Source organism: Doryrhamphus excisus, linkage group LG14, assembly GCF_037039965.1.
Source record: "Doryrhamphus excisus strain RoL-2023G ecotype Guam linkage group LG14, RoL_Dexc_Guam_v1.1, whole genome shotgun sequence".
NCBI lineage: Eukaryota > Metazoa > Chordata > Actinopteri > Syngnathiformes > Syngnathidae > Doryrhamphus > Doryrhamphus excisus.
The window spans coordinates 2262335-2475000 of NC_136370.1; the positions used below are offsets into that span (position 1 = coordinate 2262335).

The 212666-nt window shown below is 40.7% G+C and overlaps 11 protein-coding genes and 1 long non-coding RNA gene across 21 annotated transcripts in view; 4 read left to right on the forward strand and 8 right to left on the reverse strand.

Moving 5' to 3' along the window:
* Positions 1-818: 818 nt before the first annotated feature.
* exd2 (exonuclease 3'-5' domain containing 2) lies at positions 819-6887 on the reverse strand. 2 transcript variants are annotated; one of them, XM_058078482.2, is made up of 10 exons: positions 6778-6887; positions 6299-6363; positions 5616-6035; positions 5295-5551; positions 5104-5230; positions 2897-3192; positions 2725-2831; positions 2517-2652; positions 1881-2249; positions 819-1791 (listed from the first exon to the last, which is right to left on the reverse strand). In XM_058078482.2, exons 3-10 carry the CDS (start codon positions 5997-5999, stop codon positions 1575-1577), a joined length of 1893 nt encoding a protein of 630 aa, XP_057934465.2. In that variant the 5' UTR covers positions 6000-6035; positions 6299-6363; positions 6778-6887; the 3' UTR covers positions 819-1574. The 2 variants fall into 2 exon arrangements, with proteins under 2 accessions (XP_057934465.2, XP_057934466.2); XM_058078483.2 differs by having other exon boundaries at positions 6299-6390; positions 6778-6843.
* A 1-nt stretch (position 6888) lies between these two features.
* Positions 6889-52841, reverse strand: numb (NUMB endocytic adaptor protein). Of its 4 annotated transcripts, XM_058078481.2 has the most exons (11): positions 52645-52841; positions 31212-31348; positions 22897-22971; positions 17287-17319; positions 16721-16795; positions 12867-13007; positions 12518-12722; positions 9849-10145; positions 9636-9776; positions 9404-9556; positions 6889-8947 (listed from the first exon to the last, which is right to left on the reverse strand). In XM_058078481.2, exons 2-11 carry the CDS (start codon positions 31335-31337, stop codon positions 8196-8198), a joined length of 1998 nt encoding a protein of 665 aa, XP_057934464.2. In that variant the 5' UTR covers positions 31338-31348; positions 52645-52841; the 3' UTR covers positions 6889-8195. The 4 variants fall into 4 exon arrangements, with proteins under 4 accessions (XP_057934464.2, XP_057934462.2, XP_057934461.2 ...); XM_058078479.2 differs by lacking the exon at positions 9404-9556 and having other exon boundaries at positions 52645-52788; XM_058078478.2 differs by lacking the exon at positions 17287-17319 and having other exon boundaries at positions 6890-8947; positions 52645-52788.
* Positions 52842-53725: 884 nt separating this feature from the next.
* On the reverse strand, positions 53726-79656 carry galnt16 (UDP-N-acetyl-alpha-D-galactosamine:polypeptide N-acetylgalactosaminyltransferase 16). The gene is made up of 15 exons (XM_058078484.2): positions 78892-79656; positions 75604-75785; positions 74543-74641; positions 74401-74468; positions 70397-70462; positions 69457-69578; positions 64965-65052; positions 64682-64766; positions 61862-61965; positions 60255-60381; positions 60076-60168; positions 58421-58504; positions 57983-58109; positions 57730-57846; positions 53726-54279 (listed from the first exon to the last, which is right to left on the reverse strand). Exons 1-15 carry the CDS (start codon positions 79111-79113, stop codon positions 54136-54138), a joined length of 1728 nt encoding a protein of 575 aa, XP_057934467.2. The 5' UTR covers positions 79114-79656; the 3' UTR covers positions 53726-54135.
* An 8606-nt stretch (positions 79657-88262) lies between these two features.
* Positions 88263-114778, reverse strand: vps39 (VPS39 subunit of HOPS complex). Of its 2 annotated transcripts, none has more exons than XM_058077410.2 (24): positions 114199-114778; positions 113996-114061; positions 113862-113926; positions 113756-113798; positions 113566-113660; positions 113270-113368; positions 113100-113192; positions 111885-112068; positions 111549-111669; positions 110841-110961; positions 108932-109058; positions 106345-106487; positions 106125-106265; positions 103894-104035; positions 100706-100792; positions 99115-99188; positions 98827-99043; positions 97658-97786; positions 95829-95931; positions 95626-95671; positions 93029-93178; positions 91382-91516; positions 91204-91295; positions 88263-89216 (listed from the first exon to the last, which is right to left on the reverse strand). In XM_058077410.2, the coding sequence occupies exons 1-24, from the start codon at positions 114269-114271 to the stop codon at positions 89138-89140; spliced, it is 2625 nt and encodes an 874-aa protein (XP_057933393.2). In that variant the 5' UTR covers positions 114272-114778; the 3' UTR covers positions 88263-89137. The 2 variants fall into 2 exon arrangements, with proteins under 2 accessions (XP_057933393.2, XP_057933391.2); XM_058077408.2 differs by having other exon boundaries at positions 88264-89216; positions 108932-109061; positions 114199-114777.
* A 257-nt stretch (positions 114779-115035) lies between these two features.
* Positions 115036-131668, reverse strand: LOC131132112 (transmembrane protein 87A-like). Its single transcript, XM_058077412.2, has 19 exons — positions 131523-131668; positions 130876-130933; positions 126435-126532; positions 126244-126360; positions 125160-125207; positions 125026-125067; positions 124846-124951; positions 124707-124768; positions 122846-123129; positions 121812-121905; positions 118506-118579; positions 118299-118405; positions 118164-118222; positions 117984-118087; positions 117826-117905; positions 116536-116600; positions 116370-116422; positions 116073-116103; positions 115036-115991 (listed from the first exon to the last, which is right to left on the reverse strand). Exons 1-19 carry the CDS (start codon positions 131640-131642, stop codon positions 115950-115952), a joined length of 1644 nt encoding a protein of 547 aa, XP_057933395.2. The 5' UTR covers positions 131643-131668; the 3' UTR covers positions 115036-115949.
* Positions 131669-131820: 152 nt separating this feature from the next.
* Positions 131821-147779, forward strand: ganc (glucosidase, alpha; neutral C). The gene is made up of 25 exons (XM_058077524.2): positions 131821-131959; positions 132121-132183; positions 134303-134405; positions 134660-134787; positions 134868-135044; positions 135123-135141; positions 135212-135272; positions 137580-137676; positions 137759-137942; positions 138317-138440; positions 138506-138741; positions 140660-140786; positions 140889-140968; positions 141040-141183; positions 142527-142623; positions 142694-142795; positions 142864-143038; positions 143130-143198; positions 145163-145227; positions 145311-145387; positions 145465-145539; positions 145849-145962; positions 146053-146165; positions 147340-147443; positions 147507-147779. Exons 1-25 carry the CDS (start codon positions 131931-131933, stop codon positions 147614-147616), a joined length of 2673 nt encoding a protein of 890 aa, XP_057933507.2. The 5' UTR covers positions 131821-131930; the 3' UTR covers positions 147617-147779.
* Positions 147780-150224: 2445 nt separating this feature from the next.
* On the forward strand, positions 150225-166399 carry capn3a (calpain 3a, (p94)). 4 transcript variants are annotated; one of them, XM_078795891.1, is made up of 22 exons: positions 150225-150687; positions 152047-152116; positions 153001-153119; positions 153182-153315; positions 153478-153646; positions 153724-153807; positions 153872-153966; positions 154901-154978; positions 155080-155240; positions 157926-158095; positions 160081-160092; positions 160179-160387; positions 160549-160629; positions 160862-160898; positions 161077-161154; positions 161235-161307; positions 161388-161461; positions 164537-164605; positions 164680-164758; positions 164878-164994; positions 165165-165223; positions 166287-166399. In XM_078795891.1, exons 1-22 carry the CDS (start codon positions 150436-150438, stop codon positions 166311-166313), a joined length of 2247 nt encoding a protein of 748 aa, XP_078652017.1. In that variant the 5' UTR covers positions 150225-150435; the 3' UTR covers positions 166314-166399. The 4 variants fall into 4 exon arrangements, with proteins under 4 accessions (XP_078652017.1, XP_078652019.1, XP_057933543.1 ...); XM_078795893.1 differs by lacking the exon at positions 160549-160629 and having other exon boundaries at positions 161235-161292; XM_058077560.2 differs by lacking the exon at positions 160549-160629 and having other exon boundaries at positions 150226-150687; positions 161235-161292; positions 161388-161452.
* Positions 159339-161535, reverse strand: LOC131132183 (uncharacterized). The gene is made up of 3 exons (XR_013629707.1): positions 161015-161535; positions 160829-160930; positions 159339-160365 (listed from the first exon to the last, which is right to left on the reverse strand). It is a non-coding gene; the product is annotated as an uncharacterized LOC131132183 (long non-coding RNA).
* Positions 166400-168065: 1666 nt separating the features above from the next.
* Positions 168066-184592, reverse strand: znf106a (zinc finger protein 106a). Its single transcript, XM_058077510.2, has 22 exons — positions 184476-184592; positions 182923-182999; positions 181695-181756; positions 180487-180681; positions 178405-179991; positions 177874-178333; positions 177707-177776; positions 177203-177360; positions 176980-177040; positions 176688-176912; positions 176186-176619; positions 175912-176108; positions 175793-175830; positions 175588-175703; positions 175380-175514; positions 175122-175238; positions 173586-173777; positions 173452-173514; positions 173259-173378; positions 172420-172491; positions 172277-172348; positions 168066-171140 (listed from the first exon to the last, which is right to left on the reverse strand). Exons 2-22 carry the CDS (start codon positions 182995-182997, stop codon positions 170871-170873), a joined length of 4719 nt encoding a protein of 1572 aa, XP_057933493.2. The 5' UTR covers positions 182998-182999; positions 184476-184592; the 3' UTR covers positions 168066-170870.
* Positions 184593-185056: 464 nt separating this feature from the next.
* Positions 185057-198249, reverse strand: pacc1 (proton activated chloride channel 1). Of its 2 annotated transcripts, none has more exons than XM_058077556.2 (8): positions 196359-198249; positions 192571-192658; positions 192209-192418; positions 190128-190282; positions 189915-190054; positions 186760-186901; positions 186581-186688; positions 185057-185608 (listed from the first exon to the last, which is right to left on the reverse strand). In XM_058077556.2, exons 1-8 carry the CDS (start codon positions 196386-196388, stop codon positions 185429-185431), a joined length of 1053 nt encoding a protein of 350 aa, XP_057933539.2. In that variant the 5' UTR covers positions 196389-198249; the 3' UTR covers positions 185057-185428. The 2 variants fall into 2 exon arrangements, with proteins under 2 accessions (XP_057933539.2, XP_057933538.2); XM_058077555.2 differs by having other exon boundaries at positions 189915-190057; positions 196359-198247.
* Positions 197903-199843, forward strand: nenf (neudesin neurotrophic factor). The gene is made up of 4 exons (XM_078796065.1): positions 197903-198119; positions 198216-198276; positions 198569-198672; positions 199667-199843. The coding sequence occupies exons 1-4, from the start codon at positions 197976-197978 to the stop codon at positions 199841-199843; spliced, it is 486 nt and encodes a 161-aa protein (XP_078652191.1). The 5' UTR covers positions 197903-197975.
* Positions 199844-209206: 9363 nt separating this feature from the next.
* ezra (ezrin a) overlaps positions 209207-212666 on the forward strand; it is a 15745-nt gene continuing 12285 nt past the window's right edge. The window contains exons 1-4 of the mRNA XM_058077539.2: positions 209207-209389; positions 210624-210707; positions 212440-212535; positions 212610-212666. The exon at positions 212610-212666 is cut by the window's right edge and continues 218 nt beyond it. Of these exons, the coding sequence (XP_057933522.2) occupies positions 209378-209389; positions 210624-210707; positions 212440-212535; positions 212610-212666 (249 nt within the window). The 5' untranslated portion in view covers positions 209207-209377. The remainder of the gene's footprint in view (positions 209390-210623; positions 210708-212439; positions 212536-212609) is intronic.

Sequence of the window (212666 nt, forward strand, 5' to 3'; positions counted from 1 at the left end):
CCGCGACGACGTACGTCCAGACACCGCGACGTCGCCGCGACGACGTACGTCCAGACACCGCGACGTCGCCGCGACGACGTACGTCCAGACACCGCGACGTCGCCGCGACGACGTACGTCCAGACACCGCGACGTCGCCGCGACGACGTACGTCCAGACACCGCGACGTCGCCGCGACGACGTACGTCCAGACACCGCGACGTCGCCGCGACGACGTACGTCCAGACACCGCGACGTCGCCGCGACGACGTACGTCCAGACACTGTGACGACACCGCGATGTCGCCGCGACGGCGTACGTCCAGACACCGTGACGTCGCCGTGACGGCGTACGTCCAGACACCGTGACGTCGCCGTGACGGCGTACGTCCAGACACCGTGACGGCGTACGTCCAGACACCGTCGTGACGATGCCGTACGTCACATCGTCGTGACGCCACCGTCGTGACGCCACCGTCGTGACGTCCAGACACCGTCGTGACGCCGTACGTCCAGACAGTCGTGACGACACCGTGACAACGCCGTGACGTCACAAGTCTGGACACCGTGACGCTGTACGTCCAGACACAGTCATGACGTTGCCGTGACGCCGTACGTCCAGACACTTTTGGTTTGCTTGCATGTGAGCCAGGACAGCCAGATGGCGGATTGTTGTCATGCCAAAAGCTAGAGGCCTTAACCCAGCAGAACTAGATTGTACACAACTAAAAGTCAAAGACTCATTTGATCGCAATTTTCTCAATTTTATACTTTTTTTTTTTTTACAGACTATTTATCAAACTGTGATTTTGTAAGAAATAAAAAAACAGAATGTGGCGTCTTTGTTTCTCTTGTAATACAAACTTTATTTTCTTTCATTCACAATTTAGGAGGACAAAACGTACAAAGACTTCATTTCTCTGCTCCGAGGTCGTGTCATCGTGCTAACGAGCTAGCTAGCATTTCTTGGGGGTGTGGCTATTTAGGAAGGACGTCCTACGTGAAATAACCTGCAGTGGCGTTGAGGTGGCGCCGTCCGCCTTGTGGCGCCCCTCCCCTGGTCGGGGGCTATGTGGGACTAGGAGGCCCACTAGAACATGGACCTCAGAGACGTCCCGCCCTCTGGGAGGCGCGCCAGCACGGCGTGACGCGCTTTTGAGAGGAAAAAAAAAAAAAAAGGCGCTAGTTAGCATTAGCATCGCTCTCCCCTGCGAGGCGTCATCTCATGTTTCACTCGTACAAAAGACGAGATGTTAAATCTATCGACTTAAAACAGACAATAGTCGGGAACGGAAAAGCAGGCGGGAGCGACAGAAACATTTAGGACGACCACGGAAGCAAAGCGTGAGCCTCACCTGCGATGCGTCGTTAGCTTTTCCTCGCGATTAAGAGCAGGCGGAAGCTTTTTCTTTAAAAAAAAAACATCGATATTTCCATAAATAAGTCGGTTCCTGTTCTAAAAAGCGCTCATGTGGAAAACGCTCCACGGCGGTGTGCCCAGCAGGTCAAGAGTGTAGCGACCCCCACGCTGGCCACGGCGCCGCGCCCCGCCACGGTGACAACTCGACAGTGGTCACGTGACCCCCCCCCCCCGTCTTCAGGTGAGTTTGACAGGCACGTCCTCTCCGTACTTGCGGAGGAACTTGCCGTGGTTGTGGTGCACGGACCAGAGGGGGGGCAGGTGTTTCGGACGCATGGCGTTGAGGAAGTGCTGCCGCCAGCGCCGCTCCAACTCCATCAGCCCCCGCAGGCCGCGCTCGCCGTGCGCTCGCACCACCTTGAGTCCGTGCGGCACGTAGGCTTCGTTGAAGATCCTTCGTTTGGGGGGGGGGGGGGGGGGGGGGAGAGTAGCGCTCCGGTCAGACATCGTCGCCTCTCTCTGGAAAACCAAACGGGAACTCACCTCGTCTCCAAGCTGGCGGCCGCCTGAAGCTCCTCCCCCGTCGGCTCGCGCTCAGCGCTCACGCCAAAGAAGCTTTTGATCATGGCCTGCAGCTCCTCCCGTCGTAGCTCCGGCAAGCCTTCGGCGGAAGTGAGGAGGGCGCGGGCCGCCGAGCGCACCCGGCGGCGCTCCGGGTCCTCCATGAGGCGCACGCCCTCCTCGCAGCCCTGCGGGGCGGCAAACTCGTCGGCCAGCTGCTGCTTGAAGAAGCCGTCGTGGACGTTGGAGGCGGCGTGGCAGCTGGTGCACAGCAGCAGGATGTCGTGAGAGTTGTGGTCCTTCATCTCGCTGGGGAAGTGGCGCCGGTACTCGTGAGGCACGATGTTCTTCCTGTAGGGGGGGGACACCGCTTTGAGGTGACCTCACAGCAACATGCGACCTTGTTCGCTGCCAGAGACCAATTTCTACGTCTCGTCACAGGCATCGTAGGTCCCCTTTAAACGGAAACAACGACCGCCGTGTTTAGCTCACGCTTAAGCTATGCTATGCTATGCTATGCTATGCTAGTGCTGCCAACGTTTCAACCCAAGAAGCACGGCGAGGTTTCACGTGACGTCTGAGGTTTCGTGCCACTTTCGTATCTCCGGGGTAACAGACCTGATATAGGAGTCCGCTTTGCCGCAAACCACGCACAAGTTCTCCTTAGCCGTGAGGTAGTAGTCCTGCTGGGAGTCTGGACGTCCGGAAGGCTCAAAGAGAAGCCTCACCACAAAGGGATCTTCACTCTGCAGCACTGAAGCAGAAACAGGTACGCTGGATAAAAGGCCCCTAAACGCTCTTTTGCACCTCCATGCCATTTGTGTACCTCCTATTCCTTTGTCCAGGTACCACTTGGCCTTCTTCTTGTCACACGTGCACAGAGGTTGGCCGTCAGGGGCGTGCAGGAAGCAGTTATCATAGAGAGGCGACTTCCTGTCACACAAACCGCCAACGTTACGTAAGCCAAGCCTCCCAGCCGCCCCCAATCCTCCGCCCACCTGGCAGAGTAGCCCACGCCCAGCGGCTTCTTCTTGTTGTTCTTCCTGGGGTCTGGGACTTGTTGATCTCCCGACTCCGGGCTCTTGAGCGAGGACAGGTTGCGCGTGCGGCACTTCCTCTCGGCGCCGTTGTCGTCGTCTTCATCGCCGACGCCGCCCCTGAAGGGCACATCCAGCAGCCCCTGGCAGCGAGCCGCCAACTCGGCGTAGGAGATGCCGCCAGCTTCTGCTTGGAGGCCGAGCAGGCCGAGGAAGAGAGCGACAGAGACTTGGGCGTCCTTGGCGGCGTAGGTCACCTGAGGAGAGGACGGGAAAAGGCTGTTAAACCCTAACTCCCTTGCTAGTCCCAGTTAGCTGGTTCCGGACCCAACCATGGGAGGCGTTTCTGGAAAACAGGATTCCCTGTTTATATGTGGACTACTTTCAAAGTCACAGCATTGAAAACCTGCTAATGGCCTAAATAGTGTTTAAACCAGGGGTCTCAAACTCTATTTACTTGGGGGCCACTGGAACTCGGGTCTGGGCGAGACTGGGCCGCATCAGGTTTTCCAAAAAAACAAAACAAAACACGCACTTATTAAAATACATTTTTTTATAAAAACTTCAAGTTATTTCCTTTCAACTTAAGTAGCCAAAAACTTACCACTTCCACACAGATAGGGAGGATAACTATTAACAGTTATTTAACCTTTAACATGAACATTAAACTTTCATATCAAGGCGGGAGCCTCAAACTAGTGTCCTGCGGGCCACATTTGGCCCGCGGGCCGCGTGTTTGAGACCCCTGGTTTAAACATTAGAGCCTTCTAGCCATGAAATAACACCCCTATAGTCAGCTTTGCACTTGTATTAGCACCCAGGATAGCATCTTTGAATGACTCTTATGAACATCTTATACAGTCGCAGCCACAGAATGGTTGTAATTTTGCGGCTACACTCACGTTTTTTCAAAAATAGAATTCATAACTCAATGTTTTGTGGTTTAACACTGGCTAAAAATGGCTCATTCAAATAAAGTGAGATGACCTGTACCGGTGTATTATTATTGTGTGGAAATATGGGCTAATAACTATAAAAGCAATCTTCACTCGCTAAATGTACTGCAAAAAAAGGTCAGTAAGGATAATTCATAATGCCGCCTACAGAGAACATACTAACTCCTTATTTCTAAAATCACAAATACTTCAACTTGCTGATATAGTTCATCTTCAAACAGCTAAAATAATGCATAAGGCTAAAAATAACCAATTAGCTAAAACTGTCATCCAATACTTCTCTACAAGAGGAGAAATATGATCTCAGGGAAGAAGTACATTTGAAACACTTCTATGCTAGGACTACGTTAAAAAGCCATAGCATTTCAGTAAAAAATAATATAAATTATTTAAAAAATTATAAATAAATAAAAATTAATAAAATAAAGTAAAAAAACAAAAAAGTTTATAGTATAAATTATAAAAAATTATAAATAAAAATTAATAAAATGAAGTAAAAAAAACGAAAAAATAACTTCAATCATATTAGGAAAGCAGGAAGTGAACAAATGTGGAGAAATGATCTCAGGGAAGAAGTACATTTGAAACACTTCTATGCTAGGACTACGTTATGCTAGCCATAGCATTTCAGTATGTGGAATCAAACTATGGAATGGATTGAGTAAGGAAATCAAACAATGCACAACGATGAGCCAATTCAAGAAACAATACAAGCAGTTGATGTTTGCTAAATACAAGGATGAAGAGTCTTGAACCAGTCATGATGTGCTATATATATCACTATATTGACACTTACTATGGTACCCATTATGGCATTGGATGCTCATATCACCGAGTACTTCGGTACGAGGTACATTATTAAAAATAATAATAATAGTTAAAAAAACTATATTAGGAAAGCAGGAAGTGAACAAATGTAACAGTTACTGATTGTAAAAGTACCAGATGGAGGGGTAGGATTTAATAAGCTTTGCTTCTTCCTACTCCTTTTGGACATGTGGAACTGGGAACTGATTATGGGATGCACTCAATTGGAATCTGATGCATGTCCAAATGAAATTAAACCATTACCATTACCACTTATAAACAACCATTGTAAACAAACTTTTGTCTGGCTCCCCCTAGTGGATGCCAGCTGTTCCAAGGTTGCTTATGAGCTTCCAAAGTAAGGAGTGGACACTTAAAAGAAGTGGAAAAAAGGGACTACTGTACCTGTTCCAGTGTCAACTCGTCTGCCTCCCAGTTGCTGCATCGCAGCTCCGGTGACTTGTCCAGCGAGACGTTCAACACGTCGGCCGCCAGCGACTTCAGACTGAGTCCGTTACTGGTGGACGCCTGCCTGGAAAACGCGGCAACGTGCTTTTCGGTGAGCTGACAGACAAACACGTGACAACACGACGTACTTTTGTCTGAGGGCCAGGTGGCGCAGGTCTACCGTGCAGCTCAACGAGAGGCCGTAGTCGCGCGTCAGCCGCTTCCCGTCTTCGTAGCAGCCAACGCCGGCCTTCAGAACGTGCGGGTCGCGTAGGACCTCCATCAAGCCAAGCGGGAAGGACTGCTGCCGGTTGTAGAACGCCAGGAGCCGCACCAGGACGCACAGACCGGAATAGGTGGCCATCTGCAGCAGGGACACCACCGTGGGTCGGCCCTTCATGGTCACCTGCAGGAAGCAGTTGATGGAAGGACATCCGTTCCATACTGTATAGAACGACTTTGGTCGTTACCCATTCGCAGTCGAGGCCCAGCACGGGGAACACCGTCAGGTCCTTCTGCATCAGCGGCCACAGCTGCTGCCATTCCTCCTGGGAGCTCACCAACACCAGTTTCACCCCCAGTAACCGCTCAGAGACCGCGATGCGCACGGGAGAGGCCACGTGTGATGTCTGACACTCCGCGGCCTTAAACTCCTTCTGTATTGGGCGGCGGCCATCGTTGTCGTCCGCAGGCGGCAAATCAACGGGAAGCGGGCCTGCGAGGGGTTCGGCCACCCTCTGGATGGAAGGCAGCCTCTTCCTCCTGGCACGGTACGCTCGCCATAGGAGCACACCACCAAACGTGGCCCCGAGCAGCGTAGTGATGATGGCGGCTAGCGGCCGGTGGTGAGACATCTCCGGGTTGATGTCCGGCAGGCTGAAATGTTGGAACTTAAAGACAAAAAAAAAAAAAAAGGTAATTGGTCACAACTCTCAAACAGAATCATCCCTCCATCATAAGTTCATGTATATTTTAGGGAAATCATAAGAAAAAGTAAAAAGAGACAACAATTCCTTGAGAGAATATATATACCACTCACATTCTCAGGAAAATGGCCACGAAAAGACAAAGGTTACCAGGGTATGAGCACTGTTTTGGGTAAAAATCCGTATATTCACACCTATGGACTAATTAGTCTCAATGATATTCTTACCTGTCCTGTGTCAGTGGACTTCCAGCTGGCTCCGTTTAGGGATCATGGACAGACACTGCATCTCTCTGGGTACATAGAAATGATTAAAAGTGCTTCCAGGTGGAGGCCAAACGTTGTCAGGACGAGTTCAAAAGACAACAGTATATTTACCATTAAAATATACATGCATTTTATATGTTCATGCTATTTGATGAGCAGTTGATGAACCCTGGCCTAAAAAAAACGAAGCCGAACTAAGTGAATCATTGGGACCGAGATAAAGACACTAAACAGAATTAGTGGTTTTTATGTGTTTGATTTAAATTAAAAAAAAAAACATTTCAAAGATATAATACGTGTCTCCAAGCGTAGGCAATGCTAACGCTAGCAGCTATAGCTAACGTTTAAGCTAACCGCTAGCATACTTCAAGGTAATTAGTCGATGTCATGAACTAGCCTAACCTTTCAATTTAAACACTAAACTATCCGGTAAAGCTTACCTTTGTGCTTTCAGTGCAAATGACGCCGGTTACAGACACACATGTATATTTGTTTTTCAGTTTTTTTTTTTATCGTAACAATTGACATATAGCTTCCGGGTTGTATTTATATCAGCGATGGAGCATCGCCACCTGCTGGACAGGAGGAGTACCGTCACAGAAATGCTACATCAGATTCCTTCTCAGTTATTATTATACTCTGTTTTATTTAATATAAAAAATTTCTTTCATCCTTTCAATGAGAGAAACCGTTTTTTCTCTACCACCATCATTTATTCAATATTTTAACTTCAATATTTCTCCAAAGAAGTGGAATAAAGTCACGAAATAATTACAAAATGGAAAAATAGATCAGCGAAAAGATTATATTCACAGGTTTGATTAAAAAATAATATTAAGAAGACCACAGAGCACGCCCACAAAGAAGACAGTGAGAGATGAAACCGCTTTAGTCTCCCTGTAGTTTCCATCAGATGGCAGCAGGCTAAAAGAAGGTCAGGGCAGGCCGGCTTGATCAAGATCGCCCATGAGGTCAAATCATCTACTTTAGTGCTTGTGCAAAAACAAAACTTGAGGAATTGACTACTTAAAAAAAAAAACGCAGACACACGGGAGACGACACATTCTATAAAAAAAAAAAAAAAAGCATTCCCTCGACAACAAGAAAAAGACGCGACCTGTCGTAAACAATGAGAAAACGTGAGCACGGAGAAGAGAAGCCGTTGCCGCTGCTGTCCACATTGATTGTTGCTGCAATCATCTCTTATTTACAGTCAAGACGTAAATAACGTCCAATAACATCCAATCGCAGACGATGGCAAAGAGACTTCCAAAGGAAACAAAGACCGAAAGACAAATGACGCACACAAAAGTAAAGCAGCTGTCCCTTCACAAAATCTCTTTACATCACATTAAAATTAGCACTGCTGTGAGCGGTATAGAATCTGTATAGATAATATAGATATATTTATGTATATTTCTTGTGTACATTGTAGAGATCCTCTCTGCCTTTGGCAAGACCACTTACTCCACTTACAACTCCGCTGTTAAAATTCAAAGCTATGTAAAATATACTTAATGCATAAAAATAAAGATTTTGGCATTGTCTTGCTTCATTCTTCTGATTGGGAGGTCGCCGAGGAGACACTCAAGTTGCTCTGTCGGAAGGGGGAGGGGGGGCATGGGGGTGCAAGATGGGGTCCGCTTGGGGGATGAACGGTGGGGGTCCCACGGGACGATCAAACGAGCACAGGATGTTGATGTGGAGAACTGCACCCTCGCTTTCAGCAGCATGTTTCTTTTTTTTGTGGGGGGGGGGGTGCGAGTTTCGTGGTGGGAGGACACCCGACCCCGACGGTTGGACCCCCAGTGGAGGAGAGGGGCCTCTATGTTGACCAGTACGTTCTCAGGCACAGTAATCAGAGCTGGATCTCAAAGGTCTTGTGCAGGTCGGTGGAGAAAGGGTTGGTCGGCGAGGGCGTGGTGTGCTGGCGCGAGCGGCCCTCCAATGCCGCCCACTGGGCCTCGAAGGCGTCCTCCTGCTGCTGCTGAGGTGGGGGTGGCGCCGGCGTGGAGGACGAGGCCAGGTGGGAGAGGGCAGCCCAGTTGTCTGCCCCGTTAAAGCTCTCGCTGCCATTGGCTGGGTGGACAGAGGCGGGGATGGCGGCGGCGGGCTGCGGCGGCTTGAGGACGGGGCCCGCGATGCCGGCGGGCTGAGTGTCGTGCAAGGGTGCTACAGGCACGGGGGCGGGATAGGGCTGCAGCTGGGCGGCCGATCCGAAGACATTAGCCACCATCTGCGAAGGGGTGATGCCAACCACGGGGACGCTGGGCTGCGGGAAAGTCAGCCCGTTGGACATGGGGTAGGAGGGCGGAGCCTGGGGGTGGAAGGCAGTCTGGCGGGGGGGCAGAAGGGGCACCGCTGACGGCAGGGAAGATACGTACGCCACTGGGGGCAAAGACGACACGGGCATGGGCACGGGGGCGGTAAAAGGCTGGGCGGGGGGCGGCGCTGGGGCCAGGATGGGATGAGGAGGCGGAGCCCTGACAGACTTTGAAACCTCATCCAACCATTTCTCCGCTTCCGAGGGCGTACGCTTGTGGGAGGGCACCACTGGAGACGACGTCGGCGGGACGATGATGACGGGCGTGGGAGCTGACCAATCGTTTCCTGTGTGAAGAAAGAGCATGGACACGGCTTACATCCAACACCAAACCAAGATCTTTATATTCCCGCCGCAAAGTATGCTGGGTAGCGTGTGGTACATTTGCTGTATATTTGCTTTTCGTCAGACATGTAAACAAGTTAACACCGTCTTGATATCCAGTGTTTTATTGTTCATAGTTCATATTGTTGCCGCTGGACTACCCAGCATGCCTTGTGGGCGTTTAAAGTTGTGTGTTATGTTTAGCACTGAGTTGATGTTTATTGCCCATATAGTCGTAGTAGTTGATTTATGAGATGCGTTAACTTGCTGCGGATGTGTTTTGTTTTGGATTCGTTGCACCGTGAGCAAGTATGCTGTTCTGACATAGTAGACTGAAAATGTTTGCCTATTCCTGATGGCCTGCCACAAATCTGTTCCAAGTTTGTCTCAGGTCGGTGAGGGGAAATGTGTCCTCTTACCGGGTCCTGCGGGGGCAGGGGCCCCAGCGTGGGTTTTAGCCCAGGGGTTAGTTTCTCTAGCGGGCAGAGCGGGGGCCAAAGCTGAGGTCTGAGCTGGAGGATTATGAGCAGGAGTAGAGGAGAAGACGGCGGCGGCGGCGGCAGAGCCGTTGACTACGGTGGAAGAAGAGGACATGCAAGGTGTTTGATGTGGCGTCTGTGACAACAGAACCGGATGTGTTGTTATGGTTACCAGGTGCTACAGGAGACTGCGGGGAGGCTGCTTTGGGCATCGGTGCGGAGGAGAAGGGGTCCTGCGGGGGTCCGCTGAACGTCGTGGTGATCTGAGTGCACAGCGAGCTGATGCTGTCGTTCTCTCCCTCCACCTCGGGCACTGAAAGGGAGGAACGCCGCATGAGAAGCACATCCGGAGCCTTCCTAGCTTCCTAACAGATTCCGGACTGACCCGTGTTCTTGATGGGGAAGTCTGACTTGCGTTGCATGGTGGAGGGCAGCTCGTTCATGCGCAGGGACAGCTGCCGCTTGAAGGGCGAGGTCTTCTGGCTGAGGGCCGGGAAGCCCCTGAAGGAGCCCTGCCTGGCCAGAGCCTCCACGGGGGCGTGTCTGCGGGGTATCGCCTGAGGGCCCAGGGAACTCAGCGAGAGGGGCGGTGAGGATGAGGGAGATGGAGAGCCTCCACTCTGGTGGGCGGAGTTTGTCACCACGCCCGACGAGTTCCCTGCCACCTTCACGTCGCCCTCAGCTGTAAAACAAAAACTATTTCTTCAGATAGTATTCCCAGACAAGCAATAATTATTTATTACAAAGGTTGTTTCAATTTGCTACCAAATGTTTTTTTTTCCAACTTGATCATGTTATTACGTTACGATTTACGTTATTACAACTCTACAATACAAGAGAGCATGTGTGATGCGGTTTTAAGCCCCCCAAAAAATGACCAAGAAGTGGCAACTGTGCCTGCATCTCTCCCATTGGAATACATGCTGCATCGCAACCAGGAAGTGAGAATATATATATATATATATATATATATATATATATATATATATATATATATATATATATATATATATATATATATTAGGGTGCATCAAAAAACACAATTATTGAATTTTGATATGGCTGGGTACTAAAAGTGTTCCAATATATGTAGAAACAACACATACAAAATATTTTTTCCAATACATGATTATTTTAGGGGTGCTTTTGTGGAATAAAATGGTGAACAGTTCAATGGTCGCCATGGAGATTTGAGGTCAGCAAAGACTGCAGCTCAAGAACTCTGAGGTGATCTTTATGTTTTTGTTGGTATTTATACTCCTATTACATATTACTAACAAATTTGTGGTTTTGTTTTTGTAATTTGAATGATTTGTAGTCATATTTATAGGTATTTACAACATTAGCTAGCTACAGTTTGCTAATGACAGTTAGCTAATAGCTGAGCAAGCATAACATCAACAACTGTAATATAGAGTAGACAGTATTGCTGATGCCTCATATTTATTGAGAGTAGTACTGTAGTACTACATAATATGATATACACTTGTCCATGTATTATTTTAGGCACTGTGCAGCACAACCCACCAGCTGTCCTAAGATGCTGCCCTCTGGTCTTTGGTCTGGCCCCCCTATGATAACCCTATAGAAAATGATGCTGTATAGAAGTTCATTGTACTCAACATTTCCAGGTCAATTAGACTAGAAATTGCACATTTTCCGATATTTTACAAAAGTTTATGTGTGAGGTGGCACCCCTAAATCTCAATGGATTTCCTCAAAATTTTGCAAAAGACATTTTTATGTTCATTAGAAAAAAATGGAATGCCAGCCAAATTGATATTATGAATTTCAAATTTCCCATTCAAATTTGATGCACCCTAATATATATAATACATTACAATCAATGAAAATGAATCAGATGATTAAAATAAATAAGGATGTACATTTTTGCATAGAGGCCTACTATCAACAACTGTCAGTCCTCTGCATCAATCTCCTGGTATGGCTGCTAATCCAAGTTCATCATTTCATAAGGCTAATAGATTATTAGAAAACCCATCTAAAAAAATCCAAACTAAAACTAAAATCTCTTACCATGCTGTTAACTACTCCCTTCAGAGAACAGAACAAACTGGGTCTAACAAGGACAGAAAAACGCTGCACAACTGTGCAAGAAGACAAAAATCTGAGAGTGCGGAGTTCAAGACAAAGACGCCTCACAGGTCGTCACCTGGTAGCTGCACTAAATAGTAGCCGTCAAACACCAGTGTCAGTATCAACGGTGATGCGGCGACTTCAGGATGCTGGACTTCATAGCAGGACTGCCAAGAAAAAGCCATATCTCAGAGTGGCCCCCCAAAAATTCCAAGTGATCCCAAACCTTTGAGCGGTAGTGTATATTGGCTAAATATATATGGCTACATTTGTTATGCTTGAAATGCATCTTTTCCCAAAAAGCCTTTTTTCTCCCTTTTTGTTGTTGAGAAGTGATATGTTGCTGAAACGTACCTACGTTCTACTGATCACTGAAGAACGGAAAGAGGTAGAAACACACTATTTTCCCTGAAGAAAGATGAGTGTAGACCATGTCTATATAGCCCAACACCACAATAATCTGTGTGCCTTGAAAAATCAGTCAAAATCAACAAAAGTGGCAGGTATCTAAAGGCACGTCTTTTGAAAAATGGCCGGGATTGAACGAGTTAACTGCAGTTTCTCAATAACTAATAATTGATGCCATTTGGAGTGCGTGCAGCCCAGCCGTTTTCCAAGCGCATGTAGAGGTACATAAAGCTAAATGCAGACCAAGCATGATGCTTCAAATGCAGCATCTTGGGTGGCTCATACGCAAATTACATCATCAGGATGTTGCCTACAGCCACAGCTAATAATGTTTTTGGACTGGGCACAAATTAGAGACTGCATACGTTTCAGACTCGGGATGGCGTGAAGTTTTGGCAAAAACTACCACTACCTACCAACATAAAGTAGAACTACTGGAATTTCCTGCTTCCGCGACATGGAATGAAAGGACTGCAGGAAAAGTAAACGCTCCAGACAACCTCCTGCCACCGGTTCCCGGTATCAGGCGTCTGGACGCCAGCGACCAACCTTTTTTAGCGTCCTGCAGCTGCCTCATGACTTCTTCCCGCTCGGCCGCCTCTGTTGCCGTGGTGACGCGGAAGGAGCCCTCACGGGTGAATGTGGTTCTGTTGGCGTCAAAGGTCGCCGTGACCCCGCACTCCTTCTCCCGCTTCTGCTTGCGCTCCAGACAGGCGGCGAAGGCGCAGCCCACGGCGTGACTGAGACGCTCGCCCTGAGGACGCAATTAAGAGAGGGCAGCACGCGTCGCGTCGGTGTCATTGATTTCCTTCCCAGCTTCTTTAAATATTAACGACAGCGGGGAGAACGACTGATGGCCTCCCGGCGTTGAGGTGGAGCTGCACTACGCCATTCTTACAGAGTCTTTGACGGCCATGAAACAGTGGCAGATCCAACGCCGCGTCGTCCCATCCCGGCAGATGTAGGAAAACGCCCTCTCAAAGTTGCGGTCGGGAGCGCAGAAGGACACCTTCTCAATGGTCTGGTCCAGAATCAGGTCCTGCACAAAAGAACCATCACCACATTAAAAGCCGCTGTCTGTTTTTATTTGGAGAAATGTAATGTCATAATGAGGTTCAAATTATGATTATTATGATTATTGTGATTATATTATTATGATTATTATTATGATTATTATTATTGTGATGATTATTATTAATATTGTTATTATTATGATTATTATTATGATTATTATTATGATTATTATTATTATGATTATTATGATGATTATTATTATGATTATTATTATTGTTATTATGATTATTATTGTTATTATTATGATTATTATAATATTATTATTAATAATAATATTAATAATTAATAATAAATTAATAATTTAATTTAGGGGACAATTTAATAATAATGTTATTATTATTATGATTATTATTAATAGTATTATTAATATTATTATTAATATGAATATTACTGTTATTATTATGAATATTAATAATAATATTAATAATAAATATTAATAATAATATTATTATTAATATTGTTATTATGATTATTATTATGATTATTATAATATTAATAATAATAATTATTATAATTATTATCATCATTATCATTATTATCATTATCATCATTATCATCATTATTATTATTATCATCAGTACTTAACAGAGATTTCTCTCATTTTTAGGTGTGCAGTAATCCCTCGTTTATTTGGTTCTAGACCTGGCCACGATAAAACAATTTCCACCAAATAGGACTCAATATTAATATTCTAATATTTGTGTAGTTAAGGCATCACCTTCTAGGTCAGCATAAATGCTACACTCAGAGACGTGACTTGCCAGGATGCGTATGCGTTAATTCCGCCCAAAAATAAAACGTAGTTTATGAAATAGTTAGTTTAGACGTTTTTGTGTGTGAAAATATTTCATTTAAGCCAAGAATACGTACAATTTGCTGAAATATGCATTTATAAAAAACTAGTAATGGGCTGTATTCAGCCACCAAACAGCCATCATTAATGAACTCATCATTTATTTATTTTTTTTAAAACCACGATTTAGTGAGGGAGCAATATTGGAAGTACAGTAAAGTCTTGTTATATCGATATTCTCGGGAGTCGGAAAAAATACCGATATAACCGGACTATCCATATATCCGATCCGGCGCCGAACTGCATTAAAAGTGGGCAATAATGCACTTAAATCAATCTTTGCTTAAGGATTTCAATACCAAAAAAGAACACGGCCAACGGCTGCTTCCAGTCGCCGTGTTCTTTTTTGGTATTGAAATCCTTAAGCAAAGATTGATTTAAGCTGCTTTTGTATCGATATAAGCAGACCAAATTGGCTGGCGGGAGATGAAAAGGATATCGTAGTAACCGGATTATCATAATAACCGGGTATCGTACTAACGGAACTAATTATATCATAAAAGACTAGAAATTTGCCGGGAAATGAAAATAGTATCGTAATAAGTAGTAATTCGTTATAACCGATATCGATATAACGAGACTTTACTGTATATATAGCAAGGGATGCTGATATATAAGTTAGGGATGGTGGGTAGATAACTGGAGTGGAACCTCGCTCTAAAATAGGAAAACTATGTTTTTTTGTTCATAGAACGCACACCATACAATGAACAACGCCTCCTTAATAAACTCAGTGTGCTGTTCACTGACGAGGCGTTCAGGTTCACTGGCTATTTCTGAGAGTTGGGAGAATCTGTGCTGCTCTGTCTTATTTCTTTTACATAATTATTTTCATCTTATATCCTTTAGGTGCAATCAATAATTAGAATTCATTTTTATGCACAATTACGTTTTTTGGGTGCTGCACAGTGGAGGAGTGGCCTGTTGGCCACACAGTCAGGAGATGGGAAGACCTGGGTTCGATTCTCTGCTTTTGCATCTCTGTGTGGAGTTTGCATGTTCTCCGGGTACTCCGGTTTCATCCCACATTCCAAAAACATGCTAGGTTAATTGGCGACTCCAAATTGTCCATAGGTATGAATGTGAGTGTGAATGGTTGTTTGTCTATATGTGCCCTGTGATTGGCTGGCCACTAGTCCAGTGTGGACCCCACCTCTCACGGCATAGACGATGGATGGAAGGATCACGTCTTTCATCCAGGTCTTCTGTAGCTGTAGTATATTTTCCCCCAGCAGGTGTCAGTCTAAGACTACATGCAAGCAGCTCCTGCAGGTGAACTGTGTGAAGTATTTCTATAGTATATTCTATAGTACTTTTATAGTTTGGCGTTTCTCTGTCTACTAGATCTTTTAAAGCCACGTTTCCCGTATGTGCGTGATTTCTGTTTTTTTTTTTTGCTTTTTTAAAAATTTTATTTGGACAAATATATGAAACATTACAGTGTATTTCTTACATGAATGAAAATATAACTTTCCATTATTTACATTTGTATTCAACTATCTGATCACAGGCCCAAAAGGAGTAGGCTGAAGCGAAAGCTTATAAATGCCTACCCCTTTTAGATAGAAACATGTTCATGCCACAGTCTTGTTTTCCCCTCTTATTATTAGCATTGTAATATTATTATTGTTATTATCATTATTGTTATTCATTCATTCATTTTCTACCACATTTCCTCACGAGGGTCGCGGGGGGTTCTGGAGCCTATTCCAGCTGTCTTCAGGCAAGAGGCGGGGTCCACCCTGGACTGGTCGCCAGCCAATCACAAGGCACATATAGACAAACAACCATTCACACTCACATTCATACCTATGGACAATTTGGAGTGGCTAATTAACCTAGCATGTTTTTTTTTTGGAATGTGGGAGGAAACCGGAGTACCCGGAGAAAACCCACGCATGCACCGGGAGAACATGTAATTGGTGGACTTCAACTCGGGTGTCCTAGCTGCGAGGCCTGCGTGCTAACCACTCGCCCACAGTGCAGCCTCATATTAATATTATTCATTCATTCATTTTCTACTGCTTATCATCATGGGGGTGCTGGAGCCTATCCTAGTTGTCTTCGGGCGAGAGGCGGGGTCCACCCTGGACTGGTGGCCAGCCAATCACAGGGCACATATAGACAAACAACCATTCACACTCACATTCATACCTATGGACAATTTGGAGTGGCTAATTAACCTAGCATGTTTTTTTTTTGGAATGTGGGAGGAAACCGGAGTACCCGGAGAAAACCCACGCATGCACCGGGAGAACATGTAATTGGTGGACTTCAACTCGGGTGTCCTAGCTGCGAGGCCTGCGTGCTAACCACTCGCCCACAGTGCAGCCTCATATTAATATTATTCATTCATTCATTTTCTACTGCTTATCATCATGGGGGTGCTGGAGCCTATCCTAGTTGTCTTCAGGCGAGAGGCGGGGTACACATATAGACAAACAACCATTCACACTCACATTCATACCTATGGACAATTTGGAGTGGCTAATTAACCTAGCATGTTTTTTTTGGAATGTGGGAGGAAACCGGAGTACCCGGAGAAAACCCACGCATGCACGGGGAGAACATGCAAACTCCACACAGAGATGGCCGAGGGTGGGAATTGAACCCTGGTCTCCTAGCTGTGAGGTCTGCGCGCTAACCACTCATCCACCGTGCCGCCCTCATTATTGTTATAATCTTTATCATTATTATTGTTATTATTATCACCATTATTATAATCATCATTAATATTACCATTTTCATCATTATAGTTTTTTTTTTTAATTTTAATCAACTTCTGAACGCCGATAGCATGAAGCACCGGGAGTGCGTTCCCTTACCTTTGTTTTGTCGTCGACCACACGAAGACCATCCGCGGACACCCACAACACAGCACGCACCGCCTTCTTCCCGGCCTGCACACAACATGAAAACAGCACAGGGGTGCAGGGGATTAAGGAAGGTGACGACACAACACCTGTGCAACGGAGACCAAGTGACGCCGTGTGCCATTCAGGGGTACGCAAACACAACAGGAGACATAAAAGTTGGCGTTCAGGTGCACCCAGTTGGGTAGACAAACAGCAGCCTTGTGAAGTGAACATTCCCAAACCAATCATTGTTCCGTACTTTCATACACTGAAGAAGGGTTGACGGGAGAGAAGACACGCATGTTAAGACCACACACACACACACACACACACCAATAATAACAAAGTTCCCACCTTCAACCTAAACCCACCCCACCTGCTTAGACACATGCATCACCGTTTGCCCCCCGTGGTGTTTGTGTTTCATCCAGCCTGATCAAAGAGTGACGTGTTATGTGCGAGAAGGGAAAATGACAACAGTGCAAATTAATTAAAAAAAAAAGAAGAACACTCAGGAACACAAATCAGCAACTTACTTTGGAAAAGAATCCTTTGAAGAATTTCCTGTCCTGGAAGTGGTATTTTTTTTAAAAACAAAAAAAAGGGTGGTGGGCACATAGGGGGTAGGAACAAAGTATGACAATGTTACCGGAAGGGTCTACAACACAATTGGGGAGGGGGGGTTGATTAGGTAATGTTTGTCTATGAGAGTGAGTGATAGAGTGCTTCTACACAGAGACACTTTCACGTGTGAGATGTGTTGATGATTACTGTTAGTAGCCCCACGCGGGAAGTCCATAAATCACTTCCATGTCCACGCCACAGCCCACAACGCTACCGGGAAGAGTCGTACATCAACCACTCGTGGGTTTCCTCGAGAAATAAAAGCAACGCCACCCGGTGAGTGATCTGTTTGCTTATGCGTGAAATGACAGTCAAATCGCTAAAGCCCAACAGCAATGCATTGTGGGATGCTAATACTGTACACCCGCTCAGATTTGAACATATAATGATACGGACACAATCAATCTGCTCCAGGGTCAAACTATCAAAACTTTATTAACTGTACAGGAATCTTTCTGCCACACAAGCATAAAACTAAGTTAAGCACCGTTATTATTATATTAAAGACCAGGGGTCTCAAACACGCGGCCCGTGGGCCAAATGTGTCCCGCAGGACACTAGTTTGAGGCCCCCGCCTTGACATGAAAGTTTAATGTTTGATATGGATGCTGTATGGTATCATGTACCCAGAAAAAATTATTACGTTTGATTCATGTTCATGTTAAAGGTTAAATAACTGTTAATAGTTATCCTCCCTATCCGTGTGGAAGTGGTAAGTTTTTGGCTATTTAAGTTGAAAGGAAATAACTTGAAGGCTACCGTTTAGGTCACTAGCTCTCTAGTTTGCGAGTTAGCATGTGAGTCAAGACCCTGCAGTTGCACAATATGTTGTAAATAAAAAGAGTATAAATGTGACTATAGTCGTGTTTTGTCATGTCTACAGGGCTCTAATAATGCTTTGTTCATTTTAATCTGAAAAAAATAATTTCTCTACCCACCAACTATATGTGCTTTCTTAAGTTTTTATTATTATTATTATATTTATTTATTACTGATTGATTTTCTTTATTCTTGATTTATTTATTTTTCATCTTATTTTGTGTAGAAAAATAAAAATTAAGATATTTGAGAACAGTGGAATGTTTTATCAGAGCTTTTATTGTAGAAAATTGGAACCAAAGTGAAGTTTTTAATTTTTTTTGTTTTAATAAATGCGTTTTTTTTTTTGTTTTTTTTTGGAAAACCTGATGCGGCCCAGTCTCACCCAGACCCAAGTGCCGGTGGCCCCCAAGTAAATTGAGTTTGAGACCCCTGTTATAGACTAACGCACACAAGACTCAGTTATCACTCTACAATACTTAAAGGTCCCCTATCATGTTAAAGTTGGCATGAAGGCAGAGCCTCCATCTTCACGGACGTCACGCCGCCTCTGACCTGGCCCGTTACTCGCTATCCGTCCGTCACATGCAAACATGGCAGCTGTACGTTTCATGACTCGGTTTCTCTTCAGCAAACAGTCTGACCTAGCGTGATGCTGCGGTTGAAATGACATTTGTGTCGCCCCGTCCCACTCCCTACGTCAGTGTTTTTTTTTACATTGTAAAAATCTTGTGGCACACCACTAACCAAAAATGTTCCAAAATGTCACCACGACCTCACACGTGTACCAATAAGTCTATAGGAGGAACAAGCTAGGTGTTGCCACACGGACCAATATTACATTGCTATGCTAGTCTTTACACCACAGACACTCCACAGTAGCCACGTTTACATGAGGAGTTTTTCTTTTTCCGAATGACTTTTCCGGAAACAATGGTATCCATGGAAGGAATATTCCAATCTCTTGTCTACATGCGCCGTGAAAATCAAACAATAGTCAATAGGGCATGCCCAGTAAAACGTGATACCGGCTTCCCAGAGTTTTTCTTTCACTTGTTGGAATAATTCCGTATTGCCAGTTTTTCGTCTGTCCAGTCTTGGAATTTAGTTTGAATCAAAAACAAACTTTGCTTAGTCCAGTGCCGATTGCTGGCCTCCATTTTTAAAAGTGAAGAACGTCTGGATCTTCGTGTTACGTCATATCTGAGCATGCGATATAATAAATTTAACCAGGAAAGGATCAAATTCAATCTTGCTAATATTTTATAATTCAACTGGGTACATGTTTTATATAGATATATATTTTCTTTTTTAATAAAACTGGACTTGTGAATGGCGTATAGAAGGGTTTAGATTCTGTTCCACAGATGGCGCTAATGCACACGAAAGCTGCTTGCCAACCAGGAAGAAGTAGAAGTAGGAAGAACGCAGTCTGACAACTTTCCAAGATACCTCAATCGGATTGGTTAAAGGAATATTCCATCCCTGTTCAATTCTTTCCGTTTGAGCAAATATACCAAATGCAATTGGAATATTTGGGTCCATATATTCATGGCTATTGACATAATATTTGCAAATGATGATTAATAAATGTTGTAAGTGGTTGAAAATCACTGCCCTACGCTACTTCCGTTGTTGTAAGTACAAATACAAGTACAGCTCATTGACACACACCATGGTGTGTTCAACTTAAAGTACTACGTTATGACCCCTTTCAGTAACTGCATGAACCCGGGGGGGGGGGGGGGGGGGGGGGTGTTGGACTTTAGAGGTTCCACTTCAATGCAGGATCAGGACTCCTTTGCATGTGATTAATGCGGTCTGAGTGCGGGTTCACTTCAAGTCAAGCCTGTGAATGCCGGGGGGGGAGGGAGGTCAAGTTCAGACCACCGAAAAAGAAACCAGATGCAGGCTAGTCTTAATCCCCTCGCCCCTCCCGCTCGGCGGGTTCCTCTCCTCCCAGCCAGACGCGAAAAGGAGTGCCACGCCGCTCCTGTTACACGGCCTGGGTGGAGACGGCACTGGAAGCGCCACGTTTATGCATGATTGAGCGTGTTAAGCGGCATGGCAGAGTCATCCCGAATCAGCTTGTTAGTGCGGGTGGCGCACACCAGACATGCGGGCGATGGCGGCGGTTGCAGCTAGCAGTTAGCTACGGTTAGATTAGGGGATGGGATGGGAGGGCGGCAGCGAGGGAGGCGGGGCCACATCACAAATACAACCTGCTTAAAAAGACAAAAATATATAAAACAGCAAGAAAAAGCAATACAATGTGAGGTCATCAAGCTGTGGGGTGGGATGAAAGTGACAAGGGTGCTCTGGGCGGGAAGGAAAGCTGAGGTTTCAGAGGTGAAGCCGACAGGAAAACCAGGAAGACTCGGGACTCTTACTCTCCAGATAAGACACTTTCTAGTTCTTTCATCGATGAGTTCTTGCAACGCCAAACTAACCATTTCGGCAACACCATCTGCCGGTTCCTGGTCATCGTCAATGAGGCCAAGTAGTCCTCAGCACAACAGACACCATCACACAGTATTTTAAGTTGTGTAGCGAAGCCTGCTTTTTCTTTTGTCCCCCCCCCGAGCGGTGGCCGTAGACACGAGGTGGGCTGATCTAGCGAGGGATGGGTCAGAGGCGGTGCCATGCCCATGAGGAAGGAGGTTTTCCATTCATGACATCATGACCTGATCTGCAACTAGCGAGGGAGAAAATCGATTGGTGCTCAAAAAGCAGGTGACCTTTAACCTAAACACGGAGAGCTATGTTCATTCATTCATTCAGGGTCGCGGGGGTGCTGGAGCCTATCCCAGCGGGGTCCACCCTGGACTGGTGGCCAGCCAATCACAGGGCACATATAGACAAATAACCATTGGCACTCACATTGATAGCTGTGGTACTGACTTCTGGGAGATACTTGGCATCCAACTGCTAGGAACAATGAACCATTGGTACCTAACCCTACATCTTAACCAAATAAACAACACAAAGAGAAAGTGTTACTAGCCACCTTGAGACCTGATCATTGGGCTAGAAATCTAGGGGTGATAATGAACAGCCACATGAAATCATCAGCGTTTTGCCACTAAAAAAAAAAACGTCCAAAATTAAGGGAATCGTGTCTAAGCCAGATTTAGAGCGACTAATCCATGCCTTTGTCACGAACAGTCCAGACCGCTGTCACGGCCTTCTTACCGGGCTCCCTGACCGAGATGTAAAACCAAAACATCCAGAATGCTGCTGCTCGAGTCCTGACTAGAAGCAGGAAATATGACCAAATGAGTCCGGTACTCGGGTCTCTGCACTGGCTTCCTGTCGCTTTAAAACAGCTCTGCTTGCGTACAAGTCTTTAGTCTTTAGTCGAGGGGTCTCAAACACGCGTCCCGCAGGACACTAGTTTGAGGCCCCCAAAAGTTTAATGTTAGTGCGGCCCGTGCAAGTTTGATATGGATGCTGTATGGTATCATGTACCCAGAAAAAATTATTACGTTTGATTCATGTTCATGTTAAAGGTTAAATAACTGTTAATAGTTATCCTCCCTATCCGTGTGGAAGTGGTAAGTTTTTGGCTATTTAAGTTGAAAGGAAATAACTTGAAGGCTACCGTTTAGGTCGCTAGCTCTCTAGTTTGCGAGTTAGCATGTGTCTCAAGACCCTGCAGTTGCGCAATATGTTGTAAATAAAAAGAGTATAAATGTGACTATAGTCGTGTTTTGTCATGTCTACAGGGCTCTAATAATGCTTTGTTCATTTTAATCTGAAAAAAATCATTTGTCTACCCACCAACTATATGTGGTTTCTTAAGTTTTTATTATTTGCTGTTTTATTATTATTATTGTTTATTTATTTATCATCTTATTTTGTGCAGAAAAATAAAAATTAAGATATTTGAGAACAGTGGAATGTTTTATCAGAGCTTTTCTTGTAGAAAATCGGAACCAAAGCACTGAAAAAGTTTGTATATTTTTCTGTTTTTAATAAATGCGTTTTTTGTTGTTGTTTTTTTTAAACCTGATGCGGCCCAGCCTTGCCCAGACCCTAACCCAAGTAAATTGAGTTTGAGACCCCTGCTTTAGTGTGGGTGCTCAAGCTGTGTTTGAGTTCTATGCTGCATAAAAATGAACACCTCTATTCAACTGTGCATACGACAACTGATTTTTGTTTTATGGAATTTCATTTCCGTATCCAAGACTACCTTTGTGATGGTAGTTCACATTCTGTAGAACTGCACCAAAGCAGGAGTTTCACAGAAGTTGTCCGCCCTGGACCCCAATTAGGGTTTGTCTTGCACCCCGACCGTGACACGCTAATCCTCCTGCAGACGCCGCAGTCGGGATCCCAGCGAGGCCTACCCTTAAAGCTGAGCTTTGCCCTTTGCTACGCAGCGCGGATGAGTTCACGAGCAGGGTGGAGAACTTGGCAAACGGCTGACAGCATTCCCGTGCACTTCCCGCTCCGACACTGGAATTTGGTATTTTATATGCGACTGTGGAATAATTAATGTGCAAGGAGAGCAAGAGATGGGAAAAGATATAGACATAATTGAGGACCGCCGTGTGTTCTCACTGACCAACAGCAACCTTTGACCCCACCCAGGCGTGAAACACCAGGAAGAGAGTCAGTGGATTATCCACAGCAGAGAGGAGTGAAGACACAAAAGAGGAAACAGACAAGGTCTTTCCCGGAGGAACCCGAGGGGAACCTACCGTCTTCAGCCGCTTGACCGCGTCCTCGCAGATGTGCATGCCTCGAGACTCCTCCACCTCCACGTGTCCCAAGTACTGCGGGGGAAGACACACAAAAGGCACCAAGTGAATAACAATATACTATAGTCACATTTATACTCTTTTTATTTACAACATATTGCGCAACTGCAGGGTCTTGAGACACATGCTAACTCGCAAACTAGCGACCGAAACGGTACCCTTCAAGTTATTTCCTTTAAACTTAAATAGCCAAAAACTTACCACTTCCACACGGATAGGGAGGATAACTATTAACAGTTATTTAACCTTTAACATAAACATGAATCAAACGTAATAATTTTTTCTGGGTACATGATACCATACAGCATCCATATCAAACTTGCACGGGCCGCACTGACATTAAACTTTCATATCAAGGCGGGGGCCTCAAACTAGTGTCTTGAGACCCCTGGTCTTGAGACACATGCTAACTCGCAAACTAGAGAGCTAGCGACCTAAACGGTAGCCTTCAAGTTATTTCCTTCAAACTTAAATAGCCAAAAACGTACCACTTCCACACGGATAGGGAGGATAACTATTAACAGTTATTTAACCTTTAACATGAACATGAATCAAACGTAATAATTTTTTCTGGGTACATGATACCATACAGCATCCATATCAAACTTGCGCCGGCCGCACTAACATTAAACTTTCATATCAAGGCAGGGGCCTCAAACTAGCGTGTTTGAGACCCCTGCTGTAGACAAAAAGTGAGTAGTAGGGGTGCTTCAGTGGAACCTTTAAACCTTCCACGTTTGATAAGAACGGTCCTGCTGACCTTTGCACAGTAACCAAAGAACGCGTATGCATCATCCTATCACTATGCACTGCTGTCAACGAAGGTACCGCACATTACAGAGAGTGCCACCCGCAGCCCCAGTGGACCACCCCGACCTTGGTGGGCCCATGGACGGGCTGCTTTCTGTCAAACCTCTGATGGATTGGTGAAAGACAAAAGGTGGTCCACTGCAGACCTGATTTTACCGTCAATTGATTTACTAGTGGTTGGCACCAAACAAAATTCAGTCTCTGTGTTGACGGCAATTGGAACACCAACATCCCGGACCCCACCCTTTCATTTGAACCCCACATCAAACAGTTAACCCGGACTGCATTCTTCCATCTTAAGAACATAGCCGGACTCCGTCCATCACTTCCATTCTCTGCCGCTGAATCCCTGATCCATGCATTCATCCCAACCAGAATGGACTACTGCAACAGTATTCTCTACGGTACACCTTCCAAAACCCTCAACAAACTACAATATATTCAGAACCTCAGCTCCACCCGCTCCTATCAACACATTACCCCTGTCCTCCAAAACCTCCACTGGCTTCCCATCCCCCAACGCATTCACTTCAAAGTTCTTCTCATCACCTACAAAGCCCTCCACGATCTGACCCCGCCATATCTCACAGACTTCCTCCATCCACACAATCCCCCGCGTCCCCTTCGCTCCTCAGACTCAAACCTCCTGGTACTCCCCTGTAAGACCGAGCTCCGAACCTGGGGAGACAGAGCCTTCTCCATCGCTGCCCCCACCCTCTGGAACTCTTTGCCCCATTCACTCTGTGCTTGCCCTGACCTTCCCACCTTCAAAAAACAACTCAAAACCCACCTCTTTAAATCTTTACTTGTACGTTTACTTGTTTTTATTCAACTCCATTCTTCTGTAAAGTGTCTTTGAGTATTTTCAAAAGCGCTATACAAATAAAATGTATTAATATTATTATTATTATTATTATAATGTGGCTTGAATTTTGCCTTCTTTGTCTCCTCCTACCAAAATTGGCCCCAAATAGAAACCTGTAAGATATTATTAGTTTCGGTTTTGTTGTTATCTTATGTCTCCCCAAAAATATACAACAAATTACAGTTTTGTATCAAATAGTACAAAAATTGTTTCACACAAAGAAAGGCTGAAAAAAGACACCCGAATGTATTTAATAATTCCCTATTTACCGGGGGCCCTTGGAATAGATAAAGAGGCTCCTGACCATTACCCCTCATTATAAATGAATGGATGCTTTCCTAAATTGATATACATTTCATTCGATGTAATGAATTCAATTTCACAAAAGGCATGCGTAGATATATATATATATATATATATATATATATATATATATATATATATATATATTAGTTCCATTAGTATATTAGTTCCATTAGTACGATACCCGGTTATTATGATAATCCGGTTACTACGATGCCCTTTTCATCTCCCGCCAGCCAATTTGGTCTGCTTATATCGATACAAAAGCAGCTTAAATCAATCTTTGCTTAAGGATTTCAATACCAAAAAAGAACACGGCGAACGGCTGCTTCCAGTCAACTTTATTTTTCACACTTCCACCACCAGAGCACAGCACACACACCGATTCCCGCACTTCCTGGTTCACAGGTCATGCTCAACCCGCCCCACATAGCTGGCCAAACACATGCCTGCAACAGCGTTCGTGGTTTCTCTCATGAGAGAGAAAACATATGAAAAACAGTGATTATTGCAAGAGATAAAAAGATATCTGAATACAACACAATTAAATACATGTATTTGTACGCTTGTGTCTTCGTTGGAATAGGTGTGTATGCTATGTCAGTTGGTTCTTCTGTTGCAGGCAGGTGTTTGGCCAGCTATGTGGGGCTATCCTTAAGCAAAGATTGATTTAAGCTGCTCGACATTGTTCTATACTATAGAACAATGTCGAGTGCATTATTGGCCACTTTTAATGCAGTTCGGCGCAGGATCGGCTATATCGACAGTCCGGTTATATCGATATTTTTTCCGACTCCCGACAATATCGATATAACGAGACTTTACTGTATATATATATTAGTTATTGTAGCAACCAAAAGTCAAATCTAGTTCCTACTTCCACAACCAGAGTCATGTTCCTTTTTAAGGGTGAGGTGACGTTGCGGTTTTTCAAGGTATGAGAGGCACCGTCCCAGGACGGTTCCTGGAGCTGTCCTTGTTCTGTGTGCCTTCAGCACGGGACAGTGTTTTGGCGGCATCCTATCATACGTGTGTGTCCTTCACGCTGGACGACACGACAGACAGGGAGCGCCACTACAAGCCATTGTACCACACAGGAAGTCCTTACCCTTTCCTCGTAGATGCACGGCGACGGCGAGTGATGCTGACCCCACCGCGAGCCGGATGAACCCGCCCTTGGTTGGGGTAGGGGAAGGGGAGGGGGGGGGGTGCTATTTTCAGAGTGTGATGCCATCACTGCTGCCGCAAGCCAGGACGTATTCCAATACACACAATCAGCATGCTTACACAAAAAAGGCAGCCGTGTGTCACAAGGACGATGGCAGCAGAGGGCTACTTGTTGGGAAAAAGGGGGCTCAGTTAGAGGGTGGCGTGCCCTCAGCGAGATGCATGGATGCAACGGATGATTCCGTGGGGAACACTCCTAGGAGGTTCGAACATGTTCTAACCAATTTATTATTATATACTAATTTATTAAGCAATTAGCAATTACCCATTTTAGGGCCCCTAGCAGTTAGGTGACCTTGGAATTGTCCGGACTTTTCCACCTTATACGGCACCAACGGCACTTGTCATTAATAAATTCACGGGGGTGCTGGAGCCTATCCCAGCTGTCTTCTGGTGAAAGGCGGGTATGGGGGTGCACATATAGACAAACAACCATTCACACTCACATTCATACCTATGGACAATTTGGAGTGGCTAATTAACCTAGCTTGTTTTTGGAATGTGGGAGGAAACCGGAGTACCCGGAGAAAACCCACGCATACACATCCACACAGAGATGGCCGAGGGTGGAATTGAACCCCGGTCTCCCAGCTGTGAGGTCTGCGCGCGAACCACGAGACCGCCGTGCCGCCTCATGAATAAATTGTAATATTTAATCATAGCGGATCATAGGATCGGTACCAGTGGATTCCACTCATGGGTGATCGGTATCAGAATCGGCAGTTTAAACCCCAGATGGGAGCATCCCGGTTAAAAAGGCTTTTGAATCGTGTATTAAGTACACCGTGAATCATATGTCACCGTCCACATAAAAACAGAACCAGATCACCGCCCCCCCCCCTCCCTGGTTGCTAACCTCAGTGCGGCACTCAGACTGCAACTATTCCAATCCCACACACACACACACACACGACTGAGCTCTCAGGAGGCACCTATAGGAGGGGGGAGGAGCAGCATGGTAGGTTGCACCGCCACCGTGAACCACCAATGCAGAGGAACAAGGGGGTTGGAGGGGAAGAGGGGGGGTGAGATGTGTGAATGTGTGCAAGTCCACAAAAAGCAAAAGACGAGAAGCACGGCAATCTCAGTTGAGACTATTTTTTTTTTCACGTGGCCACATGGGGGGGCGGGGGTGATGTTAAATTACACAGTTTTCACAAGTCATGTGACGGTTACGCCACACCGGCCGCTTGCACTTCAAGGGTTCCCCTCTACGTGTTCTACGTTCTCTTTCGGAGAACCCCAAGATTTGTTGCTTTTATAACCAAGTGCACTGTGACAGTTTTACCGGCTTTGCTCCCGAGACAAGAGCAATCTTGCTAGCTGGAATGTGAGCACGTTTCTTTTGGCCAAGCTCCTCAGGATCAAACCAGGCCGCCGTACCTTCACCGTTCGCTTTTCACCCCCCCCCCCCCGACTAAGGTGAGCTGTGGCGCTGGGGACGAGAGGAAGCGAGCTGTTGTTGCGCTTCTGTTTGCACAAGAAGAACTTTTGTTGCCAAAACAGAGAGAACTCCCCAAACACACCGACTCCGCCATGGCATCCAGTCTCCTCCTGCCAGTTATTAAAACTAAAATGTGCAATGCTACTTTATGACACATTTTATTGTATGGTAGTCATGGAACTGAATTCCATCTAAAACTAACTATGCTCATTTTCCGATAACAAATTTCCCTCGAGTGGTTAGCACGCAGACCTCACAGCTAGGAGACCTGGGTTCAATTCCACCCTCGGCCATCTCTGTGTGGAGTTTGCATGCGTGGGTTTTCTCCGGGTACTCCGGTTTCCTCCCACATTCCAAAAACATGCTAGGTTAATTAGCCACTCCAAATTGTCCATAGGTATGAATGTGAGTGTGAATGGTTGTTTGTCTATATGTGCCCTGTGATTGGCTGGCCACCAGTCCCGGGTGTACCCCGCCGCTCGCCCGAAGACAGCTGGGATAGGCTCCAGGACCCCCCGCGACTCTCGTGAGGATAAGCAATAGAAAATGAATGAATGAATGAGTTCTCCTCCTATTTTGTGTGGAAGTGGTAACTTTTTGGCTTCTTATTTTGTCTTTTCCCACCCTCGGCCATCTGTGTGGAGTTTGCATGTTCTCCCCATGCATGCGTGGGTTTTCTCCGGGTACTCCGGTTTCCTCCAACATTCCAAAAACATGCTAGGTTAATTAGCCAATCCAAATTGTCCATAGGTATGAATGTGAGTGTGAATGGTTGTTTGTCTATATGTGCCCTGTGATTGGCTGGCCACCAGTCCCGGGTGTACCCCGCCGCTCGCCCGAAGACAGCTGGGATAGGCTCCAGGACCCCCTGCGACTCTCGTGAGGATAAGCAATAGAAAATGAATGAGTTCTCCTCCTATTTTGTGTGGAAGTGGTAACTTTTTTGGCTTCTTATTTTGTCTTTTCCCACCCTCGGCCATCTCTGTGTGGAGTTTGCATGTTCTCCCCATGCATGCGTGGGTTTTCTCCGGGTACTCCGGTTTCCTCCCACATTCCAAAAACATGCTAGGTTAATTAGCCAATCCAAATTGTCCATAGGTATGAATGTGAGTGTGAATGGTTGTTTGTCTATATGTGCCCTGTGATTGGCTGGCCACCAGTCCCGGGTGGACCCCGCCTCTCGCCCGAAGACAGCTGGGATAGGCTCCAGCACCCTTGTGAGGAAAAAGCGGTAGAAAATGAATGAATGAATGAAATTTCCCAATTAGTACATATCACCAGCAAGAAAAAAATGTTTTATATGAAAGTATTTCATAAAAATAAACATATAACAACTGGGGATAGGCCTTTTGAAAGATATCTAACAGCAATATGTGCCCTAATATTGACTTATTTGTCAATACATGTGACATGATTCATTAACTTTGTTTCAATAAGTTTGTAATTATGTTATATGTTGTTTCATTTTTGAAAGCTAGCTGTAAATTAAAAAAAAATACATTTATGGTTGATGGCGGCGGTCATGACAAACAAGATCACAGCTCATCTTCCATTTCCGGAAGTGACATCAAGAGGACGACACCGGACTAAACACACCAACGACTTGGTTTGGTATATTTTTCATCAAAAAGGTAGTCATGCCAAAACCTTGTGTTGCTGCTGGATGTTCACAGTATCTGAGTGATACTGTATGTGTGTTCTTTTTTAAAAGACAACAATAGACGAAGCAAGTGCAGAGGACCAGAGAGACCCTTGGGTTCTGCCCTCTGCATTTTCACTGATGATACAGGATGACCTTTACAAGAAAGAAGACATTTTGAAAATGGATGCTATTTATATGAAAAAAAGGATGCTATTCCACAGGTACACAGGGGAAAAAAGACAACAAAGAAGACCACTACATCAGAGTTAGCACAAGAGTAGTAAGTCATGTCTTTTATGCCCATTGCTAAAACTTTAGACAGAGCCATAACTCAAGTTATGAAAGCTAGCTAACCAGCTAACCTTGACGTGCTTCCTTCCAATAAAACAAGTGAATTGAATTTTTTTGTTCTCTCACACACTCACTCTCACTCTCTCTCTCTCTCTCTCACTCTCTCTCTCACTCTCACTCTCTCTCTCTGTTAAAACTTTAGACACAGTCATAACTGATGTTATGGTAAGCTAGCTAACCTTGGCGTGCTTTCTCCCAATAAAACAAGTGAATTGAATTTTTTTGTTCTCTCACACACTCACTCTCACTCTCTCTCTCTCACTCTCTCTCTCACTCTCACTCTCTCTCTCTGCTAAAACTTTAGACACAGTCATAACTGATGTTATGGTAAGCTAGCTAACCTTGGCGTGCTTTCTCCCAATAAAACAAGTGAATTGAATTTTTTTGTTCTCTCACACTCACACACTCTCTCCCACTCACTCACTCTCCCACTCACTCACTCTCCGACTCACTCACTCTCCCACTCACTCACTCTCCGACTCACTCACTCTCCGACTCACTCACTCTCCGACTCACTCACTCTCCCACTCACTCACTCTCCGACTCACTCTCCGACTCACTCTCCGACTCACTCTCCGACTCACTCTCCGACTCACTCTCCGACTCACTCTCCGACTCACTCTCCGACTCACTCTCCGACTCACTCTCCGACTCACTCTCCGACTCACTCTCCGACTCACTCACTCTCTGCTAAAACTTTAGACACAGTCATAACTAATGTTATGGTAAGCTAGCTAACCAGCTAACCTTGGCGTGCTTCCTTACAATAAAACAAGTGAATTGAATTTTTTTGTTTGCTCGCTCACTCACTCACTCACTCACCCACTCACTCTCTCACTCTCTCACTCTCTGCTAAAACTTTAGACACAGTCATAACTGATGTTATGGTAAGCTAGCTAACCAGCTAACCTTGGCGTGCTTCCTTACAATAAAACAAGTGAATTGAATTTTTTTGTTTGCTCGCTCACTCACTCACCCACTCACTCTCTCACTCTCTCACTCTCTGCTAAAACTTTAGACACAGTCATAACTGATGCTATGGTAAGCTAGCTAACCAGCTAACCTTGGCGTGCTTCCTTCCAATAAAACAAGTGAATTGAATTTTGTTTGCTCACTCACTCACTCACTCACTCACTCACTCACTCACTCACTCACTCACTCACTCACTCACGCACTCTCACTCTCTGCTAAAACTTTAGACACAGTCATAACTGATGTTATGGTAAGCTAGCTAACCAGCTAACCTTGGCGTGCTTCCTTCCAAATCAAACAAGTGAATTGAATTTTTTTGTTTGCTCACTCACTCACTCACTCACTCACTCACTCACTCACTCACTCACTCACTCACTCACTCACTCACTCACTCACTCACTCACTCACTCACATGATGGATCTGGCATCCCAATAGCAAAGTCTGTGTGTTAATCCAATCTAACACAACACAACACAATCTGTGTTTTTTAGGGCATGTAAATGTCAAGGCAGGCTCTCTGAAGGCTGATGATTAATTACACATCACCCCCCCCACCCCCCCTCTGAGAGGAAGTGTGCACTACAATAAGGCAGGTACTGTAGGGCTTTTGTGTGTGCGTGTGTTCCTGTACAAGTGTCACCTTGACTGCAAAGCTGCATTTCCCACTGCGGACCGCCTCCTCGTCCGTCTGCCACTGGTGCGGTCGGCTCGACTCTGGCACGTAGATGTCTTTCTTCCGCCGGAAGCTCTGCCGTAGCTTGTTCATTGCTGAGCTCCCTGCAGGAGGTACGTAACAGGGCTGTTAGGGGAGGTGCAGCAATATGTGAAGGTACAACAAGGCGATCTATTTCAGCAAGAAAAGAAATGAAGCCACTTCCTGTGCTAAACTGCTAGGACGATAACTTTTCCATTGTCAACACAATCAAGTGATTGTCTGATCCAAAAGGAGGGGCAAAGGTCTGTCTGCATGACTATGCTGGCACACAAATACAAGTACAAACCACAGGAGACGGGGGGGTTTCTTATTTCTTTTTTTGAAAGCAACATTGAGCAACTGATCAATTGATATTGAGTTGCCGGGTAGTTTTTCCTCATTCACAGAAAAAAGCAGCATTTTATTGGACTACTGTATATTTTTATATCAGCTATTCCTCACATTTAATGAAACAAAATTCAGTTACAAAGATCTACGGATGTATCGTAGATCAGTGTTTTTCAACCTTTTTTGAGCCACGGCATGTTTTTTTACATTGGAAAAATCTTGTGGCACACCACTAACCAAAAATTTTCACCATGACCTCACACGTGTACCAATAAGTCTATGGGAGGAACAAGCTAGGTGTTGCCACACGGACCGATATTACATTGCTATGCTAGTCTTTACACCACAGTAGCCACGTTTTTACATCACCACTTTTTCTCTTTCCGGAAACAATGGTATCCATGGAAAGGAATATTCCAATCTCTTGTCTACATGCGTCGCTATAATCAACCAGAATAGTCAATAGGGCATGCCCAGTAAAACGTAAACACCAACATCACGTGATACCGGCTTCCCCGAGTTATTCTTCCACTTGTCGGAATAACTCCGTATTGCCAGTTTTTTGTTTGTCCAGTCTTGGAATTTAGTTTGAATCAAAAACAAACTTTGCTTAGTCCAGTGCCGATTGCTGGCCTCCATTTTTAAAAGTGAAGAACGTCTGGATCTTCGTGTTATGTCATATCTGAGCATGCGCTGAAAGAACGCACCCAGGATCAATTTAAACAGGAAAAGATCAAATTCTTGCTAATTCTTTATAATTAAACTCAGGACATGTTTTATGTAAATATATATTTTCTTTTTTAATAAAACTGCACTTGTGAATAGAAGGGTTAGAAGCATATAGAAGGGTTTAGATTCTGTTCCACAAATGGCGCTAATGCATACGAAAGCTGCTTGGCAACCGCCAATAAACAACAGAAGAAGAAAAACACCAGGAAGAAGAAGGCACCCTGACAACTTTCCGTTAGATACCTCAATCGGATTGGTTAAAGGAATATTCCATCCCTGTTCAATTCTTTCCGTTTGAGCAAATATACCAAATGCAATTGGAATATTTGGGTCCATATATTCATGGCTATTGACATAATATTTGCAAATGATGATTAATAAATGTTAACGATAAAAAGTGATATTGGATAATTCCTCACGGCACACCTGTGGTTGAAAATCACTGTTGTAAATGGTTTCCTCCCAATATGTGTACTGCACCGAGCTCTCATCTCTCAGTTTTTTTTAAATATTGATAGGGGACAGACAGGATAGTTGTACATTTAGTAAAATATTAAGTCAGTCCACACAGGAGTCATGGAATATGTGGCTGACTTGATCAATACACGGTTCATGATCAAACAGGCCACAACAGATCCAATAACGGAGTCTAGATTACTACAATACTAACCAAAGATGTGAAAAAGTATCAGGCACTTTTACACAGCGAGCAGGTCCAATTATAAAAGGCGCTGATCCAAACTAGAAGTCGGTGGTGCGCTCATCATTGAGGGTCTGGCTGGCGTCTGCAGCTCATAACCGGGGGGGGGGGGGGGGGGGGGGAGCAGAAGTCACCGAGCCTTAGCATTCCAGTATTTGACACGTGGACACCAGCATCTTGCTAACTTTTGAGATCTGATGAGGATCGGAGTGGATTAGAGGTCTCTAATCCAGGAGGACTGACTGTTTGCACACACGCACACACACATCATCTACGAACTAACTACGTACACGGGACAAAATGAAGGGCTGTGATCGGGGGTGGAGAGTCTGGTCCAGGTCAGGCGATCTCTCTCTTATCTGTCCTGGCCAGACTTCAGCTCTGCACAATGAAGCTTTCACCGCTGACCGGGCCACATGTCAACACATCAAACATCTCTCGACAGAGGAGGAGGTCAGGACCACGGATTCCCAAGATGTCTCAGGAGCCAAAAGGCTTGAGTATTGGTACCCCCCCGGGATGGATTTGTGGAGACAGGATGGCGATAAAGGCAATGTAAATACCGCGGCGTGCTAACGAATTCAAAGAGGAGGAAGGTCACACACAAACAAAGTAAACAACAATGGAGGACATCTTTCTAGCTGACATGTGGCGGAAGTGACATTCAAGGAACTGCAGTAAAGGTGACGTCTGAGTGGTCCCGCAATTGTGTATTCGAAGCATGTTGACCAAAATCTCTCTTTGATGCTGGAATTTCAACCATCTAGATGTACTTTTATTAAGCTACTGTATGCTAATTCTAATGAGAAGTGTTTGTCTATCATGCTATCGTGCACCTTGGCCCTATAAGTTCCGTGTTTACAAAATTACAGATGGAATTACAGACGGAATCGGCCAAGATAAATGAAATGTAATGGTAATGGTTTTATTTCATTTGAACATGCATCAGATTCCAATTGAGTGCATCCCATAATCAGTTCCCAGTTCCACATGTCCAAAAGGAGTAGGAAGAAGCAAAGCTTATTAAAATCCTACCCCTCCATCTGGTACTTTTACAATAAGTAACTGTTACATTTGTTCACTTCCTGCTTTCCATAATACAGTTTAAGTTTTTTTTTAATTAATTCTTATTTTTAATTAAATGTATTTTATTTTATTTTAATGTAATTTATTTTAATTTATTTTAATGTAATTTATTTTAATTTATTTTAATTTATTTTAATTTATTTTAATTTATTTTAATTTAATTTATTTTAATTTAATTTATTTTAATTTAATTTAATTTAATTTAATTTATTTTAATTTAATTTATTTTAATTTAATTTAATTTAATTTAATTTAATTTAATTTAATTTAATTTAATTTAATTTAATTTAATTTAATTTAATGTCACGTACCAAAGTACTCGGTGATATGAGCATCCAATGCCATAATGGGTACCATAGTAAGTGTCAATATAGTGATATATATAGCACATCATGACTGGTTCAAGACTCCTCATTTTATTTATTTATTTATAATTTTTAAAATAATTTATATTATAAACTTTTTTTTTTTTTTTTTTACTGAAATGCTATGGCTTTTTAACGTAGTCCTAGCATAGAAGTGTTTCAAATGTACTTCTTCCCTGAGATCATATTTCTCCTCTCTTGTAGAGAAGTATTGGATGACAGTTTTAGCTAATTGGTTGTTTTTAGCCTTATGCATTATTTTAGCTGTTTGAAGATGAACTATATCAGCAAGTTGAAGTATCTGTGATTTTAGAAATAAGGAGTTAGTATGTTCTCTGTAGGCGTCATTATGAATTATCCTTACTGACCTTTTTTTTGCAGTACATTTAGCCAGTGAAGATTGCTTTTATAGTTATTATCCCATATTTCCACACAATAAGTAAGATATGGTAGAACCAGAGAGCAATAAAGAGTGTGGAGTGATTTCTGATTGAGAACAAATTTTGCTTTGTTCAATACTGAAATATTTCTGGCCACCTTATGTTGTATATTTGTAATAATATGAGGTTTCCAGCTCATATTTTCATCTATTGTGATCCCCAGAAATATATTTTCGTTCACGAATTCAATGAAAACACCGTCTGTTTGTATTTGCTGGTGCGTGTCCTTTCTGCTGTTAGCAAACATGTTACAAAAATGTACTGTTAAACACAGAATCGCAGGGAAATGACAAAGTGGGAATGAAATGCTCTCAGCAGGAACGTTTGCGTGGGGAAACACCAACCTGCCCCCCCTCCCGAACTAACTAACATGTCAAAACGGCAACCTGAAACATTGGCAAAAGTTGGTGCTCTCAATGAGCGTGAAGGGAGGCTAGCCGGGTTATCTTAGTTTAGCAGAGCATGCTAGTGCGTCTGCCGCTCAGACCATCATCAGCCATGACCATCATACTCATAGTCATAAAATGTGTAAAATCATAGTTATTACACAGGTTATCACAAGTTATGACTCTCAACCCATCATCATCATCTCTGCCTGCTAGAATGTGTACGTTTTGAACCCCCGTCTGGCTGTTTGGAAACAAGACCAGAAGCAGACCACTGAGTCAGTGTGTGAGTCAGGGCCGGGGGGTGACGGCCCTCCGTCAAGCCCCACATTGCTGGGTTTGGCCCCCCCATTTGAAAATGAAGCTCAGCTGTTATCCATACAGAGCGTCAGTGTTGGATTGCTGTCTGGCTGGTCAGCGTGGAGTTGGACCCTGTCTGGTCCGCAATCATCAGGATCAACAGCTAATGGTTTTTTACTGATGTAGAGCTTTTATTTCTCACTGAGCCCGTCCAGCACACTGAAGGCTTCGGCGATGATTCAGGAGCTGGGAGGCGTCCAAACTGTAGGAAGAGCTACTGTCCTGCGGCTTCCTTCCTCCGCGGACCGCCACCCATTTGTTTCGGGTCACCGCCACCCGTGAACTTGGTCACTTGGTTCTCGTGAAGTCATTTATTGCTTCAGATTGAAGACACAGATGATTTTTCCGCTAATGCTGACAGTTCCACAGCAGTCAGAACATGCTAACGCGTGTGGAAGCGCTGCAGCGTGGTGTTTACTGCTTATTTGACCCTTCTGTGCAGCACTGTACTGTATGCGTATTTTGTCAGGATGACTGACAGTGCCCTTGCCTTGAGTGACACAGCATGAGAACGATAATTAAGTCACGTCTTTGAGCAGGCTGCACAGAATGTAAAAGAAACAACGCAAACAGCACGGCTTCCATATTGACTAGACCAGGGGTCTCAAACTCAATTTACTTGGGGGCCACTGGAGCTCGGGTCTGGGTGAGACTGGGTGAGACGCATCAGGTTTTCCAAAAAACAAACAAAAAAAAAAACGCATTTATTAAAAACAAAAAAATTTAAAAAACTTCGCTTTGGTTCCAATGTTCTACAATAAATAATAAAAATTAATAAATATAATAATAATAATAATAAAACCGCAAATAATAAAAACTTAAGAAACCACATATAGTTGGTGGGTAGACAAATGATTTTTTCAGATTAAAATGAACAAAGCATTATTAGAGCCCTGTAGACATGACAAAACACGACTATAGTCACATTTATACTCTTTTTATTTACAACATATTGCGCAACTGCAGGGTCTTGAGACACATGCTAACTCGCAAACTAGAGAGCTAGCGACCAAAACGGTAGCCTTCAAGTTATTTCCTTTAAACCTAAATAGCCAAAAACTTACCACTTCCACACAGATAGGGAGGATAACTATTAACAGTTATTTAACCTTTAACATGAACATGAATCAAACGTAATCATTTTTTCTGGGTACATGATACCATACAGCATCCATATCAAACTTGCGTGGGCTGCACTAACATTTAACTTTCATATCAAGGCGGGGGCCTTAATCTAGTGGCCCGCGGGCCGCATGTTTGAGACCCCTGGACTAGACGTCAATAGTATGGATATCTTGAAATGGATTGGTGCCGTCAGTTTTAATGTTGCATGTCTGTCATTAGTGACTTGCAGTTTATTGGGTATAAAAATAACCAGGCCAGTCATCCGGCGTGTTTCCTCTTATCACCACAAACAGGAAAACAGACTCCAGGGGGACAACGCTAAACTAAAATGTGGGGTTATCTCACCTTTTGTCTTTAGTCCCCTTTTAGATTTTTATACAAAGAATGCCATTGCACAAAATGTGTGCGTGTTTAGGAGAGGTTCTCCAATAATATACCGTATGGCATAACGCATCAGTGGAGGCCCGACCATCTGACACACCAGACCGACCTGAGAAGGTGACGAGTCTAGGACAGCAGAGCACTCTCTTGCTAGTGCCGAGTCTCTCTGGCTTGTAACCCAACCGCTGCGCTCATCCCTGGGATCCTTACGCAAGGATTAATCAGCCTTCCATTCCTGGAGAGATTATTCAAATAGTGTTACATCTAGAATCGGTAGCAGAAGCACTCCTACATTCTCCTCCATGTGGGGGCACGGGCCACATCAGGCCCTCAAGCATCTCACACCAAAACTGTAGCGGCCAACATGCCTCGCAGTGCCATTGAGTCGCCGAAATAGTCCGAAGCAATCTGTAGCTCGTACAAAAAAGCCATCCAAACAACACGATAAACAAAGTAACCTACCAACTGCATCATGTGAGCATGCAAAGAAATATCTATGCTCAATACCCATGCCCAAGTCGTTATTGTCGACTTAAATATCGATAATAACGATGTTATTAACGATGTTATTAACGATGTTATTAACAATGTTATTAACGATGTTATTAACAATGGTATTAACGATGTTATTAACAATGGTATTAACGATGTTATTAACAATGTTATTAACAATGTTATTAACGATGTTATTAACGATGTTATTAACAATGTTATTAACAATGTTATTAACAATGTTATTAACGATGTTTCAAATGTACCTGAGATCATATTGCTCCACATTTGTTCACTTCCTGCTTTCCTAATATGATTTAAGTTATTTTTTTGTTTTTTTTACTGTATTGTGTATGACAATAACGATGTTATTAACAATGTTATTAACGATGTTATTAACAATGTTATTAACGATGTTATTAACAATGTTATTAACGATGTTATTAACAATGTTATTAACGATGTTATTAACGATGTTTCAAATGTACCTGAGATCATATTGCTCCACATTTGTTCACTTCCTGCTTTCCTAATATGATTTAAGTTATTTTTTTGTTTTTTTACTGTATTGTGTATGACAATAACGATGTTATTAACAATGTTATTAATGATGTTATTAACAATGTTATTAACGATGTTATTAACAATGTTTCAAATGTACTTGAGATTGTACCTGAGATCATATTGCTCCACATTTGTTCACTTCCTGCTTTCCTAATATGATTTAAGTTATTTTTTTGTTTTTTTTACTGTATTGTGTATGACAATAACGATGTTATTAACGATGTTATTAACGATGTTTCAAATGTACTTGAGATTGTACCTGAGATCATATTGCTCCACATTTGTTCACTACCTGCTTTCCTCATATGATTTAAGTTATTTTTTTGTTATTTTTACTGTATTGTGTATGACAATAACGATGTTATTAACGATGTTATTAACAATGTTATTAACGATGTTATTAACGATGTTTCAAATGTACTTGAGATTGTACCTGAGATCATATTGCTCCACATTTGTTCACTACCTGCTTTCCTCATATGATTTAAGTTATTTTTTTGTTTTTTTACTGTATTGTGTATGACAATAACGATGTTATTAACGATGCTATTAACAATATTATTAACGATGTTATTAACAATGTTATTAACGATGTTATTAACGATGTTATTAACGATGTTATTAACGATGTTTCAAATGTACTTGAGATTGTACCTGAGATCATATTGCTCCACATTTGTTCACTTCCTGCTTTCCTAATATGATTTAAGTTATTTTTTTGTTTTTTTTACTGTATTGTGTATGACAATAACGATGTTATTAACGATGTTATTAACGATGCTTCAAATGTACTTGAGATTGTACCTGAGATCATATTGCTCCACATTTGTTCACTTCCTGCTTTCCTAATATGATTTAAGTTATTTTTTGTTTTTTTTACTGTATTGTGTATGACAATAACGATGTTATTAACGATGTTATTAACGATGTTATTAACGATGAAAATTGGGGCAAGTAAATCCAATCAGTGATATTCCCGTCGGGAATGCACTTTGGCATGCCATACTGCCAAGAGTTTTTTTAAAAGCGGTTCTTGTTGGGTGTTGGTAAAACACGGACTGCGTAATTCCGTGGTAATTTGCAAACCGATCCTTGCAAATTTTGAAATGGATCAATCGGAATTGTTTATTTCGACCGCGGTCCGCGTTTTACCCACACCCGTTCTTGTTCATGATCAACCAATGAGCGATGGTTTGACTATGAAAACATCTATCATGGCGTCCCTGCCAACATGGTCTAATTCTTCAACAACTTGTGAAGGAAAAGAGCAAAAAGTGATGAAGCAGTGCCTCCTAAACAAGTATTTTATTAGCGGCAGCAAATCAAATGATGGCACAGGTGAGTGAATCACATTGCTGTGACAATTTGAAGTGGTCACAATGAAACACCACCCATTAGATCCAATACCAAGTGCTGATTTTGCACAAGCTACAAAATCTAGCGCTTCCGTTTCTCTGTGGATTTTTATCACCTTTGCTTCACAAATTATTGTTTGACCGTTGAGCGTTTTTGTCTGGATTCAAAACACTTTACTAGTACACAAATGTGTGTATTCAATAATGTTTCATTGTGGTGAACAACTTCTAAAACGCAAAGTGCCTAGAAGTCTCTTGGTAATCCAGATTTCCATGCAACGTCATGATCTTTGTAGGACAACAACAACAAGAAATGATAATCATTTCATCTTTATTTGAGATTGTCATGTGATGCCACAAAAATGAGATGATATCATTATGGCAGTCTTTTCATTTTACATGGGGCAAGTTGGGGCAAGTAGTTCCCACCTTAAGGATGAGCAAGTAATTTTTGTTTTTAATGTAGAGTCCTGCATGCCTAAAGAAATTGTTCTCGCCGCATGGTATGCTGGGTAGCTTTTGATGAAACTGCAAAAGCGGACCGCCGGAGACGTCTAACCTGTGATGACGAAACCCGAAGTGGCATGTGTATGACCTCATTGACTTTATTGGCGAGGACATTGTGATCCAGTGTGAGCAGTTCGTCATAGGCTCAATCAAATTGTGAATTCATTTGCGAGGCTAAATCTTTTATCCCGCCGCTCGCTTTTCTCTCTCTCTGAGCGCTTCTTCCTCTTTTTTTTTTCTGTGACTTACAGATCCAACGTCATCATCCCCCCCTTGCTCCGTGGCTTGTGGCCAAATCCCCTCACATGATGCATTCCAATTCCCCAGCCAAGCCCTGATATTCACCCTGGTTGCTGCTGAGAAAGGTGAGTTCTGTACGCCGTCTCAATGCACAGGAAGTGCATCGTCATCCTGTCACTAGAAGCGCTTGGTGGCGTGACGGCGTGTGCGTATTATAAATGGCTGCGACGAGGCGAGGTGTTGCTTACAAATATGGCCCCGCATGGCATGCAGCCTGTCACCGACACCCAAGTCAGCATCCGCTGTGGTGCGACTTAAATAAATGTGTTACCAAGGCAGGGAAACGATATGTTTGTGTGTTGTTGTCAAACAAGGCTGCCATGTAGAGTCATCACAGTCAACATGCAGTCTGTGCGTTGGACAGCTGGAGGTTTGGGGCTAAGCTTGCCCGATGCCGCTATTAAGATGAGACTGTAATGCAGGGGTCTCAAACTCAATTTACCTGGGGGCCACTGCACCTCGGGTCTGGGCAAGGTTGGGCCGCATCAGGTTTTCCAAAAAAAAAAAAACGCATTTATTAAAAACAGAAAAATGAATAAACTTTGCTTTGGTTCCGATTTTCTACAAGAAAAGCTCTGATAAAACATTCCAACATTTTTTTCAGATTAAAACGAACAAAGCATTATTAGAGCCCTGTAGACATGACAAAACACGACTATAGTCACATTTATGCTCTTTATATTCACAACATATTGCGCAACTGCAGGGTCTTGACACACATGCTAACTCGCAAACTAGAGGGCTAGCGACCTAAACGGTAGCCTTCAAGTTATTTCCTTTCAACTTAAATAGCCAAAAACTTACCACTTCCACACGGATAGGGAGGATAACTATTAACAGTTATTTAACCTTTAACATGAACATGAATCAAACGTAATAATTTTTTCTGGGTACATGATACCATACAGCATCCATATCAAACTTAACATTAAACTTTCATATCAAGGCGGGGGCCTCAAACTAGTGTCCTGCGGGCCACAACGTGTTTGAGACCCTTGCTGTAGTGTAAGTTAGCACTGTCCACTCCGATACTGTAGCGATGCAAGAGTTGCTGAGGTTTGTTTCCCCGGTCGTCCTGACTAAAAACACATTTAAACTGCCTTAATTTGGACCAACATACTTTCAATACTTATTTAAAAGTATATTTAAAAAGGAGATATCCAACCTTTAAATCTAAATCCTAGTGGCCACCATCTGCTAGATGAGATAGACTCTGTTTTTAAAGATGGTTGCGTTCTCCGTGAGCTAAAGAAAGGTCAAGGAGCGCCGTGAAGATGGGATTTTTAGTGTTCCTGAAGACGTCGGGGCCTAAAGATACGGGAGAGGAATCCACTTAACGCTCTAAAAAGCATACAGTGCTGCAGCTTTTCGGAGGCTCCCAGCCAAAAAGTCTCTCTCTTTTATTAAAAGTTGGTCATCTTGAGAGAAACCGTCCGGTCGGCGTAGCGTTGACCCGCGGAAGCAGAGCCGCCGTTACATATTGACCAGGTCTCAGCAAAGTGCAGTTAATATGTGATGTATTAATCCTGCGCAGTCACGAGCGCATTTATGGAGCGGCTCGGCATCAGCGCTGAGGCAACATGACAGTTAACAACCTGCGGCGCGGTTGCAGGGCTGTAAAACAGGCAAAGCAACGCAACTGATAATTGCCACATCCTGGATTATAATTCCCCCACTCGGAATGCCGACACAGGAAGAAAGATGGTCACAATCTCAGTCAGAACTTTGGTTCCCAAGGCTGACGGAATGTGGACAAGACAGGGAACATGCCCCCGTGTGTCTGTAGCTTTAACGGCGATGTCAGGCAAGACCAGATTTTAGCTTTACTGTTAAGAAAAGTACAATAAAAAAAAAAATCTGACAATATATTGCAATGTATGAATTTCATTTCCACGATTTTCCCGCTGTCTCCACTCTGTGTGTATGCAACGGGCCCCGCCTCCACCCACTGAGACAAAGAGACTGTATGACTGACGCAAGGGCTCACGTAATAAATTTACGTAATTGTGTGATTAATGATAGAATTTATTATTGTCCCAGGTCCAGTACCCATGAGACAGTTTAGAGTAGTGTACGATAATGTAGCACCCCCACAGTCACACAAATCGTCATTCTGACCTTAACTTTTAGCTTTTTATGCAACCGTTTCCTCCCACCGCACAAAAAGACAACTTGTGTGTCAATGAAAGCGCGTCAGAGTGAGTGTTCACTCAGACACAAAGCCTGTCAAACGTCATCTTTCTCCGGGTCATCATCTACATTTGACAGTGGCTGCTAGGCTTTCACAGACACATGCACACACGCACACACACACACACACACACACACAGTCTGTTTGGCCTGCTGACATTGACCCAAACATGGGACACTCTGTGCCTTTGTGTGTTAAATGTACACATTTGCGAGCACACAAACCAAGAGATGTGTCGTCAGAGGGGGGCGGGGGGGGGGGGGGGGGGCGCACTCCCTGACAAGGCGGAGAGTACGAGTACGACTGGAAATGAATGCCGAGTGACCGAGGTGTCAACTGAAACTGACCACAGTAGGGACGCTAACCAAATGATACTTTTAACCCTTAGATGCATAAGTGGGTCAAAAATGACCCGGTCAGGTTGTTTTCTTGAAATATCTTTATAATGAAATTTTTTTTATCATTTCATATTCCAGATATTCCTCAAAAAACATGTTTTTGATATCATGCCGTTCACATTTTTAACTTATCTTTTTTACATTTTAAGAATTTTTAGTTTTTGTGTTACTACCCCAACCTTCCATAAGTGGGTCAAAAATGACCCGGTCAGGTTGTTTTCTTGAAATATCTTTGTAATGAAAAATTTTTATCATTTCATATTCCAGGTATTCCTCAAAAATATTTTTGATATCATGCCATTCACATTTTTAACATACCTTTATGCAACACACAATAGATCCTCACATTTTCTATTGTTGTACGGGGTCATTTTCTTTTTCAAAGATGTAAAAAAGTGAAATGTTTCTAACATGAAATCATTCTTGTGTGGTCCTAAATATAATACTAAATATCATACAAGTGATTATTCCTAACCAAAATGGCAAAATTGGCACAAAAAGGCATTGATTCTAGTATGGGTGATTTTTGACCCACTTATGGAAGAGTGTAGGGTCCAGTCACTCGTGCGTCTGAGGGTTAAAACAGCAAAGGAAGCTTCAAGATGGCAGGTTTCTAGCTCGCCAAACTGGTTCTGAGCGTGGAGCCGACGTATGCCAGGAATGCTGTTCACGTACCTGAGCTCTGCTCTCATCCTGCTAGGGCTATTTGTCAAGAAGTGGACAGCCGCGGAATACAAATGCTAAGCGGACTGATGCTCTGGTACCGCTACCTGGATGACATACACATGAAGGCCTGGGAGGACGTTTTCATTGGATGCACTGACAGTCCGGCCTCAAACATTGTCCCATTTCACTGTGCAGCAGACTCCTTCATGCCTTGGACTTTGTGTGACCAATGGCCCATCGATTAATCCGCCCTGCTAGAGCCACCATTACTGTGGGTCTCTATCCTCTACCCATCAATATGACTTATTGACGTGCATGAAGTCTATGTTGCACTAGTAAAAAAAAATTACTTGTGAAAGTTCCTTGTTGTCTCCAATGTATTGGGGGTCGATGGGCGGCCTGTCAATAATCAATAAATCAATTAAATCATCCATTCATTTTCTACCGCTTTTCCTCACGAGGGTCGCAGGGAATGCTGGAGCCTATCCCAGCTGTCTCCGGGCGAGAGGCAGGGTCCATCCTGGACTGGTGACCAGCCAATCAATCACAGGGCACATATAGACAAACAACCATTCACACTCACATTCATACCTATGGACAATTTGGAGTGGCTAATTAACCTAGCATGTTTTTGGAATGTGGGAGGAAACTGGAGTACTTGGAGAAAACCCACACATGCACGGGGAGAACATGCAAACACCACACAGAGATGGCTGAGGGTGGAATTGAACCCTGGTCTCCAAGCTGTGAGGTCTGCGCGCTAACCACTCGACTGCCGTGCCGCTCAATTAAGGTGAATTAAAAACATGATAATTTAGCAGGTATAGTTATATTGGCCGAATGTCCCAAACTAGCTCCCCCTTGCCAAACTAAACATGTAGTTGGGGGTGCCCGAACCACCAAGGTTAGTGGAGTTGGCGTAGCATGAAAAAGATCACTTGGCTGACATACGGGACGGGAAGTCTAACGTTAATTGTCCATACGTAGACCTACACTGGGACACTACGGCCAGATTTGTTTATACCACATATACCACATGACCACATCCTCTGGAGTGACGCAAGAGACGGCCGCCACTACAAACATAGCAATCTATTGATGCAGCGAGTACTGCAATGTACCTGCAACATATATACATACCTGCAACATTATCTTATGTACTTATGCTCAATACACATTCTCAGAGTTTGGGTTTCCTTTGGGCCAAACCTGTTCTCAAAATGGTTCTATTATCATTTATATGTCCAGGAGTATACCGTATTATTGGGTATAGGCCAAACTTAGCCCAATGTAGCTCTAACAGATAATCCCATTATGCTGATCATATTTTCCCAACATTCCTAAATGTCATCTAAAAGGAGGAATTACGCTGATGAGTGGAGGACTGCTTTGGCTCGTCTTCTCCGATAAGCGTCCATCCATCCATAGTTACTACACAGAAAGCCTGTTTACATCCTTCCGGGTAAACATTAGAGCCCTCTAAACATTAAATAACACCCCTATAGTCACCTTTACACTCACATTACCCACATTTAGCAGACATAATATCTGAAAATAACCCATTTAAGAAATATCCATCCATTTTCCTCCGCTTATCCGGGTCCGGGTCGCGGGGGCAGCAGTCTCAGTAGGGAAGCCCAGACCCCGGCCACCTCCTCCAGCGTGTCCTTGGTCTGCCCCGGGGCCTTTTCCCGGCTGGGTATGCCCGGAACACCTCACCAGGGAGGCGTCCGTGACCATGTCCCAAGAACCAGATGTGGCCGCCGAAGACCAGGTCGCCCAGGCACCCGCCCTTGATCGCCACCCAACACACAATGCACCGGACCCTTATGCTTGCCCCCATAGGTAGTGGGTCTACGAGGGGGAGATCCCGTGTGGCTTCCTCGGGCTGGGCCCCACAGACGAAGGCCCGACCACCAGGCGCTCGCCTGCGAGCCTGGCTCCAGGGTGAGGCCCCGGTATCCCAAATCCGAGCGAGGTACGGTTCCTCCTCTTGCTTTTGTTCATATGGGTCTTCTGAATCACTCTTGGTCTGTCCCGTCACCTCTGATAAGCGTAAGAAAACATAAAACGTCCAAGGAAGGAGCGACCACAAGCCGTGTACGCACCGCCGAGCATGGCGGATTGGAGAACGACCGGGCACCTTTGATCAACCGGAGCAATTAACAAGGGTATTTGTCATCCCTCAGAGGCCCTGACGAGCCGCTGGCACCGTGGATTCGGGGGCTCAGAGACCGGCAGGCACCAGCCCGGTCGGCATGGCCCACAGAGCCAAACGCAGACGGCGCCCCTCTCTGAAATGCGACATGGAGGCCAACTGGACAATCAGCACAGCGAGGCCTTTGTTGCCACGCTGTCGAGTCAGCACAGGAGGGGGGGGGGCGTTCTGGTGGGCCCTCATGGTTAGTGTGAAGGTCCTGCTAGGGAACATCTTGGCCTGTCACCGCAGGACACTGAGGAAGATAAATATACACACGTTCATGCTGCTCCCACACCTGTCCATGTAAAACGTGAGCGCAGACGCGAGCGGCGCTCAGTGATGTAACACACGTTGGAGTAAGATGCAACCTCGTCGCTCTGACAACACCATCCTGTCCCCGCTGTGTGCGCGCATTAAAAACGCCCTCCAGTGCGCAAACCTAGAGGACGCGACGCGGTGCCGTGCTTTTTGACTTCCTGGTTGCTGTGGAGCCACCTTGTGGCTGTTTTTAAGGCTTTAAAAATGCACCAAACATGATCTGTTCTGTTGTGCAGTTGTGTCATCACCTCTTTTTGCGTCTCGTACCAACATAATGTAAAAGTGAGGGAGCATTCAACATTCAACACTAAATACGTAGGAAAAGAGTCCATCACATTTACTCGCAATGTCTCATATTAATATTATTGTTATTATTATCATATACACTTATATGCTATTATTATTAATATTATTATATTATTATTCATTCATTTGTTCATTCATTTACTTATATACACATATATACTATTATTATTATTATTAATATTATTATATTATTATTATTCATTCATTCGTTTTCTACCGCTTTTCCTCACAAGGGTCACGGGGGTGCTGGAGCCTATCCCAGCTGTCTTTTGGGCGAGAGGCGGGGTCCACCCTGGACTGGTGGCCAGCCAATCACAGGGCACATATAGACAAACAACCATTCACACTCACATTCATACCTATGGACAATTTGGAGTGGCTAATTAACCTAGCATGTTTTCGGAATGTGGGAGGAAACCGGAGTACCCGGAGAAAACTCCACACAGAGATGGCCGAGGGTGGAATTGAACCCTGGTCTGTGCGCTAACCACTCGACCGCCGTGCTGCCCTATTATTATTATATTATTATTATATTATACACCATATTATTGGCAGTCTGGAGTGCAAACCAAGCATTAACACCAAAAGCTGTTTGAATGTTCAAAGATGTTTGAACATCTTTTGGGGTCATAGTGGTCTTGGAAAAGTGCATCAGCCACCCCCCCACATGACCAGATGCGGTTTCAGGGGAACTAGCGTTGGCATCACGGGTCCTGAGCGACGGCTGAGGAAGCGGTGATTACACTATAAATTTAACTCATCACTCATCCATGAATAAGACTCCCTGTTGTGTCGGGGCCCCCACCACCGGCATCCTCTGCTACGGGGGTCACTAGCTGCTAATTAAAGCACAGATCAGGAGGCTGAATAAAGCATGAGCGGCGCAGGCCCGGGAGGCTCAGGTATCACTCCATGTAGACACCGGGTGGACAAAGGGAGTCCCTGAGCCTCTCTCTCCACAACCAGGAAGGAGGATTTCGACCCGAAAAGCAACTCCTTGTACGCGGCGACGCACCCCCACCTTCCCTGAAATAACAGTCAGCGACATAAGAGGAGCTCAAAGCCCCTTGGACCTAATTAGGAGCTAAAGCTAAAGTCTCACATGGACGTGCCCACAAAAGGCACCAACATCCATCCGCTTCAATTATTCATTTTTTTTTAAATGAGCGCATCCAAATAAAGCTACTAAAGAACAGTCTACAAACACGGAAAAGGATGACGCACGCTAGCGTTAACGTTAACATTCCCAACAGCGGATCAGAGACAGAATCAGGACAGAAGTAGATAGAAATAGGAAACCATGTCAGTCAGTACGTTTACATGACATCACAATAGTGTTGTCACACTTGTGGGTAAAATCACATGGTTGTAAAAACTCCACTGTTGCATAAAGCATGAAAACATACACGTGGAAAAAGGTATGAATGTGAGTGTGAATGGTTGTTTGTCTATATGTGCCTTGTGATTGGCTGGCGACCAGTCCAGGGTCAGCCAAGTTATTTTTTTCATGCTACACCAACTCCACCAACCCCGCTGGTTCGGGCAGCCCCAGTTACATGTTTAGTTCGGCAAGGGGGGGCTAGTTTGTGGTGACATTCGGCCAATATAACGATACCTGCTAAATTATCATGTTTTTAATTCACCTTCATTGATTTAATTGAGCGGCACGGTGGACGAGTGGTTAGCGCACAGACCTCACAGCTAGGAGACCGGGGTTCAATTCCACCCTCGGCCATCTCGGTGTGGAGTTTGCATGTTCTCCCCGTGCATGCGTGGGGTTTCTCCGGGTACTTTCCTCCCACATTCCAAAAACATGCTAGGTTAATTAGCCACTCCAAATTGTCCATAGGTATGAATGTGAGTGTGAATGGTTGTTTGTCTATATGTGCCCTGTGCTTGGCTGGCCACCAGTCCAGGGTGCGCCAAGACAGCTGGGATAGGCTCCAGCACCACCTCGTGAAGATAAGCGGTAGAAAATGAATGAATGAATGAACATACTGAAGAAGCCATCAGAGCCTCATACAGACTCATTAGTATTGCCGCTAGTCGTAACCGTGACGACACGTGTCCTTTGGTGTGGCATGTGCAAAAAGCCAGACTTATTCTCCAGCAAGGGAAATGTCAGTGCTGTCCATCATAACGATGCTTACCAACACACACACACACACACACACGCCCACACGCACACAGATAGGACTATTTTGGTCCACTGGCGTTCAGGGTCATCAGCACATCCAAAGATCTTGATTGGAAAAGCCGCCCTCGCTCCATTGGCTCTCCCAAATGAGCAGAGAGTAAGTTGCTTGCTGCAAATAGTTCCCCTTGTCGTCTTCCTAATGATCTTCCACGTCTTCATTTTCTAAACTCTCCCTCTTATTTCAAACTGCAGGGGCCCCACAACGTGGCGGCGCTTATCTAAAGTATGCGTGACTTTATGTGCGGCTCTGGAGCGGACGGCCGTAAAGAGCGTCTTTTACATAAATGCTAAAACCTTATCTCCTGTGACTTTGCTGCGGCGTGACAAAGTTATCCGCCGTCGCATTTCTGAGACAAGAGACGATCAAACGGGCACCGTATCAGGCTGGCGGCTAAAAATAAATCATATCAGTAAATAATTAGGTGCCGTGCCACTTTTGGGGCGGTTTACTTTAGCTTACATAATAAACAACCATTCACACTCACATTCATACCTATGGACAATTCGGAGTGGCTAATTAACCTAGCATGTTTTTGGAATGTGGGAGGAAACCGGAGTACCCGGAGAAAACCCACACATGCACGGGGAGAACATGCAAACTCCACACAGAGATGGCCGAGGGTGGAATCGAACCCTGGTCTCCTAGCTGTGAGGTCTGCGCACTAACCACTCGACCGTCGCCCTATAATCATTCATTCATTCACTACTGCTTTTCCTCACAAGGGTTGCGGGGGTGCTGGAACCTATCCCAGTTGTCTTCAAGCGAGAGGCGGGGTACACCCTGGACTGGTGGCCAGCCAATCACAGGACACATATAGACAAACAACCATTCACACTCACATTCATACCTATGGACAATTTGGAGTGGCTAATTAACCTAGCATGTTTTGGGAATGTGGGAAGAAACCGGAGTACCCGGAGAAAACCCACGCATACACGGTCTCCTAGCTGTGAGGCCTGCGCGCTAACTACTCGACCACCGTGCCGACCTATAATCATAATAATGCTAATAATAATATATCATTATAATAATAATGCAAGGCTGTTGGGGGGGGGTTAGCTGTGTGGAGATTCACACAACATAAAAAGGATTTGATTAAAAAAGGACCCACGCCAATGAAGTTGCCAGCACTAGGAATGCTGCCTTTCTCTTTCTCATGCACTCCTGATCATTTTTATATGTTCCTTGTTATCTACAGCATATGACCTTTACAAAGTCATTACGGAGAGACGCTACATGAGATTAAAGCTTGTGACTGAGCAACCACAAGTCTTGTTGACTAGCTATTTAGCTTCTTGGGTGGTAGTAGTAGTGAACAACGGCAACAGAGTCTCGTCTATATGCATCAGATATGGATATCTGAGCACTAGATGGTCATGGTAACGCCGTAGTAAGACACTAACCATTTAAGCAACGCCGCTATTCTACAGCGGATAAAATGTAGGTGTCAAGCAGGTGGATAGTAGTACAGGTATGTTGGCTATCGCTTTGCTATCAGCGGACCAAAGGGAAAAAAACAGCGAGGCCGTCTGATTGCCTCACAGTTGCACAGCAAGTTTATCAACCTGCGTTGCGTCATCACACAGCCTCTCCTTATTCTTCTTCTTATTCCACGCTTGCGTCTTTTCAAGTAGTGATGCATATTACTGTAAAATTCAACACTCGTGACGATAACAACAAGAGCGCAAACCCGCACGTGTTTCATCGCCATGGAAACAAGCAGGCAGCTCAGTCGCAGAGGCAAGGACTACAAACAAAATACAAAGTGTACCGCTGCCGGTGGCTCGCACGCGACCCGTAAATCAGACCGGCCCACGACTTCAGTTCAACACTTGGATGCTAGTAACTTTTTACAGCGGATTCCTAAACTCACCGGAGCTGTCCTACGGTACAGACCGGGGGTCCCGACCCAATCAGGACCAGCTCTTCAGAAGCACACATGAACCAAAAAATGAGGACGTTTCTGTTCCTGTCCAAGACTCCACTTTCTGCAGGAAAAGCACCAAGCTGCCTGTCACTCACACTCGTCATACCGCTATACTCAAGGCTCGCACCGATGGGGAGTCAGTATTTGAAGAGCTTGCAACCAAAAGGCGCTAAATCCAATTTTCACTAAGTTGCATGTTTTTCACGAGTTTAATAGACCTCTGTCATGTGTCTCCAAATCACATATTTTGGTCTTGAAATCATTTTTAAAAATATGAAAAAAAGTGATATGAAATTTATGCTTTCAACCAAAAGGCGCTATTTCCATTCCAGATTTCAACCAAAAGGAGCTAAATCCCTTTCTTTATTCTTTATTCTGATTGGCCCAAGTTTCTCATCTATTGATAATCTGACCAATCAGAGAGAAGAATACAATTGGCACTGCACATACAGAAAGCCAGTATCCGTGCGCATCCTGTTTTGTTTGTGTACATTAAGTACACGTATGATAGTTACAGTATGTTATGCAATTCAGGAGAACACAAATTGTGTTTTCACAGTATTCTGTAACATGGACGTTTTTTTTACGCCATTAAAGGCATGTCTCTACCTTGACACCTCCAACTTTCATGAGAAACATTATTTTACTTGTACTAAAAAACATACAATGTAAAGAGTTTGTAATGAGATGATTTTTGTCACTGTCACCTTCATGGTGCAGGCAAATATGAGCACTGCTTTTAATAACATTTTTATTAATTTAATTAATAATAATTATTTTGTATTGTATGTTGAGAATGGCTTCTGTGTTGTAATTATTTTATTAGCATAGCACATTAAAGCACCTTACATTCTTTTACAACAATGCCATTGAAGAAGTTAAAGGTGACTTCAAATTTATTTCAGCCAAAAGGCGCTAAATCCGAAAAAAAAAAATAATTAAAAAAATATATAAAATACATGGTGTGTGCAGGATTTTTATAGCATGCATTTTTATGACCTATATTGATAGCTCTTTCATTTGCAATATAGACTTGATGACTAAATAGATTGATATGTGCGTAGTTAAAAATCATTGATTTTCTCGAAATCAGTCGAAATGGATTTAGCGCCTTTTGGTTGCAAGCTCTTCATTTGTCTTATGTTTGTCTTTGTTTCCATATCAGTACATGACAATATAATATAATAACTCCTAGGTTCGCCAGCACCAGAGCGTAAACATCTTCTGTTTATTTCACTTCGTTACTTTATTCATGACCACAACAGGCGGCCCTCGTTTTGCGACGTTTCATGGTTATGACACACGCCCATGAATTATTCATCCAGTACCAAAAGAAAAAGAAGAATATGCAGTCACTTTTGTTCTTTTTCATTACTCTAATCTTCTGTTATGATGATTATGATGAAAAGTGAAGTGAAATTAGACAATGAGAAATGTTGAGCAACATTAGCCGCATGCTTGGTCTAAGCCGTTTGACTGATGAGACCATCATGGAGGATAACATTGGTTTTATTGAACATGTGAAAAGGACTGAAATAACCAAGCAGCATAGTGGTTTCATTATTGAGACTTCCTCCTCCCAATCAGACAGCAACCTCAGGGTAAAGTATGTTTTTTTTTTAAATTATTGCCGTTAAAGTTCAATGAGAAAATAAGAACAATTTAAGTAAGTAGCTATGTTATAAACCACGCAAGTGGGTGTACACGTCAACCTTGACGTTTTTGTTATTCTTGTCAGGCACGCAAACAGTCAGGTGACGATGAGGTGACAAATGAAAGAGTTATCACTTTTCGCTGACTTGCCCACCTAGCAAAGTTAACCAGGTGAGTTGAGCATCGTTACCGACACACTGCAACTATCTTGTACTTGCCGGATGCTAGGCGTCCCCGGTGCTGCAGTTCGACCCCAGCGTCATGTTGTCACGTTTCAACGGCAGCTAAACGGCGTGAAATTGTCTCCAGCGGGTAAGCTAACCACCAGCTAACGTTAGCTTGGCGGAGCTAGCAAGGCTGGCTAATTAATAAAGAGTCCCTTACCTGTGACCACCAGTGCCAGCCAAACGGTTCCACGCCGTAAACCCGTCACGTATTCCCCACGGAGTCGTGAGTCGCCCCCGCTGAGAGAAAAATAAATAAATAAATAAATAAAATAATTGAAATTCCACGGAAAGAAGCAGAGAGAGACACTCGCTGTCTGCCAGTCCTGTGGCTCGATGGCTGCGAGCGAGCAGCTCAACCAAACCTCCTCCCTGGCAACGGACCGCCCCCTCAGCTTCCCATTGGTCGGCGGCTGAGGCTCGGAGGTGATGGACAGGTGAGGGTGCAACCTGGAGTAACGCATCCCTCCTCTGCGTATCAAACTGCAGTTACACTGCTAGGCCACTCATAAATCAGCTCATTTATTTCATTCACATGACATAATGTGGCGCCTGGGTCATGGTTTAGTTGAGTTTAGTTCACATCACATAATTCGACGCAAAAGTGTTTTCTGCTCGACTCGTATGGTGTACGTCTGAACGTAATGTACCAATTCTGAACGATTCAATCTTGATTCGTAATACCCATCATCCATTGGAGGCCAAGCTGATGAAACGCTACAGGTGAGTCATTGAATAAGTAAGGTTTTTACGCCCTCTAGTGGCGTTAATGCGAAACATCAGCACCATTTACCAAAAAAAAAACCGCACACATTTTGAAAGTTAGGACCAAAATGTTATACTGTAATAAAATATAAAATATAAAATATAAAATATAAAATATAAAATATAAAATATAAAATATAAAATATAAAATATAAAATATAAAATATAAAATATAAAATATAAAATATAAAATATAAAATAAAATAAAATAATTTATAATTTATGATTTATAATTGGGATATAGAATTAAAATAAAATTGTTTAATTTGAATTAAATCAACATTATAACATGTAACAAAGATAAAAATGAGTGAAATACATTATATAAAAAACAATAATAATAATACTAACGTACCAGTATATAATTCTTCTAAATATGAAAATAAAAATGGGAAAAAGTGTTTTTTTCATATTCCTGTATTTATGGCGGGTGTTCATAATTTGGACAAAACATCACAATGAAACACCTGTGACATGTTTGTTACGACATTTTTATTTTACAATCAACATGTAGTACTTAACACACAAATAATAACGAGCAAATATATAATATGCTTGTATTTACATTGTTAAACTCCATAGCAGGATAGAAGAAGAGTGAAGACAAACAAACAGGTGGGTGCTACCATGCAAAACAATAAATAATCATAATCTCCTGGGAGAGTCAAGCTGCTCGGATGCTACTTTTTGAGTCACTTCTCGTTATTCCAATCCAAAGCAATCGGCGATGAACACAAAGTTTGGTTTACGTACAGCAGAAGAGCCACGGCGTTCTTTAAAAAGACAAAGAAGACCTGGACGCTTCTCACTTCTCTTCCAGGACGGGAAGTCTCACTCCCAGCAATCCCGGCTCACCGGAACGTTCTCCTTGTGCCGTCTCCTCGCCTCAGGTGATGACCTGTGGCTCCCAGGCCTGGCTGGCCACCTGGGGGCGACACTGGGCAACGACCGGGGGTCCCGAGGGGCTCTGACTGTCCAGGCAGAATCCGCTGACGGTGTGCTGGAGGGCGGAGCCTTTGGGTTTCCATTTCTGCAGAAAAATGGAACTTCCTCAAGATTGTGTAGTGATGTAGTCAGGGAAACCATGTGAATTTACTTTAGCCAGGGGTCTCAAACACGCGGCCCGCGGGCCAAATGTGGCCCGCAGGACACTAGTTTGAGGCCCCCGCCTTGATATGAAAGTTTATTGTAAAGTTTGATATGGATGCTGTATGGTATCATGTACCCAGAAAAAATTATTACGTTTGATTCATGTTCATGTTAAAGGTTAAATAACTGTTAATAGTTATCCTCCCTATCCGTGTGGAAGTGGTAAGTTTTTTATATGGATGCTGTATGGTATCATGTACCCAGAAAAAATTATTACGTTTGATTCATGTTCATGTTAAAGGTTAAATAACTGTTAATAGTTATCCTCCCTATCCGTGTGGAAGTGGTAAGTTTTTTATATGGATGCTGTATGGTATCATGTACCCAGAAAAAATTATTACGTTTGATTCATGTTCATGTTAAAGGTTAAATAACTGTTAATAGTTATCCTCCCTATCCATGTGGAAGTGGTAAGTTTTTTATATGGATGCTGTATGGTATCATGTACCCAGAAAAATTTTTTACGTTTGATTAATGTTCATGTTAAAGGTTAAATAACTGTTAATAGTTATCCTCCCTATCCGTGTGGAAGTGGTAAGTTTTTTATATGGATGCTGTATGGTATCATGTACCCAGAAATTTTTTTTACGTTTGATTAATGTTCATGTTAAAGGTTAAATAACTGTTAATAGTTATCCTCCCTATCCGTGTGGAAGTGGTAAGTTTTTTATATGGATGCTGTATGGTATCATGTACCCAGAACAAAATATTACGTTTGATTAATGTTCATGTTAAAGGTTAAATAACTGTTAATAGTTATCCTCCCTATCCATGTGGAAGTGGTAAGTTTTTTATATGGATGTAATATGTAATGTAATATCGGTCCGTCTGGCAACACCTAGCTTGTTCCTCCTATAGACTTAGTGATGTTTTCCAATGCAAAAAAAGGTTGAAAAAGACGTATTTAAGATTGAGCTTCCTGTGATTGCGTCTCATGATTTAGTGCAATGACGTTTTAGTTGGTTATCTCGGCCAATGAGGTCACATGGTTTATTATTCCGGTCCAATCATGAGCCGCTTTTGAGATGAGCTAAAAAAGTGACGGCGCTATAGCAGAACGTAAAAAGAAGCTAATCTAATCAAGTGAAAAGTGTGGAATATTCCACGGGTTCGTACATATGTTTCCACTTAATAACTCCCTACGGTGTCATAAATCCCCCCTCGGAGCAGATGCAGGTTCAGGAGGGGGGGGGGGGGTGAGGTCATGGGAGCGCTCTGCGGGGTCACGATTGTAACACGAAGGACTCTCCAGGCGGCGGAATGTTCCGGTCCTCACGGTGACGACGTGAGCCTTCAGGCATCTGCTGAAGCTGGAATCTTATCTCTTTCACTCGTTCCATCCCGGCCATTTTGGACTGATTTTTCAAGGCACACAGATCATTGTGTCCTTGTAGACATGATGTATACCCAAACAAAGATTAGACTCATCTTTCACCAGGGAAAAACGTTTTTCCTACTGGAATGTTGTACTCTGATAACGAGGTTTCAGATAACGAGCTTTGCGCTTTTGGAATTGATCCCTGGAAGAAGTTTGGGATGACTCTGAATGTTTTTTCCTTATATGGGCATGCCCGAGTACAAGCTGTACAAGCTGAGTGGCGTACCCGGAGGATTCAATTAAAACAGACCGTTTCGGAAACTGGAATAGGTGTCGACTATGGAAGCTCCAGAAAGCTGAGTGTGCAAGTCAATGTGTGGCGCTGCTCTACAGGAGTCCACAAGTCAATGCAAAGGGCTCACAGTGAGCATGGCAGGCGTTCGATGCCGTTTCTCTTCTTGGTTGCTACTGAAGTTAAGCACGTCATGCTATTATAAAATATAATATAAAAATAGTGCAGACCTCACCAGGGTTCAATTCCCAGCCTCGGCCATATCTGTGTGGAGTTTGCATGTTCTCCCCGTGCTTGCGTGGGTTTTCTCCGGGTACTCCGGTTTCCTCCCACATTCCAAAAACATGCTAGGTTAATTAGCCACTCCAAATTGTCCATAGGTATGAATGTGAGTGTGAATGGTTGTTTGTCTATATGTGCCCTGGGATTGAAAAGCGGTACAAAATGAATGAATATAAAAATATAAAATGCTTTTGGACTAAAACTCTCTTCTATTGTGGAGTTGCATCATCACCCCTTTGTGCCTCTTATGGAACAGTCCAAGTATGTCTTTGGTTGTGTGTGACGTCAGCACATGGATATAAAATGATTGACAGCGGACCATTTAAAGCCTTTCAACATCACATTTTAACCATTTTTTTACTGGCATTGACTGCAGTGGACTTCAAAGGGCGGAGCTAGACCATGCAGCGTGTTGATTGGTGGACAGAGAATGGTCCCTCCCAAGATGTTTTATTACTGCGTGTTGAAAAACAAAACCCAATAATAATAATAATAATAATAATAATAATAATAATAATAATAATAATAATAATAATAATAATAATAATAATAATAATAATAATAATTACAATAATAATTGTTATTATTGTAATTAATTATTATTAATCATCATTATTATTAAATAATAATTATAATAATAATAACAATAATAATAATAATAATAACATTTATTATTTATTATTATTATTATTAAATAATAATGACAATAATAATTGTTGTTAAAATTGTAATTAATTATTATTAATTATCATTATTATGAAACGATAATAATTATAATAGTAATAATAATAATAACAATATTTATTATTATTATTAAATAATAATAATAATAATAATAATAATAATTGTTGTTATTATTGTAATTATTATTAATCATAATCATTATTAAATAATAATAATGATGATTATTTTTACTATTAAATAATAATATAATAATAATAATTATTAATAATATATAATATATACATATAATAATTATTGTTATTACTATTAAATAATAATAATAATAATAATATTATTAAAATTCAGGATTGAAATGAAAGCAGGAGGATAAAGGAAGCCAAAACATAAGGTTCCTAAAATATAGGTTATTACTTACAACTATATTATTAATAATAATAATAATAATAATAATAATAATAATAATAATAATAATAATAATAATAATAATAATATTGTTGTTCTTATTATTATTGTTGTTATTCTTCTTATTATTATTATTATTTAATAATAATGATAATTAATAATAATTAATTACAATAATAACAACAATTATTATTGTAATTATTATTTAATAATAATAAATAATAAATATTGTTGATGTTATTATTATTATTGTGGATAATAATAATAATAATAATAATAATAATAATAATAATAATAATAATAATAATAATAATAATAATAATAATAAAAGCACACGCAAAACCAGAACAGACCTGTCGCGGCTCTTTGCCGTTGCAGGGTTCCATCTTGACCTTTGACCCGGATGTGAAGACCGTGATGGCCAGGCAGAGATCCTGCTGTCGGATCAGCGGCTCGATGAGTTCCCACCTCTGCGGGATCACAGAACTCCGTTGGATTTTGGCATCCGCACGGACCATGAAAACAGCACACGCTTGGCAACGCAACGCGCTTGGCAACGCAACACGCTTGGCAACGCAACACCCCCCCCAGTGGCTGATTCCTGACCTGCGACTGGGGCCTGATGCCGCCGACCCCCCTGCACTCTGCCAGGCCCAGGCCATCCGTCCCGCGGGTCTCCAGGCACAGAGCTCCTTGCTTGAGGATGCTGGACACGGCGTCCTGCTCAGGAACCCTGGGAGGAGAGGAGGGAGGCGGGTCAGCGTTGTGTTCAATGACTCCAAGGCTGGCGTGGAGACGCACGCCACACGGAGAACACAGCCCAGAAGGCGGGGCTTCCCTGGAGCTGATATCAGGCATGAATCATCATGGCCACCACCGAGTCGGGGCGTGATGACACCCCGTATGTTTGCTTACTTAACACGCCAAGAAATTTTTTTAAATTGAGGCCGTGTGTGAGGACACGATGAGGCAGGTGTGATGACGCATCCATCCCAGAATGCCGTTCACCACCACTCAACACAATCACAAGTGTTGGACTCATACCGCAGCTCGGGGTAAACGTTCTCCATGTACCAGCGGAAAGGCTTGCAGTTCAGCTTCCGTCTCAGCGTCAGGCGGTCGGCGATGCTGCACGGCGACCCCAATAAGGAGGAGAAAGGCAAAGAGGGCGGGGTTAACGAACGAGATAGACGGAGAATGAACGAATAAAATAAAACAACACAGTTGATGTTGCCATATATCACTATATTGACACTTACTATGGTACCCATTATGGCATTGGATGCTCATATCACCCAGTACTTTGGTACGGGACAAAATAATTTTAATTTTAATTTTAATTTTAATTTTAATTTTAATTTTAATTTTAATTTTAATTTTAATTTTAATTTTAATTTTAATTTTAATTTTAATTTTAATTTTAATTTTAATTTTAATTTTAATTTTAATTTTAATTTATTGTTACAATTAATTGTTTATTAATTGTTAACTGTTACATTTGTTCACTTCCTGCGTTCCTAATATAGTTTAAATTAAAATTTAAAAAATGTAATTTAATATTTATATATTTTTATTTATATATTTTATATATTAATAATAATAATAATTATTATTATTAAATAATTTTAATTTTAATTTTAATTTTAATTTTAATTTTAATTAATTGTTACAATTAATTGTTTATTAATTGTTAACTGTTACATTTGTTCACTTCCTGCTTTCCTAATATAGTTTAAATTTAAATGTAAATGTCATAAATAATTAAATAAAGAAATAAATAATTTTAATTTTAAAAGTAATTTAATATTTATATATTTTTATTTATATATTTTATATATTATTATTAATAATAATTATTGTTATTAAATAATTTTAATTTTAATTTTAATTTTAATTTTAATTTTAATTTTAATTTTAATTTTAATTTTAATTTTAATTTTAAATTTTTGCAATTAATTGTTTATTAATTGTTAACTGTTACATTTGTTCACTTCCTGCTTTCCTAATATAGTTTAACTTTAAATTTAAATGTCATAAATAATTACAATTAAAATTTAAATGTCATAAATAATTAAATGAATAATAAATAATTGTAATTGTAATTTTAATTTAAAATGTAATTTAATATTTATATATTTTAATATTATTATGAATTATTAGGAAATAATTTTAATTTAAAATGTAATTTAATATTTATATATTTTAATATTATTATTAATTATTATGAAATAATTTTAATTTTAATTTTAATTTTAATTTTATTTTAATTTTAATTTTAATTTTAATTTTAATTTTAATTTTAATTTTAATTTTAATTTTAATTTTAATTTTAATTTTAATTTTAATTTTAATTTTAATTTTAATTTTAATTTTAATTTTAATTTTAATTTTAATTTTTGACTGGAACTCACCGGTCACAAAATCAGGTAGGAAACACTTATTGCCAAAATGAGGAAATTGTCCAATCCCGTTCTTAGCAGTAAATATGACAAACAGACATTTTGTACATGATGAAAGCATGTCATTAGAATACATGTTGCCATTGTGTAACTGTGCTACAAATGGGTTTATAATGGAAGTCAATGGGACTGTTTTGTCCTCCAGGGACCCGAAAGGGTGTGAAATGTGGAAATGTACTACTTTTCTTAGAGGGGTGTGGAATTAAAGGTAAAGTACGCCAGAGGGTTAAACAGACAAACCTGCCAAAGGCTTTTCCCTGGGCTGAAGGCCTGGCTGAGTAGTAGTACTGCTTGTACTCGTCCATCCACACCTCAGCAGCACGCCGCGTGTTCCTGCACACACACACACACACACAGATGTCATACTTGTATGTTGGTACCCCCCAAACCCCCCCACGACGTGCCACACATGCACCCACTTGATGTAAGTAAGAGCGTTGCCTTCAGGGAAGTCGTACGGGTGTCTCTTCCTGAACACGTGACCCACGCGGCTGCAGGGCAGGATCTCCAGGCTGCCCCCGCACATCCACACCCGGAACGACAGTTCTGCAGGCGTGATCAACAGGCTGCATGAAATATGTCGGCTAAACGTTTTAAGGACTGGTCGGGCTGCTGGACACGTCTGCAGCGTCCAAGAGTCATGACGACATCACGTAGTCATGGCGAGGAAGAACTACTTCCTGCACCGATGGAGGGATGGAACCTCTTGTTGGCGCTACAAGACAGCCTTGCCCGTTGATTTCATATCAAAGAAAAGTATGCACAATATACAGGAAGTACAACAACAGAGAATGTACATTAGTGCCGAGTGGGCCAGTTCCACTCCAAACCCACAAGAGGGCACTATAGTGAAAAAAGTGGTGGTGATGCAATGAATGGGCATTTCACGTCTAATCATTTTTAAAGGGTTGTAAACTACTAAACTTCTATGCTCAAACTATGAAAATATTCCAATTATAAATCAGAAATTCCTCCGTGGCGGAAATGGACTTGTTGGTCATGGTTGGGTCTGGAACCAATTAACTGTGAGAAATGAGGGATTATTATATAATGTTCATGTTTTTGGATGGCGCTAATGAATATTAATTTTTCCAGTGATTCCCAAAGTGTGGGCCGTGTAATATTTTAAAATATTGAAAAATATTGCATGATTAAAAAAATATTTATAGGCCTAAATAATAACCTGTTGAGTGTTATTGACCTGTCACAATATTTTAGGAACCTTATACAGTTTATGGTTGGAACGTAGCTTTCTGGTCATCATGGCAGTCTTGAATGCAGTTATGAAAAGTATAAGAATTAATTCTGTCTTGTGTATAATAATAATAATAAGTAATTAATTTATAATGAATTAATAATAATAAAATAATTAATTAATAATCATTATTATTAAATATAGTATTTAATTAATAAATTTTATTAATTAATTTAATTATTAAATATCAGTATTTAATAATAATAGCCAATAATTATTATTATTAATATATTTAATAATAATAATAATGACTATCAATTAATAATCAATAATCATTATTACTACATATTATTATTTAATAATATAACTAACAATATTTTTATTATTATTAAATATTAATAATAATAATGATGATGATTATTAATTATAAATCAATTAATTATTGATTACATAATAATAATAATAATTATTATTATTATTAATATTATTATTATACCCAAGATAGAATTAATTCTCATACTTTTCATAACTGCATCCAAGGCTGGCATGATGACCAGAGACCTACGTTCCAATCATAAACTGCAATAATAATAATTATTATTATTATTAATTATTATTAAATAATAATAATTATTATTATTGTTGTTATTATTGTTGTTGAATAATTATTATTAATTATCATTATGGTTAAATAATAATAATTATAATAATTGTTGTTATTATTATTTGTTGTTGTTGCTGTGTGAGTTGGGTTCCTAAAACATGGCGACAGTAAAAACAGCAGCGCTGCATGGTTAGTAATTTCCCATTTCGACATATGTTGTAACTCACCAAAGTTCTCCCCTCCCCAGATGTCCATGTGGGTGTCGTACTGCCCCAAGTGGTTGAACCAGCTCTTGTCCATCACAAAAATGCCTCCGGCAATGACAGGAGTCCTAAAAGGAAGTGACTTCTTTAACAACGGAACACGGAGGTATCGTTCTAAATATCTACTATTTGAAACAGAGACAAAGAAAAATAAATATGCAAATCGGCCTGTCACCATAACAACTTTTTGCTGGTCGATTATCGATTGTGCTGCAGCATTTTTTAGACTATTTTTTCATCAATCATATGCCATAAAGTTCATGCCATATAACCGTATTGAACTGGAGTGAGCGACACCGTCTGTGTGCACGCAGGAGCGCCCTCCTGTTTTTAAGAAACTACTGCCAAAGATCCTCTATATGACAAGAGTGCCCTGCTGTTTTTTTATGACAGGACTGGCCTGCTGTATTTGAGAAACTCCTGCCAAAGATCCTCTACATGACAGGAACGCCCTGCTGTATTTAAGAAACTACTGCCAAAGATCCTCTACATGACAGGAACGCCCTGCTGTATTTAAGAAACTACTGCCAAAGATCCTCAACATGACAGGAGCGCCCTGCTGTAATTGAGAAACTACTGGCAAAGATCCTCTATATGACAGGAGTGCCCTGCTGTTTTTAAGAAACTACCGCCAAAGATCTTCTACATGACAGGAGTGCCCTGCTGTTTTTAAGAAACTACTGCCAAAGATCCTCTACATGACAGGAGCGCCCTCCTGTTTTTAAGAAACTACTGCCAAAGATCCTCTACATGACAGGAGCGCCCTGCTGTATTTGAGAAACTACTGCCAAAGATCCTCTATATTATAGGAGTGCCCTGCTGTATTTGAGAAACTATTGCCAAAGATCCTCTATATGACAGGAGTGCCCTTCTGTTTTTAAGAAACTACTGCCAAAGATCCTCTAAATGACAGGAGTGACGTGCTGTTTTTAAGGAACTACTGCCAAAGATCCTCTAAATGACAGGAACGCCCTGCTGTATTTAAGAAACTACTGCCAAAGATCCTCTACATGACAGGAGCGCCCTCCTGTTTTTAAGAAACTACTGCCAAAGATCCTCTACATGACAGGAGCGCCCTGCTGTATTTGAGAAACTACTGCCAAAGATCCTCTATATGACAGGAGTGCCCTTCTGTTTTTAAGAAACTATTGCCAAAGATCCTCTAAATGACAGGAGTGACGTGCTGTTTTTAAGGAACTACTGCCAAAGATCCTCTAAATGACAGGAACGCCCTGCTGTATTTAAGAAACTACTGCCAAAGATCCTCAACATGACAGGAGCGCCCTGCTGTAATTGAGAAACTACTGGCAAAGATCCTCTATATGACAGGAGTGCCCTGCTGTTTTTAAGAAACTACTGCCAAAGATCCTCTACATGACAGGAGCGCCCTGCTGTTTTTAAGAAACTACTGCCGAAGATCCTCTATATGACAAGAGTGCCCTGCTGTTTTTTTTATGACAGGATTGGCCTGCTGTATTTGAGAAACTACTGCCAAAGATCCTCCATATGACAGGAGCGCCCTGCTGTTTTTAAGAAAGTACTGCCAAAGATCCTCTATATGACAGGAGTTGCCCTGCTGTATTTGAGAAACTCCTACCAAAGATCCTCTATATGACAGGAGTGTCCTGCTGTATTTGAGAAACTCCTGCCAAAGATCCTCTAAATGACAGGAGTGCCCCGCCGTATTTAAGAAACTACTGCCAAAGATCCTCTATATGACAGGAGCGCCCTGCCGTATTTAAGAAAGCACTACCAAAGGTCCTCTATATGACAGGAGCACCCTACTGTTTTTAAGAAACTACTGCCAAAGATCCTCTATATGACAGGAGTGCCCTGCTGTATTTGAGAAACTCCTGCCAAAGATCCTCTATATGACAGGAGTACCCTGCCGTATTTAAGAAACTACTGCCAAAGATCCTCTATATGACAGGAGCGCCCTGCCGTATTTAAGAAAGCACTACCAAAGGTCCTCTATATGACAGGAGCACCCTACTGTTTTTAAGAAACTACTGCCAAAGATCCTCTAAATGACAGGAGTGCCCTGCTGTATTTGAGAAACGACTGTCAAAGATCCTCTACATGAGAGGAGCGCCCTGCTGTTTTTAAGAAACTACTGCCAAAGATCCTCTATATGACAGGAGTGCCCTGCTGTATTTGAGAAACTCCTGCCAAAGATCCTCTATATGACAGGAGTGCCCTGCCGTATTTAAGAAACTACTGCCAAAGATCCTCTATATGACAGGAGCGCCCTGCCGTATTTAAGAAAGCACTACCAAAGATCCTCTATATGAAAGGAGCGCCCTGCCGTATTTAAGAAAGCACTACCAAAGGTCCTCTATATGCCAGGAGTGCCCTACTGTTTTTAAGAAACTACTGCCAAAGATCCTCTATATGACAGGAGTCCCCTGCTGTTTTTAAGAAACTACTGCCAAAGATCCTCTATATGACAGGAGTGTCCTGCTGTATTTGAGAAACTCCTGCCAAAGATCCTCTATATGACAGGAGTGCCCTGCCGTATTTAAGAAACTACTGCCAAAGATCCTCTATATGACAGGAGCGCCCTGCCGTATTTAAGAAAGCACTACCAAAGATCCTCTATATGATCTTCCCTAATCTCCTCATGATGACAGGCCTATGAAACTGCATGCAGCTCCCCTGTAAGTTAAGGTCACCAAAGGAGTTGAGGAGAGAGAACAGGAAGGAGTTCATGACATTTAGGGCGGGTCTACATGCGTTTCCATTGACCCGGCCTGAGGCAAACTTGATTGGATGCTAAGAATGAACCTGATTGGCTGCGTCGGGTCACTCCTGGCCATTTTTTGCTCAATGGGGATCTGTTCCCATTTAAAATGGAGACTCCAGTCGAAGCCTGTTGAGAAAGACACAAAAGAAGAGGCGTCAGTCACGACAGAGAGAAGAGGAGCAGAGGAACGTTCTCATGTTGTGTTTCCAACATGCTCTTGGCGCCGTTCCGCGCATCATGGGGACTTCCTACCCCCCCCCCCCCCCCCGCCCCCCCCCAGCTGTTTTTCCAGCTGTTACTGTGTGGGATTGGCTGCTCTCTGACCTCCTCTCAGATCAGCCGAGGCTGCCAAGTAAGCAAAGTTGTCCAGGCTGATGACATCGATGATGGGGCTGACGACTCGCGTATGCTCCTGAAAAACATCAGAGGAAGGAGTTGCATCAGCACCGCGTTACCGCGTTACTAAATACTGTCACTAAAATATCATAATCAAATCATATATTTACATATATTTCAGATGACAGTAATATTTGTCATTCTGCATTCATGGCTCTGCAAATCTGTTTTTAAGAAACTACTGCCAAAGATCCTCTATATGACAGGAGTGCCGTCCTGTTTTAAAGAAACTCCTGCCAAAGATCCTCTATATAACAGGAGCGCCCTGCTCTATATGACAAGAGTACCATGCTGTTTTTTTATGACAGGACTGGCCTGCTGTATTTGAGAAACTACTGCCAAAGATCGTCTACGTGGCAGGAGCGCCCTGCTGTTTTTAAGAAACTACTGCCAAAGATCCTCTATATGACAGGAGTGCGTTGCTGTATTTGAGAAACTTCTGCCAAAGATCCTCAACATGACAGGAGCGCCCTGCTGTATTTAAGAAACTACTGCCAAAGATCCTCATATGACAAGAGTGCCCTGCTGTTTTTTTTATGACAGGATTGGCCTGCTGTATTTGAGAAACTACTGTCAAAGATCCTCTATATGACAGGAGTGCCCTGCTGTTTTTGAAAAACTACTGCCAAAGATCCTCTACATGACAGGAGTGCCCTGCTGTTTTTAAGAAACTCCTGCCAAAGATCCTCTATATGACAAGAGTACCATGCTGTTTTTTTATGACAGGACTGACCTGCTGTATTTGAGAAACTACTGCCAAAGATCGTCTACGTGGCAGGAGCGCCCTGCTGTTTTTAAGAAACTACTGCCAAAGATCCTCTATATGACAGGAGTGCGTTGCTGTATTTGAGAAACTTCTGCCAAAGATCCTCAACATGACAGGAGCGCCCTGCTGTATTTAAGAAACTACTGCCAAAGATCCTCTATATGACAGGAGTGCCCTGCTGTTTTTAAGAAACTACTGCCAAAGATCCTCTACATGACAGGAGTGCCCTCCTGTTTTTAAGAAACTACTGCCAAAGATCCTCTATATGAGAAGAGTGCCCTGCTGTTTTTTTATGACAGGATTGGCCTGCTGTATTTGAGAAACTACTGTCAAAGATCCTCTATATGACAGGAGTGCCCTGCTGTTTTTGAAAAACTACTGCCAAAGATCCTCAACATGACAGGAGTGCCCTGCTGTTTTTAAGAAACTCCTGCCAAAGATCCTCTATATGACAAGAGTACCATGCTGTTTTTTTATGACAGGACTGGCCTGCTGTATTTGAGAAACTACTGCCAAAGATCGTCTACGTGGCAGGAGCGCCCTGCTGTTTTTAAGAAACTACTGCCAAAGATCCTCTATATGACAGGAGTGCATTGCTGTATTTGAGAAACTTCTGCCAAAGATCCTCAACATGACAGGAGCGCCCTGCTGTATTTAAGAAACTACTGCCAAAGATCCTCTACATGACAGGAGTGCCCTGCTGTATTTAAGAAACTACTGCCAAAGATCCTCTACATGACAGGAGTGCCCTGCTGTTTTTAAGAAACTACTGCCAAAGATCCTCTACATGACAGGAGCGCCCTCCTGTTTTTAAGAAACTACTGCCAAAGATCCTCTATATGAGAAGAGTGCCCTGCTGTTTTTTTTATGACAGGATTTTTTTTCTGCAAATGTGCTGATTTTCCTCCAAATGATTCCATAGAAAACACAAAGTGGGTAATAATTTCTAAATATGTGATAATAGATATTAGCCATATAGCATGTATGTGCAAATATTTAAAAACACGCTCCAAAAATCCTGTAGTAATACATAAACCATCAATATGTACATTGCTGTAAATACTTAACAGAACTTATTGATCAGTACGGCGCTTTCTGTGCTTTTGAGTACTTATAACTGAACATTGTATACTTTCAAATGTGTGGTACTACGGTAGTAGTATTACAATGTAAAATGATGGTATGAAATAATAAAATAATGCCGGAGTTCGATACCCAGCTGTCCCCACTTAAAGGCTGCTATTGCATGGCTGTTTTAAAAACCACAATGGCGTTCATTTAGGACAAGATGATGGCCGCCAACACAGCCGAGGTCGGGATGCTCATGAATGTTACTCATCGGAAAACCTGTTTCTGATCAACAAGAAAATACTGTACGTTTGTAGTCCACTGAATCAGCCACAAAGTATTACTGACTGGGAACGTACTTCATGATGAGGTGATGTAAAACATGGCGACAGGAAGTTAAGTCACAGATGCTCCATGCTGTTTTAAGGACCTACTGCAAACACGCCTGTCAGAGATCATCTATCTTACAAGAGCACTCTGCTATGTTGAAGGACGGAAGGTTAGAAATATCATCAAGAATCTTAAGTATTACAGAAACCCTTCTTTTTTTAAGGACCTACTGTACTACTACTACAGGTAGTCAAAGATCCTTTATATGCAGTTGCTCCTTTTTTTTTAAGGACCCCACAGAAAGCTACTAAAAGATGCTCTACATTACAACAGCACTCAGCTATTGTTAAGGACCTGAAGTCAAACAATATAATCACCAAAGATCCTCTATATGACAAGAGTGCCCTGCTGTTTTTTATGACAGGAATAGCCTGCTGTATTTGAGAAACTACTGCCAAAGATCCTCTACGTGACAGGAGCGCCCTGCTGTTTTTAAGAAACTACTGCCAAAGATTGTCTATATGACAGGAGTGGCCTGCTGTTTTTAAAGAAACTACTGCCAAAGATCCTCTATATGACAGGAGTGCCCTGCTGTATTTGAGAAACTCCTGCCAAAGATCCTCTATATTACAGGAGTGCCCTGCTGTATTTGAGAAACTATTGCCAAAGCTCCTCTATATGACAGGAGTGCCCTGTTGTATTTGAGAAACTATTGCCAAAGATCCTCTACGTGACAGGAGTGCCCTTCTGTTTTTAAGAAACTACTGCCAAAGATCCTCTACATAACAGGAATGCCCTGCTGTATTTGAGAAACTACTGCCAAAGATCCTCTATATGACAGGAGTGCCCTGCTGTATTTGAAAAACCCCTGCCAAAGATCCTCTATATGACAGGAGTGCCCTGCTGTTTTTAAGAAACTACTGCCAAAGATCCTTTATATGACAAGAGTGCCCTGCTGTTTTTTATGACAGGAATGGCCTGCTGTATTTAAGAAACTACTGCCAAAGATCCTCTACGTGACAGGAGCGCCCTGCTGTTTTTAAGAAACTACTGCCAAAGATCCTCTATATGACAGGAGCACCCTGCTGTTTTTGAGAAAATACTGGCAAAGATCCTCTACATGACAGGAGCAACTTGCCGTATTTAAGAAACTACTGCCAAAGATCCTCTATATGACAGGAGCGCCATGCTGTTTTTAAGAAACTACTGCCAAAGATCCTCTATATGACAGGAATGGCCTGCTGTTTTTAAGATACTGCCAAAGATCCTCTATATGACAGGAGCGCCATGCTGTATTTGAGAAACTACTGCCAAAGATCCTCTATATGACAGGAATGGCCTGCTTTTTTTAAGATACTGCCAAAGATCCTCTATATGAAAGGAGTGCCCTGCTGTTTTTAAGAAACTACTCCCAAAGATCCTCTATATGACAGGAGTGGCCTGCTGTATTTAAGAAACTACTGCCAAAGATCCTCAATATGACAGGAGCGCCCTGCTGTATTTGAGAAACTACTGCCAAAGATCCTCTATATAACAGGAGTGCCCTGCTGTTTTTGAGAAACTACTGCCAAAGATCCTATACATAACAGGAGCGCCCTGCTGTATTTGAGAAACTACTGTCAAAGATCCTCTATTTGACAGGAGTTCCCTGCTGTTTTTAAGAAACTACTGCCAAAGATCCTTTATATGACAAGAGTGCCCTGCTGTTTTTTATGACAGGAATGGCCTGCTGTATTTAAGAAACTACTGCCAAAGATCCTCTACGTGACAGGAGCGCCCTGCTGTTTTTAAGAAACTACTGCCAAAGATCCTCTATACGACAGGAGCACCCTGCTGTTTTTGAGAAAATACTGGCAAAGATCCTCTACATGACAGGAGCAACTTGCCGTATTTAAGAAACTACTGCCAAAGATCCTCTATATGACAGGAGCGCCATGCTGTTTTTAAGAAACTACTGCCAAAGATCCTCTATATGACAGGAATGGCCTGCTGTTTTTAAGATACTGCCAAAGATCCTCTATATGAAAGGAGTGCCCTGCTGTTTTTAAGAAACTACTCCCAAAGATCCTCTATATGACAGGAGTGCCCTCCTGTTTTTGAGAAACTACTGCCAAAGATCCTATACATAACAGGAGCGCCCTGCTGTATTTGAGAAACTACTGTCAAAGATCCTCTATATGACAGGAGTCATATGCATGCGTGCAGATCATGCATGCGGATCATGCGTCCGGATCATGTGTCATGCGTGTGCATCACCTCTTTGACCCGCTGGATCATGGGCTGCAGCCAATCAGCGTTGACTTCACAGTGGCTGTCCAAGAAGGTCAAAATGGTGGCCGATGCCGAGTTGGCTCCTCGCACGCGGGATCGGATCAGACCTGAGGGGGGGCGGCGACATTTTCACAGGGTCATTGATGATGACGGAACGCCATCCTTGTTGACAAGACGATTTAGCACAACTGTGGCGAGCTGAGCTGTCTCGGCCAATCAGGCGGCCGTGTTGGAGTTCTGCATATTTGCTCCGTGACGCCGCGCCTGTCCTGCGTGATGAAGTGATGAGTGTAGTCAAGTGTCGGGCGGGGGGCCTCCCGGCTGCACTGAAGCATGCTGACACTCTGCCGCCTCTTGTTTGCGGCGCGGGAACGCGACACTTTGTGACACCTTTGAGCTAGCTAGCCACGTGACGGCGAGCGGGATTGCTGGCGTCACCGCAGCTGCTGATGTTGTGATGTTATTCCCGTGATGTTGTGATGTTATTCCCGTGATGTTGTGATGTTATTCCCGTGATGTTGTGATGTTATTCCCGTGATGTTGTGATGTTATTCCCGTGATGTTGTGATGTTATTCCCGTGATGTTTGTGATGTTATTCCCGTGATGTTGTGATGTTATTCCCGTGATGTTGTGATGTTATTCCCGTGATGTTGTGATGTTATTCCCGTGATGTTGTGATGTTATTCCCGTGATGTTGTGATGTTATTCCCGTGATGTTGTGATGTTATTCCCGTGATGTTGTGATGTTATTCCCATGATGTTGTGATGTTATTCCCATGATGTTGTGATGTTATTCCCATAATGTTGTGATGTTATTCCCATGATGTTTGTGATGTTATTCCCATGATGTTGTGATGTTATTCCCATAATGTTGTGATGTTATTCCCATGATGTTGTGATGTTATTCCCATTCCATACACTCACCCTCTCTTCTGCCGTTCCGCAGGCAAAGCACTTTGGGAATCTGAGCCAGCAGCTGGCAGTCGTCAGCTGGGAAGTCAAGCAGAGGGAGACGTGTTAGCATGGAGGATACGACAAAACATCCTTCACTTGGAAAATATGTTGCTACAGTACACTGTGTTACAAAAGTGTGTACATTAGTATCTTACTGAGGAGTAGTACTATAAAAATGTACTGTAGAATCTCTCCCTCCCTTGCAACGCCCCTTCCAGTAAAGGATAAAGAAGTTCATTCATTCATTCATTTTCTACCGCTTATCCTCACAAGGGTCGCGGGGGTGCTGGAGCCTATCCCAGCTGTCTTCGGGCGAAAGGCGGGGTACACCCTGGACTGGTGGCCAGCCAATCACAGGGCATATATAGACAAACAACCATTCACACTCACATTCATACCTATGGATTAATAATTTGGAGTGGCTAATTAACCTAGCATGTTTTTGGAATGTGGGAGGAAACTGGAGTACCCGGAGAAAACCCACGCATGCACAAGGAGAACATGCAAACTCTACACAGAGATGGCCGAGAATGGAATTGAACCCTGGTCTCCTAGCTGTGAGGTCTGCGCTATTTTTATATTATATTATTATATTTTATAATAGCATGACATGCTCAACTTCAATGGCAACCAACCAACCTGTCTACATCAGGGGTCTCAAACATGCGGCCCGCGGGCCAAATGTGGCCCGCAGGACACTAGTTTGAGGCCCCCGCCTTGATATGTTTAATGTAAAGTTTGATATGGATGCTGTATGGTATCATGTACCCAGAAAAAATTATTACGTTTGATTCATGTTCATGTTAAAGGTTAAATAACTGTTAATAGTTATCCTCCCTATCCGTGTGGAAGTGGTAAGTTTTTGGCTATTTAAGTTGAAAGGAAATAACTTGAAGGCTACCGTTTAGGTCGCTAGCTCTCTAGTTTGCGAGTTAGCGTGCATGGATCCCTCCTCCTCCTCCTCCTCCTCCGCCCTGATAGCCATCCATCCTTCTAATCCTCGCTGATTGAATTTGTTCTGCGTACAAAACTGCTTTTGTGAGGCTTTGCAGTGTGTTCATGCATGTATGTATGTATGTATGTATGTATGCATGCATGCATATGTGTCACTGTGTGAAGTGTGTGTGTGCATGAAAGAGAGAGTGCATTAGCGTGGTGGCGGTGTGACAGCTGGTGTGTACTATGTGTGTACTATGTGTGTGTGTGTGTGTGCGTGCAGACTGATAACCTATCCTCATATGGCTCGGTGAAGGGGCGGCGACACAATATAGATTATAAATCTATAGATCTATAGGTGGGCACTAGGAAATCTAATACAAAAATTGCATAAATAAAAAGAAAGAAAAAATTAAAAAAATTAAAAAATTTAAAAAAAAAAAATTTTAAGAAAAAAAAAATAAAAAAAATAAAAAAATTGCATAAATGTACATTTAGTACTGTTGGATCTTAAGAACATCTTGGAAACAAGCATTAAAGCGAATTAAGCCGTTCATCAAAGCCTAAGACTAAACCTTGGCAAAAATATGAACTGTCGGGTATTCCCACTGTCATGATGTCCTGATGACAAAGGCCAAAAAGCTTTCTCTCTTTGTAGAGCAGCAATAGCAGGGCTTCTGGTGGCCTGCCGTTGCTGCTGAGGTTGACCTCAGTAAGAAACGTCTTCAAAGAAACAAAAAAAGGTCAAGTCATAGACCCTCAAAATGTCATCCGGAAGGATCCGATTGAAACCTAATGTTCAAATCCCGACCCAATCTTGTGTATCATCTCGTCTCGTGAACAGTACAGTGTTACCCTCGCTCCATCCTGGCCCTTTATGGTAATGGTAATGGTAATGGTAATGGTAATGGTAATGGTAATGGTAATGGTAATGGTAATGGTAATGGTTTAATTTCATTTGAACATGCATCAGATTCCAATTGAGTGCATCCCATAATCAGTTCCCAGTTCCACATGTCCAAAAGGAGTAGGAAGAAGCAAAGCTTATTAAATCCTACCCCTCCATCTGGTACTTTTACAATCACTAACTGTTATATTTGTTCACTTCCTGCTTTCCATAATATGGTTTAATTAAATTAAATTAAAAAAAATATTTAAATGTATTTAATGGAATTAAATTAAATTAAATTAAATTAAATTAAATTAAATTAAATTAAATTAAATTAAATTAAATTAAATTAAATTAAATTAAATTAAATTAAATTAAATTAAATTAAATTAAATTTCAGAGTTGAGTTTTAGCTTAGCATAGTTTACAGCCGCAAACAGTAGGTCGTGTTCGGGATGATTGCGCCAAAGCAATAAAAGCGATTAAGTCTGGTGCTTGTGCGTCACATCGAACATCACAGTAGCATTACTGACACCTAGCGACCAGTGTAGAATACTTCATATCGTCTTCGGAATGCCTTATGTTTGGTACTCTATTAGCCCATTTTTATGCTTGAAGATGCTTCATTTAGGCAAAACGTGTAAAAAAAAAAATCTATGCATATTTAATGACAAATAATAAGCCGTAGTCACAATTTTTTAATTATATATATTTTTGAAAAAATGACAGTCAAAGTGTTTCCTGGCATGTGGGTCGGTGTTGTACTCCCACTTTTTTCCACATAAAACCTCCAGTAGCGCTATAATAATAATAATAAAGCTGCTAATATGACATTACTGTTTAGATGTCCGTGTGTGTGTGTGTGTGTGTGTGTGTGTGTGATCCATGTAGGTCACCGTGTTGTTCTTGCAGACACAGCATGCATGTGGAGGTGATTACAGAGCGTGTGAAGCATTAGCTCATGTTGAGCTAACAGTGGTGGAACAATTAGCATCGTGTCATTATCCTTCCCCGTGCCGAGGGGATTGGCACGTCTCACGCTCCTTATTTACCGTTACAATTTTTTCACGATTGTTTAAACACTTTTTCTGAAAGGATGCCTCATATTCTCACAACTCTACACACAAATCCAAAAAAACACTCACATATTTCTGAAAACCCTCAATTCTCCTGCAAAATGAAACTTTACATCCAAAATGGTGTTTTGTCTCCAAATGACGCACATAAAACACTATATCAGGGGTCTGAAACACGCGGCCCGCGGGCCAAATGTGGCCCGCAGGACACTAGTTTGAGGCCCCCGCCTTGATATGAAAGTTTAATGTAAAGTTTGATATGCATGCTGTATGGTATCATGTACCCAGGAAAAATTATTACGTTTGATTAATGTTCATGTTAAAGGTTAAATAACTGTTAATAGTTATCCTCCCTATCCGTGTGGAAGTGGTAAGTTTTTTATATGGATGCTGTATGGTATCATGTACCCAGAAAAAATTATTACGTTTGATTCATGTTCATGTTAAAGGTTAAATAACTGTTAATAGTTATCCTCCCTATCCGTGTGGAAGTGGTAAGTTTTTGGCTATTTAAGTTGAAAGGAAATAACTTGAAGGCTACCGTTTAGGTCGCTAGCTCTCTAGTTTGCGAGTTAGCATGTGTCTGCAGTTGCGCAATATGTTGTAAATAAAAAGAGTATAAATGTGACTATAGTCGTGTTTTGTCATGTCTACAGGGCTCTAATAATGCTTTGTTCATTTTAATATGAAAAAAATCATTTGTCTACCCACCAACTATTTGTGGTTTCTTAAGTTTTTATTATTATTATTATATTTATTTATTACTGATTGATTGATTTTCTTTATTCTTGATTTGTTTATTTATTTTTCATCTTATTTTGTATAGAAAAATAAAAAGTAAGATATTTGAGAACAGTGGAATGTTTTATCAGAACTTTTATTGTAGAAAAATCGGAACCAAAGCAAAGTTTATTCATTTTTCTGTTTTTAATAAATGCGTTTTTTGTTTTTTTTTTTAAAACCTGATGCGGCCCAGTCTCACCCAGACCCGAGCTCCAGTGGCCCCCAAGTAAATTGAGTTTGAGACCCCTGGTTTAAACAATTGAGAAAAACAGTAAAGCACATCAACTCACCGTCCGTGCTGAAGTCGTCGATGAGAATGATTTCGTGTATGAGCTGCTGAGGACTCCTCGTCAGGACGCTGGTGGAGGACACAGTAAAGGATGAGCCGGACCGCATCCAAGCCACCCGATGTTGTCATTGGTCCTTCCTTACCTCTTGATGGTGCGCAGCAGCGTGGAGCGAGCCTCGTTGTGGAAAGTGATGATGATGCTGGTGGCGGGAAGGTCGGCGTCATAGTTGAGGGACGCACACCTGCGGGGAAGAAACGTGAAATGTAAATGAGCCAAGAAGACAAAAGCTAGTTTTTAACCTTCGTCTTGTGTTCGCTTGTATCATCTCTTCTGTTAACGGGTCGGTTTTGACCCATATTATGTATTAAATCAGATATAAAATACACTAAAAACAATAATTTACCATTAAATTTGCTTCTCATGTCTTGGTTACGGGCGGCACGGTGGTCGAGTGGTTAGCAAGCAGACCTCACAGCTACTAGACCAGGGTTCAATTCCACCCTCGGCGATCTCTGTGTGGAGTTTGCATGTTCTCCCCGTACATGTTTTCTCCGGGTACTCCGGTTTCCTCCCACATTCCAAAACAAAACATGCTAGGTTAATTAGCCACTCCAAATTGTCCATACGTATGAATGTGAGTGTGAATGGTTGTTTGTCTATATGTGCCCTGTGATTGGCTGGCCACCAGTCCAGGGTGTGCCTGATACATGTTTGTATCAGGTGCACCTTTTGGGTGTTAAGTTGCTATGTGATGAATTTAGTGCTGTTGGTAGTGACGACATCATAACTGTCACTGTACACTGGTATATTTGCACATTTACACATTTGGCACCGAGACCTCACAGCTAGGGGACCCGAGTTCAATTCCACCCTCGGCTATCTCTGTGTGGAGTTTGCATGTTCTCCCCGTGGGTTTTCTCCGGGTACTCCGGTTTCCTCCCACATTCCAAAAACATGCTAGGTTAATTAGCCACTCCAAATTGTCCATAGGTATGAATGTGAGTGTGAATGGTTGTTTGTCTATATGTGCCCTGTGATTGGCCGGCCACCAGTCCAGGGTGTACCCCGCCTCTCGCCCGAAGACAGCTGGGATAGGCTCCAGCTGTGGAGCTGTTATGTTATTCTCTTTATGCATTAAAATGTAAAACAGGTCGGACGCTAACACAAGAGGAGGGTTAAATGACCCCCCCCCTGGGGGCTCACCTGTAGTGTCGGGTGTCCCTGATGGTGCGCTCGCCCCCCAGCCGGTCGCTCTCCAGCAGATTGAAGGCGTGCTCCCTGTACGGGTCGTCTCCTGGCTTCAGCTGCTTCGCCGCCAAGTAGGACCGCTCATCGAAGGCGCCCAGCAGCTGCCCCGCCAGATCCCCCCGCGGGGGCTGGCTCACCTGACGACCGCAGGGTAAAATAATAAAATATAAATAAATTGGCCACTGAGCTCATGAAAATGCATGAAAAGCTAAGCGGAGTCGAATGGCTTGAACCTCGGTGATCCGTCATCAGGACCGCACCCCCGACCCCCACCCCCAAGCTCATCCAGGACGTTTCTCTCCGAGGATACTAAGACACAGAGAAGAGCAGCCGCTTCAATGTTGGCCGACTCCTCTGAATTAAACATGAAGCGCGTCTGCCGCCTCTTTCAAGTCGAGTTAAAAGACTCGACGAGTCACACTGGAATCGAACGTGGCTGGAGATGTCTGCGTGACGTGACGGAGACAAAATCCTCCTTCATCGCGGTTAACTCTACATCCCAACCTAGTGAGTCCATTTCATTCATTAATGGAATACTTTCATAGTTACTACACAGAAAGCCTGTTTATCCTTCTGGGTAAACATTAGAGACCTCTAGACATTATATAACACCCCTATAGTCACCTTTACACATACATTTAGCAGACATAATATCTGAAAATAAGCCATTTAAAAAATATCCATACATCCATTAATTTTCCTCCGCTTATCCGGGTCCGGGTCGTGAGGGCAGCAGTCTCAGTTGGGAAGCCCAGACTTCCGGGTCCCCGGCCACCTCCTCCACTTCCACTGGGAGAACACCAAGGCGTGTCCTAGGTCTGCCTTTTTAGGGGCCTTTTTTCTGCTGGGAAACCAGACCACCCACCCTTGACCGCCACCCAACACACAATGCACCAGACCCTTATGCTTGCCCCCGTAGGTGGTGGGTCTACGAGGGGCATTTAAGAAGACTTAAGAAGACTCATACCAGTATCTGTTGCTGTAAACGTGTTAGCTAATGCTAACTGCACCCACATAGCTATTTTGAGTGACATCAGAAACTGTTACATTTGTTCACTTCCTGCTTTCCAAAACCTTACACTGTATTATGGAAAGCAGGAAGTGAACAAATGTAACCGTTTTAAAGACGTGATTAATCCAGTTCAGTCTATAGTTTACTCAAAATTAATCGCAATTAATCACATATCCACAATTGAAAAATGATGTTGAAAAAGCCTGCTTTCCAAAACCTTAAACTGTATTATGGAAAGCAGGAAGTGAACAAATGTAACCATTTTAAAGATGTGATTAATCCAGTTCTGTCTATATTTGACTCAAAATTAATCGCAATTAATCACAGATCCACAATTGAAAAATTATGTTGAAAAGTCCTGCTTTCCAAAAACTTAAACTGTATTATGGAAAGCAGGAAGTGAACAAATGTAACCGTTTTAAAGACGTGATTAATCCAGTTCAGTCTATAGTTGACTCAAAATTAATCGCAATTAATCACAGATCCACAATTGAAAAATGATGTTGAAAAATCCTGCTTTCCAAAACCTTAAACTGTATTATGGAAAGCAGGAAGTGAACAAATGTAACAGTTACTGATTGTAAAAGTACCAGATGGAGGGGTAGGATTTAATAAGCTTTGCTTCTTCCTACTCCTTTTGGACATGTGGAACTGGGAACTGATTATGAAAAAAAAACGCATTTATTAAAAACAGAAAAATATATATATATTTTTCAGTGCTTTGGTTCCGATTTTCTACAATAAAAGTTCTGATAAAATGACCAAAGCATTATTAGAGCCCTGTAGACATGACAAAACACGACTATAGTCACATTTATACTCTTTTTATTTACAACATATTGCGCAACTGCAGGGTCTTGAGACACATGCTAACTCGCAAACTAGAGAGCTAGCGACCTAAACGGTAGCCTTCAAGTTATTTCCTTTAAACTTAAAAAGCCAAAAACTTACCACTTCCACACGGATAGGGAGGATAACTATTAACAGTTATTTAACCTTTAACATGAACATGAATCAAACGTAATAATTTGTTCTGGGTACATGATACCATACAGCATCCATATCAAAAACTTACCACTTCCACAAGGATAGGGAGGATAACTATTAACAGTTATTTAACCTTTAACATGAACATGAATCAAACGTAATAATTTTTTCTGGGTACATGATACCATACAGCATCCATATCAAACTTTCATATCAAGGCGGGGGCCTCAAACTAGTGTCCTGCGGGCCACATTTGGCCCGCGGGCCGCATTTTTGAGACCCTTGGTCTAAATCATCTTTCACGTATTGTTGCTAAACACGAGGCGTCTATGGGACCTTTAGGCTTTTGGAATCACAATGATGGCAGACCACATAAAGCTTAAATGTAAACAAACCAGAAAATGTTCAACAAGCCGACTCGGTCGACTGGTGGGCCTTGTCGTGAAGCCAAAGCTGAGCGTGGAGACGACCGAGACACACGCGTGTGCTTTATAAGACACATGGCACCAACATAGACATGTCCTGGTCTCCATGTCAGTGTGGGCGAACACGTAGCGCCATATCTATCGGCGTTTGTGTGAGGCCGCCACAGATAAATGCCACACTGTCAATGACTGTCTCTTTAAAACGCCATCCGACCTCTACGGGACTCCACAGGGAGGTGTTTGGGCTTTCTGTGGTTGTTCTCAGTTTGGTGACAACAAAGGTGAAGGACCTCCGAGAGCAAAGAGCGGCGCTTTGTTACATCATCAGGTCTACACGGTGATGAAGGATCAAAGGAGAACATTGACCTGTAGGATTTGGAGGAGGCGGCTTTCGTCCTTGCATCACTGTTATGCATGTCAAGGTGCGTTCACTGACACCTGATGAAACACAACAGCCATGCATGGTGCTGCAACTTACACTAATATTAGCTAGCAAAAGCACTGCAACGCAACACCCCCCCCCCCCTCTCTACTGGAGGGGGGGGGGGGTGTGTTCAATGTTTTTTCGCACAGGACTTACGGAAAGCCTCTTACAGGTACTTGCTGGGAGGCGGGGAGGAGGCGGGGAGGAGCCGGGCTCCCATGCAGGGGAGAGCTCGTCTGGAGCCGCAAGGTGGAATGCGCTAAAAGCGCACCCCGGCATCCAGCTGTGAGCCCTCGTCATCATCATCATGACCACCACGCAAACGCATCAACATGCAGCACACACACCCCCAACCGCCCCGGCCCCGGCCCCGGCCCCGGCCGCCCCTCACTCACTATAAGCGGGAGTGTCCTGTCGTCCCGGTGGATCTCCAGCCGCCCGGGCACCGCCTTCAGCCCGCCGTGGCCCCTGCTGCTGCCGCCGCTGCTCCCGCCGCGGCTCTCCGAGGACGAGGGCGACGACGCCGGAGGCTTGCTGTCCTGCCACAGGTAATAGAAGGTGCCCAGGATCCAGGCAACAGTCAGGATCGCGATGGCGTTGGCCCGAATCCTGCGCATGGTGAGCCCATACGGAGGGGCCCCGGAGGCGAGCCCGTTTGGTGCTGCGGAAGGTGCGGCGCGTCCTGCTCCTCCTCCTGCTCCTCCTCGCTCCGAGGCGATGAGCAAAGCCGCCTTGGCGAAAGGCGAGAAAAGCCTCAATGGGTCCGCGGTGAAGAGACGCTGCCTCCCCTGCCTGGATGCATGGATGGAGCTCTGGGTGGAGGCTGCGCGGTCCTAGCGCCGACGGGTTCTCTCTGCTGGACGGAAGCCACCACAGAAGACTCCTCAATCCGCTTTAGACACGAATAAAATTGCATTATGATGCCAAAAGTATACTGCTTGTCTGCTGAGGTGCCTTTGAGCACCGCGTGCTGGTGCGACAAATACTAAGACGTGATTAATCCAATTCGGTCCATAGTTGACTCAAAATTAATCACAATTAATCACACATCCACAATTGAAAAATGATGTTGAAAATCCTGGTGACTAATTAGCTGGTTCGATTAACTGGTTGCTGGTTCGATTCCCGTCCAAATCCAACTCTGCACCAGACTAGAAAGGAAACAGAAAAACAGAAGAGATGCTGAGCGTCTCCTTGGCGGCCGGGGAGCTCCGCCTCACACCCAGCCTGCCATCAAGAGGTCAAGGGGGGCCGAAGGGGGGTCGCAGCCACATCTGTCCACGGGCTGGGCCCAGTTGGTCCTCGTTGCTGATGTCCCTGTTGTCTCACGGCAAAGACGGCGAGGCCCCGCAGCTGCGGAGCGCGTCAAGAAGACAATAAAAGATGCGGCCGGGAGATTAGTGGGTGCACGCAGAGCCGCTGGTGAGAGCCAGGCTGCGGTTAGCGTGGAGGTTAGCGTGGAGGTTAGCGTGGAGGTCAGCGCCGTCCATCATCGGGCCAGAGAGGAAGACGTCCTCATTCCCTCCTCGGGCTGGAATGCGTTCTTAAAGACAGTGTCAGAAATTACACAGCAAACTAAACTAAATGTAGACACAGAGGAGCTCTTTACCGTTATTGACTTGTTGCTAGGCAGGATATGTTCAACCAGAAAGGAATTCATGACAGAAAAAAAAATCATAATGCAGTACCGATGTTTCACTATGTTTTCACTTTCAAGAGAAGCACAATGAGCATCTTTTATTTTACTTTTACTACGATACACTCTTCTGTGTGTACGCTAGCGGCCCCGCCTCCACCCAAGAGACAAACAGACCAAATAATGGAAAAAACGCACCAAGGTGTTGAAAGCAAACGCCCAGAGTGAACCCTCTTCCTGCCCGTTTGGAGGCCAGAGACCAGGATAAGATAAAGATATTGGGACGCACCCCAATGGCTAGAAATAAAAAGTATGTAAGAATTCTTTTTGGCTCAAACCACAAAAATATTTGTGTTTTTTTTTTCATTTAAAATACAAGTTTTAAACCTACATGTGGAGACATTTTTATTCTTTTGATCTGAAACACCTTTTTTTATTTTTTACAAACCAAAACTGCATATGGAGAGCTCTAATTTGGGATTTTTTTTTCAAGAAATATCTTGTGTTTTTTTTTTAATACAAAAAAACGATTCATTAAAATGTTATTAAAATAATTACAATAAAAATAATTAACTAATAATTAAAATTAATTAAAAACATAAAAAAACATTTTACATTAAAATTCTTTTAAATCTGACAGCATCATCAGCGGATTAAAAAAAATTCTTTTTATTTGACACAAAAAATATTTCTGATTTAAAAAAATGTAAAGATTCAAACCAGTATATCCAATTTCTTTTTATCTGAACCACAATTTAAAAAAAACAGTTTTTCCTTCTTATCTGAAACAAAGAAAATATATTTTTTAACAATATATTTTTTTTTTTATCTAAAATTTTGGGTGGATTTTTAAAAAATTGTATATGAACAATTTTAATTCACATAATTATCTGTAAATAAATAAATTAAAAAACAATAAATAATATAATAATAATATATAATATAATAAATAATTATAATATAATAAATAAATAAAAAATAAAAAACCAAAACTGGATATGGAGAGCTCTAATTTGGGATTTTTTTTTCAAGAAATATCTTGTTTTTTTGTTTTTATTAATACAAAAACGATTCATCAAAATGTTATTAAAATAATTAATAATTAATTAATAATAAAAATAATTAACTAATAATAAAAATTAATTAAAAACCTAAAAAAAAAATAAAACCATTTACATCAAATTTTCGGATGTATTCTTTTAAATCTGACACACACAATATAACATTATATAAAAATAACATTAAAAATATAAATAATATAGAATCAGTATATCCACATTATTATGGTTATGATTATATTACTATGATGATTATTTCAAACAAAGAAAAACATAAATGTCTTGATACTTTTACTGTTTTTGATACTTTTGATGCTTTTACTGAAAAAGAGCATCATCTGGGGATTAAAAACATTTCTTCTTATTTGACACAAAAAATATTTCTGATTCAAACCAGTATGTCCAATTTGGGGGCGGGGGGGGGCATTTTTTTCTTTTTATCTGAACCCCAATTTTAAAAAAAACAGTTTTTCCTTCTTATCTGAAACAAAGAAAATATATTTTTTAGCAAAATTTTTTTTTTTAATCTAAAATTTTAGGTGGATTTAAAAAAATTGTATATGAACAATTTTAATTAACATAATTATTTGTTTTTTTAAATAAAAAACAAATAATAAATAAATAAATAAAACAATAAATAATATAATAATAATATATAATATAATAAATAATAATAATAATAAAATAAATAAATAGTAATAATAAAAAACAACAATTTACACGTTTTCATACCCAAATGGACAAATAAAATATTTCCGGGCGTGGCTCGCTATGCTGCATGTTGTTGTGAAAACTAATAAAACAGCATTTATTTACACTTTTCATGGCATTTTTAAAATGTGAAATAGACCCAAGTGTGTTACACTCAAATGTGTCATATACTCTATGTGTGTATTTAACATGGCAGTGCTAAATGCCTGCAGTGATTCTCAGTGGAACCAAAAGGCTGGCGACATCCGGGGTGGGAGGATCTGTGCACACACACGCACACACACACACGCACACACACACACACACACACAGATGGAATTCCTGCATGATAACAGTGGAAAGTCAACCAATTGCCTTTCAGCTTTGCATTTTACAAGTTCAGTCTTGTGTGTGTGTATGTGCATGTGTGTGTGATGCAAACAGAGTCGTCCAAGATATTATAACTTTTTATTCTTGTTAAATTATGTATTTATTGTCATTCATTCACGTGTTTTTTCACGTTCATTCAATTTTTTTATGGAAGATTTTTAACTTTTTTTTAAACTTTAAAAAAAAATGGCTGGCTGAAAATGGCCCCTGCGCCACACTTTGAACACCCCCGAGCTAAGCAATCTTATATTGAAAAGTGACATTTGCTTCAACTTTCTTTAACTTTATTCTCATAATATTATAACTTTTTATTCTTGTTAAATTATGTATTTATTCTCATTCATTTACGTGTTTTTTCACATTAATTTCTTTTTTTTTATGGAAGATTTGTAACTTTTTTCAAACTTTTTTTAAAAAAATGAGCTGAAGCTGCAAATGGCCCCGGCGCCACACTTTGAACACCCCCGAGCTAAGCAATCTTACATTGAAAAGTGACATTTTCTTGAAATTTCTTTAACTTTATTCTCATAATATTATAACTTTTTATTCTTGTTAAATTATGTATTTATTCTCATTCATTTACGTGTTTTTTCACGTTAATTTCATTTTTTTATGGAAGATTTTTAACTTTTTTTTTACTTTAAAAAAAAAAGCTGCAGGCTGAAAATGGCCCCTGCGCCACACTTTGAACACCCCCCGAGCTAAGTAATCTTACATTGAAAAGTGACATTTGCTTGAACTTTCTTCTCATATTATAACTTTTTATTCTTGTTAAATTATGTATTTAATTCTCATTCATTTATGTGTTTTTTCATGTTAATTTAATTTTTTATGGAAGATTTTTAACTTTTTTTTTTAAAAAAAGAGCTGCAGGCTGAAAATGGCCCCTGCGCCACACTTTGAACACCCCCGAGCTAAGCAATCTTACATTGAAAAGTGACATTTTCTTGAACTTTAATTTTATTCTCATAATATTATAATTTTTAATTTTTATTAAATTATGTATTTATTCTCATTAATTTACATGTTTTTTCACGTTAATTTCTTTTTTTTTATGGAAGATTGTTAACTTTTCTGGAAATTAAAAAATAAAATGAAATAACTTTTTTGAAAAAAAATGGGACTTTTTGCTGGAAAATGTGACTTTTTTTCTAAAAATATTTACTACTTTTTGGGGGGAATGTATGATTTTTATTGTGTAAAATATACAAGTTTATTCATGACTATTTCTGTATGATTTCTGAGATGATGAAATGGTTGTGATCCAGTATGGTTTTACCACGTGTGGTAATTATTGTAGCTTTGTAGACAAGTCTTTAGCCGTCAGGGCAGTAGAGTGTTAGCTCACCTGTGATGTGTCTGAGCAAGCATTGGAACACATGCCGCCCTAAAGACAGCTCTGCTTCAAACATCAGCATACTATTGTCATCATGCAGTGTGTGTGTGTGTGTGTGTGTGTGTGTGTGTGTGTGTGTGTGTGTGTACACACCTTCTTTCAAGTAGGCACCAGACTTTCCTTAATCGGTCATGTGGTTTGCTTCTTTCCTACTTACGTCGTTCTCCGGGAACAAAGCGTCATGTGCTTTTCCTCACACGCCAGACGGGTGGAGCTGCAGGAAGGTGCGGATATCTTGGTTATGGGAAAGGGGGGGGGGGCAAGTCAATCAAATGATGTTTAAGAATGAGTGACAGGCTGTGCTGACGCATCTCAAGGAGAAATGAAAACATAACATAACATAAACATACATAACTCTTAAACCCCGCCACCACTTCCTGTCAGCTCATCAGACATTTATAGCAACACAAACGAGTCTTATTTAGGTCTGCTATACCTGGTAATAGCAGTGCAAAGGTGAATATAGGGATGCTATTTCATGTCTAGAGAGCTCTAATAATCTTCAAAACTGCATTTAGGTCTACTATATCTGGTAATAGCAGTGCAAAGGTGAATATAGGGGTGTTATTTCATGTCTAGAGAGCTCTAATAATGTTCAAAACTGCATTTAGGTCTACTATATCTGGTAATAGCAGTACAAAACTGAATATAGGGGTGTTATTTCATGTCTAGAGAGCTCTAATAATGTTCTAAACTGCATTTAGGTCTACTATATCTGGTAATAGCAGTGCAAAGGTGAATATAGGGGTGTTATTTCATGTCTAGAGAGCTCTAATAATCTTCAAAACTGCATTTAGGTCTACTATATCTGGTAATAGCAGTGCAAAGGTGAACTATAGGGGTGTTATTTCATGTCTGGAGAGCTCTAATAATGTTCAAAACTGCATTTAGGTCTACTATATCTGGTGCAAAGGTGAATATAGGGGTGTTATTTCATGTCTGGAGAGCTCTAATAATGTTCAAAACTGCATTTAGGTTTACTATATCTGGTAATAGCAGTACAAAACTGAATATAGGGGTGTTATTTCATGTCTGGAGAGCTCTAATAATGTTCAAAACTGCATTTAGGTCTACTATATCTGGTAATAGCAGTACAAAACTGAATATAGGGGTGTTATTTCATGTCTGGAGAGCTCTAATAATGTTCAAAACTGCATTTAGGTCTACTATATCTGGTAATAGCAGTGCAAAGGTGAATATAGGGATGCTATTTCATGTCTAGAAAGCTCTAATAATGTTCAAAACTGCATTTAGGTCTACTATATCTGGTAATAGCAGTGCAAAGGTGAATATAGGGATGCTATTTCATGTCTAGAAAGCTCTAATAATGTTCAAAACTGCATTTAGGTCTACTATATCTGGTAATAGCAGTGCAAAGGTGAATATAGGGATGCTATTTCATGTCTAGAAAGCTCTAATAATGTTCAAAACTGCATTTAGGTCTACTATATCTGGTGCAAAGGTGAATATAGGGGTGTTATTTCATGTCTGGAGAGCTCTAATAATGTCAAAACTGCATTTAGGTCTACTATACCTGGTAATAGCAGTGCAAAGGTGAATATAGGGATGCTATTTCATGTCTAGAGAGCTCTAATAATGTTCAAAACTGCATTTAGGTCTACTATATCTGGTAATAGCAGTGCAAAGGTGACTATAGGGGTGTTATTTCATGTCTAGAGAGCTCTAATGTTCAAAACTGCATTTAGGTCTACTATATCTGGTGCAAAGGTGAATATAGGGGTGTTATTTCATGTCTGGAGAGCTCTAATAATGTTCAAAACTGCATTTAGGTCTACTATATCTGGTGCAAAGGTGAATATAGGGGTGTTATTTCATGTCTGGAGAGCTCTAATAATGTCAAAACTGCATTTAGGTCTACTATACCTGGTAATAGCAGTGCAAAGGTGAATATAGGGATGCTATTTCATGTCTAGAGAGCTCTAATAATGTTCAAAACTGCATTTAGGTGTACTATATCCGGTAATAGTAGTGCAAAGGTGAATATAGGTGTGTTATTTCATGTCTAGAGAGCTGTAATAATGTTCGAAACTGCATTTAGGTCTACTATATCTGGTAATAGCAGTGCAAAGGTGAATATAGGGGTGTTATTTCATGTCTGGAGAGCTCTAATGTTCAAAACTGCATTTAGGTCTACTATATCTGGTAATAGCAGTGCAAAGGTGAATATAGGGGTGTTATCTCATGTGTAGAGAGCTCTAATAATGTTCAAAACTGCATTTATAAGGTCATTATCGCAGCCATGAAGTACAAGGGATTACTGTACTTCGAAAAATCACTTTTGCATAATAGTGGACCTTTAAATAAAGCACCAATCCAACCCACCTAGAACATGAGCTGGTGGTGAAGTGACAAAGATGAATCATGTGGTGGTTTCTAGCATACGTGGAAAGTGTCTGCTCACACACACACACACACACACACACACACACACCATCGATCCTGGAAGTCATCCGCACAGTGGAAAGCAGGAGGAGGTTTCAGCAACATCCAAATCCTTCGTCACATCATCACTTCTGGCCACAAAGCCTGAGAAGGTCTGCCGGCGAAGCTGGTACCGTCCTGTTTTCCATGAAGGCACGGGCGCACCTTTCCAACACGGCGGCATTCCAGTCGCCTCAGGAGAATAGCATGACGACAATCTGGACAAACGGACGAGGACAGGGGGCAGACGGCAGGCGACGTCATGGGGGCCGCGTTGTTGCCTGGCAGGCGGGTGTTGTTGTGTTGGTCCCGCTGGCCCGGGTCTCCAACAGGGGAGTGTTTGACCCTTCTGACACCAGAAGCCTAAATGTGCTGACTCACTGGAACGGCAGGCTCACCACAATTAGGTGCTTCATTATTATCCATAGACATGAAAAATGCATTTGTCTACTTTATATACTTTATATCTTCATATTTGAAAGCAGAAATATTTTTTTTTGTTCATGAAAGAAAAAAAAAAAATTTTTTATAATAAAAAATTACATTTGGAAAGAGCAAACTTTTGATATCAGCAATTTTTGATTTTTTTTCTTTGTATCTCAAAGACAAATCTTTTTATTTTATTTTATTCATTATAAAACTAAAATATGAATAAATATTTGGTGCATCATGTCCATTCTTTTTTCTTTTGATTTCAACCACAAAGAGAAATGCTTTGAAAATCCAAAGAAAAAAAAGTTGAAAAAAATAAATTTGTTCTCTTATCTGAAACAAAAAGTTCTTTTTTTTTTTAATAATAAAAACATGGGGATATCTACAATTTTGATCGACTTTTTAAAAAATTTTAACAAAAAAAATGTAACAAAAAATTTCAGACGTTTAAAAAATTTTAACAAAAAAAATGTAACAAAAAATTTCAGACGGGGACAAAAATAACAAAATATATATATTTTTCCTTATCACCCCCTTTTTTTTTAAACAATAAAAATGGAGGGATTAAAAAAAAGGGGTGTCTCCCCTCAAAATACATCTATTTTTTAAAAAAACCTTGGAGGAAAAAAAACATAAATTAAAAAATAATTTTTTACCTGAAAGAGACAACAATTGGAGGATAAAATCATCTTAGCATGTTTAAGGCGATTAAATCTCATTAAAGTGACTTTAAATAAATGATGACCTTTTAATGAATAATGTATAGAAATTTAAAAAGTACACATAGGTTATGATAAATATCATAGAGAGGTTTTGCCATGTATCCAATTTTGAGACTTTTAAAAAAATTTGAACCACAAAAAAATAGTTACAAAAAATTTAGGACGGGGAAAAAAGATCCCTTCTGATCCCCTTTTTTTTTTTTAACAATAAAAATTGAGGGATTAAAAAAGGGGTGTCTCCCCTCAAAAAACAATTTTTTTTAAAAACCTTGGAGGAAGAAAACATTGATTTTTTTGTCTTTTCATCTGAAAAAGACAACAATTGGTGGATAAAATCCTCTTAGCTCGTTTAGGGGGATTAAATCTCATTTCATTAAAGTGACTTTAAACACATGATGACCTTTTAATGAATAATGTATAGAAATTTAAAAAGTACACATAGGTTATGATAAATATGATAGAGAGGTTTTGCCATGTATCCAATTTTGAGACTTTTAAAAAAATTTGAACCACAAAAAAATTTTTTTACAAAAAATTTCGTACGGGAACAAAAAAAAACAAATTTTTTTGTCCCTTCTCATCTCTTTTTTTTTAACAATAAAAATTGAGGGATTAAAAAAGGGGTGTCTCCAACCCAAAAAATATCTATTTTGAAATTTTTTCTATTTTTTCTATTTTCTGTCATGTAAACACGTTGGCAGCCGCAGGGAAAAGATGAAAAATCTGAACCACAAAAAAATTGTTACAAAAAATTTCGGACAGGAACAAAAATAACAAAAAAAATTTTTTCCTTCAAAAAAAAAAAGGGGTGTCTCCCCTCAAAAAACAATTTTTTTTAAAAACCTTGGAGGAAGAAAACATTGATTTTTTTGTCTTTTCATCTGAAAAAGACAACAATTGGGGGATAAAATCATCTTAGCTCGTTTAGGGGGATTAAATCTCATTTCATTAAAATAAATGATGACCTTTTAATGAATAATGTATAGAAATTTAAAAAGTACACATAGGTTATGATAAATATGATAGAGAGGTTTTGCCATGTATCCAATTTTGAGACTTAAAAAAAATACATCTGAACCACAAAAAAAAATGTTTACAAAAAATTTCGTACGGGAACAAAAAACAATTTTTTTTTCCCCTTCTCATCTCTTTTTTTTTTAACAATAAAAATTGAGGGATTAAAAAAGGGGTGTCTCCAACCCAAAAAATATCTATTTTGAAATTTTTTCTATTTTTTCTATTTTCTGTCATGTAAACACGTTGGCAGCCGCAGGGAAAAGATGCCGGACAGGAAATGCATGCAAACAATCCATGTGCATGAATAAAAGACTGATTTCATTTCTGTTTTTTTTAATTATTGAGTTAGCAAGATAACAGTCAAACTTTGTGGCATCACACACACACACACACACACACACACGCAGGGCGGCGTGCAGTTGAAGAAGGAGACTGCATGTAACAGCACAGACTTGGTGACTGTTTTTAAACGAGGGAGTCGTACTAAAATGCATCCAACCCGGTACCGCACCAATGAATAAATAAACGTTGTTCCGTTGGCATCGAAATTTCATGGAGCAAAACATGAAACAGAAACGTTAGCGGGAGCTACAGTGAAACACAAACATCTCTCTCGCAATCCCAAGAGTCACAAAAGGCGTCCTCTCGTCCCGCTACGGCGCCACCTGTTGGTGCAATGGCGTCCAGTTTTTCCATTCACAATGCAGTTTGGGAGGCGCCGTGCTTTCCTCTCGTTCCCAGGCTACAAAACGTCCGCTAAAAAAAGGCACGCGGCATTCTCAAAGCGCTCGTGTCCATGATCCACGGGTGTCCACTCGCCAGTCAGTGAAAGAGGGGCTTCCCAGGGGCGGACGGACGTCACTCGGTGGGACACGTGCTGCGATCTTTGCAGCAGAAGTAATGCACCACAACGCCGTTGGGATATCGGGCAAACGCACTGCGAAACAAAGCCAGCTGCTTCTCAGACTTCTGCTACGACTGCCAAGGTTTTCATTTCAACGGTTCTGGTTCCGATTCAGATTGCCCGTTTACATTACGGCTTAATTCTTTAAATTATTTGACCGGGATGCTTGAAGTTGCCGTGGTTTGGACTTTTTATTCAACCTCATTTTTTTTCCCAAAAATGACAACTTTATTTTATTTTTTTATAATAATATTGCAACTAATTATGATTTTATTCCCATTGCATTTATGAATTTATTTACCTAGTTTATTTGTTTGGTTTGTTTACAAACTTATAAAAAATGTCTCTTAAATATCTCCGTGTTTTTCTTGTAAAATAAAAAATTTTAATACTTTATTTTTTATTTTTCATATTAATAATTGCATTTTTTTTTTAACGGTTCTGGTTCCGATTCAGATTGCCCGTTTCCATTACGGCCCCTAGCGCTTAATTCTTTAAATTCTTTGACCGGGATGCTTGAAGTTGCCGTGGTTTGGACTTTTTAATTCAACCTCATTTTTTTTCCCAAAAATGACAACTTGATTTTATTTTTTTCTAATAATATTGCAACTAATTATGATTTTATTCCCATTGCATTTACGACTTTATTTACCTAGTTTATTTGTTTGGTTTGTTTACAAACTTATAAAAAATGTCTCTTAAATATCTCAGTGTTTTTCTTGTAAAATAAAAAAAATTAATACTTTTTTTATTTTTTACATTAATAATTGCATTTTTTTTTTTTTTACGGTTCTGGTTCCGATTCAGATTGCCCGTTTCCATTACGGCCCCTAGCGCTTAATTCTTTAAATTCTTTGACCGGGATGCTTGAAGTTGCCGTGGTTTGGACTTTTTATTCAACCTCATTTTTTTTCCCAAAAATGACAACTTTATTTTATTTTTTTCTAATAATATTGCAACTAATTATGATTTTATTCCCATTGCATTTACGAATTTATTTACCTAGTTTATTTGTTTGGTTTGTTTACAAACTTATAAAAAATGTCTCTTAAATATCTCAGTGTTTTTCTTGTAAAATAAAAAAATTTTAATACTTTTTTTATTTTTTATTTTTTATATTAATAAATGCATTTTTTTTTTTTAATGGTTCTGATTCCGATTCAGATTGCCGTTTACATTACGGCCCCTAGCGCTTAATTCTTTAAATTCTTTGACCGGGATGCTTGAAGTTGCCGTGGTCTGGACTTTTTATTCAACCTCATTTTTTTCCCAAAAATGACAACTTGATTTTATTTTTTTCTAATAATATTGCAACTAATTATGATTTTATTCCCATTGCATTTACGACTTTATTTACCTAGTTTATTTGTTTGGTTTGTTTACAAACTTATAAAAAATGTCTCTTAAATATCTCAGTGTTTTTCTTGTAAAATAAAAAAAATTTATACTTTTTTTATTTTTTATTTTTTACATTAATAATTGCATTTTTTTTTTTTTACGGTTCTGGTTCCGATTCAGATTGCCCGTTTCCATTACGGCCCCTAGCGCTTAATTCTTTAAATTCTTTGACCGGGATGCTTGAAGTTGCCGTGGTTTGGACTTTTTATTCAACCTCATTTTTTTTCCCAAAAATGACAACTTGATTTTATTTTTTTCTAATAATATTGCAACTAATTATGATTTTATTCCCATTGCATTTACAAATTTATTTACCTAGTTTATTTGTTTGGTTTGTTTACAAACTTATAAAAATATCTCAATGTTTTTCTTGTAAAATACATTTTTTTAATACTTTTTTTTTTTTTCTGGGAAAATGAATGCTGATATTTCCCTTTTTTCTGCAGGCAACATTTTGGACACCCCCCTTAAAATGAAACATTTCCCCATGTCATTTTTTTGGTGGCTGTTTGGACACAACGGAACAAAATGTGGCATTTTAGTGGCATTTTTCAGCTGGGAAATCTCATGTTTAGATGGTATTCCTACACACCAGCAACCTGAAAAGAGACACAAGGTTTACCTGTTCCCGATTTTCTTCTTGCACACTCTGCACGTCTTCTCCTCCGTGATGACACATTTGACCTGCTGGTGGAAGATGCGTTCCTCCTGCACCTGAGACGCCACAATGTGTCCATTATGTACTACGTATAACGGGCCGTGTTGTGTCAGGACTCGGTAGACTACGATGACCCACTCACCCTCAGGAACTCGGCCTGCAGAAGACTCTTCAGCACCTGGTTGCAGCGTTTCCTCTGAGCCTTCTCCTCCAGGACGCTCTCCAGGAAGACTCGGATCTCCTTGATCTGAGTGTTGGCTGGCAGCAGGTTGATGGCCTGCAGGGTTGGAAAACAAAAGTTACATTCGTATGTCCCAAACCCCCCCAGCTTGTTTTTATACAGCTTTAGCATATTCATTCATTCATTCAGGGTCGCGGGGGAGGGGCGGGGTCCACCCCAGGCTGGTGGCCAGCCAATCACAGGGCACATATAGACAAACAATTAACCTAGCATGTTTTTGGAATGTGGGAGGAAACCCACGCATGCACGGGGAGACCACACAGAGATGGCCGAGAGTGGAATTGAACCCTGGTCTCCTAGCTGTGAGGCCTGCGCGCTAACCACTAACCACGTGCCGCTCATTAGCATATTCATATTCATTCATTCATTCATTTTCTACCGCTAGTGGTTAGCACGCAGACCTCACAGCTAGGAGACCAGGGTTCAATTCCACCCTCGGCCATCTCTGTGTGGAGTTTGCATGTTCTCCCCGTGCATGTGTGGGTTTTCTCCGGGTACTCCGGTTTCCTCCCACATTCCAAATTATTCACTCCAAATTGTCCATAGGTATGAATGTGAGTGTGAATGGTTGTTTGTCTGTATGTGCCCTGTGATTGGCTGGCCACCAGTCCAGGGTGGACTCCGCCTCTCGCCCCAAGACAGCTGGGATAGGCTCCAGCATCCCCCGCGACCCTTGTGAGGAAAAGCGGTAGAAAATGAATGAATGAAAGAATATAACCTTTGTATACGCTTCATTCCGAAAGAATAGTGCCAATCCCAATGAATATATAATGGGATTAACAGGGGTGGAATATTCCTTTCCCCAATCCGATTGAGGTATCTTGTACGGAAAGTCGTCAGGGTGCGTTTTTCTTCTTCTGTTGTTTATTGGCGGTTGGCAAGCAGCTTCGGTGTGCATTAGCGCCATCTATGGAACAGAATCTAAACCCTTCTATACGCCATTCATAAGTCCATAAGTCAAAAGAAAATATATATCTATATAAAACATGTACCCAGTTGAATTATAAAATATTAGCAAGATTGAATTTGATCTTTTCCTGATTAAATTTATCATATTGCATGCTCAGATATGACGTAACACGCAGATCCAGACGTTCTTCACTTTTAAAAATGGAGGCCAGCAATCGGCACTGGACTAAGCAAAGTTTGTTTTTGATTCAAACTAAATTCCAAGACTGGACAAACGAAAAACTGGCAATACGGAATTATTCCAACAAGTGGAAGAACAACAAGGGAAGTCGGTATCACGTGATGTTGGTGTTTACGTTTTACTGGGCATGCCCTATTGACTATTCTGGTTGATTTTCACGGCGCATGTAGACAAGAGATTGGAATATTCCTTTCCATGGATACCATTGTTTCCGGAAAAGTCATTCGGAAAAAGAAAAACTCGTCATGTAAACATGGCTACTGTGGAGTGTCTGTGGTGTAAAGACTAGCATAGCAATGTAATATCGGTCCTGTATATTTTCCTGTCTCGTAATTAAAAAAATAATAATAATTCCACTGCATTATATATGTACCAAGCGTTCCCCTGTGCCGTGGTACCTTAGTGGTGTTGAGCTTGCTGTGGTGCAGCTCCAGGACCTGCAGGGCAGCCTGGAGGTTGGCCTGCGGCTCCGTCAGCTCCATCTTGATGGGCCCCAGGCAGTGGACGTCCGGGGGAGACAGGTACATCCGCAGCAGAGACAGATAAACCTGCATGGGTGGGGGTGGGAACAACTGGATCCTTAGTGGCGCTTTTTTGTTGGTTACGCAACATTAGGTACTCCTCAACTCCTCAATCCTGCATTTAGGTCTACTATATCCGGTAATAGTAGTGCAAAGGTGAATATAGGGGTGTTATTTCATGTCTAGAGAGCTCTAATAATGTTCAAAATTGCATTTAGGTCTACTATATCTGGTGCAAAGGTGAATATAGGGGTGTTATTTCATGTCTAAAGAGCTCTAATAATGTTCAAAACTGCATTTAGGTCTACTATATCTGGTAATAGCAGTACAAAACTGAATATAGGGGTGTTATTTCATGTCTGGAGAGCTCTAATAATGTTCTAAACTGCATTTAGGTCTACTATATCTGGTAATAGCAGTGCAAAGGTGAATATAGGGGTGTTATTTCATGTCTAGAGAGCTCTAATAATCTTCAAAACTGCATTTAGGTCTACTATATCTGGTAATAGCAGTGCAAAGGTGAATATAGGGGTGTTATTTCATGTCTAGAGAGCTCTAATAATGTTCAAAATTGCATTTAGGTCTACTATATCTGGTGCAAAGGTGAATATAGGGGTGTTATTTCATGTCTGGAGAGCTCTAATGTTCAAAACTGCATTTAGGTCTACTATATCTGGTAATAGCCGTGCAAAGGTGAATATAGGGGTGTTATTTCATGACCAAAAAAGGTCAGTAAGGATAATTCATAATGCCGCCTACAGAGAACATACTGTCTAGAAAGCTCTAATAATGTCCGAAACTGCATTTAGGTCTACTATACCTGGTAATAGCAGTGCAAAGGTGAATATAGGGGTGTTATTTCATGTCTAGAGAGCTCTAATAATGTTCAAAACTGCATTTAGGTCTACTATATCTGGTAATAGCAGTACAAAACTGAATATAGGGGTGTTATTTCATGTCTGGAGAGCTCTAATAATGTTCTAAACTGCATTTAGGTCTACTATATCTGGTAATAGCAGTGCAAAGGTGAATATAGGGGTGTTATTTCATGTCTAGAGAGCTCTAATAATCTTCAAAACTGCATTTAGGTCTACTATATCTGGTAATAGCAGTGCAAAGGTGAATATAGGGGTGTTATTTCATGATAAGACAAGAAGGTTCTTTACTGCCTTTTTTTGGGGATCACAGTAAATGAAAATATGAGCTGGAAACCTCATATTATTACAAATATACAACATAAGGTGGCCAGAAATATTTCAGTATTGAACAAAGCAAAATTTGTTCTCAATCAGAAATCACTCCACACTCCTTATTGCTCTCTGGTTCTACCATATCTTACTTATTGTGTGGAAATATGGGATAATAACTATAAAAGCAATCTTCACTGGCTAAATGTACTGCAAAAAAAGGTCAGTAAGGATAATTCATAATGCCGCCTACAGAGAACATACTGTCTAGAAAGCTCTAATAATGTCCGAAACTGCATTTAGGTCTACTATACCTGGTAATAGCAGTGCAAAGGTGAATATAGGGGTGTTATTTCATGTCTAGAGAGCTCTAATAATGTTCAAAACTGCATTTAGGTCTACTATATCTGGTAATAGCAGTACAAAACTGAATATAGGGGTGTTATTTCATGTCTGGAGAGCTCTAATAATGTTCTAAACTGCATTTAGGTCTACTATATCTGGTAATAGCAGTGCAAAGGTGAATTATAGGGGTGTTATTTCATGTCTAGAGAGCTCTAATAATCTTCAAAACTGCATTTAGGTCTACTATATCTGGTAATAGCAGTGCAAAGGTGAATATAGGGGTGTTATTTCATGTCTAGAGAGCTCTAATAATCTTCAAAACTGCATTTAGGTCTACTATATCTGGTAATAGCAGTGCAAAGGTGAATATAGGGGTGTTATTTCATGTCTAGAGAGCTCTAATAATGTTCAAAATTGCATTTAGGTCTACTATATCTGGTAATAGCAGTGCAAAGGTGAATATAGGGGTGTTATTTCATGTCTAGAGAGCTCTAATAATCTTCAAAACTGCATTTAGGTCTACTATATCTGGTAATAGCAGTGCAAAGGTGAATATAGGGGTGTTATTTCATGTCTAGAGAGCTCTAATAATGTTCAAAATTGCATTTAGGTCTACTATATCTGGTGCAAAGGTGAATATAGGGGTGTTATTTCATGTCTGGATAGCTCTAATAATGTTCAAAACTGCATTTAGGTCTACTATATCTGGTAATAGCCGTGCAAAGGTGAATATAGGGGTGTTATTTCATGTCTAGAAAGCTCTAATAATGTTCAAAACTGCATTTAGGTCTACTATATCTGGTAATAGCAGTGCAAAGGTGAATATAGGGGTGTTACTTCATGTCTAGAGAGCTCTAATAATGTTCAAAACTGCATTTAGGTCTACTATATCTGGTAATAGCAGGCAATTTAGAGTTAGGAATATAAAAATAAGATACTCACGTCTTTGTTTCCTTCCACGGCGCTGCTGTAATGGCGGTGGCAGTATCTGCAGAGAAAATAACCCCCTTTCATTTCCACAATGTGCACCAAAGACAATAAACAGGTCTGTAATGACTCTATTAACAGTGTGTGCGTGTGTGTGTGTGTGTGTGTGTGTGTGTGTGTGTGTGTGTGTGTGTGTGTGTGTGTGTGTGTGCACTCACTCCTCAGCCATGCGCGTGTCTTTGAGGATGTGCACGTAGATGAAAAGCGCCTGCTCGTGTTTTCCCATCCGACCCAGAAGCAAGGCCCGCTCCTCCAGCAGACCTGGCAGGAAGAACCTAAGGTCAAGGCGTGCAGGTTTTGGGACGCACCTTACAATCAGGTCATTCATGATAAGACAAGAAGGTTCTTTACTGCCTTTTTTTGGGGATCACAGTAGATGAAAATATGAGCTGGAAACCTCATATTATTACAAATATACAACATAAGGTGGCCAGAAATATTTCAGTATTGAACAAAGCAAAATTTGTTCTCAATCAGAAATCACTCCACACTCTTTATTGCTCTCTGGTTCTACCATATCTTACTTATTGTGTGGAAATATGGGATAATAACTATAAAAGCAATCTTCACTGGCTAAATGTACTGCAAAAAAGGTCAGTAAGGATAATTCATAATGCCGCCTACAGAGAACATACTAACTCCTTATTTCTAAAATCACAAATACTTCAACTTGCTGATATAGTTCATCTTCAAACAGCTAAAATAATGCATAAGGCTAAAAATAACCAATTAGCTAAAAATGTCATCCAATACTTCTCTACAAGAGAGGAGAAATATGATCTCAGGGAAGAAGTACATTTAAAATTAAAATTAAAATTAAAATTAAAATTAAAATTAAAATTAAAATTAAAATTAAAATTAAAATTAAAATTAAAATTAAAATTAAAATTAAAATTAAAATTAAAATTAAAATTAAAATTAAAATTAAAACATTTAAAAATTACATTTAAAAAAAAAGATGTTTGGAAAGCAGGAAGTGAACAAATGTAACAGTTACTGATTGTAAAAGTACCAGATGGAGGGGTAGGACTTAATAAGCTTTGCTTCTTCCTACTCCTTTTGGACATGTGGAACTGGGAACTGATTATGGGATGTCAATCAATTGTAATCTGATGCATGTTCAAATGAAATTAAACCATTACCATTACCAAAGTGACTTACATATGTATGTTTTTTAGACCTAATCATGCATTTTTGGCTTTGTGCGACTTATACTTCGGAGCGAGTTATAGTCGAGAAAATATGGTATATTTAGCCAAAATGTAATGGTAATGGTTTAATTTCATTTGAACATGCATCAGATTCCAATTGAGTGCATCCCATAATCAGTTCCCAGTTCCACATGTCCAAAAGGAGAAGGAAGAAGCAAAGCTTATTAAATCCTACCCCTCCATCTGGTACTTTTACAATCACTAACTGTTACATTTGTTCACTTCCTGCTTTCCATAATACAGTTTAAAGTTGTTTTTTTTATAATTTTTATTAAATATTAATTTTTTTAATAATGCACTATAATCCTAATCCTAGCTGAAGATGAACTATATCAGCAAGTTGAAGTATTTGTGATTTTAGAAATAAGGAGTTAGTATGTTCTCTGTAGGCGGCATTATGAATTATCCTTACTGACCTTTTTTGCAGTACATTGAAGCGAGTGAAGATTGCTTTTATACTTATTAGCCCATATTTCCACACAATAAGTAAGACATGGTAGAACCAGAGAGCAATAAAGAGTGTGGAGTGATTTTCTGATTGAGAATGTGTAAACAACGATGCCACAACATAAAATGTTGAAATGTAAAAAAAAAAGAAAAAAAAAGAAAAGTGACAGTGAAAATTGGACTTCTAGCAGCAACTGGACCACAAACTAAAACAAATGTGTAAATTTTGTTTCTAAGGCAAAACATACCAGCTCTGAATACGCACACACAGAAATGGAAAAACTCTGAAAGACAAAGCTTACATATCTTACAAAGCTAACGTAGATTACCGTCAAAAGGAAAGTCACTAATGAGCCGGGCCGGTTCATAACTGCTGGATATGTCCAGAAAGGACAGCAGCTTGTTCCTAAACTCTCCCAGTTCACCTTTCTCTGTCCCGGCAGCAACGGCAGCGACTCCTGAAATCAACAACAAAGGACATTAAGACACTTTAGCACAGGGGTCTCAAACACGCGACCCGCGGGCCAAATGTGGCCCACAGGACACTAGTTTGAGGCCCCCGCCTTGATATGAAAGTTTAATGTTAGTGCGGCCTGCGCAAGTTTGATATGCATGCTGTATGGTATCATGTACCCAGAAAAAATTATTACGTTTGATTCATGTTCATGTTAAAGGTTAAATAACTGTTAATAGTTATCCTCCCTATCCGTGTGGAAGTGGTAAGTTTTTGATATGGATGCTGTATGGTATCATGTACCCAGAAAAAATTATTACGTTTGATTCATGTTCATGTTAAAGGTTAAATAACTGTTAATAGTTATCCTCCCTATCCGTGTGGAAGTGGTAAGTTTTTGGCTATTTAAGTTGAAAGGAAATAACTTGAAGGCTACCGTTTAGGTCGCTAGCTCTCTAGTTTGTGAGTTAGCATGTGTCTCAAGACCCTGCAGTTGCGCAATATGTTGTAAATAAAAAGAGTATAAATGTGACTATAGTCGTGTTTTGTCATGTCTACAGGGCTCTAATAATGCTTTATTAATTTTAATCTGAAAAAAAATCATTTGTCTACCCACCTCTATTTGTGATTTCTTAAGTTTTTATTATTTGTCCTTTTATTATTATTATTATTATATTTATTTATTACTGATTGATTGATTTTCTCTATTCTTGATTTATTTATTTTTGATCTTATTTTGTGTATAAAAATAAAAATGAAGATATTTGAGAATAGTGGAATGTTTTATCAGAGCTTTTCTTGTAGAAAATCGAAACCAAAGCAAAGTTTATTCATTTTTCTGTTTTTAATAAATGCATTTCTTTGTTTATTTTTTGGAAAACCTGATGCGGCCCAGTCTCACCCAGACCCGAGCTCCAGTGGCCCCCAAGTAAATTGAGTTTGAGACCCCCACTTCTATAATCTATAATCCACTCATTGGACTTGGAAATAAATTAAAAGCACCGCAAGTTAGATTTCCTGTTTGGCTTCTTCTGAGCCACACACCTTCTGGCAGCGAGTTGAGGTACTGCTTCATCAGGCTTTGGACCCTCTCCAGGTAGAGCTGGATGAGCGTGTTGTGAAACTGCGGGCCCTTGTCGTCCCACACGTAGATGATGTGCTCCAAATACGGAATGGCCAGCTCCTTGAAACCCTCCTTCAGGAAGTTGAGCACCTTGTCCCTGGGCAATGTTTCCACCTCGGTCAGGTCCTCTGTGAAGATCTGAGGAGCATATCACGGGTGAGTCCAAGCTATAAATTTTCATTAAAGGAACAGCAGACAACATAACGTACCTTCAGCCCATCCTCAGGACAAATCTTTAGGACCCAGGGAGAAAATTCAAAGATCATTCCCAGATTCTCAACTCCTGTGTGTGGGGAAAAAAAATATATCAAGTAGCGAAAAAACACACATATGTATATGTTAGGTACTACGTGAGGTACAATGAAGTTCTGCAGCTATGTTGAGGATCAGTAGAGGACATCAGCAACCTATGGTTTCATTTCATTTGAACATGCATCAGATTCCAATTGAGTGCATCCCATAATCAGTTCCCAGTTCCACATGTCCAAAAGGAGTAGGAAGAAGCAAAGCTTATTAAATCCTACCCCTCCATCTGGTACTTTTACAATCAGTAACTGTTACATTTGTTCACTTCCTGCTTTCCTAATATAGTTTAAGTTAATTTTAATTTCATTTTTTCATTTATTTTTTATTTGTTCACTTCCTGCTTTCATAATATAGTTTAAGGTTTTGTTGTTTTTTTTTTTTTTTTTTTTAATTTTTGTCAAATCAGTTCCCAGTTCCACATGTCCAAAAGGAGTAGGAAGAAGCAAAGCTTATTAAATCCTACCCCTCCATCTGGTACTTTTTTAATCAGTAACTGTTACATTTGTTCACTTCCTGCCTTTTCTAAAAACAATTTAATTTATCTAATTTCTCTAATCTCATTTTTCAAATTTTTTAAAATTATTTTTAAATTAGTTTTTAATTAAAAAAATTAAAATTAATTTAAAAACATTTTTTTAAATACATTTTTATTTTTAAATTTTTTGTCATCATGACTGGTTCAAGACTCTTCATCCTTGTATTTAGCAAACATCAACTGCTTGTATTGTTTCTTGAATTGGCTCATCGTTGTGCATTGTTTGATTTCCTTACTCAATCCATTCCATAGTTTGATTCCACATACTGAAATGCTATGGCTAGCATAACGTAGTCCTAGCATAGAAGTGTTTCAAATGTACTTCTTCCCTGAGATCATATTTCTCCTCTCTTGTAGAGAAGTATTGGATGACATTTTTAGCTAATTGGTTATTTTTAGCCTTATGCATTATTTTAGCTGTTTGAAGATGAACTATATCAGCAAGTTGAAGTATTTGTGATTTTTAGTGTTCAAATTATGTCACATTACAGCGATTCAGTATTGACGGCTGATTTTTGGTCCAAAAAGTAGACGTAAAGGGGACTATAGGGGTGTTATTTCATGTCTACGGGGCTCTAATAGTGTTTAAAGACATTTTGCCATGTTCCCCTACCCTTGATTTTACACATACATGTGCTTGTTAGGTGTGTACCAAAGGTTGTGGTGTTTGAGATAAAGCCCTAAAGTTAAGAAGTTTCAAGTCCATCCAGGTTATGGGGTTTAAAAACAGCGGCGCCACAGCACCAGAGGCAACACAATGGGGTGCGTGTTTCTGATTGTCACCCTTTTGTGTGCTGCGGTTCAAGAGTAGAAGAATTCGTCTGTTTTCACATGGCTGTAAATATGAAGTACATTTGCTGACATGCTAAACTTCACAGTCAATCATTCATGTCCCGCCCCCCTGCCATAAAATCCCACCAACAAACAAAAGAATTTGGACACAGAGACGGGAAGCTCACCAAGCCTCTGGAGGTACTGCACGGTGCGCTCGTGGCCCTTCAGGGGAGAGTTGGCCTTGGTGGACTGATCCAGCAGAACCTGCAGAGCTGAGAGGGGCCCGACCAGGGGCCTCAGTTATAAATGAACTATAAAACACAAAGCACCACATAATTCACAATGTATAACGCCTCCTCTAATTCTGAAAATATACCACCTCTGCGCTGCCAATCGTACAGCTTCACGGTCATGATTTTTCAAAAATATATGACTGAATAAATCGTGCAGTATTTATATTATTTTTATAATTTTTTAAATTATTTTTATATTATTATATTACAGTATTTGTATTATTTTTTAACGTATTTTTTGCTCAAGTGAGGAATTTCAATCATAAAAATGTCTGGATTAACTAATGTCATATACGCCACTCAAAGATGATACTGTATATGCAGTGTGTTCAGTGACACACAAGCACCAGACCCGATCGCTGGTACAACAGGCTTTTATTGCAGGGTTGAATTACCTCCCAACAGCTATAATAATCCCGAATTAAAAACAGGCAACGGTTGTGGCTGCAACCCACAACAAGCTTCGATTCAACTTGGAAGCCCTGTCATCACTTCCTGTCTTCCTCTTACTTCGCTTCCCCTCCCATTTGCAGCACAACATACAATCACAAGTCTTATTTATGTCTTAAATCAGGGGTCTCAAACTCAATTTACTTGGGGGCTACTGGAGCTCGGGTCTGGGTGAGACTGGGCCGCATCAGGTTTTCCAAAAAAAAAAACAAAAAACGCATTTATTAAAAACAAAAAAAATTTTTAAACTTCGCTTTGGTTCCAATTTTCTACAAGAAAAGCTCACATAAAACATTCCACTGTTCTCAAATATCTTACTTTTTATTTTTCTACACAAAATAAGATGAAAAATAAACAAATCAAGAATGAAGAAAATCAATCAATCAGTAATAAATAAATATAATAATAATAATAAAACGGCAAATAATAAAAACCTAAGAAAGCACATATAGTTGGTGGGTAGACAAATTATTTTTTTCAGATTAAAATGAACAAAGCATTATTAGAGCCCTGTAGACATGACAAAACACGACTATAGTCACATTTATACTCTTTTTATTTACAACATATTGCGCAACTGCAGGGTCTTGAGACACATGCTAACTCGCAAACTAGACAGCTAGCGACCTAAACGGTAGCCTTCAAGTTATTTCCTTTCAACTTAAATAGCCAAAAACTTACCACTTCCACACGGATAGGGAGGATAACTATTAACAGTTATTTAACCTTTAACATGAACATTAATCAAACGTAATAATTTTTTCTGGGTACATGATACCATACAGCATCCATATCAAACTTGCGCGGGCCGCACTAACATTAAACTTTCATATCAAGGCGGGGGCCTCAAACTAGTGTCCTGCGGGCCACATTTGGCCCGCGGGCCGCGTGTTTGAGACCCCTGTCTTAAATGGCTCATTCACTCCTATTATGTCTATTATATTTGGTAATATGTAAAAGTGACTATAGGGGTGTTATTTAATGTCTAGAGGGCTCTAATAATGTTAAAAACTGTATTTAGAAAGTCCTAAACAGGTTTGCATTGCACTAACTACAAAAAAATCCCTTTTATAGGGATGCTACTTGGCGGAGAAGGAAAAGACCAAATCCCAAGAGAGTTATCTCACATTCCACATAAAGTATGTCTATGAACTCATTCATTAAGAGAAACCCAGTGAAACCCCAAATGGGGCAGGAACAAAACTCCCTCTAGGGAAGAAACCTTGATGAGAACCCAAACTGTGTAGTGCTGGTGTCTGTCTCAACCGGCTGGTTTAAGACAGAAAGATATAGTACAGTAGAACAGGAGACGCTTTATCTGAGTCCAAAGAGCAGAGGATCAGCGTATCAGGAGAAAGGGGCCAGCTTTAACTCCATGCTTAAGAAAAAAGGTGACTATTGAGTTGACTTGGAAATAAGAACAGGTCGAGTGGTTGGCATGCAGACCTCACAACTAGAAGACCAGGGTTCAATTCCACCCTCGGCAATCTCTGTGTGGAGTTTGCATGTTCTCCCCGTGCATGCGTGGGTTTTCTCCGGGTACTCCGGTTTCCTCCCACATTCCAAAAACATGCTAGGTTAATTAGCCACTCCAAATTGTCCATAGGTATGAATGTGAGTGTGAATGGTTGTTTGTCTATATGTGCCCTGTGATTGGCTGGCAGGGTGTGCCTGATACATGTTTTTATCAGGTGCACCTTTTGGGTGTTAAGTTGCTATGTGATGAATTTAGTGCTGTTGGTAGTGACGACATCATAACTGTCACTGTACACTGGTATATTTGCACATTTACACATTTGGCACCGAGACCTCACAGCTAGGAGACCCGAGTTCAATCCCACCCTCGGCCATCTCTGTGTGGAGTTTGCATGTTCTCCCCGTGCATGCGTGGGTTTTCTCCGGGTACTCCGGTTTCCTCCCACATTCCAAAAACATGCTAGGTTAATTAGCCACTCCAAATTGTCCATAGGTATGAATGTGAGTGTGAATGGTTGTTTGTCTATATGTGCCCTGTGATTGGCTGGCCACCAGTCCCGGGTGGACCCCGCCTCTCGCACGAAGACAGCTGGGATAGGCTCCAGCACAACCCGCAACCCTCGTGAGGAAAAGCGGTAGAAAATGAATGAATGAAATAAGAAGAGGGTCTCTGCCCCCCTGATTGAGTCTGCGCGATGGTTCAGAGGAGCTGGCATGTATGTAGACATGTTTATAACCTGGTGAGGGAAGGAGGTACAAGATGGAGAAGACATCATCTGATGTAATCCATCTAATTGGAATAGGGTAGGCTGAGAAAGCAGCTCGTAGTTGCTGACCCCCCCCCCCCCCCCCTTGCAAGATTAAACAGATCCCAATGCAGTCAGAACCGTGGCTTCCATTCAAACGCCAAAGCTGGCATCCGTTAGCATGAGTCAATGTCACAGCGACCATTACAAATAGACAAATTAGAAGCAGACAGCACTCTCCCATGCATGGAGCATGTGTGGGATGCTGGGTAAACCACAATTGACATCATAAACAACCTCGGATTTGGATACCTCCCCGACAGTGTCAATCAAAAGTGAGTATTGCTACGCTAGCAGTCATTGTAAATGTTCTTGTATTGGATGACATGAGATGTTATGGCGTTGTACCTTTCTGGTGCAGGCCCTTCTTCTCGTAGAGGATAATGAGCTCGCTGTACTTGTGCGCCTTCTTCAGGACATACTCGCTCTCTTCGATGTGGCAGTGATTGTTCTCCAGGCGCAGGAGGGGCGACACCAAGGCCACGTTGGTCTGCACAAGGGGGGGTCGAGAGCAGATCAACACAATCAGCACAAAAAAACTTACGACTTTGTTTCTGAGTTGGGGTGTGTTTCAAAGTCCCGTCCACCCCCCCCTCGCCCCCAGACGACTTCACTCATGACCTCGGGTAGTTTGTTGCATAACCTGACGCAGAGTCCTGACAGGAGGTTCTAGTGCAGGGGTTCTCAAACTCAATTTACCTGGGGGCCACCGGAGCTAGGTTCTGGGTGAAGCTGGGCCGCATCAGGTTTTCAAAAAAAACCCAAAACGCATTTATTAAAAACTGGAAAAAAAAATCTTCAATGCTTTTGCTTCTGCTATACCCTACACCAGGGGTCTCAAACACGTGGCCCACAGGACACTAGTTTGAGGCCCCCGCCTTGATATGAAAGTTTAATGTTAAGTTTGATATGGATTCTGTATGGTATCATGTACCCAGAAAAAATTATTACGTTTGATTCATGTTCATGTTAAAGGTTAAATAACTGTTAATAGTTATCCTCCCTATCCGTGTGGAAGTGGTAAGTTTTTGGCTATTTAAGTTTAAAGGAAATAACTGGAAGGCTACCGTTTAGGTCGCTAGCTCTCTAGTTTGCGAGTTAGCATGTGTCTCAAGACCCTGCAGTTGCGCAATATGTTGTAAATAAAAAGAGTATAAATGTGACTATAGTCGTGTTTTGTCATGTCTACAGGGCTCTAATAATGCTTTGTTCATTTTAATCTGAAAAAAATCATTTGTCTACCCAACAACTATATGTGCTTTCTTAACTTTTTATTATTATTATTATATTTATTTATTACTGATTGATTTTCTTTATTCTTGATTTGTTTATTTATTTTTCATCTTATTTTGTGTAGAAAAATAAAAATTAAGATATTTGAGAACAGTGGAATGTTTTATCAGAGCTTTTATTGTAGAAAATTGGAGCCAAAGCAAAGTTTTTTTTTATTTTTTTGTTTTTAATAAATGCGTTTTTTTTTTTTTTGGAAAACCTGATGCAGCCAAGTCTCACCCAGACCCGAGCTCCAGTGGCCCCCAAGTAAATTGAGTTTGAGACCCCTGCCCTACACTTTTTCAGTACTTTGGTTCCGGTTTTCCACACCAAAATATCTGATAAAACATTCCACTGTTCTCAAATATCTTAATATTTATTTTTCTATACACAAAATAATAATAAAAAATAAATAAACAAATTAAGAATAAAGACAATAAATCAATCAATCAGTAATAAATAAGTAAAATAATAATAAAACAGCAAATAAGAAAAAGGTAAGAAACCACATACAGTTGGTAGAGAAATTATTTTTTTACAGTTATTTAACCTTTAACATGAACATTAATGAAACTTAATAATTTTACCCAATTAGCACGTTAGCATCGTACTCGGTTCCATCTGGGAGCAGCTGTTTGATGAGATGCTTTATCTTGACGTGTATTTTCCCTTTTATTCCAAATCATTTCCTGCATTTATTTGTACCCAGCGTCATAAGCCTTTAGCTTCATTGCTAATCCAACACAAAACAGGACGGGGTAACAGGGTAGGGTAACAGTATGGGCGGGGCAAAATCATGTTAATTGTGTCCGGTGTGCACACAGCTTTAAGCTGTCGTTTCAACATTAAACTTTGGTAAAAAGGTGGGGGCCAAATGTGGCCCGCGGGCCGCGAGTTTGAGACCCCTGTTCTAGTGCCAGGGAAGCACCTGAACGCAGTAAAGCCACTTGGAGGAACATCCAGGTGGCCATGCTGCTCATTCGAACCCAATCATCCTCTACAAACGGTCTCCTACATGTGCTTTGGCTAATACTCGTTTACGCTGACATAAGCGACATTTGTGCCTGCAAAACGAGCACAGCTCCGCTCGATTTTTGCACATTTTGGGTCCAACCCAATTTTGAAAAAGAGGCACATGATTGTTAACTCCAGCCTTGTTTGTGGTTGTGAATTACTGCCACCATGCAGTTCATGTAGCAGCTAGTTAAGCTAAGCTAGCTGACAGCACGGTTATACAAAGTACAGATATGAAGTTACATAAAGTAATGCCATAAGAGAAGGACGTGTTGCAGTGTTGGCGTGCTTACGTGCAGGTAACATTTCAGCAGGGTGGTGTCGATGATCTGCAGGAGCTTCTTGCGGCTCTTGATGGTGGGCGTGCCCTCCATGAGCGGCGACGTGGTGGAAGGGTCGGAGTCGTTGAGCTGCTTCACCAGGTGGCTGCGTTTCTGCGAAGAACACGACAACGTGACTGGTGAAGAACCACCACACCTAAACACGCACTCGGGTATGGCCACACGGACACACCTGGGTGAGGTAATCGATGAGAGCCAGGTGAGCCTTCTCCAGTTCTGCTCCGGACAGAGACGGCAGGGGGTTGGGGTAGTGTAGCTGCTTGCGGTAATCCAACGGGAGAAGGTCCGGGTACAGGCCGATCACGTGTGTGGGATCTGTGGGATGTGAGGACATACTTGTTAGGTAGCAAAAGATTTGACCGCTAAGATATTTATGTAGGATACTTTTATCATTTCATATTCCAGGTATTCCTCAAAAAACATGTTTTTGATATCATGCCGTTCACATTTTTAACTTACCTTTTATACATTTTAAGAATTTTTTGTTTTTGTGTTACTACCCCAACCTTCCATAAGTGGGTCAAAAATGACCCGGTCAGGTTGTTTTCTTGAAATATCTTCGTAATTAAAGATTTGTTATCATTTCATATTCCAGGTATTCCTCAAAAAACATGTTTTTGATATCATGCCGTTCACATTTTTAACTTATATACATTTTAAGAAATTTTAGTTTTTGTGTTACTACCCCAACCTTCCATAAGTGGGTCAAAAATGACTCGGTCAGGTTGTTTTCTTGAAATATCTTTGTAATGAAATTTTTTTATCATTTCATATTCCAGGTATTCCTCAAAAAACACATTTTTGATATCATGCCATTGACATTCTTAACTTACCTTTTATACATTTTAAGAAATTTTTGTTTTTGTGTTACTACCCCAACCTTCCATAAGTGGGTCAAAAATGACCCGGTCAGGTTGTTTTCTTGAAATATCTTTATAATGAAAATTGTTATTTCATATTCCAGGTATTCCTCAAAAAAACATGTTTCTGATATCATGCCTTTCACATTTCTAACTTTTATACATTTTAAGAAATTTGTGTTTTTGTGTTACTACCCCAACCTTCCATAAGTGGGTCAAAAATGACCCGGTCAGGTTGTTTTCTTGAAATATCTTTATAATGAAAAATTTTCATCATTTTAGATTCCAGGTATTCCTCAAAAAACATGTTTTTGATATCATGCCATTCAAATTTTTAACTTACCTTTTATACATTTTAAGAATTTTTTGTTTTTGTGTTACTACCCCAACCTTCCATAAGTGGGTCAAAAATGACCGCATGCATTTTCTATGGAATCCAATAGGAATCTTTGATTCTTATCAACTTTGGCTGTCAGGAATAAATTAACTGTAGACCACACAGACTATATCAGGAAGATTATTTTACACATAAAGTGCTAATACAACAAGTATTATCTTCATATAATATTGTGTATGTATCAACAAATTAGCCTCCTTTATAACTAGCTGACACTAGCTGGCTAACATTACTATATGTATTGTTGGGAATTACTCTTTTGTTTCCTCGTCCATGCCTTGGCTGCTAGATACACAGCTGAAATGGTCCTACAGATGCTGGATGATGGAGAGGCAGTAACGGGGTTGGAATCCGAGTCAGAAATGTCTGATGACCCAGACTTTTGTCCAGGAAGGACAAGCCAAGTATGGCCTAAGGATCTTCTGGTTGTGTGATGCACGCAAGGATCCTCACATTTTCTATTGTTGTACGGCAGGGGTCTCAAACACGCGGCCCTAGGACACCCCCGCCTTGATATGAAAGTTTAATGTTAGTGCGGCCCACGCAAGTTTGATATGGATGCTGTATGGTATCATGTACCCAGAAAAAATGATTACGTTTGATTCATGTTCATGTTAAAGGTTAAATAACTGTTAATAGTTATCCTCCCTATCCGTGTGGAAGTGGTAAGTTTTTGTCTATTTAAGTTTAAAGGAAATAACTTGGAGGCTACCGTTTAGGTCGCTAGCTCTCTAGTTTGCGAGTTAGCATGTGTCTCAAGACCCTGCAGTTGCGCAATATGTTGTAAATAAAAAGAGTATAAATGTGACTATAGTCGTGTTTTGTCATGTCTACAGGGCTCTAATAATGCTTTGTTCATTTTAATATGAAAAAAATCATTTGTCTACCCACCAACTATATGTGCTTTCTTAACTTTTTATTATTATTATTATATTTATTTATTACTGATTGATTGATTTTCTTTATTCTTGATTTGTTTATTTATTTTTCATCTTATTTTGTGCAGAAAAATAAAAATTAAGATATTTGAGAACAGTGGAATGTTTTATCAGAGCTTTAATTGCAGAAAATCGGAACCAAAGCACTGAAAAAGTTTGTATATTTTTGTGTTTTTAATAAATGCGTTGTTTTTTTTTTTGGAAAACCTGATGCGGCCCAGCCTTGCCCAGACCCGAGCTCCAGTGGCCCCCAGGTAAATTGAGTTTGAGACCCCTGTTGTACGGGGTCATTTTCTTTTTCAAAGATGTAAAAAAGTGAAAAATGAAGATGTTTCTAACATGAAATCATTCTTGTGTGGTCCTAAATATAATACTAAATATCATACAAGTGATTATTCCTAACCAAAATGGCAAAATTGTCATAAAAAGGCATTGATTCTAGTATGGGTGATTTTTGACCCACTTATGGAAGAGTGTAGGGTCCAGTCACTCGTGCGTCTAAGGGTTAAACTTTCCGTTTAGGCCTAAAAAAAACAAGCTAACAAAGAAGACGAGGGCCCCCACCTGTGCCGAGTTTGGCGAAAACCTGCATGGAGTCATCAAATCTCTTCTGACAGAACAGGTTGAAGGCATAAAGGTTCTGGATGTGATGGATCTGCTGCTTCTTGTCGCCGTCTGAATCATCTTTCATCTTCTGGTAGAAGAAGAAGAAAGAAACAGTCCCTGCAGTATCCTCTGTCTGTTTGTTTAGCAGCTTCCAGCCACTCACAAGATGGCTGACGTTCCAAAGAAAGCTTACATTACTCCGATCAGCAGATTTTACTCAACGTCTAGAGTAGTGTTTTTCAACCTTTTTTGAGCCACGGCACATTTTTTTACATTGGAAAACATGACTAAGTCTATAGGAGGAACGAGCTAGGTGTTGCCACACGGACCGATATTACATTGCTATGCTAGTCTTTACACCACAGGCACTCCACAGTAGCCATGTTTACATCACCACTTTTTCTCTTTCCTAATGACTTTTCCGGAAACAATGGTATCCATGGAAAGGAATATTCCAATCTCTTGTCTACATGCGTCGCTATAATCAACCAGAATAGTCAATAGGGCATGCCCAGTAAAACGTAAACACCAACATCACGTGATATCAACTTCCCAGAGTTTTTCTTTCACTTGTTGGAATAATTCCGTATTGCCAGTTTTTCGTTTGTCCAGTCTTGGAATTTAGTTTGGATCAAAAACAAACTTTCCGTAGCAGTCCAGTGCCGATTGCTGGCCTCCATTTTTAAAAGTGAAGAACGTCTGGATCTGCGTGTTACGTCATATCTGAGCATGCGATATGATAAATTTAACCAGGAAAGGATCAAATTCAATCTTGCTAATATTTTATAATTCAACTGGGTACATGTTTTATATAGATATATATTTTCTTTTGACTTATGGACTTATGAATGGCGTATAGAAGGGCTTAGATCAGGGGTGGGCAAACTTTGTGACTCGCGGGCCGCATTGATATGGCAAAATTTACGGGGGGGGGGGGGCAGACTATATATTTTACACGTAACAGTCCACCTGGTATTATTGTATCTGTAAAATTGTCATGCAATCTGCTATTATTATTTATTATTTTATATTTATATTTAAATATTTAAAAAATAATAAAATATTATAATAATTACAATAACATTAAATAATAATTATATTATGTAAAATATGCAAATATAACAATATTATATATAATTAATATAATAATTATCATTAATATAATAATTATAATAATCATAATAGTTCTAATAATAATTATAATAATCTAATAATAATAATTATTATTATTATTATGTGCTTGTGTCTTTGTAAACAACAGACCATGTCAAAAAAGGAAATTGATAAAACCATCAAAAGGTTGGCTCAGGCCATGATGCCAGGTTGTATGTTGAGTTTAAATGAAATACTTTGGAAAGATTGGGCGGGCCGTATTCAAACACTTGGCCCCCGGGCCGTAGTTTGCCCACCCCTGGTTTAGATTCTGTTCCACAGATGGCGCTAATGCACACCAAAGCTGCTTGCCAACCGCCAATAAACAACAGAAGAAGAAAAACGCACCCTGACAACTTTCCGTTTGAGCGGCTACAAGATACCTCAATCGGATTGGTTAAAGGAATATTCCATCCCTGTTAATCCCATTATATATTCATTGGGATTGGCACTATTCTTTCGGAATGAGGCGTAGTTTAAATTCTTTCAGTTTGAGCAAATAAACCAAATGCAATTGGAATATTTGGGTCCACGTATACGTGGATATTGACCTAATATTTGCAAATGATGATTAATAAATGTTAATTATAAAAAGTGATATTGGATAATTTCTCAAGGCACACTAGTGTGTTGCGGCACAGTGGTTGAAAATCACTGGTCTGGAGTCTGGAAGTCTAAATAAAAAAAAAAAAAAAGAAAACATTGATCCACTCACTGCCAACTGCAGAGCAAGTTCAAACTGCTTGTCCTGAAGGAGCTGGCGGATCTGCGTGGCTATGGACACGGGAACCAGGCGCCACACAAAATGGTTGCTGGCCACGTACACGATATTTGGCCTGCCCGAAAGAAAACAAACGGGTTATATCGTCCAACATTTGTAAGCTGAGTCAACAAGTGTAGTAATCGGACTCATTTTCCTGACCTGTAAGTGTAGTTGGAATGTTGTCTTCTCGTGTTAAAGGAGATAATGTGGAAGTGGAACTTTGGGATGGCTCTGAACACTCACTTTCAGGGAATTCTGACAGTGGCTCACATTGTGAGAATATTAGTCCTAATATTTTGACTATTCTTTTCTTTCATTTTTGCTTTTTTTAAAAAAAGTTTTTCTGTTGTAATGATATTTTTAGAATGTGTCGAAGGCCATTAGAAAAACAGTATGGGAGGGGTTATATAGTAAATTTGTTTCTGATATCGGATTGAGTACATTCGGCCATTATTGAACCGATACGACAAGCTACACAGACAGTCCCATTGCGTATTTATGGGCGAGTAGATCATGTCAAATCTACCTGTGGTGGTCCAAATATATTCGCGTCAGGCCACTATAAACAAATAAAAGTATGGAAAACGCTGAGCGGTATTAATGGAGACATCCACGACGTTCAGGTAGTTTCGGTGCCGGTGTTCTGCAGGCGTGGCTCACCCTGCCGACGTGACGAAACGAGGTCTCTGCAGCTCCACGCTCTGCACCAGCAGCCTTGGCTCCAAGGTCCTGATCTCCACGTAGCGGGGCAGCACTGCGATGATGTAGGGAGGCTGGTGCTCTTGGGGGAACGAATGAGGAAGTGATGTCAGCCAGCACCGAATACTAATAAAACATCCCGTTATTACAGTATATAACATATGGTCACCATGTTAAAATGATTTATTTTATGTACATCGGCCATACTATATGGAAGTGATCTTATCAGAGGTGGTTTAGTCAAAATGACTTTGGAAATTGTTTAAACAAGGTGACGATTGGACTGTGCCTTCTTACCCATGGCTATGGGGATATCCGTCCAATTCAGGGCGCACTTCTGGGTGCACACCCCCTCTTCATTGAGGACCACCGTCAGGTCGTCCTGCCCGACGGCAACCTTCCCATCGGCCAGCGGGGCGACCAGTGGTTCCAACTGTTTCCCGGTGGGGAAGAGCTCCTTGATGGAGCCACGACCATCCATCTGGTGACACAAATCACTTTTTTTTTTAGACTTTAATGGAAAGGAAGACAGCTGGGATAGGCTCCAGCACCCCCCGCGACCCTTGAATGAATGAATGAATGAAAACATATGTTAACAAAAAGCCATATGTTAAAAAGCCATAGCATTTCAGTATGTGGAATCAAACTATGGAATGGATTGAGTAAGGAAATCAAACAATGCACAACGATGAGCCAATTCAAGAAACAATACAAGCAGTTGATGTTTGCTAAATACAAAGATGAAGAGTCTTGAACCAGTCATGATGTGCTATATATATCACTATATTGACACTTACTATGGTACCCATTATGGCATTGGATGCTCATATCACCGAGTGCTTTGGTACGTGACAAAAATAAAATAAAAAAATATAAAACTATATTATGAGAGCAGGAAGTGAACAAATGAAAAAATAAAAATAAAAATAAAAATAAAAATAAAAATAAAAATAAAAATAAAAATAAAAATAAAAATAAAAATAAAAATAAAAATAAAAATAAAAATAAAAATAAAAATTAAAATTAAAATACTGTATTATGGAAAGCAGGCATGAGGTGCATTATTAAAAAAAAAACAAAATAAATAAGTACTTCGGTACGAGGTGATAAAATTAAAATTAAAATTAATTAGGAAAGTAGGAAGTGAACAAATGTAACAGTAATTGTAAAAGTACCAGATGGAGGGGTAGGATTTAATAAGCTTTGCTTCTTCCTACTCCTTTTGGACATGTGGAACTGGGAACTGATTATGGGATGCACTCAATTGTAATCTGATGCATGTTCAAATGAAATTAAACCATTACCATTACCATTACCATTACAAGCATGTTGCACAACACAGCAGCAACAAAACCAAGGTTGTTACGGCGAAAAGGAGCAAACTGCTTATCCCGCATTAACAGCTCTGATGAGTTTGTGTAAACAACAGGAAGTCTACCTAACACACTTTTACATTTTAAAGCGCATGCAGAGCTGGACAATGATTGATAATACATGATTGAACGTGTGTACCCGAATAAGGTAATAGTCTCTTTTGAAGCCGACGCAGATGGAGTTTTCACACCACGCCATGGACTTGGGAATATCTGGAGCACCAAAGTCGCCCTGATAGACAAAACATAACAAAAGTTAGAGAGCATATCTAGAAATGTTGTGATGAGCGAGTAAGTGAGGTATTGAACCTGCAGTTCATGGAACTCCCTGTCTTTCCAGTAATAAAGCTGGAGTTTCTTTTTCACAGCAACACACATCCTCAGTGTTTCCTCTCCTGAGCTGCTTTGCTGGAAACAACGGCACCAAAGACAGAACAAGTGAAAAGTTGTTTGTGCGTTCTGAATGAAAAGGTGCAGTTAGAGTTGTTGTTGTTTTAGCAACGCTATGATGAATATCGACTAGTGGTGTGTCCTTTTCTTCTTGGCTCTGGTAGAAACTACAAATCGCTGACGTAAGACCGCATCGTATGGTGTCAGAAACCAACCTGCAGGTCACATGCAAACAGCGTGGCTCCTTTTGCTTTGGACAACACGGTGATCTGCTGAAAAGTCAGCAGGTCGTGGACATGGATGCTGTTCTCTGCAGGACAATGTTAAGCCATTTGTCGGTTAATAAACCAAACTAAGAATTTAAAGTTTAAAAAATATGTTTTTCGGGGTAGGGGGCGGGCTTACCCAGAAGACTGACAAGTATTTTGTACTGTGAGACAACGTAAAGCTGCAGAAAAAGGTTTGCAGATGAAGATAAAGATATTATTATAATACTTCCAAACATCATTACCTGCTGGATCTTCTTTGAAAAGTTTTTGTTGGATTTTTCCAGTGTCACTTCAAAAAGGTTGGTGGCTAAGTGCAAAAGGGAAAAAGATGACATGTTAACATGGGGGGAGTCTTAACACATAATAATATTCATACCTGCATCTTTTTTGATTCTATAGAGGAGGAGATGACCGGGCTTGGTTCCTACAAGCAGCCAATCCTCTGTGTGAAGAAAGATGACACTTCAAGCATTCGTTTAACAATGACAGTCCGGCTCCAAAAGCAACATCAGCACCCTTGTCCATTTAGTACCATATCTCATATCTCATATCAATAGTAATCGTGGAGGTTAAACTCACCCCAAGCCGCCAGACAGTCAATCTGTAGAGGAAGTTTTTCCAAAATAGGTACCGGCTCATAGGCGTCATGCATCTTGACTCCAACTTCTGATTTCTAAGCGAACCAAGCTTGGGTTTTTGAACCCGCCGTGAATTGACACTTGTCAGATAAGGCTGACCCGCGGATGGTGACTCAATCACGGTGGTGCCCTCATCAACCTCACACGAAGAAAGTCTTCTCAAAGAGTCTTGACAGCCAAGTATGCCCACAACAGAAACAGCTGAGTTAGCTTGCTAGCTAATAAGTTGCCATGGTATGAACACCGATTTTAAACATCGCATTCGCCCGTTTCACAACAGCTGATTCACGAACCCAGTCCCGGGAACGTATTCTGCCACAAACCACCACCGCAAGTCCAATTAAGTCGCATTTTAGACAAAAGAGACACGCTTTAAACCTTAGCTAGCCATTTTAGCTCATAGCTACTTCCTGCCTTGGGTAAACTGACAGGAACTGCGCGAGACTACACTTTGACAAGCACGTGACTCACGTCATCTCGCTCACGAGGAGCGAATTAAAGGTGCAGTGAGGACATTTAACGTGGATAATCTGATTTTTTTTTTATTACTTTTTTAAAATTATCTTTGTGATGTAGCGAGTGAACTGACACAAACTGTCAGTGACGTTATTTGTCCTTGTTGATAGCGTTTGTTCCGATGTGGGGGGAAAAATCCCTTAAATCTCGCGATGGATGACGGAAGCCGGCTAGTCCAAAAATACTAAAGGTAAACAAAGCAAAAAATGTGTAACATGGAAAATTGATTTTATTCAAATTTACATTAAACCTGTCACCTGTAGAGCTAACTAAATATTTTTGCTACATAAATGAAAAAAAACACATAATTTAAGTGTTTCCTTAAAAAAATTTATTTGCTGGACATTTTCCTGCAAAAAAAGCCAAACAATATCAGCGTCACATAACACTGCAGACTCACATCCAGATATTGGGATTTTGTGTCTACATATATACATATGTACAACAATGTGTAATGTATACTGTCTGTATATACATACAGTACATACATATGTATGTGTATACAGTATATATACATACACAAGTATAACGTCTGACATCCATACATACATCAGTAGATTGCACACAGATGTAATTCTGTCAGGGAGAAAGCTAGTTTACTTTTCAATGTGAACAGAACTTCAAACATGTTAATAATAGTGAAGTTTGAAAAAAAGTCACTTATGTGCAGCACACCTGGATTTCTGTACCAAAAGGGTCCCTTTAAATAGAGGAAAGATACAAGAGCATGTGAAATGTATTTAGTGATTGTGAAGTATTATAATTATAATATATAGCACTGTGAGTTGATGTTTTTGTTTTTATTTCGGGGAGTGAGTGAGCACAGGGGGCCGTTACCAACAGCGCTGTGATCCGTGTGACCAAGGTATGTAGTATAGTGCATCGCATAAATATATATAAAATCAACTATCAGCTGTTTTGAACAAGCTAAAAACCAACTGTGCTCATTTGGAGTCAAGCTAATTTGACCTTAGTAGAGTTTTGAGCATGCCTTTTTTTCCCTCCACGAGGAATATCACCTGACATTTTTGGGGCGTGACGACTGCAGAACAAAGTCATGTGCACATGGACACATTCCACATGGTACTGTGATCAACTGGGGGGCACTGGTTGCTGGAAGGTGCAGGGGGGGGGCAGTGACTTTTGACAATTTCTACGTTGTAGTTCTTCTCTGCTTTACTCCATTTTGGATCTTTCCATTTTTGTTTTCAGGATTTCCTGAAAGACAAATAGAGTTGTAAGTCATGGGGCTATAGCAGGGAAAGACGGGAAGGGGGGGGGGATTTGGGAGTCCATTACCTCCTCCTCATCCAGCATTGCAGGCAGAGCTCTGCAGAGAGGACATGCAGCAATAAATCAAAAGAAGCCATTATATTCACACACCACTGGCCTCATTACATTACACGTTAATTACAAATTAACTCAAACCCCATGGAAGAAGCTCTTCTAAATCTGCAAAAATCGAGAATACTGTTGTGTTCTGCGATGTCCGTTCATTGTAAAAATAAGCTCATTAACTGTTGAACTGATTAATTTTGGAATAAATATCAGGAGGAACTATTCATCAAGGAAACAAACGAGGGCAAGAGGACTTACACGTCAGCAACAGTTGTGGGAATATTCTCCTCCACCCATTTTAGATCTTCATCCTTGTTTGAATACACAAAAAGGTGCAATTATGTCGAATATGGGCCCGTTTCATGTTTTCACTTTTCTTTCTTCTTTTTACTTCAGTGTAGGTGTTGCAAAATAGACTTCTTACCTCTTTACTCAACAGCTTCTGGGAGCCGTTAGCATCTGGCTTGGATCCTCTCATCTTCATTCCCTCTATGAACAGTTTAAAAAAAAATCACATGTAATATGGATGCACAAATAGTATATGTACAGTATATATACTATTATATATATATAGTATGGTATCGATACACATCTTGTGCTCCATATGGCAGCCACGTTTGAGACTCTGATGGTAGCCTTGCTGAGATACACAACACAACATGACACAGAGGACTTGGCAGGGCCACAAAGCAGCACAAAAATGGCTGATTGTTTTCAGACGGGGCCGGGTTTGACACAAAGGAGCTTTTCAGTGGCAACCGGTGTTTCCTGGAGGACATTGTTGGCATTAGCGTAAAGGAAATCAGAGAGAGAGCCTGCTGGATTAACTTTTCAGCAATTGATGAGTCTTAGCTAGTTGAGGCCAAAAAGAATTTATGACGTCGCCAAATTTTCAGTGAAAGTGAATTTCTATTTGATTTACGTGTAGCGTTTAGCTGGAAATGACACAAGACTGCAAGAATTTTTGTTAAGAGAAGTTCTTCCATAGGGTGGAACCCGCTTATCTGATTAACTATTTGTTATGGTTGTATGATTCATAGCTGTGATTCAAAGGATGGCCTATAGGGGGCGTTTGCCTGTTGTCTGCTAGTTGGAGCTAACCCAGGGGTGGGCAAACTACGGCCCGGGGGCCACATCCGGACCGCCAAGTGTTTGAATACGGCCCGCCCAATCTTTCCAAAGTATTTCATTTAAACTCAACGTACAACCTGGCATCATGGCCTGAGCCAACCTTTTGATGGTTTTATCAATTTCCTTTTTTGACATGGTCTGTTGTTTACAAAGTGCTCCTGAAAAAAGGGACACAAGCACATAATAATAATAATTATTATTATTAGATTATTATAATTATTATTAGAACTATTATTATTATAATTATTAAATTAATGCTAATTATTATATTAATTATATATAATATTATTTTTATATTTGCATATTGTACATAATAATAATATAATAATTATTATTTTAATTTTATTGTAATTATTATATTTTTTTATTTTTAAAATATTTAAATATAAATATAAAATAATAAATAATAATAGCAGATTGCATGACAATTTTACAGATACAATAATACCAGGTGGACTGTTACGTGTAAAATATATAGTCTGCCCCCCCCCGTAAATTTTGTCATATCAATGCGGCCCGCGAGTCAAAAAGTTTGCCCACCCCTGAGCTAACCCGAGCATGAAAATGCATTCATGTAGCTTACCAAATGCTTCATTCAACATGGGCTCCTTGGCGTCCTCCTCTTCGTCGTCGTCGTCATCGATGAGAGGCGAATGGGAGAACCTGAGATGAAGCACAAAGTCAACGCTGTGGCATCAACCATCTACTGTACAAGAAGGGGGGGAGATGTCTGAGAGAGACCTCTGGCTGTTAGCAGAAGGCCGCAGCAGCACCATGATGACCAGCAAAATGGTGGAGAAGAGGAGGCGCCAGAAGGCATCGTCCACCCATAAGTCCCTCCAGCTCTGTGGACAGACGGAGGAGACAGGAAGTTGTTCACCGTTCATCAAGATAATTGTTCACCGTGAACATTTATAGCACCTTCTGGCAGTCCACCAGCTTGAAGACTTTGGTGGTCCAGATGATGAATATGATGGATGCTGTGGACGCATTTGAAGATAAATAAAGAACATAACTTTTTAAAAATAAAAAGTCAGCTTTGATAGAAGCACTCACCAACCACAGAGAAGATGAGCGTGTTGGTGAAGTGCTGGTACAGCGACAGCTTCACCACGTTCCTGCGCAGCTTCAGGAGGCGCGTGGTCTGCGACAGACTGATGAAGATGTGCGTGGCGAGTCAAGGAGAACATCAAGGAGGCGTGTGCTTTCAAAGCACCCGACACATTAAACACTAATGTCGAGTTGTGCAATTTCCTGAAGGATATCCACCACATGACGCAGGAGTCGATGAGGGACAGGCTGAGATTGGCCACCAGGGCAACCGTCCCGTAGAAACCCTGGAGAACATGAAAACGAGAGCAATCCTCCATTAAACTATGGTAATGGTAATGGTAATGGTAATGGTAATGGTAATGGTAATGGTAATGGTAATGGTTTAATTTCATTTGAACATGCGTCAGATTACAATTGAGTGCATCCCATAGGAAAAAGTAGTAGGAAGAAGCAAAGCTTATTAAATCCTACCCCTCCATCTGGTACTTTTACAATCAGTAACTGTTACATTTGTTCACTTCCTGCTTTCCTAATATAGTTTAAGGTTTTGTTTTGGGGTTTTTTTTTATTATTTTTTAATTTTTTTAATTTTTGTCAAATCAGTTCCCAGTTCCACATGTCCAAAAGGAGTAGGAAGAAGCAAACCTTATTAAATCCTACCCCTCCATCTGGTACTTTTACAATCACTAACTGTTACATTTGTTCACTTCCTGCTTTCCTAATATAGTTTAAGTTAATTTTAATTTCATTTTTTTCATTTATTTTTTATTTGTTCACTTCCTGCTTTCATAATATAGTTTAAGGTTTTGTTGTTTTTTTTATTATTTTTTAATTTTTGTCAAATCAGTTCCCAGTTCCACATGTCCAAAAGGAGTAGGAAGAAGCAAAGCTTATTAAATCCTACCCCTCCATCTGGTACTTTTACAATCACTAACTGTTACATTTGTTCACTTCCTGCTTTCCTAATATAGTTACATTTTATTTTATTTATTTTTTATTTGTTCACTTCCTGCTTTCATAATATAGTTTAAGGTTTTGTTGTTGTTTTTTATTTTTTAATTTTTGTCAAATCAGTTCCCAGTTCCACATGTCCAAAAGGAGTAGGAAGAAGCAAAGCTTATTAAATCCTACCCTTCCATCTGGTACTTTTACAATCAGTAACTGTGACATTTGTTCACTTCCTGCTTTCCTAATATAGTTAAATTTTATTTTATTTTATTTATTTTTTTATTTGTTCACTTCCTGCTTTCCTAATATAGTTTAAGTTAATTTTAATTTCATTTTTTTCATTTATTTTTTATTTGTTCACTTCCTGCTTTCATAATATAGTTTAAGGTTTTGTTGGTTTTTTTTTTTATTATTTTTTAATTTTTGTCAAATCAGTTCCCAGTTCCACATGTCCAAAAGGAGTAGGAAGAAGCAAAGCTTATTAAATCCTACCCCTCCATCTGGTACTTTTACAATCAGTAACTGTTACATTTGTTCACTTCCTGCTTTCCTAATATAGTTTAAGGTTTTGTTGTTGTTTTTTTTTTATTATTTTTTAATTTTTGTCAAATCAGTTCCCAGTTCCACATGTCCAAAAGGAGGAGGAAGAAGCAGAGCTTATTAAATCCTACCCCTCCATCTGGTACTTTTACAATCAGTAACTGTTACATTTGTTCACTTCCTGCTTTCCTAATATAGTTAAATTTTATTTTATTTATTTTTTTATTTGTTCACTTCCTGCTTTCATAATATAGTTTAAGGTTTTGTTGTTTTTTTTTATTATTTTTTAATTTTTGTCAAATCAGTTCCCAGTTCCACATGTCCAAAAGGAGTAGGAAGAAGCAAAGCTTATTAAATCCTACCCCTCCATCTGGTACTTTTACAATCACTAACTGTTACATTTGTTCACTTCCTGCTTTCCTAATATAGTTACATTTTATTTTATTTATTTTTTATTTGTTCACTTCCTGCTTTCATAATATAGTTTAAGGTTTTGTTGTTGTTTTTTATTTTTTAATTTTTGTCAAATCAGTTCCCAGTTCCACATGTCCAAAAGGAGTAGGAAGAAGCAAAGCTTATTAAATCCTACCCTTCCATCTGGTACTTTTACAATCAGTAACTGTGACATTTGTTCACTTCCTGCTTTCCTAATATAGTTAAATTTTATTTTATTTTATTTATTTTTTTATTTGTTCACTTCCTGCTTTCCTAATATAGTTTAAGTTAATTTTAATTTCATTTTTTTCATTTATTTTTTATTTGTTCACTTCCTGCTTTCATAATATAGTTTAAGGTTTTGTTGGTTTTTTTTTTATTATTTTTTAATTTTTGTCAAATCAGTTCCCAGTTCCACATGTCCAAAAGGAGTAGGAAGAAGCAAAGCTTATTAAATCCTACCCCTCCATCTGGTACTTTTACAATCAGTAACTGTTACATTTGTTCACTTCCTGCTTTCCTAATATAGTTTAAGGTTTTGTTGTTGTTTTTTTTTTATTATTTTTTAATTTTTGTCAAATCAGTTCCCAGTTCCACATGTCCAAAAGGAGGAGGAAGAAGCAGAGCTTATTAAATCCTACCCCTCCATCTGGTACTTTTACAATCAGTAACTGTTACATTTGTTCACTTCCTGCTTTCCTAATATAGTTAAATTTTATTTTATTTATTTTTTTATTTGTTCACTTCCTGCTTTCATAATATAGTTTAAGGTTTTGTTGTTTTTTTTATTATTTTTTAATTTTTGTCAAATCAGTTCCCAGTTCCACATGTCCAAAAGGAGTAGGAAGAAGCAAACCTTATTAAATCCTACCCCTCCATCTGGTACTTTTACAATCACTAACTGTTACATTTGTTCACTTCCTGCTTTCCTAATATAGTTTATTTTAATTTCATTTTTTTCATTTATTTTTTATTTGTTCACTTCCTGCTTTCATAATATAGTTTAAGGTTTTGTTGTTTTTTTTTTATTATTTTTTAATTTTTGTCAAATCAGTTCCCAGTTCCACATGTCCAAAAGGAGTAGGAAGAAGCAGAGCTTATTAAATCCTACCCCTCCATCTGGTACTTTTACAATCAGTAACTGTTACATTTGTTCACTTCCTGCTTTCCTAATATAGTTACATTTTATTTTATTTATTTTTTTTATTTGTTCACTTCCTGCTTTCATAATATAGTTTTTTTTTTTTTTTTTTTTGTCACGTACCGAAGTACAAGATGATATGAGCATCCAATGACATAATGGGTACCATAGTAACCGTCAATATAGTTTAGTATTAATACTTTTGCCCATGTGGTGTACACTGTCCAGATGGATATCCTCTACTGTTGGTTTCTTCTGACTGTCGGGCCTCTTGGATCAAAATGGCCATTCCCCATCAGCATCCTGTAGCGCCTCCCGAAATGCCCCCCTTGTGGCTGTCTCGTTTTTACTCCAGATCACATTTATTTACGGCGAGCTGCTACAGTTTGGTGTGAACAAACTTCTCCTCTGGGATGCCAACAAAGATCAGTCGTAAGAGAAATGACACTCACCCCCGTCACCCTGAGCACGCCCTCCACCGAAGAGAAGAGCAGGTAAAGAAGACCGACGGCCGCCAGCCGGTGGACTGTGGTACCCAACCTGGGCCTAAATGACAAAATGATGTACTATTAAGGGGGTTCGATGCCGGTCTTGGTGAGGTACTCCCTGGGGGGCACAAACTTTCAAATCATGTGAGGATAGTAACATTATTATTAGGTGTAAGCATGCTAAAGTTCAGATGCTAACATTTTTATGGTCAGGGAATCTAAATATGTAGATACAATAAATGTAATAAATAATAATAATAAATTGTATTTATATTGCACTTTACATTACAGAAATCTCAAAGTGCTACAAAGAAAGCATAAAACCTACAGTGAAGCAATAAAAATACACAACACAACAAAAGGTATAAATAAAATAAAATAAAATAAAATAAAATAAAATAAAATAAAATAAAATAAAAAAAATAAAATAAAATAAAATAAAATAAAATAAAATAAAATAAAATAAAATAAAATAAAATAAAATAAAATAAAATAAAATAAAATAAAATAAAATAAAATAAAATAAAATAAAATAAAATAAAATAAAATAAAATAAAATAAAATAAAATAAAATAAAATAAAATAAAATAAAATAAAATAAAATAAAATAAAATAAAATAAAGGCCAGCCAATCACAGGGCACATATAGACAAACAAACATTCACACTCACATTCATACCTATGGACAATTTGGAGTGGCTAATTAACCTAGCATGTTTCTGGAATGTGGGAGGAAACCGGAGTACCCGGAGAAAACCCACGCATGCACGGGGAGAACATGCAAACTCCACACAGAGATGGCCGAGGGTGGAATCGAACCCTGGTCAAAATAAAAAAAAATTAAAAAGCTAAGAAAAGGCCTTTTAAAAAGGTAAGTCTTTAGGCTCCGTTTAAAGGAATCCACAGTCTGTGGCGCTCTCAGATGGTCGGGACTAATACGTATGGTGTCAACCCCAATATGAGGCTAACTATGGTCACATGACTTGCGTGAAACTTACTTGACAATGCCATAACCAAGGCTGACAATGAGGACCAGGATGCGAGCCAGAGATCTTTTCAGCGCGGAGAGCAGCTCAGCAAATATGACCGCTCCCTGAACGTAGTCTCCTCGGTAGCGAATGCTCTGATACTCCGAGTAGAAGACGGCTTTCTCCAGCATGCCGAGAATGATGACGCCGCTGATCCAGAACTGGATCCGCAGCAGGTCCCTCCAGTAGCAGGCGCACCAGATGAGCCAGAGGGTCCCGAAAAAGACGTAGACGATGCACATGACCATGAAGAACTGTGAGAAGGCGAGAGGAACATGGGGACATTTGACAATCTACGTTCTGAAATGCGGTTTGAGAACGACAGAAGAGGTCATGGCGGCCGAAGGGCGAAGACTTTGTGACGACCACAAGGTAACCCACCAGACATCTTTTGCCGTCCGTGATACAAGTGAATGAATGCAACATACTGGGACAGTGCAATGGCTCTACCTAGTGGTGAGGTTGGTGAATTACAGTTTTAGATAGATATAGACTTTCTTTATTGTGATTGCACAATAACACAGCAGTGTTAGAATAATAAATAATAAATAATAAATAATAAATAATAAATAATAAATAATAAATAATAAATAATAAATAATAAATAATAAATAATAAATAATAAATAATAAATAATAAATAATAAATAATAAATAATAAATAATAAATAATAAATAATAAATAATAAATAATAAATAATAACACAAATAAAAAATCAACACAAAATAAAAAATGAATACAAAATAAAAAATAATCAACAAAAAATAAAAATAAACATAAAAACAAAAATAAACATAAAAACAAAAAATAAAAATAAATAATCAATAATTTATTTTTATCAATAAATAATAAATAATAAAATAAATAATCAATAATTTATTTTTATCAATACATAATAAATACTAAATACTAAATACTAAATACTAAATAATAAATAAAAACAAAAATAAAAAATCAACACAAAATAAAAAATCAATACAAAATAAAAAATAATCAACAAAAAATAAAAATAAACATAAAAACAAAAATAAACACAAAAACAAAAAATAAAAATAAATAATAATTATTTTTATCAATAAATAATAAATAATAAATAATAAATAATAAATAATAAATAATAAATAATAAATAATAAATAATAAATAATAAATAATAAATAATAAATAATAAATAATAAATAATAAATAAACATAAAAACAAAAATAAAAAATCAACACAAAATAAAAAATCAATACAAAATAAAAAATAATCAATAAAAAATAAAAATAAACATAAAAACAAAAAATAAAAATAAACAAAAAATAAAAATAAATAATCCATAATTTATTTTTATCAATAAATAATAAATAACAAATAATAAATAATAAATAACAAATAACAAATAACAAATAACAAATAACAAATAACAAATAACAAATAATAAATAATAAATAATAAATAATAAATAATAAATAATAATCAACACAAAATAAAAAATCAATACAAAATAAAAAATCAATACAAAATAAAAAATAATCAATAAAAAATAAAAATAAAAATAAAAATAAAAATAAAAATAAAAATAAAAATAAAAATAAAAATAAAAATAAAAATAAAAATAAAAATAAAAATAAAAATAAAAATAAAAATAAAAATAAAAATAAAAATAAATAATGTGGAGAATAGATGACATCAAATATGAACAATGTACAGCGTAAACAGTAATTTAACCCTAACCCTAATAATTTAAATAATTTAGAATAAATAATAATAATTTAAAGTTTTTTATCAATCCTATGAAGTGATGAAAAATAAAGGGAGCCAAATGCAATGTAGAGGATACGGTATCTACCATCATCTGGGGCCAGTCTGCTGGGGAGGAGTAGTCATGTGGTCCCTTCATCTCCACTTTCACTGTGAAGAGAAAAACAGCCTTTCATCAAATGTGTTATCATTTTATAACTCGGTAAGCCAAAGGTTGTTTTCCTCACTGGTAAAAGTGAAGTCTTCCTCCTCCGGGCCCCGGAAGAGTGGCTGCACCTTGACGATGAACAGATAGGGGCTGTCCTCCCAAGACTTGGCCACGGCGCCGATGTCCTGCAACCCAAACATCCTCGCCGCCATGAGCAGACATCACGGTGTCTTCTTTTTAGTGTCAAAATACTTCTTACCGGTTTGTCGGTCCAAAAAAGGCTCTGATTTGATGAGTCACTCTAAATTTAGCAATGCTAAATTAGACGGTGAGTTGACACAAACCTCATTCACACTGAGACCATATTCATTCGGAGGACTCAATAGGACTCACCTTCGGGCTGGACAGGGGTTGATATGGATTGAAGTCTGCATAATACACCTTGGAGGAGGGACAAACACAGATTCATCAATAATAATAATAATAATAATAATACAGAAAAGTTGATTCTTGTAAGTATACCGTTTAAGGCAGGGGTCTCAAACACGCGGCCCGCGGGCCAAGTGTGGCCCGCAGGACACTAGTTTGAGGCCCCCGCCTTGATATGAAAGTTTAATGTTCCCCAGAAAAAATTATTACGTTTGATTCATGTTCATGTTAAAGGTTAAATAACTGTTAATAGTTATCCTCCCTATCCGTGTGGAAGTGGTAAGTTTTTGGCTATTTAAGTTTAAAGGAAATAACTTGGAGGCTACCGTTTAGGTCGCTAGCTCTCTCGTTTGCGAGTTAGCATGTGTCTCAAGACCCTGCAGTTGCGCAATATGTTGTAAATAAAAAGAGTATAAATGTGACTATAGTCGTGTTTTGTCATGTCTACAGGGCTCTAATAATGCTTTGTTCATTTTAATCTGAAATTCCGGATCCGGAAAATGTATGGATGGTTATGAGCATATTTATGGCTTAAATGGCTGATTTTCCCAGATTATATCAACTATATTGGGTAATAAGACCGAAAAGATGACTATAGGGGTGTTATTTCATGTCTAGAGGTCTCTAAGAACAGTAAAAAACCTTCAATCCTAAAAGTTCTTAAAAGATTTTGTGTTTGCTGTTTATTAATATTGAATCCTACTTTGAAAATATGTAAATTGACTTATCGCTGTTGGGTCTGGAACTAATTAATTGTGATAAATTAATAATAAATAATATACCATATTTAGTAAATAAGTACAATATACTTTTTATAGTTTTAACTTAATTGAAAGACAAAAATACTCATTTCAATGTCTAAAAAAAGGTGTCATATTGCTCCAATATTTCAATTTGAATGAAATTTGCAACGGGTGTGCATGTTCAGAAGCTGTAAGGATAAAGCAAATTGAATCCAGATGTGATCCGGATTGAACAGTAATGTAAACGTACATGCGCCACCAGAAAATGCTTCATTACGTTCCACGTTAAAATGTCCGTCACCAACCTTTGGTGTGACGAGAGCCGAGCAGTTGTCGAAGAAGACGAAGCCCTGACTGTAGAAGCCACTCCAGCCTTCCTTCAGCATGTGCTCCATGGCGAACATGTTGATGGCCTTGTTGTCCTGCAGGGGGCGACGTAGGGAGAGAAATGGAACAGGGAACCGTAGAGGTGGACGGGAGAGGCTGTGATACTCACAGGCGTGTTGAAGACCTCGTTGTAGCACACGGATGAGCGCAGGTACCAACTGATGTTGAAGGCCACATTTCGGTCACATGAGCTAGCGTCGGCCTGGACTGCGGACAGAAGAAAGGTCCAACTGACTTCGACTTTGCTTCTCAGGGATGGTGAAAAAACATTTCAACAATACTTTTTTTTTGGTCCGTTGACACCAATTTCTGATAATTGCTAGCTAGACAAGCTGAATCGTCGCTAATCTCGTGACATCTCCTGTAATTCAGAACTGTTAGCAATCCTCGGGAACTCATGATGAACTTGCCAACCTATTGAAAATCACAGGAGGTCATTACTCATTAATACTCTCTGACTAACTGTTACCTTAGATCGAATGCTAAAATCATCACACAGCATCTTAACAATCAAAGGGTAGCTAAGAAACACACAGCACAAGAACCAATATGAGTTTAAAATAAATGTTTAAAAAAATCGTAATTTCGGCTGCACGGCACTCGAGAGGTTAGCACGCAGACCTCACAGCTAGAAGACCAGGGTTCAATTCCACTCTCAGCCATCTCTGTGTGGAGTTTGCATGTTCTTCCCGTGCATGTGTGGGTTTTCTCCGGATACTCCAGTTTCCTCCCACATTCCAAAAACATGCTAGGTTAATTAGCCACTCCAAATTGTCCATAGGTATGAATGTGAGTGTGAATGGTTGTTTGTCTATATGTGCCCTGTGATTGGCTGGCCACCAGTCCAGGGTGTACCCCGCCTCTCGCCTGAAGACAGCTGGGCATATTCTTGTGTTATTATTTCATACATCGATTATCTACCTTTTTCAGCCCCCAGTATCTGTGTCGGTATCGGTATCGACCCCCCAGATCCTATATCAGTATCAGTTGGGCTGTAAAAATAACATAATCATCTTAATAATAAGGCAGGCTACTATTGTGGCCGTAATCCAGTTAAAACTCAACTCCAACCCCAACATCACTTCCACCACTTGCTCTCTGGTTCTACCATATCTTACTTATTGTGTGGAAATATGGGCTAATAACTATAAAAGCAATATTCACTAGCTAAATGTACTGCAAAAAAGGTCAGTAAGGATAATTCATAATGCCGCCTACAGACAACATACTAGCAGTTGATGTTTGCTAAATACAAGGATGAAGAGTCTTGAACCAGCCATGATGTGCTATATATATCACTATATTGACACTTACTATGGTACCCATTATGGCATTGGATGCTCATATCACCGAGTACTTTGGTATGAGGTGCATTATTAATAAAATAAAATAAAATAAAATAAAATAAAATAAAATAAAATAAAATAAAATAAAATAAAATAAAATAAAATAAAATAAAATAAAATAAAATAAAATAAAATAAAATAAAATAAAATAAAATAAAATAAAATAAAATAAAATAAAATAAAATAAAATAAAATTAAATTAAATTAAAAAGTTTACTTGTAAAAGTACCAGATGGAGGGGTAGGATTTAATAAGCTTTGCTTCTTCCTACTCCTTTTGGACATGTGGAACTGGGAACTGATTTGACAAAAATTAAATAATAATAAAAAAACCCAACAAAACCTTAAACTATATTATGAAAGCAGGAAGTGAACAAAAAAAAAATAAAAAATAAAAAATAAAATTTAACTATATTAGGAAAGCAGGAAGTGAACAAATGTAACAGTTACTGATTGTAAAAGTACCAGATGGAGGGGTAGGATTTAATAAGTTTTGCTTCTTCCTACTCCTTTTGGACATGTGGAACTGGGAACTGATTTGACAAAAATTAAATAATAATAAAAAAAACCAACAAAACCTTAAACTATATTATGAAAGCAGGAAGTGAACAAATAAAAAAATAAATAAAATAAAATAAAATTTAACTATATTAGGAAAGCAGGAAGTGAACAAATGTAACAGTTACTGATTGTAAAAGTACCAGATGGAGGGGTAGGATTTAATAAGTTTTGCTTCTTCCTACTCCTTTTGGACATGTGGAACTGGGAACTGATTTGACAAAAATTAAATAATAATAAAAAAAACAAAACAAAACCTTAAACTATATTATGAAAGCAGGAAGTGAACAAATAAAAAATAAATAAAATAAAATAAAATTTAACTATATTAGGAAAGCAGGAAGTGAACAAATGTAACAGTTACTGATTGTAAAAGTACCAGATGGAGGGGTAGGATTTAATAAGTTTTGCTTCTTCCTACTCCTTTTGGACATGTGGAACTGGGAACTGATTTGACAAAAATTAAATAATAATAAAAAAAACAACAAAACCTTAAACTATATTATGAAAGCAGGAAGTGAACAAATAAAAAAATAAATAAAATAAAATAAAATTTAACTATATTAGGAAAGCAGGAAGTGAACAAATGTAACAGTTACTGATTGTAAAAGTACCAGATGGAGGGGTAGGATTTAATAAGTTTTGCTTCTTCCTACTCCTTTTGGACATGTGGAACTGGGAACTGATTTGACAAAAATTAAATAATAATAAAAAAAACAACAAAACCTTAAACTATATTATGAAAGCAGGAAGTGAACAAATAAAAAAATAAATAAAATAAAATTTAACTATATTAGGAAAGCAGGAAGTGAACAAATGTAACAGTTACTGATTGTAAAAGTACCAGATGGAGGGGTAGGATTTAATAAGTTTTGCTTCTTCCTACTCCTTTTGGACATGTGGAACTGGGAACTGATTTGACAAAAATTAAATAATAATAAAAAAAACCAACAAAACCTTAAACTATATTATGAAAGCAGGAAGTGAACAAATAAAAAAATAAATAAAATAAAATAAAATTTAACTATATTAGGAAAGCAGGAAGTGAACAAATGTAACAGTTACTGATTGTAAAAGTACCAGATGGAGGGGTAGGATTTAATAAGTTTTGCTTCTTCCTACTCCTTTTGGACATGTGGAACTGGGAACTGATTTGACAAAAATTAAATAATAATAAAAAAAACCAGCAAAACCTTAAACTATATTATGAAAGCAGGAAGTGAACAAATAAAAAAATAAATACAATAAAATAAAATTTAACTATATTAGGAAAGCAGGAAGTGAACAAATGTAACAGTTACTGATTGTAAAAGTACCAGATGGAGGGGTAGGATTTAATAAGTTTTGCTTCTTCCTACTCCTTTTGGACATGTGGAACTGGGAACTGATTTGACAAAAATTAAATAATAATAAAAAAAAACAACAAAACCTTAAACTATATTATGAAAGCAGGAAGTGAACAAATAAAAAAATAAATAAAATAAAATTTAACTATATTAGGAAAGCAGGAAGTGAACAAATGTAACAGTTACTGATTGTAAAAGTACCAGATGGAGGGGTAGGATTTAATAAGTTTTGCTTCTTCCTACTCCTTTTGGACATGTGGAACTGGGAACTGATTATGGGATGCACTCAATTGTAATCTGATGCATGTTCAAATGAAATTAAACCATTACCATTACCATTACCATTACCATTACCATAAAGGGCCAGGATGGAGCGAGGGTAACACTGTACTGTTCACGAGACGAGATGATACACAAGATTGGGTCGGGATTTGAACATTAAGTTTCAATCAGATCAACCTCAGCAGCAACTGCAGGCTGTGAGAAGCCTTGCGTTTGCTGCTCTACAAAGAGAGAAAGCTTTTTGGCCTTTGTCATCAGGACATCATGACAGTGGGAATACCCGACAGTTCATATTTTTGCCAAGGTTTAGTCTTAGGCTTTGATGAACGGCCTAATTCGCTTTAATGCTTGTTTGCTATGCAATTTTTTTTTAATTCTTTTTTTTTTTTCCTTTTTTTAATTATTTTTTTTAATTATTTTTTTTCTTTCTTTTTATTTACGCAATTTTTGTATTAGATTTCCTCGGATGAAGATTCTTGAACCAGTCAAGATGTGCTATGTATATCACTATATTGACACTTACTATGGTACCCATTATGGCATTGGATGCTCATATCACCGAGTACTTCCGTACGAGGTACATTATTTAAAAAAAACAAACAAACAAAAAAAAAACCTTAAACTGTATTATGGAAAGCAGGAAGTGAACAAATGTAACAGTTACTGATTGTAAAAGTACCTGATGGAGGGGTAGGATTTAATAAGCTTTGCTTCTTCCTACTCCTTTTGGACATGTGGAACTGGGAACTGATTATGGGATGCACTCAATTGTAATCTGATGCATGTCCAAATGAAATTAAACCATTACCATTACTTCCTCACCACACGTCCATAACACATTTATTGGGGCATTAGTCTCATTTATGTCTTAAATTTGGTATTTTATCAGATCAAACCGCCCAAGCTATATTTGGGATTTCTGAAGTCCATATTTCTTTTCACTTCCTTTCTTACTTGATACGACTGTGGCGGCCATGCAGGGAGTCGGTCTGTGAATTGGCAAACGTGAAGATACTCACACTTCATGAAAATGGTGGTGTTGGCATACAGCGTCTTCCGGAACACAGCATGCTGGGTCTGAAAATACCAAGAACTCATGTCAAAACGCTATTTTCTTTCATTTATTGACTCCCATCTTTGGAATTACAGGATTAAAGCTGCGTGTGAGGAGTTAATCTGAATGGAAAATTGTGTCTGTTGGCTCTGTTCATTCTTATTTACTGACTGGGGGTTTTTATGATCTTGTTTGACATCCGTTAGGCAAAAGAGTAAACCGGTGAGACTGTCTGGGAATTGTTTTCTCACACAAGTTCAATGAAAACCGCCCAATGCTCACAAGTATTTGTTGGTTACTGGCTGGAAACTTCAAATTGTATGTAGTCCTAGTACTAGTCCACTACCTGTCCTTGGCAATCAATGTACTACAGTAGAAAGCCATTATCACAGTACAATAATAGAATCAAATAAGTCAAAATCGTGCTAAAAAGCTCCACTGTTTCACACAATTCAGTTTAATGTTTTGATTGAAACGTTAATGAAAGTATTTATGGAAGCTGTCGATGCATCGTCACTCCTGTGACAGCTGGATAGCAGCAGCTAGCAAGCTAGCTAGCTAACAGCTAGCTAGCTATTAATACACGATTTTCATAAAGAAACAAACACTGACCGAGTTGATCTCCACATTCCATAACGACACCTCCGCTGTTCCGCCTGGAGCTAAAAGAGCTACAAAAAGCAACAAACATAATGAAAGCTCTTCCTCGTTTGGCATCTTGCTGTGGAGCATCCGCCTCCCGTTCCGGCTTGATTACTTCCAACTGTAGTGCATAAGCGTCACCGTAGGGGGCGACAAAACACAATACCATAGAACCACGCATGGGTTTGGTTTTATTTTGAAATCACGCCCCTGGCGCACTTCCGGAAAGTAGTGTGTATGCGTGTTGTTTGCGGCTTGACGCGACACTGTTATATCTTGTAGCACAAGACGCAGTGAACTTCTTCCGTTTTCTTGCATCAAGTAGAATATTCTTTACTCTGATTGTTCCCGCCATCTGTGTGTCTCTCGTCGCTCAAAATGGTGGACGTGAAACAGCCCATTCCAGGGTAAGATTTCCACTATATGCTATTAATAACGATCTTTGTGTCACCTGTCACATTCAGAACCAGCCTCTAATTATAAGCTTGTTCGGAAATTCTACATCAATTTTTTTTCTTAATGTGAATGACAGTTATGTGATATCATGTGTTTTTGCTTTGTTCCACAGTGGAGTGCCAGGAGGTGACGGCAAAGACAAGTTCATGACAAGTCAGGATGTTGCCTTTTACAGGTGAGTCTCACTCTGTACGATATTGATGACTTCATTTGTGAAAATGAATGAATGAATGAATTATATTAATATGAGGCTGTACGGTAGTCAAGTGGTTAGCACGCAGGCCTCGCAGCTAGGACACCCAAGTTCAATTCCACCAATTACATGTTCTCCCTGTGCATGTGTGGGTTTTCTGCGGGTACTCCGGTTTCCTCCCACATTCCAAAAACATGCTAGGTTAATTAGCCACTCCAAATTGTCCATAGGTATGAATGTGAGTGTGAATGGTTGTTTGTCTATATGTGCCCTGTGATTGGCTGGCTGGCCACCAGTCCAGGGTGTATCCTGCCTCTTGCCCCAAGACAGCTGGTAGAAATGAATGATTTTATTTTATTTTATTTTATTTTATTTTATTTTATTTTATTTTATTTTATTTTATTTTATTTTATTTTATTTTATTTTTTATTTATTTATTATTTATTTATTTATTTTATTATTTTATGAATGAAATGGAAAGCCCAGACTTCTCGTTCCCCGGCCGTTCGTCCAGCTGGTGAACATAGCTGGTGAGATGTGGTCTCTCCAATGTGTCCCGGGTCTTCCTGGAGGCCTCCGGACCTGCTCTGAACACCACATCAGGCAGGCTCCTGTAATTGGGGTGTCTCCCTTTCGGTTGGAACGTACATTGACCTGATAATCGAGACCCTTGAGCTCTCTAGTCACAATGAAGGACCGATGCAAAGTCCGCATCACTGTAGACCCTGCACCAATGTGCCTGTCGATTTTGAAGTCCATCCCTCCCTCTATCAAACGTGAATAAGACCTAAAGGTACTTGAAATACTCCACGTGGGGCAGGATCTCATCCCTGACCTGGAGATGGAACTCCAGCCATGGACTCGGAAATTGGAGGTGCTGAAGCTCATCCCGGTTGCTTCAAAACTGGGAAGCAATCCATTGAGAGCTGAGGATCACGGTCCGGTCCAACCCCCACCGGACCCAGCAGTCCCAGCTCTGGCACCGGTCACACGGGATCAGATCCCCCATACTCCCGGAGTATTAGATTCATGTAGTTCTAATCAGAAAGGAATCTTTTCGTTTAATTCCATTTAATATACAGTAAAGTCTCGTTATATCGATATCGGTTATAACGAAGTACTGCTTATTACGATACTATTTTCATTTCCCGGCAAATTTCTAGTCTTTTATGATATAATTAGCTCCGTTAGTACGATACCCGGTTATTATGATAATCCGGTTACTACGATGCCCTTTTCATCTCCCGCCAGCCAATTTGGTCTGCTTATATCGATACAAAAGCAGCTTAAATCAATCTTTGCTTAAGGATTTCAATACCAAAAAAGAACACGGCCAACGGCTGCTTCCAGTCAACTTTATTTTTCACACTTCCACCACCAGAGCGCAGCACACACACCGATTCCCGCACTTCCTGGTTCACGGGTCATGCTCAACCCGCCCCACATAGCTGGCCAAACACATGCCTGTATAGAATCTATACACACGAGAGAAACCACGAACGCAGTTGGTTCTTCTGTTGCAGGCATGTGTTTGGCCAGCTATGTGGGGCGGGTTGAGCATGACCTGTGAACCAGGAAAGAGATTGATTTAAGCTGATGTAAGCTGTAAGCTGTGATTGATTGTTATATTTGCATATTTTACATAATAATAATATAATAATTATTATTTTATTTTTATTGTAATTATTATAATATTTTATTATTTTTAAAATATTTAAATATAAATATAAAATAATAAATAATAATAGCAGATTGCATGACAATTTTACAGATACAATAATACCAGGTGGACTGTTACGTGTAAAATATATAATCTGCCCCCCCCCGCCCCCTGTAAATTTTGTCATATCAATGCGGCCCGCGAGTCAAAAAGTTTGCCCACCCCTGTTCTATACTATAGAACAATGTCGAGTGCATTATTGCCCACTTTTAATGCAGTTCGGCGCAGGATCGGATATATGGATAGTTCGGTTATATCGATATTTTTTCCGACTCCCGAGAATATCGATATAACGAGACTTTACTGTATTTGTAATGCAGTCAAAGTAAGTTGTGTAAATGATGTTGCAAGAAAAGAATATTTTTTGTATTGGCGTTGAAGGCGGCAGACGCTGGGTCCTAAAATGCAGTTCCAAGCTGTTCTAAACACGGTGATGCTCACGGAGAAGGGGGCTCGTTTTCAGTTGCTGGATCCAGAAACTCAGGTGAACGGAGTTCGCATTTGGGGCGTGGGCTTTGAATTTTGGTAATTTGGTAAATAAAAGGGTGAAAACATGGACATAAATGCCTGTTATAAAAGGAAAACAGACATTTTGCTATTATGTAAATATAAGACAAACACCGCTAGCGATGGTGCTATTTGTCTTATACTCATTTTGGTAGTTTCAGTTGGCTCAGGGTGGTATTATAAATAAATACAGTCCTGTAAAAAGTATATTTACTTTTGATATATTTGCAGACCAAGCTGGTAGCATGTGTGTCACCCTGCAAGAACGACACGGTGAGGATCCTGATCGATGAAGCGAAAGCCATCAAACCGCGCTACCGTGTGCAAGACGTGCTCACCGAGGAGCCGCGGTGTGAAAAGTACAAAAAGATTTGATTTCATTCGTGAAAAGCGCACCTCTGTCACCTTTGACCTGAGATCTTTGATCTTTACGTTGCAGGCTGAGGCTGGATGAACGGGACGAAGACTCGGTGACGGTGTCGTGGGCTCCGGGGCGTCACAAGTGCCGCGTGTGGCGCCTCCCTTTCCGTGTGGAGATCCTGTGCGAGGAGCGGGTGGTCGTGACGTTCAACCCTCAGAGCAAGCTGTGGTTCGAGGCGCTGCAGGAACCTCCCAAGTGAGCGTCTCACCGTCGATGACGTTTTCCATGCAATGAAATGAAAGGCCGTTTTTTTAAAAACTGTCTTTTTCTCAGGGCTGCGCCCGACACTGAGGTGATGTTCACACCTGCTGTGTTCTTTATTTAGTTAAGCTGATGTTCTTCTCCTGATCTCCATCACGCAGCCTGAAGAGGACAACCTATGGCGAGAGACCTTCAGGACCTTTGTGGATATCAAAGCAAACGGTTTGCGTTCAGTTCAACTGTCACTTTACTTAAATGATGACACGCCCGGACGTATATGCCTCAAGTGTTCCACAATCGTAAAGCGGCGGTGTGTTGTCCAAAATCCCTCGCAGGATTGGTCGGGCGAGGAAACTGCAGAATCCCAGTGCTAAGAGAAGAATTCAAAAACGTTCATTTTTGAAATGTTTAATTACTAAACTATATTTTTGAAACCAAATACACCACGAATGCTGCGATTATATGTGTATAATAATTCAATAATAATTAATATTATTTATAATATTTATCATATAATAATATAAAAAATTAAATTATTAATTAAATTAAAATAATTAATTAATTCATTCATTCATTCATTCATTTTCTACCGCTTTTTCCTTATGAGGGTCGCGGGGGTGCTGGAGCCTATCCCAGCTGTCTTCGGGCGAGAGGCCGGGGTACACCCTGGACTGGTGGCCAGCCAATCACAGGGCACATAGAGACAAACAACCATTCACACTCACATTCATACCTATGGACAATTTGGAGTGGCTAATTAACCTAGCATGTTTTTGGAATGTGGGAGGAAACCGGAGTACCCGGAGAAAACCCACGCATGCACGGGGAGAACATGCAAACTCCACACAGAGATGGCCGAGGGTGGAATTGAACCCTGGTCTCATAGCTGTGAGGTCTGCGCGCTAACCACTAGTCCATATATACACCACGAATATTGCGATAATATACGTATAATAATTTAATAATAATTATTATTAATTAATATTATTTTATATTTATTATATAATAATGTTAATTTGTAAGAATTAAATTAATTAAAATAATTTCATAATAAAATAATAATAATTGGAACTGGCGTTTGTGATTTCCGTCTGTCAAACGTTTGCAGCATTTCTTGAAATGCTGGCTTTTCGACCGTATTAAGCAGCAGCATCGTTATGCGATGTGGGATGATTACAATTGAATGCATCCCATAATCAGTTCACATTTTTGAGACCAAAATACACCACGAATGTTGTGATAATATACGTATAATAATTTAATAATTATTATTATTAATTAATATTATTTTATATTTATTATATAATAATGTTAATTTGTAATAATTAAATTAATTAAATTAAAATAATTTCATAATAAAATAATAATAATTGGAACTGACGTTTGTGATTTCCGTCTGTCAAACGTTTGCAGCATTTCTTGAAATGTTGGCTTTTCGACCGTATTAAGCAGCAGCATCGTTATGCGATGTGGGATGATTACAACTGAATGCATCCCATTATCAGTTCACATTTTTTAGACCAAAATACACCACGAATGTTGCGATAATATACGTATAATAATAATTATTATTATTAATTAATATTATTTATAATATATATTATATAATAATATTAATTCATAAATAAATCAACATAATGTAATTTATTAAATTATTTAAGAATAAAATAATCATAATTGGAACTGCCGTTTGTGACAGACAATTTCCGTCCGTCAAACGTTTGCAGCATTTCTTGAAATGCTGGCTTTTCGACCGTATTAAGCAGCAGCATCGTTATGCGATGTGGGATGATTACAATTGAATGCATCCCATAGTCAGTTCACAAAATACACCACGAATGTTGCGATAATATACGTATAATAATTTAATAATTATTATTATTAATTAATATTATTTTATATTTATTATATAATAACGTTAATTTGTAATAATTAAAATAATTTCATAATAAAATAATAATAATTGGAACTGGCATTTGTGATTTACGTCTGTCAAACGTTTGCAGCATTTCTTGAAATGCTGGCTTTTTGACTGTATTAAGCAGCAGCATCGTTATGCGATATGGCAAAGTACACTTTCTGTGAGCGCACACTATTCCGTGATGTTCTGTTTGTATTTACTTTGCCGATCAAACGCCTCAGCGAGTGCTGAGTCCCGGGAGAAAAAAACGTCTCTGTGTGTCGATGTGCACTTTATTTTCCCTCAGGGAAAACTGGAATTATGATGTAAGTCAAACTGGGCTCGCCTTGCTCCGTTGGTTTGAATCCAGGATATCCCCACGTGGGGAAACATAACAAATATATTAGTAAATCTTTACTACAATATACAAAACATGAGACTTTCTGCACTCTGTGTGTATATGTAGCGGCCCCGTCTCCCACTGTACATTCACATGGGAATATATGGATGCTGGCAAAATGAGCCATTGATTTCCATGAAGGAGAAATATTCATATAATATATAATTTCACGAGATGCCTACTGATTAGACACTGCAAGATGTACTGTAATAAGTATTTTGTTGTGTAGGGCCAACTAGCATTGGTGCTGACCTGCGTCTCCATGGATTCGAACATGTATACGGAGTGCCGGAACACGCCGACAGTCTACGTCTGGCAGACACCAGGTCCTCAAGCTGCATGCAAGGCATCCTGCGTAACATCCATGTTATCTCAGTCTAAGTCCTGTCAATCACGTGTCTTCTGCAGAGATAACGAACCTTACCGCCTGTACAACCTGGACGTGTTTGCCTACGAGATCAACAGTCATCTGGGCGTGTACGGCAGCGTGCCTCTCGTGGTGGCTCACAGGCCGGAACAGACTGTTGGAATCTTCTGGATGAACGCCTCGGATACTTTTGTTAACGTCGAGTACGGTGCCGGCGGGGAAGAGGTACTCTATGAACCTTTCTAATGCGGAACAATAATGTCCGTCTTGTCTTGAGGACATCTGTAGTCCATGTATGATCGGATGTATTTTGTCCACAGTCCACAAGGGGGCGCCACAAATTAGCCAGTCTACTTTTTTCACATTTCTTTTCTAAGACGTGCTGTTCTACTCCGGTCCTGTGGGGGGCAGTAATATACAATTCAAACAGGCTTTTCTCAGCGCATCCCCTCGGTCCCGATGCAAGCAGACTGAAATGTGAAGAAGTAAACTTGACCCGGAACCGAGACCTGGCCTAGATTCGTTAACCGAAACACATCAATCAATGGTTTGAGCCTCATGAGGTCCGAGATGCGATTCACCCAAGCTGCTATGTTTAGGACGACGTCGGGACTCAGACCTACACTGACGTCCACTGGCTGTCTGAAAGCGGCGTGATCGACTGCATGGTTCTCCTGGGACCGAGTCCTTCACAGATGTGCCGCCAGTATGCTGAGTTGACGGGTGAGACCGTACCCCCCTACCCCTCTATGACCGTTATCTAACCATCGCGGTATGACTCCCACCAGGATACCAGGCCCTCCCGCCTCTCTTCGCCCTCGGGTACCACCACTCCCGCTGGGACAAAGACACGGAGGAGGACCTGAAGGCCGTGGACGCCGGATTCGACAAGCACAACATCCCCTACGATGTCATGTGGCTGGACATTGAGCACATGAACGGGAAGCGATCTTTCACCTGGGACTCGGACTTGTTCCCTGACCCGGCCCGCTTGCAGCGCCACCTGGAGGAGAAGAACAGGAAGGTGAGTCTCGGGAAGGGCTGCCGTTAATGATGAACGCCTCAATCAACGGTCTATCTCCAATTGAGGAAACAGTCCTTCAGACCTAAGGTGGTTTTTGTATTTTCTCTCCCAGACGGCAGTAGCAGTACTTCATGTATTAGTGTAGCTGACTACTTGTACCATAAAATATGGTAATGGTAATGGCATCACATTACAATTGAATGCATCCCATAATTACTACACATTTTTGAGACCAAATACACCACGAATGTTGCAATTATATATATATATATATATGTATATATGTATTATAAATACGTATAATATACATATAATAATTTAATAATTATTATTATTAATTAATATTACTTTATATTTGTTATATGAGAATGTTAATTTGTAATAATTAAATTATGAATTAAATTCACACAATTTTGAGACCAAACACACCATGAATGTTGCGATAATATATACATATATTTACGTATACAAATATGTATAATAATTTAATAATTATTAATTCATATTATTTTATATTTATTATATAATCATGTTAATTTGTAATAATTCAATTATTAATTAAATTCACACATTTTTGAGACCAAATACACCACAAATGTTGTGATAATATATATATATATGTTATATATTTACGTATAGTAATACGTATAATAATTTAATAATTATTTTATATTTATTAGATAATAATGTTAATTTGTAATAATTAAATTATGAATTAAATTCACACATTTGAGACCAAATACACCACGAATGTTGCGATAATATATGTATATGTATTTACGTATAATAATTTAATAATTATTATTATTAATTATTATTTTATATTTATATATAATGTTAATTTTTAATAATTAAATTATTAATTAAATTCACACATTTTTGAGACCAAATACACCACGAATGTTGTGATAATATATATATATATATATATATATACATATTATATTTATGTATACTAATACGTATAATAATTTAATAATTATTTTATATTTATTAGATAATAATGTTAATTTGTAATAATTAAATTATTAAATTCACACATTTGAGACCAAATACACCACAAATGTTGCAATAATATATATATATATATACGTATAATAATACATATAATAATTTAATAATAATTATTATTTTATATTTATATATAATAATGTTAATTTGTAACAATTCAATTATTAATTCAATTCACACATTTTTGAGACCAAATACACCACAAATGTTGCGATAATATATATATACATATATATATTTACATATAATAATACATATAATAATTTAATGATAATAATTATTAATTAATATTATTTTATATTTTTTATATAATAATGTTAATTTGTAATAATTAAATTAAAATAATTTCATTATAAAATAATAATAATTGGAACTGGCGTTTGTGGTTTCCGCCTGTCAAACGTTTGCAGCATTTCTTGAAATGCTGGCTTTTCAACCGTATTAAGGAGCAGCATCGTTATGCAATGTGGCAAAGTACACTTTCTGAGAGCGCACACTATTCCGTGCTGTTCTGTTTCTATTTACTTTGCCGATCAAACGTCTCAGCGAGTGCCGAGTACCGTTTATTTACCGTTTATTTACTTTATTTTCCCTAAGGGAAAAGTTCCACATGTCCGAAAGGAGTTTTTTTACATTTACATTTTTTACATTTGTTCACTTCCTGCTTTCCTAATATAGTTTAAGTTTTTTTTTGTTTTTTTTTTGTCCCGTACCGAAGTAGGAGGTGATATGACCATCCAATAACATAATGGGTACCATAGTAACTGTCAAATAAATATTAATATTTGTCTGTTGAGCGGATACGAGACGAGGCGTTCGCGAGGCGAGACAACACACGATATTTCATGGAATAAACACTTCGGCAACATCAACGATGAACGATGAATCCAATTTGCCCCTTTTGCAGATGGTGGTTATAATAGACCCACCCATTAAGGATGATCCTGATTGGTCCATTTACTGCGAGGGGCGGGACGAAGGGCATTTTGTTATGGACAGAGACGGACAGATCTATCAGGGCACTTGCTGGCCAGGTGAGGTTTTCCTCTCACATTCCAAATTCTCCATTTTAGGATCTCCACTCGGATGAAATGAATCATAATTTCATTTTTTTTTTCCTCCCATGTCCCGTGAAGGCAAATGCTATTTTCCCGACTTCAGCAACCCTCATACTCGGGCGTGGTACGCCACATGCTTTGCTCTGGAGAAATACAAGGTTAGCGCAAAGCGTGTCCAACGGACGGTTGGATGCGGCAGCCGTGACGCCATTTTGTTATTTTGACGCAGGGTTCCACGGCGTCGTTGCACGCGTGGCTTGACATGAACGAACCCACCACGTTCTACGGGCCCGAGCTGTCCTTGCCGAAGAACGCCGTGCACTACGGAGGCTGGGAACACCGGGAGTTGCACAACCTGTACGGCTTTTACCAGGTGAGTCTGTGGGCGGTCCGTCAATCACAACTTTATTGCTGTACTCCAGCAATACAATTCTTGAAGACTGAGGATCGGGGCCAAAGCTCACAGTCTGTGACGTTTGGATCCGACCCTCCTGAATCCTGCGTGTAAAATGAGGGGAAAGCAGTCTAGCCACATCATCCCGTTTTATCCGTCCCGGGGAATCAGTCCATGGTTTTGAGTCCACATGTCCAATAAAAGTGGCCGTTTGGTGGCGGTTTATTTCTTCATAGAATGACCTATCGCAGGGGTCTCAAAGTCAATTTACCTGGGGGCCACTGGAGCTAGGGTCTGGGCGAGGCTGGCTGGGCCGCATCAGGTTTTCTAAAAAAAAAAAAAAAAAAAAAAATGCATTTATTAAAAACAGAAAAATTAATAAACTTTGCTTCGGTTCCGATTTTCTACAAGAAAAACTCATTCCACTGTTCTCAAATATCAAATATATATTTTTCTACACAAAATAAGATGAAAATTAAATAAACAAGTCAAGAATAAAGAAAATCAATCAATCAGTAATAAATAAATATAATAATAATAATAAAAAGTTAAGAAAGCACATATAGTTGGTGGGTAGACAAATGATTTTTTTCAGATTAAAATGAACAAAGCATTATTAGAGCCCTGTAGACATGACAAAACACGACTATAGTCACATTTATACTCTTTTTATTTACAACATATTGCGCAACTGCAGGGTCTTGAGACACATGCTAACTCGCAAACTAGAGAGCTAGCGACCTAAACGGTAGCCTCCAAGTTATTTCCTTTCAACTTAAATAGCCAAAAACTTACCACTTCCACACGGATAGGGAGGATAACTATTAACAGTTATTTAACCTTTAACATGAACATGAATCAAACGTAATAATTTTTTCTGGGTACATGATACCATACAGCATCCATATCAAACTTGCCGCACTAACATTAAACTTTCATATCAAGGCGGGGGCCTCAAAGTGGTGTCCTGCGGGCCACATTTGGCCCGCGGGCCGCGTGTTTGAGACCCCTGTGTTAGATAATACATCAACTCATTTGCTACGAAAAGATGTACCCAAAACGCCCGACCCCAAAGACGTTTTTTTTATTTTGGCGAGACAAACAGGAAGTCCAAATCGTCCGAAATCGCCAGTCCTGAAATGGATGTGTTTTGAAAGACGGCAGGGATAGAATGAGGTGCTCATGGATTCCGAACTGTTGCCGAGCGGGACTCCAGAAAGCATGTCGAACGAGACCCCTGACCTATCGTCTTATTTCCTAATAAGTAATCAATGAATCGGGTTTAACCCGAACAAGAGGTGAACGACTCTCTTCTTCCCTAGCAAATGGCAGCAGTAGACGGGCTGCTGACTCGTTCGGGTGGCTCCGAGAGACCTTTTGTTCTGTCCCGTGCCTTCTTCGCTGGGTCGCAGAGACTAGGTACGCGATCTAACGCCATCGAAGGTTCTATTGTCGGGACCCAGAGGTGGAGCGTTTGTTTGCCTTGCAGGGGCTGTGTGGACCGGCGACAACATCGCCACCTGGGATTACCTGAGGATCAGCATTCCCATGAGTCTTTCCATGTGTCTAACAGGAATCTCGTTTTGCGGAGGTGAGGTTCGGGAATATGTCCGAATGACTAAATCTGATTAATTGATTCATTTGTTTCTGTGCTTTCAGCCGATGTCGGCGGGTTTATACCGCATCCGGATTCAGAGTTGCTGATCCGCTGGTACCAAGCCGCCGCCCTGCAGTCATTCTTCCGAGGTCACTCGTCCATGAACACGTCACGTAGAGAGCCCTGGTTATTTGGGGAGGACGTCACCGACGCTATACGAAGCGTTATCGAAGAAAGGTACTGGACGGGTGGCGCTATTTGACGATGACGATGAGTCTGGAGGAACGTGATGAAGGCTCTTGGCTTATGTTCATGTCTCCGCTCTCAGGTATCGTTTGTTGCCGTACTGGTACACGCTCTTCTACCGGGCTCACACGGATGGCATTCCGGTGCTCAGGTGAGTTCCGACGGTCCCGAACAGTTCATAGACAAGAGCCAGATCAGAAAGCCTCCACACAGTTTGAAGTCCACTTGCATTGGGGCCGCAGGGGGGGACCCTAGATCCAGCATCTTGAGCAGTACATGCCATGCATTATCGGATTATTATTACGTTTATTACGGGTGGTCCTTGGTTTCCATTCTTTCATGTTGTCATTTCTTGGTTACTCCCATGCTCCCATTAATAACAAAAAATCATAAATTATATACATTATGATACATTTTAGCGTTTAAAGTAATTTACAAAAATAAAAATGTAACTTTGTTTCGGAAACATGACACTCGCACGAAAACTACTGCAATTTCCGGACAATGAAGCGCACCGGTATTTAGCCACACCCACTACATTTAAAAATAAACAAGATTTGTACATATAGAGTATAGGCCACACCCATCTATACGCCACAAGCCACACCCATTTATAAGCCACAGGGGTCAACCTCGTTACATTTATTTTTTTTAATAGTCAATAAAAGTAGCTGCACGGCGGTCATGTGGTTAGCACGCAGACCTCACAGCGAGGGGACCTGGGTTCAATTCCACCCTCGGCCATCTCTGGGTGGAGTTTGCATGAAAATGAATGAATGAATGAATAAAGATTTGTACATATAGAGTATAGGCCACACCCATCTATAAGCCACAGGCCACACCCATCTATAAACCACAGGCCACACCCATCTATAAGCAACAGGCCACACCCATCTATAAGCCACAGGCCACACCCATCTATAAGCAAGAGGCCACACCCATCTATAAGCAACAGGCCACACCCATCTATAAGCAAGAGGCCACACCCATCTATAAGCAACAGGCCACACCCATTTATAAGCCACAGGGGTCCACCTCGTTACATTTATTTTTTTTAATAGTCAATAAAAGTAGCTGCACAGCGGTCATGTGGTTAGCGCGCAGACCTCACAGCGAGGGGACCTGGGTTCAATTCCACCCTACTCCGGGTACTCCGGTTTCCTCCCACATTCCAAAAAAAACATGCTAGGTTAATTAGCCACTCCAAATTGTCCATAGGTATGAATGTGAGTGTGAATGGTTGTTTGTCTATATGTGCCCTGTGATTGGCTGGCCACCGGTCCAGGGTGGACCCCGCCTCTCGCCTCAAGACAGCTGGGATAGGCTCCAGCACTCCACGCGACCCTCGTGAGGAAAAAGCGGTAGAAAATGAATGAATGAAGATTTGTACATATAGACTATAGGCCACACCCATCTATAAACCACAGGCCACACCCATTTATATATTAATAGTCAATAAAAGTAGCTGCACGGCAGTCATGTGGTTAGCGCGCAGACCTCACAGCGAGGGGATCTGGGTTCAATTCCACCCTCGACCCCGTGCATGCGTGGGTTTTCTCCGGGTACTCCGGTTTCCTCCCACATTCCAAAAACATGCTAGGTTAATTAGCCACTCCAAATTGTCCATAGGTATGAATGTGAGTGTGAATGGTTGTTTGTCTATATGTGCCCTGTGATTGGCTGGCCACCAGTCCAGGGTGGACCCCAGCTGGGATAGGCTCCAGCAACCCCGCGACCCTCATGAGGATAAGCGGTAGAAAATGAATGAAAGAAGTCGCCTACCAGAAACGTTATTCATGGCTGTCCTCATCCTCCTCCTGGGAACTAAAACCACTAAAGTGGTCCTCTTCTAGTGCTGGAACCTATCAGCCCTCTCAAAGCGTGGGAAAAGTCACACACAATCAGGACTGTTACACTCAAGGATGTTGGGAAATCCCAAACCTGGTTAGCACCACTACTGTTGACATGGAAAGGTTGCTTCAGGTTTGAATGTCGTTTTTATTATGTTCTTCTAAACGGGCCTTACATCGCAGCCGAGGGCTCAAACCCGTACGTAGCCACCTGTACTCTCATCAACTGGAACTAAAGTGACCCTTTTGGTGTCCAACCCTCCAGACCTTTATGGATGGAGTTCCCGAAGGAGCGCAGCACCTTCAGAGTGGACCACCAGTACATGCTGGGTGAACCAACACGCTCTCGGTTTAGCAGACTTAGACCCGGTACGACTACGGTACACTAACTAGTGCATTGACTTTTGTCGCAGGAGACGCACTCATGGCGTGTCCCGTCACGGAATCCGGCATTCAGGAAATTCTTGTCCTCTTTCCCGGAGAAGAGCAAGTAAATATTAATAACTAAATATTGATTTTTCCCAAAGAGGCTTTATCGGCAAAGTGATGTTGATTTTGTATTTTTAGGTTTGGTATGACGTTAAATCTGCATCGGCGCTTGAAGGAGGCGGGACTCGGACTTTTCCAGTAACTTTAGACACAGTAAGTGTTCTATTTGGAATATATATTTGTGTTTTGAAGTATTAAACACTCGTAAAAAGTATAGTGAGTACTCCAAAGTTGACCAACTTGATTCAACTGTAAAGGCAATGTGCCCGGAGGCCAAGTTTAAACATAGTAAAACGAATAAAGGCCCTCGGCGGAGCGCAAACAGGAAGTAGGGATTCCCGTATTGCTTTTAAATTAGGAAATGTTGACTTAAGTGTTTTTTCCTTGGAAAACATGAAGTGGGATATTAGTGGAGCTCATACCTCGAGGGACATAAGTACTCCGATGGTTTCCCTCCGTCAGGTTCCGGTGTACCAGCGAGGAGGCTCAGTCGTCTGCAGAGCCGCCGCTGGCGGGACGTGTACCGCCGACCTCCAGAAGATGCCGCTGTCCATCACGGTGGCGCTGAACTCTGAGGTGGGAAGAGGAGTGGGAAGAAGGGTGGAAAGATGTACTTCCGGGAAACCTTGGAATGACATGAAGTGCGATTGGTCCTATCTCCGATAGGGCGGCGCCAAAGGTGAAGTGTACCTGGATGACGGGCACACTTTCGCCTACCGCGACAACATGGAGTTCTGTCTGCGCTCGTTCGACATGCTTTCTGGACGCCTGCGCTGCCGGTGAGTCCCGCTCGGCAACAGTTCGGAATCCATGAGCACCTCGTTCCATCCCTGCCGTCTTTCAAAACACATCCATATCAGTACTGGCGATTTCGGACGATTTGGACTTCCTGTTTGTCCCGCAAAAATAAAAAAAACATCTTTGGGGTCGGGCGTTTGGGTTAAAAGAAACATAAATACGTCTTTGGTAGCAAATGAGTTGATGTATTATCTAATGCAGGGGTCTCAAACACGCGGCCCGCGGGCCAAATGTGGCCCGCAGGACACCAGTTTGAGGCCCCCTGCCTTGATATGAAAGTTTAATGTTTGATATGGATGCTGTATGGTATCATGTACCCAGAAAAAATTATTACGTTTGATTCATGTTCATGTTAAAGGTTAAATAACTGTTAATAGTTATCCTCCCTATCCGTGTGGAAGTGGTAAGTTTTTGGCTATTTAAGTTTAAAGGAAATAACTTGAAGGCTACCGTTTAGGTCGCTAGCTCTCGAGTTTGCGAGTTAGCATGTGTCTCAAGACCCTGCAGTTGCGCAATATGTTGTAAATAAAAAGAGTATAAATGTGACTATAGTCGTGTTTTGTCATGTCTACAGGGCTCTAATAATGCTTTGTTCATTTTAATATGAAAAAAATCTTTTTTTTATTTTATTTATATATTTATTACTGATTGATTGATTTTCTTTATTCTTGATTTGTTTATTTATTTTTCATCTTATTTTGTGTGGAAAAATAAAAAGTAAGATATGTTATATGTGGAATGTTTTATCAGAACTTTTATTGTAGAAAATTGGAACCAATTTTTTAAATTTTTTTGGTTTTAATAAATGCGTTTTTTTTGGAAAACCTGATGCGGCCCAGTCTCACCCATACCCGATTTCCAGTGGCCCCCAAGTAAATTGAGTTTGAGACCCCTGATCTAACGCATAGCCAACTATTTTTGGTTAATTGTTTTATTATTTAAAAGATTTCATCGTCTCAAATCGGAATATTTTTTAATTTCCAATTGTCCATGAGTAATAATATTCTCCCATTTGTTGGCTTCCATCCACTTTGCGTGGCCGTGGTAGCTGCTTCCCCTGAATGAACGTTTTCCCCTTGGAGATTGTTGCCATATGAAAAGCCGCCATCGCTCCTGCATAAACACGCTGGACTTAAACACGTGTGCTTCTTTTAGGGCCGGCGGGGAAAGCGGGACCTACGAGTGCAGCACTGCAGTGCAGTGGGTCACCATCTTGGGGGTGAAGAGCAAACCGTCTTGGGTGGCCGTGCACGTGCCAGGTGAGCGCCCCAACGGTAAACATGGCAGAATCCAAGACGCACAAGCTTGTTTCTTGTCGGCAGGCGAACAGAGCAAGTCGGCAGAGTTTGAGTACGACGAGGAGCGTCGCTCGCTAACCGTGGGGAAGTTGAACCTGGGCGTGGCCAACGACTGGGACATTGAACTGTGTTAACGTTGTTATAAACATATTGGAATTTGCTGTAGTTCAATGACACAATTCCAATATGCCCTGCCTCAATATCCAGGTCAAATCTGTCTTCCATTCTGTATTTGATCAGCTGAGACTGTTTTGGGCTGGCAGACTCACAATGAATAAAACACGGCTAACATGCTAACACTCGCGTGTCCTTTTGGGATTATTAACGCTTTTTTGCCTCTTCTTTTGAATTCTTTCCCATTTATGTGGAAAAGTGACCGCTATTAATGATTGTAGGCCCATTCTGCAACAAATAAGTGTTTGTGTTTAGGTTTGGAGTCCAAGTATTGAGCTTTAGCGGCAAAGCACCTTCATTTCTCAGGTAGCATTCTAGTCGTGTTTGTGGAAAAGATTGTTCTATCAGGAATATTTAGCTGGTAAAACATTATGGGGCAGAATATATTAACAAAATAAAGATATTATAAATACAGTGGATAGCATGTCATGTGGCTGTCGGGTAGACCCGAGTTCAAATCCCTGCTTGGGCATCTTTGCATGTTCTCCCAGTGCATGCGTGGGTTTTCTTTGGGTACTCTGCTTCCCCACATTCCAAAAACATGCTAGGTTAATTAGCCACTCCCAATCTATGGGTGGATGGATGGATGGATATGGATGGATGGATGGATGGATGGATATGGATGGGTGGATGGATGGATGGATGGGTGGGTGGATGGATGGATGAATGGATATGGATGGGTGGGTGGGTGGATGGATGGATGGATGGATGGGTGGATGGGGGTGGGTGGATGGATATGGATGCATGGATGGGTGGGTGGGTGGATGGATGGATGCGTGGATGGATGGGTGGGTGGATGGATGGATGCATGGATGGATGGATGGGTGGATGCATGGATGGATGGGTGGATGGATATGGATGGATGGGTGGATGCATGGATGGATGGGTGGATGGATATGGATGCATGGATGAGTGGATGGATGGATGGATGGATGCATGGATGGATGGATGGGTGGATGCATGGATGGATGGGTGGATGCATGGATGGATGGATGGGTGGATGCATGGATGGATGGGTGGATGCATGGATGGATGGATGGATGGGTGGATGGGGATGGGTGGATGGGGATGGGTGGATGGGGATGGGTGGATGGATATGGATGCATGGATGGGTGGGTGGATGGATGGATGGATGCGTGGATGGATGGATGGATGGGTGGGTGGATGGATGCATGGATGGATGGGTGGGTGGGTGGATGCATGGATGGATGGGTGGGTGGATTGGTGGGTGGGTGGATGGATGCATGGATGGGTGGGTGGGTGGATGGATGGGTGGGTGTATGGATATGGATGAGTGGGTGGGTGGGTGGATGGATGGGTGGATGCATGGATGGATGCATGGATGGATGGGTGGGTGGGTGGATGGGTGGGTGTATGGATATGGATGAGTGGGTGGGTGGATGGATGCATGGATGGATGGGTGGATGCATGGATGGATGGGTGGGTGGATGGGTGGGTGGGTGGATGCATGGGTGGGTGGATGGATGGATGGGTGGGTGGATGGATGCGTGGGTGCATGGGTGGGTGGATGGATCGGTGGGTGGATGGATGCATGGATGGATGGGTGGGTGGATGGATGTGTGGATGCTTGGGTGGATGGGTGGGTGGGTGATTGGATGGATGGATGCATGGATGGATGTGTGGGTGGATGGATGAATGCGTGGATGCTACAACCACAATAGCAAACATATTGTTGGGAAACACTAATCCATTACCACTTTGCGGTTTGAATTTTTCAGCTTCACTTTCTATTTCCCAAACATTTATATTAATAAATCATGCTTTGTGGTCTATTGTTGGTCAAAGCAATGCATATTTAAGCTAATGTTACATCCTTTTTGCCAAAATAAAACATTTTCAAGCATAAAAATGTCCGAATGCAGTAGAATACAAATACAGTATAAGGCATTTATTATGTGATGTAATATCCTATAGTGGTCACTAGGTGTCAGTAATGTTACTGTAATGTTTGTTGAGCCAACAGGCTTTTATAGCAGGTACTATGTCGGGTAATACGAGTGTAAAGGTGTTATTTTATGTCTATGGGGGATCTAAAGTTAAAAAAACATAATTAAAAAGGTCGCAAACAGCATTTCTATGTTGAAACAACAAAAACATTTGGTTTAAAATAAGGAATCCTACTTTGGGGAAATTCACTTATCGCGGTCGGTTGGTCCGCGCGTACGAGTACACAGAAGGCAGGTCACGGTTGGACTTGTGATTGATGAAGTGCTGACACGTGTACATGGTAGATGGATGCCAGGTAAATAGAGCTGTAGTGTTCCCTAACTGCAAGTACGGTATAGTGGACAATTAGAGGATACGTTAAGGCCAAAATGGCCACCGCTCCTCGCGGGGGCGTCACTGCGGCGGTTCTTGCTGAGACTGCTCGACGCTGAGCTCCATTGAGAAGCGGTTGAATGCCTTCTGCTGAGGCAGGGCATCCAACGGACACTCTTTACATGGCCTCCGGCGTGGCCCGCTGGCCTTTGTGTCACCCAACAATGATGAAGATCATTGTCCCCCTTTGGTCCAATGGCCGTGTGTGTGTGTGACATGTGGCGTTCAATGCACGTGTGGGCAAAGGTGAATGCGTGTTGGCTGAATCTCTTCTTTCCGAGTGTTCGGAGGGGAGGGCACATCACTGCGCGAGGGAGCCAATCACGGGTTTGCTGTTTGGATTTATGCCAGCGCTCTTTAGCTTGTCAACTTTAGTCCAAGTGGCAAAGGCCATTTAAAAAAATCACTTTGCCGAGCGAGAGAGTGACAGCGGGACGAGATGCCCTACACACCGTCTGGCTTCTTCTGTGACCGGCTGATCCGGGAGCGAGAGAGGAGGGACGGGGAAGGCACTTTGAACAAGCCGCTGCGCTTCAACAACCAGGACTTCAGCGTCCTCCAGCAGGAATGTCTCCACAGGAAGAGCCTCTTTGAGGACGAGTCCTTCCCGGCCAGCGTGGAGTCGCTGGGCTTCAAGGAGCTCGGGCACAAGTCCAACAAGGTCAAGAACATCGTCTGGAAGAGACCCAAGGTAGGAGGAGGATGGAGGGAGGATGCAGGGATCGACGGCACGTGCCGTGGGGGGAGGCGGGACGTTATTGTTGGACCTGGGCGGGAGGACCGTCTGTCTCCATCCTAACCAGGGACTGTTGTGGGTCAGCTCAAAGTCCACAGAGACACTTAAGGGAAACATGATGCTGTCAAGAGAGGGTCCCGTTTTCGAGGGCACCCTTTAGAAATATCTTATTGATCATACCATAAACCCTTACAATAACTCACAATTAGAGTCGTTAAGCCTGTCATAAACGACTCATTCATTTTCAACCTCTTCAGTGCCGGTAACTTTGTCTGATCTTTCAAGGTACACACATTATTGTGTCCCGTGGCTATACACACATGGAACCCACCAAAAGGAGGATAAGACGCCTATCTTTCAACAGAAAAAAAAGTTTGTTTCTATCTTTTTCTGCTCTTCAATAATCAGCAGTAGAACATAGATAAGTTTCAGGAAAATATCAGTTCCCAACTAAAAAAGTTTTTTTTGTCAAAAGATACACAAATACTATTTGCTTTTGTGACAGCGGAAATATCTAAACGCCTCTACCAACATAAATGTGTTTTTAATCATAATTATAATTCATTTACAAATATAACGCCATGTACTGTTTACAGTTTTCCCATTTGGAATTGAACTGCACGCATTCAAATGCGAACCCTTCTGCACGCTACACTCCTCCACGCTCTCTTACTTCCTCCTTCCTGTCATGTGACTTTTTTTCCATGCACATGACCTTTGCCAAAGCTCATCGAATGCACCTCTGCCCCCTTGTGGCCCTTTTTAGTGGAGAGTTACATCATCAGCTCTAAAACACATATGAATATGTTATTGGGATTGGGCATTCGGGATTATATTTGGTATTGTATGAGTTAATAAGCATATAATAAACCGTTAAAAATATGTAAATAAACATATAATAAACCCTTCAAAATAAACTTACAAACGTTTGTGGTATAATAAACTTGTATAAACTGTTCATAGTCATATAATTATCTATAATAAACATAATTAACTCCGACAAACAATGTACTAATGATATAATAAACCCTTATAAGCATGTTAATCATGCAGTAAACTGATATAAACGTCGTGTTCATGATACTCATATAATACGAAGCTAAAGCTGTCACACTAAAGGTCAAATCGTTAATAAAATAAAACCAAAGCGATCGTGAATGAGATGTTATGATTTCTAAGAGAGCGAAGCGGTCCGATAGCTAGCGTCACGTGGGCTGTAGTTATGTAACGACGTTAATGAAGCTGTAGTAAAAAGTGCGACCGCATGCTTCCTATTATTTACACATCAATCATTCGCCAATACTTGTTTGCCAGGAAATAAGCGAGAACCCGCAGTTCATCGTTGGCGGGGCCAGTCGCACCGACATCTGCCAGGGAGATCTTGGTGAGTACGACTATTTGTTTTGTTCACTGAACTTTTTTTTCGTTTTTGAATATTTTTTAAATTTTTTGTGATCAAAATAATTTAGCCATTTTTGGGATAGTATGATGTGTGTTTTAAAGGCCATTCATTCATCTTCTATGCCGCTTGTGCTGGAGCCTATCCCAGCTGACTTGGGGCGAGAGGCGGGGTACACCCTGGACTGGTGGCCAGCCAATCCCAGGGCAGATATAGTCAAACAACCATTCACACTCACATTCATACCTATGGACAATTTGGAGTGGACAATGAAGCTAACATGCTAGCATGTTTTTGGCATGAGGGGGGGGGGGGCGGAATACCCGGAGAAAAGCCGCACATGCAAGGGGAGAACATGTAAACAGAGATTCCAACCCATCTCCTGACTGTAACTACATGCTAACCACTCAACCACCGTGCAGCCTATATGATTGGTGATGATGGTATGTTTTTAAAGCAATGACTGTCCACCATGTTTGTAGTCCGTGTTGCCTTTTCCGTCACATGCCATCATGTTGTTGTTTTGGTGGCACATGGTGTAAAAGTGTGTGAAGGCGTGATGTAATATCCGGTCAGGATATTTAGGCATATTTTGCGGAAACGTAACAGCATTCCCGACCCCCCTCCCGCATGCGGCCTCTCGGCCGACTGTGGCCTCTCCGCATTGTGCTTCCTCTTTTGGAAGGGAATCCAGCCAGCAGCACTTCTCATTGTTGAGCACGTCAATGAAGAGCAGCAAAAAGCACAAAAGTGCGTTGGGAGACTTTGGAATGTTGTGCGGACAAACAATCGAAAAGTTCCGCCTCCGACCCGGCCACCCGAGGTCACGACACCGGTGCTAAACATCTCACGTTAGTTGTTGCGTGCAGGTGATTGCTGGTTGCTGGCCGCCATCGCCTGCCTCACCCTCAACGAGAAGCTCCTCTACAGAGTGGTTCCTCCGGAGCAGAGCTTCTCACAGGAATACGCTGGGATCTTCCACTTCCAGGTGGGTAGGGCTGATCCATCGGCTTCTCTCTTTCAATTCAATTCATCATGTTCCTCTGCCAGTTCTGGCGCTACGGCGACTGGGTGGACGTGGTCATCGACGACCGCATCCCGACCTTCAACAACCAGCTGGTTTTCACCAAGTCGGCGGAGAGGAACGAGTTCTGGAGCGCCTTGCTGGAGAAGGCCTATGCCAAGTGAGTCAGCAAACCAGAATCCTCCTTTTCCTGACATGAAGTACATGGAACTAACCTTTGGAGTGGTTGGACTGCAGTATCTAAGAAATATTAATATAATGAGACATACCCGAACTACTACATGGGAACTTGTTTGGGATCACTGCTGCTCACCCTGTCCAGGCTTCATGGCTCTTACGAGGCCCTGAAGGGCGGCAACACCACGGAAGCCATGGAGGACTTCACCGGGGGCGTCACTGAGTTCTACGAGCTGAAGGAGGCCCCCAAGGAGCTCTACAAGATCATGAAGAAGGCCCTGGAGAGAGGATCCCTCATGGGCTGCTCCATTGATGTGAGTGTCCAACCTGAACACATTTAGTTAGCATGCTAGGGTCACAACCAGACTGGCAATTCTATGGTCTTCCGCAGTCCCTCGTCCCGGCTCGCTTTGAGACTCGAACCGCCACAGGCCTGGTGAAGGGTCACGCCTACTCGGTGACGGCAGTAGAAGAGGTAAATGACTCAAACCGAGGTGAAGACACACACACACAGGTGACAATCAAACTTTGTGCGGCAGTGTCGGCCCTCGCAGCACCGAGAGTCCAAAGTGCGTCTGGTGCGTCTCAGGAACCCTTGGGGCCAAGTGGAGTGGAACGGACCCTGGAGCGACAAGTCAGTATCTTTACTTGAACATTTCATGGATTTTGGCTGCATCTACAGTAGTGTTTTTCAACCGTTTTTGAGCCACGGCACGTTTTTTTTACATTGGAAAACATGACTAAGTCTATAGGATGAACGAGCTAGGTGTTGCCACACGGACCGATATTACATTGCTATGCTAGTCTTTACACCACAGACACTCCACAGTAGCCATGTTTACATCACCACTTTTTCTCTTTCCCAATGACTTTTCCGGAAACAATGGTATCCATGGAAAGGAATATTCCAATCTCTTGTCTACATGCGTCGCTATAATCAACCAGAATAGTCAATAGGGCATGCCCAGTAAAACGTAAACATCAACATCACGTGATACCGACTTCCCCGAGTTGTTCTTTCACTTGTTGGAATAATTCCGTATTGACAGTTTGTCGTCTGTCCAGTCTTGGAATTTAGTTTGAATCAAAAACAAACTTTGCTTAGTCCAGTGCCGATTGCTGGCCTCCATTTTTAAAAGTGAAGAACGTCTGGATCTGCGTGTTACGTCATATCTGAGCATGCGATATGATAAATTTAACCAGGAAAGGATCAAATTCAATCTTGCTAATATTTTATAATTTTGGCACTATTCTTTCGGAATGAGGCGTATACAAAGGTTATATTCTTTCAGTTTGAGCAAATAAACCAAATGCGATTGGAATATTTGGGTCCAGGTATACGTGGATATTGACATAATATTTGCAAATGATGATTAATAAATGTTAATTATAAAAAGTGATATTGGATAATTCCTCACGGCACACCTGACAATTTCTCAAGGCACATTTGTAATTTGTTCCATGTGGCGAAGGCTCTGGGTGTTTAGACTGATAGTGTAAATGCAGCCTTAGAAACCCGGACTCTGGACTTTCTGGTATTCTTACGGTTTCCCCCGGTTTTCCTTCAGTTCCAAGGAATGGGCTGCACTGTCCAAGGCTGAGAAGGAGAAGCTCCAACACCAGAGTGCCGAGGACGGAGAGTTCTGGTAATGGTGACATCACAAAATACAATGTTTCCGGTGTACGAAGCTGGAGAGTATTTGATCGGATCCCCGGATTCCAACTGAACTTCTCTGGGTCCCTACAGGATGTCCTTCGAGGACTTCAAAAAGAACTACACCAAGATTGAGATCTGCAACCTTACGCCTGACGCCCTGGAGGACGACAAGATCCACAAATGGACCGTGTCGGTGAATGAAGGCCGCTGGGTGCGAGGCTGCTCCGCTGGAGGTTGCAGGAACTACCCTGGTAAGGCTGGCGAAAGACAGGAACGTTATGACTCTTATGGACGCTTTAGCAAAATCCATCAGAAGGTGAGCCAGACGCTTTGCGATGCAACTTGTAAAAACTTATTTTAATTTGGTTTTTACTGAATAAGACATAGAGTATAAACCAGGGGTCTCAAACCCAATTTACCTGGGGGCCACTGGAGCTAGGGTCTGGGCGAGGCTGGGCCGCATCAGGTTTTCCAAAAAAAAAAAATAAACGCATTTATTAAAAATAGAAAAATATACAAACTTTTTCAGTGCTTTGGTTCCAATTTTCTACAATAAAAGCTCTGATAAAACATTCCACTGTTTTTATTTTTCTGCACAAAATAAGATGAAAAATAAATAAACTAATCAAAAATAAAGAAAATCAGTAATAAATCAATATAATAATAAAAAGGCAAATAATAAAAACTTAAGAAACCACATATAGTTGGTGGGTAGACAAATTATTATTTTTTTAAATGAACAAAGCATTATTAGAGCCCTGTAGACATGACAAAACACGACTATAGTCACATTTATACTCTTTTTATTTACAACATATTGCGCAACTGCAGGGTCTTGAGACACATGCTAACTCGCAAACTAGAGAGCTAGCGACCTAAACGGTAGCCTTCAAGTTATTTCCTTTCAACTTAAATAGCCAAAAACTTACCACTTCCACATGGATAGGGAGGATAACTATTAACAGTTATTTAACCTTTAACATGAACATGAATCAAACGTAATAATTTTTTCTGGGTACATGATACCATACAGCATCCATATCAAACTTGCGCGGGCCGCACTAACATTAAACTTTCATATCAAGGCGGGGGCCTAAACTATCCTCAGCATCCTGAGCATCCTGCGGGCCAAATGTGGCTAGTTGATGCTAGTTGTTGACATGTTTTACAGTAAAGCAAAAGCACAACAAAAATAAGCAAAAACAAATGGTAAAAACTACCTGGTGTACAATAAATATACAGTGAAGAAAATAAGTATTTGAACACCCTGCTATTTTGCTATTTCTCCCACTTAGAAATCATGGAGGGGTCTGACATTTTCATCGTAGGTGCATGTCCACTGTGAGAGAGATAAACTAAAAAGAAAAATCCAGAAATCACAATGCATGATTTTTTAACAATTTATTTGTGTGATACAGCTGCTAATAAGTATTTGAACACCTGTGTATCATCTAGAATTCTGACCCTGAAAGACCTGTTAGTCTGCCCATTAGAAGTCCACCTGCACTCCATGTATCATCCTGAATCAGATGCACCTGTTTGAGGTCGTTAGCTGCATAAAGACACCTGTCCACCCCATACAATCAGTAAGACTTTAACTTGTAACATGGCGAAGACCAAAGAGCTGTCCAAAGACACCAGAGACAAAATTGTACACCTCCACAAGGCTGGAAAGGGCTACGGAGCAATTACCAAGCAGCTTGGTGAAAAAAGGTCCACTGTTGGAGCTATCATTAGAAAATGGAAGAAGCTAAACATGACGGTCAATCTCAATCGGAGTGGAGCCCCATGCAAGATATCACCTCGTGGGGTCTCAATGATTCTAAGAAAGGTGAGGAATCAGCCCAGAACTACACGACAGGACTTGGTCAATGACCTGAAAAGAGCTGGGACCACCGTTTCCAAGGTTACTGTAGGTAATACACTAAGACGTCATGATGTGAAATCATGCATGGCACGAAAGGTTCCCCTGCTTAAACCAGCACATGTCAAGGCCCGTCTTAAGTTTGCATATGACCATTTGGATGATACAGAGGAGTCATGGGAGAAAGTTTTATGGTCAGATGAGACCAAAATAGAACTTTTTGGTCATAATTCCAATAAGCGTGTTTGGAGGAAGAAGAATGAAGAGTACAATCCGAAGAACACCATCCCTACTGTGAAGCATGGGGGTGGTAGCATCATGCTTTGGGGGTGTTTTTCTGCACATGGGACAGGACGAGTGCACTGCATTAAAGAGAGGATGACTGGGGCCGTGTATTGTGAGATTTTGGGGAACAACCTCCTTCCCTCTGTCAGAGCATTGAAGATGGGTCGTGGCTGGGTCTTCCAACACGACAACGACCCGAAGCACACAGCCAGGAAAACCAAGGAGTGGCTCCGTAAGAAGCATATCAAGGTTCTAGCATGGCCCAGCCAGTCTCCAGACCTGAACCCAATCGAAAATCTTTGGAGGGAGCTCAAACTCCGTGTTTCTCAGCGACAGCCCAGAAACCTGACTGATCTAGAGAAGATCTGTGTGGAGGAGTGGGCCAAGATCCCTCCTGCAGTGTGTGCAAACCTGGTGAAAAACTACAGGAAACGTTTGACCTCTGTAATAGCAAACAAAGGCTACTGTACCAAATATTAACATTCATTTTCTCAGGTGTTCAAATACTTATTAGCAGCTGTATCACACAAATAAATTGTTAAAAAATCATGCATTGTGATTTCTGGATTTTTCTTTTTAGTTTATCTCTCTCACAGTGGACATGCACCTACGATGAAAATTTCAGACCCCTCCATGATTTCTAAGTGGGAGAAATAGCAAAATAGCAGGGTGTTCAAATACTTATTTTCTTCACTGTAAATATCCCTTCTCTTCACTGTGCTTTATTTTGATTTCTGAAGATTTACTACGACTCATAATCATTTTAAGCAAATCTTATTCCTTGCAGACACTTTCTGGACCAACCCTCAGTACCGCCTTCGCTTGCTGGAAGAGGACGACGACCCAGAAGACAACGAGGTCGGCTGCACATTTGTGGTGGCGCTGATGCAAAAGAACAGGCGGAAAGAACGCAAGATGGGCGCCAACCTGTTCACGATCGGATTTGCCATCTATGAGGTTGGTTTAATTCAAATATTTTGACTCGAGTTAACAAAATTGTCAGGGGAGCCGGAACATATATTGAACACACAAACACTATTTTATGCTTAGAATTTTCCTTGAATTTTTTATCCAATTATAACTGTAAAAGTGTTATACTATCAGCTGTAAGTTCTCATGTCCCTTTTTTCAGGAGCACTTTAAACATGTTGCCAGTTTGCATTTTAAAAGTACTTGGAAAGCAACTGGCGGGCCAAATTCAAACGTTTAGTGGGCCGCGTGTGGCCCCCGGGCCGTAGTTAGCTCACCCCTTGTTTAATTCCTTACGTGGGCGTTCCTGTTTATAGCATTGAACTGCTTAATTGGACACCACCGCGATAAACGAATATCCCGCCATATAAGATTTCGTGCAAAATTTTCGTAGTTAGAACATAGAAAACCTTTTCATGTTTATGTTTTATGTTCATTTTTTTAACACATATGGCGACACTCCAATTATTCATTGTTTACACAGCAGTGCGCCACTCTTGTGCCGCTAGCTTACAAGCTAGCCGGCTAACAAACTAGCTAGCTAACTAGCAGTTAGCCTCGATTTGTTCTACACTTAAGAAAGGCTTTCAAACGGTGTGGAAAAGAAAGACAAAGAAGCCAAAAACTTACCACTGCTTTGGAGAGGAAAACCCTTTTTACAGTCGATCTCAGTCGTGGTATGTCAACCTCAGGCCGGCATGTCGGCTGGACTCGGCAGCCGGTTCACTGTTTCAACTTTCCAGTAAGAAAAATAGCTATTGGCTGTTGTAGAAGTCGCTAGATGACGCCATTTTCTGATTTGCATATGTTGTTGTAAATGTCCAGTAAGAAAAATAGCTATTGGCTGTTGTAGAAGTCGCTAGATGACGCCATTTTCTGATTTGCATATGTTGTTGTAAATGTCCAGTAAGAAAAATAGCTATTGGCTGTTGTAGAAGTCGCTAGCTGACGCCATTTTCCGATTTGCATATGATGTTGTAAATATCCAGTAATAAAAATAACTATTGGTTGTTGTAGAAGTCGCTGGATGACGCCATCTTCCGATTTGCATACGATGTTGTAAATGTCCAGTAAGAAAAATAGCTATTGGCTGTTGTAGAAGTCCCTAGATGGCGCCATTTTCCCGCCATCTCCTACATTGTAGTAGACTAAAGCACCTTCATTAAATTGAGGCTATTAATAACTGTTTTTTTTTATTTACACAACTGAACAGTGAATATTGTTGTTGTTTGGGTGTGGTTTGTGAGTAGCATACTCTTCTGGTTTATCAAATACATTTATCCCAAGAATTGAAAAATAATAAGATAAGATAATAAATACACAAGCTTTTATCCAGACAGTGTGCTGCGGAAACTGACTCTACACTGCCGCCTTGTGACCGTCTTTGGGTGTTGGTCAATGAAAACACAAAATGGTGAACAATATGTGGCTCACTTATGAGTCCCTAAATACCAGAAAACTCCCCAAAGTCACTCGATTCGTTGCTGGTTGCTTCTGAGAAAACATGTCATCAAACGGGGTTGCCAGGTCTAGTTACAAAATTGCCGAGTTGGCAACACCGAGCCAATCGGTGATGGAACAGAACATCTGGAACTGCTGATTGGACACCACTATCTCGGTTCTGGTCGGGGTTTCTTCCAGTCCTCCATCGATCATGGAGCTGGAGGGATGGAACTCTGGGTAGCCACCCACCAAATGGGTCCCACTGGCATGTAAATGAGGTCGCCGCAGGGTTTCCGGGATTCTGGGTCATCAGTCATCAATTGTTTGTCTTTGTGAGAGGGCCGGACTGGGGGGTCACCACCAAAGTCCATAGTCTTGCACTGGTCCAATTGTACAAATCCAGAACCAAATCCAGGATTTAATTTAACTAACGTCTTCGTTTATTTTGGCCTCAGTCCACTTCAAGGACATAGCGGAAGAACCGCTGTACTTCTGGCGGATCCTAACCCATCTCCTCTGTTTGTCCCCAGGTGCCAAAGGAGGTAAGGACGTCCCCCCCGGACACTTCTGGCTTGTGGTTCTTGAACGCCCCATCAGTGGTCCCATGAGGTTGTCCATCCTCCTTCAGATGCACGGCAACAAGCAGCACATGCCCAAAGACTTCTTCCTCTTCAGCTCGTCCAAAGCCCGTTGCAAGTCCTACATCAACCTCCGCGAGGTCACGCAGCGCTTCCGGCTGAGTCCCGGCGAGTACGTCATCGTTCCCTCCACTTACGAGCCGCACCAGGAGGGCGAGTTCATACTACGGGTCTTCTCTGAAAAGAGGAACACCTCAGAGTGAGTGGCGCAGTAGGGGGGTCGGGATGCTCGGTCCTCAGTACAGTATGCGTACGTTGTCTTGTTTGGACGTAAATGTCACAGTGGTTGTGAGTGGGCGGGGTTTTCTTGAGCACATGAGCACCAAGAACAAACCATTTTAACGGAGATTTGATTTGTAGAGCTGGAAGAAAGCGGCCCCAGTTCGAGGCTGTTATGGAATCTTTTTTAGGACAAGCCACTCCCGGCTGGGGCGAGCTGCGGTAAACTTTCAAAAATGTTCATTGCCTCGTCAACGCACGCCGTGCCCTGCCCCCTGCTGGCCTGGAGGACCTGACAAAAGCTAGATGGACCGGGACCTGGATGGGAGTTGACTGCGGAATATTTACCTTTCACATGTTTCATATGTTTGTTGTTGTGATTCTCATATGATATTGCATCAGTTTGTTTTATTGTTGTTACCGTGGTGACCGCTGTTTATTCGTCTTCTCTCAGGGAGATAGAGAACAGGATTGAGGCCGACCATCCTGTGGTGAGTGCGGTTCTTCTTCTACTCCTGTAGACCTGTAGACTCCATCCAATTCATGCAAAAAGGGTCAGAAAGTGAAAGTAAAAGTGGAGATGTTTGCGAATATATGGAGGGCACACCTTCTCACCAACTTGATGTCCACATGTTGTTGCTTCAACTGCGTGACCCCGTGACCTCTCAGCCAGCGCCGGCCTCAGCAGGCGAGGAGAGCGAGGACGACCAGCAGTTCAGGACGATTTTTCAGGAGATAGCCGGCGACGTGAGTGCAAAAAGGGGCAAAGGGGGCGGGGCGGTTTTCATGACTGACGCAATAACTCCATGTGACTTTTACTGACCCAGGACATGGAAATCGCAGCCAACGAACTCCGGAACGTTCTCAACAGAGTGATCACCAAACGTGAGTCGGGTTCAGGTAAGGTGTTGGTTGCGGAAAGTCGGAAAGTCGGAAAGTCGGAAGCATGACGGCGAGCCGTGTCCCTCCGCCTCCTCCAGACAAGAGCCTGAGCACGGAGGGCTTCAGCCTGGAGAGCTGCAGGAGCATGATAGCTCTGATGGACGTATCCTTTGTATCGAGTGCACAACAGGCCGACACCCAGGCTGTGGCCCCCTTTGACCCCACCCCCGATCCCCCCAAGTAGAGTGGCTCACGTTTTTATTGCTTTTTGATTGATTTGATTTCTGAAATGTTCTTCTAAAATTCACCTAATCGAAATGGAGCCCCATTTATTTTGTTAACAAATGTTTCCTTTCAGCGGTCTCCGATGGCGGGGCGTTTGGGCCCCGAACCCGGGTCATCTGTATAAGATAAGATAAGATAAGATATGCCTTTGATATTTGGAAAATTTGGGAAATTTTCATTGCATAGCAGCAAGAGAACAGAATCAGTTAAGCAGTACAAAATTCATTCATTCATTCATTTTCTACCGCTTATCCTCACAAGGGTCGCGGGGGTGCTGGAGCCTATCCCAGCTGTCTTCGAGTGAGAGGCGGGTAAATGTAATAAATAATAATAATAAATTGTATTTATATTGCACTTTATATTACAGTGCTACAAAGAAAGCATAAAACCTACAGTGAAGCAATAAAAATAAAATAAAATAAAATAAAATAAAATAAAATAAAATAAAATAAAATAAAATAAAATAAAATAAAATAAAATAAAATAAAATAAAATAAAATAAAATAATTCATTCATTCATTTTCTACCGCTTATCCTCACAAGGGTCGCGGTGGTGCTGGAGCCTATCCCAGCTGTCTTCAAGTGAAAGGCGGGTAAATTTTACACATTTTTCACTTTACACGGTGAAGCAATAAAAATAAAAATAAAAATAAAAATAAAAATAAAAATAAAAATAAAAATAAAAATAAAAATAAAAATAAAAATAAAAATAAAAATAAAAATAAAAATAAAAATAAAAATAAAAATAAAAATAAAAATAAAAATAAAAATAAAAATAAAATAAATAAAAATAAAAGAGGCGGGGTCCACCCTGGACTGGTGGCCAGCCAATCACAGGGCACATATAGACAAACAACCATTCACACTCACATTCATACCTATGGACAATTTGGAGTGGCTAATTAACCTAGCATGTTTTTTTTTTTTTTGGAATATGAGAGGAAACCGGAGTACCCGGAGAAAACCCACGCAAACACTCCACAGAGAGATGGCCGAGGGTGGGATTGAACTCTGGTGTCCTAGGTCTGCGCGCTAACCACTCGAGCACCGTGTAGCCCTACAAAATACGCAATATCAAAAATAAACAATATAAAAAATAGAGAGTCATTACTTTTATTGTTTTATGAGTTTACACTACGAGACCTTGCTAGTGACTTAAATATGAGGCATTATAAAAATACTGCACTTAGAATATAAAAACAAAGTATTGCACAGATGTACATAGCGGTAGCATAGGCAGGTAGCACGTACCATTATACCAGCACAGTGTTTATTTATTGCCTAAATATGAGAATATGAGAAAACATTTTCTAACCTTCTAATGCATTTTAACATTATTATTATTATTTTTATTATTATTATTAGAGCCTCCAAGACATGGACTACGGTCATCCCTACTCTTGTATTAACTAATATAGTAGACATCATGACACAAAATAAGACTCATACTTGCATGCGTGTTGGTGGGAAGGTGGGAAGCCGAGGGAGGGGCGGACAGGATGTCAGGTTCAAACTCCTGTGACACTTGTAAAAACACTTAAATACAGAAATACAGAAGAGACAGACAATAATATTCAAAGTTACTCGCAGCGAGGAGAGTGAAACCACATACCCAGTGACATGCCGCTCCACTCTGAATATGCAGATCACACTCTAGGGCAGGGGTCTCAAACTCAATTTACTTGGGGGCCACTGGAGCTCGGGTCTGGGTGAGACTGGGCCGCGATAATAATAATAATAAAAGGGCAAATAATAAAAACTTAAGAAACCAAATATAGTTGGTGGGTAGACAAATGATTTTTTTCAGATTAAAATGAACAAAGCATTATTAGAGCCCTGTAGACATGACAAAACACAACTATAGTCACATTTATACTCTTTTTATTTACAACATATTGCGCAACTGCAGGGTCTTGAGACACATGCTAACTCGCAAACTAGAGAGCTAGCGACCTAAACGGTAGCCTTCAAGTTATTTCCTTTCAACTTAAATAGCCAAAAACTTACCACTTCCACATGGATAGGGAGGATAACTATTAACAGTTATTTAACCTTTAACATGAACATGAATCAAACGTAATAATTTTTTCTGGGTACATGATACCATACAGCATCCATATCAAACTTAACATTAAACTTTCATATCAAGGCGGGGGCCTCAAAGTAGTGTCCTGCGGGCCACATATGGCCCGCGGGCCGCGTGTTTGAGACCACTGCTCTAGGGGGTCCCTACTACATGGTCGTGCAAATCTAAGTGTGGGGGAAGGCAGTTGCACAAGCTGTTTTTGTTTGTCTATGTGTTTGTGTATATGTGAGAGTCATTACTTTTATTGTTTTATGAGTTCTTATCTTGACACATTCTTGCAGGATTAACATGAGCATCTCCAGGCATCCAGGCACCTCCAGGACCTGGGGGTCTCTGGAGGTCTCTGATCAAGGTCACGGGAACCTTCCCTCTTTAGCACATTCAAACACTTTCTATTGTCCAAGCAAATGGATATAAGGGTGATAACTAACGCTATATTTATTCTATCTACATTTTATTCTAACACAGGAAGTGACTTTGGGGGTTCAGAGTTGAGTTTTAGCTTGGCAATAGTAGCTCTTGGTATGAATTATTATGTCGTTTAAACATGAAAACAAAGTCCTGCTGTTCCGGCGGAGGAGTCTGGTGCTTGTGTGTCTGGGCCAGAATTATGTACAGTTTGTTGAATATCAATATAAATCGGGAGAGAGTGAAGCGAAGAGGTTTGTGTATTACCGACTATTTTGATAGCAAACTGATTGAATGAGTACCACTTAGTAGTAGTAGTAGTAGTAGTAGTAGTGACCTTATTTTGCAGCAATACGTCAACTCTTTCTTATTTGGTGACACGTACTGACGCCATCTTACCTCGAAGGAGCTCTTTAAAGTTGTCAATCAAGTGGCAGGAAGTGGCTGTCTTTAACTGTCTGGGCTCAGATGGACGGGACGGGTCGACTGAACCTCCAGGAGTTCCGCCACCTGTGGAACAAAATCAAACAATGGCAGGTGAGAAGATGGAGAAACGAGTCCATCGCTTCTTCTTCTGGTACACATCCGACTCTCTTCCCGGTCTCTTCCAGGGAATCTTTAAGCACTACAACGCCGACCAGTCAGGCAGCATCAACAGCTACGAGATGAGGAACGCCGTCAACGACGCAGGTGCACTTCGACTTTTGACTTTTCAGTCTCGCCGCGGCGGATGTCGGGCGGGATGAACTCAAACTCACCCTCTGGATGTTGTTGTCGCTGTACAGTCATGTGTCTTGTGTCCCGCTCAGGGTTCCGCCTCAACAACCAGCTGTATGACATCATCACCATGCGCTACGCCAACGAGAGCATGAACATCGACTTCGACAGCTTCATCAGCTGCCTGGTCCGCCTGGAGGCCATGTTCAGTAAGTCGCTTTGTGTCCATTTTCTTCTCTTGTGAAATGAATGCTGATTATTCCAATATTTACAGATTCATGTTCAATTCCAGGATATGTTTAGGGTTTGGGTTTTAGATTAATTCAATAAATAAACGCACTCAGAAGTCCATTTTCTTACTCTCTACTCCTTGCTGTAGGAGCTTTCCAGGCCTTTGATCAGGATGGAGATGGCACCATCCGCCTCAGCGTCCTGGAGGTAACAGGGACACACCACAACACACCAAAACCAAAACCAAAACCTAGAAAAACCCAGGCAGGCAAATATGTAGCTACAATAAATGTAATAAATAATAATAATAAATTGTATTTATATTGCACTTTACATTACAGCAATCTCAAAGTGCTACAAAGAAAGCATAAAACCTACAGTGAAACAATAAAACAATACAACACAACAAAAGGTATATATAAAATAAAATAAAATAAAATAAAATAAAATAAAATAAAATAAAATAAAATAAAATAAAATAAAATAAAATAAAATAAAATAAAATAAAAATTAAATAAAATAAATTCATTCATTTTCTACCGCTTATCCTCACGAGGGTCGCGTGGGTGCTAGAGCCTATCCCAGCTGTCTTCAGGCGAGAGACGGGGTACACCCTGGACTGGTGGCCAGCCAATCACAGGGCACATATACACAAACAACCATTCACACTCACATTCATACCTATGGACAATTTGGAGTCGCTAATTAACCTAGCATGTTTTTGGAATGTGGGAGGAAACCGGAGTACCCGGAGAAAACCCACGCATGCACGGGGAGAACATGCAAACTCCACACAGAGATGGCCGAGGGTGGAATTGAACCCTGGTCTCCTAGTGGAATCATTTTTAATTATATTTTATTATTTTATATATGGGCTGCACGGCGGTCGAGTGGTTAGCGAGCAGACCTCACAGCTAGTAGAAAATGAATGAATGAATTTATTATTCTTATTTATTTGTATTATTAAAGCCATAGTTGTCATAGTTCATAAAAATGTCTATTTTTGATGTTTAATATGCCTCTCAGTATTACTAAAGGCATTTTAAGTTGAGTTTAACACATTAATAATGAATGACAGGCATGTAGTATGCAATATTGTACAAAAGCTGTAGTTACTAAATCAATTACAAATATGTCTTGTCAAAGCCTCTTCCTGCTGGAAAATTAATCAATCGGTGACAGTAGACGAGAGGAAAGAGCAGAGGGGGGGGTGAAAGTCGGGGGCATTAGCCATTAGCATTGATGAACCATCCCTGCTCTCCTTCCACAGTGGCTCCAGCTCACCATGTACGCCTAGAAGAGCGCCACCTTGCGCCACACGAGGACCAGACCTGCCAGACTTTACCTCATGACTCAGTGTGCACCCCCCCTAACCCTCCCCCCACCGCAAAAATCACTCTCTCGTCTTTTCCACGGAGGGAGACAGACGCACCTCCTTCCTTCCTGCCACCAGTGTACCGTACTCTCTTCTCTCTCAGGCATCAAACACACAAAACGACCTCTTTTGACGTCTGTCACCATACCTCACCAGCCTCCACGTCACACACACACACACACACACACATGAACAGGACACACAAACACACAAAAGGAGGTTCCAATATGGATTTATGAGAATGTGGCGGCTATAAGGTTGGACTGTGATTTTTTTTTCTGATTATTTAAGGCTTTGGTCGAATGAGTGTAACGCATTTTTAACCATTTTAGCCCAATAAATAAATACATGTTTTAAGTTACAAGCCTGGCTTTACCCTGCAATTGAACCGCGGTCATCTGTTCCGGGGTCAAACTGTGACCATATTAAATATATACATACAGTAAAGTCTCGTTATATCGATATCGGTTATAACGAAGTACTGCTTATTACGATACTATTTTCATTTCCCGGCAAATTTCTAGTCTTTTATGATATAATTAGTTCCGTTAGTACGATACCCGGTTATTATGATAATCCGGTTACTAGGATGCCCTTTTCATCTCCCGCCAGCCAATTTGGTCTGCTTATATCGATACAAAAGCAGCTTAAATCAATCTTTGCTTAAGGATTTCAATACCAAAAAAGAACACGGCGAACGGCTGCTTCCAGTCAACTTTATTTTTCACACTTCCACCACCAGAGCGCAGCACACACACCGATTCCCGCACTTCCTGGTTCACAGGTCATGCTCAACCCGCCCCACATAGCTGGCCAAACACATGCCTGTATAGAATCTATACACACGAGAGAAACCACGAACGCAGTTGGTTCTTCTGTTGCAGGCATGTGTTTGGCCAGCTATGTGTGTTCTATCATATAGAACAATGTCGAGTGCATTATTGCCCACTTTTAATGCAGTTCGGCGCAGGATCGGATATATGGATAGTCCGGTTATATCGGTATTTTTTCCGACTCCCGAGAATATCGATATAACAATATATGTGTGACATATACGTTAATATTCTTAATACTTAACACTACAATAAAGTAAAAGTACACCCTTTGAAGACACCCGTTTATGGTATCGCTGGAATGAATACGTGTACAGTAATGTGTTTTTCCAAAATATATTCATGCTGTTTAGTGGTTGAACACGCCCTCTTTTTTACATATTGGCCGAAATCCAGCATCAAAATTATTACATTGAAGAAAAATAAAAAGTATAAGGCATTCAGAAGACACATTCAAAGACGTGCTCTGGAAACCGACATTGCGGCACTAAGCTAAAACAACTAATAGCTTACTTTCTCTCATGGCTTCCATATTTGGTTATATGAATGTAAAGGCGACTTTGGGGGTGTTATACCATGTCTAGAGAGCTCTAATCATGTTAGTATGGTTTATTGTAGATTGTAAACATAGAAAGTCACTTATCAAGCCATAAACGAGGGATTACTGCGTAGAAGTGAATGTCTTCTTGGGAAAAATGATATTATGATATTTGTGGTACCCGTCCTGTGGTGGCCAGGGGCCCTTGGGCAAAGCATCGATGATATGCTCATTGAACAATGTACGTTGATCCATGTGATCCGGATGGGCCAAGAATTGACAAGTGAGACGAGGAAATGAACAATGTTGCATATTCTTTATTATTGTTATTATTATTCAAGTCCTTGGATTGCACTGTTAAAAAAAAAACAAAAAACAAAAATCAGCTTTTGAAGAACGTCAGTGTTGCCGGGCAGAAAGTGAACGCCGTGCTTTCCGTACCACTTCAAGTGAAAACGTTGGCTTTTGTGGTTCTCAAGAACATCGGCCAACGGGCGGGGGGGGGGGTTATGAGGTTAAAAATGATACATACATTTATATGTTTTTTTAAAACAACACACTGCTTGTCACACAGGTGGGAGTGGGGGCAAGGGGTGGGGGGGTCCTCACTTTACAATAAGGTACCAAAAATACAGTAGTTACTGAGGAACTATAACATATACATTTAGAGTGGTTACTGAAGAACTAACGAGTAGTTACCAAAAAACTAATGAGTAGTTACCAAGGAACTAATGAGTAGTTACTGAGTAAAGTAGTTACTGAGAAAATAATGAGTAGTTACTGGGTAACTAATGAGGAACTAATGAGTAGTCACTGAGTAACTGATGAGAAACTAATGAGTAGTTAGAGTAACTAATGAGTAATTACAGAGTAACTAAGAGTAACTAGAGTATTTACCGAGTAATTACAGAGTAACTAGAGTAGTTACCAAAGAACTAATGAGAAACTAATGAGTAGGTACTGAGTAAATGATGAGTAGTTACTGAATAAATAATGAGTAGTCACTGAGTAAATAATGAGTAGTCACTGAGTAACTGATGAGAAACTAATGAGCAGTTACCGAGTAACTAATGAGTAGTTACCGAAGAACTAATGAGTAGTTACTGAGTAACTGAGTAGTTTGAGTAACTAATGAGTAGTTACTGAGTAGTTACAGAGTAACTAATGAGGAACTAATGAGTAGTTACAGAGTAACTAATGAGAAACTAATGAGTAGTTACTGAGTAACTAATGAGTAGTTACTGAGTAAATAATGAGTAGTTACTGAGTAAATAATGAGTAGTTACTGAGTAAATAATGAGTAGTTACTGAGTAAATAATGAGTAGTTACTGAGTAACTAATAAGGAACTAATGAGTAGTTACTGAGTAACTAATGAGGAACTAATGAGTAGTTACTGAGTAACTAATGAGGAACTAATGAGTATTTACTGAGTAACGAATGCGTAGTCACTGAGTAAATAATGAGTAGTTACTGAGTAACTAATGAGGAACTAATGAGTAGTTACTGAGTAACGAATGCGTAGTCACTGAGTAAATAATGAGTAGTTACTGAGTAACTAATAAGGAACTAATGAGTAGTTACTGAGTAACTAATGAGGAACTAATGAGTAGTTACTGAGTAACTAATGAGGAACTAATGAGTAGTTACTGAGTAACGAATGCGTAGTCACTGAGTAAATAATGAGTAGTTACTGAGTAACTAATGAGGAACTAATGAGTAGTTACTGAGTAACGAATGCGTAGTCACTGAGTAAATAATGAGTAGTTACTGAGTAACTAATAAGGAACTAATGAGTAGTTACTGAGTAACTAATGAGTAGTTACTGAGTAACGAATGCATAGTCACTGAGTAAATAATGAGTAGTTACTGAGTAAATAATGAGGAACTAATGAGTAGTCACCAAGTAACTAATGAAAAACTAATGAGTAGTTACTGAGTAACTAATGAGTAGTTACTGCGTAACTAATGAGTAACTAATGAGCAGTTACCAAGTAACTAATGAGTAGTTACAGAGTAACTAATGAGGAATGAATTAGTAGTAGTAGTAGTTACCAAAGAACCAAGGCACATCAATTCAGAGTAGTTACCGAGGGACCAATGAGGAGAGTAGTTAGTGAGGAAGTAAGGCACATGCATTTAGAGTAGTTAATAGGGAACTAATGAGTAGAGCAGTAGAGTAGTTATGAGTAGTTTCCTCATTGAGTACTGTGATTTTGTGTACCTTATGGTAGTGTAGTATGGTAGTGTATGGGATGGGGGGGTTAAATAGTTTTGGGGAGGAATGCTAATGCTAATTCTTTCCTTCTCGCTGCTTCCCTCAAACACCTCCTGGACACCTGCATCACCTCCTCGTACTGCCGTCTTGGCTTATTTCTCTATTTTTTGCTCCACGCCATGAGTAGAAATAGGTTTCAAACAATTAGAAAGGCATGGTGGTGGTAAACGACCACAATGTATGCCAGCGGGCATCCTAGAGCATGTGTATGACAAACGTTACAATAACAAGGTCAACTCAAACGAAACTGAATTGTCTCTCTCTTACCGCTACCAAGCCAAAATGAGCAATCAGGAAAAGACGCTCCCGTGCGGCAACAAACACGCCAACGCACGCCAACGCACGTCACCACCGTGTTCACGGCAAAACGGCCACACAACACTGCACCCAAATCCCTCCATGTCTTCATAAGGACATGCGACAACTAACGAAACCAAACGAAATAAAGCAAACCACGCAGGCCGTTAGCCAACCCGTCAAAGGTGACTAACGCCAATCAGGAAAAGGAAACTAACGGAAGATCATGTGGCTTACAAACACGCGTCACAACAATAAAAACATCCTGAACCCAAAAGCACACTTTAGCAAGCGCGGCGTTCCCTCCCCCGGCGGCGCTGACGTTATCTCGGCAAAAACAAAGTCTCTCTTCCTTTGGTCAGTGGAAAAGACGCAGCGGGCGGCGTGACCCAGGACGCCACACGCCGCCCGCTCGTGGAGATGTAGAAAAAAAAACAGCAATGGACACGGAGACACTTAAATGTTGGATTCCAACATGGAACGTTAAGTGGTGGACACGTTCCCAAACATCCGCCCAATATGGGAGGGAGGAACTCAAGGCTCCGGCTCCGCCTCCTCGGCGTGTTTCTGCACGTGTGCGAGCATCCCCTGTGCGAGCAAACAACATCCGGTGTAAGCCCCTCCCTCCTCCAGGTGAGTCTTACCTGGAATGCTTACCTGCTTGGAGCCGTTGCGAGCACAGAAGAACTCCTCGCAGTCTCTCCAGCGGCAGCGCTGCGTCTGCAGGTTGGCGCCAACATGGTTGCCGACAAGGTGCTGCTGCAGGTGCTCCAGGACGCCGAAAACCAAGGAGCAGCCGTGCCACTACGGACCATGAGGACCATGACGACAGTGTCAATCATGTTCAATCAAATCCTCTTTATTATTCTGACATGAGCTAAACATCACATCCAAACACACCACGGGTCTCAAACTCACGTAGCGTGGCCTAGCCCTGAGTTAGCATGACAAACAGGAGGATCACCGCACAGACCACTAGCTACAATCAAGATGCCAACACGACATTTCGGAATACTGTGGAGAATAATAAACTGTGCCAATTCAAAACAGGCAACTTTTTTTGTGCCGCAAGGCATGCTGGGAAGACGGACGCAGTACCAGCAAAGCGACAAAATTTTACAGGAAAACATTAAGTGAATTTCCCAAAGTAGCATTACTTATTTATAAATAAAATATTTTTGTAGTTTGAGCATAGAAAACTTTAACATTATTAGAGCTCCCTGGACATGTAATAACACCCCTATAGTCACATTTGTATTAGCAAATATAGCAATATAGCAGACATAAGAGAAAATAAGCCATTTAAGGCATAAATAAAACTCATGCCCATGTGTGTCGGGGGGAGGGGCTAAGTAAGTGGCAGACAGGAAGTGACATCAGGGGTTCAGTAGTTGAGTTTTAGCTTGGCGTTGGTTCCACAGTGGCTAGTGTTATGGATTATTATGCCTGTTGGGAGATTAATCAAATCTACAATAAAAGTCTGTTGTTCCGGCGATCAAGTCTGGTGCTTGTGTATCCCCTGACTTACTTTATTTAGAGACATTTTGCTGTAAGTCACTCCCAGGTTATTGACAGGTGTATTCCCCCCCCAATCAACTCTCAACTAGACTAGGTTCCAGCTAAATACAAACATTAGATTTGTGTGAAACTAACTAGACTTCATTTTAAGAGTAAACTCGTGCTTTCAGTGTACTGGACTGTACCTCATTTATTGTACAACACAGTAGAAACACAAACAATGTAGTAACAACAATATGGAGCACATACATATGCTCAGTTAGCATTAATAGCTCATGAATTTCACAACAAACATCAGCAAGTTGCCTACAGCCGTATCTGTGAATGCCAGTTCCTTTTGGTAATTTGCGTTTGTAACCAAGGCAACCTAATGACTCATGCTGTACACATACGATTATTGCGCAACTGCTGATTCATCTCACCCTGCAGCGGTAGTTGTGCGTCAGGTTCAGCTCGACGGCTCGCACGCTGCCGTCGTAGCAGCCGGTGTAGATCTGAAAAAAAAAAGACAACTCGAGTCAAGACTTTGGTGTCACCACGCATGGAGGATTGTGCGCCGACTCACCTTGTTCTGGTGGACCGCCATGCTGGTCACCATGTCAGAATGGCCGGCGTAGACCTGCAGCTGCTCTCGAGACTGTGGAGGAAGAATGAAGATTTAGGGTCTCGTCAGTTTCCACACATTAGACACTAGCCACACTAATAAAGGCCTCAGCATCACAGTGCTGCTACTGATGACATACTGGGCCAAGGATGCTCTTATTTTGTTGATGTTTGTCATAATTACTATGAATTGAAGACAGAACATTGTCATGATGATAAAATAAAATGTTGAAATATTCAAGTGCTACTGGGATTTGAACCAAGAACTCCCACACCATGAATCAGCGATGCTAAATCAAATCAACTTTATTTGTATAGCACTTTTCCTGCAAAGACATGCAACAAAGCCCCTCCCTCCCACCCTCCATACTAGACACACACACACACACAATCACACACAGTAGGGAGGATCAAGGAAACGCCATCCACACTTGGAGGAGCTGCAGGCCATGCCATCGGGGGACCCGACAGACAGGTGGACCCCTACATTAAAGGGAGGAACCCCCAGCCGGCCGGGTCAAAGGGACCCAAGGATGGCACCCCCCCAGCGACCCGACACAGCCCCCCAGTGTGGAGGACCCCCCCTGAGGAAATACTGGAGTTAAAAGCTAAAAACTAAAAGCATAAAATAGGACTAAAAAGATAAAAACATAAGAAAACATGCTAGGTTAATTAGCCACTCCAAATTGTCCATAGGTATGAATGTGAGTGTGAATGGTTGTTTGTCTATATGTGCCTGTGATTGGCTGAAAATGAATGAATGAATGAAGATGTGTAAACACGGAAGTCAAAGCAAGGCACCTGCAGGTCGTAGACGCGGACCATCTTGTCCAGGCAGGCGGTCACCATCACCTTGCCAACAACTGTTAAGACAGTTACGGCGTGACTGTGGCCCTTGTAGGCGCGCACCATTTCACCGCTCTGCACAGAAGATAGCAAAGTTAGCCCGCCGATGGGAGCCTCCATGTTGTTATTGCAAAGAAAGTGGCCTCACATGGATGTTGTGTGCAAAGACGTTCTGGTCGCTGGAGCCGCTGAAGACCAGCTCGTTCACAACCTGAAAGCAAAAGTCATTAATCCTGCTTCCATTTTCCTTGCAATGAAACGCGGTGTGTTGAAGAGGCGCACCTTCATGCAGAGGACAGTTTTGGTGTGGCCCTCCAGCGTGCGCAGCAGGAGTCCAGTCTTGGCGTCCCTCACGCTGATGGTGCTGTCATAGGAGCCAACCAGTAGGATCCTCCCGGAGCCCTGTTGGTACGACGCAAGGCAGCTGACGGCGCGCGGGGCGTGGCACTCGAACACGTCCATCTGCTTGTTGCTCTGAGGTCATAAACATACAATCAGCCGTGATGTGACAGCAGGGGTTATACCAACTATCAACGATTGATATAAAAAAGTCAATCTGACACACTTGTGCACGCATGATGTTGACGTTTTGGATCTGGTTTTGGATCGACATTTGCAATAAAAGTGACTGTTGTAATTATTAAATTAGAAACAGGTACAGAATCGTCCTCTTCTCTCTTCAATTGCCAGTGTTCCCTCACTAATGAATGATAATGTCAGATGTCACCAGTCAGAGCACACAACCATGGTGCATTCAAGGACTGCCAAATAAAGTGCAAAATCAAAGTGTTCCCTCACTAATGAATGATAATATCAGATGATCCATGAACAGATGGAGTCACGGTGTCACCAGTCACAGCACACAACCATGGTGCATTCAAGGACTGCCGAATAAAGTGCGAAATCAAAGTGTTCCCTCACTACTGAATGATAATGTCAGATGATCCATGAACAGATGGAGTCACGGTGTCACCAGTCACAGCACATAACAATGGTGCATTCAAGGACTGCTGAATAAAGTGCGAAATCAAAGTGTTCCCTCACTAATGAATGATAATGTCAGATGTCACCAGTCAGAGCACACAACCATGGTGCATTCAAGGACTGCTTAATAAAGTGTGAAATCAAAGTGTTCCCTCACTAATGAATGATAATGTCAGATGATCCATGAACAGATGGAGTCACGGTGTCACCAGTCACAGCACGCAATCATGGTGCATTCAAGGACTGCCAAATAAAGTGCGAAATCAAAGTGTTCCCTCACTACTGAATGATAACGTCAGATGATCCATGAACAGATGGAGTCACGGTGTCACCAGTCACAGCACACAACCATGGTGCATTCAAGGACTGCTGAATAAAGTGCGAAATCAAAGTGTTCCCTCACTAATGAATGATAATGTCAGATGATCCATGAACAGATGGAGTCACGGTGTCACCAGTCACAGCACACAACCATGGTGCATTCAAGGACTGCCGAATAAAGTGTGAAATCAAAGTGTTCCCTCACTATTGAATGATAACGTCAGATGATCCATGAACAGATGGAGTCACGGTGTCACCAGTCAGAGCACACAACCATGGTGCATTCAAGGACTGCCAAATAAAGTGCGAAATCTCAACATTTGACACATATGTACGTATTTTACCTGCATTATCATTTATAAATTATTGCCGACTTATGTGAATGAGATCTGTTTTACATTTTGAAGAAATTATTATTTTTTTTTAAATAATTTGTTTTAACCAAAACTCTGCCAAGTTGCGGGTCGGTGAATGCTGGACCACGCATGTGCAGGGTACTGTGTTGTTACTCACTGTGAGGTCGAAGGTGACCACATTGCCGTTGGCCAGACCCGCGTAAAGAATCTTCCAACGACTGTGAAGACAAAGGACACGGTCTGCCAGACTGAACTGCTGCTCCAACTCCTGTGTCTGTAAACAACACAAAACACCCAAATACTAATAAGACCCCACAGGACGGCACAGGTCTCCTTCTGGTGGTCTTGACACATGATAACACTTGTAACACTTGACATAGGATAGTTGTCCTGTATATAGGCCATACCAAAATACCTTAAGATTGTAGCACCGGATGGTCTGGTCGCTAGAACCAGAGTACAGGCGGCGCTGCAGGCAGGGGGCGGACGACACTAACAGGCAGCTCACTTTGGACGTGTGACCCGAAAACACGGCGACACACTTGCGGCTCTGCGAGAACAGGAAGACGCCATTCATAAGTCGGCGTGCGATGAGACAGACTGCAATGTATGCGAGCATTTACCTGCAGGTCCAGGGCTTTGATGGTGCGGTCTCCCGAGCAGGTGTACAACAGGCCGTTGTGGACCTGCATGCCGTTCACCGCCTCCTGGTGGCCCTCGAATGCACCACAGGACGTGTCTGAGAATGACAAATGAAATATAAGGTGGAAAATACTTCATGCTGGAATGAAGTTATTATTTCAACGTTATCTTCATGGACAAACTTACAGGAGGAGGACCGTGTCATCTTCGGAAATGACACTTCACTACAAAGGAAGAGAAACGGTAGAGAACAGTTTTGCATCAGCCATGTCAGGAATAAAGATGAAAGAGTGTAATGTTGTCACCTCTCAGATGATTTACAAATGTCCATGTCGCTGGTGGAGGTGACCTCATTACACGCTAAGCTCGGCTGCTCTGTTCTGGACGAGTCCGGGATGGAAGCCGGGGGAGAGAGCGAGGTCCCGAGGAGCTGCTGGCAGGCTTCAGTCACCTCCATCTTTTCTTCCATCAGCACCGGGGGGTCCGTATCAGGAAGTAGGGCCTAATTGAGAGGAAAGGTCACTTCCTTGTCGTCCTCCATCTTCACATCGCTTCCACTTGGTAAGGAGGAGATCTTACCTGAGTGCTATGAGCACTGCTGCTGCTGGACCTCCTGTTAGGTCGGGGCCACCTGGGCCTGGAGGCTTCGGCATCCATCTCGGTGTCGCTGCTCTCAGGCTGCACGTTCCCGTGAGCCTTTTCTAGCACCTTCCTCTTCTTCAGCTTCCTCACACGCTTGCCACCGCGCATCTCGCAGGGCGACTCTGCCGTGTTTGGGACCGCGGGGGTCTCAAACGTTGGTGAGGGCGAACGCTCAGCGAGGCTGCCCGTCTCCGAGCTCCTCCTGCTGCTGGCTGACATCAGCTGCACGGAGGTTTTGAGGTCCAGATTGTGGAGGTGATGTACTGCCTGAACCGCCTTTTCATTGGGCTCCAACACATCGCCAGACTGGCCAAGGGCCCACGAGTCCTCCAGCTTTGTTTCTACAGACGTGTGACGCCCTAAGGAGGGCTCTGGAGAAGCCCATCAAGAAACCACATGTAAGAACATTTTTTATTCCAGCAATACTGAAGATTCTTACCTGGAAGAGTGACAGCCTCCAAAAGTTCAGTCTCCGAGCTGACACGTACGGGGGAGAGGGGCTCCTGCTTGATGGCTACAGGGAGGGAACTGGCGGACGGAGATGAGGCGGAGCCGGGATGAGCAACGCTCGTAAGAGAGGACATGGAAGCAGCAAGGGAGGATTCCACCGGGTCTGACTCCTCTTCTTTTAGTCGAACTGGCGGTGGGGCAGCTATGTTGCCGGCTTCAATAAACACACAATAAACTGGCATTAATTGAAATTAAAGGACAATGAAATGACTTGGTATTACCTTGCATCCCTTTTAATAACGAAATGCGTTTTTCTCTTAGGGTGCTCATCTCTGTGGTTATCTGAAAATCAGCAAACAGCCAGTCAATCACTATGAGATTTGACCACACCCAGGTATCTATGATAAATTGTCTTTGTAAAAGGTGAATATTTTGATGAAGGTGCTTCTATTGAGGAACTGTTCCTGCAACAAAAAAAAAAAACACATATGTGTTGTGACACACCTGCTGTTTGACCACCATGAACCGCTGCACCTCCACGTAGGCGGCCTCCAGCGCCGCCCTGGCCTGAATGAGCTGGCTGTCCACCGTCTGCAGTGAACGACTCAGCTCCTCCTCGCGCAGGGACACGGCCAGGAGCTGGTCGATCTGTAAACGATCGGCTGCACGCACCCCAAAACAGACATGGGACACCATTAATTAATAGAACATGTCAGGAGGCCCTATCCTGCTCGGTTCATTGGCTTTTTGGATCCTCGCGGGGTGTTATAGTAAGAGTCGTTCAATAAAATACTCCATAAATCTCAAGGTAAATTTGTGTTAAGAGCCGAGGGGCAGACGTTCTAAAGTTGTGATGTGAGATAGCTAGTCCGTGAATGCATCTTGGGGCAACCTAGTGACGATGAGGAAGTGCACTTCTGTTGATGTGTTCAGGTCAGAATAACGCAGCGGACTTAACCGAATGACATAAATACGAGGGAGGACATTTGAGCATATTGCAGCACTCACCACTTTTGGATTTGATCTTTCTTCGTTTTTTATCTTGTTCCACACCTGCAGCCTCTTGGCTCGGAACATCCTAAAGGGCAGAAACCGAAGGAGGTGACATGTTTGCATGAAACAAATGAAACTTTTATTTTCTGGGGAAATATTCCACAGCTGCTGTGGCTACTCACCCCAGGTGTTCTTCGCCTCTTTGCTGTTCCCTGGGTGTCCATCTGCTCCGTTCCTGAGCTGTTGTCCCAAAGCATGGAATCGGATCTTTGGAGAGCCTTAGCCTTCTCCGACATTAGCTTATCTGCTAGCTTCTGTGCTTCCTCCAGAGTCAATTTTGGTTTCTGCTCAGCCTCTGGATGGCTGTCGTTATCTTTGGGAACGCTAAACGTAGGAGAAACGGAGGACCTTTGCTGCTCGGAGCGTCGGACTTGCCTTTGTGGTGTCTCGGATTCACACAATGGGAAACACGAGTGCTCGGACGCAGGAGCGATACTGCTTTCTGATAAGGAGCGTTTACGGGAGACGGCGGGAGAAGAGGTCTCCTTCAGGGCCTCCCAAGGGAAATTATCCAGGAATGCCAGGTTGTCTTCCTCCTGGCTCTGGTCCTCCGGGTCATTTGGAACCATTTCAATGCCGAATCTAAAGAAAGACGGAAGTAAAAATAAGACTCAGAAGAACAAAAAAGGCTTGAATTTAAGTTCTGGTCTCACCTTGGCATTCCTTTCCCCTTGTCCTGCTTCTTCCGCACTTCCTGGTACACCTGGTCCCAGTTGACCTTCCGCCGAGACCCGGAGGAGCTGATTAGCTGGCGAACGGTCGGCTTGAGTCCGGAATCCTTCTCTGTGTCACTTCTCCGCGACTCGCTCAGGTTGCGCACCCGCCTGGCAATGTTGAGGTTGGGCTCCAGGCCGCCCGTCTTAGTCTTGGTGCCGACACGCTTGGTCAGGTCTCGTCCGAGTTTGGATGCGCTGGATGCGTTGAGGTCCGATTTGCCGCATCTGGAGTTGTCGCTCTCTGAATTGTGACCTTCGTCTGCAGCCTGTGAGGCCTCATCCTGGGGAGATGATGCGAGAGTTTCCACGTCTGGAAGCTTTTCCGGGTCGTCACCAACTGAGCCAGCGGGCGGAAATCTCTCCGCCGTGGAAGTGCTGACGTGCAGCGACTGGAGGGAGTGCGTGCTCTCAGATGAAGACGCTGCAAGTTTTTCCCGGACCGGGTCTTGTGATTTTGGTTTACCCGCGTTCTGCCTGCAGCTGTTGTCCTTGTTGTCCGTAATCTGACCCCGCAGTGGATGCTTCAGGGGTTCCCCCTCAGTGTGTCGGGACACTGCTAACTTAGAGCCATCCAAAGAGCATCTCCTGGCCATGATTTCTGGAGACTTCTGTGGTCCGACAGGAGCGGTCCGGATCCCCGCCTGCTTTGTGGTGGGTTTCGACTGTGACTGTGTTGAGACCCCACTGCTGGGATGAGTGGAAGGACCAGAGGTGGAGGTCTGGCGGACAGCTTTCTGGGCGGCACTTCTCTTATCCACGCTTTTAGTGTTACTTTTAAACTTCGCCTCTTGAGGTTCTGCTGCTGTTCTTTCCTGGCTTTTGGGCCCTTTTGGGGCGGCTGAGGTATCTTGGCTCGGTTTGGAGTCCACTTCCTTTGACCAGCTGCAGGTTTTGTCCAGTTTTGGGTTGCTGCCAAAGGTCTTTTTACTGTGCTGGTCGCAGTCAGCTGCTCGCATCTCCTCCCTTTGGGGCCCTCTACATTCTTTACCCTTCCTTTGAAGGTTGTTCGCAGAATTGGTGAAGAACTGCGGCGGCGGCGGAAACAGAGAGGCCCCGTTGAAGCTGAGTGGCCGGTTATTTGTTGCACACGGTGAAATATTATTCCTGCCGTACACGCCATAGCTGCTGCCTTGGTTGCTGAGCCAGGGCAGCCGACTTTGGTCAGACAACGGACTCCGCTCCCAATTTATGGAGCCCCCCCAGCCATCCTGTGAGTGGAAGCGGTTGTCACCCGATTCCCATCTGTGGAAGTAGGGCGGCGCCTGAGCATGCCAGGTGGCGCTCCTTCCTTGTCTGTTGTTGTTGTTCCACGGCGGGGCGTACCCGTCTCGTAAGCCATGCTGCTGTTTGTTGTTCCAGGAGTTGTGCTGAGTGGAGCGAGCGAAGCCTTGCGGCGGATGCTGCGGTCCTCTGTCCAGCCTGTAACCCTCCTTGGCTTTGCTGAGTCGCTGCTGGAACTCCTTTTTCCGCGCTTCTTCCTGCTGTTTGGCCAGCTGAGCAGCAGCGTCCGCCTCTTTTTCTTTGCTGATGACAAAAGCCGCAAATGTCATACGTGCAGGTGACACTCCCGCCTGCCCCCACCCCGAAAAACCTGTGCTAAATCCTGATCCTGCTTCTGTTTTTGGCTGCAGTGGTGTCATTTGAGCCCTGCAATGATCAAGCGGCTAAAAGAAGCCTGTGAGGGCTGATGAACAGAATGAGGCTATAGATGGCGCATGCTCAGGCTTGTTTGCTGGAGAGGATCAACTAGTGGTAAGTAACATGTGGAACACACGATGGAGTTGTACCACGCAGACTATGGTATCACTTACACCCCCGTAAAGAACACTATTTTATACTACACTATGTATACTAATTAGTATTTTGCCACCCTTGCAAATAGCAGGGATCATCTGTTGTCAAAGCAACATGTACAACAGTGTAAACAATAACAGGATGACCATTGGGATACATTGTGGTCGTCTACAATCATGAGTTGAATGAAGAACTCTGTGATATATTGCAGGTCAAATGTCTTACCGGATCTGCTCCTGCCGCTTGTGTATCGCATCCACCAGCGCCTGGTCAAAGTAGTCCTCGCCGCGGTGCACGCTGGCAGGCTTCTTCTCCAGGGCCTCCACGTGTTGCTTGTGCGCCGCGCTGGAAATGTGGCTGGCGTAGTCGGTCAGGCTGACCACCGACACCTTGCACACCCTGCACTCGTGGCCGCAGTCCCTGGGGAGGTGAGGCGACAGGGGGGGTTCAATACTTCCTTCAGGCATGGTTCTGGTCTTGTTTGCTTGCTTCTTCCTGCCTTGCAGAGCTTGTTGTTACAATGCACTCTAGCTGGCTGCTATACTTTGTCTCAATCGGAAAAAGTGGGAGAAGAGAGTACTCAACAATCCCTTAAAAAAATAACATTAGCCAATTTTTCTATTGCTTGCAGATCAGGAGGTAACTAACTTAAATTTTCTGGTGTCAAAAATAAAAACCTCTATCTTCCTGATCTAAACTCAGCGTTCCCTAGCGGGCCATCGGAGGCAGGAAGAGCCGCTGAGCCCAGGCGGCGCGCTAATGGAGCTAGCCGGCCTCGCAGCGCTTAGTGTGCTGCCATGATGGCGTCTGCTGCACTCTGAGACCCGGCCGGAGTCTCACGTCTGCTTTTGACTTAACACGCCAGCCAGGAAGCATCCACTGACCGCTCGCCCCCCCCCTCCCCTATCCAGCGCCGACATTTGTGCTCTTCATTGCACTGACCAATCGCAGCAGAGATAGAGTAACTGGAGCCTGCAGCTGCTCACAACCTTTGCCTCTAGACCTCTCCCAAATATGTCACCTTGGGTCTGGACCCCTCTCGCTTTTTTTTTTAACTCTGTATCAAGAAATGCTTGCATTATAGCAAGTCCTGTGTTGGTCACTGTTATCGCTTGTGTAGCTTATTTATCAGTTGAAGGTCAAAATTATTGAGCTGAATTTGAACTTGACGTCACACACACTTTAACTTATCAAAAAGTCACGAGCCAACCAGCCATCCAGCCGCCTTCTATCAGGCTTCCGGAGAGAGTTTGTGTCTAAATATATGTGTCACAGTTGGGAGCAGCTGCCCCTCAATCCACTGGCTTGATACCCGATGAGCACGTGCCAGAATGTGCATGTGCCTCATGACCCACATTCGGCACGCCAGAAGAAAACATCTTTGAGTTCAGCTCATGAAAAATGGGAGCAAAACCAAATATTTTTTGACTTACCGGCCTTTGAGTTTCTCCAGCTCGCGATGGTGCAGCATGCTTCTCATGTGCTCGTCCATCTCCTGCAGAGGAACAATAAAGTTGTACTTGTATGTCCCTGTATATTCTCAAAGATTATTATTATTTATTCAAAGTTATTTAAATTATTTGTACAAATTACTGTTCATGCTGTACATTGTTGTTCATATTTGATGTCATCTATTTATTCTCCACATTATTATTATTTTTTTATTATTATGCGGGAGACAGGCAACGACATTTCGTTGGCAATTTCACTGCTGTGATATTGTGCAATGACAATAAAGAAAATCCATCCAGTTTGAGGGCCGTGCAGTTGCATGCCACAGCCAGAGGTGGCACTATAACTAATCAAAGGAACTGTAGCCTTGTTTTATCTGGGGCCTAAAATAGAAAACAGGCAATGTGTGCTGTGGAAAATCTGAAGCCAAAGGTCCCTGAGGTTGTACATGATAATGTAAAAAAAAAAAACGTTTAATCATCATCAACAGGTTTTCTGTGCTCCAATTACAAATACATTCAGTTTATTACTGCGATGAACAATCGTAAATGAACAATACTGCACTACTAAAACACACATCTCACTGTTATGTACAATAAACATTCATACAAGTGAAATTCAGGTACAATATGTGCAATAGTACCTTTTGTTTACTGCAATTCCACATTTTGGTTACTGCAATTCTACATTTTGTTTACTGTATAGGTTATTGCTTTTGATGTATATATATTTACTTTTATTCTGAACAGCATGTGTCACTTTTTAAAGTAATATTCTTACTTATTTTATTTTTTCCTTATTTTTTATTTTTACTTTCTACAAAATGCACCGTAGAGTTGCACTCAAATTTTGTTAAAGGCGATTATGATTATGATTAATACTGAATCCTGCTTCACAAAATTTCACTTATCGCAGTCAGGTCTACAATTGATTGTGATAAACGGGGGACGACTAACTTAATTTCAGTGAAGAAAGTCATAAAAGTTTCATTATTAAATATAAGAATGAGTATTCTATCTACAAGTATGACAGTTACGAATATGAAATTGCTCATTAAAACACTGCCTGTATACTTGCGATGGCCACAGTTTGCTATTGTTCTGCGTTTGTATTTCAACCTACAAGGTACGACTCCACACTCAAAGACATGCAGTCCAGATACGTGACGTGGGAATCTAACCCATAACGACAGTTTGCGACTAAAGTTACCTGCTTGGAGGCATGGACCGTCTCACAGAGGATGCACTTCTTGTGTCTGGCCATCTTGACTGGAAATCTGACCATAGCTGCCAACACACAATACGTTCATTTATTCAGTCTCTTTTCCACTTCTTATAACAGCACAGTTAGCAAAAAAAGAGTGCGGACTAGATAGGACAGCTCTGGTCTGAGAGCCCGGTGCAAGATCCAAACTATTTACCCTCTAAAGGAGGAGGCGTGTCCAGACAGAAATGGTCAAATGGCCATCGTTGGGGTACAATGGAGAGGGGCCTCTGGCCGCCAACGATGGTCGTTTGGGTGGTATCACCTTCGTTAGAACCCCATTCAGATGTAATGATGGTCATGGACCCATCTCCAAACTAGGTTGCTATGCTTTGTTTATTTCTTATGAAAGGACGGCATGGTTTGAAAGAATACAATGACCTGGATGAGTAGGAATATTCCCAGGAATGTTCAAGACTCCGTTTTTGATGAACTGCCCAACCCACTTTTTGTCCACAACACTCCAAATACCACAAAGGAGTCCGAGGTGGACGCTGGTTCATTTTAGTGTGCTGATGGATCTACAATGTAGTAAGCCACCGTCAAGTTTGGACTGACCTCGTGATCACAAAGAAGGCGGGAAGCTGCCAAAATGCATTGTGGGTCAGCTGAGGTTCATCACAAGGAGAGCTACCATAAAGTGTTGCGATGTCCACGACATTGGCAGGTTTAAACACACTTTCCAACAAGTTGGAAATCATACAAAAATGACTGCAAACATCAAAATATGCTAATGCTAGCTGTGCTAAATCTATTATCCAGTATGATTTGCCTGTAAAATGTGGACTGACTGTAGGACAAAGAATATGAAGTTAAAACTCTCTGCCGTTGTCTACACACACAAAAATTGGTGGTGTTGTGGAGCTATGTTTCCATGACAACAGCGAGAGGAGAGTTTTCCCTGCAAACTTCAAACACGATTAACTATAAGTTAAAAAAATATTTTAAGATGGTGTAGGCCAAATTATCGTGTTTAAAGCACAACAACAAAAGGGACAATGAAAGCAAGACGTTACTACTGTGCTAGCTTGTGCTAACAATTCGCTATTTGATCAAGCGATTTAAGGTAACTACTGTATAATGAGCAGACGTTTTATATATTTAGATATTAAGTTGATGCACACAATACTGCACCGACACAACATAGTTGGGGGTTACTATGGGTTACAAACAGCACTTGTGGCTGTTTGTGTTAGCCCACAAGCTAATTGTCATGTCGAGTTTGTTATTAAAGATCGAGATTACCAAGATTATTAGTGGAATTACATTACATCTGGAGCACACAGACTAATCCATCAAATGAAACAATGTAATATAACCCCTTATAAACCATCTTTATGCCAAATAAGTGCTAGCTGGGTCGCCAGCTAGCATGCTAGCCAGCGTAACTAAGGTAACGAGTGCACAGCGAACGTAACGCAACATGACAAAATGGCAGATAAGTTCCGCTAAAGTCCAGCATTTGCAAGCATTTAACGGTAAAAGTGGTGAAGTGATACCTTTAGAACATCCGCTAGTGCCTGGGACTCTACATTGTCTCCTCCAGCGAAGAAGCTAACAACATCCTCCTTCTCCTCCTCCTGTAAGCACCCAGCCTGCCCGGCAACGGAAGCGGCATTCAGGGACGTCGCTGCACAGTCGGAAAGGAGAAACTCACCACGGAAAATGCTACTTTGCGAGGCAAAAACGTAACAAGTGTTGTTTGTTGCCAAACGTCAGTAAAATGCCATATGTGTGCATTTAATTTATACCAGTCACACTTTTATGAAAGAGAACGATTGTTCACTTAAAAACAATATAGTGATCCTGAAATACATGTTACTATACTGGTTGTCTGACTGTTTTGGGTTTCCGTGAACGCAGCGGTGGTGGGGGGCGTGTCGTTTGGTGTCACTTGTTGTTACTGCCAAATAAATAATAAAAAAATATAGTTGTTAGGGCAGGCGGTAGCCATTATTTATTTGCAATATATTTGCACTGCATTAAGTGTTCAGCTAATGTTGATTACTTTTATTAGATATTTATTTATTTATTCAATTTTATTAATTGATAAACAATAACATGACAAATCATGGGCATAAAAAATACTGCATATTTTATTGTCACACATACATACAGAGTTCAAGTCATTTCGACACAAATAAACACAACTGCATCGCCTGCTATGATATGATCCAAAGCAACAACACTATTAACAGCAGATCATTACTCCAATAAAAACTAGTGCAAATTGTAATTCCCTTTATCAACACATGTAGATGATTGGCCATGTATAGCATTTGTCAACACAAAAATTGCAGTATTTTTGGAATAGCATGAGAAATAGTTTCATTCAGCTTTACTCACACAGTGAAGAATCAAAACATTTTCAGTGTCTTTCAGTAAAATGTTCATTTATGTGCATAAAAACTGCCTGAGCAGAAATGTTCATGGAAAAAAAATGCCTCTCATTTCACTTGGGTGAAGCTTCCTCCGTGATGGGGTTGAGTTCCTTGACCTTGTTCCTCCGGTGCCTCCTGCGCATCCTGATGATCCACTGGACGCTCAGTTTGGCAAAATTAGCCGCCTTGAAAAAAGCCATAAAAACGCCGCAAAGAATGGCGACCGAACTCCATGCATTTGCAGTCACGATCTAGAAAGAAAAAAATAGTTTTTTATCAAATAGTACGGCTAAAATAACACAATGTTATTTTATTTATGACTTTATTGATGATAATAGATTGTCTTTGAACTTAAGTAAAACTAAAATCATGCTGTTTGCTAACAGCAGAAAGGACTTGCATCAGCAAATACAAATAGACGGTGTGGACATTGAAAGGGTGAACGAAAATACATTTCTGGGGATCACAATAGATGAAAATATGAAGTGGAAACCTCATATTATTACAAATATACAACATAAGGTGGCCAGAAATATTTCAGTATTGAACAAAGCAAAACTTGTTCTCAATCAGAAATCACTCCACACTCTTTATTGTGCTCTGGTTCTACCTATCTTACTTATTGTGTGGAAATATGGGCTAATAACTATAAAAGCAATCTTCCCTCGTTAAATGTACTGCAAAAAAAGGTCAGTAAGGATAATTCATAATGCCGCCTACAGAGAACATACTAACATACTTTATAAGAACATACTTTTTTAAAATAAAAAAACCCTATGAAACTATATTATGAAAGCAGGAAGTGAACAAATAAAAAAATAATAAAAAATAAAAAATTAAAATTAAAATTAAAATTAAAATTAAAATTAAAACTAAAATTAAAATTAAAATTAAAATTAAAATTAAAATTAAAATTAAAATTAAAATTAAAATTAAAATTAAAATTAAAATTTCAAAAAACTTAAACTATATTAGGAAAGCAGGAAGTGAACAAATGTAACAGTTACTGATTGTAAAAGTACCAGATGGAGGGGTAGGATTTAATAAGCTTTGCTTCTTCCTACTCCTTTTGGACAGGTGGAACTGGGAACTGATTATGGGATGCACGCAATTCTAATCTGATGCATGTTCAAATGAAATTAAACCATTACCATTACCATTATTCTATTAACATAATTTTCCAAAAATGACAGCTTTATTTTGTTTTGTTAAGAGGAACCTACCAGTCGAATTTCTTTGATAAAAGGATCCCTCCATTCAAAAACAGCAAAGAACAGCTGGGTGCTTCTCTCCGATGCGGGCCTCTTGTCGTTGAATTTGACCACAGTAGACTAGAAGACAATCAGCCGTCGTTGGGACTCAAGCTGCGGACAGACATCTTGAAGGCACCAACCGTACGTACCTCTTGAAGAAACTGCACAGATTTGCTGCTCTTCCCCGTCGTCCTCACTAAGGACATCTTGACCCAGGTTCGGAATCCCCCGGACAAGGTCCATGTGGAGTAATTCCTCTCACAGTGCCTCATGAACTCGGATTTATTCACACTGGAAATAAGAAAGAAAAGGAAAACATCTCTCTTTCATCAAACTATTTATAAATCATGTACGTTATTCATTTGACATTGTAACATGGACTGTCATGTACTGGAAATCTTATTTTATAAGTCATACTAGAGCTGTAGCATTGGATTAATCTATGATTAATCCATTATCCAATTCATTCACAACTATTTTGCTATTTCAGTCATTCTTTTTGGATTTATAAATATTCCTCTAAAATGGGAATATCTTCACATTTCCTCCATTTCATCCATGAAAGCCGACCTATTAGGTAAAACAAGATATTCATATGCAGCCCACAACTAATTTTAGTTACAATCATGCTAGGTGTTAGCATGCTAGCATGTTAACATTCGCATAGTAGCATTTTTAATTGTTTTCATAGGTGGACAATTAAATAAAGACTTAGCAAAATCATGCTAGGTGTTAGCATACTAATTTTAACAATTACTAGCATTTTGAACTATTTTCATGGGTAGACACGTATATAAACGCTTAGCACAATCATGATAGGTGTTAGCATGCTAGCACGTTAACATTCGTGTAGTAGCATTTTTAACTGTTTTCGTAGGTGGACAATTAAATAAAGACTTAGCACAATCATGCTAGGTGTTAGCATACTAATTTTAACAATTACTAGCATTTTGAACTATTTTCGTGGGTAGACACGTATATAAACGCTTAGCACGACCATGCTAGGTGCTAGCATGCTAGCATGTTAACATTCACATAGTAGCATTTTTAACTGTTTTCATAGGTGGACCCTTAAATAAAGACTTAGCACAATCATGCTAGGTGTTAGCATGCTAGCATGTTAACATTCGCATAGTAGCATTTTTAACTGTTTTCATTGATGGACACTTAAATAAAGACTTAGCACAATCATGCTAGGTGTTAGCATACTAATTTTAACAATTACTAGCATTTTGACCTATTTTCATGGGTAGACACGCATATAAATGCTTAGCACAATCATGCTAGGTGTTAGCATGCTAGCACGTTAACATTCGCATAGTAGCATTTTTTTTAACTGTTTTCATAGGTGGACACTTAAATAAAGACTTAGCACAATCATGCTAGGTGTTAGCATGCTAGCATGTTAACATTCGCATAGTAGCAATTTTAACTGTTTTCATAGGTGGACACTTAAATAAAGACTTAGCACAATCATGCTAGGTGTTAGCATGCTAGCATGTTAACATTCGCCTAGTAGCAATTTTAACTGTTTTTATAGGTGGACAATTAAATAAAGACTTAGCACAATCATGCTAGGTGTTAGCATGCTAGCATGTTAACATTCACCTAGTAGCAATTTTAACTGTTTTCATAGGTGGACAATTAAATAAAGACTTAGCACAATCATGCTAGGTGTTAGCATGCTAGCATGTTAACATTCGCATAGTAGCATTTTAACTGTTTTCATAGGTGGACAATTAAATAAAGACTTAGCACAATCATGCTAGGTGTTAGCATGCTAGCATGTTAACATTCGCATAGTAGCATTTTAACTGTTTTCATAGGTGGACAATTAAATAAAGACTTAGCACAATCATGCTAGGTGTTAGCATGCTAGCATGTTAACATTCACATAGTAGCAATTTTAACTGTTTTCATAGGTGGACACTTAAATAAAGACTTAGCACAATCATGTTAGGTGTTAGCATGCTAGCATGTTAACATTCGCCTAGTAGCAATTTTAACTGTTTTCATAGGTGGACAATTAAATAAAGACTTAGCACAATCATGCTAGGTGTTAGCATGCTAGCATGTTAACATTCGCATAGTAGCATTTTAACTGTTTTCATAGGTGGACAATTAAATAAAGACTTAGCACAATCATGCTAGGTGTTAGCATGCTAGCATGTTAACATTCGCATAGTAGCATTTTTAACTGTTTTCATTGATGGACACTTAAATAAAGACTTAGCACAATAATGCTAGGTGTTAGCATACTAATTTTAACAATTACTAGCATTTTGACCTATTTTCATGGGTAGACACGCATATAAACGCTTAGCACAATCATGCTAGGTGTTAGCATGCTAGCACGTTAACATTCGCATAGTAGCATTTTTTTTAACTGTTTTCATAGGTGGACACTTAAATAAAGACTTAGCACAATCATGCTAGGTGTTAGCATGCTAGCATGTTAACATTCGCATAGTAGCATTTTTAACTGTTTTCATTGATGGACACTTAAATAAAGACTTAGCACAATCATGCTAGGTGTTAGCATGCTAGCATGTTAACATTCACATAGTAGCAATTTTAACTGTTTTCATAGGTGGACAATTAAATAAAGACTTAGCACAATCATGCTAGGTGTTAGCATGCTAGCATGTTAACATTCACATAGTAGCAATTTTAACTGTTTTCATAGGTGGACAATTAAATAAAGACTTAGCACAATCATGCTAGGTGTTAGCATGCTAGCATGTTAACATTCGCCTAGTAGCAATTTTAACTGTTTTCATAGGTGGACAATTAAATAAAGACTTAGCACAATCATGCTAGGTGTTAGCATGCTAGCATGTTAACATTCGCATAGTAGCAATTTTAACTGTTTTCATAGGTGGACAATTAAATAAAGACTTAGCACAATCATGCTAGGTGTTAGCATGCTAGCATGTTAACATTCACATAGTAGCAATTTTAACTGTTTTCATAGGTAGATAATTAAATAAAGACTTAGCATAATCATGCTAGGTGTTAGCATGCTAACATGTTAACATTCACATAGTAGCATTTTTAACTGTTTTCATTGATGGACACTTAAATAAAGACTTAGCACAATCATGCTCGGTGTTAGCATGCTAACATTAGCAAATAAGCATTTTTCTCATTAGCTAGGCACATATAAACACGTGGCACTATTCTATGTGCTTGAAATCTAAATGTAGATTAATTAGGAGTAATATTCTTGGCTAACGCATGCAGAGCTAGTTATGTAGCTCTGCGTGCGTTTTCAAATGTTGCTGGCGGACACTGATGCCATTACCTGTGTGCGAGGTCGCTAAAGTTGGCGAACAGCATATAAGTGATGGCGCTGAAGTCCTCTTCTGTTTTGTTCTGACTAAACTGCATGAAGATCAGCTCTTTGCTCCTGACGTCCGACGGGCCGCGGACCACCAGCGCCTTCTTCTGCGACGCCGGGATCGACTGTTAGCGCCGTGTTATTGTTGAGAGGATGATGCAACACTTGAGGACCGACCTGTGTATGATTGGAGAAGGGTCCTAAGTAGGTAACCTCAACGATGACGCAGTCCCCTGCTTGGGGCGTCCCGGGGTCCACTACAGGTGGGATGCTGTCATGGTGATGGTGCTGGCAGCTCAGCAGCTGGGCATTCCCGGGAAAGAGAGCGATACCTGCAAAGATAGAAGAAACTTGGATGCAAATGCTCCCGCCTCAGTTGCAGCATACCCGATATCCAGATCCAATGTACATATGCCTCCTAGTGGCTGTGAGCGGTATTGGGGTGACGTTGGAGCAGTGTCAATGTCAGTATATATGGAGTATAAGTCGCATTTTTTGAGTGTATCGTATTTTCTGGACTATAAGTTGTTCCGGAGTATAAGTCACACAAGGCCAAAAATGCATAATCAGGGAGAAAAAAACATACATAAGTCGAACTGGAGTATAAGTCGCATTTTTTGCGGGTACCGTATTTTCTGGACCATAAGTCGCATTTTTTGCGGGTACCGTATTTTCTGGACTATAAGTCGCTTCGGAGTACAAGTCGCACAAAGCCAAAAATGCATAATTCGGTAAAAAAAACATACATAAGTCATACTGGAGTATAAGTCGCATTTTTTGAGGGTACCGTATTTTCTGGACTATAAGTCGCTCCGGAGTATAAGTCGTATTTTTTGCAGGTACCGTATTTTCTGGACTATAAGTCGCTCCGGAGTATAAGTCGTATTTTTTGCAGGTACCATATTTTCTGGACTATAAGTCACTCCGGAGTATAAGTCGCACAGAGCCAAAAATGCATAATTAGGTAAAAAAAAAAACATACATAAGTCGCACTGGAGTATAAGTCGCATTTTTGCGGGTACCGTATTTTCTGGACCATAAGTCGCATTTTTTGAGGGTACCGTATTTTCTGGACGATAAGTCGCTCCAGAGTATAAGTCGCACAAGGCCAAAAATGCATAATTAGGTAGAAGAAAAATACATAAGTTACACTGGAGTATAAGTCGCATTTTTTGCGGGTACCGTATTTTCTGGACTATAAGTCGCTTCGGAGTTTAAGTCGCACTAGGCCAAAAATGCATAATTAGGTAGAAAAAAACATACATAAGTCGCACTGGAGTATAAGTCGCATTTTTTGAGGGTACCGTATTTTCTGGACTATAAGTCGCTCCGGAGTATAAGTCGCACAAGGCCAAAAATGCATAATTAGATCGAAAAAAATATACATAAGTCGCACTGAAGTATAAGTCGCATTTTTTGCGGGTACCATATTTTCTGGACCATAAGCCGCACTGGAGTATAAGTCGCATTTTTTGAGGAGACCGTAATTTCTGGACTATAAGTCTCTCCGGAGTATAAGTCGCACAAGGCCAAAAATGCATAATTAGGTAGAAAAAAACATACATAAGTCACACTGGAATGTAAGTCGTATTTTTTGCGGGTACCATATTTTCTGGACTATAAGTCACTCCGGAGTATAAGTCGAGTATAAGTATAAGTATAAGGCCAAAAATGTATAATTAGGTGGAAAAAAACATACATAAGTCGCATTGGAGTATAAGTCACACAAAGCCAAAAATGCATAATTAGGTAGCAAAAACATACATAAGTCGCTCCGGAGTATAAGTCGCACAAAGCCAAAAGTGCATAATTAATAATTAAGTCATAATTAATATTTAATTATGTAACATAATTAAGTAATAAATAATTATGTAACAAACATTTTTTTCATTCATAAGTCGCTCTGGAGTTTAAGTCGCAGGAACAGCCAACCTATGAAAAAAAGTGTGACTTATAGTCCGGAAAATATGGTATTTTCCTGTAAAATGTGAAACTAAACCGCAAGTGTACACCAAGGCATAATTAGGTCAAAAAATATATACATAAGTCGCAGAACAAAACTACCATATTTTCTGGACTATAAGTCACACCTTTTTCATGGTTTGGCCGGTCCTGTAACTTATACTCTGGAGCGACTTATATGTTTTTTCGTCTGCATGGTGTATTTTTGTCTGGTGCGACTTATACTCGGGAGCGAGCGAGTCTGGAAAATAGGGTAAATCCTGAACCTCCCCGTGAATTACTCATGCAGTACCAACCCGGCGGGGAGAAGGCATCCACCTCCTTATAGGTGACCGACATGACAGGGTGGTTGAGCTTATCCAAGAAGTCGGAGATGGTCTGGTAGGCCAGAAAGGCGGCCACAGCCGTCAGCAACACGTAGATGAAGATGAGCACCACCGTGAAGACGTTCTTCAGGCACGTCTTGCTCACCATCATGGAGAACAAGCTGCCCCTCACGTCGTCATCTGCAACCAAACAGTAGAAGAAACGTATGACGGGACATTTGACTTAAATCTGTTACATCTTGAGTTACAGTGGAGGTTCACTACTGTTCTCGATGCACTCTATATTGGACCCCAAGGCCACCCTTTGGACCAGAAGACAACAAGGTTCTTACCTGGTAAAATGCTGTCGTTGTGATCCTTGTTGTCTCCAAAGCGGTCTGGAGACGCGGTGTTGTTTTGGGCATTGTCGTCATCGCTTAACTGCAGAAAAAAGATATTTTTCATTTATTCATTCATTCATTTTCTACCGCTTATCCTCACAAGAGTCGCAGGGGGTGCTGGAGCCTATCCCAGCTGTCTTCAGGCGAGATGTGGGGTAACTTAGCATGTTTTTGGATTGTGGGAGGAAACCGGAGTACCCGGAGAAAACCCACGCATGCACGGGGAGAACATGCAAACTCCACACAGAGATGGCCGAGGGTGGAATTGAACTCGGGTCTCCTAGGCCTGCGTGCTAACCACTCGACTGCCGTGTAGCCATGTTGGATACAGAATTTTATTAATATTGGTTTTCATGATCTGGAAAAAATCTGGTAGGTACCATATTTTCTGGACTATAAGTCACTCCGGAGTATAAGTCACACATAGCCAAAAATGCATAATTAGGTAAAAAAAAACAAAACATACATAAGTCGCACTGGAGTATAAGTCGCATTTTTGCGGGTACCGTATTTTCTGGACCATAAGTCGCACTGGAGTATAAGTCGCACAAGGCCAAAAATGCATAATTACGTCGAAAAAAACATACATAAGACGCACTGGAGTATAAGTCGCATTTTTTGTGGGTACCGTATTTTCGGGACCCTAAGTCGCATTTTTTGAGGGTACCGTATTTTCTGGACTATAAGTCGCTCCAGAGTATAAGTCGCACAAGGCCAAAAATGCATAATTAGGTAGAAGAAAAACATACATAAGACGCACTGGAGTATAAGTCGCATTTTTTGTGGGTACCGTATTTTCTGGACCATAAGTCACATTTTTTGAGGGTACCGTATTTTCTGGACTATAAGTCACTCCGGAGTATAAGTCGCACAAGGCCAAAAATGCATAATTAGGAAGAAGAAAAATACATAAGTTGCACTGGAGTATAAGTCGCATTTTTACCGTATTTTCTGGACCATAAGTCACATTTTTTGAGGGTACCGTATTTTCTGGACTATAAGTCACTCCGGAGTATACGTCGCACATAGCCAAAAATGCATAATTAGGTAAAAAAAAAAACATACATAAGTCGCACTGGAGTATAAGTCGCATTTTTGCGGGTACCGTATTTTCTGGACCATAAGTCGCACTGGAGTATAAGTCGCACAAGGCCAAAAATGCATAATTACGTTAAAAAAAACATACATAAGACGCACTGGAGTATAAGTCGCATTTTTGCGGGTACCGTATTTTCTGGACGATAAGTCGCTCCAGAGTATAAGTCGCACAAGGCCAAAAATGCATAATTAGGTAGAAGAAAAATACATAAGTTGCACTGGAGTATAAGTCGCATTTTTTGCGGGTACCGTATTTTCGGGACCATAAGTCGCATTTTTTGAGGGTACCGTATTTTCTGGACTATAAGTCACTCCGGAGTATAAGTCGCACATAGCCAAAAATGCATAATTAGGTAAAAAAAAAAAAACATACATAAGTCGCACTGGAGTATAAGTCGCATTTTTGCGGGTACCGTATTTTCTGGACGATAAGTCGCTCCAGAGTATAAGTCGCACAAGGCCAAAAATGCATAATTAGGTAGAAGAAAAATACATAAGTTGCACTGGAGTATAAGTCGCATTTTTTGCGGGTACCGTATTTTCGGGACCATAAGCCGCATTTTTTGAGGGTACCGTATTTTCTGGACTATAAGTCACTCCGGAGTATAAGTCGCACATAGCCAAAAATGCATAATTAGGTAAAAAAAAAAAACATACATAAGTCGCACTGGAGTATAAGTCGCATTTTTGCGGGTACCGTATTTTCTGGACCATAAGTCGCACTGGAGTATAAGTCGCACAAGGCCAAAAATGCATAATTACGTAAAAAAAAACATACATAAGACGCACTGGAGTATAAGTCTCATTTTTTGCGGGTACTGTATTTTCTGGACTATAAGTCACTCCGGAGTATAAGTCGCACAAGGCCAAAAATGCATAATTAGGAAGAAGAAAAATACATAAGTTGCACTGGAGTATAAGTCGCATTTTTTGCGGGTATCGTATTTTCTGGACCATAAGTCACATTTTTTGAGGGTAACGTATTTTCTGGACTATAAGTCGCTTCAGAGTATAAGTCGCACAAGGCCAAAAATGCATAATTAGGTAGAAAAAAAACATACATAAGTCGCACTGGAGTATAAGTCGCATTTTTTGCGGGTACCATATTTTCTGGACTATAAGTTGCACAAAGCCAAAAATGCATAATTAGGTAGAAAAAAACATACATAAGTCACACTGGAGTATAAGTCGCAGGAACAGCCAACCTATGAAAAAAAGTGCGACTTATAGTGAACTTGGGTCTCCTAGGCCCGCATGCTAACCACTCGACTGCCGTGCAGCCGTGTTGGATACAGAATTTTATTAATATTGGTTTTCATGATCTGGAAAAATCTGATACCGATATCACATTTTTATACTGATATCTAGATAATAATTTTCAGTATCCCAGGGTTCAATTCCACCCTCGGCCATCTCTGTGTGGAGTTTGCATATTATCCCATATGCATGTGTGGGTTTTCTCCGGGTACATGCTAGGTTAATTAGCCACTCCAAATTGTCCATAGGTATGAATGTGAGTGTGAATGGTTGTTTGTCTATATGTGCCCTGTGATTGGCTGGCAACCAGTCCAGGGTGGACCCCGCCTCTCGCTCCAAGACAGCTGGGATAGGCTCCAGCACCCTCGTGAGGATAAGCGGTAGAAAATGAATGAATGAATTATCAATATCTCTTGGCATCCATAATCATAACAACTTGATTAAATGTTATAACTCACATTTTAGTATTATGTAGTGTCAAACAAGTACAAAAAGAAGTCAACCAAGTTTTAAATTAATGCCTAAAAACAATGAAACCAAAGTATTTTGCAAGATGGACCTCACACGACTTTTTTTTATTTTCGGCAAAAAGGGAAAATGAAGTTAAATGCCAGAAAACTTAAAAAAAAGCATATCTATCATTGCATAAGTGGACTTTTACTCAACTGTTAAAGGCATCAATTATAAGAATATGACATATAAGAGCTTATATCTAGCCTTTTCTGTGGTTTTCTAGATGATATTCATTTATATATAAGATAAGATATAATTAAAAATATATAATTTTATAATTATATTATTATTATTATTATTATTATTATTATTATTATTATTTTTAAATTATTTTATAATTTTATAATATTTTAAAATAATATATTTGATATATATTTATCATTTTATTTACAAAAAATCTTAAATAAAACAAGAAAAACATACTTAATAATAATACGTTTAGAATGTACACATACAGTACATTAAAGTGATCTAAAAGAGCAAAATACTACACTGGCATTGTACTGTATATTCACTTTGCTGTGTCAACAGTTCCAAAGTTTTAAAGGTTCTTGGGGTCATTCACCCGAATGCTTATAAGGTGAAAATATTTGAGTAATTACTAAAATCAAAGTCATATTAAACAAAAGTAAAGATTTAGTATCAGGGAGATTTTTCACACAAAAAAACGTCATGTCAGCTCATTTCTTCAGGAAGCTTGTTTTCCTGCACTTGTAGTCACATGACATCAAGAGTGCAGGACACATAAACACACACACACACATAAACATACACACACATACACAGTATCATCATTTGAGTAAACATTGTGTCCTATTTCCTCAAAGTACACAACAATACGTACAAATGTAAAGTAGCGGTATGTAACCTACCTCTTGGTATGAGTTGTCTTTGCCGACCATTCCTTTGCTTCCTCGCCAGGACTGTTTCTAGAAGGACTTTTGGAGTCTTTTCAACTCGGAGGACAACTTCCAGGCAACATTTTACATGTAGATCACAAAAGGAGGGGATAGGAAGCACACGGCGAGGAGGAGGTTTGGAAAAAGGCGACCCTCCCATGATAGGAAGACAAAGACACGCCCTTAAGGGTGCCAAACTCAAAGGTTTGTGTCCTTGACGTGTCTTCCTGTCTAACGTACGTCACACGGAAATACAGGAAAACTTTTTGGGGGTTTGTAGTTTTCTAAAAAAATATTTATCTTATCGTTTTGGTAAATAATTCACACTTAACGTTACTCAAAACTGTGTAGTACACACGCCAGCCTGTGTGAGGCGCTGTGTCATACGGCAGAAGACATTGCGCACGCGCAGTGTCCACTCTCAGCAGCAACAACCAAAACAAGCGTGGAGTAGCGAATAATTAGTTATTTACTGAGAAACAAATAATTTCAATGTGAACAGGGAGTCACGTCAATGGGAATTTACACCATTTTTTTGTTGTTCATTATCTGTAAAATACCGGAAATGGATCTAATTAGTCTCTACACTCTTTGTCAGATATGGAGCGGAGCGTCATGAAGTTTGTTCCGGATAATATCCGGAGCTTTGGCTCCTCAGTGAAAGCAACAGGGACATCCGGTGGAAGAATGACGTCAAAGCAACCTATGTCACTAAAAAGAGTGAAACACTGGTCGCCATCTCTAACGCCCAAAATCGCCAGTGCTGTCCTTACAGCACTGATGTATACATCAGTTATCGCCTAAACAAGATATCAGCCATTAAAAGCCACCAATCCGTTTGGAACCGTTTATTTTTATTTTTATTTTTATTTTTATTTTTATTTTTATTTTTATTTTTATTTTTATTTTTATTTTTATTTTTTTACTTATTTATTTTTTTACTTATTTATTTTTTTTACTTATTTATTTTTTTTACTTATTTTTTCCCCGAGCCGTTTGTAAACGCGCTGAAGTACGACACTGGTTACGTAATCGGTCACGTGATACTTGCAACGCGATTCAGTCGCTCGAACTCAAGCCTCGAGAATTCGGCTTTATTTTAACATCGCTCATATTTATTTTCACAAATACATCTTTGTTGTGTGTCTCAAATATATTTATTAATACACGTTTAATATATGTAAGCACTTGCGTATATTTTATGAGGATTATGACGTCACCGTTTTGCCACAGGACCTTGCTGCTGCCATCACTGATCATCGGAAGATAGCAAGATTGACCTAAACTGATCGCGGAAAAATCGATATGTATATTAAATTACTTTGATATCATTTATAATCTACCTTCGGCAAACCACTTGAAAGTTTCCAATTAAGGTTGCTAGAATTAATCTATTACTACTACATTTGGATTTGGCCCGTACTACACTAACGGTCTCATTTCCTACGACATCAAACGCAACATTGATCACACAAGGAAGTGAAACAGTGAGTTTCTTACTACGTCACATGATCCGCTGACCTTATATAGACGCAACCAGGAAGTGAAACGGCGAGTTCAGCTCCGCGTCCAACAAACAAACACTCTGCCATGGCAACAGCCGGAGCTAGCCTGTTCTTCGTTGTATTTATTAGCCTGGCTTTGGCAGACGACGTCAAGTTAAAATACAAACCAGCTACCAAACCTGTGAGATTATTCACAGAAGAAGAGCTCAAGAGGTACGACGGAAGTCAGGTAACTCCTTTCACATCCGAGGTCTTCTTGTTCGGTGTTTGTGCATCCATCCAGCCAGCCATCCATCCATCCATGCATGCTACGTTACTTTCACAGGAGGGAGAGCCCATCTACATGGCAGTAAAGGGGGTGGTGTTCGATGTTACCAAAGGAAAAGGTGCCTCATTTTGAATGCTGTTGTGACGTCATATAGTGAATGTGTTTTAGGACTACATACCGATCAAATACGTAATTGTTTTTCTTCTTTGTAATATATGTACGTTCATATCTGAATCTTGATGCATTTGGGGCATTAACCATCTTATATGCTTATATAGTAGTGATAGAGGACTTTGGAAAAATGTTATTTTCAGTGGTTTAGGAACTAAACTTGTGCTACAAAAATGTTTTATTATGAAGTTCTGCATCAGAACAAGCATTAAGTTACTTTTATTCATTCCTAATTTCAGCGTTTTATGGCAAAAATGCAGCCTACAACGCCTTGGCTGGCAAGGACTCCACCCGAGCCGTAGCGAAGATGTCCCTCGATCCCGAAGACCTGACATCAGATACTGTGAGTGTTGCACAATTGTTGACAATTTGGAATGAATGTCGCCCGTACTTCTTCAGTCACCAAGTTAGTCAAGTCTGAATGGACAGCGCCTCTGCTGGTAGCAGTCAAGTAGTGCACGCATTTTAGCATAAATTGCTTCAAGACGTATAATGGTAATGGTAATGTTTTAATTTCATTTAAACATGCATCAGATTACAATTGAGTGCATCCCATAATCAGTTCCCAGTTCCACATGTCCAAAAGGAGTAGGAAGAAGCAAAGCTTATTAAATCCTACCCCTCCATTTGGTACTTTTACAATCAGTAACTGTTACATTTGTTCACTTCCTGCTTTCCTAAAATGTTTTTAATTAATTTTAATTGTATTTAATTAATATTTTTTACTTAATTTTATTAATGTTTATTTTTTATTTTTTTTGTTCACTTCCTGCTTTCCTAATATAATTTTAATTTATTTTAATTTTATTTAAATAATATTTTTTTACTTAATTTTATTAATATTTATTTTTTATTTATTTTTTGTTCACTTCCTGCTTTCCTAATATAATTTTAATTTATTTTAATTTTATTTAATTAATAAATTTGTTTTACTATTATTTTATTTTATTTTAATTTTATTTAATTGTAATTTTCATTAATTTAATACTTCATTTTATGAATTGTATTAATTATTTATTCATATTATTATTATGTATTTTATGATATATTTATTTTAATTTGTATTAATTATTTATTCATAAAAAATGTAATTGCTTATTTTTATTTTTATTTTTATTTTTATTTTTATTTTTATTTTTATTTTTATTTTTATTTTTATTTTTATTTTTATTTTTATTTTTATTTTTATTTTTATTTTTATTTTTATTTTTATTTTTATTTTTATTTTTATTTTTATTTTTATTTTTATTTTTATTTTTATTTTTATTTTTATCCAGATTACGTGGTGCCGTGACGTTCTTCTCAGCTAATTTAGTAAATGTCTTTTTCCGTGACAGACCGGTCTAACGGAGGATCAGCTGAAGTCTCTGGACGGCGTCTTCGAGGACACCTATAAAGCCAAGTATCCCATCGTGGGCTACACGGCCGCACGTATCCTCAACCAGGACGGTAGCCCCAATGAAGACTTCAAACCCGAAGACCAGCCGCACTTTAAGATCAAAGACGAGTTTTAACCTCAGATGTACTCTTATAGTGGAACCTGTTTATGTGGGCAAGTCGGAGTCGGAATTAAGTCCTGGTCCAGCTTGTTGTTCTTAGTACTACAAAAGGAGAAATCAGAAAATGGCTAAGCATGGACAAAAACGTAAATTAGAACTCCACACTTTAGATATTAAGTACCAGGCGGTGAAGGCCGTGGAAGGGGGAACCGCACGCGCTACGGTTCAGGAAGAGTTCAAAGTCAAGCGCAACACTCTGAGCGGCTGGATCAAACACGCCGGCAACATTAAAGAGCGGTACGAGTCCGGGAGTGCCAACTTCAAGAGTAAGAAAATGAAGCAGGCTAAAAACCCTGACGTGGAGAAAGCCCTGTACTCGTGGTACTGCGACGTTTGTGAGAAGCATCCCGCTTTTCCCATTCGACGTGACTTGCTTTCGCAGAAAGCGGAGCAGTTCGCTAGAGAACTTGGAGTCGGCAACTTCATTCCCTCCAATGGTTGGTTTACTCGCTTTAAGCAACGCTACAACCTCGCGTATAAGCGCGTGAGCCGTGAAACGAAAGATGGCGGCACGTTCTCCCAACCCGGTGAGTGGAAAGAGCGTCTGGTAAAAGTCTTATCAGATTATAATCCCAGAGACATCTACAATGCAGACGAAACGGCTCTATTCTTCAAATTCACACCAAATGACACGAACGCGACTCCCGGTGAATCGGATCAAAAAGATCGAGTCACACTCATGGTGGCGGCTAACATGGACGGCAGCGATAAAGTCCCTTTGTTTCTCATCGGAATGTTCAACAAGCACGTTCAGCGTTTCCCGCTAAAATATGATCACAATAAAGAAGCCTGCATGACTCCGGAGTTGTTCATCACGTGGCTTCAGCAGCTGGATCGAAACATGGTCCTTCAGAAGCGAAAAATCGCTTTAATTGTCGATAACTGCTCAGCCCATCCAAACGTTGAAGACTTACAAGCGATAAAATTGGTCTTCCTTCCCGAAAACTCCACGTCAGACACCCAACCCATGAATCTCGGCATTATCCGTACGCTGAAATTCCATTACAGAAAAATGCTCACTCGGAAAAAGCTAGCATTTCTTGAAGCCAATGGAAAATTTAGGGAAGATCTCCTCGGGGTCATGTATTCCCTGAGGAATGCTTGGGATGCCGTCAGACCGGAAACGATCCGAAACAGTTTCTTCCGAGCATTTAGCGCTGACTGCGAATATAACGTCAAAGTTTTCCAGGGCTTCCAACCGGAACACGATGAAGACGATAAACCCTTTTATTCTGCCATCGGATTGGACCAGGAAGATTTCAAAGCAAAATGCAACCCTCAGGAAGAGGATTTGGAATGTTGGGCACCCTGCACCGATCGAGATATCTCGAAGCCGGGTGATGCCGACGATGGCGGGAATGAGGAAGACGAACCCGATGCCGACTCGCCCCCACCGACCATGAAAGATGCGCTCCAAGCTGCAGAAGTGCTCCGAACGTTTTCCATGATGAGCGGCGACGAAGAACTGTTGCGGAAAACTGAAAATGTTAGTGCGATGTTGCAAAAGAAGCAGCTTCTTACCGTCGATAGATTTTGGAAAAAAAATGCAAATACCTCAACTTAACTGTTTTGGAATGCTTATGGAAAACTGCAATAACAAAAGAAGTTGTACTTTGGCCTTAGATTTTTGTGTTGCTATGACGATTCAATAAAACACAAATACACGCCATTGAAGAATTGCTTTTGATTATTGCAAAAAAAAGTTTTTCAACTTGAATGCACAAGGTTGGAGAGCCGCTATAGGTTGAAAAATCCGAGCCCAAGTCCCGTAAATGAGCAAGCGATGGCGAAGTTTATTTTTATTTTTATTTTTATTTTTATTTTTATTTTTATTTTTATTTTTATTTTTATTTTTATTTTTATTTTTATTTTTATTGTATTTTTTTCATTGTTTTATTATTTTTATTTGTTCACTTCCTGCTTTCATAATATAATTTTATAGGTTTTTTATTTATTTATGTTTTTGTCACATACCAAATTAGGAGGTGATATGAGCATCCAATGACATAATGGGTACCATAGTAAGTTACATTTGTTCACTTCCTGCCTTTCTAATATCATTAAAAAACATTTTAAATTTGTTTTTATTACATTTTTTAAAATTAATTTTTAATTATTTTTGTATTTTTAATTTTTTTTGTCACATACCAAAATACAAGGTGATATGACCATACAACAGGGGTCAGCAACCTTTCCTATCAAAAGAGCCATTTTACCCCCACGCTCACTAAAGGAAAATAGACTGGAGCCGCAAAACATTTTAAAAATCCTCTCAACTGTTTACATTTGTTTGGGTTAGAGGCTGAAGAGCCACATGCGGGTTGCTGACCCCTGCCATCCAATGCCATAATGGGTACCATAGTGCGTGTCAATATAGTGATATATATAGCACATCATGACTGGTTCAAGACTCTTCATCCTTGTATTTAGCAAACATCAACTGCTTGTATTGTTTCTTGAATTGGCTCATCGTGCATTGTTTGATTTCCTTACTCAATCCATTCCATAGTTTGATTCCACATACTGAAATGCTATGGCTAGCATAACGTAGTCCTAGCATAGAAGTGTTTCAAATGTACTTCTTCCCTGAGATCATATTTCTCCTCTCTTGTAGAGAAGTATTTGATGACATTTTTAGCTCATTGCTTATTTTTTGCCTCGGATTTTAAGATAATTAGAGCCCTCTAAACATGAAATAACACTCTTAGAGTCACATGTACACTTGTATCACCGGATGTAGAAGACATAAAAAGAGTAAATGACTCATTCAAGGCATATTTAAGGCAGTGGTGTCGATACCCGAATAATGGTCAACAGCGTATTTAGAAAGTCATAACCAGGTTTCGAGCATAAAAAAGCTGTTTACGACCTTCTAAAAACAGATTTTAAGATGATTAGAGCCCTCTAAACATGAAATAACACTCTTAGAGTCACATGTACGCTTGTATCACCGGATGTAGAAGACATAAAAAGAGTAAATGACTCATTCAAGGCATATTTAAGGCAGTGGTGTCGATACCCGAATAATGGTCAACAGCGTATTTAGAAAGTCATAACCAGGTTTCGAGCATAAAAAAGCTGTTTACGACCTTCTAAAAACAGATTTTAAGATGATTAGAGCCCTCTAAACATGAAATAACACTCTTAGAGTCACATGTACGCTTGTATCACCGGATGTAGAAGACATAAAAAGAGTGAACGACTCATTCAAGGCATATTTAAGGCAGTGGTGTCGATACCCGAATAATGGTCAACAGCGTATTTAGAAAGTCATAACCAAGTTTCGAGCATAAAAAAGCCGTTTACGACCTTCTAAACATGGATTTTAAGATGATTAGAGCCCTCTAAACATGAAATAACACTCTTAGAGTCACATGTACGCTTGTATCACCGGATGTAGAAGACATAAAAAGAGTGAACGACTCATTCAAGGCATATTTAAGGCAGTGGTGTCGATACCCGAATAATGGTCAACAGCGTATTTAGAAAGTCATAACCAAGTTTCGAGCATAAAAAAGCTTATTTTGACCTTCTAAAAACAGATTTTAAGATGATTAGAGCCCTCTAAACATGAAATAACACTCTTAGAGTCACATGTACGCTTGTATCACCGGATGTAGAAGACATAAAAAGAGTGAACGACTCATTCAAGGCATATTTAAGGCAGTGGTGTCGATACCCGAATAATGGTCAACAGCGTATTTAGAAAGTCATAACCAAGTTTTGAGCATAAAAAAGCTGTTTACGACCTTCTAAAAACGGATTTTAAGAAGATTAGAGCCCTCTAAACATGAAATAACACTCTTAGAGTCACATGTACGCTTGTATCACTAAATGTAGAAGACATAAAAAGAGTGAACGACTCATTCAAGGCATATTTAAGGCAGTGGTGTCGATACCCGAATAATGGTCAACAGCGTATTTAGAAAGTCATAACCAGGTTTCGAGCATAAAAAAGCTGTTTACGACCTTCTAAACACAAATTTTAACTTTATTAGAGCCCTCTAAACATGAAATAACACTCTTAGAGTCACATGTACGCTTGTATCACCGGATGTAGAAGACATAAAAAGAGTGAATGACTCATTCAAAGCATTTTTAAGGCAGTGGTGTCGGTACCCGAATAATGGTCAACAGCGTATTTAGAAAGTCATAACCAAGTTTCGAGCATAAAAAAGCTGTTTACGACCTTCTAAAAACACATTTTAAGATGATTAGAGCCCTCTAAACATGAAATAACACTCTTAGAGTCACATGTACGCTTGTATCACCGGATGTAGAAGACATAAAAAGAGTGAACGACTCATTCAAGGCATATTTAAGGCAGTGGTGTCGATACCCGAATAATGGTCAACAGCGTATTTAGAAAGTCATAACCAAGTTTTGAGCATAAAAAAGCTGTTAAGACCTTCTAAACATGGATTTTAAGATGATTAGAGCCCTCTAAACATGAAATAACACTCTTAGAGTCACATGTACGCTTGTATCACCGGATGTAGAAGACATAAAAAGAGTGAACGACTCATTGAAGGCATATTTAAGGCAGTGGTGTCGATACCCGAATAATGGTCAACAGCGTATTTAAAAAGTCATAACCAAGTTTCGAGCATAAAAAAGCTGTTTACAACCTTCTAAACATGGATTTTATGATGAGTAGAGCCCTCTAAACATGAAATAACACTCTTAGAGTCACATGAACGCTTGTATCACCGGATGTAGAAGACATAAAAAGAGTGAACGACTCATTCAAGGCATATTTAAGGCAGTGGTGTCGGTACCCGAATAATGGTCAACAGCGTATTTAGAAAGTCATAACCAGGTTTCGAGCATAAAAAAGCTGTTTACGACCTTCTAAAAACACATTTTAAGAAGATTAGAGCCCTCTAAACATGAAATAACACTCTTAGAGTCACATGTACGCTTGTATCACTAAATGTAGAAGACATAAAAAGAGTGAACGACTCATTCAAGGCATATTTAAGGCAGTGGTGTCGATACCCGAATAATGGTCAACAGCGTATTTAGAAAGTCATAACCAGGTTTCGAGCATAAAAAAGCTGTTTACGACCTTCTAAACACAAATGTTAACTTTATTAGAGCCCTCTAAACATGAAATAACACTCTTAGAGTCACATGTACGCTTGTATCACCGGATGTAGAAGACATAAAAAGAGTGAATGACTCATTCAAAGCATTTTTAAGGCAGTGGTGTCGGTACCCGAATAATGGTCAACAGCGTATTTAGAAAGTCATAACCAGGTTTCGAGCATAAAAAAGCTGTTTACGACCTTCTAAAAACACATTTTAAGAAGATTAGAGCCCTCTAAACATGAAATAACACTCTTAGAGTCACATGTACGCTTGTATCACTAAATGTAGAAGACATAAAAAGAGTGAACGACTCATTCAAGGCATATTTAAGGCAGTGGTGTCGATACCCGAATAATGGTCAACAGCGTATTTAGAAAGTCATAACCAGGTTTCGAGCATAAAAAAGCTGTTTACGACCTTCTAAACACAAATTTTAACTTTATTAGAGCCCTCTAAACATGAAATAACACTCTTAGAGTCACATGTACGCTTGTATCACCGGATGTAGAAGACATAAAAAGAGTGAATGACTCATTCAAAGCATTTTTAAGGCAGTGGTGTCGGTACCCGAATAATGGTCAACAGCGTATTTAGAAAGTCATAACCAGGTTTCGAGCATAAAAAAGCTGTTTACGACCTTCTAAAAACACATTTTAAGAAGATTAGAGCCCTCTAAACATGAAATAACACTCTTAGAGTCACATGTACGCTTGTATCACTAAATGTAGAAGACATAAAAAGAGTGAACGACTCATTCAAGGCATATTTAAGGCAGTGGTGTCGATACCCGAATAATGGTCAACAGCGTATTTAGAAAGTCATAACCAGGTTTCGAGCATAAAAAAGCTGTTTACGACCTTCTAAACACAAATTTTAACTTTATTAGAGCCCTCTAAACATGAAATAACACTCTTAGAGTCACATGTACGCTTGTATCACCGGATGTAGAAGACATAAAAAGAGTGAATGACTCATTCAAAGCATTTTTAAGGCAGTGGTGTCGGTACCCGAATAATGGTCAACAGCGTATTTAGAAAGTCATAACCAGGTTTCGAGCATAAAAAAGCTGTTTACGACCTTCTAAAAACACATTTTAAGAAGATTAGAGCCCTCTAAACATGAAATAACACTCTTAGAGTCACATGTACGCTTGTATCACTAAATGTAGAAGACATAAAAAGAGTGAACGACTCATTCAAGGCATATTTAAGGCAGTGGTGTCGATACCCGAATAATGGTCAACAGCGTATTTAGAAAGTCATAACCAGGTTTCGAGCATAAAAAAGCTGTTTACGACCTTCTAAACACAAATTTTAACTTTATTAGAGCCCTCTAAACATGAAATAACACTCTTAGAGTCACATGTACGCTTGTATCACCGGATGTAGAAGACATAAAAAGAGTGAATGACTCATTCAAAGCATTTTTAAGGCAGTGGTGTCGGTACCCGAATAATGGTCAACAGCGTATTTAGAAAGTCATAACCAAGTTTCGAGCATAAAAAAGCCGTTTACGACCTTCTAAACATGGATTTTAAGATGATTAGAGCCCTCTAAACATGAAATAACACTCTTAGAGTCACATGTACGCTTGTATCACCGGATGTAGAAGACATAAAAAGAGTGAACGACTCATTCAAGGCATATTTAAGGCAGTGGTGTCGATACCCGAATAATGGTCAACAGCGTATTTAGAAAGTCATAACCAAGTTTCGAGCATAAAAAAGCTTATTTTGACCTTCTAAAAACAGATTTTAAGATGATTAGAGCCCTCTAAACATGAAATAACACTCTTAGAGTCACATGTACGCTTGTATCACCGGATGTAGAAGACATAAAAAGAGTGAACGACTCATTCAAGGCATATTTAAGGCAGTGGTGTCGATACCCGAATAATGGTCAACAGCGTATTTAGAAAGTCATAACCAAGTTTTGAGCATAAAAAAGCTGTTTACGACCTTCTAAAAACGGATTTTAAGAAGATTAGAGCCCTCTAAACATGAAATAACACTCTTAGAGTCACATGTACGCTTGTATCACTAAATGTAGAAGACATAAAAAGAGTGAACGACTCATTCAAGGCATATTTAAGGCAGTGGTGTCGATACCCGAATAATGGTCAACAGCGTATTTAGAAAGTCATAACCAGGTTTCGAGCATAAAAAAGCTGTTTACGACCTTCTAAACACAAATTTTAACTTTATTAGAGCCCTCTAAACATGAAATAACACTCTTAGAGTCACATGTACGCTTGTATCACCGGATGTAGAAGACATAAAAAGAGTGAATGACTCATTCAAAGCATTTTTAAGGCAGTGGTGTCGGTACCCGAATAATGGTCAACAGCGTATTTAGAAAGTCATAACCAAGTTTCGAGCATAAAAAAGCTGTTTACGACCTTCTAAAAACACATTTTAAGATGATTAGAGCCCTCTAAACATGAAATAACACTCTTAGAGTCACATGTACGCTTGTATCACCGGATGTAGAAGACATAAAAAGAGTGAACGACTCATTCAAGGCATATTTAAGGCAGTGGTGTCGATACCCGAATAATGGTCAACAGCGTATTTAGAAAGTCATAACCAAGTTTCGAGCATAAAAAAGCTGTTTACAACCTTCTAAACATGGATTTTATGATGAGTAGAGCCCTCTAAACATGAAATAACACTCTTAGAGTCACATGAACGCTTGTATCACCGGATGTAGAAGACATAAAAAGAGTGAACGACTCATTCAAGGCATATTTAAGGCAGTGGTGTCGATACCCAAATAATGGTCAACAGCGTATTTAGAAAGTCATAACCAGGTTTCGAGCATAAAAAAGCTGTTTACGACCTTCTAAAAACGGATTTTAAGGTAATTAGAGCCCTCTAAACATGAAATAACACTCTTAGAGTCACATGTACGCTTGTATCACCGGATGTAGAAGACATAAAAAGAGTGAACGACTCATTCAAGGCATATTTAAGGCAGTGGTGTCGATACCCGAATAATGGTCAACAGCGTATTGTGAAAGTCATGACCAAGTTTCGAGCATAAAAAAGCTGTTTACGACCTTCTAAAAACGGATTTTAAGATGATTAGAGCCCTCTAAACATGAAATAACACTCTTAGAGTCACATGTACGCTTGTATCACCGGATGTAGAAGACATAAAAGGAGTGAACGACTCATTGAAGGCATATTTAAGGCAGTGGTGTCGATACCCGAATAATGGTCAACAGCGTATTTAGGAAGTCATAACCAGGTTTGGAGCATAAAAAAGCTGTTTACGACCTTCTAAATGCGGATTTTAACATTATTAGTGCCCTCTAAACATGAAATAACACTCTTAGAGTCACATGTACGCTTGTATCACCGGATGTAGAAGACATAAAAAGAGTGAACGACTCATTCAAGGCATATTTAAGGCAGTGGTGTCGATACCCGAATAATGGTCAACAGCGTATTTAGAAAGTCATAACCAAGTTTCGAGCATAAAAAAGCTGTTTACGACCTTCTAAAAACAGATTTTAAGATGATTAGAGCCCTCTAAACATGAAATAACACTCTTAGAGTCACATGTACGCTTGTATCACCGGATGTAGAAGACATAAAAAGAGTGAACGACTCATTCAAGGCATATTTAAGGCAGTGGTGTCGATACCCGAATAATGGTCAACAGCGTATTTAGAAAGTCATAACCAAGTTTCGAGCATAAAAAAGCTGTTTACGACCTTCTAAATGCGGATTTTAAGATAATTAGAGCCCTCTAAACATGAAATAACACTCTTAGAGTCACATGTACGCTTGTATCACCGGATGTAGCAGACATAAAAAGAGTGAACGACTCATTCAAGGCATATTTAAGGCAGTGGTGTCGATACCCGAATAATGGTCAACAGCGTATTTAGAAAGTCATAACCAAGTTTCGAGCATAAAAAAGCCGTTTACAACCTTCTAAACATGATTTTTAAGATGATTAGTGCCCTCTAAACATGAAATAACACTCTTAGAGTCACATGTACGCTTGTATCACCGGATGTAGCAGACATAAAAAGAGTGAACGACTCATTCAAGGCATATTTAAGGCAGTGGTGTCGATACCTGAACGCCGAAGCGTGCTCACAGGGCTGAAAGTCGGCCGCCCTGCTCCGAGCGAAGGTCAGTCCCCCCCCCCCCACCCGGCGCAGTCGGTGGACATCTCCTTTTGTGTTTGTGCGATAGTAACCAAGTCACAGGCGCTACGTCACGGCCCGGTTCAAAGGGTGCACGCCCTGCCCTCCATCCGCAGCCCGAGCTTGCCCTCCTTATCAGGTGGACGCGCTGCAGGGAGTTGGCCACTCCAGCCTCAGTCCACCTGGGAAAACACCTTCCTTCTTCTTCCTGACAGCCGAGTACCAACAAGCTTTGCCGAGATGCCCAAAACGGTAAGACGCTGATACCGGATTATCGAATCATGAATGGCAATGGAGAAATTATGACTTATTATCAACTTTTGAATATGTTATGTAGCTGAATAGACGTACATTCTACTCTCATTCGGATATGAGCTCCCACTTCGTGTACATTTTATCGAGTTAAGGGACATATCGCCGGTTTTGGTAGGAAAGGCAGTTGCTAACCTTGCTAAAGGAGGCCGACAAAAACACCCAAAGGGAATTTTAATGTCAGGAAAATGTCAATCAGGAATAAAATACTGATACTTGTAATTGTTTCTTATTCAAAATAAGTTGTTGAACTTCATTTTTGCTTTCATGGCGATATTTCAACAGCTGATAGAAGAAAAGCGTCAGCGTGGGCCTTGCCCTGTAGGAGGCCCGGCCCCCGATGTACTCATTAACCAGAATCAGAGTTTGACCGGTGTAAACCGCACACATTCCAGGGCGGGAAATCACTTTGCTTGTGACTTTTGGCTTGAAAATCCATTTTCCAAGCGAGACAGTAGAAAGCCTTTGAAACGGGAACGCTTTCAATGTGCACTTCCTGTATAAACAGACGATCTAAATGTGTACTTAATGGCGTTCCAAGGAGAAAGTCTTACCCAAGAGGTCAAGTTGACGCCTTGAGCTGAAATCATGACTCATGCCGCAGGTATTTCCTGTCTTCTTCTGGAATAAAACGTACCCGGAAGTGGATTTTTGTTGTCTTTATTATGCAATGATTTTTTTTTTTTGGTGGGGTCGTTATGAAAGGTAGGATATCTGAGCGCTTCAGTTTTGTTGCCCAACTTCCAGTGGGTTTATCTTTATGGCGGCCTCGGGGTGTGCGTCGGTGTGACTTCATAAAAAGGATTGTGTAACCAAATCCGGTCTCCAGGCAAACGCAGTCACAAGGAGTTCCTCTTCCTGTTTGTTTGTTTGGAATTGTGAAACCAAAGCAAATGTGAGCTTGTATCACTTTTGAAGTGGGATGGGTCGCTAAATGCTAAGCACATCCAAGCTGATTTAGCCACCTAGCTTAGCGTTAAGGGACTTGGTCCAAAGTCTGATGAGATAGTGAGCAATTATGGTTTATGAACAAACCACTTCCACATTAAGAGGCAATTATTGACAAATGTTTCCCTGACAAAGTTGCTTTTTCCGGAATGTGACGGCTGAATATTTGTTATATTTTTGTGTGGTCATGGTCATGGTCACATGACTTTACGATTTTTCTCCGCAGGTCAATGTTCGCGTCACCACCATGGACGCAGAGCTGGAGTTTTCCTTCCATCCCAACACCACAGGGAAGCAGCTCTTCGACCAGGTCCGCATTTCACTTGTCACTCAATGTTGACCGTGGTGGAAGGGGACACGCTTACGGCTTTTACGGCACGGGGCGGTCCCCACCCCCACCCCTGTGGTACATTTCAGCACTTTCATGTTAGATTATTAATTTGTCATGCGCTGATCTACAACAAACGGAAAGTTGTCAGGGTGCGTTTTTCTTCTTCTGTTGTTTATTGGCGGTTGGCAAGCAGCTTTCGTGTGCATTAGCGCCATCTGTGGAACACAATCTAAACCAGGGGTCTCAAACTCAATTTACTTGGGGGCCACTGGAGCTCGGGTCTGGGTGAGACTGGGCCGCATCAGGTTTTCCAAAAAAAAAAAAACCCAAAAAATGCATTTATTAAAAACAAAAAAATTTTAAAAAACTTTGCTTTGGTTCCGATTTTCTACAAGAAAAGCTCTGATAAAACATTCCACTGTTCTCAAATATCTTACTTTTTATTTTTCTACACAAAATAAGATGAAAAATAAATAAACAAATCAAGAATAAAGAAAATCAATCAATCAGTAATAAATAAATATAATAATAATAATAAAAAGTTAAGAAAGCACATATAGTTGGTGGGTAGACAAATGATTTTTTTCAGATTAAAATGAACAAAGCATTATTAGAGCCCTGTAAACATGACAAAACACGACTATAGTCACATTTATACTCTTTTTATTTACAACATATTGCGCAACTGCAGGGTCTTGAGACACATGCTAACTCGCAAACTAGAGAGCTAGCGACCTAAACGGTAGCCTTCAAGTTATTTCCTTTAAACTTAAATAGCCCAAAACTTACCACTTCCACACGGATAGGGAGGATAACTATTAACAGTTATTTAACCTTTAACATGAACATGAATCAAACGTAATAATTTTTTCTGGGTACATGATACCATACAGCATCCATATCAAACTTTACATTAAACTTTCATATCAAGGCGGGGGCCTCAAACTAGTGTCCTGCGGACCACATTTCCAACAAGTGAAAAAGAACAACTCGGGGAAGTCGGTATCACGTGATGTTGATGTTTACGTTTTACTGGGCATGCCCCATTGACTATTCTGGTTGATTATAGCGACGCATGTAGACAAGAGATTGGAATATTCCTTTCCATGGATACCATTGTTTCCGATTGGCTGGCCACCAGTCCAGGGTGTACCCCGCCTCCCGCCCTAAGTCAGTCCCAATGCGATCCTTTTTATCGTGCTAATATAAGAATTCATTCATTTTTCGAGGGTCGCTGGGGGTGCTGGAGCCTATCCCAGCGGGGTCTACACTGGACTGGTGGCCAGCCAATCACAGGGCACATATAGACAAACAACCATTCACACTCACATTCATACCTATGGACAATTTGGAGTCGCTAATTAACCTAGCATGTTTTTGGAATGTGGGAGGAAACCGGAGACCCCCGTCGAGAACATGTAAACTCCACACAGAGATGGCCGAGGGTGGAATTGAACACGGGTCTCCAAGCTGTGAGGCCTTGCATGCTAACCACTCGACTACCGTGCAGCCACTAATAAAAGAATCGTTCGTAATAAAGTGAGTCTCAAGCGAAGCCGTCATGAGTATTCGCTCACCTTTCAATGTCATTGCTAGCGGTAGCTAACCAGCTACAATAACAATAAATAACTCATCTGAAGTCCGACATGTCTATCTACCTGCCCTGGAAGCGTCCCAATATTTTTGTCTATATAACACATGATGTGTTCAGGTGGCCAGGACCATCGGACTACGTGAGACTTGGTACTTTGGGCTCCAGTTTGTGGATGGGAAAGGTTTCATCACGTGGCTCAACTCCGACAAAAAGGTTCCATGTTCAAGGATAAACATTCCGACCGTGCCGGAAAATCAACCCCTCATAAGCCCCCGTCTTGGTCTCAGGTGATGTCCCAGGACGTGAAGAAGGAGACCCCCTTGCAGTTCAAGCTGAGGGCCAAG

Coding starts and splice junctions, on each gene's coding strand:
- exd2 (XM_058078482.2), bottom strand. CDS start 5,999: ATGTCTCACCACCGGCCGCTAGCCGCCATCATCACTACGCTGCTCGGG. Junction 5,231..5,294: donor CACCTGGCCCTCAGACAAAA/GTACGTCGTGTT, acceptor CGCGTTTTCCAG/GCAGGCGTCCACCAGTAACG. Junction 2,832..2,896: donor GGCGTGGGCTACTCTGCCAG/GTGGGCGGAGGA, acceptor TTTGTGTGACAG/GAAGTCGCCTCTCTATGATA.
- numb (XM_058078481.2), bottom strand. CDS start 31,337: ATGAACAAGCTACGGCAGAGCTTCCGGCGGAAGAAAGACATCTACGTG. Junction 13,008..16,720: donor TGGTCGACGACAAAACAAAG/GTAAGGGAACGC, acceptor TCTTTTGTGCAG/GACCTGATTCTGGACCAGAC. Junction 9,777..9,848: donor CTTCCCCATCAAGAACACGG/GTCAGTCCGGAA, acceptor CCTCCCTTTCAG/TGCCCGAGGTGGAGGGAGAG.
- galnt16 (XM_058078484.2), bottom strand. CDS start 79,113: ATGCGCAGGATTCGGGCCAACGCCATCGCGATCCTGACTGTTGCCTGG. Junction 64,767..64,964: donor CTCGGCTGATCTGAGAGGAG/GTCAGAGAGCAG, acceptor CTTTCTCAACAG/GCTTCGACTGGAGTCTCCAT. Junction 57,847..57,982: donor GCATCAGGCCCCAGTCGCAG/GTCAGGAATCAG, acceptor GTGATCCCGCAG/AGGTGGGAACTCATCGAGCC.
- vps39 (XM_058077408.2), bottom strand. CDS start 114,271: ATGCATGACGCCTATGAGCCGGTACCTATTTTGGAAAAACTTCCTCTA. Junction 99,044..99,114: donor GTCCTGAGGATGGGCTGAAG/GTACGTTATGTT, acceptor TATGCTCCTCAG/ATCTTCACAGAGGACCTGAC. Junction 89,217..91,203: donor AAGAAGAAAATCGGGAACAG/GTAAACCTTGTG, acceptor TTTGTTTCGCAG/TGCGTTTGCCCGATATCCCA.
- LOC131132112 (XM_058077412.2), bottom strand. CDS start 131,642: ATGCTCCACAGCAAGATGCCAAACGAGGAAGAGCTTTCATTATGTTTG. Junction 118,088..118,163: donor AGCTGGTGGACTGCCAGAAG/GTGCTATAAATG, acceptor GTCTGTCCACAG/AGCTGGAGGGACTTATGGGT. Junction 116,601..117,825: donor CATGTTGAATGAAGCATTTG/GTAAGCTACATG, acceptor AACTGTTCATAG/AGGGAATGAAGATGAGAGGA.
- ganc (XM_058077524.2), top strand. CDS start 131,931: ATGGTGGACGTGAAACAGCCCATTCCAGG. Junction 138,742..140,659: donor TGGAGGAGAAGAACAGGAAG/GTGAGTCTCGGG, acceptor CCCCTTTTGCAG/ATGGTGGTTATAATAGACCC. Junction 145,388..145,464: donor TCTTTCCCGGAGAAGAGCAA/GTAAATATTAAT, acceptor TTGTATTTTTAG/GTTTGGTATGACGTTAAATC.
- capn3a (XM_078795891.1), top strand. CDS start 150,436: ATGCCCTACACACCGTCTGGCTTCTTCTGTGACCGGCTGATCCGGGAG. Junction 150,688..152,046: donor TCGTCTGGAAGAGACCCAAG/GTAGGAGGAGGA, acceptor CTTGTTTGCCAG/GAAATAAGCGAGAACCCGCA. Junction 153,647..153,723: donor TCATGGGCTGCTCCATTGAT/GTGAGTGTCCAA, acceptor GGTCTTCCGCAG/TCCCTCGTCCCGGCTCGCTT.
- znf106a (XM_058077510.2), bottom strand. CDS start 182,997: ATGGTCAGATTTCCAGTCAAGATGGCCAGACACAAGAAGTGCATCCTC. Junction 175,515..175,587: donor TCAAAGCCCTGGACCTGCAG/GTAAATGCTCGC, acceptor CTGTTCTCGCAG/AGCCGCAAGTGTGTCGCCGT. Junction 172,349..172,419: donor TGGCGGTCCACCAGAACAAG/GTGAGTCGGCGC, acceptor TTTTTTTTTCAG/ATCTACACCGGCTGCTACGA.
- pacc1 (XM_058077555.2), bottom strand. CDS start 196,388: ATGGTCGGCAAAGACAACTCATACCAAGAG. Junction 192,659..196,358: donor AAGACAACTCATACCAAGAG/GTAGGTTACATA, acceptor TTTTTTCTGCAG/TTAAGCGATGACGACAATGC. Junction 185,609..186,580: donor TTATCAAAGAAATTCGACTG/GTAGGTTCCTCT, acceptor TTTTCTTTCTAG/ATCGTGACTGCAAATGCATG.
- nenf (XM_078796065.1), top strand. CDS start 197,976: ATGGCAACAGCCGGAGCTAGCCTGTTCTTCGTTGTATTTATTAGCCTG. Junction 198,277..198,568: donor CGATGTTACCAAAGGAAAAG/GTGCCTCATTTT, acceptor TCCTAATTTCAG/CGTTTTATGGCAAAAATGCA. Junction 198,673..199,666: donor AAGACCTGACATCAGATACT/GTGAGTGTTGCA, acceptor TTTCCGTGACAG/ACCGGTCTAACGGAGGATCA.